The sequence below is a fragment of the Dermacentor andersoni genome, chromosome 2 (genome assembly GCF_023375885.2).
Source record: "Dermacentor andersoni chromosome 2, qqDerAnde1_hic_scaffold, whole genome shotgun sequence".
NCBI lineage: Eukaryota > Metazoa > Arthropoda > Arachnida > Ixodida > Ixodidae > Dermacentor > Dermacentor andersoni.
In genome coordinates, this window is record NC_092815.1 from 143,154,826 (window position 1) to 143,443,183 (window position 288,358).

At 48.1% G+C, this 288,358-nt stretch overlaps 2 protein-coding genes, 1 long non-coding RNA gene and 1 other non-coding gene across 4 annotated transcripts; 2 read left to right on the forward strand and 2 right to left on the reverse strand.

The window, feature by feature from the left end:
- The first annotated feature begins 11,605 nt into the window (after positions 1 to 11,605).
- LOC126540641 (glypican-5-like) lies at positions 11,606 to 158,392 on the forward strand. Its single transcript, XM_050187482.2, has 9 exons — positions 11,606 to 12,042; positions 79,928 to 80,095; positions 121,645 to 121,982; positions 134,702 to 134,885; positions 137,608 to 137,864; positions 139,732 to 139,994; positions 145,736 to 145,862; positions 147,470 to 147,605; positions 149,146 to 158,392. The coding sequence occupies exons 1-9, from the start codon at positions 11,781 to 11,783 to the stop codon at positions 149,295 to 149,297; spliced, it is 1,887 nt and encodes a 628-aa protein (XP_050043439.1). The 5' UTR covers positions 11,606 to 11,780; the 3' UTR covers positions 149,298 to 158,392.
- On the forward strand, positions 66,444 to 66,628 carry LOC126541048 (U2 spliceosomal RNA). Its single transcript, XR_007601622.1, has one exon. It is a non-coding gene; the product is annotated as a U2 spliceosomal RNA (small nuclear RNA).
- Positions 158,393 to 171,358: 12,966 nt separating the features above from the next.
- Positions 171,359 to 195,369, reverse strand: LOC129387305 (neprilysin-1-like). The gene is made up of 5 exons (XM_055076193.2): positions 194,710 to 195,369; positions 193,126 to 193,191; positions 188,215 to 188,331; positions 186,905 to 186,981; positions 171,359 to 172,129 (listed from the first exon to the last, which is right to left on the reverse strand). Exons 1-5 carry the CDS (start codon positions 194,917 to 194,919, stop codon positions 172,030 to 172,032), a joined length of 570 nt encoding a protein of 189 aa, XP_054932168.1. The 5' UTR covers positions 194,920 to 195,369; the 3' UTR covers positions 171,359 to 172,029.
- Positions 195,370 to 251,667: 56,298 nt separating this feature from the next.
- On the reverse strand, positions 251,668 to 254,974 carry LOC126540644 (uncharacterized). The gene is made up of 4 exons (XR_011892569.1): positions 254,500 to 254,974; positions 253,573 to 253,736; positions 251,833 to 251,919; positions 251,668 to 251,748 (listed from the first exon to the last, which is right to left on the reverse strand). It is a non-coding gene; the product is annotated as an uncharacterized lncRNA (long non-coding RNA).
- Positions 254,975 to 288,358: the final 33,384 nt, after the last annotated feature.

Consider the following 288,358-nt stretch of genomic DNA (forward strand, 5'->3'; position numbering starts at 1 on the left):
ATTGAAACATGCCTGGACGCGCTTGGCGGGGAGGCGTATCGGCGGCGCTGAACGGGCCAAAATGTCCGCCGCTTTGAACGAAGCCCCGGCGTCCGTTGCATCCGCGCCGGCTATACCGCGCGTCGTAGGCGAAACGTAACACCGTTAAGGCACAGCGGCGGGTTTATTAAAGATCCGAGACATACACATGGCAGCATCTTTAAAACAGCTGGTGGCCATTAATTGTGGAGGAGCTATTTGTAATTTTATTATTACGACAACAATTCAAGCATGGACATATAGACACTCCAGGCGCGTTTCCGCCATCGGCGTCGCTGTGATGTTGCGTATGCGATAAATCCTAGTGCGATAGTATTGTGGCCCTGTGATGCGTGTGTGAGTGAAAGCGTCCGAGGGTGAACCGAGTATTATGGCTCGATCTCGCGCGAGCAAGGAAGGAAGGCTGGGTGAACGCCCGCCGTCTTTCGTCGCGTGCAAGGGCACCTTAGGGGAGTGGTGGGGGAGGTCTATTTCGGCGGTGGGTGGGGATGGCGCGGCTGAGCGGCGGCCACGCGGGCCCTATCTTGAAAGCGATGTGTGATGAGGACAGAGTCTAGGTGCCCTGAAGGCTGATAGCTTCGTGTCCGCTGTCTTATTGCCGCTTAGTTCACGTTGAAGTCAGAGGCAACACGAAGATCAAATCGCACGTTGCTACGGCGGCGGTTCCTCACACCAGCGTTTTCACAGCGAGCATCCGCGGTCATCGAATGAGGTGTGTTCACGTTTGCCCGTGCGCGCGCGGCATCATGCTTCTTAATTTAGTTAGTAAGCGAATGTTTACAACTTCATACGGCCGATAAAATTACTATCCTTACTTCGTACAGCTGTCTAATAATTTACTACCGCAATCGATGCTTCGCCTTTCAAGCGAAACTGTGACGTTTTGGATACGTTTCTTACATGAAAAGGAAACATAATATACACAAGTGGAAGCAGACCGCCAACGCAAAAAATTATGCACGTCGCGATATACGGTCTACTGCGACATCTTAAGTTTCAAGCACGTCAATAACTTTTCCAAGAACGAAGGCCAGCGCGCGAATGATAAGCATGACGTAAAAGTGCAGGACGTCTGAAGGTACACGGCGTGTATTATGAGATCATGCGGCTTTTGGCGGTTTTCTGTAGCAAACGCTTTCTGATGAGAGTTCCTGAGTGTCTTACATTGCTGCAGTCAGTATTCTCTATGCTGCTGTTTGTTGAAATGGACAATATATTGACTGACCTTCCTTGGTTTTGCGGGTAGTTTACGCACTACCTCCACCTCGTTCAGGCTCAGGCCGAAAAGTTTGACCAGTCGTGCGATGCCGTTCAACTTACTCAACACTTGTTCGTATCCTGTTGCCAATACACCACTAATTACTAGATTCTGTGGCCTACTTCTCCATTCCAGGTCAGTGCGTGTGTGCGTGCGTGCGTGTGTGTGTGTGCGCGCGTGCGTGCGTGCGTGCGTGCGAGCGTGTGTGTGTGTGTGTGTGTGTGTGTGTGTGTGTGTGTGTGTGTGTGTGTGTGTGTGTGTGTGTGTGTGTGTGTGTGTGTGTGTGTGTGTGTGTGTGTGTGTGTGTGTGTGTGTGTGTGTGTGTGTGTGTGTGTGTGTGTGTGTGTGTGTGTGTGTCTGTCTGTCTGTCTGTCTGTCTGTCTGTCTGTCTGTCTGTCTGTCTGTCTGTCTGTCTGTCTGTCTGTCTGTCTGTCTGTCTGTCTGTCTGTCTGTCTGTCCTGGAGAACCATTGTTCAGAGTACTTCATCGTACTTTTCCGGCATTAGACCGATAACCGTCTCAATAACACCTTATTTGCATGCTATATATTTCACATGCCAAGCTGTTGAGGGAACCAAATATTTCCAGAAACAAATTTTTCCTTATAAGATTAAAAAAACAGACAACGTTCGTTCGATGTTATATTATCTAATGCCTCGTCATAATGTCGCCTTGTTACTCAAGGCACAAAACAAGTGATTAAAAACACACAATGTCCGTTTTATCTTATATTATCTAATGCCTCGTCATAATGTCGCCTTGTTACTCAAGGCACAGAAGAAGTTCTCAAATATATCTGCTACTAATGGGTCTTGGACTTTTAAACTATTTACATTTAGCTGGCTAACAGTTTCAATCACCAATGAGGGACCAGATATTTCGTTTGTCCGCTTAAAACGTTCGGCTTTTTCATATCACGATTAAACAGGTTTATATTACGCTGGAAGACATTAATTTTATTTCTTTGTCACCTGAACGCTTCCTATTCATCATTATAACGTGTATTAAACAAACTTTGGAAAATTCTTTCTAGCATTTTGAGGCATTATTTTCTTATCCCGAGTTTTCGCGCTTGTGTTATCTTTTTTAGAGACGCTGGAGGGAAAAACATTGTGCAAGCACACTTAAATAGCAAAAAAAAAAAAAGCACTGACTCAAAAAATTGGTATTTTGCTTCTTTCTTTCTTTCTTTTCTATATTTCTTTAACAGGTAGCTGTCGACTCTATATGTGACGGTACGTGACCTATGATTCCTCGAGAACGCCAAAAATGAATAATTACAGCACCATTTGTCCAGAACTCATCCAAGCCCCGCGCCGGTGTTGGACGGGGAAAAAAAAATAAAAGAAGAAGGCGTCTTCCACGTCCCCGAAAGTGCAGGTGGCGGGGTGTGATGGTTGAAGGGCGTACGTTGAGCGTGTCCCGGAAAGCTGCCAAACTGACCCTTCTCTTGGAAACGCAGGGGAACACCCCCAGCTCCCTTTCTTGTGCTGAACGAACTAAGCTTTAGGCATCACGGCCACAGTGTGCATGCGTCAGCGGTATTTGGTACCGCGAAACCACCACAAAAACTTTCGCGGACGTTTTGAGCAACCTTCCTCGCGTCCAAAGCCGAGCTGCCGTGGGCGCGCGTTCTGAAAATGGCCGTCTTCAAGAGCAATTTATTATGTGTTGCACTTTCGGGGAATAATGCAATAACTGTGTCGATGGCGAGCTATGAACGTAATATAAACTGCAAAAAATTGCCACTTCGGTATTGTATGCTTCATCGGGCGTATGTGAATTGTGTATCGCGTCCCTATTAAGATTTAGAAGTCTGGGCGAAAATCCTTAAATGTTCTTTAATTGATGTTTTCAACTTTTGAGCTGAACCTAGGTTGTTGTTTTTTCTAGAAGAACAGGACCGATTAATACGAAAAAGTATAAAGAAATGGCCGCGGACATGATAAGCTCTATATAGCTGTATCTTCCTGCCAATGCTTGTGACAAACAGCTCTATTAAAGGGCTGGTGTTCGCCTTTGTGCACATTGGCACTTATATTACGTTACAGAATCCATGTGATGATAATCAGGTCATAAATCCGCCTGTCCACGTTCAGCATGTCCATGTTCAAATCCCCGCGATGGACTAGCGTGTATCAGTGTTCAGTCGCATAATAAATAATACATCTTGCAGATAATCAAAAAAGCGCAGCACACATTAATCTGGGGGGGGGGGGGGGGGGGGGGGTACGTTGCCGCAAACAAATATTTTAGCCATACCAAAGCAAGGCATTCCACATTACTACTTATGAAGGCATATTCTAGAGGTAATTCACAGGAAGGTATCGATGTACATTAATTAACACTCCAACGCCAGGATTATACTGCGTATTGATAAAAACGTTTTCATTTTCCTGGTTTCTTATGACGTCATTGCTAAAAGAAAAGCATGTTTCTGTGAGCATTTTTATATCGGACTTTCAATATGCTGGAACAGACAGACTCGTTCGTTCCCGCTGATCGAACATTCAAATGAAGGAAAGATAGATTCTTGCTTTTTTTTTTTTTTTTGCTTCGTTCGAAATTTCGTTTGCTTCCATTGGAAAACTCGTCATTTTGGTGTTAGGGAAACATGCAGCCATTTAGAGTTTTCACACGGTCATGTCCGCTACGCACGTGGAACACATCAGATTGTCCGTGTTTCCGAAGAAGAAGTTTCCGGTCCTTTGCCGTATTTTATTGTTTCTTTTTCGATTGCAACTCCTAGCAGTTTTTTCAGGGTTGGGCACAAATGCTATTTCAAGTACACAGGTGGGCTGGGTGATTTCCATCAAACCAGCCACAATGTACCCTCCCAACCCTGTTTGTTAAAATTTATTTTCGTAAAATTCGATCTCAAGGACCGTTATACTGTAGTTCTCCGCCGAACAGCTACTTAAGTTCTGCGCCGTAACTGAATCCCAATTTTTTAACTTTGTCTGCACATCACCCAGAACCTCCCACCAATATCACGAAATGCAAACGAAATGACTCTTTTAGTTCACCGAGGAGCGAGCAGGACACCGTGCATGGGTGCCTCAGTATAAACCATCAAATAGGGAAAAATCATTCGTTCAATAATTATTTGCAGCGATCGCAATTAATCCAGCAACGTTAAACTTTCCCCACCCATAAAAATATTGCCCTCATATCCGGAGAATGTTAGCAGGGTGTCATGGTGTCTCTTAGGACACGGAGGAAAAATTGAGGATGACAGCCGTCCGAGCACTTCCAAAAGGACTTTCTGCCAAAGGCCTGTCATTTATCCACGCACAATATATTTCGCACGAACAGTGGCAATCTTGTTCCCTCCATTTCGATGAAAGTTGATCTCGGTGACTATTATAGTTCGCCCTAGAGAGAGGAATAATTCTTCACGATTGCTGTACAACACGCTTAGCCCTCCTGAGATTTTCAAGCCAAGCTTGTATTGGCTCACAAGTTTCAGTGGCGATATGATCACACACAAAAAAAAAGAAAAACCATTCGCTGCCAGAGCAGAGCAGCTGCGGGAAAGGGCGGTTTGATGAGTTGACAGCTGGACCGGCGCCGCAGCGCAAGTCATTAGCAAGCATTCCAGCTGGATAGGCGCGCGCTCACGCCACGCGCGCAACCGAACGGAGCCGTTTCGCTTCTGCTGGGGAGGGAAAGGGCAGGAAAGGGTTTCGCGTGCTCTGCGCTGGCTTTGGTTCCATTCAGTTCAGTTTCGGAAAACAAATGGAATGGCCACGCGTTGTGCGTTCCCCCGAGGAGTGGGCAGCGTTCGACAAGCGGCGGCGAGAACTCGCCCGTGAAGAGAGGTCGTCATCTTGCCGTCGAGCAGTGCGGACGTGATTAGCACGGGCTGCCGAGTTTCGACCATTTTTTGGCGACATTACGGACTGCGAGGACCCGGGAACGTCACACTGAGGTCAGTGAGGGTGCTCTGCACCCAACCGCTACGTTTTTTGGAGACAAGACCTGCTCCTATCCGGATTTCGGGCACTTCTCCCCCGAGCCGCACGTAGTCGAGCTGGGCCTACTTTAGGCCTAGCTCGATTAGGGCTTCACTCTGCCACCGCCGGCGAAAACAGCCGGCGCCGAGCCCGAATCGAGTGCAAACTCAACTCACAGATCATGCCGAGCAAGTTGCAGCGATCTCACTATCCAAATTCGGTCTCATAAACGCTCAGGTACAAAGAGCAAACCAATATGGAGGAAAACCTTAAGGAAAGCAAAATATGGCAGTGGAACTGCAGGGGCTTCCGCCCAAAGCGGGAGAACCTACAACTCAACGTCCAGAACTTCGACAAGCCGGAAATTCCGGACATCATAACACTGCAAGAAACGATAACTAAAGCCAAACTGAGAAACTATAAAACATGAAAAAATAGGAGCGCAAAACCCGCGTGCGGCCATCTTGATCCACAGAAACCTGACCGCCGTCGAACACGAAATAGACACGAAGGACGCGGACTGCCTCCTCGTAGAAATAATTCCACAGAAGAGAGGACAAGCGAGCCTATTTATTCTCAACGTGTATAGCGCCCCCAGATCGAACCACTCCCCTATAGTAGAGGCAGTTAACAAAACACTCAGGCTCTGCGGACACAAGCCGCTTTTAATAGTAGGCGACTTTAACGCCAGGAACACGGCCTGGGGCTACAAAATAAACAACAAGAAGGGCACGGCAATATGGAATTACATCCAAGACGAAGGCCTAACATTACTGAACGATGCGCCACAACCCACGTGAATACAAAACAGTGTGCAGACGAACACCAGCCCCGACCTCACGCTCAGTAAGAACGTGGGAGAAGGGAAATGGAGAAACACCGCCTGCAGCCTAGGCAGCGATCATTATATAATCAAAACCCCTATCCCGGCCACATCGCTAAATAAGAAAGGGAGGAAAGTGATCACGATCGCCGACTGGGACAAATTTAGACTCATCAGAGCACGCGTCGAACCCACCACCATAGATGACCTCGACAAATGGGTTGAACAGCTAGGCAAGGACGTCAAAACCGAAACCGAAAGCATACCAGTCACAGCGGAAACACACGCAATAGACAAGACTACTACACATGTGGCAAGCACACGCAAGCCTTCAAAAGAGATGGCTCAAGCAAAAATACAACATAAAACTTAAGCTAAATATAATAGAACACCACGCACAAGAGCTGGTCAAACAACAATGGGGTCAAACATGCGACCAGATGAATGGAAAACGGTCTAAAAGACACGTGGCACCTACTCAGGTACCTCCTAGACCCTGAAAATTGTAAGACGGCACACAACAAGAACATATTCCGCATCATACAAGAACACCACCTTCTAGACGACGAACTCCTCGATGAACTCAGGAGCAGATATTTAGATACCTCTGACAAGGCAAAAGAGATGGCTCAAGCAAAAATACAACAGAAAACTTAAGCTAAAAAAATATAGAACACCACGCACAAGAGCTGGTCGAAAAACAATGGGGTCAAACATGCGACCAGATGAATGGAAAACGGCCTAAAAGACACGTGGCACCTACTCAGGTACCTCCTAGACCCTGAAAATTGTAAGACGGCACACAACAAGAACATCTTCCGCATTATACAGGAACACCACCTTCTAGACGACGAACTCCGCGATGAACTCCGGAGCAGATATTTAGATACCTCTGACAAGGAAACACTTCCCGAGTACAAAGGACCTTCGAATCCAGGAATGGACAAGGAAATAACGACGGCAGAGGTAAGGGCGGTGCTACACAAACTCCGCACATCCTCTGCCCTGGGAGCGGACGGAATCACAAACCGAACTTCGAGAAACCTGGATGAGGAATCAACCAACGCTATCACAAAACTCTTCAACCAATGCTGGGAAAAAGGCAAGCTGCCAGCAGCGTGGAAACACGCAAAGATAACCTTAATACCTAAACCAAGGAAGGGTCTACAAATACAACATTTGTTACCTATCTCCCTCACGTCATGCCTGGGCAAATGGCTAGAACACGTGATTCTAGATCGCCTGCAAGAACATATGGACAAGCACAAACTCTTCCCAAGCACAATATTGGGCTTTAGACAACATCTCTCCACACAAGACCTCATGCTCAGACTATCGGAGGAGGTCATCAACCCTATTCACAGCAAACGAACCAAAGCAATCCTAGCTCTGGATTTAACCAAAGCATTCGGCAAAGTACGAGGCTATCACGGAAGCCCTTTCAGATCTAGGTGTAGGCGAGCGAACCCACACCAACGTCAAAGCCTTCCTATCCGCTAGGACGGCGGAGATACGCTTTGGGTCATTCCCATCCGACCCTTTCTCACTGGGAAGCAGGGGAATGCCGCAAGGATCGGTACTCTCACTCCTTTTCAATGTCACGCTCATACCCATGGCACAGCTGCTCGAAGGAAAACCAAATCCATCGCACTCCCTATGCGCAGACGACATTACACTCTGGGTAACCAAGGGGAACGACGGAGAGGTCGAACACCTACTGCAAGTTGGAACAGACGTAGTCTCAGAACACGCCAGAAAGATAGGATTATCGTGCTCCCCACAAAAATCGGAACTTCTCGTCATGAGATACAATCCACAAGGTCATACAAAAACCTCAGTCCTGAGAGAAATATACGTGGACGACGCCCTAATTCCCGAGGTCCAAATGATCCGGATACTAGGTATGCACCTACAAAGCAACTGCGAAAACACAGTGACTATCAACAAACTTACGGAATGTGTGAACCAAACCAACCGTTTGATCCGACGCATCGATAACAAACACTTTGGGATGAATGAAGCGGATCTTAGGCATCTAATCCAGTCTTTCGTGCTCAGCAGTTTCGTGTACTCCCTCCCATATATCAAACTGTATAAAGCGGAGGAGGAAAAGGTAAACTGCCTAAGACAAAGCTACAAGGCGGCGCTCCACCTGCCGAGATACACATCCACCGAGAGACTCCTGAAAATGGGCGTCCACCACACGCTCAACGAACTAGTCGAAGCACACAGAAGAGCCCAATACGGAAGATTAACCAAGACACCTGCGGGAAAGTTCGGGGAATGCGACAGGCATAAAGTACTCATCCAGCCACACATTCACAGTGCTCTCCGGCAATGTCGCCAATGGCTTTTGTGAACCATGCTGTAACCACGTAGATGCCCGACTTCATGGATGGCGTGTACGTAGCTCGTATGAGGCTAAGTGGAGGGTCCACGGTGTTTACGTTAAGTTTTATGTTCTTAACTTAACCTTCTTTTTTTAAAGCCCATCAGCGGTGTGCCTGACACACGGACGAAGTGTTGGCATGAAGATAACCCCACGCATTGTCGCTCGTTATCCGGCACACTGAGAAGTCAATTGTTCGTCTCATTTGCAAAAACGGCAAGGGAATGAAGTCCTCTTCAATCATATTTAAGGCAGGTGATATGCAACTATCGAAGAACGTCGACGCTTTCGCAAAACATGAAAGAAGCTCTGCAAACTCAAAGTCGCCACTCGATGCCGCCGTACCAAAGCATGCAAGGCTGTAGCCGGGATGTTTTCCAACCAAGCGGCGAGGCGCAAGCTTCCTGTTTTTCGCGCTAGGTAACGCTCCGACTTCTGCAAATGGTCGATTACGCAATACTATAAAAACGAAGGACTCGAATACCCACCCCCTGACAAATCCTTAACCAAAAACCAGCAGGCGATCTGCAGGCAACTCCGAACAGACACCTTCCCTAACCCGTACAAGTTATACATAGTCTACCCAGGGATACACTCCCTCGAATGTACGCTATGCGAGGCCGACAAAGCCGATTTAGCACACATCTTGCACGAATGCCTTGAGCTCAAACCTAGAGGCGAATGGCAGCCATCCAACCGAGAGCAGTGGGAGGCTGCAGTGACCAGCTCGGAACCTGCGGTGCAACTGCGGGCCGTGACCTGGGCTTTAGAAGTCGCCGTACCACATGGTCTGACGGCCGCCTCACGAAGCCATCAAGGCTTCCCACATGTAATCTCATAAATCATTTTCTGTTGACGAATTAAAGTTTTTACCACCGGTCTCTCTGTACCGACGTGGGAGCGGCCCGCATCAGTCCCATACTGATCCCTCAGAACCTAAATAAAGTTATTCATGCCATACCATACCATACCGCCGAACGTGAAGGGCTCGCCGTCGGCGCGCCGATACTAGAGTCGCCCGAGCCCAGGCAATCTGACCGCAACGAGAAGATCCGGAGCCGAGGGAGCGGGAGGCCGAAGCAATCCGGCACCGTAACGTGTGGGTTACTTAACCGTGACGAAGGTCAGGTGCACGCAGGACAAGCTTCGATTACCCTTATTTTCCGGTAGTGGAAGGGTTGGTCAATTTTTCTAGAAATGCCCTACTTTCTGTGCGCTTATTTAACTTAGCATGCGGACTGGATATGACGTTTGCCCAATATTCAGGAAAGTCGACCTTGATGGGCAGTTGCAGTTCTCTAAGGACAGCGGACTAAAATTAGCCTCGTTGGCGAAACAAAAATATAACGCACCTCGGCCAGCTTCAATGGGTAATATACCGTAAAGGGTGTACTCAACCCATGCACTTAGTACTTTTTTTTTTATGCGAGGGTAAATGCCTCAGGGCATTCAGGGGTATGGGATGGGGGCGAATAAGGATGATTAAATGAATGAAAAAAGATTTGCTGACCTAATGATGCCCACGAGGGATCGATAATATAGTCCCTGCGTCCAAGCAGTATAATCGCTCGGATTATGCGGCGAAAGTCCCGCTGCTGCGAGGTGCCGGAGCCTCGTCAGTTTCTGTGCACGGATTCGTCAAAACATTGTCCATAACCTGCCCACAGCTACTACCGGGCCTGCTACGGTCTTATATCGTAAATTTAAATGCATAAACTAATGAAGAAATAGCTTAATTTTTCCGCGTGTACTTATTTATCTTTCTCGGTTGACCGCTTTTTCACCGGCTAGCAAATGTTGAACATCATCGCTTCGCGCAGGACGCGCCTGCGTGTATCGGAAGTTTCTCGAATGTCATCGATGGTTCCGTCCCTTGTCTGTTACCGAACTTTGTGTAATCTGGTTTTATGCGGGACGCGAATTGTGTAGTACTTTTTGGAAGACACCCAGGCGATTACTCTCTAACTTTCGATGACTCATGTATCAAAGCCGACGCGTTTGACCCGCAGATAAGATTTCGACGACGGCTGACTGTGCTCGCCGCTATGGTTGTACTTTTGAGTGTAGCCTGTTATTTTGTGGGCGCAGGTTCGCCTAATAAAGAGTTACTCTTGTTACTCACACTTTTGCTACTGTGTCCTTAACCCTCACTACTACACCACATCCTCTTATTTATCAAATTGTTCCCACAGCAGTAAAGCCGATGACAAAGAAACTCCCACGGAAAGTTACACCCGCTGCGGCCACTAGTAGTACACGTGGACCTACGCTCACGCGAAGGTCCATCGTCGATGCGCCCACTCGTTCGAGGTCTCATTCTCGGCTCCGCAGACTGACCCAAAGGACACCTGCTCGGTCGGGGCTGTGAACGGAGAGTAGCCTGTATAGTAAGTGTTGCATATCGAACGGGCAACAGCTGCGAGCCAATAACAAGGACGCGTCCTTGTCTGGTGCGGCCCGTTTCGTGAATGTTCCTTCAGCTACTCGAGGCGGCGCAGGGTCCAGCCCGGCACGGTTTCCGCTTTGGCGCACACGTAGTGAGTAGACGGGCACGCCGCGCAAGCACCACTTTGCCGCACGCCCACGCCACGCGAAGACCGCGCCCGCGCTTAATCGGCACACGCACCACCGAGCAGCAGCGTCGCCGCCGGGTTTGTACGAGAGGCAAAAGTGCACGAATTCGAGGGCTACTGACTAACGAAAAAAACACCGATTTCCCCAAGCCGAACTCGAATCCAGGAAGCGGTTATGAGGTTTCCGCGATCTTGAGAACAAGAAAAAAGGAAAGGAAGCACGCGCTTCTGTAGGTCAACAGGGGGGGCGGCGTCCGTGCGGCGGGACGACGTCTTCCCGGAGAACGCCCGGCAAATTTCGGCGCTTGGGAGACTATGAATGAAACAGCTGCGGCGCGCGCTCTCTCCCTCTCTTGCACAAACGTTGCGCGAGGGAAAGAAAAAAAGTTACGGGCCGGATTCGGAGGCCGCCGCCGCCGTCCCGGGATATTGACCCGGACGACTGGATCGCGCGCACGCGCCACGAGGGGGAGCTGAACGCGAGCGCTCGACTCAACCCTCTCGTGGCGACCGTTGGAGGGCGCCGCTTGCCTCACCTCCGACTGTGGTTCGCTACACGAAGCCCGCTCGTAGTGGATGCGGCGGCGTCGCGGATCCCTAAACCGGTTCGCTCGGTGCTTCGCCAGTTTTCGCCCCCGCGGCCCCGGCGGCACAACAACCGCTAGCTCGAAAGCAGTTTGTGTTCAGGTCGCACGGAGGCAAGGTGCAGGTGTTGGTGGTTCGTGTGGAGGACCTGCGCGCGATGACCGCCGCCGTGGTAGCACCACGACGAGAAGACCCTCAACCTATCAGGTGCTCCCACCGTCAGGTAGTGACGATGGCGAGGTTCTCGTCGCTGCCGATCGGAATACCGCTGGCCGTTTGCGTGGTGCTCGCCGCTTCCGCGGTCGTCTGCTGCGGCGCGACGACGCCGGACTGCAGCGCGCCGCGAGACCTGCTATCGTCTACGCTCGGAGGCGGCGAACACAGGTGGACCGAAGTGCTCGCCGCGTCGCCCACGTCCGGTGAGTTCGTTTGTCGCGCCCCGTATTTCGCGCGGTCGCGCACGTGCGCTTGCACCGCGTTTGTTTTATCGTTTGATTGCGCGGCCATATGGGCGTTGATTTCGGTCTCCGCGTGCCGCTCCGTGCGTCGGCCCGGCGCGCGCCGGCGGTCCAGCTTTGCTCGCGGCCGGCGTTCGTATACTTTTTTTCGCAAGGAGGCAGGGCCGGCCGTTGCTGGCCGCAGGAATGCGCACGAGCGAGCTTTTTCTTTCTTGTCGCCGCCTCGGCTGCTGCTGCTGCTGCTGCCCCCGGGCGGGTTGAGGGGGGTTCCGGGGTTGGAGGGGGACCGGGGGGTACGCTTCCTTTTGTGACCGAGAGTGTGTGTGTGCGTTTACGTGGCCGAGCATCTCCACCGGCAGCAGCACCGCGCCCTCCCTCCTTTTACTTCGCGCCTCCGTCTATACAGCGACGGCTTTATTCCCACGGCCCTCGGTGAGCAGCGAGCCGCCGTCGCCGCGGGCGGCCTGCGCTCGAAGGCAAGGCATCCTGCTTTCTACCTGGGCTGACGCAGGTTTCTGTTGTCCCTCCCTAACACCGCCGCACAAGAGCCGGTGGGGGCCACCATTTTCGGAGAAGTCTTCTTCTCTCGCGGAGAAGAAAAGGTACCGCGGCTGGAACTCTCGTGCATCTTTTCTGTTGCTTCAGGGTCTGTTTTGGATCGGTGCTGTACGCGCCTTGCACGGTCGGTCCTTTTCGAAGCGCGCGCTCTACGGCGAGACGGCTGTCTCGTTTCAGACGACAGCGCGCGGGCGTTTTGCGTGCAAGGCGTGGGCAGGCCGAACGGGGACGCCGCAAGAAACCTTGCATCGCCGTGCCGAAAAAGCGTGTGTCCTGTCAGCCAGCCCAAGCGAGCACTCTCGGAGAAAGAGACAGGTCCGCGGTAGCAGCTGCGGCGGAGGCAACTAGTGGAGGGGTTTGTTCGTGATCGAAGCGTCACGTTGTGGACTCCGGAACTCGGCCCTGTCGGTGGAGGAAAGAAAAGAAAAAAAAAACGCATCTCGCTGACAGTTTGCAAGTTCTTGCGTTCGTTCTTTGGTCTGTATCCTGGCGCGCCTTTTGATCTTACCGGCTTGGCGACAGCCGCTGCTCAAGCGAGAAAACGCCACTGTTTTGAAAGGCGATAGCCGACTACTACACAGAAGCTAAGTTGTTATCGAAGAGCGAGCGTAATCGCTGAAGCGCAGTCAACATCTGGGGTGCATACGTACTTTGTTACGTTTCAGATCGCCGCTTATGCTTTAGAATAGTTCGTTATAAGCGGTTTTTCGCTCTAACCGATTCATCCTCCCATTGCGCTCCGCCGCGATGCGATGTACTTACTTGTCGGAGTAGTCCAACCATATTTCTGCAGTTTACGTTACAAAGCGCACTCGAATGCTGTCCGTGTTTCGCTTGGTGGGATACCGAAACTTTCTGAAGAGACCCAAGGGGCTTTATGCGCCTGAAGCGTTTTTTTTCCGATGTTGCTGCGAATTAAAGCACTTCGCCGGATATCGCCGTAGTCTGGCAGCCCGTCTTCCGCAACATATCCCCACTGCAAGTTTCGTGGACCCTTGATCGTTGAAGCGTTTGTTCGTGCCCAACGAAGGATTAGGCGATGCTCGAGGTGCAAGGCGTGTCGCATAGCTTGCGAGATCACTGCGGCGGAGTCGGAAACGACGTGTACAAGATGGTTCGGACGCAACTCGGTAATGCGCGATACACGCTGTAGATTTGAGTGGCTCTGCACCTCGTGTTTTCTTGAGGAAGTCTTACGGGCACGTTGGCGGTTGATACAGTCGAACCTCGATTTCATGAAAGCCTTTATTACGAAACTTTGAATTGCTCGAAGTGCTTTCGATTCCCCTTCACATATACGAAGAGCTTAGCCCGTTGTAACCCTCAGAGAAACGAACTGAACTCAATGTCTATCCCGATTCAACGTAGTCTGGGATGAGGGGAGGTACCTAAGCTATGTGTATGCCGTGTTGCAGTGCAGGACTGGAGTCCACTAGCTCGTTAACAAACGTCGCCACTCCCCTGAAGAAACGCAAGACACGCTCAACGGGCTCGCTGCACAATAAATGCGTATACTTAGGAAAAAAAACTACCTATTTTCTTGGGCTATTAAAGTTATGCTATCTATTAATTATGCTAACCGCATGATAGCTTTAACTGCTCTCGATTTAACGAAGTAATTCGCATCTACGGAAAATCAAGGTTTAACTGTACCGGCAAATCTAGCGCAAAAAGAAATTGAGATAGCAGCAAGCAGCTCGTTTACTTGTCGATTCAAGAGGCTGAGAACATTTCGATTGCGGCTGGTTTCGTCATGATGGCTTCGTGCTTGCGTTTCACAACAGATGTTCGTTTCGATGGGCTGCAGCTTGCAAGGCGACAGGGACCGCATGCATCACCGAGCCGGCCAGCCTGTGTAGTTGCGCACTCCTTGCGTCCGTGACAGGTAGCGACGGAAAGGAGAAACATATAAAGCGGAAGTTTAAAAAAAAAGGCGAGTACATTCATTTGGGTCTCAGTTTAGCGCATGCGGGCTGCGCAGCGGTTTGGTTTTCTTGTCTTTCCAAACCAGAAGAAGAGGGAAGAATATCGCTTATGTCTGCTGGTTAGTCGATTACCGACCGTATAGCTTCGGGCGCAGTTTATTTCTTCCATTCTTTCATTTCTTTTTGTCCATGGCCTGATCTTCAAATTAGCGCGAAAGCTTGGGCTTGTTGGTGATTCACTGGAAAAAAGGACACAGCGCAAAGAAAGACAGGGACACGAGAGAGCGACACGCACACAGCGTTGTACTTGCAGTTTATTCATGGAGGAATAAATACAGAGGCTGCTACCATGCGCAACATGTGAATAATCGGCAAAAAAAGTCTGGAGCATAATTTCCAATGTTCATAATGATAGCCACATGCGTACATTGCACGATGAATGTTTGCCATCCAAATCATGTTAAAATCTGCTATTTCCTGAGATGAAAGTGCAATCGAAGGAGAACTGACGCACGCGCTATCAAACTTCCTGGTGAAATCTGCCTCAATGATTTCACGTGTCAGCTGTGAACTGTTTAAACAGCACTTCGCCTTAATTTTTTTTTTTTTTTCGAGTAGGGCTTATCGGTGATCGCTGCAATCAATACCCGAATGGCCCTGTACCGTGTTCTAGACATTGTTATGGTGCTCCCTGAGACGACCATTTAAGCACCTTCCTGTCTCTCCCACGTACTTTTTTCCACAACAGAGAAGAATCACATACACCACGCCAGTGATGCAGGGCACTAAACCTTCCCTGTGTTTCACAGAACGACGACGACCACGCCTGGCTTGTGAAGCAGACTTGCAAAGCTTCGCTAGTTTTTCCGGAGCGGGAAAAAATCACCGCTACACCAGCGCCTTGTCCTACCCTCTTCAGTCTGTGGGACACGTCATGTATGTACGGAATCACTGCAAGCTTTCCCGCGACAGCAGATACTTAAGCCTTCGTGTATCGGGCAGATAACAAGCGGTCAACCTAAGCATGAAAACTTCATTGCCTAGAATGCGGACATGACTTTCTGAGAGCACTGACGAGGCAGTTTTGAATGTGCTGACAGGAAAGAGAGAAGCAGTTTCCCGCTCCTCGGTTCGAATGACCAGCACAAATGTCTTATAGCCTTATCTGGGGTCTTCTGAAGTCCCGCCACGCTTCGACTCACTGAAGCGGTACTGCTTGATGCCCTGGTGAGCCTTGTTGTTGTTGTTGCTGCTGTTATTTTTAGACAGTTTAACAATTGTAGAAGTTGGGCATGCTCCGATTGCTATTTTTGGACTGAGCAACAGAAGCGAACGCCGAGGGTCGTCTGCTGCTTCGAACCGAGACGCGAACCGTTCTGCTAATATCAGCCGCACTGTCCAGCATATCATGTGGCTGGGCAGCATCGGAGTTCGATTATTGCGGGCTTCGATCGGTCTGCTCCGATGTGCGGGTCTACCACCACCATCATCATCGTCGCCAGTTGATATGAGCCGTGTGTAGGACGACGATCGGCGGAGAATCGGACAGTGATCTCCAGTTTCCCCGGTTCCGCGTCGGCCGAGCGAACCCCATTAATTCTAGTTCCACGTCTAATTTCGCCACCTATTCATCTCCCCACCTCGACTGCATTTGCTCTCTAACAGACCGCCGGTTATTTTCCTTACGCAGTGCACGGCCCGCCAAACTCATCTTGTTCCCTCCCCTCAATCGCCCTCTTCATCGTAACGATGTGCCCTGCTGTGCTCTCGAATGCCTCGCTATCTTTCAGCCGTACGTTTTACGTTCAGTCACTGGTCCAGCGTGTGGTCTTCAGCACGATTCCAAGCTTCTTTGTTATTATCTTCCAAATTTCGGCCCTAGATGCGATAACACTGGTACATACAGAGAAAAGGAGAGAGAGAGATCAACTTTATTTGCAGGCGTCTCTCGGTCCGAGCTGGAGGCGAAGACGAGTCATGCATAGCGCGTGGAAATGGTGCAGAAACTGTTGAGCATATTCTGTTGGAATGTCAGATCTCCATCTAGCCATCAACGGGGAAACAGCTGGCTTGACCGAGACGGGAAGTTTCAGCGCCCCTACAGGGGAGAGATAGGTGGCGCAAATGAAGGGATAATACGCAACAAAACGAACTTTTTTTTTGCGGTGGATGATGCAGTTAGACTACCATAATAGTTAAAGATTTAAAATACCCGCCGTGGTTGCTCAGTGGCTATGGTGTTGGGCTGCTGAGCACGAGGTCGCGGGATCGAATCCCGGCCACGGCGGCCGCATTTCGATGGGGGCGAAATGCGAAAACACCCGTGTACTTAGATTTAGGTGCACGTTAAAGATCCCCAGGTGGTCCAAATTTCCGGAGTCCCCCACTACGGCGTGCCTCATAATCAGAAAGTGGTTTTGGCACGTAAAACCCCATAATTTAATTATTTTTTTTTAAGATTTAAAATGCATTAGGTACATTTCAAGAATGAGCTTGCTGGAATTGTGCCATCTACGCTTTTCAAGGAGGGTACTCATATCATCGTCGCCATCAGCATATGGATGTTTAATGTTGGGAAATTCAAGTTCACACGCTCTTGAACAATCGGTCGGCTGCTGCCCACTACCCCTATAGAGAAACCTGTCGTGAGCTTTGCACAGATTTGCTCCGTATGGCGCGGCACAAGCTCGTGCGGAGTCCATGGGGCAGTACTCTGAAGAGGGCAATGTACGTGTCAAAGCGGCTTTCTTATCTTATAGCCTTCTTGCCGTATTTGTGGTTGTCATGACCGCACACACACACTCAAGACAGAGAAATAAAACTGGGCCACCAATTGTCCCGCTGGGAGGGACACCATGCCCCTCGCCCCCCCTCCCCAGCTTGATCAAGAGGAGGCGCGCTATTTGCGGAACTTCAAACGCTTCTCCGTCGTTACGCAACAACAGGCGCATCACCGCGCGTCTTCACCGGCAGCCCTGCCTTCCTGTGTGTCGATATGTGTCGCTGTGTTCTGTTTAGTAAACCGCAGCTGGATCAGAACCAATTGCATCTGCAGCTGCGCGTTTCCGGTTCGCGTGTAGGTAGCCTCTCCCCCATCCCATCTCTTACAGGAGGCGTAACACGTGGCTTCTCAACTTGGAAGGTTATAATACTGTCGCCCTTTTCGGGGCACCGCGTTCCGCGGAGCGCGATCGAGCGCACAGTTTGCTTGCGTTATTCGCTTATGCTAACTGCGATAACTTTCCTGTAAAGGTGCGCGTTTTTGTCATTCTTAGGCGGTGACAGCAACACTCATTCCCAAAAGTAGCGGTAATTTTCCCTAAACAGTCAACGATACCGAACACCTTGTACAGTGACAAAAAAAAAACAAAAAAACATTTGACTGATATTTCATTAAGCGAGGTTTGAAATGTGCTTCTGAATAATACGCCACTGCAGTAAAGCCCTTCGAGCTTGTGCTTTTGTCTGTGTGAGTGTGTGTGTTTGGGGGGGGGGGGGGGGGGGGGGCTATTTCGGGTATTGCATTATATTGTATTACTTTGTGGTTATAATTGTTACGTTTTCACGTCAGACTTCTTGTCCGTTTTCATGTCCGCCCTTTTCAAGCGCCCTATTTTACTTTATCCAGACTCGTAACCAAAGTGAACATCATTTTTCTTTATTCCTCTTTAACGTAAAAACAAAATTCGTGCTCGCTGTTGCAGCTACACAGCGGTAACAACATTTTTTCGTTATGAATATAAAATGAAGGTTTTCTGGAATAATCGAGTTTGCCCGTCGGCAGATTCCATTTAACGTAGGAAGAAGGCGTTCCACTACAGTTCAATACTTCTCGTTCCCTAAACGTTTCAAGGCATCATTGCAACGAAAAAAATAAAGCTGTCCACCTGAAGGGGAAGCGCTTCCTGTTTACTTCCGGTTTGTGGTGTCGGCGCCTTCCGGAAGCGGAAATGAAAGTCCCCAGCTCTCAGGTCAAACTTCACGAGTTTTGGGAAAGTGACTCATTTAATACATAACTGAGGACCTAGAGAAAGCATAGTTTTTTCGAGGCGCTTTGACCGGTGCTGATACACTTTGCAGAACAACTCTAAAAAAAAAAAAAAAAAAAAAGAAGAAATTGCGCACCTACAAATTTCAAAACCACCTAGTAACCTAGTAGTAACCATCTGCAAAAAGTGAACTGCGAATGCTTTCAATGACAAGGGTGACAGAGACTAGGCTTTTGCATGGACAATGAAGAAATCCACAATGTGGACATAAAAAAGGACAAATAACGGCCTGATGCATAGTGTAACCAAATGCTAGTTTAACTGCGATAGACATATTCTTTCTGAAGCGGTGATCATCGTTGGCTCGATGATTGCATATGCAAACCACTGTAGTTTCCAATGGACGTTCCGACTTTCTATTCGAGCTATTGTTATGACGTTCTGTGCGCTTTATCGGGCCATCTCTGGAACCAGAAAGGATGAATGGTTTTAGATTCTCCTATTTCCTGGTGACTAACGGTTAGAATTTAGCCTTTCTGGAGGAGCAAGCTATTGCCGAGTTGGAACCACTATCACCTTTTTTTTTTTTTTAGTTGATATTTGCCGCTGCAGCCTGCGCAATGCTGGTTAGCTTTGCAGGAATCCACTCGAATGGAGCTCGCGGAGACCTTATACTAACGTTTCTCTTAACAACTCGCTAACGTTGTCATCTGTGTAGGAGGCGAGTGTACATAGTCAAGGAAAAGACGATTACGGGTGTATAACTCGATATCCAAAGCGACACTCGAAGCGACACCCAAGGACACTACCGCGAGGGCGGGATGCAAGAAAGAGCGTGCCCTGTCTGCTCCTAAAAAGTCGCCGCATCACTTTGATGCGACTAATGGCTTGTTACGGCGTCAGCAGTTTCCGCCCCTCTTGATTGCATCAGTGTTTGCTTCCTAAAATAACTGGCTAAACTCGTTCTCTTTCGGGACAGGAGTCGGAGGGAGCCGAGTGCCTCTGGCACGCGCGACCTCGCGGTGTACGACATATTTGTTAGGGCACGAGGGCCGGAAGCGGTCGCGTCAAAGTATATACCTAGCTTGCCCTATACTTGCGGAGAATGCCCTCCTCCAGGAGCACTCTTTCCTCCACACATTCGAATTTTTTCGATCTTCCCACCGTACATCTTCCCTATACACGCGTGTTTGATTGGAATGGCCGATAGCGCCCAGTGCAGTGGCTGCGGTGTCGCGTAGACTATAGAACATCTACTGCGCTACACTGCCCATCTTTTGAAAAAGCGCAGCTCTAAATCAATTAGACGGAAAACCGTTCTCCTCGAACAAGATCTTGGGACCGTGGCCTCGCATATCGCAGCTAAATAAATGCCACAAAAGCGCTGCTGCGATATTTCAATGCTACCGGATGGGGTCAACGTCTGCGATCCGGACTGAGTGACCTATCGATGTCCCCAGCGGACTTTCTCTTCTTCTTTAAATCCTTCCCTCCCCTTTTCCCTTTCCCTAGTTGAGGGTAGCCAACCGGGCTCAGTCCTGCTTAACGTCCCTGCCTTTCATTTATCATTTCCTCTCTCTTCTCTCCCTCTCTTGGGAGAGATGGACCGATCCATCGCAAAAGCTAAGCTGTGCCCGACGCTATGATGGCCCCTGCTGCTCGGCCTCATAAAGCATGTCAACGAAGCCATTGTTACGTTTCGCCTACAACGCGCGGTATAGCCGGCGCGGATGCAACGGACGCCGGAGCTTCGTTCAAAGCGGCGCACATTTTGGCCCGTTCGGAGCTCCCGCAGTCTCCCCGCCAAGCGCGTCCAGGCGTGTTTCAGTGCCACGTGTCTTCGTGTGTGCGTGTGTGTGTGTGCCCACGCTTGTCAAAGCGCGGCAGCCGGGGAGAGGAGCTCCCCAAGTGTGAAGCGAGGAGGTCTGACAGGCGCCAGCTTGGCGCTGCGTCACTACACTCGTCTCAACGCGTCTCTCAGTCTGTCCGTACCCGCCGTCACGTGGTCTCGTCACGAGGCCTTCCTTCTTGCCCTCAACTGCGAAAGTATAAGAGCAGCTGCCCCCGGACGCCAAGAGAGAGGCTCCGATTTCTTCTGTCGAGTTACGTGCTCTCCCGTCTCTCACTTCGGTCGACCTGACCGCCCGCTCTTTTGCGATGTTAGAATAAACCAGTTGTTCTGTTACCAGCCGACTCATGCTTTGCCGGGACCTTCGGATGCTTCCAGTGCCCCAGGCCGCCAGGCCAACGCTACCCTTGGGGCTTGCGACCCGTTTGCAATAACGGGCGTCAGCACTGAGGCTCCAACAACTCGTGTCAGCGCTCAGATTCTAACAGCTGGTTGCCAGCGGTGAGATCGCGACAACGGAGGCCAGCAGCGAAGATATGCGGTTGACTGTATGCTGAGCAGCACAACGACCATCCGGGAGCAGTGCAACGAGCCCTGTGTGATGACTGGTTGCCTGCAGCGGAACGACTGCGCTGAATTCTTGGCTGCGAGGTTTGGTGAGTGCGGGACTTTCTTCTTCTGAGTTTTGCCAGGCTTTTGTTAGTGTCAGAAACAGAGCTGGTAATTGTGGTTGTCGTTGCTGCCGGATTAGTTTGCGGCAAGACAATAGTAGGCAGTAGAGAAAGCAGCATTCAGAGCAGCCATGGATTTGAAGTCGTTGCGTAAACCGAAATTGCTGGAGCTTGCAAGAGAGTTGGGTCTGGATGTCTCAGACAAACTCAGAAAACCAGAACTGCTAAGGGCTATTCTTGAGTTAGAAGCTGAGGATGACGAGCTGTCGGAATGCCTTGAGACCATTGAGGAGCGGGCAAAAAGACAGGAGCGCGAACTTAAAGAACAGAAAGAGAGACAGGAGCGTGAACTAAAAGAACAGAAAGAAAAAGAAGAGCGCGAACACGCTTTGGAAATGAAGCGCCTCGAGGTAGAGATGGAACGCGCTCGTAATGGAAGTCAGGCACACGGTGCAGGAGAACGAGTATCGTTCAAAATGACTGACCTGATGCGGCCGTTTAAGCTTGGAGAGGACATTGGTTTGTTCCTCGTTAACTTTGAGCGAACGTGCGAGAAGCAGGGGTTCTCTCGGGAAACGTGGCCACAGCGCTTGCTCACTTTGTTACCCGGCGAGGCGGCCGACGTAGTCGCTCGCTTGAATAGAGAGGAGGCAGAGGATTTCGACAAAGTGAAATCGAGTCTGCTAAAAAAGTACAGGCTGTCCGCGGAGGCGTTCCGTCGGAAGTTTCGGGAAAATGAGAAAGGCAAAAGTGAGTCATATACAGAGTTTGCCTACAGGCTTATGTCAAACATGCAGGAGTGGCTCAAAGAAGAGAAAGCGTTTGGTGACAACGAGAAAGTTCTGCAGTGTTTCGGGCTAGAACAGTTTTATAGTCGGTTACCTGAGAACGTGCGGTACTGGGTCTTGGATAGGCCAGACGTTAGTACGGTGGCTAGAGCCGCCGAGCTAGCCGAGGAGTTTGTGACGCGTCGGGCTCGCGGAGCTAAGGACGGTCAAAAGGGTGAATTTGGCTCCAAGTTTGAGAGGCCAAAGTTCACGCCCATGAGAGCAAAGGGGGACACACGTAGTGCGGATGCGAGTGAAAGCAGTCCGACCGAACGTAAGGAGACGGCGGCAACCGAAGCCGAACGCAGAAAGCGGTTCGAGACGAGGCAAGCGCGCGTTTGTTATACGTGCCAGAAGCCGGGTCACTTTTCGGCACAGTGTCCAGAAACAAAAACAAAAGTCGTGTTTTTGTCTTTATGCAGCACTGACGAGAACATGAAGCTTCTCGAGCCTTACATGCGAGACCTCCTCGTGAACGGGAAAGAGTGCCGAGTGCTTCGCGATTCCGCAGCTACAATGGATGTAGTTCACCCCTCTTACGTAGAATCCGATATGTTCACGGGCGAGTGCGCATGGATCAAGCAAGCCGTGGAAGCTCACAGCGTGTGTCTGCCCGTAGCAAAAGTGCTTATTGAAGGACCTTTCGGAGCGCTTGAGACGGAGGCCGCAGTGTCATCTATGCTGCCCCCCCAGTACCCGTACCTATTTTCGAACAGGTCCGATCACCTCCTGCGCGAGAAGGGGCTTTTGTTTGGTGAGGCTAGCGTTCAGGCCTTAACCAGATCAAAGGTTCGGGAGCTCGCTGCAAAGGCAGTAGTTGCGGGGCCGACGTTGTCGAACAATGAGAAAGAGTCAGAAGCGCAGCAAGCTGATATTCAGAGCACGCCCGAACTGAATAAAATTGAGCCTGTAGCGTTAAAGGCACCAGATACTGGAGAGGAAATTCCCGATGCGGGAAAGTTAGAAGAGCTATCTGCAGATTTGCTCATCGCGCCTACGTCAGACGGACTTAATAGGTTGCTAAAAGTCAGCCGGGCGGCTTTGATAGCCGAGCAAAAGAAGGATGGCAGCCTAGAAAACATACGCTGCATTGTCAAGGAAGGTGTCGCCAAGAAAAATGCTCGCTTTGTGGAAAGAAGTGGGGTCCTGTACCGAAAGTATCTAGACCGCAGAGGAGTGGAGTTCGATCAGCTGATCGTGCCTCAGTGCTACCGTCAGGATCTGTTGCGCTTGTCGCATGGGGGTTCGTGGTCCGGACACCTAGGAGTTAAGAAAACTAAGGACCGTCTCTTGCAAGAGTACTACTGGCCAGGGTGTTTTCGGGACGCAGACCACTTTGTGAAGACATGCGACACCTGTCAGCGGGTGGGCAAACCAGGGGACAAATCGAGGGCGCCGTTGAAGTTGGTACCTATCATTACGGAGCCTTTCAGACGGCTCGTTATTGATACAGTGGGACCTCTGCCGGTAACAGCCACGGGGTACAGACACATTTTGACTGTGATCTGCCCAGCGACAAAGTTCCCTGAAGCAGTGCCGCTTAAAGAACTAAGCTCAGTTGAGATAGTCAATGCACTACTGTCCATATTTGCGCGAGTTGGTTTTCCTGCGGAAATCCAGTCAGATCAGGGCACGGTGTTTACGAGCGCTTTGACGACAGCCTTTCTCGAAAGGTGCGGGGTAAAGCTGTTACACAGCTCAGTGCACCACCCCCAGTCGAATTCCGTTGAGAAGCTCCACTCCGTCATGAAGCGCGTGTTGAGAGCATTGTGTTTTGAACATCAAACTGACTGGGAGCTGTGTCTGCCTGGGGTGATGTTTGCATTACGTACCGCGCCGCATGCGGCCACGGGGTTTTCGCCAGCTGAGCTGGTGTACGGTCGCTCGCTGCGGTCTCCGCTTCGCATGCTTCGAGAATCGTGGGAAGGCAGGGGCGACGACCCAGTCGTGGTGGAGTACGTGCTTAAGCTCCTCGAACGCTTAAGAAGGGCACAGGAGTTGTCAGGTGAAGCAATGGCAAAGGCCCAGCAGAGGGCCAAGGTTTATTATGATCGGACAGCCAGGGCCCGTCGTTTTGAGGTGGGCGGTGAGGTCATGATATTGCGCACGTCGCTAAAGAACAAACTCGACGTGCAGTGGGAGGGCCCAGCACGGATTGTTCAAAAACTGTCGGACGTTAACTACGTGGTCAGTCTGCCAGGAAAACGGAAAGCACAGCAAGTTTACCACTGTAATCTGCTCAAACCCTATAGGCAACGGGAAGCAGTAGTATGTATGATGGTAAACGCTCCCGAAGAGCTACCGGTCGAGCTTCCGGGACTAGGCTCAGTAACGAACAGGAAAGACACTGATCAAGTCATTAGTGACTTAATCAGTAAAGCATCGCTGTCGCCTGAGCAGAAAACCGAACTACACCAGCTCTTACAAGAGTTTCAAGGTCTGTTCTCTGAGAGGCCTGGTAGGACTTCTGTCCTTACTCATGACATAGAACTTACCTCCCCAGAGCCAGTACGATCCAAGGCGTACCGGGTGTCACCCCGCCAGAGCGATATTATGGAGGCTGAGGTAAAGAAAATGCTACAGCTCGGTGTTATTGAGGCGGGTGAGAGTGATTATACCTCCCCTTTGATATTAGTTGAGGTACCGGGCAAGGAACCTCGTCCTTGCGTCGACTACCGCAGGCTTAATTCCATCACTAAGGATCAAATTTATCCGATCCCTAACATCGAGGAGCGCCTTGAGAGAGTGAGTAGCGCTCAGTTTATTTCCACCCTAGATCTTGTCAGGGGTTATTGGCAGGTTCCACTTACAGAAGAGGCTAGTAGGTATGCGGCGTTCATTTCACCAATGGGGACATTCCGTCCTAAAGTTTTGAGTTTTGGTTTGAAGAACGCGCCATACTGCTTTTCAAGCCTCATGGATAAAGTGTTGCGGGGACAGCAAGAATTCGCTTTACCGTATCTAGACGACGTAGCGATATTCTCCGCATCTTGGCCTGAGCATATGGCCCACTTGCGTGCAGTGCTAACCCGCCTGCACGATGCGGGCTTGACAGTCAAGGCTCCCAAGTGCCAGTTAGCACAGGCCGAGGTTGTCTACCTCGGTCACGTGATTGGTCGGGGTCGTCGCCGCCCCTCTGAAATAAAGGTGGCCGCTGTGCGAGGCTTCCCGCAACCGCGCACGAAGACCGATATTCGGTCGTTCTTAGGTGTCGCCGGCTACTATCAGAGGTACATCCCCAGGTACTCTGATATCGCGGCTCCCTTGACGGATGCTCTAAGAAAGACAGAGCCGCAAACAGTCGTCTGGGATGAGACGAAGGAAAGAGCTTTTAGCGCCCTAAAGAGCGCCCTAACAAGGCAGCCTGTGCTACGATCGCCCGACTACACAAAAGGGTTCGTTGTTCAGTGTGATGCTAGTGAGCGAGGCATGGGCGTTGTACTGTGCCAACGGGAAAATGGAGAAGTAGAACACCCCGTCCTGTATGCTAGTCGTAAGCTGACCAGTCGTGAGCAGGCGTACAGCGCCACCGAGAAAGAGTGTGCGTGTATCGTGTGGGCCGTTCAGAAATTGTCATGCTACCTAGCCGGCTCGAGGTTTATCATTGAGACGGATCACTGCCCTCTCCAATGGCTGCAGACCATATCTCCCAAAAATGGCCGCCTCCTGCGCTGGAGCCTCGCTTTGCAACAATATTCCTTTGAGGTGCGTTACAAAAAGGGGAGTCTCAACGGTAACGCCGATGGCTTAAGTCGAAGCCCCTAACGTGGGAATCAGCCTCAAAATTGTTTGTTACTGATGTTTTTCTTCCTGAGGCAGGATTTTTAACATATTGCTTTTGTGTAGTGTTTCAAAGTGATGATGTGCTTTCTCGTGCAATTTTCCAATTTGTGGACGTGTTCTGAGTGCTGCTAAACTACTGTAAGGAACTAGGCAGTAGTATAAAAGGGGAAAGAGCCTGGCAGGGCTTAGTGAGGGTTGTGCCGTGCTTGCTGACTGAGCGGTTGAGTTTCGGCGTAGTTCTAACGCTTGCCGGGAACGAGAACAAAAATGTCAACTCTCCCGAAGTCACTTTGCAGTGTCCTGGGTGAACCTGAACGAGAGAACGAGGCCTTCTCTGTGCGCTGCGCTCAAGAAACGCCGAAGGACGCCCGACTTCGGTTATGAGCATCATCGAGCGACATCCCTCCGGACAGCGGATGCAGTCCCCTGACCATCGGGATCTCCTTCCCCCGGCGGGGCGGTCTGTTACGTTTCGCCTACAACGCGCGGTATAGCCGGCGCGGATGCAACGGACGCCGGAGCTTCGTTCAAAGCGGCGGACATTTTGGCCCGTTCGGAGCTCCCGCAGTCTCCCCGCCAAGCGCGTCCAGGCGTGTTTCAGTGCCACGTGTCTTCGTGTGTGCGTGTGTGTGTGTGTGCCCACGCTTGTCAAAGCGCGGCAGCCGGGGAGAGGAGCTCCCCAAGTGTGAAGCGAGGAGGTCTGACAGGCGCCAGCTTGGCGATGCGTCACTACACTCGTCTCAACGTGTCTCTCAGTCTGTCCGTACCCGCCGTCACGTGGTCTCGTCACGAGGCCTTCCTTCTTGCCCTCAACTGCGAAAGTATAAGAGCAGCTGCCCCCGGACGCCAAGAGAGAGGCTCCGATTTCTTCTGTCGAGTTACGTGCTCTCCCGTCTCTCACTTCGGTCGACCTGACCGGCCGCTCTTTTGCGATGTTAGAATAAACAAGTTGTTCTGTTACCAGTTGACTCATGCTTTGCCGGGACCTTCGGATGCTTCCAGTGCCCCAGGCCGCCAGGCCAACGCTACCCTTGGGGCTTGCGACCCGTTTGCAATAACGGGCGTCAGCACTGAGGCTCCAACAACTCGTGCCAGCGGTGCGATTCTAACACCATCCAGCTGGACTCGGCGTCGTCACAACCGGGGAACCCAGCTGCACTTCGATGCGCAATGGGAATGGGAGTTGGTTGCAGTTTCTCTCTCTCTCTCTCTCTCGCTTCGTACGTTATGCTGTCAAGCTTCAAGCGAATTCACCGAGAGAGACGCGCATCATAAATGCTCTCAGCAGAAAGGCATTACAGAAATGTGCGCGAGTGCTGCCAGTGCGCGCAGTGAGGGTCTTCGCAATGGAGAACTTCGCGATAAATCTTGACCGCGCCATATAGGTTGTTTCTATTTTAGCGGTCTACTCGCTCACATTTGCGGCAGTGAAATTTCACCGATTCCACCCGCCATCCCTTCGACTCACTCAACCTCTGTGAGTGCATCGGTGCCGAAAACCTGTTCTTCGCGCTTGCGAAGCAACTCGTCGTCGGCGCGCGGAAGTCGTTCGCAGTCTATGCGAATGTATTTCCTTTTCAGATAAAAGGCCAGCCCACCGAACACCCCCCCCCTCCCCCCCAAGCCGTCTTAGCTAAAGGAACCAGCTCTGAAAGCAAGATTTTGTTTTCGTATATGACATACTATAGCTGTCTTAGTTAACTTTAGCCGGGGTTCAAAAAAGTATGCGAATGCCACGTAGCTAGACCGAACGAAAGGTAATGTTGTTTGCCGTCGCTTGAGGATAATCAAACTATTCTTTCTTTCATTCCGCATAATTAGAAATTAGTCTTAATTAATCAACGTATCAAGTATTACAATTAGATGAAAAGTTTCAATGAGGAAATTGTAGAGTGACATGAAAAACTCCCGATACAGCTTTCTGCTCCTCAATACGTGCTACATAAAACTGTTATTCCGAGCGTGAAAGAAGCCCACGAATGCACGCAAAGTGCCCCGAGCGGCAGTCGCGCGGCCAATTTTGTTTGCACACAAAATTGGCAGATGGCAGAAAAGAGCAGATTGGGTGAGGGATCAAACGCGAGTTATTGACATCTTAGTAGAAAAATAAATGGGCATGGGCAGGACATGTAAAGAGGAGGGAAGATAACCGATCGTCATTAAGGGTTACGGACTGGATTCCAAGGGAAGGGAAGCGTAGCAGGGGGCGGCAGAAAGTTAGGTGGGCGGATGAGATAAAGAAGTTTGCAGGGACAACATGGCCACAATTAGTACATGAGCGGGGTAGTTGGAGAAGTATGGGAGAGGCCTTTGCGCTGCAGTGGGCGTAACCAGGCTGATGATGACGATGACACACACACACATATATATATATATATATATATGTATATAGCTTGCGTCAGTTATTAACCGAATATAGCAGGATTAGCCGACCCTCCGCAGGGCGCCCGACCTTTTTCCGGATACCTTTCTCGTTTAATGAACAGCAGCAAAGACGACAGCGGCGGGATAAATTAATCCGAGAATCTCCGCGGTGTTGGGCATGCACTCGCAAGAGAAAAACGCGACTGTTACTTTGTGGTGTGATATATAGAAGCTGCGTACATGCCAGAAGTGAAATACGCTGGACGAAAATGAAAGAAAAAGAAGGGAAGCGGGAGAAATAGAGAGAGATGGAGGGGGAGGAAGGAGGGAGTAAAAGCGGTGTCGTGTCGCGTTGCATAATGCATGGAACGGTTGCATAAGGAGGCCGCCGCTGCGACAGTAGGGGTGCGGTAAGAAAGAAGGCACGATTAAATGGGAGGGGGTGCTCTGCGGGAAAGAAAGGGGGGACGGAGAGAGAGAGAGAGAGATAGAGTTAAAGAAGGGCGATGTGGACTGAGCTCAACTGGGGTTGCGCAATAGGAAGTTGCGCCGCGGGAAAAAAAGAGTTCCAAGTGCCGCGAGTCTCACTTAATGTTTTCCTCTTCTCGTACGTCAGACAGGCGTCCGGTCCGAGTGGTCGAATACACCTTATTTCTCTTTCGGAAAATTGGGCACGAAACGTGGGAACAGGTAGACGGTGTCGTAATGGTTGGTAGAACAAGCTCGCTAATTAACGTATAACTAAGGCTATTTCTGGCATATAATCGTTGCTGTGTGTGCGGCACCGGAACACACGCACTGGAACTGAGGTTATTAACAGAAATGAAACGTTGCCGTGTTTGTCTATACGCCGACTCAGTGTAACAGTGTGCTTGAGCGGCTCTAAAGGTTTTCTTTCTTTCCATTTTTTTTTTTTTTTTTTGAGGAGGATGTCTTTAGTACAGCGGCACCGAAAAAGCATTTGATGAACACTCTCGTATGGCACCGCTGGTTAATACAAGTAGCCCTATACAGCCATCCTGCCAAGCGAACGGCTCCGCATATTTTACCGAGTCTCTCGTATTCCAACTTATCACTAAATCACTATATCAGTATATTGCTCCTTCATCTTTGTTTTTATTGGTTATATGGTATTAAGAGATGTCGCCTTTAATAGGCGCCGGCTACTCCTTTTCATATCAGGATTAAAAAAAAAGAATAAATCATAATAAACGTAGTGAAATCGTAACACAATTGCCGGTAACACAAGTGCACTAATGTAGCACTATAACTGAAAGACAGGTACAAATAATAAACACACAGTCATCCTGCTCAGGCAAGTAAGTAAACGGATGTGCTCGAGCAAATAATTGACTTAGTTACTGGCTAGAACATTCTGTTGGTCTTCTGTAGGTGCACTTCTGGACTTGGTTGGAACGTTTCTCTTTTTTACATATTGTTTCCTGTACAGTATTAAATCCTATTTTAACGTGACTTCAACCTGTCTCATTGGCATGCTCCACCATCACAGTTACACAGCCGGTTATGCTTTCTGCCCGTCGCGCCTGGTGCTAAACGGACCCGCCTACCAGCTGGGCGCTAGGGAAAGAACAAGGACGCATATATGTTGCGCGAGAGAGAAAAAAGAAGAGGAAAGAAAAAGTCACCCTCTTGTTCTGTCCGGAGTCGGGGCACAACGACGCGAAAGGGGCGGCGGATACCGAACGAGCTGGGTCGACTAATAGTTTCCCATCCCGACCATTTGCCGGCCAATCGCCGTCGTCCTCCTCCTCTTACACCGTTACGTACACGAGCGCACGCGCTAGCAGATGCGCTGCGTTCGCGTCGTTGACGCTACGGGAAGGCGGCTGCGACCGTGACGGCGTAGCGTGCACAGTCGGAGATGGCCGAGCCCTCGTCTTGTGTGTGTACGCCGCCGGGCTACGCGCGCGCCGAGGTCGTCGACACCGCCGCGCGGCCTCTTCTCATCTGCCGCCGCCGCCAGTGGAGGAGTGGCGCGCAGGAGCTCTCGCCACGGTGGTGCCCGCGTGCGTTTGCGCGCGCCGTCCTGCCTTCATTACCGCGCGGGTGGACTCGAAATAAAGCAACAGCGCGCGTCTCTACGACGTTGGGAGCCGGTGGTTGTCTGCGGTGGTGGCGGAGGACGAGCGCCGGATCTCGCGGCGACATCGCGTCGGCCGCGGAATGCGGCCGCCGGTGCGTGCATCTGCGTGCTAGCATCTGCGACGCGTGCGGTGATTACGGTAATGGTGTGTATATGGTGATGGTATGCAGCGGGGGGTGTCGAGCCTCCTCGCCGCCCCGTTGAAACGATTACGCGTGCTGTCTGCAGCGGGCGCCGAGCTGCCCCCCCCCCCCTCTCTTTTTTCTGTCTTCGTTTTCTTTATGCAAGTACGGAATGTGTGCAGTTGTCGCCGTGTAAGCGTGGCGGCGTTGAGTCGTCGGTTTCGCCGTGGCTGGCGCAGAAAGTCTCGGCGCCTGTTAAACAACGCGCTTACCTTTCGTATCCGTTATAACCATAACTGCCTGTTTAGTCACTTCGTTTCCCGCGAGCGACACGAACGCGCATGCGCAGCACAGGCGTGTACTCGGAGCGGCTGGAATGCGAGTGTTTGCGATTGGCTGCTTGGCAATTACGTGCCTCCGCATACGTATACGTATTTGTATGGAGTGGAATATATATACGTGCGGCGCATTTCCTTTGTGAGCTCCCAGTTTCCACGCGATGCAAACGCGCGCGCGAAATTACAATTAAAATGGAAAATTTCACACTTACACCGCCCGCGCTGTGCCGTTACACGACATCGAAGAATGTCTGGAAAGGTTAGGTTTAGCGTCCGACAGGTCAGCTTTCGTCAAGAGGAAGCGACGCGTTCTTCCTCCCGCCTGCTGAGTGGCCGAGCGAGAACGAGCGCGAGAGACGACGCGAAGCGATATATGTGCGCCAGCATCACTCCCGTGCAAGGCGGCTTTGGCGCTCTGCCCGGACGTACGCTTTTGCAGGCTTTCACTGTTGCTGTGCTTCTTTTCTTTGGCCGTTTGGCTGTGAGCCGCAGTTCCCGGTGGTGAGGCAACCTGGGATTACAGCGCCTGCTTCACGTCCCTCCTCCACACCGCGCCCTCCCATTGCCGGCTGCTTGGTTCGCGTCACTTGCATAACTTAACAGCGCCGATAAATGAGAAGGATGTTGTCAGCGGGCGGTAACCCAGATTTCCGCCCTCGGAGAAAAATCTCGCCTAAATAAGGCGAGCGTGTGGCGCGACCCGCGCCGAGGAGCTCTCTGTATAGCGCTCTCAAGGACGTGACGCGCGGGCCTGACGTCAAGGCAAGGTCGCCGGCACGAGAAACCCGTCCGGCGCCTGCAAGCCTCTCGGTCTCAGTTTCCAATTCTTCTGTTCGCTTTATATATACGTACACCCTCCTGGCCTGTCCGTGAACTGAAACCGACCATATAGGCGGGAGGACGAAGCGCGGAGTATTGGGGGCGAGCTCTCCACCATTGGAAAAGCTGGCGCCACCGTCGGCGTGACGCGGTATGAGGGATCACGTGGACACAGCGGCCGCGTCCGGCGGCTTCGGAAGCGCCGAAGCTAGCCGAAAACGAAAGTTTTTGAAGTCGCACAATTCGCTGCCGTTCTGAGTAGGTGGGAAGGTTTTTACCGCTTCGGGTGTGCGCTTGACAACACTTGAAAGTCCTATAATATGTAGTGGCTACCTTCGAAGGCGTCCAACATAGCAGGCTACTGCTCGGTGCCGGAGTGCCGCACGTACGCAACGAAGCCCGGTGTCAGCCTTCGGACGTACCCGCGGGACAAGACCGATAAACATACCAGTGCGACGCAGCTTCAGAAATAATGATTTCGAAACATCCGATACTTTGGAAGAAGAAAAAAAAAAGATTGAATCGTCACGACAGGACGTCACAAGTTGCCGCCGTAGGCGTCGAAGTTTATAGTTATAAAAGAAATTATTTTTAACAGTTGTGATAGTCTCCACGCGGCAATGATTGCTTGTGCACTGTCAAATGCTCATATGCTGCGACCGAACGCTCACTGCACGGCGCGAACACGCGCTCGCAGCGAAAGCGAAACATTGTGCGCGGACATGCATGCAGACGCGCAGTCGGTCACCGCGCGAACCCGTGCGATCGCTGCATTGAGGCTTCATTCTGCTAAGCTCCATTTGGTTATGCAGACAGCCCACAACAAGAGCATGTTTCACATAGTTTGCTCTCAGCGGTTGCCTATACCTTTCACGCATGAAACCGGTTCGGGAGACTCCATTGCGCCGTCTGTGCCCAGTGGGCGTTCACTGAACGTATTCGGTAACCGTTAAGTTTTTTTCTGTTTGCCCAAGACTGTTATATTGACAGTAAAAAAATACTTCCTTCGTTTTGAGAACACTTACAGAAATGCCCAGGAGGGCTGCCGCGTGGTGTTTCTTATTGACCGCCGACAGCCAAACCTATGAGGAGCGCGCCGCGTTATCCCTCACATATACTATACGCAAGTGAGGCGCTTCCGGCAGATGACGGCTCCGTAAGTCCTCGCGCCCAATAGTGACAAACCGCGAGGATTAAAGTGTTGCACTTGCGCTAGCGCAATTTTCGGCTTAGCCCGAAGTGAGCGTGACGCAACACTTTTTTTTCTCAAATTCTTGGTTGCGTCGCACTTTTCAAAGATCGCCGCAAGACCCCCTGCGGCGGTACACGCGCACGCACACACAGACATACGGGGACACTTTGTCTCGCGCATTTCATTATTATTTACGCCTTTTTGTGCAGGTTCAGTTGGAATAAGAAAAATTAGTGCGGCCGCCAAATAAACAAAAAGTATTCGCAACTATACGCCCTCCTTTTCCTTAATGGTACTTCTCGCTTGAAACGCTTTCCGAAGTTTAGCAGCTGCCACACTGCTCAGTAAGGCATTTAACTGCATTTCATGTGTACATTTACGCTGATTCGGCTCTCCCGTTGGGCGATGCATCCTCTCTGCAGTTACCGCATCTCATTCACATTCAGCGAGCGACATAAATCCGGGCGCCGCGCCGCACAGGGATGCTCTTAAAACGAAATCGGCCTGTCCATGATCTGCGGACGAGACGGTGCGTGTAGCCGCGCATTTGAATTCCTTATCCTAAAGACATCGACGATGTGGCCTCTCCGGTCCATTCGAAGGAGGCGCGATGGCTATAGATCCAGCTCGCGGCGGATTCTCGCCGAGCGCGATTCGATGCCTCGAAGCGTCAAATGTGTGTATGCACGTGAGATCACGTCGCGGTATATGCATAGAAGGGCTGTGCGTACCTCTCGCGGCAGAGCCGTCGACGGTCGTTTCAAATCGATTCGTCTTGCTTGTCGGGTTGTCCCGTGTGCAAAAATATACGCGAAAGCTTCTTTTTTTTTTTTTTTCAATGTCCACTATCAAGTCTTGGTAAGGCGCCAGTGATATCGAAGTATAATGAGGCCGCCATGAAGGGCCATGATGCATTGAAAACGAATGAGTTGGCAGGAAATATATATATATATATATATATATATATATATATATATATATATATATATATATATATATAAAAAACGGCGCTTTTATATCTGTACAGGCGTGTGTTCCATTTTTTACCGCTGCACCTTTGCTTCATTTCGTGAATGCCTTACAGAGAGGCGCGTTCAGTAGTTCGCTTGAATGTCGTAAAACCCCGCTGCGCAAGGATTGGACATATGTAATCGAAACCGCCGTAACCTATTCCGAGTACCGGAATGTTTGTCGGACGCCGTCTCCCTCGAAAAGCTTGCTGCTCGAACACAGTTCCAAATGGGACGATTCCTCTTTTTTTTTTTTTCACAGGTAAGCTCACGTACGTGACCCTTGAACAAAAATGTATACACGGACCACAGGCTAGCCAAGAAAACAAAACTGAATTCATTTGTAATTCAGACGCCCAAATTGAAATTAACAAGTGCACGGAAAGATCGCAATCACAAGTTTTGCATTGCAGTCCTTAATTCCAAGTTACATTCCTAGGCGGAGAAGAAAATCGGCTTCCCGGGTCCGTGTGCTTCTTTTCGAGGAAATACCAGTCATCGAACTCGTGGAAGTCATGTGTGTTAAGTTGCTATGTCAAAAATAATTCCTCGTTTCCTGGGGAGAAGCTTGTGCCGGCGTAATTCCGGTTTCAAGACGATACGAATTTATATGAAACCAAATCTAAGGTATCGGAAGTCGATTCGCCATGCTGCATTAACGAAAAACGTTCCGCGGTTTAAGTAGGTTTAGTAAATGAAATTAGCGACTAACACAACGGCTAATTACGAAACACTGCGGCCATCGGTTGTCCGCACAAGAACCCCAGTTGAGCATGAGAGTTATCGTGTTTTTCTCAGAGGACACCCGCGAACAAGACTACTAAAAATGTCCGAGATTTCGATGTCGACAAACACTGAGAGGGTCTTAGGCAAGTTAAGCTATACGTGGTCAATATGGTGCATTCGAGGTGGATCAGAAAAAATAGGAAGCCAGTGGTTACGTCGCTGACGGTTTGATATTGGGCAGTATTTTAGTTGCTCTGCTACAGCGAAGCCTTTCACGGGCCTATATAGAGGAAAGCTTACTGCGTGAAACCGTGTACTTCGATAGAATTCGACGTCGCCCTGACCACTGCACTGTCGACGTGGCGTAGATGTGCCGTCGCGATGTCCTTGAGCTGACGGGCGGGGCTCGCAGAGCAGTACTGCTGCAGAGGTATCCGCAAAGCCCGTTTGCATTGCAAAAAAAAAAAAAAAAATAGAGAAGGTAAAAATTAAATGGAAGAAAGAGGACCGGCGCCCTTGGTCATCGACGTGGGAACTCCATTGTAAACCGCAGTGGGCGTGAACTGCGCATTTCTTTATGGTTAGTTCTCTGTGCGGTGCGCGCCGCATGCGGAGTCGCGATATATCGTCCTCGACGCGCGGTCAGGGGTTGCACGTGGTATTACCTAAGAAGCTGCGCATTATACGAGAAATCCGTTTTCTTCTCGCTCAGCCTGCGGGCTAGGCTGCGCGAGTGTCGGCGTTTACAGGGCTGCTCGATCTTAGTCCGCGTCGTTCATCACGAATGACTCGCTAATGAGTCGCACCGTATGGAGCGTTAGATCTGATCTGCGCTCAGTGGGCGTACACCTCTCTCCCTGAGACGCCAAACTGCCGGGTAACTCGCCACGCGCCCTGTGGTGGCGCCACCGGCTCTGCGTACAGGCGGGTAATCATGGGTTATTCGTTAATTCATGCATTCGTGTAATGGTGCGACTACACTGTCAGAAGGGCTCGCAAGGCGCCTTGCTGCGGTTTTTGCACGATCGTATCGCCGAACCACGGTTGTGAAATTTCGCAAAACAGGTATACAAAGAAGCCCACATGGGCGAAGTGCATGCGGCGCTGCTCTTTGTCGGGCGTTGCTTTTTTGTGCACGTGTGCTCCGAGAAATCTCTCACCTAGGCTTAAAACTGTGCCGCTAATGTGGTCGTGCCATTCGAAGCCTTGTTGTGACTGCTGTCAGATCGCCAATTTCCGGTGCCACTCGTGGCCCGTAATTAGGGGCGCTGGCGAAGACGTTTTTTTTTACTTAAAGAGGGGTGACCTTGAGGCTTATGAAGTCAAGCGGGAAAGTATTAGGGAGTGTAATGGTAAAGTTCCCGGATGCAGGAGAGGAGCGTGCGATTTGTTGGAGCACTTAGCCACTTTTAATATCGAGCGCTGATCGCGGCTTGGGCGGCGTGGCGACGCCGAGTAACGGCGTTTGCCGGCCAAGTCCACAGCGAGTGCTGGGCATCCACCGGCTCATCACCTTGATGGTAAAACGAACGAAAACTACGGCACGTGCTTGATATGCCGAGTGTAATCTAACGACAGCAATACGGAGATGAAGGAGGAAGAACGGAGACCGAGACTGGAAGACGAAATCTTAATTGACTCTATGGAATTATAGTTCACAACCGCAAGCCGCGCTAAACGTGCAACGATTTCTGCACCGTTGCGTAGGAGGATAAGGTTCCAGCCTTGCACCAGTGTTGCCCGAATTCCACCCGCGCGCCAGCGCCTTGCTGTACACTCTCTCGTGGCTTTTACCGGTGCCAGGAGCTCGTGTGTATAGACTGTTGTCTAAAAACATGGCAGGCGTCTCGCGACACCGCGCGGAATACTTATTGATTCGTGAAGCACGAGTGGGAGTATGGGTGGTTGGTCGTTCCCAAAGGGCCGTGCCCCCACTTCCTCGGTTTTCGTAACAACCGCTTGACAAGGAAGGAAAAAAGAGGAGAAGGAAAGGCAGGGAGGTTAGCCAGTTTAGCTCAACCGGTTTGCTACCCTACACATGGGAGCGGGATAGGGGGATGAAAGATGGGGAGGAAAGAGAGAGAGCACATAGCACAGCAAACCTCTTGACAAAGCGCATAATTGAAAGTTACATGGTCATCCTGGAGGAGAAAACGTTGAATGAATTGCGTTACGCGTCCTCCACTGTCTTTTCAACTGCACTCGGCTTCACGCACGGCATCCGAGATCTGGCCGCGGGCGTGGACCCGGCGCGCGCCACTTGGAGTTGCGCTGCGGTTCGGAGCTTGATGTAGCTAGGTCCCTTCCACGTCACACCTGCCTCCTCTCCCGACATTTGGGCAGAGGAAATATACCCTGCAGTGCCTTTCGTGGCGCCAGCTTATTCAGCGGGAGTTGACGGACTGTGTAATTAGATCGAGGGAACAAAGGAGCGGGGCAAGAACAACGGACGCAGGATCGTATAGTAATAATAATAATAAATGATAGCTTTCTCGCTGTTGGGCCTCTTAAAACGCAACTGCCACGCCTTAGCCCTCGTAATACGCTTATACACAAGACAGTCGGCCGTAGGTATAGAAATAGCGTTTCGCTACACAGTTTTCGTGGTCGTACACCTCATTCGGGGCGCCGTCGGGAAGAGCGGCCTCTCGCTAACGACAAGCAATGCACGAGATACGAAGCTGCCGTCCGCTGCGATAAGGATAACGGAGAACCGGAGCGAAAAAGACTGCGGCGGAACTCCTTTCTCTCCGCGCGGAGGATCCCGGCGATAAGGCGGCCGTACGCGGGCCTTTTACCGCATCGGTCGCGCCGGCCTGAAGTACGGCGGCGCTGTTTCGCGTATAAGCAAACATTCCGAAGCCCGCGTTTGGGCGCCTATCGAGGCGATGTCATTTTACTCGGCGCGGAGGCAGCTTGATCCGCGCGTTTTCTACGTATTAGCGCCGCTGTCGACTCGGCCAATGAGCTTCTTATCGGGCGAGAATGTAGACGATCGCAAAGTTTCCCACGTATATTACTGGAGGGTGCTTCGGTGATATATATTGTTGATGGAAGCGGCAAGCGTGGCGGTTCAGTCAGCATGGAATGTTGGTTAGTTTACATGGATTTGCACACTGCTTCCTTCTGAATCCGAACCGCTTTGTGAATTTGTGAACTGATTCTGTCCAACGAAATATCGCGTTATAAGTGCTGCAATTCTTAATGAGTATGCATGTGTTCGTTGGATGAAGGCATTGCTGCGTTAAAAAGAACTATTAGTGCATGGCAATGTAACAAGATAAAGCATTAAAAAAATGTCGCAAGAAGGTTTCAAGCCACAAGGTCGAATACTAGAGCAAATTTATGTACCAACCACCATTCCCATCGTAGATGCATGGTCGCAGCGCCAGAGTTTCCTGTGGTAATTTTTGTCGCAAACTGTAGGTAAGCAACTGTGGAGACCTATATACGTCATGTCTCAATGGTCGTCAATTGTGACTGCTATGCAGAGAGCGTCGATTGCCTGTTCTTTACCTGAATTTTGCGTTAGCCACATGACAACGCATCAAGCGAACTTTTTTTGTGTGTGTGCGAATGTATCGATCCCAGTGGCGTGGCCGGTAGGCTCTTGGCGCTGGGCAGAGGTCGTGGCTTTGATTCCTTGCCGTGGCGGCTACATTCTGCCGGGGAACGCAGTGTGAAATTGCTATGTGCATTGATGTTGTGAGGAAAACACGCAAGCTCTAAATCAACCTGTATACAGCCATCCGCCGTTGTCTCCCGTTACGGCGATTACGACAACCACGTGTAAGTACGTTTCGCGTGTCGTCGATACCTCGGGCGGCGCGATGCCTGGGGCGTGACTCAATAGCTGCAATCGCGTGGATCGCATTTCCGACGTACTTCCGGCGTCGGCGCGCGCGTCCACACTTCGCTGTGCTATGGCAGCGCAGTAATCCCGTTCGCGTTCACCTCCGCTGCCGATGAAAGGAAAACGATATATGCATAATGGTACACTGATCGCATAAATGATTGCGCTCGCCTACGTCTTGCCGCGGAACCGTAACCATATTTAACGTATTTCCGATGGCTACGTGTTTTTGTTTCTGGGCATCTCTGGTCCCTGCAGTTAAGGAGCCAACGTTTGGACCAAGGAACTTGTCTTTGTCAAGGCCGGTATAGTTATGTAGAGCCGTGGTAAACGAGACGGACACGTCTTTTCGGTAACAAGGTCTAGTTTATTCTGTGAAAAGAGAGAATTGAGCGGGCGCGTGCAGCGCGCCGGAAGTGGCGAGGGCTTTAGAGAGAGAGAGAGGAGAAAAGAGGGAAGAGGAGCATAGAGAAGTGCGGTGCACGGACCTAGCGCGAAAGGAAAGCAGCAAACAAAGTAATCAGAAAAGGGAGCTCGCGCACGACGTTCGGCACAGTGAGTCGGATCATGTGTCCGTGTGCCTGGTGTCCAACACTCGCGAAGGTCCGCTTACGGGAGGCCCGCGGCACGCCCCGCGGAGCTGTTTATGGCTGCGGGGGTGGTGCGCAGCTCCATCGCCGCGCCGCTACAGTTACATTGAAGACATGTGGTGCAACATTAGCGAGTTTTTATGAACAGTGGCCGCAAGGTTAGGGGACGCTGCCGGTCAAACGTACAAAAGAACGCAAAAGGTTCGGGTTTCTTAAGTACGAAGCCCCTCCCCCCCCCCCTTCCCCACTGTCGGCGCTATTTGTAAAGTCCCCTGTAACATCGGCGGGCGCTGTCATCGCGCAGCTTAAAGGGACCCTGAAACGATTTTGACGATTTTCTACAAACTTACTGAGTCGTTAGAGTAGGTCCTTTTGATAATTAATTGACGCATCTAAGTGCTTCGCGTAAAGCGTGTAATTATAATAAGGTTTTAAAAATGCACATCGCTGCCGATGGCAGCACACTGCACGGCGGAATTTTAAGCCGCCCCTACCGATATGACGCAAATCACCCATATGACGTCAGTGGGGCGAGCTATCCGATTGGCTGACCAGGGCGCGTGATCGACAATTTTTCCAACTTTATGGTGAACAGATGATGTTCGTAATAGTTGAAATGTTAGTTAATTTGTTTTTATAAAAAGAAAGTAACATAAAGGGGATGCACAAGAACAATTTTTCAGTACACTTAAGCACTTCCGGCACACAGCAAGTGTCGTCTGCTTGTGTTACAACGTGCTCCGTCTTAACTCCGCCGTCAGGGTCGGCCTGTCTTTTCGCGAGCTCTATGATTCGACTTTGCTGCGTTATGGACTGCAAACATAGCGACTGGAAATATGTCAAGCTGCTTCATCGTGTCCCTCTGCAAGCCAACAGACGAGCGGACTGGCTGTAGCGCATCGGACTGGCGCTATCCGATCGGCCACAGGATTTGCGCAATTGCGGCCGTCACTTTACACCGGAAGATCACTAACGCAATAGCGTTTCGCGAGTCCTGTATTAGGTTAAACGCAAGCGCAAAGGGGACAGGGCCTGGCCGTGTCCCCTCGCGTGTCGTTTCATTGGATGAACAGAAGCACAAATGTGAATGGTCTGCACGGTGCAGCCACCTGGTGGCATAGAGCTCAACCAGACACAGTAGCAGTAACAAAATGTATTCTTCTTTGCTGCTGGTGCAAATTTTTCGCAGGAGTATAATCGTTAACACGTTGTTTTTGTAAATGTTTAAAATGTTTTATACTTGGTTAGAGCAATATTAGCTCTTTCTTTGGCTGGTTAAGCTCTGCGACAACGGGTGGCTGGACCGTGGAGACCGATCAGGCAGCTCACGTACGTCTACGCTAAAGTTCCTTCATCAGCTTGAGTTTATGCTTCCACTGTTCTGTCGAAACGTTCCGCTAGTGTGTGGTTAAAGGAATACGAGACCCGTTCGGTGCTGCGACAGAATTTCCCGCAACGCACGCTGCTTCGAAAGCTCTCGTATGCGGTCGACGGCCAAGCTGCTAGCCGAGAGGTTTCGCGCGGGTGGGGGCGGGTTCCAAAACAACCGGAAGTCGACGATGTGACGTCGCATCGTGACGCAGAATTAGTGAAGGCGGAGCTTAGCCCCGCTGGCTCGGCAAACGAGATGAGGAGGAAAAGCATGGCTAGGGAGGAGGGTAACTTGTTATCGCTTGTAGCTCCATTAATACCTAAATAGTGGTGCGAATGTTTTACTTAAGCTGTACAGTACGCGTCTACAAAATTTGTCCGAACCGTTTCAGGGGCCCTTTAAGTTCGACGCGCCGACGCCGGAAATACGCACCATGTGGTTCCCTCACACACATACGTCGTAAATGCGTCCCACATTGTTTGCACTCGAGGTGTTCCGGGCAGTTAACCGCGAGGCATGCAATTCGACCTCAATTACAAGCGTGGAAAATTGCCCACTCCCGTCTTCTGAAGCAGACGCACCTGCACTAAAGATGCGGCCCGAAATACGCTCTGTTTAGAGGCGACAGTGTGTATACAAAAAAAAAAAAGGTTAAATATAGCGCCGAGACGGGAACAGGGTGCATAGCATGCGCACAGCGATGCCTGGCAAGCGGCGTATTCGCAGTGCACGAAGCGACCCTGTATATATGTGTGTGTGTGCGTGCGTACACGGCGACGACGGTGTCAAGGTTGCGACACTGGTCGTCCCTGCAAGCGCCGAGTATGATACACCTGCATGCAAACGGCGCTTCGCCCCGACGCAACGCGATGCTCGGCGTGAGCTGAGTCCCTTAAAATCGCGCAGCGTCTCTCTCTCTCTCTCTCTCTGTCCCTATATATATATATATATATATATATATATATATATATAATTGTTTTTCTCGTGTGTCGCTTCTGTTCTTGGAGGCCAGTTTTGTCCCGCTGCGGTGGGGGGAAAGAGAGAGAGGCCCCGCGTTCGCATTTCAATGACGCTCGCGGCGCCACCATAAAGTATTCGAGTGCGCTCATTTCCTTTTAAGTGGCCGATTAAAGCGCGACAGGCCAATTTTTGCGCCGTTCCGTGAGGGATTTTGATAATGATAGCGGTGCCCTGGTATATACGAAGGTCGAGTCGAGAAACAAAAAAAAAAAAAAAGGAAGGAAAAGCGGAGGAGTAGGTTTTTTTGACGGAAGGCACACTGTAAGGAAAAGTCGGTTGCCGCTTGCACCACGTCTGTAGAAGGTCTACATTCTTCTCGCCGCTAGCGCGTGTTTGTCACAAGCATCACCGTACCGGCGGTCGTGGTCGCAGGGTCGCATGGAGGACTGCGCTATGCGTTTGCTGCTATGGAAGCGCCTACAATCGGGCAGTTGGGAAAAAAACGATTAAGAAAAAATTATACAGAAATGAAAGCAAAACGTAAGAAAACAAAACAGGCAAGAGGATACACTCAGTATTTGATCAATAATATCGTAGACAATTACGTGATATTTTGAATGTAAGCATAAAATATCTTGCAATTTAGCGTCTGTAAGGAACGAAGCACCTGCCTGGGGCCTTTCTAAACGGGGAGATGTCAGAAAAGAAAACTGTAGAGACAAAAAAAAAAAGAAAAAGGAAGGAAGAAATTGGAGGGAAGATGAACAGTTTGCATGGGACACCTATTTTTTCTTGTTCCTCGTCTCCTACTTTACTGTGCGTCAGAAGCAGAAAAGAAAGTAAAACGCAATAGGTGACGTCTTAAGCATGGCGGCTATGACGCGTTTTCCGGCTTCGCAATCACTTCCGGCGTACGCAGCCCACGAAAGCATAGTCTTCAAGATCTGTTTCTGTTACTGAGTGGGGGAGGCGTTAGGAACTGTCGCTGGGGCGTGGCATGAACTTCGTAAATTAGAAAGCGGGCGAGGAACATTGCATAGATGCGATATCGTTTCAATCAGAGGCAAGGTTATTTGCTAGGCTTAACAAGCGCGGGCGCCCATGTTCGCGTAGGCTTTAGAGCGGGTGTGTGCACCACCAATATCGAGGCGCGCCGAAAACGAGGCAGTTTCCTGACAAGTTCAGCACTGGCCTTTTTCTATTTCTTCTGTCGTTCGCGTTGTATAATTGCGGGTAGCTTTTTTATTCATTCATGGTTATTTCATAGTTTAAAATGTTCGTGTGTTATGACTATTTTAATAACTAATAACTGCATGTGAGATGTAACGTGCGAAGAGTTACGTTTCCGTCGAGATTTACAACTTATCGCAGTCGAAAACTAATGGCATGCTAAACAGAACGACACCAGTTAAACAAACAAACAAACAGATAATTTTGCATTCAGTTATATATACACAAGCTTAGACATTCTCCTTGCTTCCTCAGCCGTTTCGGCGCGCTATAGATAGCTTGCCATTTGCAGCCTCCCTCTGTCAGCTATTTAACGCCGAAACGAGTACGTGCTGCAGCCTCTATTTTTTGCTCGTACACAGCTCGGTCTCATCGTTTGTCACTTTTTTTTTCCAAATTTTTTTCCCGCAACATTGCAGTCGTGCACCGCTAACCAAGCCGTCTTTCGAAGCGCTCGCTCGGCGTGCCTTCGTGTCGTGTAATCGCAGGTGTGTCGAGGGCATATATGTATACGATGTGGATGCGTGTGTGCCGCGCATTCCGGAGAGTCTCGACGTGCTGCTGCCCCATCATTCGCGCGGCTACTCAGCCACACAACACGCACACACACGCACACACACACACACACACGCACACACGCACGCACGCACACACGCACACACGCACGCACGCACGCACGCACACACGCACACACGCGCACACACGCACACACACGCGCACACACGCGCACACACGCACACACGCGCACACACGCGCACACACGCACACACACGCACACACACGCACACACGCGCACACACGCGCACACACGCGCACACACGCACACACACGCACACACACACACACGCACACACGCACAATAGCTGTACGTTTGTTCAAGTGCACCCTTGATGCACGTTCACTCACGTCAATTAGAAGTATTGAGTGCGATCGTAACCTCGTTCCCAATGTCGGTTTGGTATAGTAAGTGTATCATTTTTGTATATGTGTACCACTTACTTATACGACGGCATTTCGTTTGTTTGTTTGTTCTGGACCGTCCCTCACATTCCGCCGCGGATGTTGACTTCCTTACAGGTGGCGTCGGTGACGCAAGTATCAGAAGGGAGTCGTTGCACATTGCTCAATTTTGGCAGTCATCGGGACGCAACAAGTCGCGTGCACTGTGGCGCAACTGTCGCACCGCCAGCTTGCACGAACTGCGACATTGGGCATCGCGGAACGCGCGGTGGCCGTTGGTGCGTGTCGATCCCGCTCGGCGTTTAGCGAGGCATGAAAAAAAAAACCGAACCTGTTCCAACCCGGTCCCGTTTGCGGTGCATGCCAGTTCCGCCGAACAACGAGCGGGTTTACAAAAAACTCATGAAGCATTCATGAGACGACGACGCGCATCTTCTTCTTCGCACGATAACCCGCATCCGTCCTCTGGAATGTGTTTACTGTACGTCTCCTCCGGTTCGCCTCCGCGACACAACTTACTGACTCAACTTTTTCTCTCTCACACGCACACTTTTTTTGTGTGTGTGGCTCTCTTCGCGCGACTGAGCAGCCTGCCAGCTGAATTTTCTGACTACATTTAGTTTTTTCTTTTCATCAAACTGACAGAGTTGCGAGCCACAAACCTACCGCGGGTAATGTTGAAGGCGACTGGCCTATGTGAACGTCTTTGACTGGCTCAAACCCTCCGCCTGCGTGCGCGAGCTCACCGCAGCTTTCCTCCTCCCCTACCCTCCCTCTCTGTTACCTTCATATTCCCTCTTTCCCCTCCCCCAGAGTAGGGTAGCCAACCCGACGCATTTCTGCTTAACATCCTTGTTTTCTCTCTCTATTTCCTCCTTCTCCTCCCGCAGGCAATGCCCGTCGTACCGCGGTGGTTGTACGGTTATTGTGACGCTCCGCCGCTGAAGATAAGATCGTGGGCGCCAATCGTGTTTTCGACGGCCTGATTCCGACAATGAAAAAAAAAAAATGCCCACGTACGTATATTTCATTGCGCGCTTAAGCATTCGGCCGCGTCAACATTAAAAGTCTGCCATGGCTGTCAGGCACACGCGCCGCTGCTATTTAACGGCCATTTCGTGTTTCGCCGCCCAGCCAGAGGCCGCAGATGCGATTCACAATCGCAGCAGCCGCATTCCGCAAGGAGGCGCCGTACGAGAAAATGAAATAAATTGCGAGAGCAAGTTTGTGTTTGCCTTGCACACGGTATACCGCTCACGTGCGTGCCGCACCCTTGCTCGCCAGTCGCCGCTTCACGTATAGGTTGACAGACTTGCGCTTTAGCGGGGCGCGGATGCTGCGCTATTTGGTGAAGACGTGTGTGCTTGTTATGGCCCAGCATTGTGGCGACATCTAGCGCCCGCTCCAGGAATGACGGCTGCTGCCTCCGAGATCTTGGTGCATCAATCTGCGTCCTTTCGCGCCCTTTCTTTGTCGTTAGTCATATGACACACTGGAGGCTTCAGACAAGTGAACAGGAAGGAACTAGCAAAAACACTAAGCTTAAACTTGCTAACGCCAATAAATGTTTTGGCGATCACGCATCTAGGAGTTACATATGACAGACGCAATGCTTTACGGTCTAGTGCAAACGCTACAATTTCCTATCGCAGGTATAGACATCGTGCAGAGAACACTGAATTTACGCTAGTTATCGCCAGGTGAAATTGCTGTAAGTTGTATACCTTTATTTTCTCGGCTAAGTTGTCAGGAACAAACTGGTCGTGAAGTCTTTCGCGTGCAAAGTTCACACTTACCTGACCTCTCGCGACGTTTTGCGTCACGGTGAAGAAGTTGACGCCGTGTAAATTTATGGCCGCAATGTTCGATTGCCCGGCAGCTCGTCCAAACCAACTGCTGCTTCGGGAGGGCAAGGACCTCGCTTATAATCAAAATCATTATTGACCCTCATCGATCTCGCGCTTTTCCCGTGCACAGCTTTTCGTAAGCGCGCTTAGCACTACTCGCTCTTGCGCGAAAAAAGAAAAGAAAGTATGGGCGTGAACCCTGCTGCGTTTATACATTGTATAAGCACGCTGGTCGCGACCAAGCCTTCTTGCAACAAGCAGCGTTGCCTGCATAAATTCTCAGCCCCGGTCACATTCAATTGCTTTCTGTTGTTGTTCCGGTATCCCGGCCCTGAGATACGGTCGCGAAGAAGCAGCCCAGACGTTCATTATTCCCGCGAGCCCGCTTCGACCGTGTGGGCGTCGGAGACTGTGCCGTTGTTTATTTCACGCCGGTGAGTTGTCGTCTTGAAAGGAAAGAAAACGTTCGGTAGTCCGGCAAAAACGAGATACCCTATAGGGAATGCATGGACAGTCCATTTGATCAACGCTTCTTGCAGATCGAGCTCCTAACGTCTCGAAACAGCCGACCAGGCGCGAGGTTGAAATTGTAAGGAAAGCAAAGTAAGACTCCTGCCGGCATTGCAGACGTGGAGGGAGGGTCGAGCAGCCTGCGAAAATATACGCGAGCCGTCAGAGAGAAAATACGTTAATGGCCACTTCCCGCACACACGTCGTGAACATCCGTAAACTGAACTGCGGTGCACGGACTTAAATAAACGCGCCTTTAGAGCGAGCGCTGACGAAAGCAAGTTTTCGGACCGAGAAACCCCGGTGTCTTTGTTTTGGCAAGAGCATGCGCTGACCGCTATGCATGGCTGCCATGCAGTGGCATTGGGCTTGCTTGCAAGACAAATGAGAGGCTTCTGTTGGGCTGGTGTTAGTAGAGGATAGTTCGTACGGTCTGTCTTTTGAACCGATTCACGTTTTCTTTACTGAACGGTTCCTTTGGAGCCGTTGAACGACCGTCTTTGTTTATTACCATCTGGGGGACACCATGCGAATGGTCTGTGCACCCACGTTACGTAACGGCAGCTGTCCATGTCGCTTATATAACACTGCCTGTGCGTGTGTATTTGCGCGTCTATGTGTGCTTCTAGGGTAAACAACGTGAGCGGTATAGTACAGTTGGCTTTGCGTCCACAAGAACACGAAACGCTAATCATAAACAAAAGCGGAGCAACCCCCTGCTTCAAGGGCAACAGGGGCCGCGTCTCGCGTTCGTTTAGTGCTTCTTCTTTCTTTCCCCCGTCTCCTCTCCACCGAAACTTAGCGTCGCGCCGCTTACCTCCATGCCGCGGGAGCGAGAACGCGCGCGTGCTTCTGCGTTTCGTCTGTTCGCCGGCGAAGCAGACGGGTTCTGCGCGAGCAGACGGCGCGCGGTTCTGCTGGCAGCTTCCGCGGCCACGTGTCTGTATACATAAGCGGCAGAATCATGGAAGGAAGAGGAAGGGAATGAAAAAAAAGAAAAAAGAAACCAAATACAAGAGGTGAGGAAGCGCGAAAGGCACAGCAACAGAAACGGCAGCGCTATAAAGGGGAAATCGCGCCGCCCGAGCGACTTTACCGGCTCGTTGTCGGACGGGAGCCAGAAATGCAAGCGGGCGCGGGCACGTGAGTTGGTTGCGCAGACCGAATTACGGCGAGGATGGGCCCCCGCGTAGGAAGCCAAGGAAAAAAAGAAAAAAGAAACGTATAAGCAAAACAACGGTTATGTACGGCGGTAACTCGTTCTGACCGGTCAGGGAACACGGGGCGGAGCTGCTCTTTTCTGCTGCCAGGCAGCATTAATTCCCCCCCCCCCCCTCCCCCTCGTTGGCGTCGCGGCGCGGAATGTGGGAAACGTGCTTTTTCGCGGCCGGTGCCACACCGCGGCGGGGAAGGAAACAGAAGAAGCTCTTGTCCGGTTTATACGTGTGAGACAAAACCGGGAGGATGGGATGCGGAGCGAGATTTTGTTTTTTTTTTCCTTTTTCTAATGGCGCGATACAGCACCGTGCCCTGAACGATCAGGTAAGAAGCCACATACGAGGACAGCGACGAAGGGCACGCAAAACCGGTGGTGTACACTCGCCGAAGCGTATGTATACAGATACACAGTGCCTCGGAAGAAAAAGAATACGTTTCACTACGTGCATTGAACTTTGCTCGGCATGCCGGCACTTCTATAGGACTGATACTACACAGACGTTCTTAAAGTAATCTGTAGTCCTGCATCCGGCTCCGCTGCAGTGGTGTTCAGATATCGAAGCGGATTGCAAGAACGCCGCCCTGCCCTGTGCGCAGATATCGACGCAAGTTGACGTACAAATCTGGTGTAGTCGGAAGTATGCATTACCGGGAGCTCGTCTTTCAGTGAGGTAGCTAGAGCCTATAGCTGCTGAGCGACACACCAAATCAATCGTCGGGGTGGAGCATCTTTACGAAACGCGGCAGTGCTGTCTCCATCCATCGCAGCTAAAACGACCTGTATCCAACACACGCGGCGAACAAACCCTCCGCTTGCGCCGGTGAGGTATACATGCCTCAACGCGCCCTTCAATTCCTCTTTTAGACCTTGATTTTGTTTCCTGTGTGTGTGTGTTTTCCACCTTGGCTCGGCCGCATGCAGCCCGCCGTCTTTGTTTCGTCTGGCGGGAGAGTGCAGACAGACGTGGCTCGCGCCACGTGGTTTTCCGTGATGGTGCTCTTTTTCTCGGCCGCTGCAGCGGCGGCGGGCGCGCGGCGTTGATTATTTTCCCGGCCGATCCACGGCGCGATCGACGAAACGAAGTGCGCCTGCCCTGGCGAGAACAGCGCCGCTTTCTGACCCCCCCGCCCCTTCACCCTCCCCCCTTCTTCAGTCCTTCTCTACCCTTGGCCGAGACGGCGGCAGCTTCAATGGGTCCTCTTTGATCGAGACTTGGCCGAACGCTGTACGCAGTCTCCGAGGGTGCGCAGATAACGCTTCACCGCCGCTTGCCCGATAAGGTCGTGACAGAGATAACGGCGGTAGCTCCCTCCCTCCCTGTCTTTCTTATTTCTGTGGGGGGGGATTTGTCATTGTTTACAACTCGACAATGAATGCCTCCGAATGCTTTGTGTCTAAAATGGCGAGTCCCTCCGCTGCAATGCGTTCGAGGGAGACTGCAGTTGCCCTCCTGCTGGTCGCAGAGACAAAAGACTTCTCTCGAGTGGACGATGGCGGCGAGGATGGCGAAACGCTAGCCGCGGGTGCGTGGTCGTTCGCACGAGGCATGTTTGCGCGGCTCTCGCCGAGAACGCTGTCGCGCGATCCTTCTGTTTGCGGAGAGCCTCTTGTTACGTGACACGCAGAGCTTCCCGCGAACGTTACCAGGGAGAACTCTGGCGCTGCGCGATTCTTCAGCCACTGCGGTAACGACGGGCAGTGTGTGTGTTTGTCTAATCCTCGGTCTCGCGGCTTCGGAAGCTGTCGCGGCGTCATTTATTAAGCTTCGCGTTGCTCTAAATTTTCGAGCACTCGTAGCTAATTAAGCGGAGCGAGGGAATCTCGGTATCAGCGCAGGTGTATAATCGCTGCAAACAGTTGTTGCATATACAAGGCAACACTTTCTCGCAAGAAAATTGCGAGCTTGCCAAGTCACGCAAAAGTCATTTGTAGCCACAAGGAAAAAAACTTTATTGGCAAGTAACTCGTTATTAACAGTCATCCCCACGCCGGCTAAATAAACCATCACTTGCAGCTTGCCCGACGCTACAGCCAAAGTTCCCCCTGGTGGTCTTTGTAGGAAACTTCGTGTCTAGCCCGTGGCCTCGGTGATTACCTGCGCGCGGGGAGGGGGTGATTTCGTAGGCCATGTCTAGCCACAGCCCGCGTTCCGGCTTCGCGTAACGCTGAGCGCACTCCTTTTGTCGCACACACATCGGATGTCGTCATCGTTCGTGCGCCACGAAGAAGATGCCAACAGTCCTTCCGTAAGAGAATGTCAGTGACGTTTTCGTTGACATGATGTGCACCTGAGTAAAGCAATGAAACAAACTGTATGTGTCCCAGGTGTTTACATTCGGTCACTGCATTCCATGTTTCCTTCGTGTGGCCATTCTCGATGCGAACTCCGTTTCCACGATTTTGTGGGTCGTCGTGTATTCGGCCAGAAAAAGTCGGCCGGAAATAATAAAGAAAAAAGTGCGACATAGAATTGCGAACACGAAAACGACTTCGGCGGCGATTGATGTTCGCATATGTTCGCATGGATTCCTCAATTTCTCCACAGATTTCTCCTTTACGAAGCAGTGGGAGTATACAGAAGCCAAAACAGTACGCGCCTCCAAGGAGATTACGTCGCCATCTAAACCGTTACTCCGGTTATTCCGGAGAACTATACGGACTCACATATGCTATCGGTTTCGAAATCTTACAGAACACAGAATTAATAAAAAAATATGTGTCTTGAATTCGTGCTGCATTTTCCAGTTGCGTGCTTATGTGGCCTGTACAGTGATCAATAGAATTATTAATGGCACTATCTTGAGAAAGTATGTTTTTCTATTTTGTCGTAGAACCTGCACCCCGCAAACTGCTGACGCCGTCCTTACGCCGCAAAGAGGTTTTCTGTGCGGCATTGTTCAAGACGACCTCACAAGATGCCGTCCCCAGCTCTCGTACCGTCCTGCAGTATTACGGCGACACAGCTACAGTCGGCCACAAAAGCTTACGCGACGCGAGGTTTACAAAAAAGCTGGCTTCCCACGAAGCCTATAGGCGCGCATATTTTCGTATAGATTCTGCAGTAGTGTTGCAACCTGCACGGTGGCCCACCGAATGAAGAGCGCTGTGCCGTAAAGGGCTTCTCACCAGGTCTGGCCATATTGAGCTGGCAAGCGCAGAGCATACAATGCGCGCTAACGATCGTGTTTGCAAAGAATTACATCGGTACGCGCCGCGGAAAGGGCTGAAATTTCAATCCGATCGCCGTTTTTCCTTTCCCTTGCGGCGACCGCACTCCAAGCCGGACGGTGACGTAGTCGGGTCCCTGCGCCTACGTGGTCGGGTCCGCAGTGTGACGTCGCTCGTGGGGACACGTGTCTTCGAGAATAATTCAAGGCAACATCCGTTATTTGTCTGATTTGTTGCTTGAATTGACGAATTCAAGTTTAGATAAATAATAAAACACACAAACGGAATGCCTGCGTGTTTTGTGTTTTACTTCGCACCGAAGCAAGAGAGATGTACTTCCGCTTCGTTTGCTTGTTCCCGCGGTCGTGCAGTCTCGCGCGCAGGTACAGAAACTATGCCATTTTCTACCGTGTTACATGCGCGTGATCATGCTCGGCGATCCGCTTGTTCTGCCTCAGTATTCGTGTAGCACTGAATTATACCGCTAGTCATGTGTCCTTGTGCAGAGTGCGCAAAATCGTGCGCTGCGCTTAATGGGCCTAGTCGAGAGAGTGGTTCGCTATGCAGTGGAGCTCGCCTTCTAAAATCGGGTTCGCGGCACTGAAAGGTTTCTATCATGCGTATTAATGAGCCCATTTGAAAAATTATTGCGGCAGAACGCTCCCTATAGGACACGTAACAACTTCCAGCGTATAACTAAAATTTGCTGTGCGGCCTGGTGAGGGGCCCTTTAACAGAACAGCAATGCAAATTCGTCGTGGGACCCGTGTCCCGAAAACTTTTCGTGACCGACTATACTCTCATCTTTTTAAACCGCAACTAACTGTAAATGACGTTTCATCTCCCGGATTAGTCGTACTTACGTACTGGTTACCCGCGTCACTTTTTACATTCGTCTCTCTCTCTCTCTCCTTCCTTTTGTCTTTTTCTCGCTGGCACAGTACAATTGCTCGTCATGCGTGCGTCCTCAGTCGCTGTTGCCGAGGTCCTCTCTGCGCATGCGCCCTGCTCGTACGCCGGCGTACGGAATCCGAGAGCCGTGTTGCGCACGCCGTCGTGCCGTATATGTGCGCGCGGGTTTCGCCGTGCCAAGTCACGTGTCGCGGCGACGTCGGTTGTTGTCGCGCCTCGTCCGATACGCCCGCTGACGCGACCGTGCCACCGGAGCCGCGTGGGATAGACGCCGCGCGCGGCCGCAGCGCGGGCTACGTGTGCATTTTGTTTTTTCCGGCGGCGGCTTTGTGCGCGTGAACCCACGGGGTCTCGATTTGCAAAGCACTAGCCCCCCCCCCCCCCCCCCCCCCCCCTTTCGGTGGTGCGCGTGTACGCAGCAATATTGCAGGCGCCAAACCGGAAGCCGATATGCCTGCAAGCCCAGTCGCTGCGAGACGCGCTATAGTGGCGTGATGTGCGCGCATATATGTGCCTGCAAAGTGTGAACACGAAAGGGAAGGAAGAAGTCAAGGAAGTTGTTAAACGAGTGCAGAGAAATCGTGTACGAAGTTCAGGGTACGAGTGGACAATTCGGAGTCGCCGAACGGAAAGTGAGGTAATCGGAGACGGTACATTGGGGTGCAAAAGAAACAAAAGAGAGTCTACAGAGGCTCAAATTGACGGCAAGCAAAAAAAAAAAAATAACCATAATAGAAACCGGAGATAAATTTTTACAGTAACACAAAGGGCGGTGTCTTGTTATCTGAGACCCGAACTGTCTACCTGAGGACTAAAAAAACATACCGGAGCAAATTATAACCTATACAGGACGAAGCACGCAACTGCTGCAGCAAATGTTTGGAGACGACTCGGCACATTGTAATGGAATGCGAAGTTACTCAGCCAGTCAGACCCGTGAGGAACGTCCACAGTCCAAGAAGCTTTGCGATTCAAAACGCATGGAAGTAATAACTGGACAGCAGTCGAGTTAAACCAAAGACGTCTAGAGTACTGGTGGAGTAGAAGCAGTGAAGAGATGGTGCCGAGGTCGTTGCAGGCGTGGGTGTCTGTTCAACGCATAGATAGCGGCTTCATTAAAGAGAACGAGAAAACATAACCTATGACATAGCCAAAATGCTAGACTGCAATTATGTGGAAGTAGGCAGTCTAGGCGACTAATTGCCGCCTCTCCTTTTCAAGGGGGAAGTCGATAAAGATCATCATACCGGAATGAAGACTTGTATGTGGACAATTGCCTAAATTACGTTTTACATGGTGTCAAATGGCTTTGCAACATGGCAAATTTGTCATGTTCAATAACAGATTGCGTTATGATTGCGACAGTTCGCGACGGTGACGCATGCCGGACGCTATTCTTTAGCCTTGCCGTAGGTGAGCAATTTTTAGTATGAAACGGTAACTGCGCTTTAATGCGGTTTGTGTGGGAGAGAAAGAGAGCTGTAACACGGAACGTTGGCTGTTGTCTTGCAGTCACGCCTTCTCCAAGCAGCCTCGTCGGACGCCATTCTCTCCTTCATTCTCGACATATGCGAGTCTTCATTTAAAGGAGCGTTAGGCTTCCTTCGCTAGCTCTACTAACATAATTTTACCAACAGGCCATCGTTGCGGTGTTCCGACAGTGCGTTAACTTAGGCAATCTGTGGCAGTGTGGCAATGCCCATTCACGTGCAACACCACGAAAGAAAGGAAATTAACAACGCGATCTTTGTTTTGTGTGTTGTCGCGCATTCCTTCAATGTCAAGTATGCACCATCTAGACTATCGGCAACCTTTTTTATGCACGGTATATTGGTACGCTCGTGTCTGTCTTTAATTTTTAAGTTGTGTTACTTAATTTTCCTTTATAATGTTTGGATATCCGATTCATTCGGCAACTTATCTTTTTTTTCCGGACTTATGCTGCAGCACGAACATTAAAAAAAAAAAAAAAAAAATGTCGACAACTCCGCAACGACAGCCGAGCGCATCACTGCGATGTACTCGATCGCTCGCTGCTTCAGTCGGTGCGTTACGGATGGCGTGCTTCAAACTGCGATGTCGGGTGGCTCTTACTAACCTTTCAGTAACTACTTCGGTGAATTTTTTTCTTTTTTCTTTTCCGAGAGTTCGGGTCACACTGGCATTCGTTGTGCACGCTGTTGCTATTCCGGAGATCGTATCCCCCCCCCCCCCCCCCCCCCGCCCTCCTCATGTACGTCTGCTCGCGGCAGGTTCATTTGGGCAACCAGGTCAGACGTTATACACATCGAACACGTCCGGAACTAGTCTGAAGTCACGTATACACGTGCTCTAGACTGACGCCGACACAACGTTAGCGGGCACAGGTCGTCGGGTTTCGTCTGTCTTTTATTTTGCACGCGTCTCTGCCGTCCCAAATGATGACTCGCCGGTTCTTCTTCTTGTTTTATTTGATCTGTGACTTTACCTGCTTTATTTCTTTTTATCCTACCCTTCATTCGCCTTCACCGTGAGACCGCGCCGTCTTGGAGCTGCCCCTGTCGACATCTCTGCCGGTTAACTCGAATGTCTCTCATTTCCTCGACCGGGTCGTTTTTCTTCTGTATTTCCTCGTCTCGGGAACTCGTCGGCTTCCTTCACCTCTTTGCGTCACGGTCCGACGATGATGACAGTGGCGCCTTGGGTACAGACCACTATACCGCCCATTCACTCACTTTCGATGGCGCCTCTCTTTTACCGTTATCGTAACGGTAAAGAGGCAGTACTGCTCGGGACAGCGACAAGAGCATCGGCCTCTTCTACCGGCTGAAAGAAAGAAAAAAAAGGAAAGAACGACTGTAATTTAGGAAAGCTGCATCTACGCTGTGCTGCAAAGGAAGAGCGGCAACTGCCTTTGGTATATGTAAAAGGAAGAAGAGACGCGTCTACTAATTTGGTGTGGTTATTGATGGACATACGAGAGGCAGCATAATAAATCATTGCACGCGCAAATGTGGGCGCACTTACACGTGCGTACTGCATGTTAGATTGACAGAGCGAGAGAAAAAAAAAAACTTTGCAAACACGCGCTTTTTTTTTTTTTTTCATACCGCGTCGCAGGCGTTCAAATACGTTATGATTAAAAAAAGAATCAGAAATCTGCCTCAGAACTATGCATGCTGCAGCGCTTTCTAGCGTCTCAGTCTGCCTTAAAATTACATTATGAAAGAGATCTGTGAGAGATGGATTTCTTCAAGTATTCAATTCAGTCGCAGCGACCACTCATTACCGAAGCCATTTCTGGAGGTAGGTTGGCGGTACTTACATTAATAAAGGTGTGCTGACTATGAATTTAGATGGCGTCCTGAAAGAGAAAATAAGAGTCGTTGAGTAGAGAGACCAGTGCGCCAAGGGAAACAGAAAAAAAAAATATAGCGAGGGAGCGACAGAGCAAAAATGAACAAACACACACGCGCACACACGCGTACACGCGCACATGCAATGACAAAAGAAAACAGCTGAATCAGCCAGGCGATGATTGACGAAGCGATAGCTTCCGCATAGAGCTGCTGATATATGTTGTTGCTGAACACGTATTGTTCATCTGCCCGATATATTCTGTGCAAAGACACTCATTGGCACAACATTTGTCCAAGTTAATCAGTCAACTTTTGTCTGGAAAAGGTTCTATCGGCACATTGGCCGGCATCTTGTCGTCGGCGTGATATTCTATAGCCTTTCATCGAATTCCTACGAGGGAGTCGTCTGGACTTCAGAGCTTGAAGAGTCTTCGTTGTTTCAAGTTCATTCACCACCGTATTCGTCCCCAGAATCAGCACTTATCTCTGGCTCTCTTTCTCTCTTTTCCACCCATTTCCCTTCCCCAATGGTGAGTAACGGGTCAGAACTTTGATTCATTCCGACCTCTCAGCTTTTCTGTCATAATGAAAGCCTCTCTCTCTCTCTCTCTCTCTCTCTCTCTCTTGTTGTAGGACACTCTTTGGTTAGCTGTATTGGTTAAATGCTACTAAACGTGCAAGTGGCTGCTGTGACTTCGCACTGCCTCTGTTATTGGGCCGCGTTGCATGCCGGACCTAAAACGCTTTTAGCGAGCGCACATATATAGCGCACTGGCACCAGGACCGACCCACCATGCGAGCACCTTTGGCTACATAGCCTCCCAGACCTGTTCAGTTTTGTTTAGCTTGCCTCCGGGATCGGCGAAGTTCACTCGGCCGAACAACCGACCACTCAAAATGGGGAGAAGAGCCACGTTTAGTCTGGTATACGCATGGTATGGTATAAGCATGCTGTACGCTGCATATTCTGTTGTATAAACTCGGCGAACTGATGAGCACGCGCGTTAGTTAAATCTTACAGCGCGTCGATCATGCGGACGTCCAGCAAGCTGCACACAAACCGGCGTTTGTGTTTTTGTTCCCATCATAGCCACCCTGTGGGTTTGAGTCATTCTTGAAAAAAAAAAAAAAAATCGTCATCATCGATTTCTTCGCCGCGTTCAGGTTTTAACCATGAATCCGTGCCTATACCTGGCGATTTTTCTCTCTTCATAAGCGTAATATTTATGCGAGTGCAGTCCCACGCGGTGTGACGTGCGATCGCATCGACTAGACCATGGAGACGAAGCGGCTTCACGCCGTCTACTGCAGTGAGAAAGCGGTATGCGTTGCAGGGCGGAAGATCACGCGGCGTCTTTTCTTGTTTGCTCCAAGTGTAATTACCCGTGGCCCGTAAAGGACTATTGGCGAAACATTTCTTACGTTTACGTGTTTCTAGGTGCCAGTTACCGTTTTTTGGTATACTCACGACGTCGATGAGACCTGACGTCATGATTATAGTGAATCACTCCCGTTAACTGTGATCACTGCGCTAGCCACACGCGGTCGCAGACAGGAGGAACGCGCGCATCGTCCTTATTTATTTATTTCTGTGAGCGACGTCATCATACCTGGCCATATTGTCGCGCAATGTCGAGTTTTGCTGTATGTCACCGCATGGCAATGATGTCGAAGATGCCGAGCCCGGTATTTCAGGAGCAGCTTTAGTATATCGAATCCAAATTGTGTTCTGCAACTTGCAAGTGTCCTCCTTTTACGTGCGTGGAATCCGTGGTATAGCTTCTACGACTTCGAAAGTGCGTCCGAGTATTTCTTGAACGCAACGTAACGAACCGCTTTAATCATGACGGGTTGTACCGTCGTTTTCTCTTGTGCAAGCCCAGCGGAATGGAACGGCTTGAAAGTTGCCCCGGTTTCATCAGTGGGCGGCTTCGCGTGCTCGAAAAACAAGGGGGGGTTGACGTTTCACTCCGGGTGGGCCTTCTTCACTTGTGCTGTTGTTTGCGCATTGGCCTCGCCCACACGGCAACTGGCACCCCGCAATTCATTATCATCCGCCGGCCGTACCCGGACACGAAAAAGTCCAGCATTTATTTGTACGTGTAGAAACCCTACCCGGGCCATTCCAAGAGTCTTAAAAGCTGGAATGTCGGGCCCCTGTAGTTGCAGCCGTCGTGGGTTTACCTGAATACACGAGGCGCACCCAAAGCTGCAGAGATTGTAGGCCAATCAGGAGCGAGAACTGGTAGGACTCGTCTGCCGTCCATCGATAATCTCATCCCCTTTACGACATTGGTTGGACGACTGGATCACGGACAGATTGGGCGGCGAGCAAGTGGCACAACGGGAATGTGGAGGAGCCCCTAACCTGGTTCTCGTTCCTGATTGGCGGACGTGATTTCGCCGTTCCTTTGACCGAGCCGTATACAGATTCGATGAGGTGGAGTTCGTATGTGACGAACCGGGCACGGACGCACAGCTGCGCGTGCCTTGGAGCACTTTCTTTTTTCGTCCTTCTACTGGAAAGGGTCCACTTACACTTTGAAAGCTATTCGTTGAAGGCGCCGCCTGACCGCTGCACCGCTTTGCGTACATACAAACCATTACAGAAGGCATCACTGAGTGCATATAGATTGCCCCGACGCGCTCTTTCTGCAGATCCGGGCATGCTCCAACACGAGGACATGCGTGCTCGTTTAAGAGATGCTGGGGGGCAGCGGGGGCATCGTCGTCATTGTGCGTCCTTCGCGTCTGCCACCTGGCTTCGTCGCGCGCGCGTCCTGCTTTTGCCTGCTCTTTCCCGCTGCGCCCTTCCCCTTTCCGTCCTCGTCCTCTGTGGTCTAGGCAACAGGTAAAGCGGAGAAGGTGAAGGGGGGAGGGGGAGAGAGGGTCCGGGGCGCATTCCTGGCAACCGGCGGTCCAGAAGAAAAGAAAAAAGGGGGTAGCGTTTTCGCCGCTTCGCGACCCACGCGTTCGCTTGCTTCTCGCCGCCCACCAAGACGCCCCCGTATTCCTCGGCACACCACCTCCAAGTCCCCGACGCATTATAGTATTGAGGCGAGGTAATACCTCCCCTCTGCTGTTACTCCCTTCTCCTCCCCTTGCCCTTTCACATTTCTGCGTCCGGGCACGTTACGACAAGAACCCGGCACGCAACAAACACGAACATTGCACAGATATAGCGCCTGCGGCGTAGTGACTCTCTCTGGCGCTCGGCGTTTGTGTCCGGTTCTCCCTTCATTCAGGGGGTTGACGGGGACCTTTGTTGGAACAAGCCCCAAGGGCTGTTTCGTTCACAATCTCCCTCGCCGGAACGGGACTCCTCTGATCGGCTGTCGCCTTCGCTGAACGCGGTCCGGGGAAGTTTCGTAAGTTAGGCATGTGTGATTTGGCGAGTTTGAGGTGAATAGCGACACAATAACGCTAACAGAGGATCGCCTGATAATGGAACGGGTTGTGTAAGTCCTATGTTGACGGCCCCTTTTCCGGAGCGACCTCCCAACTTTTTTTCGACGTCGACGGAGAAACGGGGAGCGAAGTCAATCGAAGGGTGGCCTTTCTGGAAAATAGTATCTTCTGTTGATTACCGGCCTAACCTAATTTGCAGTAAATTTTGTACATACTATACAGACAGACAAGTGACAAGCTAAATCTTGCCTTGACCTACGCACAGTGCAGTTCAAAGCACTGCGTTCGACTGATTGGTTCTACTGACTTCGCCAGAGACCCTGTCGCGCCTACTGTAACTGCGGTCCTCACCACCCTAACGTCTTTCCTCTGTGCCTTGCCGTACCCGGAGACGAGGCAGGCGTCGGAATCACTGCGGTGGCCAGTTGCTCGCATGTTTCCTCTCCTGTTACCATCGTGCATCTACTGTTTGATGTGTTGGAGAACAACAAAGTAATAAAAACGCTTCGTGACAATGAGAAAATGTGAGCTGCGCAGCAGAAATCACGTAAAAGCTCGAATCACCCGGTGACTATAGACGCGTTCTTCCGTTGAACACAACCGGTGGCGTCCCGTCGTACCCAAGGCGCCAGTCCTTTGACGGTGGGGTGACTTGGGCGGTCAGTGACGCCACTTTACCAGGAACGTCACAATTGTCGCGCACGTGCATGACTCTGCAGCTGCTTTTGTCGTAGAAGCGGCGAAGAAAACATCGCGAGAGTTCCGGCGAGGGTCGAAACCATAATCGTTGCCTTCTCTTCGGCGTCCGCACTGGCTCCTGGTGCCGGTGACCGATAAGTGCGGGGGGGGGGGGGGATTGGTTCCGATATTCTGCGCGTCGTTGGCGGTAATTGGTCTTCTCGGCACCGCTGGGGTGCTTGTACGCAAGCAGGAAGGAAGGGATTATCCGCAGCCTCCCGGCTTAAGTGCAGGTATCGTCCAATACACGTGGAAGCCCGCGTTCAAAAGAGCTGTCCTTCAACTCGACGCGGCCTTGCCTCGATGGCCGGCCGTCGTGAATGGGCAGCTCTTTCCAGCCGCAAATTGGCGCGCCGTTCGTCCTTTTTGGCGGGCTGCCCATTCAGGAGTGGCGCGCGGCCGTTCGGTTGAAAAAGCTTCTCGACCGCTTATTAGGCGCGAAAAGAGATAGCTTGTTTGCGGCACGTTGACCCCTGGCTTCGAAAGTCCCGATGAAAGAAAGGGTTAGTAACGGGCGCAGACTTGTGGTTGGTACGCGAACGCAAGACACAAAGCGCGGCTTATTCTTCGGCGCCCGTTGACCCGCGTGAAAGAGAGACACCGCGGACGAGTGCGGGCACGTTCGCTCGTGCCCATCGGGTATTTCGTAACCGCTGTGAAGAAGAATGGCGACAACAGCTCCTCCCGCATTGAAAGAGAGAGAAATGAATGCGCGCAGTCAACCACGGGCGCACCACATTGTGGCGCCGCCCGTCTCTTCGGCGTATATAAGCGCGAGCGACGCATGGCAGATGACCGCAAGAGCCCCATCTCTCTTCTTCCATCGACCTTGGAGAATCGGGGAGGGCTCGCTCGCTGGGTGGTGATTGCGTCCTGTCAGGGAGGGCATCGCTACCCGCTGGTAAGGTTCGAGCGCCGCGGCGGTGCCCGATGATGACGTCGTCGCCCCCCTTTGCCGCGCCGAGCCAGCGGCGCTTCTCCCCGTACTCCGCTTTTGCCCTCGAAAACGCTCGTTGACCCCTGGCCACCGAGTCCTCCTCCCATCGCTCGCCGAAGGCGCCGCGGTGTCTCCGCAGCGGCGCCTCGTTGCGTGCCGGTGCCTGCTGGTCAGCAGTTCCGAGGCCCACCGCTGCTTCGGCGAGAATGCGGAGAATGCCCGCTTCCGGTAGCTGCCGCAGGTGAGACGGCAGGGCCCGTATATACCGGACACGCTCGGGCTATATGCCCGGGAGGTGCGGCTCGGTGAAACGAAATGGGCGGTTGTGTGGTGCGCCCCTCCTTCCTCCCACCACCCCCACCCCCGTCTTCTGGCTCTTTCCTTTCTTTTTTTCTCGCTTAAATGCTGCTGTGATTCGGCTTTCGTGGAAAGACGGGCGCACGGGTGGGTCCGTGAAGGACCTCAGTGCACCGGACGTACAGCGTTTGTCAAAAATTTCGAAGCCAATACGAGCATGACCGGACCTGCATGTCGTGCCTCGTGCGTTGCGCCGTCGTGAAATGTCACGCAGATTGTGGGAGCCCTATATGTGCCGGTGGCGATGTGCGCTGGCTGGTCAGTCGTACTGAATTGCGATCAAGGCAAATACACTGCACACATGATGGGACAACCGACACGCAGCGCCATTCTTTTGTCTGTCAGCTCTGTTCAATTTCTGTCGGAGCACCAGGCCTTCCACATGAAAGCCTGCTGCGGCGCACAGCGACAGGCATCTGCAGCGCCGGGTGACTTCGAAATTTTGCTCCACAAAGGCTGTGTGTTACGGGATCGGTTTGTGGGTCTCTGCTTCATCGGATGCATCTGGAACGGCTTTAATGACAGTCGTCCCGTGCTAGAAGAGTACAAGGTGTCGAAGCGGAACAGGCCCCAAGTAATCCCCTAAAAGGGCGTTCGGACGCGCTGAAGGAAGAACTCCGATTGAACTAGTGCAGCGTGTCTTCGATCGCGTCGTGAAAATCGCTTATTCACGCGCATAATGAATGCACCGATCATATATATCGCATCTACGCTTTACATCGTGTCCTTGGTGTGTTTTGGTGGTGTGCTGCGTATAGGTTCCTAGGACCCGCCGTGGTTGCTCAGTGGCTATGGTGTTAGGCTGCTGAGCACGAGGTCGCGGGATCGAATCCCGGCCACGGCGGCCGCATTTCGATGGGGGCGAAAAGCGAAAACACCTGTGTACTTAGATTTCCGGAGCCCTCCACTACGGCGTGCCTCATAATCAGAAAGTGGTTTTGGCACGTAAAACTCCACAATTAAATTTTTCAGGTTTCTAGGCTAAACCATCTAACTGTCGATGAAAATTCTCTGCCGGCTTAATTCGACCGGGCTTGTGTTGTGCTATTTTCCTTCGCGGTTGTTGCGCTGCAGGATTCCAGCGTCGAGGACGCACGTGGGGTCGCCAGTCCCCGCTGCTACGTTTTGGAGCGCATACGGAGCACAGAATAAAGAATAAACGCACACATGACTCGGCCGGAAGATGTGGAATAGCAGCGACGAAACGCCGCTGTTGCCGGCACCGTTGTACTGCACAAATGAGAACTTCTCGAGCAAGTGGACCGCCGGCGAATTGGCGCCTATGGCGAGCCTCGTGAGCGCCGAATTTTTGCTAGATTAAAAGGTTACTCTATTCATTAATTAATTCCTCGTCCTCTGTTAAAGGATTGCCCGAATTTGTTATTAAATACACATATTTCTGGTAGCCCCGGGGCGCCTATGTCATCGTCACTTCATTTTAACTGTGTTCCTGCACGGCCTATAATTATTTTTTTTTAATAGCGCTTCGTACTTCGGTCTGCAATTCAAAGAGCAGTTGCCCTTCGCGATGCCCTTGAGAGCAGTCAGTCGGCTCCACTGCATCACTCGTCGCTCGCATCGTCTGCGCCGTTTGACGGGGATCAAATGTCGCGGTGGTAATCGGTTGCCCTTCTTCGCCTTCCTCAGGCATGCGTCCCGTCAGCACCGAGTGACTCGATTCGGAACGTTCCATTGTTTCACGGCCACATGGCCAGGCAGACAGGTTCCAGACGGAGCGGGCGGTCGACTGAAGGGTTCGCACGGCGGGCAGCTGCGAAAAGGGGACAGCCTTCGACACGCGATCCGGATTGCTGGCACGCTTCTTGCTGCTGCTGCTGCTGCTGCCGCCGCCGGCGTAGCGTGCGCTGGTGGTGCGGCGGGCGAAGAAAGCGCGATCGTTTAGACGTTGCGCATTTGCGCGCGCGTTCCGGTGCATGTGCGCGCGCGCTCTGGGACGCAATCGGCGCTGTCGTTGCCACGGGCAAGCCGACACCGCGCAGCGCGCGCCGATATCCAATGCCGCTGCGCTGCGTCGCCTCACTTAAAAAAAAAAAAAAAAAGAAATGCGCCCGTCAGAAGTCGGGCGTCGTCGGCCGCAGGCCGTCTGCTCTGCGCTTGTGCTGCTTCCTCCTCGGCGTCGTCCCTCTCCGGCGGGAAAAGACAAAAGGGAGAAGAATTGAAAGAGAGCGCGTCCCAGTCGCGTCGAGAGATGTCTGCGACGTTCGAGCGCCCCCGACATCCTAGATGCGTCGGCTTTCAAAACCCCTCCTCGACTTCCTCCCGCAGACGGCGTGACGTACACCCCCGCGGCGCACACGCCGGGCTTGCGCTTGCCTAGCGCTTGCGGTGTCTCCGCGCCCCGCGCGTCAATTAACGAAGGGGCGACGGTTTCGCCCTCTCGCCCGCCGCGCCGCTGCAGAGTTTCGGCCTTGGCGGCGGCGACGTCGATCGCGTTTGTAGCGCGAGACGCCGTCACGGGACCGGGCTAGCGGGGGGACCGAGCGAGAGTGAGTGACTGGGGCAAGCGAGGCAAGCAGCCAGCGCTAGGCTTCGACGCAGCGAGCGCGCTCGGCTTCTTGGCCGTCACGCGTCGCCGCGCCCGACGACGACACTCGTATACCCTCGTCACTTGCTGCCCCGGGATTGCGTCACCTTGACAGCCCTTCCCCCCTCCCCTCCCCGGTGTGGCCCTTGCTGCGCTTGATGTCGAGCGCGCATTCGACGGCGTCATCGCGTTCGGGCTCCTCGGCTCTCTCTGCTTATAGAGAGCCGAACGGGGGGCACAGACGGAGGACACGCAGATGGCGTCGAGAGACGCGGGTTTGTCGCGACGCGATGTGCGCGCCTCGCTGTGAAGAAAGCCTCGGTATAACGAAAACGCGCCCAGAGTCGCGCTATGCCGATCAAAGTGCGGGTTATCTCCAGATGCCATGCAAGCCTACTCCGATCCAGATGACGAGGAAAACGCGCCACAGGAAAGCGATGAAATAGGAGTCTGGTTTAGCAGTTGCTTCTCAATTTTCGTATGTATGCGAAATGATCTCATTTGTGTGGCCAGCGAACCAGTGTGAATGAAATCGGTTGTATCCAACAGACTTATGTGACATCGTTAACCCGATACATGACCTTCGGTTACGTGAACTCCTGCGTACGCGAGATTTGCACGCCTTTGACAATTTCTCAGACATACCTTACGAAGCTCCTACATCTGTTCCAATATATGTTCTCAAAAAAAATTCAACGTTTGTATTTGCTGAGCCATTTATGAAGCTGTAGATCCCTTGTTTGATTTCGTTTTTAATTCTTTTTTTTTTTTACAAGTGGTCAGTGCTTCTGCATGAAACCTCAAGGGATAAATACAAATTTTACTTCCTCAGTCGCTTTACTTGAAGTTATTTTCTTCTAATGCAATCAAGTATAACTTAAGACAGTTTATATATTTCGGCGGTATACACTGTTATGACCACGGAGATCTCCAGTTAAGGCTCCTTTCCTTAAAGCGCGACAATTTTAAAAGTCCGACCAGTTGCCGAAAACTGCGGCACGGACTGTCTCGAACATCACTTCGAAACTGACGACGGCGCTGACTGTGCTCGACGCCTGAGTAGCACTTTGCGTCAACGTGTACGAGCTCGAGCTGGGTAATTCTCGCCAGGAAGTGTTATGTGCTTGTTTCGCCACTCTTCGTCTTGGACGAGAGGGCAATCTTATTTTTAGGCTTTATGGCGTGTAGTGATAGCGACACATCAAGGCGCCAAGTTTCGCGGAGGGTGATACTTGCTCATGACGATTTATCCTCTAGGATCTCGTTTTTACGCTTTTCCTGCAATTGCGCGATTCTCTCACAAGTTGCACGGCTACATCACGGTGCAGTATTGCCCGCCAAAACGCGCACGCTTCGGCTCCTTGCAGCATCCCGGTCGGGGGGGGGGGGGGGTTGCGAGGGAGGAGGGCGGACTTGGGAGTCGTGTAATGCCCGCCAACATCCTGCGGTGATTGGCACAGCGTCCGGTTTGACGAATCCTTGTTTTCCGGTGCTGTGTTGTCGGAAGTCTGACTAGACAGGCGAATTGCTCTTTTCGCTTTGCGCATTTCATTTGTTGCCTCGGGAAGTGTCAGGAACGTGTGAGTTTGTCTTCTGCTTCGTAACGGCGCACGTATGACGAAGCTGAGTTTTAAGGGTTAAATAAGCGAGTGAGTAAATAGACGACGATGGCGACGTCGTCGATCACAACAACAACAACGTATTTGGTTGGTTTATCTGTTATATAACGTATGGTCCTTCCAGCGAGAGCTTCCCAGGGCGACGGCATATACGGCCCACTGGACTGTTTTGAATATGCGTGAGCCCCCCCACCCCCCCTCCCTAAAAGGCGCTATAGAATCTGCATCACGTGTTTTTATATTTGCGTGCAACGCTCCAAAAAGGAGGTGCTGCTCTCCACCTGATATAAAGGTCACGATCTATATTGCCATGCCTTTGTTTATATATGTATCGCGCTGTGTTGTCTTGATAAAAGGAAAATGACTTGTACCTTGTCCGGCTCCTGTGATATTTTTTCCTTCTAATTTATGTATAACTTGCTCGCATTCAAAACGTTCTTGTTCTTTTTTTCTCGTGCGTCCAATGCCCACCTACCTGCTTGCGGCCTCATAATCAGAGTGAACAACCGCGACGACGAGCAGGAATATTTATTTATTTATTTATTGATACTGCAATCCCACTTTGGGGATTTTGGCAGGAGGGTACAAATGTTGAAAAGATCACAAAAAAAAAGGCAACCGACAAATACATAGATACATAAGAGTAAATAAACTAATATAAACTGAAATAGAAGGCATACGGTAACTACTAAGTTAGACACGATGTAAACAAGGTAAGTGAAGGCTGTTGAACTTGGGTGTTAGTAAGCTGCTTCCATTCAGTTATTGCCCGCGGAAAGAAAGAGTATTTAAAGGAGTTGTTACGTGTGTGAAACGGAGCAATTGTTATTTGGTGTCTTTGTCTAGTGGCATACCCGGATGAAAAGGTTATTACGTCTGAAGTGTCTAATTTATAGTGCCACTTTACAATCTGATACATGAATTTTAGCCTAGATGACCGGTTTCCTTGCGTTATTTGTGGCAAGTTTGCTCTGGTTAAAAGGGCAGAAACAGAAGAACGTCCAAAGCTGTTATATATGAATCGCACACCCTTTTTCTGTACGCTTTCAATCTTGTTAATATTGGTCCTAGTGAATGGGTCCCAGATTATGGCTGCATAATCTAATGATGGGAGAATAAGCGCTTTATATGCGGTCATGCGGACATCAGGAGTGGTAAATTTTAAAGCTCTTCGTAAAAAGAACAACTTACAGTTTGCATTTCTTACGACATAATCAATGTGTTTAGTCCAGTCTAAGTTACTTGTTATCCAGAGGCCCAGGTATTTGTAGTGAGGTACTTCGTGAAGAACACTGCTGTTGATAGAATAGACAAAGGGTAATGGTCTTTTTTTGTGAGTAACTCTCATGAACACTGTTTTTTCATAGTTTATACACATTTGCCACATATCACACCACTGAACAATTTTGTTGAGTGCATCATTTAAAAGAATTTGGTCAGCTGTACTGTTCACTTCAGTGTAAATCACGCAGTCATCAGCATACAATCGTATTTTGACAGGAATGTTGCAGACAATATCATTAATAAACAAAAGAAAAAGAAGGGGCCCAAGCACAGACCCCTGGGGAACGCCTGAGTCCACACCAAGAATTTCCGAGGTTTCTCCATTAAAGACAACAAACTGTTTTCGATTGTTAATGTATGCGGCAATCCAGTTTAAAAGTTGCTCGTTATTTAATATTGTCCCTAATTTGTGCAATAATTTGTGCAATACCACAGGAGGAAATTCTGCTCAACATGTAAATTTGAGGTTTCATAGTAACGAGGCTAAATTTCTATATATGAGCTAGGGCTGTTTTGGCGGTATCTCGTTTTGTGTATATGGTGCCGTGAACCGGAAAGAATCGACCACTTTCTCCAGGATTGTCGGCGATTTTCCTCACTAAGGAGAAGGAGGTTGCTCGAGAGCGATGCCTGTAAGGCTAGCTTGTCCTTGGCACGAATGTCCCCGTCCTGCCTTCCTTTAGAGCTTGCGCGTTGGGGTAGAGCCACTGGAATGTTCGCAATGCGATAAAATACTTTACGCTTGACGCCCATCGGCTGCCTTCATAATAAAGTAAATATATATTATTGAACCATTCTCGGATTCACCGTAGCATGGCGACCGTCGCATTTTGAACACCGAGCATTAGTGCATTTTTACCCAGTAATTTTTCTCGTTTTGTTTCCTTTGAACCAAACTCTTGGCCGATCTCCCAGGGTGGGTATGGGCCACTTGTTCAAAGGAATAGCAAAAAAAGAAGGAAAATCATGAGCCATACCACTCTACGAAGGCGGATGACCAGCGAAGCTGTTTGGCACACGACACAGAGGTGACTCATAAATTTGAACAAAGGTACGAACTCTCTATGCGGGATTTATACATTCGCGTAAACAACGGGACCGGCACTCCGCGGAGCCGGAGGAAACTAGACACGCGTGACGTTTCGACGGCACCGCCTTCAGGGGAGAGCGGAAGGAAAGGAAAGGAGACACGCAAGCGCTTGGAGCGCCGACAATGAGAGGGCGGTGCGAACGTAGACATGACCGACGCGGGTCGAAGTGTAGTACCTGTTCTTATGAGCTTAATATCTGGTACGGGTTCTATTTGGACCCGAGATATTAAACTTATTTTTGCAAGTTGGCTGGCGGAGTGCTGCGAAGCCTGCTTCACCTCCGCGTTGATTCGGCCCGGTATTGCACTATCTCCGGGATCGGTCCACAGTTTTCGCACACGCAAAACAGAAATGCATGGAACCCTAGCCATAAACGGCTTCGCTGTAAACGGCTTCGCTGTAAAACAAACACCACCACCATCACCAGCTGCAGGTGCACATATAGCGTCACAAACATCGCCGGCAATCGCGCCGTCCCAGCGCCCGTTGTCAGGCGTGACGGACGTTGAGCGCTCGGCGACCGTTATGCTAGCGCGGGCCGGCATGTCCCTGAAAATCCTGTCACGAGACGTGCACGCGTGTCAAGGCTAACGGCGGGAAGAGGTGAGAATGTAGGACACAGCGGTTAAGTTATGCGCACGGACGAGAAACTATATTTAAAGGAACGAGGAAATTGGTTGTTGGTCGGTGCTCTGAACTCAAAAAAAAAAAAAAAAAATATTAAAGCGACAAGGTCGCCGCAGTTGCCTCACAGAGTTGAATAAACCAGGTGCCGTTGTTTTAGGTGTTGTTAACGAGATACGTATTAAGTTTCGTTGTTAGGTTTCCGTTTGTTCATTCATTCATTCATTCATTCATTCATTTCGGATTGTGCGTTGCATTGGTGTAACACGTGCACGTAGGCTCCGCTACTTGATCTGGTATGCTGTGCCCATACCGCGAACAAAAGAACGACAAAGACGACAATGTAGATCAACGCACATGTTGCAATCTAGGTAAAGCGAAGCTTTAGCCAAGTTGTACGTAACGTCAAAGCTTTTTAACTGGCGGCAATGCACTCAATTTTGTTTACTTTCGTGCTATGGAACTGTAATCTCATGCAATATGCATGTTTGTCCTCCTGAAAGGTGACAACCTTATTCTCATCTGTTTTTTTTTTAATGTGTCTTTACCACATCGATCACAAGCTATGCTGAAATGCCAACTCCAACGCAGGCGGATGCCCAGTGGTAGTCTCCGTCCACGCGTCGATGTGACGAGGACGAAGCCAATACGCGATGCTTGACGAGTGAGGTATGGCGGTCAGAGCCTTATGCACAGAATAGAACGGCACGCAGGAAGCAACATTTAGGGATTCTGTACCTCCTGTGTCGCAGTGGCGCAGGCCGTATGGTTAAATCGAGTAAAATAATATAGCTAACATAATATGTTAAATACAATCGATTAGAGCTACCAGTGAGCCGACAGTATTTTGCAGGCTTTATGTCGGATTTGCTTTTAAGCGGGTCAACGGTGCGCTTGCTTGCACTGCTTTGTCGGCCAGCGTAGAATGGTTATAAAACCCGTTCGCTGCTACTTCAATTTGGCGACCATATAGTCTTCGTATATGTATCCGCAAATATATCCGCCTAGATACTGACCGACACAGCAACCACGCCAAACCCAATAGGCCTTACTGCCTCCCCCCCCCCCCCCCGCCCCTCCTTCAAATGAAGCTTCACTTTTATGAATAATCGGCGACGTCATTGGTCTCTCGTTCTTTTTATGTTTTTGAATGGATTCTGCGGTTTTACGTGCCAAAACGACGATTTGATTATGAGGCACGCCGTAGTGGGGGATTCCGGGTTAATTTTGACGACTTGGGGGTCTTGAACTTGCCCTCAATGCTTTCTTTCTTTTGTTCTTACGTGGCTACATATGAAACACAAAAATAACTGCTTGTTGCACAGTGTGCAACTTCCGACCTGGCGTTTGGCCGCGACCTTCGTTCCGAATGTGTTCCATCTTGACAATTACTGCCCTTTCCCGTTACCCGTGCCAGACCGGGCCGTGAATCAGACAGCCATTCTCTACGAGTCCAATGAGGCAGCGTGAGTGAGCTTTATGCCCCATAGCAACGCCCTCCTTCCCTCCCTATTCTTTCCAGCGAAAAGAAGCGGCCTCTGCTCGCTAATTAAGCGGGACCACCGACGTTCGTCGCCGATTGAACACCCCCTCTCCTTATTTTCCCCTCCTCCTCCACCCTTCCTTCAATCTAACAGCCCCGACTGGAGCGATGATTCCCTTCGCCCTCGCTTCCTGGTTAAAAGTATGCTACGAGAAGGAAAGTACACGAAGACCGCTATAAAGGAGGGGGGCGGGGGAGAGAGGTGAGGTTGAAGTGAGGTCAGCGGCGGAAGAAGAGACGCCAGTGGCTTCTTTTCCTTCGGCTGCTTCTCCGAAACGCTGGAAGGGCGGGGGGGCGAGGGGGCGGAGGAGATGATGCGCGCGGCATCATCGTTGTCGTCCTGCTGCTCCTCCCGGAATGCCGGCAGCGATGACTCGCAGCGCGTCCGCTTTGGCACGCGCGCGCTTTTCGCACCGCGAAGGAAGCGCTGGTGGGCTGAAAGAGGGAAAGGTGTGGGGGAGGGGTGTACGCGTTGCGTTGGGTGTTGCCCGCGCTTCAAGAGCCCCAGCTGGAGGGCACCACACGCGCTCAGTCACCGCTGCGCCGGGGGGAGGCTGGCGGCGAGAAGGCGCGAGGGATCGTGGGCGGCGGATGGGGCTCATTGCGACAGCCCGCCATCCTCGAGCGGGGCGGAAAGGGGGGGGGGGGGGGGGGGTGCGTGTTGGAGGGTGCGCTCGCAGTCGCGGGGGTTTGGACCGATTACGAAGACGGCAACGAGCGGACGATTAGGGGCGCCCGTCGTGCAGTGTATACGTGCTCTCGTTGTCTAATTGCGCCGGCGACACACGTGTATGCTGTACTACACTACCACAGCGCCGTCTAGTGCCCCGTTGCGTGCCGTGCTACGACGACACGCGGATTAGGGAATACGCGGCTCTTTTGACCGCGCGAGAGAGAAAGAAGGCCGGACACGCGCGTTACCACGAAGGGGACTACGATTGGTGCCACCACTTAGTGCTCAGAGCGCCTTTTCTTTTTTTGGTTGTAAAGGTGGCGTTCGCTCCTGTGTTTCTTTCTTGTGTGTTCCTTTCTTGGCACGATGGAGCTCTGCGCTGTCATCGCGAAGGCTGGGAGGGAGGGAGGGAGGGGTAGGGGGTGGGGGGAGGCGGGCATAGATGAGGGGCGTTACGCGAGAAAAGTTAGCGCCGTTATTTCGGGATTCTGACGAGTGCGGCGATGGCACGCGACTAATGCTCGCAAAGTTGTAACACTCGCCCTTATTTGACGTGCTTCACGCTTTCCAATTGGACGGGGTTGCTTGCGCGGTCATCCTTTTCAGATACTGCTGTACAGCGAAGCTGTCTCAGAGGTTGGGTTGTGACGCAGCGGCTGGCAGCGTCTATACCGTGGTGTGTCACGGCTTGCCTTGGTGTTTCTGGCTCTTCCAGAAAGGGTGCAAGGCTCTCTCTGTTCTGTCTTTAGCGTGACGAAGTGTTGTTGGCGTTCACATCGCCTTTCGTCGTATTCAGCGGCATGTGCGCTGTTTGTCAAATTTTCGACGTTTCAACGTTGCCGAATGGCCGGATGTGTTTATCCGTGATGATCGTTGCGGGCGAATATAGTTGTCTGCTCAATATACCAGGTCTGCCGCTTGTATGTGTGGAAGCTTGACAGTGACTAAGCCGTTTATACCCGTGTGGTACCATTTATTTCATTTTCCAGATTGAAACAGAGGGTTTCTTACTGCCAGCGCTAATAGTTTGTTTGCCCGAGAGTTCCTGAATGCTTCCCTGGTTAAAGGCACCAAACATATAATTCATGTTGATTGGAAGTGTAATTACAAAAACTACGCCTGTCACTGGTACCGTTGTCGCAATAACAGTGGCGCGGCGCACAAGTTTGGTAATTTTGCTGTCGTTTGGGCCCAGGGGAAGAACATCCGGAACTGCGCTTTTCCAAACTCGGTTTACAGCGAAACTGTTAGCCTCCACTTGGTCAGGATTTTTCGTGGCGCGCTCACTCGTAAACGGCAGCTGTAAAAGGGGTTTGTGTTTCATTCCGCGTAACAATATTGTTTTCTCGTATATTCGAATTACAGTATGATGCTAACATGTCTGTACACTGTGCGCGAGTCGTACTTTGCGAATTTTCTGATACATTTTGCTTTGAGAAAGTCAACTACTTCAATAACGCACTTGCGCTAGGCGGAGGGCCTACAAGAATGAAGATGTGTGCTGTGCCAACGGTACCGCCGCCTAGCGGCCGCGGCGACTCAGGCAGACCTCGAACGGGAGCTGGAAAATGGCTTTGCTTTTCAGTTTCCGTGTAACAGATTTATGTTTTCTCGTACATTCGAATAACAATCCTGGCAAGCTAGCTCAGATTGGTAGAACACCACCTCTGGTATCCCACATTCACAGAGAGAATCTTTTTTTTCTTCTTCCGCTATTCTCGCGCACTTTGTTTTTCCGCGCAAGCCGTTCGACCTCTTGCTTTCCCAGATAGCCGCTGTGACGGTGGTCAAATATCTGACCGCCGGTGTTGTGTTCATGTGAAACGCAGATCACTCTGAACAGTGAGACCGCGGAGTTTGCATCTATAAATCGTGTAAGGAAAAGGAAAGTAAAACGAAGTACCTTACTTGACTCCACTCTCAACGTGGTGCAATTTGACTTTCTTGCGCGTAGACGGGCTCTTATTGCGGACTATCGGACGCGGATTGTTGCCGTCCTTGGCACACCTCCGGGCATGCTTCGTTGGCGAAGACCTTCGTAGTTTTCTATTTCCTTTGCCATTGTCTCACTCAGTGCTCGATACAAAGAAAGTCTGTTTCGCTAATGACTTCACTTGCGCTCATTCGGACGTGATAAAGCGCTACGTAGTTTTTCTTGATGTACCTTATTTTCGTATTGTTCGACCCGAAGTTGCCACCAATTAGGTTACTAGAATGAGAGGGGCGAAGAAAAAGAAAGTGGGCTGTACCTGCTCGCTGGGGTAGCCTAGTATACAGGGTGTCCCACGTAAATTGAGCCAAACATTAAAAATATGCGAATGCCACGTAGCTGAACAGATCCATGCAAGGTAGTATTGTCTGCCCTCGCTTCGAGGTGCTCTAATAATTTTTTTTCATTCCGCCTAATTAGATAATTATTCTTGATCAACTTCTCAAATAAAATAATTTGATTAAACGTGTCAATTAGAAAATTGTAGAGCGACATGAGGAACTCCCGATAGAGCTTTCTGTTGCTCGATACGTGCTACATAAAGGTGCTTTACCGAGGGAAAGAAGCCCGCGAATACACGCAAAGTGCCTCGATCGGCAATTTTGCGTGTATTTGCAGGCTGCTTTCACGCTCGGGAAAGCATTCATGTTGCACGTATTAACAGAATGCTCTATGGGATTTTTTCATGATGCTCTAAAGTTTTCTCATTTACATTTCTCGCCTAATTATACGATTTGAGAAGTTGATTAATTAACTAAGAATAATTATGTAATTAGATAGAATAAAAAAAATAATCTGAGTATCTCGATGCGGCGGTCGGGCAAGGCCTGACTATCCCAACGTGAGAGCGGCCCGCAGCGCGCTGAGTCGCGTACCTCAGGACCTTATTAAAGTTTTGCATCCATCCATCCATGAGTATCTCCAAGCAACGGTAAACATTACCTTGGTTCTCTCCAGCTACGTGGCATTTGCACATTTTTAATGTTTGGCCAAAGTTACGTGGGACAACCCTGTACAGTTATGGCGTTGCGGTACTGAGCTTGAAGTCGCGGGTTCGCTCCCGGTAGCGGTGGCCGCATTTCGACGTGCGCGAAATACAAGGGTGAAAAAAAAAAAAAAAGGAAACGTTCGTGCACTTGCATTTACGTGCGAGTTAAAGAACCTGCGCTGGTCAAAATTAATCTGCAGTCCCCCTCTGCGTCGTGCCTCATAATCAGACCGTCGTTCAGGCGCGTATAAAGCCCCAGAATGTCTTTCTTTCTTTTTTAATGACGAGCAGTTTTGTTGGAAGGATAACCATTTCGGCTGCTAATGCTGAAATAACAATTTTGACGTGTGACTTTCTACGAACACCGTTATTTTCAAGCTCCCTAAGGGGAGGGGAGGAAAGTGAATGGAGGAATTGATGAAGGAATCAATTCGGTAACGATTCGGCCTGAGCGTCTGTGTGCCAGCGTCGTTTTCTTACAAAATAAAAGGAAATAAAAAAACTGAGCAATCTCTCGTGGGATGAACGGCGCACGCTGCAAACCTTCCCCGCACTTGCAAAGGGGACCAATGATCTTAGCAGGCAGAAGACGATGAATCTACCCCGACTCTCACCATTACAGCTTTGGCCGCGTCTCCTGCAGCAACTGTGACATTACGTCGTCGTCGTCTTTACACGTCGCTGTAGTTTCAGACGTTGTCGTATACCTCATCGCTAACGCGTCGCGCGCGTCATTCGAAGCCTGCGGCGTTGATTTGCACGACGATTTCGATAGCTGCAGACAAGCGAGCGATATGCGATTTCGTCAGCGCGTTGACACGGTGCCCAACTTTCTTTTTCTTCTCAAGGTTCTGCGTCCGCCGACTCGAGAGTCGCGGCGCGCGAAGCGGTCTCCTCAGTAACGCACGCTCCGTTGGCTGCACGCGGGCGTCGCGGTTCAGGGCGAACGCCCTTCGCCAACCTGCCGTCCCGCTCTGCAGCTCGGAACTTTTATTGCTTTTTTTTTCTTTCTTTTTAATGCAATGCGCCGTAGCCATACACGCTAGCAGCCGTACAGGGAATATATATACGCGCTACGCGCTTCATTTTTTTTCTCATCTTCCTTTCTTTATTTCTGTCTCTCTCTTTTCGGTAACCACGCCTCGTTGTGCACACACAGATACACGGAGATGTTCGCGGAGAACCAGTCGGGTTACCTTGGATCTCGCGGACCCGCCTACGCGCACAAATCATGTCGCTGCCTCCGGTGTGTAGCATGCGGGCAAGACGCAGGCAATCGTATGCATGGCGCCATTTATAAACTACACGTGTTAACCTCGGTTAAACGCCAGCCACCGCTTTAGTTTTCTTTTTCCTGTTTTTCGTTTTTTACGATAAGTTTTTGACGTGTTGGCCTCGCGCTATTTCTGCTCTCTGCAGCATAGAATGAAGAACGGCATTGCGGCCGTCTGTTGTGATGGCTTGATTGCGCGTAGTTTCCCGCAGCAAAACTAATGCGTTAGCACATGGTCCGCTTGGGTCCTTTCGAACGCGAGCTGTTCAAACTGTTTTTGATTATGTGGGGTGTATTTTTGTTTTTGTTCTTTAGCCCCTCTATGGGAGTCAGACTGTTTAGCAAAGCCCGATGTATCTGTACTAGCCATCTGGCGGCCATTCGTGCATGCGCAGAGGCCCTGGAGCGCGTCCCAGCGCGAGACAACTTTTGTCATAAATGAGAGCATTGAATTACGGCAAAATGATGTTGCGAGTAACGCACACGGGTATAATTAAATGCGGAGCTATTGGTAGCCTTATTCTGTGCTCAATAGATTGGCAAGGATAGCCAAGGGTGTGACACTGTGATGTTAAGTGTTAACGTAACGTAAACGCGGGTGGAAATCGGAACACTTCCTACGCCTAAATACTTGGAAGATACTACGCCAAATCGACTGTCTCCGGCTGCCGATAGTCGTCATTGTAAAAATTTTGGTGTCAATGCAACAACCGGTGTAGGTGTATAGTATGTGAGCAAGTCGGCTCACGTTCCAGAAAGGAAGAAAGAAAAAAGGTGGCACGAAACGGGTACGAAGAGGAACGACATACGAGACGTAATTTCGCCTAACCTTAACCCAGCGTTCGCAAAGGATTCTTTTAAGAGGATGCCAGCCTTCTGATGGCTGTTCGCTACTCGACCTCGGCGTCGATAAAGTTCCAGCAGCAAGAACTTTGCAAAAAAAAAAAAATCTTGTGGTACTGCGTCACTTGCAACAGTGAGCGCGTCTTCTTTCGTTCCCGACCGCTTTGTTCGAAAATCGAGCTCGCGTTGATCGCGGGCGGTACACGGACATCGCGCGGGAGCCACACACCGCGAGACTGCGTGCTCAGCTGGAGCGGGATCATCGGCCCCGTAGCGGGCGCATGCGCAGTGAAGAGCTCGCGCCACGGCCGCGGCAGAACTCGTGGGCGGCTCGGCCACTGCGCGGGCGGGTGGAAGCAGCGGCAAGCGGGCACAACTAGGCACAACTGGGCCGGGTTGCCACGGCACACAGCTGCTGCGCTATGGGAGATCCCCCCCCCCCCCCCCCCCCCGCTTTCTCTCTTACGCGACTGTTTCAGCTGCAGTGGCGAAATTTTAGCAGCGCGCGTATGCGGGCTGGCGTGTGGCGAATCCATTGAGATCGTGTTGCGAGTCTTTCAACGACGCTGCAAATCTCGCCGACGTACGGAGGGGAGGAGATTGTAGAGGAGCGCGCGATATCTTGTGTCCCTGGCGTTTCTGTCTTCGCTGGTCTTGGCGGAACGTATAGTTTAGGGATGGGGGACGTTCGGGGTGGCGATCAGTCATTTTTGTTTTTCGGCACGTCTTGAGAATCGGGGACACCCCTTTGATGCATCTGTTACCCATCACTCGCGCAAGCTAGAGCAGCGGAATGCCGGCCGTCCTTCATGTATTGCCCCCACCACTGCCTATCACTCTCCCGCTTTATTTCTTCCTTCCTTTATTTTTTTTTTAATGCTTAGACGCAATGCGCAGACGACAGTTGGGAGTCAGGCTTTGCGTTTTTTTTCAAGTTTTTATTTTACCCGTTTGTTTCTTTTTTCGATGTACTTATGCGTAGTAGATGCCTTCCTCTCACAGATCCCGAGTTGCTTTCTCCAGTGGACAAATTCTTTGCTGACCTCTTCTATTTCGCTTTGCGAAGGTCAGCGATTGACCTGAGTACTCGCAACGTGTGTCGTGCTGTGAATAGCATATGCGGCCAAAGGGCTCTGTGCCGTGTCCTCGAAGTCCTGTGAACAGTAAAACAAAATGCTCGCGACTTCACAAACTGGGTTTGCAATAATAAGGTGTTCGCTGAAAGTTTGATCATTCCCAGCATAATCGGTCGTGCGCTCGCACTGGAAGATTACAGTCACGTACAGACGAATGCACGTATCAGGCATTAGAGGGACGCTCGATGGGAATATTATGTTAAGCTGCATGAATAGTAAATTACGCTTTTGCCAAAAAGCCACGCACAGCGTGAGAAGATCGGGCCTCGGCAAATCAGAAGCGGCACTAAACGAAACACGGCTGCCGACGCTGTTTACTGAGAGAGAGAGAGAGAGAGAGAGAGAGAGAGAGAATTTGTTTGAAAGAAGGCACAGAGGTAGGCCTGAACTAACGCGCTCTAGCCTGCTACTCTGCACAGAGGAAGGGGAAACGGGGACATAAAACTGTGATGAGGGATGATGATGACATAGAAAGAGGGATGCACAACGGCGAAAGCAAGTTCAACATTCTGTTCATAAACATTCAGAAATCTCATCCATGAAGCCACTAACGGGTTCCATATCTTGTTAGTAGTCGCTAGTTCAAGTCAACTTGGAGATAAAGACGCTAAGACAAAGTTGGTGTGTGGGGCTTCTCTGCGTGAGCAGCCCAGGCGCCAAACAAAAGCTTTACATCATGTAAGGAGTGCGATAAGCGTCTGCAGTACGGCTAGCACCTGCAGGGCACTTTTAGCGGCCGGATTCTGGCGACCACCGAGAATCACGCGCATTGACTGTACCAGGTGCTTCAGCATTTTCTGAACGCCTTTCTTATCATTGCGTCCGTCTCCTTGCTTGCCCGTAGTTCCCGCCGATAAAATAAATGCAATAGATTCCGTGCAAATCGTTTCAGCCCTTGTCTGATCGCAGTGTTTCTGCATTTCACTTTTATGGGAATATGGAAGCCGGGAGGGGGCCCCGCGCGTGATCTCAACCCGGCGGATACAATGATAGCGTCAGTGCTCTAACACTGGTCGAACGTGCATCGCGTCCGCAAGCTGAAGTCTGTGTGTCGTTCGCGTGGTAACGCCACATAAACTGCTCTCGTGTTCCTAAGCGCTTCAACTCTCCCCTATTCGCGTTATCTTAGCGAAGTTGCGTTTCGGCATTATGAGTAGCCGGCGCCGCTGGCAGGCATCTGCGCATATTTAGTAGCACTAATGCATTAAAAATATAAATAATGAAAAAGTGTTTGTTTGCTTCGCTGCATGATAGTGGTGTCCTGCGGCGAAGACGGACTCGCAGCGGCTCAAGGCGCCGACAACGGTTGGAAGCGGGCGTCTACGTTACCACATTTCGCAATGGTAGAAATGTAGGCCCGACTTTATATAATAAGCTCGGAATAATGGCTTTAGATCGGTTTAATATATTTTTAATGGAATCCGAATCGTACACTTAAATCTATTTAAATGTAGTGTGACATGACGAGAGAAAATGCGATGAAACTTTTGACATTGATATGGTCTATAAATAGATACTTTTGGTTATTGTCCGACACAATGTTTTGTAGATTAACAATTAAGTTTCTTTGTTATCTTTACGACTTTGCATCTTTAACTGTTTTCTTAATCTGCAAACTTGTTTTTTTTTTCTTGGTGAGGGGTGCAGGGGAGGGGGGCGAAGCGAAGAGCAGTTTCCACTGTGCTGCAGAACAAAGTGAGGGACCACACAAAATCGATTGTCGAAACTCCCATTATGTCCTTTCTTTTTTTTTTTTTTTTTTTTTTTTTCGCGCGGTATAAGGGCTGTTCAAAATGTCAGTATCGGCGTTGCTTCGAATGTAGAGGGACTGCGTCAAGCTATATATGTTTGGCACTTAACATCCTAGTACAGCTACGGGGCTCCGGTTTAAAGCGATGGCAAAGGACCCCGGCGATGGCAACGAGGCGCGAGCCTCGTGTAGCCGAGGCCCATACAATGCCGTGTATAGGGGCAGCCGGATACGAAATTCCGAGCGTTCCCCAGCACGCGGGCGACTGTGGCCATTCCGCGGAACGCAGTGTGCACGCTACGTGTAATATGAATGGGAATATACGCGTCGTAGCGCGGCTCCTCGGTATAGACGAGCGGCAACCACGTCGCTGCATGCGGCTGCCGCAGTTGCGCGCGGGTTTTTGTGTTCTATGCGCACTTGGCCGCCGTGCGGGCTTTCGGGCGTCGTTGTGTACGTGCGTGGCTAGCACAGACGGTTGGCCGCCTCGATCGGCAGCAGCTGTTGCGTCTGGCTCGGCCGCGCGTGAGGTTCGTTCGCGCCGGCTTCGAACGCGTGGCCTGCCGCGGCAGACTGTGCGGCTGGCCCGCGTGCGAGAATGCGAGCCTGGAGAGGGAGAGGGAAATCGAGGGCCCGTTTGTATTGCGTGCGCTGCCTCATTCTCACAGTCCTGTGTGTGCGCGCGCGCCGGAAAAAAAAAAAAAAACGCAACGAGTGGAGTATGTTTTAACGCCAGCGGCAACGTGTGCACGGGCGTCCGAGCCAGCGTGCTGGCGCAGCCCGCGCTTTAAATGTCTGAATGTCTGAATGAATGAATGAATGAATGAATGAATGAATGAATTCTGGGTTTTTACGTGCCAAAAACCACGATTTGATTGTGAGGCACGTGGTAACGGGGGGCTCCAGATTAATTTCGGCCACCGGGGGAGCGTCAATTTCCCCCAATGCACGGGACACGCCCGTTTTTTTTTTTGCGTTTAGGTTTAGACGTATTGTTCTCCTGGCTGCGGCCTAATAGCGTTAATGACTACCCAGCGCAGGGACCCGTTTTCGTTGGGGTTGCATTCTGCGGCAGCTGGTTATCGCTCCGCTGTCCGTACTCTGGAGCGGCTACCGTTGGTTCAGCTGTATACTATGTCGCGACGGGGATGTGGACGAGCGCTTTCTATCGTGATTCGGATTTGACGGGTCGTTCCGCGCGCGGTCTACAATTAAAAGCAGTCAGATTGTGCTGCGGGTGCCGTGCTTCCATTGGGGAATTGGGAAGCAAGAGTCGGGCTCCTCCCTCTCCCGCGCTCTGAATCTTTCGTACTTGAACTCCTCACAAGGGGACGCGTCGTCATTTTGTCACCGATCACGTCGTAGACGAAGTGCAATGTGCGCTGAGTGAATCGATGTGACGTTCCAGGCGTTGATCGCTCTGAAATGGGATGAGTCCTCCGGCCGGGATGACACAGCACGTGCGGTGCTCTGCTGCTAAGAGCGAGGTCTCGTGTTCGAATCCCACCGGAGGTGCCGAACGCATTCCGATCAGCGAAACGTCGTGTGCCGATCCTTGGGCGTACATTCAAGATCTGTAGCCCCCTCCTCCCCCTCACCGCCCCTCCACCCACCATGTGACTTTTCTCATCGAACCTGAATTTATATGGATCCCTGCCACGGCGGCCGCATTTCGATGGGGGCGAAATGCGAAAACACCCGTGTACTTAGATTTAGGTGCACGTTAAAGAACCCCAGGTGGATGAAATTTCCGGAGTCCTCCACTACGGCGTGCCTCATAATCAGAAAGTGGTTTTGGCACGTAAAGCCCCATAAATTAATTAATGAATTTATATGGGACGCCAAAGTATATCAATCGGTTAGGGCGGGTCTGCGTGTCATTTAAGGCAAGGCCTCAAACCAGGTTGCTGTGTGCAAAATAACCTTACGGCTTGGTATACGCGGCTATCTGCAAAGAGGTAATTTTTACTTGGTGCCGTGCCAAGAGTACACTGCTTCAACGGCATATTTGAAGTGTAATTTATGCTAAACCACTCCTGAGGCATTCCCATTTCAAGGTATACACTTTAAAGCAACGCTTAATCTTTGTAGACCGGTTATGTGCGTTCTTTTTTCTTCTAAACTTCATTTTGCGTTCACTTAGCGGAAAAGGCTTGATAATGTAGCGGAAGGAATAGAAGGCCGTACATTTTTTTTTTTTCGCATGTGTCTAAGGGAGGGCGGTGTGTGCACCGACTAGCACGAAAGTGTGTTCCACTTTTTTCCATTATAGAATTTTGCGCCGGATCGCAGCGCTGTCAGTCAGTTGTATGTACGCCAGATATTTTAAAGCTTCGTTTTTCTTTTTCCGCATTTTGACCTTTATAGCGCAGGAACAGTGCTCAAAGTTTGAAACGTTTAGTCTCTGATTTTTCTAGAGTGCTGTGTAGACCTTCTTCATACCAGTAAACTATTAACTGAAGTGAGGAGGCGCTATCTAACATCAATTAAGTCGCGGGAACGTGTGCAGAACAGGTGCCTCCACCTGCCTCGCTTTTGCGTCCTATTCTGCCCTCCCACTCCCTTTCTTTTTTGGAAAGCAATCTCTAACATGTAATAGTGGCGACTTTGCTGTTTCAGAAGGGTAATTTACTAATATAACTTAACATAATAGTATTACGCTCTAGTGTCCTTTGAATATAGCGGACAACGCTTTGTAATACAAAGCGCAATTCTTGAGCACGGTGTTCTAGCCGCGGTTTCACCGAACCGATGCACTTGCCGCGGCGTATACTAACGCGCACTGTGTGGTTGCTCTTTGTGCCGGTGCAGGCGGCTCTCTGACGCTGTGTCCGCTGGCCTCGGGTCTCAACACGTGCTGCACGCACGACACCGAGCTGAGGCTACGAGAGGCCGCCTGGGACCACTTCCGCTTCCGGCTCCGGGACGCCACGGCACCGCTGCGACGCTTCCTGGACGACAGCCTGGCCCTCTTCCGCGGTGAGCTTGCGCGCGCCGATGCGTACACCTCGCCCTCTAAATTTCGCGCCATCCACTTGTGATTGGAATGACCGTGTGCGATTTGTAATTTTCTCTACTGCAGGCCTATTGCTTTCGTTTATTGCGCGTTTCTTGAGTTCGTCTATTAGAGGATTTTCGCTTTCTTTCCTTAAAGGCTTTTCACTGTTGTGTATTAGAGATTTTTTGTTTGTTTGACCATGCTTTCTTTTTCTTTTTATTGTTATCGTTAAGATTGTAGGCCTTTTCTTTATATTCTTTATTTTCGTTGTTACGTTATCTCGCGGCTTGCTGCCAATGCCCTTGGCTGAAGCCGCCTCAAGCTTTCTCGGCTATATAAACGATGCAGGCCTGCCAGTCTCCTTATTTGATTCTTATCTATATTTTCATTTTAGCACGCAGCACTATACGATAGTTAGGTTGTTGTCAGGTGTCTAAGCGACTAAAATATAAATCGCCAGATACGTTCTCTCTCTCCGATATTCTGGCTCATACCGTCGGGCGTCTTATCGCGAAGCATTTATTGCTTGCTTCTTTTTTTACTTTTTACCGTTAATAGCTGATTGCAGAGCGCTTTGCTTGCGTTACGAGGGCATTAACGGGTAGGTAATTCATTTAACGGCGCTCTTACAAGCATCGACTTGCTTCACGTGGTGGCCTATATTTGGCGGTAGCATGTACACTGCAGGCTTCGCGAATCTGTAGACGCTCTTGTTCCTACCGGATGTGCTCGTTCATTTAAACCCATTCGTACGCCGAGGTCAACAGAGCAGCGCGACAGCGACAGCTGTTATTAGCAGTTTTTTGTGTTTTTTTTTTTACTTCCGTGCTTTCCTGTACCAGTCCCGCAGGCTTCGACACTTGTCGTGGGAGAGCACGCCTCGGCAAATCAGCCGCCACGTCCCCGCAAGTCATGCGCGTACAAAGCCGGAGACTGCTGGTCGTAAACTCTGGGCACCATTTATTGCGGCCATGCTGGCGACAGTGGCGTACAACGATATAGTGGGGGTGGTACAACGCGCGTTAAGCGTTGATACGCTTAGATGAATTGTTTCGTCTTGCTATAGGAACGTTTCCGCATGTAGACGAAGGCTTAGCATGGCGTCGTCGCACTCCGGAGAAAGTCCCCGACATTGACGGCTCATATAAGCAGCGAGAGGTGGATTCGAGGTGGGTAAGTGCTGGCGTGGCTGGGCGCGGCACGCTAATTAATCACTGTTGCGGAGGTGAACACGTGCCGTGCACTTGGGTGATCCGCGAAGGCGCTCGTTCAGGCATTGACGGCCGTGCCCGTGACGCGGGGTATATAGCTGAGATAACAGAGCACGCGTTAGCCGATATAGGCGTGGCGGAAGTGCTCCTGCTACGCAGTTGAAGGTTTCGCGCGCGTTTCCTTTTTTTTTTTTTCTTTCTTTCTCCATTTTAGAGCGACTTGTTGAACGCGAAGTGTGGGGCGCGGTGATATAACTTCACCGGCGAAACGGCAAGGACGGTATAGGGGACGCCCGACCGTTCCGCTTGGCCAGCTCGCGAGTGCTGCCGGATAAAACGTTTTCTGGATCAGCCGATTTCGGGTGTACCACGTTGCTCTTTTCTTCAAACGCTGATTGGTTTGAGCCAGAGGGCAGAATGCCCGTCGCTGCAGTGGGCTGTCGCGTTTATTTGCGCATAATAACGATAATAAGAATATGCTCCGCGGCACAGGTGAAGTGAACCGTACGGGTGGTTGCGCTACAGTATAGAGCAGTAAAACAGGGATGGTGTACGAAATGGGCTCTACGAGTACGGGTTGCGAGATTTTGAAGATGTAACCTGTCACGCGTTCCGTTCGTCCGGTACCACGCCAAAAGCTGACGGCACTTGGAATAGCTGTTTGCCCTACAGCGCAGCAAAGCACGATGGCGGCCCCTATATCCTTACTGAAAGTGGGGAGGAGCCGGCACATCTCCCTCCTATATAATCCGGTGTCCTCGTCGGGACGTAGTGTCACTTGCAATCATGTGCGGGGGTTATTTTACGCTGGAGTCCATTAAATTAACCCGTTACTTTCTGTGTCAAATCCAAGACATCGGGATTTACTTCACAGTACCGAGCTAGGAGTGTGAATGGTGGGCCGTGTGGGCAGGCTGGCTGGGCGAGGTATACGATGGAGGGATGGCGCGCAGCCGTGTTGCTCCTCGGTTCGATTGCGTCCTCGGCGTTAGCCGTTTCTGTGCGTATTATGACAGCATTCAGATTATATCGCACTCGGTAACTGTCGGTCGGGTGGAGTCATTACCGGAAGCTTTCGCGTGGCTAGGTCTGGTTGTAGCTATAGCAACGCTTACCGTCTTTCTTGGTGGGGATCATGACCGATAGAGCAGATTTCAATGTCTGGGGTTGCGAACAGACAGGAAAAACACCTTCGAAGCTACTACACGTCCTTATAGAACATCAACGGCTTGCCCTACGCACCGCGCTAAACCAAGGCGACGGATCTAAAGACGGTTGTCTCGCACATTACAGCTGCAGAAGGTCACGAAAGCGCGGCTGCGATTATTCTAGACTGAGCCGACCGTCTGTGGCAATTCACTAAGGCTCCGAATACGTCGGCGACTCCAATGCGCATCAACTCTTTCTCTTTATTATTATATTCATCCTCTTTCCCGTTCCCCCAGGGCAGGGTAGCCAAACGGGCTCAGTCCTGGTTAACCTTCCTGCTTTTTATTTATCATGTTCTTATTTCCTTTTAAAAGCAAAAGGGGCGAAGGGTGGGAGTCTCCGCATTGACAGCAGCGCCAAAGTACGGTACGATAATTTTTGTACTGCGGTTACCGAGCTGTTGCAATCTGAGTTAATCCGCTTATAGGCGAAGGGGCGGACAACGCGGAAGTTACGTAAAGCTGTTTCGACGTAGCGGGGTAAGTTCACCGCCCGGAACCGACTCTGCAGAAGGGATGATGGCGGCCCTTTTTATAGGTAAGGCGGCACCGCCAATTTCGGCCTGGCAGTGCGCGATCAGTTTCTTGCCGAAAGCTACGGAGTTTCGACGTCCCGTACGCGGTGAGCGCGTCCATCAAACAAAATGGCGCGCCCCGCCGCAGGCCGGCTGTGGGCTAAACGCGGACCAGCCACGTCGTCGGGATCGGGTCGGGCCCGCGCCATCGCGGGAATGTCGGAATTGAGATAACACGGAGTGGCCGGCGCGGTGGGCCACCGACGCTCATGCCGAACCGGGGTGGGCGGCTGTGCCTACGTCGAGGAGAATAAGGAAAACAAAACAAAAAAAAAAAAACGGAAAGAGAGACAGAAAACTAGAGGAGGAACTGGACGGTCGACTCCCGCGGGCCCGGTGTAGGAGAGAGACACCCGACAAATCGAGGAACTCTTCGGCGCGCCGCGCGAGAAGAGATTACGCGCGGGCCCTCCTCCTGGGGATGCTGCGCTCGTCCTGTCGCGCTCGGTGCCTTTTCTTTTACCTTCGGCCGCTTGGGCGTGGGAAGGAAAGAAAGAAAAGCGGAAAGGAGGGAGAGGAAGCGCTGTTGCGACGTGTTGTAGGAGCGCGTTGGGAACCGCATTCCGCGGATTCTGAGCGATCGCCTCTTAATCCCGGCGTCACCCGTTTATAGTTAAGCCTCCGCGCCGGTCGACGACCTCCCCCCTTTTCTTTTTTGCCATGCCGAGGTGTGCCACCGTCGCCGGGGGCCCTCCGCCGTACAGTCGGGTGTCTGCGCGGGCGTCTCCCCAGCGCCGATGTCCTCCAGGCGGCATCCTTGAGGCGCCGGTGAGACATAAGTGAAGACATTCACGGCGGACACACGATATCTCGGCGACCTGTCGCTTACATTTTCCTTAATGCGTGTGAACGCCATCGAAATGAACCGCCACTAACTAGGCCGAGGTTCGACGCTTGCGCGCTATATTATGAACGATGTTAGCAAAAAGAGAGAGAGAGAGAAAGAAAAGAAAATATATTGCGCTAGAATTCGGTGTATCTGCTGCAAGGCTTTCTTCTGTGATGTTCTCCGAGGTACTGTTCGGTACATATTCAACATGGGAACATTTTGCTATTGTGTTACCCTTCTACTATCGCTCCATATCGGCAACCGAAGACTGCGCGTGCGCTGTATTAATCGCGCATCTGTGCTTGGAGCGAAACGGTAACGGTATAATGGTGACGCTATGTTAAATATGCTTCATTACGATATTGGCATCGTAAGTGCGCGTTTAAGGGAGCGTTTCTCGGAGGGGTCGCAAGGAGATCTTACTCATAACGCCAGTATAACATGACCACGTATTAAATTAATTTGAAGTAAAATATTTTAAATTTAAATTCGGGGTTCTACGTACCAAAGCCACGATGTGATGAGGACGCATGCCGTAGGTGGATTAGATTTTACCACCTGGCAGGGTTCTTTAACGTGCACCCAATGCAAGGTACACGGGCATTCTTGAATTTAGCCCTGACTGAAATGCGGCCTCCGTTTCCGCAATTTGATCCCGCGACCTCGTGCTTACCGGGGCGGGTCATGGCCACGTATTGGCAAAGACAGCGTTCGTCACATTATATGTGTGCAGATGATGGGTTATTTCTGAGAAACTGCTCCGTTCTGCAACAAGATGATTAAAAGATATATACAGATTATTAACGCGTCAATGTGCTACTGAAAGATCACGTACGAATGCAATACATGCATCAGTGGGCTCTTTTTGTTTTCTTTGTTGTTTGGTAACGTAATCCATCGCTGTGAATCACGGCGGAGAAACAAGTGTACTGGAGCACGCTCAAGTGCGTGATCTCGCGAAAAGAATTAGGTTGCAAGAATGTCGCAAACCTAACGAGCCCGCGCCATATCGCAACGCTCGAGTGCACAATCGCCAGATTAGCGAATTGTATCAGTTATCAGACCGGTGTTATGCGTAAGCCGATGTTTAATGTTTCCCACTTGTTGCGTTCGAAAACGGGAGCTATCACTATCTGTAGTTTATTGAGCCAGTCAGCTTCGCAAAGCGAGCTTATCGACGAGCAAGGAGGCCGTCAAATGCGGAAAAGCTCGATCTTCCTAATGCGATTTTTTTTTACGTCTACGCGGCTTAAGTTTCTTAAACCTAGTGGAGCTGTCACGGATATGACATCTCTTAAAGAATATGAACGAAAACGCTACCAAGTGTGTATCTCTCTCTCTCTCTCTCTCTCTCTCTCTCTCTATATATATATATATATATATATATATATATATATATATATATATATATATATATATGCTACCGTCATTGAGCGAACTTGGTCCCACAAGAACGTACTCGTTATCGACGAAGACGTGGTGCCATTTCTCACAACCTACGGATTCCGACTTGTGTTTTTGAACTCTGGTCGAAAACTAAAGAAACAAAAAAAATTTCATGCCTTAAGCCTGCTTAGGGCGATAGACGTGCGTGTTCACACGTGTACTATCTCGGGTGAAAGGCAGACAGAGCCCGGGGCGCTACGCCGACCAGAGTAATTTTAAAAGAAAATAAGACGTCGTTTATCTTGTGTGTCAGTGTGGCCACGGCGCCCCATTTTTCAGTCATTACTGGACCACGTAGACGCTGCAGTCATGTTCAGTGTTCTACAGACGGCGCCATTAGATCAACTTAGCGAACGCGCATTGCAGTCAGTCGCGAACTGATCTCTGAAACGCGGGGGCGCTGCTGAGATTTCTTTCTGTGCCCCTTTAATCTATCTAGAACGACGATTTCACAGTACCGTCCTTTGTTGCGTGAATACTTCCCAAATGTGGGCTGTCGCTTGTAAAACAAAACAAAAAAAAGCACACGTAAGGTGGGCTTCTCCTGAGAAAGTCTACTATTGCGGAGAAGCCAGCTTTTACGAGTGGGTTTAAGCGATCTGCGACTGCACGCAGTGAGCTTCTCAGGCATGCGCATGAACCGTAGACAGTGAAATTGCCCCTGTATAATACACACTGTGTAACTGTCACCTCTTGCGCGTTATGACAGTGATGACGTCTTCTCCTTGCGTGCGACAGTGACGGTCACGTGCCGGGAATTTCGCATCGTCCTGCGTGACTTTATTGGGTTGACATTTGTAATATATTACGAATAGCGACGAGAAGCCCGTGTCTTGATTTCCATATTTCTTTACCCCTGGCTGTGATGGCCGTGCGAGCGCTTCAGTGAACATTTATAAAGTATTCTTTCAATGTTCTATTTTTGTTAATTTCGTGGTGACCGGTTGATTACGGTAGAAAAAAAAAACACACACACACACACACGAAAAGCATCATTCTAATTCTTCTTCTTCTTTTTTTAATTCGTGCCAGAACTCGAACGCAGGTACGTCACTGTGACGTCAATGATTTCAAACTATTATCTCGTATATTGGCCGTTGTGATGCAGCGAACGTTCTCAAAACATGCTAATTTTGGTCCTTGGCTCCATCAAAATACGATGTAGTCCCGTATCGCCTTCTAAAAAGAAAATTACCGAGACTGGACCGAACGGCGTCAAAATTCATGACGTCACGAAGAACTGGTGCGGGAAATTTATGGCGACGTCGGGCGCTCGCATTCCGTCCTCGCCACTTCTTCTGGCGCATAAAACCTCGCCTCTCGGCTAAAGAGTGGCTTTCTCGATATTATACGAGCGTAATTTACCAACACAAATTAATTTACTTTTCTCTTTAGTGTCCTTTCAAGCGCTCCCCCCCCCCCCCCCCCGTTTTTTTGTTTTTTTTTTTTTGTTGCGAACACCGACGTTAGATGTTGTGCACAACAGCCGATGCTCGCTTTAGGCTCGCCGCCGGGCCGTTTCGTCGCACACTTTGAAGACGCCTGACCGCGTCCTCAGCCGAGACCGGCTCCGGCGTGTTTACAAGAGTTACAACTTAATCAAGGGTTCGACGAAAGTTCATCTGGTCAGGCATGGAAATGAAGGGAATCACGGTCACTGACCAAGTCTGATGAATAATCTGACGTTTCAGAACCGCGTACGGGTCCCTTGTTCACTGAGTTGGACAGGAAATCGCCGTCACTTATATAGCCAGCACGTGACGTAATGAACGTGCGTAACCAACGCATGACGTAATCAACTCAGTGAACAAGGAACCCGTACGCGGTTCCGAAACGTCAGATTGTTCATCAGACTTGGTCAGTGACCGTGATTACCTTCCTTTACAAGTCAACTTCTAAACGCTAACACCCCCACCTCCCGCACCCCAGCTTCTCCCGGTTCTTACGTTTGCCAAGGAAAACCACCGTTTTGCTTGCAACGTTAGTGTCGAGGAAGTTCCCGGTGCGAGGCAGCGCTCTCGTTATGCGTGCACGAGTCTCTCGACTGTCGCGTCGCGGCTGCAGCGCGTGGAGAGACGCGCGCGCAGGTCTTGCGGTGCCAGTTGTTAGCGTTGCCGTGGCAAACGACGTGGACCTTGTGCTGCGGTGACTCGTACCCACTCGGCGGCGGCCGGCGGAGCTGTAATAATAAATTTGAATTTATGAAATGCGAAATTAACTACTAGGTTAGATTAGGCGGGTTGTTAGAGTAAAAGGAAACGTAATCTTGAGCGTGTGCATGAATGAAAAATAAAGCGATAACTCGGAGCAGAACGAAAATCGAACTAAGCACTTCGTGGAAGAAGGTCGATGATGTTATCGCGGTGATGACAACCCGCCGTGGTTGCTCAGTGGCTATGGCGTTGGGCTGCTGAGCACGAGGTCGCGGGATCAAATCCCGGCCACGGCGGCCGCATTTCGATGGGGGCGAAAACACCCGTGTACTTAGATTTAGGTGCACGTTAAAGAACCCCAGGTGGTCGAAATTTCCGGAGCCGTCCGCTACGGAGTGCCTCATAATCAGGAAGTGGTTTGGGCACGTAAAACCCCATAATTTATTTTTAATTAATAGCGGTGATGGCGATGAAATTAAAGTGAGTGTCTCGTCTACCTGCTCAGGGGGATTCTCAGTCGGGTGGATTTCATAAACCTACCAGAAGGACGAATTTAAGGTAATTACTGTAGTAACAAAATTAATTAAATGAACACAAGTATAGCATATCTTTTCCGTTTATAGTCATTCTACATGAACAAAAACGCAACTTGTTACTAATGCGATCACCGATGAAAGAGATAAAATTCGCGAACGAATGTCGCTATGTAGGTTGGTATATATATTGACGCAGCTCAAAACATCCGCAGAACAGGAGGTGTCCAGTGGCATGTCAAGCTGTTGCAAAGTGAAGGTAGCGTGTCTTCTTTCTAATCTTATACGTATTGTTCCTTTTTTTTTTCTAGCGCCTTGCGTATCTTCAGGCTCCGCTATACGAAAGCTAGCGCTCTTCAAAAACGCGTCAATGAATCTCACGGTAGTTAATCAGGAGGACCGTGTCGATGATAAAGCAGTCCGCGCGGCTACTAAAAGAGGATCAACTGAAATGCTGTGAAGGCAGCAAGCAGTCAAACAAGCTAGGCATCGTAGCGACTCTCCCCGACGTGTGTCGTCTGCCACCAGTCGCAGTTCCGGGAACAGTTCGCTGAATTATTGCTGCTGAAATTGTTATTGGGAGCCAGACGAACAATTTTAATGCGAAAGCATTATATGCCCCATTACGCGAAAATCCGTTGGCGTGGGCGTGACCGAAAGATCGTACCAACAACGGCCGACGGAGCATAGAGTAAACACACTTTAAAAAAATGCTCGGATTGACGTCAAATTTCTCAGGGAGGTTCCTGTAAACAAAGTAAATAATGGCTTTGAAAAGAAAATTTTGTACACTTCGGTCTGGGTGGGAATCGAACGAGGGCCTCCAGGATGCGAGACGATAAGGTTTCCCGGCGCCGCGGTGGCTCCATGGTTCTGGCTAACTAAAGGCGTGGCCTATAGCGCGTGCGTTATTCGGCACGTGACGGCGCAGCGAATGAGGAGGGGCTGGCGCTACGTCATGTGTATAAAATGAGCGCGCTCATGACGTTCCGAGGTCTACAAACGGGATAATGCTTTCGCATTCGCACATGTAAGCAGTTTTAAGTGTCTGCCGAATTATTTCTAAAAGGAAGATGACGGTGATGGAACTCTACTGAGAGCAGACGAACTTGGCTTGTCGCCTTCCCTGCGCGACTGAGGAAACCATGTGACATGGCCGCCTGCCTTCCCCTGTTCGCTAGCTGACGCTGGCCATATGGGTTGAGGCTGGTGAGCTGGTTCCCCCACTGCTCCGGTATGTAGGGTGGGGAGAAGGGGAATTTCGGCAGTTTGGTCGCATTCCTATACCATGTGGTTCAGGATGTTTGGTGTGCGGCAGAATTTTCAGTCGCGTTCGTAAAGTATGGGCTAAACAAGATTGTATTTCGTTCCGTGCGGGAAAGTGCTAATTTATAGCTGCAAGTCATAGCGGCCTCTTTCGAGAGCTTCGTATGAAAAAAAAAAAAAAAATAAGTGTGCACGGAAAAACATAAATGCAAGAAAGACGACGGGACGAGTCCGTTCTTCTGTCGACTTTCTTTCGCTCTTCTTTTCCTTATTTAAGCGTATTCCCACCCATTTTTGTGAACGTGTACCAACTCGTGCAACAGTTTACCTTGCTGGCTTCCGGCAATTACCTAAAGTACAGTCTGAAATGTGAATTGATAGCAATAGCAAAGTATTAGGCAGTTACACAATGTAAGCACCAGAATTAGCTGTCATTTCTTTTTTCGCTTAGAAAGAATCCTTGCGTAAAAACTTACGAACAACACTCACGAACTAAAAATGTTTTTTGCTAATTCGGTCCCAGGTTTATAGAAGGGCATTGCCCATTCGGCCGCGGTTGTGGCTATCGCGAGCACCCTGTCGCCTAGGCACTGAACCGAACGAATCTTAAACCTTTTGGTTCAGAGAAACAATGGGCGGGGGAAGTCGAAAGAGAAGGACAAAATGCGGGTTTTCTTACTGAATTTCCACGTTCCGCACCCTCCCTTTCAGAGCTGGTCTTCAGGAGGGCATCGCCGGGACGTTCACACGGAACGCGGCGTCCGGTCATCCGGCGACCGGTTGTGTGCTGCATGGGAGACACACCGTGTGAACGCGGCTTTCTTTGCGTCCACCGCGTTATTTTTTTTTTCTTTTCTGCTCAGAATTACGCTTCCCGAACGCCGTCGTTCAGCGGAGCCACCCCAACGCGTAGGTAAGACAGTGGCTCGGACGAAGTATTAATAAGACCTCGTGGGAATGGACCGCACACGACCGTGACCGGAAAAAAATAAAGGGTACAGGAAACAGTGCAATTTCCTTGACAGACGCAATTGGAATAATTGCCTCTCTGCCACGTTAAAGAGCCTCCTCCGTAATATACCCTTCGTCGAAGCGGCAGTTTATCTTTTATTTTATTACTCATTTTTCGTTTGTGTCTCGCAGACGCTCTTCCCTTTCGTTACGGCAGCACGTGCGCGCAGTAAATATGCTGGAGGCGGAAACGCATCTCGCGTTAGTCTACAGCACGTGCAGTGCATACGTTGCTCGAGCAGCGGAGCGTTTTAACCACGCTGCGCCTAGCTCGTTCCTTCTTCTTTCTTTATTTTTCATCATGTGCGTTTGTCAACATGCTGCAATTTTCCTTGCGAAAGAAAACTGGCCAATCGCCATTCTCGGCTTGCTTTAGGCAACAGAAAGGGTTTGCGCCTCACGAGGACACAGGAAAGACATTGTAGTAGTAGTAGTAGTGATTTTAAGATGAAAGGAAGAGAAAAGTGCAGTGCCGTAACCGTCTCTCAAGGGAGGGCACCTCAACAGCACTGCACGGGGTAAGGGGAGTGGGGAGAAAAAGATTAGAGAGAGAATGAAAGAGAGCGGGGGAAAAAAAACAAGAAGGTTAAAGAAGAAGCAAAGCGGGGCTTACAGCCGCGCTCTCAGCTGAGTCTCGTCACAAAAGCCAAGGAGGGCAGCAAGCGCTCTCTTGGCGATGGAGGCGGGGGCTGCGGGAAATAGGAGATCACCCTCCGTGCTGCACGGTAGTCCGACTCGGCGATATGAAGCACAGAGCGCGGTGCGCTCAACGTCGAAGGATGGGCAACGCAGGAGAAGGTGTTCCAGTGTCTCATCCTCGCCGCATTCCGCACACGCGGGGCTGCCTGTTCCGTGCAGTCTGTGCAATCGGGCGGCCGTGCTGTAGCAGCCGACGCGCAGCCGCAGGAGAAAGGAGCGATCCCAGCGGGAGAGGCCGGCGCGGGGGAGAAGGAAAGACATTGGAAACGCAACAGCCAGCAGAAAAGAGTGCTTCGTTACCCTGCTTGATGTACTTGGGTGTTTTATGGGCACGAAGCTATCGCCTTTCCTTCTCTACTCGTATATAGTAGTTATAGCCGCTTCCCTAACAAGCGGTCGAATTCAAGAAGCTTCTCGTTCGTAACGGCTGTTTGTTAGTGACCAGCCGCCTTCGTAAATAGTGATGCAATCATAATGGGAACAGCGCAAATAAGACAACGACGGAGTGAAAGGACACAGGACGAGCGCTGTCCCGTGTCCTTTCACTCCGTCGTCGTCTTGTGCGCGCTGTTCCCATTATGAATGTGTACCAACTCGCCCAACTTTCCACTTTAATATAGTGACGCAAACTTAGATGCATAGATACAAACGTAACTAGATAGATAGAAAGATAGATGGTCCCCGGACAACGTTTTTGTCAGTACAATTCTGGTTTTAATGAAACAGGGAAATGTCCAGGAGCTCCAGAACATTTCTGTCCTGAAGTATAATCCTGGACAACGCGTCCAACACCGAGATTGGTTGGCGCCGTCCCTTAGGAATAGTTCTGGCGTAAGAACTTTTGTCAGTAAGGATTACGTAGGAGTATTCTTTTTATGTTTTATTCTATTTTCCCATCGTCGTTGGCTGCCAAGACACCACGTTATCGCCTGGTATCGGCCACTTGTTGCAGTGGGCGATCTGAAAAGGATAGAATCGGAGCAAAAGGATGTCTACACAATACGGCTCAAGGAGCCGAATTCACAAAAGTTTTCGTTCGTAAGTGCTGTTTGCCATCGGCCGGCTGCCTTTGCTAGAACACTGTACGTTGACGTCAATCCGCGATCAGTCCTTATCGAGAGAGATCGAGAGACGGAGAGACAAAGAAAGACTGAAGCTTGGCGATCATGCGACTATCCTGTACGTTGTCAGGTTGGCGGATTGTAGAAGACATACAGAAGACGAGTGGTCATCATTCGGTCAGAACCTGGTATACGCTGTGAAATTGTACGAATCGTTGGAAGCAGGGGTCGAATTGTTTGAAGTTAGAAACAAACAGACAAGCAAGCAAGCAATTAAACTTCACTGCTGGACCGTAGCCATTAATTTAACAAGTGACCAGCAGCGCATGTTTCCCTCAGCGGCTGACCCCCGATGACCCGTCCTGAAAGGACAGTGTGCACTGCAGGCACCAGTGACCGGAGTGTGCGCAGCGCCAGCGGATCTCGAACTCGTCTTGGAACTAATGCAGCGACAGCGAGCGCTTGCCAGTTGGCAGGCGGGGTTGCGTGAGAAGCTACATTCGCATTTTGCATTTAATGACCAGCAGGCAAACGCGGTTACGAAGAGCTTCTGGCGCTTGCCATCTCTGTCGTTCTTGTGATTTACGTGTAAGGTCTCGCAGCACATTTGCCTGCAACCCCGCGCGTGTGTCTGCAGGAGTTCGCATATGTAGTGCCGCCAGTTGAGACAAACGTCTGATAACGAAGGAGCCCATCTGTTGGTGGTTTGAACGACCACTTGGCGGGCGTCGGATGTCGCGCACGGAGCAGAACTCCGGGGCTGTACTTGCAGTTCGCCCCTCGCGCAAGTCGCTGGCACGAGTCGCGGGAATTCAGTAACCCGTCGCGAAGCGTATGCGCGGGTGGTGCTCTTGCTGAACCGCGGCCAACGGGCGTGCTCTCTCACGCACTCTCACACGAGCCCGCCTCGCACGACCACGGACGGCATCGTGGTCGCCGTGATGGCTGGGATGCCGCAGTCAGCCACCGGTGCGCTGGCTTATGGTACCCCGGACCCGTGCTGCCAGACACTGCGGCGCGGCCCTCGGAACGCAGCGTTGGCGGCCGGCCAGCAACAGCGCTATGGCTGCTCACGGTGGCGGCTTTTTTCAGCGGCGGTGGCGGCGCGAGAACCCAACTTTAGCCGCGGTCGGCCCCAGTTCGTCTCTTCGCGGGTCCATGGCCGCCGCAGTGCTCGATCCGCAGGCAGCAGACGTGCGGTCTTCGGGCATTTTTTTTTTTTTCTTCGCCACCGGGCTGGCGGCGCGCAATTTTTTTCCTTCTTCTTGCCTTCCCCTTCTCGGGGCGTCGTTTCTTTCCGGGGCTCGAACGTGTCTCTGCGTTCGTTTGTTTGCCCGCGAAGCGAGCATTCGCGCATGGAGGAATGCGAGCGCGTTACGGCTTCCGTGTCATCGCCTGCCTTGCATGTGCCTGCTTACTTTGGTTTCGAGCAGGGCGCGCCACCTCTTCCCACTTTTCCTCCCACGACGACGTCTTCGTCGCGGTGCGGTTTCAAGCTTCCATACCGTTCCAGCTTCGTCACGCGGTTACGGCTCCGGACGCTGTCTGCGTTCCGACCGGTCACGGAAAAAAAGGCTTTCGGGAGGCGCTGAGAGAAAAGATTCCGGCGCGCACCGAGACCCCTTACGTGCCTCCGCCCGAGCAGCGGGGGGTTGTTTCTTGGCCAGACTTACTACAACTGTCCCGCAGAAGAGAGCGACAACTGTTTTGCATCTCTGTACGCTGGCTGCTGGTTTTGCGCTACTGTGTTTGTCGTGGGCGCGCCGAATGTGCGGCCTGTCTATTGTCGACGCTGGTTACGTTGGTTATTATTGCACATTCTTTCCGCGAGTGCGTTGGAGGGGAGGTAGCGCATAAATTCCAATCCGCACGGTATCGCCTGGTCTCCCCAGCAACTTGGTTATAGTTAGAAGGCAAGCAGCAACAACTATCTGCTGCACGCATAAACAAACGCACCGCAGTCGGGTCTTGGTCGGGGTTATCCGCCTGAACGCGGTAGCACGGGTTCGAGAAAGAAAACCCTCCTCTCCTACGCCCAAAGAACTTCCTGGTTGCGTGCTTGCGGAAATAATCACTCCACTCAACCGTATTCTCAGCCAGAAGATATTATAAGAGATAAAAAAAAACTTAGCATGTCGGCCTGAACTATTGTGTTCTTGCAAGCTTACTAATCATCATCATCATCATCATCATCAGCCTGGTTACGCCCACTGCAGGGCAAAGGCCTCTCCCATACTTCTCCAACTGCCCCGGTCATGTACTAATTGTGGCCATGTTGACCCTCCAAACTTCCTAATCTCATCTGCCCACCTAACTTTCTGTCGCCCCCTGCTACGCTTCCCTTCCTTCGGAATCCAGTCCGTAACCCTTAATGACCATCGGTTATCTTCCCTCCTCATTACATGTCCTGCCCATGGGCATTTCTTTTTCTTGATTTCAACTAAGATGTCATTAACGCGCGTTTGTTCCCTCACCCAATCTGCTCTTTTCTTATCCCTTAATGTTACACCTATCATTCTTTTTTCCATAGCTCGTTGCGTCGTCCTCAATTTAAGTAGAACCCTTTTCGTAAGCCTCCAGGTTTCTGCCGCGTACGTGAGTACTGGTAAGACACAGCTGTTATAAACTTTTCTCTTGAGGGATAATGGCAACCTGCTGTTCATGATCTCAGAATGCCTGCCAAACGCACCCCAGCCCATTCTTATTCTTTTGATTATTTCACTCTCATGATCCGGATCAGCAGTCACTACCTGTCCTAAGTAGATGTATTCCCTTACCACTTCCAGTGCCTCGCTACCTATCGTAAACTGCTGTTCCCTTCCGAGACTGTTAAACATTACTTTAGTTTTCTGCAGATTAATTTTTAGTCCCACCCTTCTGCTCTGCCTCTACAGCTTACTCAGCGTTGGGGTAGAGAGAGAGGGGAAGGAAAGGAGTGGGAGAAGGTGAAGATAACGGGGCGGATAACGACAGAAATGTAGGTGCGCATAAAAAAACCTAAGAAAAGGAGACTGTAAGCACTTATTATAGTCGCATATCCAGTTCACTTTCACACACACACACACAAAAAAAAAAGAGCCACTATAGTCTTCGTGGCCAGAAAACGCTACGCTGTGTGCCTGCATCGGATGCGAGTTAAATGCTAAGTGTCCAGCGCACGATTGTTTCCAGCCAGAATACCTCGCCGTTGCCGGGTGATTTAATCTAAACCAAACCGCTACACAGAGAAAAGAAAGAAAGAAAGAAAGAAAGAAAGAAGAAAAGAAAACTTCGCTGTTTAGGCATGCTTTACAGCACGCAGCTGATATGCGGCGCATCCGGCGGGCGGAAGTCCATATTTAGGCACAATCTCTTAAGGTCGTGGCTTATCTGTAACAATGCCTTCTCCTGCCAGGTGCCTCTCCCGTCCACTCGTAATGTTAGGTGCACTTACTTACAGCAGCTCTCGGTTTGCGTCGTCATACTCCTTATCGCGGCGAATGGGAGCACGACGGGCGCTCGAGGAACTGTGCGTTTCGCCGTGAGACCCCATAGTGCTCCTATATTCCAGCTACAGCTTCCGGAGCTGTATTCCTCCGGGTGCACCGGTACAGAGACAGTCGCAGACGAAACAGGCGTCCCAGCTTGCATCATCGCCGTAGCCACAACACCACAGCGGCGGGGTCGCGTATGAAATCCGCCCTTGACGTTACGTTGTTTACCGCGAAAACTGCCCGAGCGATAGGACGTCTCACTCTCTTCCATAAGATGTACTTCGACAACCAATACATTGACGTTCTTTTACATAGCTCCTCCGTAATTCGTATCGTGTACGCCGCCTGTGTCGTGCGCATAAGGTTTTCGTTTCCTAGCTACTACAAAACTGGGATGTTTTTTTCTTTTTTAAGCTAAACCAGCTGCCGCAGACTATTGCGAGTATTGCGAATGAGTGTCATTTTAAACATGCCGTAACTAATCTCATTGCACTTCAAGAACTTAACACACTGTTGTCTGTAATTGTATTCCGATCTTTTTAAGTAGCAGTGCTAAAGTTCTTGGCTTGATATATTTGTATTATTGCGTAATACTGTTATGTCTGTAATTACTCTGTGTTCTCAAATAAAAAAGTGTTTTGTACCGTGTTTATGTAGATACGTGTTGCATGGCTAACGTGCCTTCCTCCCTCTGTAATTGCGACTGTTTGTGAGGGTAAAAACGAACGAATCGAAACGAGACGAAACATCAAATGGGACAAGTCTTATCTGCGTACGACTTTGGTTCCTCTTAGTTATAGCGCATTGCGACGAGAAGCCCGCCGCCATTGTGAACCCGTGGAGGCAAACTCGTTGGCCCTCCCAAGGTGCTGTGCACGCTTTCACCGGGTGAAATAGTCTTCGGCGGCAGTCAGCGTGCAGACCGAACCCCAAACGCCTCCCTCCCCACCTTGGTGATATCCAGCTCTTGCGGCTTCTGTTTTGGCTTGCGTCTCTATTTGTGGCCCCATCAAACGCGCGACCGTCGAGATGCACGAGGGATTCTCCTAATTAAAACGGGCGTAAGATGTCTATATACGCCGCGTCCGTGGGGGACATTCAACGCTTGATGTCAAGTTAATGAGAAAAAAAAAGGAGAGTGAGAAGGAGGAGGACGCAGTGGAAGAGAAGGGCGTGGCGTCGAGGTATTTGGGCATGTAGGTCCTTAGGGACCACCCAGATTAGCCGACCCACACCGGCGAGTCGCAGATGTCGCTTGTCACTCGATGAAAAGCAAGAACACTGGCTGTGCAGCCGGTGGAAGTCGTCTGCTGCGAGTCGTCTGGTTCGACCAGAGTTGGATTGCCTGGCAGTGCCCTCTTCTGGGCGACGATTTTCCCGCGGGCTTCGTTACTTGCTGAGAATAGTCCTCTTGGGAGGAATTGGGGCCTAGGTGCCTGGGTTTCAAATAAATAAATAAATGAATAAATAAATAAATAAATAAATAAATAAAAATAAAATTTGGGAGCCCGCTTAAATCCGTGTAAGTGAATGGTGAGCCTATTTCGAGACATCGACTTTTTCGACCCGATACCCGCTGCTGTCGCGAGGTGACCCGGTTTCCTTGTGGCTTCCGGCTTATAGCTCCGTGCAGTTTCTGCCAGCCTGGACATCGCGTTTTGGCGCGCGCCTCCTGGAGGACGCGGCAACTGGCGTTCGGCGATTTGGCCGCGGCAGAGATGATAATTAGAGAGCTTCGGCAGCGTTCCGTGTGCGTGCCTGCCGCCTCCCTGTACTTTGCCGCCCCGTCCACACAGATGCCATATAGCCCCGAGCGCCAGAGTATGGTCGAAATATTTAAAAGTCACGTCAGTCCAAAATATCGTGGCATAGGTGACTGAGACTTGGGATCCGTTTCACAGTTGTGGTGTAGCATGCGTCAACTATACCGGAGAGCATCGATGATACCATTTGCTAAACATAGGCACCGTGTTTCAAAACATGGGCTCCGTTATTAGCAAACGGAGTGTGTGTGGAAGTGGGGAGGGGGGGGGGGTAGGTCTTCCGACTGTCGCGTCACCTCGGCCTGAAGAACTACTTGTTGAGTAGAGCATCACAGTAAGATCCTGACACACACAGTAAGGCGAAGCCAGTGAAAAAGTAATTCTAATCACCACGTTCCTTTCAGTAGCTGTAACCGTTTCGAGCCATTTTCTGTAGGTGATCGGCGAAAACTAATTTAATGCTGTCCGTCGCTGGGGGGCTGGCGCGTCCGTCAGTCAGCCCCTCCACTACAGGAAGGTACCAGAAAATGCCTAGTGTGTGAAGGAGGGTTTTGGAAGACGTATGATGTCGGAGCCAGTATCTTTTGGCACTCTTAAGCTGAACTAGGCATTCGGAGATATACATTACAGAATGGCAATTTATTTTTGTGTTCCTTCCCTTTTTGTTTATTTTTTCCCCTGGTAATCGCATATTGGCTCGCACCAAAGTGATCTGCGAACGAAGTGCACAGGGCGATACAGAGAATAAGAAACGGAGATGTGGAGGTGAAGAGTAACGCCAGGCGTTCTCGGGGTGGGGTGGGGGGGGGGGGGGAGTCAGTTTGCCCGTTTCTTCATTATACAATGGCCATTGCCCGGTGTTGCGTACTCCAGGGTAGCGTATCGTACTGCTGCCGAGTTGTAGCGACGCCTGCCTATCGAAGCTCGACCGACGTTACTATTGGGTGGCGTGGCGTTGTCGGCGGGTTGCAGGCATCCGGTAGACCATGGCAACCGGGCAAGGACGAGATGATTTATAGTGCGAAACTTGCGCGGTTTATTCAAAGGTTGATGAAAGATGATGAGAACAGAATGAAGTGATCAAAAGGTACATTTCGGAGCCCCTTAAATAGGCTCTCTACAATCGTGGGAGGGATCTTGCTTCCGTCGACGTCACGTGACTGGCACAGTCTAATTCGGAGAAAGAGGGCCCTGCCTCCGGTTATACCACGCCTTCGGTTATACCACGCCTTCGGTTATACCACGCCTCCGGTTATACCGAGCCTCCGGTTATACTGAGCCTCCGGTTATACCGAGCCTCCGGTTATGCCGAGCCCCCGGTTATACCGAGCCTCCGGGAATTGTAGACGCTTGTCCGTCTCTTTTGCGCGTTGCTGGTTCGTGGAAGTTCTCCTGTAGAGTTTGGCAGTTCGAGGAGAGGGTCCCTCTAAAGTCGCGCACACACACACACACACACACACACACACAAAAGAGGCCTGTAAACACTGCGGGTCTTCCGCCAGACCGGGAGACACTCGAGATGACCATAGTGAATTAGGAAGTCACGCTTCGTTCCGACGAGGCATGGTGGGTGAAAATCCTTTCTGCACGAGGTGCTAGACGCCAACCGTAACACCGGCCGATTCACGCGGTGTGTAGTTTCGCATCCAATCAGTATAACCCGCGTGTCGGTGCCACTTTTTTGTGCCTACAAAATCTCTTCGCTAGTGATCGTAGAATCTCATCGCTAGTGATCGTAGGCATTGGAGACTCTCGTGTGTTTACATATGTACACACCTGCAGCTTCCTCATGTGCGCGCATATAGAGATCTGACTACTCTGTTGCTTTCGCCACACAACAGCGCACGCCGCGACTCCCGTCTTTTTTTTTTTTTTTGCAGTGCAGGAAATTGCGAATGAATGAAAGAAAAAAAGAAAGAAAGAAAGAAAGAGGCACGGCCCTTTGACAGAAACGGTCGAAGTCGAGACGCGCCGCGCGCTCTAGGGAAAGGCGACGTCGTCGATCATGTGCGCGCAACCCCTCCCTCTTTCCATCCATCCACCCTCCCTTCGCCGGATCGAGGGAAATTGATTTCTCTTTTTTTCCCGCCGCGAACTTTCGCTTCGGAACGAGATCCAGCGAAGCGCTTCTCTTTGCTTACCTTTCCGTGAGGCATGCGCGAACTTCTTTCACCCGCAGAAACCGTTCCTATAGCTGCGCCAGCCAAACACAATTTTCCGATTCGAGAGAGCGGCGAGACGGCGGGACGGCAGTGCTCGAATCTCTCGCAAGTATTTGCTTTGTTAGGCAGCTTACCGGTTCGTTTATAAGTTTTTTGTTTATTTTAACGCTGTGAAGCGGTGCCAGTCAGTCGTTTGATTATGCTCGCGAAGTTGTTTTTCCTCGCTGAAGCCGTGTTTTCATTGCATAAAACTATGGCTATGCCTCTGCGCGGACCCGTGGGGAGGAAAGACTAAAAGCGCCCAGACTTCGCTTAATTATACGCCTAGATTTTTGTCGAACTGCGTACGACCGTCTGCTCCCTGCTCTGTGTAGAAAAAAACATAGGCACGGGGAGGGAGCGAAGCGATAGTGATGGAACGGGCCATGCGGATGGGTGCGCAAGAATAAATAAATGAAAGAGAAGAAGGAATTGCTGGAAGCGAAGTTGATGATCGTAACGTTATTTTTACTGTTGTAAGTACCAGTCGAAAGAACCTGCGAGAAAAAAAAAATGAATGGTTTACTCCAACCGCGCTGCATTGCAGTCTGCATCCTCGCATTCAGCTTTCCTGTCCGTTTTACCGCGCGTGTCGCCGGTCACGTCGCCATGTATAGACCGCGTTATTGAAGTCGCCGCCATTTTGCGATTGCAGCGCCGCCTGTTGTGCGGCGCCATGCTGGTATGCGGGATCACGCTGGAGCTTGCACGGCGAACGTGCTGTTGCCGACGAGTGGCAAGTTTTCGCGCTTTCGCGAGAGGTGTCGACAAGTTGTTTGGAATGGGAAACTTCTTGGCGTGTCGTCACTAAGCCTTTAGCTTCGATATAGCCGCAATATCGAACGGCAACGCGCCTAGAGGCGCTCCTGCAGCTCTGCCCACGGTAGGAACAGGAGGCGAGTCAAGCCTGAACATTGTTGATGCGTTACGCATACATGTTACATGTTATTATTGAATGTCTAGCCTTGAACTGTGTTAAGGTATCACTCAGGCGACAACAATCAGGTGTCTCCATGTATCATGCGGTGGGCAGCACCAGCGTACATCCCAATTCAGGTATAACTGCGAAGCTCCGAGACAACACGCTTTGCTATAGCTTTCGCGCTCCTAAAATTTACGCGGTGCGATTTTCTAATCATTGTTTATCTGGAACTCGGGCATCAACTTTAACAAAAATAAAGAACTGTGAAATAATTCGATCGAAAGGGCTGTTAACACGGATAAAATGAGCTTATGATAGTGGCTGCGAATGTGCCACGATCAACCAGACCCACGCGACGCGTTGAAAGATGATGGGCACTCTTAGGTCTCGAATGGTGCCTGCGCGTGCAAGGGCACCTCGCCTACTCCAGATAACTGAAAAAACTAACAATTACTCATTCAACGGCAACTTTATTTTCTGCAGTAACACAGCGCGCGATGAGTGGCGTCGACAACTTGCCGGCAAGATTCGGAAGCACGGGAGAAACCCATGCGAATTATGGCCAGCCTGCATACGGTAGGCATGGCTTTGGCTGCAAAATGGAAAAGAGCACACCTTCATTTCTTACTCGGCCCGTACTGTTTCCATAGTACCGTTTCCAGTACGTGGAACTGTTTCCAGTACGTGGAAACAGTACTGTTTCCACGTACTGTTTCCCAGCGCTGTTGCGAATGTGCACCTGGCCATAATATATTACGGACAATGAAACCTGATAAAAAGCTGAATATCTCCGCAACCTCGCAACGCAGCCTGGTATTTTCATTTGAGGCCTCGACTAGAATATGCTAACGACGTTTTCTTATGCAGTTTTACTAGCTACTGATACAGGCTTCTCGGGAATGGTGCGTTTTCCGCACGACCTACTGTATAAGGGGTACAGTAGGTCGTGGTTTTCCGATACCCCGTGGTCCGTAGACTTTAGTGGCCGGGTGTACGTACCTAGACGCCTAAGTCGCCACCTTGTTAAACTACGATTTACACGCGGCGACTTTTTGTGGGGTGAATAAAAAGGGAGAAAAGACGAGAATTAACGAGAATCACGAGGACAGCGGTCCCGTCACGCGCTGGTGGCTTTGAGTCATTTCACGCGGTAAATACACATGCATGGGTTTTCACCGGTGGACCGTGCGGTCGTGTGGCGAAGCGTAGCGTTTGAGTGCGTTAACTTAATTTATTTCATCAACGTGTTGACTATATATTTCGCACCTGATCGAAACACGGGCTTCCAGACGCGGATCACGCCAGTGGTTACAGCGTACGTTTTACGCATGCGTCAGTACATTTTGGTGCTATAGCAGCTCGGCAGTGAGAACAGCATGCCTCTGGCTCTATTCGAACCTTTCTTAGCGCACCGTGGGGCACTTCCGCGAGGTGTTTGCCAGGCTGTATTGGTCTGGCGGTTTATGCTTTCCGTGAACGATGGCGCTGTTCTCTTGTTTTCGTCGTTCGCCTCGCGTCGTAGTTATCGAGGAGTCGTGCGGTGCCGCTCGAACGAAGAAATCCCAGACAGGAGGTGAAAGCGTGGCTTGTAATTTCTGTTCAGTTAGTAAGGGACGTGTGCCGATTATGGGCGCGCGTTCATCCTGCACACGAGGCTGCGTGCATAAACACTTGACTTTGTTACATTGTATGGTTATATTGGAAATGAAAAAGCGCGAAAAAAAAGAAACATTTGTTGGAGGCGACTCGAGTGGGTAAACTGGGTGAAATTTTCGGTACGCGATTCGCGCATCGCAGATGACGCGGTCCGCCATGTGACAGTATACGCGCGACTGTGAAGTGCGATCGAATGCGTCGGGCTGCGACAGCGCGCAGGGGGGAGAGGAAGGGAGAGGAGAAAGCGCCTTGTCGTCGTGAAGAGCTCGGTGACACTTATTAAAGACCGCAGACGCGAAAATGCACGGAACGGCAACGATTGCGGCGAGCCCTGTGTTTGTGGATGCCTTGTTGATGTTGAGAGAGGATTATTTATTATAGGAAAGGCAGAGAAATCGACCTGAGCCACGATCCTCTGGCCAGCACAGTGGAAGGAGGTAAGAGCAGGTCGAAAGACAATATCAGACATCACGAGGACGTGGTGTTGATTTCTTGAAACAGCCGTGGCCAGTTGCCAGAACAGGCGTCCTTGATGCTGCTGTCCTCGAAACATAGCCACGCCCACTAATATATATATGCTATTTGAAGTAAACTTATTAAGTAGAAGCGATGACAGAACATCGTGAAATAATGGACTCACAAAGCGAGGCTTAACGAATGGGGCATTTTTTGTGTCCTCTGTGTTTCCCTGAGCAAGTCTCTTATTTCGAGCTGTCTTGTAATAGCCGGTGGAGCGAGAATCGTGTGTCGTGCGGGCTCGTTGAAGAAGGAAGGAGATTGCAGGCGGTGCCGGCGGTTTATGAGCTGCTTCCTCTGCTGCCCTTTGGGTTTGTTACTTCTCTTTTTTGTTCTCTGCTATGCTCCAACTGCAGCCACGAGGCAATAGATATATATATATATACAACCGGCACGGCAGTGTGTTTTGATGGTAGTTTCCGCCGCTTCCAGGAAAGCAAGGCGCACACACGTTGGCTCACCGTGAAGGTTCTTGTCTATGTGCTTTTGAGGGGCTAGCGTTCGCGAGATTAGCATGTGCGAGCTTGTGGCAAGTGTAAATTGTTTTGTTGCGGCGGAGATGTGAAATGGAAAGGCCGCACGATAATCCTGGCATTCGAAAAATAGAAGGAAGGAAGGAAAGACGTCCCCCATGGGCTTTCTAAAGTGAAGCTTTCTCTGTGTGCGCGTACCAGATAACACGCACTGTAGACACCGTTTATATAAGGAGACCACAGGTTACCAGAGGCGCCCTCGTGCTCCGTTTCGGCGTCTTCTGACTTATCGTGTTACGCTAAACTCAGGCGGGCATTGCGCTGTTCGGAAGGTCATGCGCACGGCGTCGATCATTTCTTTTGCGTGTGTTCAAAAATCACGACATCCCGTGATAGAGAGAGGTAATATATTTACTCTGAAATAAAGAAAAAGCAGAGAGTCGGCCAGCTTTGTCTATGACCTATGAAGGGGAAGCGAAAAGCAGGCGTTAAACGGACCATACGCCTTGGCATTGCTTGCGCATGTTCGCTTTCTCGACTGAGATATGCTCTCACTGTGTGACTCTGCGTATGGTTTATGTTGTCGCGGTGTAAATTACGGAGCGTGCGGACCTTTCGCTTTCAAGACCGTGCTGCTTGTTACATTTTTGTGCGATGACTTCGCGGCAACTTCGCATGAGCCCATTGATGCCCTGCCCGGTACCAGGAGCACTTGAGGTGACACGGTTCTCTGTCATTAAATGGGGGCTATACCCGGCGTGGTTGCTTAAGAGGAAGCTTTAGCTCGAGTGCTCCTATCTAAATACATGTAAAAGGAAAATTCGTTTTTCTCGGCAACCACTGCACCAAATTTGACGAGGTTTGTTGCATTTAAAAGACAAACTTAAAATTTAGTCACTGTTGGTTTCGAATTTTTGAGTTAGGTCGTCAATTTTTTATTAAAAATTGGCAAAAATCGAAAATTTTCAAAAAACCAAACTATCAAGTTTACAACTCTGTAACTCAACAACGAAAAATGATAATATAATTCTGTGAATTGCATCTAATAGTACATCTAAAGCGGACAAAATTGATATGTTACACATGAATACAAAAAAAATTAATCATAGGGAAATACAACTTTTGCAACACCGTTGTAACCAACGTAACAAACTCACGTAAGACGTAAAATGACATATCGAATTTGTCCGCTTTGAATGATCTAATGGATGCCGTTTACAGAACCGCGATATCAGTTCTTGATACCGAGCTATGAATTTGTAAACTTCGTGCTTCTATTTTTTTCAAACGGTCAAATATTTCAAAATCGTTTTATGAAAATCGAAGCCGTAAATCAAAATTCCGCTTCCAACAGTCACTAGAATTTAACTTTCTCTCTCAAATGCAGCAAATTTCATTAAAATCGGTTCTGGGGTTATCTCGGAAAAACGTTTTTGCGTTTTACATGTATTTGAATAGGCCGCGTCAGAGTTGGGCCCGAGCTAAAGCTTCCTCTTAATGGAACTGGCGTTGGGCTGCTAAGCAGGAGGTCTCGGAATCGAATCCCGACAACCCCGGCCGCATTTTGATGGGGGCGAAATGCGAAAACACCCGTGAACTTTGATTTAGGTGCACGTTAAAGAACCCCAGGTTGTCCGAATTTCCGGAGTCCCCGGCTACGGCGTGCCTCATAATCAGATCGTGGTTTGGGCACGTAAAACTCCATAATTTAACTTTTTTTTAATTAAATGTGGATGGTAATGTGCTACACTTTAAGAGGTCCCTGGAACGGTTTGGACACATTTTGTACACTTGTAGGGTACAGCTACAGTAAAACGTTCGCACCACAATTTAAGCGAAGTGTCTCATATTGGAACGATTACAAGTTACCCTCCTCCCTAGTCATGCATTTTCTCCTCAACTCGTTCGTCGAGTGGCTCTGCGTCATAACGTGAAGTCGTGTCGTCCACTTCCGGTTGTCTTGGAACCAACATGCGAATCCTCTCCAACCTCTCCGCGCCGAGCGGTCAGCCGCCGGGTGCGGCTGACGACTCGGCGCGGTCTATAGGACAATCGCCTTAGGAGAAACTGCACGCGAACTGAACGCGCGTATCGAACAACGATCATCGCACCCAGTGCGCTTATACCTATTGTTACTGTGCGTATTTATTGACGAAGTTAATAAACAGGCTGAAGTAAGCGAAAACCTGCTTTCGAATTTCGATGATAATTACGTACTTCCGGAAGAAGCCGAGTGTCGTCTGCTCAAGCTCAGCCGCGCGGCCGCCCGCGTAGCAGTTAAACTTTGGCCGCCCTGCTTATCGGGGTCGTAGCCGTCGAGTCTCGCTAATTTCGACTAGTTCGGAACAGTCAAGTATAGCTTCGAACCAAGCGAGACTTGAGGGCAGAGTTCGCGTATACACTTGCCAGCGCGCGCTCATCCTGGCCGCTCCTGGTTAGACGCCTTGGCAGACTGACTGATATCGATTAAAAATGCGCAAGTTGGATGTGGCTACTTTCCGACGGTCAAGCTGGTGAAGGACAAAGCCGGTCTGCACCGCGTAGCGTATGGTCAGGCTGGAACACATGAACGCGACCACGCACTCAAGCCATGTCGTGCACAAAGCAAACGCTGCGCATATGCATTGCAGTATAGCTGCGGTCAGCTACGCAGCGTTAGATACTGCGGCTGCCGCGCGATACCGCGACAAGTCCACTGGCTGAGTGCACTGCGGCCCGCTGAGGACAACCGCGTTTGGCCTGCGTTTGGCTAACGTTTTGCGCGCCGTAGGCCCCAATATCTGAAGTAGTGGTATATATATACGTGAACATCCAAGATCAAATTTGAACTGGGCGCCACGCTGACTTTCAGTAGTCCGAAAGTTGTAGGCACGCCCCACTGCGCCTTCGCAGTGCAAGTCATTGAAGAAGGAGTGGTAGAACCCTCCAATGGCGTGTTTGATTGCCAATAACTGCGCTTCTGCTGAACGGGTTGAAGTTCTTTTTCGGCAATGCGTTTCTGAAATAGCCAATTTTGCCTTCAGATGCATTTCTCCACTTCGATAAACAGTGGTTTAGGGTCCCCTTCACAATCAGGACATATCCTAACAATGCAGTATGTTTGTAGAAAGCAGCGGTAGAACAGTTTCAGTTTGTGAGCCTGAAACAGCTGTGCCAATTGCGCCAAACTTCGCCGGGAGCGAGCGTTTGCGCCATCCTGCGCCAAAACGGCATTTCAGCGGAAAATTACGCTGAGCCTGCGCCGAAGCATGCGTGAAAGCGAAACCCTCCTTACGTGGATGCTTCACAGCAAGCAAAACTGTAATCAAAACCAACAGCACGCTATCATCATCATCATGATCACAAAAAGAAGCAGGGGCCTGTTCATAGAGCTTATCACTCAATAGTGATAAACTCTATGGGCCCGTCGGAATCGGTTTATCATTTGCGCATTTTTCTCTGACGCACGTACTATGTAGTGCCGCTGTACCGGCTTGCAGGCGCTTTATTTCGGTGTTCATCGAACCGGCGTGGTACCGCGGAGTTTGACGAAGGAGGATGTGACATTCTATAGGATTAAAGGCAAACTTTTTCGATGATCGTGGGTGATAGCGAGGCTTTGCGAAAGAGCCGCTGCGATCAGAATCGCACGTGGTGCATCGCTAAGAATGGTATTAGCGAGTGGTACACGGCGAGGGCCGCCACTTCGATGGGTGCCGCCATGTTCGTTGAAGCGAAACTCTTGCGCCGAGTTTGTGTCGCTGCGCTATTTCGGGGAATTAAATAGCGTCGCCGACGCAAACGCAATGCCGTATTTGCGTCTCGCGCATGCGCAGTGGTGCTGACGCTATCCTTTCTTTTTTTGCAGTCGCAATACCTTTGCGGCCCCTATTCGAAATTTCCTAATGTGCAACGCATGACATGAGTACGTTGCATGATATCGTGTTCAGTGCAGGCGCGGGTACTCATTCGGTCTTGCGGCGAGCATTTGCCCACAAGCCGTCACTGTCGCACCATGTTGCATCCTGGGTTAATAAGCACGCGTTTGTTGACGATCTTTCTGTGGTGCCTTCCCTGCACCGTATCGAGAAACGTGACCGTAGCGCCCTTTGTGCGACGCGGTGTGGAGGAGCGTCGCGTCCTTTTCTGACCGCCCTTACAGGCTAAGCGTCGCACAAACCCACATGTCTCCACAACATGTCGACTGTATCAGTTAATAGTTGCGTGGTATATGGTAAACACACGTGCGTTGGATCCGGCGCCAAAAGTGCTTGCTGCTGTGCCAAAGCGGCTTTTTGACTGCGCAAGGACCTGCGCCGAAAGGTTATGTGGCTGTACCACCACTGACAAAATCGTAAATATCGTTTAAGCGTCCGTTTAATAAAAACGCTGGAGGAAGGCGCTTAAAATTAAACTGTCGTTTGGTTTGACTTCCCGAAGTTGCGTATGCAGCAGGCTACGATGGGCGCCATGGCGGAGGGCTCTTCGTTGATTTCCTCGGGTTCTGTAGCGTGCACCCACTCAAAGCATGGCGCACGCGTGTTCTTAACTCCGCCTCCATCGGAATGTGGCCGTCGCGGTCGGGAATCGAACCCACGACCTCCTGTTTAGCAGCAGAGCACTAGCGCCACTGGCGGGTCACAACGTTTTTCGCGGCCATGGGCCGCACAGTGTACTACGGATGGAAAGATAAGAAATAGGGACTGCGTGCCGGTACGCGCGCACTCACCCACCCCCTTACCTACCTACCTACCGCACGCACACATACGACCCGTTACATCGTCGGATAGCGTCATGTGACCACTGTCGCCCAAATGAGAATGAGTGCAAAGATACCGTCGTCCCTGTGCAGTGCGTCTCGACGCCGAAATAGAGTCGTTGGGCGAACTTATTGACTCCTTGAACAAACGACGTGCCTTTCGAAAGCAGATGTCGCAACCACCACCTCCTCCTCGTCGGAGCCTGCCTGTGATGTCCAGATGTCGGGAAGAGAGCGCCGTGGCGCACAACACGTGACGGTGTGGATGCGCCCTCTCCGGCGGTTCAAGGGCCCGCCGGGAATGCACTCGCGACCACGGGAGCGGCAACGGCGGTCGCGCGTAGGTGCGCGCACTCGCACCGCGCTGTGCGGTCGTCCTTCGGGGTCCGGTTCCCGCGGTGGCGGCGGCGGCGCGGCTTCGGCCAACTGGTTCTCCCCCCGGTGCGCGCACCGGCCAGGTTAAAGGGAGGGGGGGCAAGTGACAGCCATGGCGCCACCGCGCCGCCCGTCTGCGACGCGATAACGCCGTATAGAGATGCTGCTGCTGCTGCTGCTTCCTTTCCCTATACGGCTGCTGCTGCACTGTGACGACGGCGACGCGGCGTGCGTAGTTTATAGTGGGACGTCAGTGGCGGGGGAAGAGAGAGCTCGGCGAGCATTGGCTCCGACCCGTGGCCACTGTCGACGGCCTTCGGCCCTCGGGATTTCGTTCCGCATCGCTGCCGGCCCTCGTCGTCCCACTGTGCTTGTTGCACCCGATGGCTGCCGGATGGCTGGGCAGTACATCGAAGTACCGGCAAACGGGCCGCTGTCAGCCAGACTAGAACCGCCGTATTTTATCGGTTCTTTCACTGTTCTCCTGTTGGTCCGGGAAAGAGACGCGTGCAACCGGCGCTGCTATCCGAACTACTGCACGTGGGCGCGTTGTACGCGGGCGGTTTCCCTTTCCCGTCCGCGCCAGGCGCTTTCTTTTTCGCACAGAAGCTTTTTCCTCAACGCACCCAAAAGTGTTAATTGCCCTTCAGTCATCATTAGGGTGCTTAAGCGTAGCGCCGTCTGCGCGATCCGCTCCTCCCTTCCCCCACCCCCCTCACAGGCACTCACGTATGCGTATACGCGCGGCTGACGTGTGGTGTGTTCTTTAAGCCTGAGGCAGTAGCTTAGTGAGCGGAGGAAGTTGACGCTATGGCAATCTGAGTTTCGTATTTCTAGGCTTCGGGGCGGCTTAGTGAGCCAAGGCAGGTAATGCTGGCGTCTTTCCTTATCCTCGAAGGCGGCCAGGTTGTGGCCGCATATCGCAACAGCAGGGGTTGCTGAAGCACCGCGATAAAGCACTGCGATAAGGCATTGCGCTACCGGCAGTGTCCGGGTACCCACGTTTTTTTTTTTTCTCGTTGTTCGTTGTGCTTTGATATCTTGGAATTTTATTTGTGCACGAAATGTCTTCGTGTGCCGCGTTTCTCGACAGTGCGTAAGTGCGTCGTGTTACAAAATGTCACAGAGCGGGCGCGTACCCCCTTGTAGGTAGCCACGTGCACTTGTAATGCGCTGATGCTGCACCTAGGCATCCCATTTTGATCGGGGAGCGAGAACGCATCGTCTTCGGACTATTTGCGTGGGTGTAACTCACTTGGGCTATCTCTGTGGCCAGTTTTTCTGAGCAGCTGCTCAGGTCGAGTCAGAACAGTTCAGACAGCATTATGACCGCGCCTTGGTAGCTCTTGTTGGAAATGTCTATAGATTTGAACAGTTGCTTTACGTGGCTTTGCCAGAGGCCAGTCGAGCAACTGTTGACCGATACGTAATAATTATGCTGTTTCGCAGGGTTGTCCGATATACGCCGGCTTCGCACTGTTAGGATGCAACGTTTGAGTATGCGGATATGTTATTTTAGTAACAGAATCTGAAATGCAGAAACCCAGGAGAGCATGAATCTTCCTTTGCGTCTCGCGTAAAGTTAATGGCGCTATAGAAAGCAGAACGAAAAACGGGGTGAGATGGTAGTTAATCATCGTAAAACAGTAGCACGCACAAGGAACGAAGGACACAGGTCAGCGCTTGTTTGTGTCTTTCATACATGTGTCCTTCGTTCTTTCTCCTTTCTGTATGTGTCCTTCGCTACAGTTTTTCTTCTCTTTCCTACCTATCTATTCTTCCCCTTTCCCCTCTCCCCCAAGTGTAGGGTAGCCATCCGGGCACGCCCTTGGGTTAACATCACCTTTCCCTCTTCGTTTCTCTCTCTCTGTACAGTTTTATCCTGCATAAGAAAAAATTTCAAGAAGGTATTTGAAGCGGACACACCATACCGCCAGCATATTTCTAAGCGTTCTTATTCGGAAACTCGGTGACGCAAACCAAAATAAGCGCAAACTCAACAGCTTGCGTCGCGCTTGTAAAGGGGTGAGCTTTGGCGAATAAACGATTACCGAGAGGAGTAGGAAGTCGGGCGTGCTGGATGCGTGAACAGTTCATACACACTTTGGTCAGTTAGGCTCCCAAGGCAGCGAGATCGCCGTGTAACGTTAGACGTTATATTGAAGTCCATCCGACAAACAAGTTAATGTTACTGCTATTCCACTTACAAACTATACCACGTTACACGCTATCGCAGCTGACAGTAGTAATGGTATTTTCTCGAGGGATTTATAGTAAACTATCTTGTTATTGTTCTGGCTGCATGTTGTGAACGCCTAACACAAGTGGGAAGAGATTTGTGCCGCCCCCTACCGCCCACCCCAAACAGCACTTTCTTTTTCTCATGCCCTCATACGAAAGCCAGAAAAAGCAAAAAAAAAAAAATTCGTATTTTTGCGCCATGTATATTTACGGGTTTGACGAATAATTATCTTGGGAAGAGACAGGTCTCGCGGTCGTTAATTAGTTTACTTAGTTTAGGCACACAAGCTCATTAATAACAATTTCGGCTACACTACAGGAAGGCAAACCTGGCACTATATAAAAGCTGAAGTTGGGGCAGTCCAATTTCACACGCCACTACGCAAAGACGCCGTCGGATTGGAATTTACAGGCTATAGGTTGGTTGTTCACGCTCCGGTGCTTCTTCCACAAAAAAGAACAGACCACGCAGGCCCACGAAGTGAGCGTGTGAATACACAAGAACCGCGCTATACGCTCTTGTGTTCAGCTTGAACTAGTCGAGCATGGAGACCTAGACTATATATAAGCCAATATATATATATAGTTGTCAGGGGTAGGCATATCGGCTCGGTTGCAAATTAAAATGTTCCTAACCCGAAACTCGCATCTGTCGATCTTGTTTCCGTAAAACGTTCACGATCGACGTCCTTCGGCGACCTCCCCCCCCCCCCCCCCCCCACACCTCTTCCTCCTCAAACCTTCCCGCTCTCCCCGTGGTTGCAGTTGTGAAAGCAATTAAACTAACCGACAGACGCGTCACGCATCCGCGACGCAAGAAAACGCCGCCTAATCTGTGCACCTAGAAAAATAAAGGGGACGTGAAAGAAAGAGAGAGAGAGAGAGAAACGTGGGTAAACAAACGCAGCCGCCGTGTGTAGTGGAGCTCCTGTCGATAGTTACGATCGCACATTCGAACGCGTAAAAAAAAAAAAAAAAAAAAAAGAGTGCCGCAGAATTTCGCCGCGTTCAATGACACCGCGACACGTCCGCCGAGCGTGCCGTCGTCGATGGAGGCACCGCCGTCGCAGCCAACACACACACACACACACAGAGGACGGGCTCCAGAAGATGTGGCATGCAGGTCCTTATCTGCTGAGGCCAGCTAGCGGCGATAAGAACCGGCTCGGCTGTAAATTAAAATATTTTGCGGCCATCGATCTGCGCCCTTTGGGGCGCCAAGTATACTGTATAAAATTCGTCGTCCGATTGCCCGTGGACGCGTCTCTCTGATTTGGCGCTTTCGTACTGTACGACTTTTTTTTTTTTTTGCTTGCAGGCTAAACGTAGAGTAATATAGTAAACTGCAATACGGCGAAGCGCGCGATGTTTGCCTGTCGAACTAAGTCTTATCGCTGTACAAATGGCCGACAGGTGGCAAGACTTCCCTGGCTTTCTTGCGCTTTATAAGCCGGCACAATTGTTTTTTCGGGTATATGCGCGCTGCCTGTTATGCACGGCTCGGAGTCGTTGCTTTTAATGCCGTTTCTTTTTGCGCCTGCAGTGCGTCTTTATAAACACCTATCGGTATTTGCAAACCACGTCGAGCATTTTTCCAGCCTTGTCAGAGTTTTTGGAAACGTAATCGTTACGCATAGTCCAGGCGACGGGATGTAAAATAATTGACTCGCTACCGATATCGTGCTCCCATTATACTGCAGCACCTGCTTCGGGAGATGAGGACTCGAAACCCGCCGCGAGATGCGCTGCTTTTCCAGTTGGTTCGCACTGTGCACAGCTGTAGCGGGGAAAGACGTTGACTGGAACAGCACACAGCACATTTCAACTCCGCATTTCTGAAAACTGCTTTCAGGGTTAAAGTTTCTTGCGCAAGTTTGTGCCTGACTTATAATGTGACTCCCGAAGTCACTCATTAAGAGGTAACTTAGTAACGCATCGAGTGTAAATGACAGGCGATTATCCCGTAAGCTCGGGTGTCCGTTTTCTAGCTGGTTCGGCAAACGTTGTCATTTCGTCTCAGCCCAGCGCATTTAATTATTCTGAGGGAATAGGCGCTGAAACATGCGGCTGGAGCGTACTCTACGGCAAGTTTGCTTGCGCATTTCTGTGTGCATCCTTTCTAGCGGAAAAGCAGGCTTCAATCACGGTGATACCCCGATGCCCGCGCTTTTCCGGGGATTTTCTTCGGCATTCAATGAATTATCCGCTTAACAAGCTACTCGCTGTTGAATGCCCATGCTCTCCCAACCAGTGCTTCCTTTGTTGGTAAGGAAAGATGTTGTTAGGGCTGGTTTTCCCTGCTTAACTGGGAATCCATTTGCGCTCGAGTAGTCGCCGATGTCTGCAGGGAGAAGGCAGTCGCCTGCAGAGAACGTTCGTCTGCTTGCACTGTGAAGTGTGTGCTGAAGGCCGCCTTCGAAGCGTGGATAAAACAGTGGCAGTGCATGGATCGCGGAGGCGGACGAAGAATGGCCACATTCCCGGTGGCACGTGCCCATTGGCGGCCCAAGTTTTCCATACGGGCATGCATGACCCACTGGCTCACGTTGGCCCCTCGGCAAGAGAGCAGAAGCCAGCGGCTGCGAACTGGGAGCAAGAGACAAAGAAAAGACTGCAAAGAAATTGCCTGACACCATCACCAATGAAATACTCCTACTACTACTACTACTACTACTACTACTACTACTACTACTACTACTACTACTACTACTACTACTACTACTGCTGCTGCTACTGCTGCTGCTACTGCTGCTGCTGCTACTGCTGCTGCTGCTACTGCTGCTGCTACTGCTGCTGCTGCTACTGCTACGCCACGTTTTTTCGGTCGACGTCGTTGCAGGAGTGCTGCTCTGATGCAGCAGTCGAGGGCTACGTACGCTGCGTACCATAGCGGCGCGTACGGTCCTCTTCGTCGCGGTGTGCCCACGCGAACCGCCTCCGCGCGGGGCTGTTCGGAGCCGCTTCCGCCGCCGCCGCCCTTTGCGCGTTGGCGGCGGCCGACCAGCTGGCCGCGGGATCTGCGGCCCGGCGAAGTCCCAGCGGCGCGGCACCACTTCGCGCTCCTGCGCTATAGCTAGAGTCGCTGGCGTCGTCGTATGACCCCGTCACGTGGTCCCGCCTTCGCGTGCCATCTGCTGCCTCGATTGTCGATTCTGGAGAGAGTGAAGGAAAGATAAAGGCTCGGATTTTGGCCGGAAAAGCGTCTGGTCGGCTACCCCACTGCGGGGAAAGCAAAAAGCGGAACAAAAAGATGCGAGACGAGGATGCGGCAAGTGCGCGAACGCGAATGCATGGGCAGCACCGTTAACGGTGCTCGCACAGGCCACTTCTCCAAAGAGCAGCGCAGTGCCTTCACTGCCGCGTGGGCCGGCGAGCGTTGGAGACGGGTGTTCCAGTTACGCCGCCTGCACGGAGACAGGACGTTCGTCCGGTATGCCTAATGCGTTGGAGAGTAATTGCCCTTGCAAGACATATCGAGGACAGTAGCGTAATAAACGCTCTTCGCAGGCGCAGACACCGCGCGTACGTGGCACTGTCAGTCGTGGAAATTCGTGTTGTGTATGCCTTTGTGAAAGGACTCTATTCTAGATTTCTCTGTAAGGTGCCAGAAGACGCTGAACGCATCGTTTACTGCGTTGTTTACTGCGTACTGGAAGACAACACAGATTTCTGTGGACGGGCGTTTCGCATGCGGAAAGCGCAACATGGAACCGTGCGCATGCGCTTATTCCACCACTGGACTGCCTTTGTTTGCGTCCGGTATGCGATGCCATTTGTGCGCGGGCTCCTTGCCCGGCCACGAGCGGCTATCAATTAAAATGAAATTATGGGGTTTCACGTGCCAAAACCACTATTTGGTTGTGAGGCACGCCGTAGTAGGGGACTCCGTTTTAACGATCTCCTCAAGCTATGTACACAGGTGTTTTCGCAATTCGCCTCCATCTAAATGCGGCCGCCGTGGCAGGCATTCGATCCCGCGGCCTCGTGCTGTAGCAGCCCAACACCATAGCTACTAAGGAACCACGGCTGGTAACGGCTATTACAGGTCACTTAATAAGGCCACGGGTCATTCAATGCTCACACAGCAGGAGACAAATAGCTGTCTAACCTCGTAATACCGCGGTTTTTGTTATTGATACATCGCCTGCGTGTGACGGCCGACAATATTATTCATGAAGATCATGCCGTGTTTGCCGTGCCGCAGAATATGCCGCAGCGGTTCTTCTTTTGTGAAGTACAACTCCAAGTGTTAGCGCCAGACGCAGAGTACATCTAGTGCGCCCTTCATTTGTGGGATCAAGGCAAACTATCTGTACGAAGTATACCCCGTATTCTCAAACGATCCTCGTCTCGAAGCTCTTCCTCCACTCCATGGACGGATGGAACACCGAGTTTAACACAGCGCCGCCCCTCTAATGAAGAAGGTACTAGTCTTCTCAAGATTGCCGTGGTGTGGGAATGTAGAACACTGAGAACTTCTATCGAAGGGTGGCGATAGGAGTTCTCACTGGTCGGGAAGAGGTTGACAGTCATTGCAAGTGCAGTGGTACAATGTAGTGATGGAGGTTTTGAATACGAAATTTAAGATCGAGATCAGATAGGCGGATGACTATTAGATAGTGATAGGTGTAACGAAATCTGATTAAAGCAAGCAGGCTAGGTGACTATTTGTCCCCGCCCCGTATCAAAGGGGATGTCGATAGACATCATCATCATCATCACCACCACCATTAAGTCGAGGTGGAGTGAAGCAACGTTCGAGAACGCGGAGGTTCGTTGCATTGCTGTCTTCTGAATCAGCGGACAATACGAATACGCGCTTCAGTGAGAATAAGAATGCGCCCGAAACCATCTTGTGTGACCTCGCACTTAGGTTGCCCTAGTTAAGGTATTCCGTCAATTGTCACTCCGACAAAGCGGACGGCTTTGATTATGTAGAAATCTCATTTGGATGAGTGTCATGGCAGGTTCTCTCGCGTGCGTGGTTTGACAGCCTGTGTGGTGTAACGCGAGAAATATAGAAGAAAAAATGCTGAGTTGTTTGCCACTTTTCTGCGCAATCTATGGTTTGTGTCGGAGGAGTAGCGCTGGCCCCGTGCCATGTGGCCAACGACAGAAGGCCTCGAAGTGCGCAGTTCAGAAAACAATGTGTCTCGTCCCGAAGGTTTATATACGCGGTCATGCGGGAAGGGGACTTCCTTCGGGCAGAAAACCTGCGACAGAAAGTGGCGTCGTGGTGGAGACGATCCTTTTCGCCCTCTTTCGTACGTGCGCGAAGGTGCGCGGATTTGATGCCGAAAACGAGACTGTGAAGCCACTCTCGTAGATTAATTAAATTATGAGGTTTCACGAATCGAATCATAGAGAGTTGGTCACGAGGGATGCTGCAGCACAGGGGAGCGACTCCGCATTAATTTCTACTCTCGGGGCTTATTCTTTAACGTGCACACGGATCTATAGCTACACTATGGCATTTCTTTAGATTTCGCCATCCATTGAAAGGCGCCAGCCACAGCCGGGAGTCGAGCCCGCAGTGTCGTGCTTATAGCTGTGCAACGCCCTAACCACTAAGCTATATAGCTATACACGGCGGGTAGGCCACCCCGTACACGTTGGCACAATGAAAGGCGCGAAAGCGACCTGAATGCGCCTGGGAAATTGAAGCATGCGCCACTGTGTACGGACGGTGTGTGGAGAACGGTGCCGCATTGTCATTTAATGAACTCGGAACTTCGACGCGCTGATAATTAGCCCTATAAAATGGTGGCCTCGCCGTCCAACTACGGCGGCACGCGCTCCGCGGATGGGGTTGGCATACCTTTCCGTGAGAAGCGTCTCTCCACCTCCCCCCGAAAGTTGGTCGAGTTTCAGGTCCCCCTGACGATCCACGGCGATTGAATCGGCGAAATACCGTATCAGAAACACGTTTTGTGTATATGTGATCGATGCGGCTCCATGGTGCGACTTGACCGGGACCTAGAACTTTTAATTTATTGCGGGCCTAGATTCGAGACAATGAAAGGACGCTTTCGACACGAGCATATGACCTCCTATAATCGCACCCTATACTGTACCTACATCCTCATCACCTCTTTTTTTTTTCTCTCCTCTTGCCATTCCCTTCCCCTCCCTCAGGCCAATTCTCCGCCGCTTCCCCAATAAACTCTCCTCTCGCCCTTTCTCGAGCGGGTTAGAGCTATGTCGCTGACGTTATTAATGCGCAACAACTCGCCGCATCGTACTCGGCTCATGCGCAGAGATTCGTTTTGTCCTTCAAACATTTGCATTAAGAAAACACTGGAGAAATGCCTTCGCGAGCGCCTGCTGTGGAAGATGTGCTTTAACTGCAACTGTGCTGGCCGCCGTCTTCTCCGCTGTGTTCGCTTAAAGCCCGCTATTCACCGTCCACGCGCAGAGGTGCGTGCTGTCGAAGTTCCATAGCTTTGAAGAGAGAGTCTGGAGGGTCTCCTTGGCCCAGAAGTCTGGCACAGCCTTCGCTGTCCGTGAGCACAAGGGAGTCGATGTCTTTTCAAGCCAAGATTTTACGACCCGCGAAATGCCGCACCGGTTCTTGCTCCGACTTCCCGAACGCCGTCGTTGTGTTTTCGTACAGCTCGACGTCTCTCCGCGGTCTCGACAGCAACGTGCCTTCGAAAACTTTAGGAAGGCACCCCTGGAGGCACTGCGAGGTGCGGTGCACTAAACGTGGAAATGAAACGGCTACATTTCTACTAGAGGGGCAGTAAAATGTGCTAGACTACGGGAAACACCGCGATGATGGGAGCAGCGTACTAAGAATGTGTTCTCGCCTAATACATAGGAGCAGAATGCGATAAGGACGGTTAAGCACGTCATACCGATGCTGCAACCCACAATTAAAGATTACGATGTGCTTTATCGGCGTATACCTTTTCGACACAGTGAAAAAGCACTTAGTTCCCGCGTCAGGACTGGAGGTGCGCGCTGCTTTAATACTTTCTGTTGCAAGCATCTTGTTCTATGCTCGCAAATAAAGGAAAAGAAAAAAAACTAAAAACAAACAAACGAATAATTACTATGAATGAGCACACCGCAGGGAGTCGGGTTACGACAGCGTGTTTTGCCAGACGACGTTTGCGGCGCCACTGCTGTTTGTTTTTTTCTTTTTTCGAGAACAAACGAAGCTCAACTGATTAAGAGAAGAATGAGCCGACGCGGAGGCCATTGTGAAGGCGGCGTTCACGCCGTATACACGATCCCGCTAATTGGCTTGTCACTTGTCGAAGTGACTGCGGTTCGTGGGTGTGTATGGGGGAATTGTTCACGGATGCGCTGCTGGATCTGTCTTCTTCTTCATCTTCTTGCTGACTGAGAGCCGCGGAATGGACGTCGTCCTCGCCGCTCGCCAACTGCGCGACGCGTACTGGGGCTCCTTATTTTCACGGCGACTCGCGTACTTTTCCCATAGCCAAGCCCTTGCGGCTCTGCGGCTTCACTTCTGCTCGCATGCATGCACTGTCCCTCTGTACGGACGCTACCTGTGTCGCTTTCCTTGCTATATACTGATTTTTTTTCTCCCGTTGAAATAGCTTTAAATAGTAAAGGAGCCAGACATTTTTCACTCACTTTTCTTTTTCTAACCTTCAGTCACAAGTCGTTGTGGTAATTATCATATTAGCGGTGGCAATACACCAACAGGCACATGGAAATGCACAATCGCCTGTTTCCGCGTTACGTTGCTGAAACACTGTTTACTTCTAGCCTTTCAAAGCGAGCCTGTATAAAACTGGACGGATGGTGAACCGGTAAAAAAAGAAAAGTACTGGAAAGAGAGCACTCGCGTACCCGGAACGGTAAATACTTATATGTCTAATACACGTCTTAGTTTTACCCAGTACATCCGCTGGCTCTGGTGCTCCCCTGCTTTCCTGTAAGTCTGTAGAGCAGTGTCTGGATGAAGTCGATCGAGACCCTTCGAATTTATTCGTCATCCGCACCGTGCAGTTCGTGGCAGGGTGTTCTAATTAAACAGCTTCCCGAGCATTCCCGTTGCGTATACTAGCTTGTCGTAAGCAAACAGTGTTCGCTCTGCGTACCACGCAGAAAGGGTGTACGTGTTCGAAAATCGGCGAGTTGTGGCTGCGCATATGCGCGTTCAACAAGTTTCCGTCGCTCCCGCAGAAGTTTGCAGCTCGTTGGCGACGCGAACTGATCGGCGTGCGCTTTGACCGCCTATATAAGTGGCTCAATGCGGCCAACCGTCTCGTTCCGAAACCAAAAAAAAATCCGTCTTTCCTTTCTTTCCCCCTTCCTTTCTTCGTTTCTTGTGTTACTTGCCTCCGCGTGTCGCCCTCGGGTATTCCGAATATCGGACGATGACAACGATGCCAGCAGTGGTAATCCGGCCTCGCGGCGGTGGCTGCATGCTCAACAAGATGGACACGATATCGCGCCCTCGCGCTCGCGGGCGCTTTCAATTCGGCACTGGACATGTCGATAAGGAGAGCGAGAGCAAGACCGCTGCTGTGGGAATGGCAATGAGGCCTTCGACTGCCAGTGGCAGATAGTGCGGCAGGACTCTGCGGGGGATCGCGAGGAAGGGGGGGGGGGGGGGGAGGTTATAAGGTAGATCGGTGCTGCCAACGAGAGAGTCCGGCTGCTCTGCGGCAACTCGGGCGCGGCGCGACACACCGTCGGCGGTAACCGGGGCCGACCGATGAAGAAGAGGAGGCGCACCGCGAGGAGGAGGTCAGCAGCGTGAGACGGGAAGGTGCGGCGGGGAATGCGCGGAACGCCGCCGCCGCGTCCGTCGACTCTGACTTGGACTTTTTTTTTTTATTTATCCTCACCCCGCCGCCGCGCAACGCAGAGGATGCCTAGGAGCCGGATTAGACACCACCCTCTCTTCCTTACTACGCCCGTCCCCCTCTCTCTGTGTCTACCTAGTTTAGTATTGTTCTAACTTGGCCGCCCCGGACTCGGAGAAGGGGCTCCGAAGAGGAGGAGAAAGAAGAAGAGAGGTTAAGTCCGCCTCGTCATCGCGCCTCAATGTGTTTCTCGCCGCCGCGGCTGGTTATAGCTGTTTGCTGCTGCTGCTGCTGCTGATGCTGCTGCTTGACTGGTCGCCGCCGCCGCCACCGGGAGAAGTTCCGGCGATATGGGCATCGAACCCTCGGCGGCGAGTGTGAACGGACTGTGGAATGCTGCGGCGACCGACTTGGGACGAACATCGGGGCGCGCCTTTGCTCTTGCTTTTCTCTCTCTTTCTCGCGTGCCATCTCGCTCTCATTTTGCTTGCCAGTTGCGTGAGGGTAATAAAAGGACTGTAGCCATCTCCTTTAGCCAAATAATAAAGGATGCGAAGGAGGCGGATTTAAACCGGCGCGGTCACTCGTGCCGGTGTAAATTTACTGCGCGATAAATGTTGTCTGCGTTTGGTTTGTTGCATTTTATTGTCTACTGAAATTCTTGCACCAGTCTATCGAAGTAACGCTGCTGTAGCAAGATTAACTTTCTTGTGTTCTAGAGACGTCACTGGAATGACGTTTATTACTGGTAACATTGTAGCGCTGGAGAAGCATGTGTCAGAAGTGTTCCTCGCTTTCCGTAGAAGAGTTCTTGCGAATACCTGTAGCTCAGTAACGTGAACGTCATTATATATTTTACTAACAAAAATGTCGGGATAATTAAGGAAGCTCCTTGCCTCCCTTTTTTTCGTATATCGCATTTTTCTGTGTATGGTTCATCTGCATGCGAAACCTAATTTTAATTTTGAAGCTTGTTTGAACACTAAGTGACGACTGCCTACTGTGGCTTGTAGTGTGGCAGTGGCTATTTATTTATTTATTTGCCATGTTTAGCCATCAGCGCTATCATTGCACTACATAACATGCTTAAACAACTGAGACGTTTATGAGTGCTTTGCACGGCATGATTAAAGAGTACCTTGGGAACGTCCATGCAGAACTAATGCCAAGCGATTATATATATATATATATATATATATATATATATATATATATATATATATATATATATATATATATATATATATATATATATATATATTCTAACTCTTCTCCCCAGAAATACTTTTCTGGATGTGCTGGTGCTACTGATGATGGCAGCACAGGTCGCAGTTACTGCAGGTCGCCTTCCTGGATCGAAATTATGTGCAGATATTTGCAACAGTTCTTTGTATTTTGTGAGAGTTCCGTTTCATGTGGGATGTGGGGATTCACCTTTACTTCGAAATTTCCTGTGCGTTTTGTATCCGTGATCATGTTAGTAGTAATATTTGTCTTCACTAACGGTAAATGTGGTGACCATAATCAGAATATAATCGACGACAGCATTGGCTCACTGGAAAATAAAGACCAGTGTCTATCCAATTACCCCTGTCCTACAACACCGGAGACCGATGTGTAGGTTGCAGATGCCTTTATCGTAACTGTACCGAGCTCGGGTCGTCCTTCCATTTGCATTCATTCGTTACTCAGTCCAGTAAATGACGGCTTCTGTGCAGTTGGAAGCACAGCCCCCATCATCTACAGTAACAGTCATCATTTACCCGTCAAATGAATTAAAGTAGCCTTTTATGTTATTATGTACCAATACAAACGGGCCTATCTATTTAATTATTAGATACTGCGGTCCCATGACAAAGCGAGGGGAGCCTAACGAAGAACAATTCATAAGATAAACTGAAGCTTTAGACAAAAAACAAAGTAGCCAAAATATGGTTCAGCAATCATAATAGCGAAGCAGACATATGCTAAATACCATGCAACACACGAAAGCGAAACTAAAGTACAATCGTCCACAAAAGCTTACGGCATACGAATTTCACGGCAGTGCCAATTTCTGCTCTGTTATACCATGGCGCTTCTAATTGAATGGATCACTGTTTGCGTCGCAAGAAGCTATAGCGGATTAAAACCTGGTCTTAGAAGGGTGTATGTGCCTATAGGTGTCGCGGAAATTGAGCCTTTTCCGCAAATCCCACGTCCGGCGAACCTTTGTGGCCGACTGTACGTTCAAATGCAACGCGACATTGACAGCCATCGTAGATCGTTTTTTTTTTTTTTTTGCGACTGTGCACTGAAAAACACAAATCTTCTCAATGCTGGCCTTGATGTCACTGTGTAGTGTCTATCTAATGTGATGATGGCGACGAGTTCATCTTTGCACTCTTTCTACAGAGCGGCTGTCCAGCCTGGTGTCCGAGGCTGAGCGCAACACGGAGCTTCTCTTCTCGGACGTGTACGCCGAGCGGGTGGCAGTCGAGGCACGGGCGCCGGTCAGGCGGCTGTTCCGCGCACTGCGCTTCCGGCTGGGCCTGTCGTCGGAGGGCGCCGAGTCGGCCCGGGAGGACGGCGAGGACGACCCCGTGGACGCCTTCTTCGGCGAGCTCTTTCCTCTGGTGTACTTCCACACGGTGAACCCGCGGCTGGCCGACTTCAGCGACGACTACAAGGCCTGCCTCAAGGGGGCGCAGGGAAGGCTCAGGCCCTTCGGTGACGCCCCGCTTAGGCTCAAGGTAGGGCGCGTGCTGAGCACGACACAGACTGTATTAGTGGGGCCTAGTCAGGCGCAGAAGAAGCACGAGGACCAGAGCTTCAGTCTTGTAAAATAGTAACTGTAGAATGTAGTAAATGTAGTAACAAATGTCGTCAGTTCTTCCGAATCTTTACTTAGTCTCACTTGGTAGAAGCCTGAGTTAGCGTCGAGCCTAGAAAAACCACCTTGCTCCCGAGAGATGTCTCAGGCCTTGATCCATCGTAGACAGAGTAAAAATTATCTCGGACAACACATTTTGTTCGGCTTGATTGGGTCTGCACATACCGTCACGTCACCTGATAGTTCCATGACCGGAACTATTCCTGCACACCATTCCCTGGAGCCATCTTCATTCCCGATGACACCCATACGCTCCATTTTCAAGCGAAGCTTGTATTGGCTTACAAGTGGCGTGGTCATGGTCACGCAAAAAAGCCACTTGTTCCCAGAGCAGAGGAGCTGCGGGAAAGGGTGGTTTGATAAGTTGAAAGCTGCGCCGTCGTCGGAGCGTGAGTCATTAGCAAGGATTCCAGCTGCATAGGCGCGCGCTACCGATCTGCTGTTTCGCTTCCGCCTGGGAGGGAAAAGGCAGTAAACGGTATCGCGCGCGCTGCGCCGGCTTCTTTTCCGTTCAGTTCAGTTTCGGAAAACGGATGGGATGGCCACGCGTTGTGCGTTCCCCCGAGGAACAGGCAGCGTTCGACGAGCGAAGGCTAAAACTCGCCCGTGAAAGGGTTCGTCGTGGGCGCGCCGATCCAGCCGTTAAAGCCGCCCGAGCCCAGGCAATCCGACAGCAACCAGAAGATGCTGAGCTGAGGGTGCGGGGGGCTGAAGCAACCGGGCACCGTTACCTGTGGGTTACTCAACCGGAACGAAGGTCAGGTGCACGCAGGACAAGCTCCGCTTACTCCCATATTCCGGTAGGGGAAAGGTTGTTCTTTTTTTTTGAATTTCCTGCTTCAGTGGTTCTTTGCTTCTCTATATAACCCAAACGTCGCCAAGACTTCACGAGCTGGGCATCCGATAGCGTAACCATAGGACGAGTTGGGATATGACTGGGTGATTTCGCGCTTTGAAGTGCATATAAGACGACGTGAGGATAAAACGGGATTCTTCTTCTGTCACGCGAGTTCAAGGCGTGCTGAATTCATCATATATGAGCACGGCTGGCGTGCGCTACACGGCGGCCCATCGCGACAAGTTCTACTGGAGAACTTGCAAATGCAGTCGAACGCGTTTATAACAGTGTTCGGGGCCTCTGAAATTATTTTATAGAGGTAACTTCCTTGCAGAGAAGTTCATTGCAAAAGCGTTTGACTAAGTATGGTGGCCAATGTGGTCTCACGCTACTGCAATGGTTGGGGTCGGGCATGAAATAGATGGTAGCTGGCCCATACCGTCGTCCAACTTATCCACGCTGAGGATATTGTTGAAGGGAGAGACTCGTTCTCATCGAGAACGAGGAATATGGGATTTATTTACAGTATTTACATGAGAACGTTAGAGTTAATCAGTCTAACATGACTGAAAGAGGAATGCACCCTGAAGAGCCGACAACGGCTGCTTATAAACACTCTGTCCTGCCTAGTTCTCTAGGTGAGGGAAAACGGCCGTTCGACCAAACGGAGTGTTCAAAGTCATCGTCATTGATGTCGTCAGGGTTTACACACTCACTTGCGCACAGGTTTCACTGAACACACCGAGGTGAGAGGGTTTCTTGCAGACAGAGGTCTAAATCCGAGCAGGCGCCTCTTGATCCAAGAACGGACCCCGCAGTCAGTGGCCGCCGCGTCTGTCCATTGACCGACGACTTCTGGCGCCCGTGAGACCGCAGCTGCAAAATATCTCTTTCCAGGAATTCCCCCGCTCCAAGCAACCCGTGGCGGTCACGGCGAATCCACTAACAATACTTGGTCCGCCGTGTGTGTGAAGTGATTTTTAAAGAGAAATGGAAGAGATAAGTGCAGTGCCGTAACTGTCTCTCACAGGAGGACACCTCAACAGCACTGCACGGGGCAGGGGTATGGGGAGAAAAAGATGGAGATAGAGACCGGAAGTAAAAATGAGAGAGACCGGAATAGGAAAAGAAAAGTCAATGTAGCTAAGTGTTTGCGGGGCCTACAGCCGCGCTCTGAGGTGTGTTGCTTCACAGAATTCCATCAATGCCGAAAATGCACGCTTGGTGATGGAACTGTGAGCATTGGGGAAGAGTAGGCACTGCAGGGTGGTGGATGGCAAGCCGCATCGGCGGTAGGAGGCGCACAGAGCCTTCCTGTCGGTCCTGAAGGCCGGGCAGTGAAGCAGAAGATGCTCCAGTGTCTCCACGCTGGTCCGCCGACCGCGTTTAGTCATAGCGGCGCCGAGGGGGTGTTGATGCGGCACATCGTCGTCCCTACAAAACGAGTCGCCGCAGCAGATGGGGAAGGGTTCCAAGGTCGCTTCTGGGAAGCTCGCCACCTCCGCAGCTGCAGCTAGCTGGGAAAATTTTGTAGGTCGGTACCCTTGCAGGCCGTTCGTAACACTACGCTCGCGGCACGCACGCTCCGCCGGTCCCAGCCAGGCGAAGGCGAGCCCGCGCGCACAGCAGGGGAGACCCTAGGCGAAGTTCTCAGGAAAGAAGGAACGACATTTATTAAGCTGGGACCCGATGCAAGAAGTTTAAGCAACACGTCCGAATCTAAATCTAATCGCGGCACAACACATGGCCAAATGGTCGCCGGTGGCCGCTAACGGCGCACCGCGACAAGGAAAACAAAGAACCCAGCCGAAAGAGGCTGCCTGTCCTTCGGCCAGCACCCGCCATCGCGCACCGCACAGCAGAGAAAATGAAAACGGAAAGAAACTGTAGAACAAACGGGGGCCACGATCGGAAAGCGCTGCCTCGGGACATGGAGACGACGTAAGAGAGTGCGCATGCACGCGTCGAAGCCGGGACAGAGGGGCCGCCGCCGGCAGAGAGCACACCAGCTCTGTTATAGGTGCGGACAATATTGGCATTCACAATTTTCGTTGGACTCGTTAGGTGGTCGGCTGTTTTTCAGCCGCAAGTTTTGCATAGTTGGTCCCGTTCGGCTGCGTATCACATTACCGCGTGCTCTATACAAGCGAAGTCGACCCCTTTTCAATACCCAGGTAGAAAAAGTTTTCATTGATTGATTTGATTGTTCTGGGCCTGAGAAATTGCGATTCTGAGCGGTAGCCGCGCTTCCGGTGGAGAAATCGGTCTGTTGCTCTCGCCTTCCAAACAATGCGGTCTCCGACGCTAACGGCGTCTCTCGGCTCCTCAATCGCGAAGGAGAGATCGGTGTGGGTGAGTCAGCTTCCGGCAGCGGGCAGCGCGCCTGTAGGTCTTTTGGTTCGCCGTCGACGTATCCGGCCGCGCACCGCCCAACATTCGCTGTCATCTGTATACATTTCCGAAAGGTGCCGTGCAGTCCCAATTCCTTCATAGGCAACACGCGCGAGCTCAAGCGCTGTGCGTACTAGGCGCGCGTATAAAGGCTCCCCAATTGTAAGGACGGGCGATCAATCGACCCGCGCTGCTGGCATACAGCTTAAAGCTGTGGACACCTTATACGGCACCCGTCTGGTTATGTAGTCGAAAGATGACACTATAGCAAGTATGAAGGTTGGTAAATACTTGCAAGGTGGTCTAATTTGACACTAGAGTTGGTTTCGAAACACTAGATGTATTGTCATGTTATTGTGACCTCGCAACACACGGAAGCTTGCTGAAGTCCTGCAGCACTGAGGCTAGCTTTGGGTATACGGCTCATAAAATGTTAACCAAGTGTACCGAGTGCGTTTTTTCTGGTTGCTCTCGCGTGTCGCAGCCGCAACGGTCGCAGGTACGGAGCGAGCCAATAACGTGATTACTGGTTCGTAAAAATACGGGCGGCGCTCCGACGGACGCCAGTATTTTTTCACTGCCGTTTAGAGGTTTTGGACTTCTATGACGAGTCGAAAATGATATGCAGCAGGCGCGGATACACGTCTTTTTCGTTGTTTTTCGAGTGGATTGACCTGGGACTTTAAGGGATTAATCGACGATAAGGTTTTCTCTTTACGTGCTCATGGGCTCTTTTCAATAACCATTAAACCTTTCTTGTATCTCCAGAGCAAAAAGAACAGTATCATCTGGGAAGCAGAACTTCATGAGTTTGTCACGTGCCGCACGCTGGCGTTGCGCACACGAATATTAAAGGGTGGGGGAGTGTCATGCAGGATCCGCGCATGATATGCGGTAGGCAGTAGTAATTTCCCAGGCACTGACTACATACGTTCGGTATGTCGCAGCAAAGCAAAACGTCGTGCCAGTGGCTGCCCGAAGGCTTGCGCAGTTCCACTTGATACGCTCCTTGAGTATATTCTAGCAGTTCGCACCCTCGAACTGGTTTTCAATAACTTTTCCGAAGTCCGCTTAACAGGACAGCGCTCGGGGAACTTCTGGAAATGTGTTGTCGCGATTGCTCGCGTAGGTCTCGTCTTCGGTACCGTCAAATCTATCGGTTTCACACTGCGCGATAGTACCGTTTGAGCAGTTCTGCGTGGCCTCTCCTATGCACCCAGGGGCGGAACACAGATGGGCTGTTGCGAAGTCGATGTTCGCGCTTCCTCCCTGGTATTATGTCGTAAAAGGTGCGTGGACGCGTCGAAGTTGATAGAGAAACGTAGGGGAGATATAGGTCAGTTTTCGGATTATTAGGGATCCGGGAAAGCAATCTCGGACACCTTTACACGACGCCTCTTCCCCATTTTCCTTTCGTCCATATGACTTCGGTCAAGGGGCGATCGTAATCTTAAAGGAAAATAAACATGTTACCACCGCCGCCATCGGATTATTGCCGTGCTCGACACATGCCCAAAGGGAACAGGTGACGCAGTCGCGAACTGCTGAAGTGTGCCGTTACATAGGAGGTGTCCACTGGCACGGGGTTAACTACGGAGTGCTTTAGACTTCGTGCGAAATCGACCTCTCCCACCCATCACCTTCTTCCTTTAAAGGGAGGAAAAAAAAAAAAACAGGCAAGGCAAGCGTCGGCCAGAAGAGCAGGTCCATGGCATTCTACATTGGGGTGAAGAAAAAAAATACCGGAAGACGAAGATTTCGGTAACTGGCTCGCACAATGGTAGACACTTCAAGTGTACGCAGAATAGAGGAGGCGAGGATAAGTAAGTATGATGAAATAGTACAGCGAGCTTATGCACGTGCTCTTCGATGTCGTCGTGTATGTGCGCGTTGTCCTCGAGAAGTACGAAGAACAGAGCATACTTACCCTTACGTTCGCTCAAAGCGCGTGCAAGGTACACAAACTACCCGCACACGAACTGGGCAAGCTTGTCACCTGTAGAACGCACCGCGACAGCCTGCATCCCGGCGTGTCTTTATTGATAACGCCCCCTGACGGGCACTTCTCCCGCGGGGATCATTCGCGAAAGCGCGTTCCAGCGTCGTACGACAGCTTCTGTGCAAATGGTCGCCGCGGATCGGTGCAGCGCGGTGTCGGAGGGGCGGGGGGAGGCGAAAACAATGGAAGCGCGCGTAGCACCGAGTGCGGCAAGGATATCGGTTCGCCCGTCGTCGCCCGGTGACGGATATGCGCGGCTCCCTGCAAGGGGGCCGAGCTCCAGCCGCGGCAGGCAGGCAGGCTGCCAGGATGTCTGGGTCATTACGACTTTCCTTGGCGGGTATCCTCGGCGTGGTGGCCCCCTTTCTGCGGCTGTCCTCTCCTTTTTTCGCGGAAGGCGAGGCGAGCGCCTTCCCATCGCTCATCGTTTCGGGACGGAACGCGTCACCGGGCAGCGCCCGACACGCTTGCGTCGCTGCGTGATGGACGCGCATGTCGCCGTGCATGTGTATCCGCGGACCTATGGGGGGGCGAGGGCGAGGCGGTCTCGCGTGCCGGTTTCTCGCGTTGTTTTGCCAGCGCTTTAGGGAAAACACCCGATGGCAGTTCGGGCAGTGTTTTGGCTGTGGTGGGATAACATCACGGTACGGCGCGCAACACGATGGACACCAACAAATGAACTGGACATTGGACACAAACTGGAAGTTTGTCGTACTAGCAGTAGAAGCAGGTGTAGTGGTAGTGGTAGTGGTAGTGGTAGTAGTAGTGGTAGTGGTAGTGGTAGTAGTAGTAGTAGTAGTAGTAGTAGTAGTAGTAGTAGTAGTAGTAGTAGGTTGTGTGTTCCTTTAGTAGTAGTAGAAGTAGGGAATGCAGTAGCAGCAGCAGCAGCATCCTATTGGGGGCGAGGACTTACGGAGTCGCCATCTGTCGGAAGTGCCTCCCTCGCGTAGTATGAGGGATCACGCGGCGCGCTCCTCATGGGTTTGGCTTACGGCGCTCAGTAAAAACACCACGCGGCAGCCCTCCTGTAAATTTTTGTAAGTACTCTCAAAACGAGGGAAGTTTCCTACTGTGGATATAATCTTGGGCAAACTGAAAGCACATAATCGTTTACAGACGCCATGTGTTTACCGAATACGTACAATGAACGCCGCTGCGCACGGCCGCACGGTCGCCCAACCCAGAGTCTCCCGAGCCGGCTTCTTGCGTGCAAAGTAGGCAACCGCTGCGAGCAAACTATGTGAAATATGTTCTTATAGTGGGCTGTCTGTATAACCGAATGGTTCATAACAGAATGAAGCCTTAATGCGGCGATCGCACGGGTTCGCGGCGACCGACTGCGCGTCTGCATGCATGTCCGCGCGCAATGTTTCGCTTTCGCTGCGAGCGCGTTGTTGCACCGTGCCTTGAGCTTTAGGCCGCAGAATATGTGCATCTGACAGTACACAAGCAAATATTGTTGTTTGGACGCTATCAGAGCTGTTGAAAAATAATTTCGTTATAGAGACTTCGACGCCGACGGGCGACTGTTATGTGCCGTCGCGACCATTCAATCTTTTCTTTTTTTTCTAAATTATTGCTGAATTATTGCTATCACGTTTCAATATTATTTCTCAAGTTGCGTCGCACTGTATGTTTACCGGTATTCTCAGCGTGCGATTTCTCGCTGCTTTTGTTTCGTAATCCAGTGGGTTAATTCATAACACAAACATGACCATAAGCCACGCTTTTTTTAATGTGCTTCTTACCTCTCCCTATCTATTCCAGTGAACTTGCCAGTCTCTAGCATCAAAAAGTTCCTAGACCAAAGCGTCATGACATTGGCCGGGCAGCGAGCGCGGGTGAGCGTCTCACTGCGCATTTTCTGCTGCTCACCGAACATGGCAGTCCCAGCGCTGTAGCAGAAATCTTACTCGCGGAAGTGCTTGATGCACACCCGAGTCGTAGCCGATGGCTGCTTGCCGGTTCTAAGTTTCGCAATCCAAGCTTCACGCAGCCCCTTGTCCTGCGGCTACGTGTGAATAAAGCCGACACCGGGCTCCGTTGCGTACGTCCGGCACTGCGGCATGGAACAGTAGCCTACCATGCTGCACCCCTCCAAAGGCAGCCACTACCTATTAAAGTGCTTTCAAATGTTGTCAAGCAGACACCCTAGTTAAGCAAGCCTCACCACTTAATCAGAACCGCAGCGCAGGTGGAACATTAAATTTCCGTTTTCAGCTCGCTTCGGCGCTTCCGAAGCAGCTGACGCGGCCGCTATGTCCACGTGATCCCTCATGCACGTCACGCCGACGGTGGCGCCAGCTTTTCCAGTGGTGTAGCTCGCCCCCAATAGTAACAGTTGTTGCAGCAGCATCACAAGTAAGCGTTTAATGCGGCAATGGCTAGCCAGAAAGCTGGATTAGCTTATGAATACTTATAGACGACGCTGTGAACTTCCGCCATCTGCGACTAGCTTTTTTGTAAAGTTCCGCCATGAACAATGAGGCCATCTTGCGCGAAGTCGACTGTTGAGTCTTTAACTGACTGGAAATTCGAGAGTTGAAAGTTCTTTACCCAGCAAGTGAGCTGAAGATATCGGAAATACCCGGTCTCTTGGCCCACCTGGCACTGTCCGGCCTTGTGTCTGCAGGCGCAGCCGTCACGCACACAAAAGAGGCAGAGAGGTGCAGGAGAAGTGTGCAGTCTCATTCACAAGCCGCAGCAGCTCTGCGAAAAAGTTGCTCGTTCATTCTTTAAAATTCAGAACAGCTTTCCTGCGTTCTTTCTCCTGAGATGTATAAGTTTCCTTCTGCATGTAACAAATTAGCTTATAGCACTTGTCCGGTCAACTTATTCCTACTTTCCAGTTAATTTATTCCAGTTAATCTGAAGTTACGGTGTCTGTTGATCAGCATGAATCCGTTCCAACAATCCTGTCACGCTGAAGAACCCCACTTGGCCGAAATAATAATAATAATAATAGTAATAATAATAACTTTATTTGCATCCGAAATACACGATGCCGGAGGCCTACAGAAAAAGCTGTCGCATTGCAGCTTGACAAGGCCGCAGACCGCCGCACTGGCAACTTCACGTAGCAGTCAGCAAATTATAAAATATATGTGAGTTATGATCAGCACTCACTGAAATCCATACATCGCAAATCAACTCTTAATGTTCTATAATGCGGCGTCTGTCATATACTCTTTTGCTTTGGGATGTTAAGGCAATGGGGCCGTACCAAGTTATTTTCGGGAGGAGTTTGGCGGGGACAGCAGCGGCCATTCTGAAATGTTGAGTTATTTTTGCGCGTGAATCAAGCACATCACTGACATGTATAATACTACAAACATATTTATATTGACATTTACATATAACTGTATATATACCTATAATATACGTATAAGTTGTACTAAACGGTATATGTTGTCGGCGCGATATTTTCGGGGGGTGTTAGAACCCCGTAACCTCGCCCTGGTGCAGATCACTCACTCACTCACTCACTCACTCACTCACTCACTCACTCACTCACTCACTCACTCACTCACTCACTCACTCACTCACTCACTCACTCACTCACTCACTCACTCACTCACTCACTCGGTATGTCGATCGATCGGTTTCCCATTTCATGTTTTTATCGTACTGCTGTTGTGCCCGCGTGTCAGTGTTACACCAGGCATAGCGCGATGAGCGAGGAGGAGGAAATTTCAATTAAAAGAAAGGAGGAGAGGCCGGCCTGGACAGCGCATCCTGCTACTCCTCACCGGGGTAAGGGGAAAGTGGGAGAGAGGGAGGCGTATGACAGGTGACTGTGTTATGCGCGATAACTGATCCGCTGGGAAGCACAAACTCTCGTTGCTGCAATCCGTTCACCTCGCATCCTGATGGGAGCGTTTCGCGGCAGCGTCGCGCATGGTGCACAAGGAGGAGGAGGAGGAGGAGGAGTGGATTTTAATGAAGAGAAAGGAGGAGAGGTCCTGTGGTTTACAGGGGGCACTGCGGCAGGTGGGCATGCGCACCTGGTGCGGCGACGTAGAATCCATCGCAAATCGCCGATACATTCGAACAGGGTATTTTTCGGAATTCAAAAGAGCTACGGTTCGGCAGAATGGTAGACATCACGTGAGGTTGTTCCAAGTGAGTTACGGCTGAGGGTTTACAAGGTGGAAGGGGTGACGTCAGGTTGTGTTTCGAAACCTCAACACGTAGACAACATTCCGAACAGTATAGTCGTTATTTTGGCATGTTTAACGTCTGCGCGTACGTAAATGAATGTAACAACTAAATCAATCATTGAGACGTGTTGTTCACCTACTGTATAGCGCATCGCTCGTTGACAATGATATAGCTTCTCATTACGCATCACTTTACACAACGCGGAATAAAAAAAAGTAAACTAACTTCACGTGAGAAATATTGTGTAGCGGGAGGCACGGATATGCGCTTTTACGTGCGAATGAACGAAGGAGTATATCTACTACGAGATTAATTGTTCAGGTATTTTATAACTGGGGCACACAGAACTCACTGAAGCCCTGTCGCGTCCGCTTGTACCCGGTTCTAAACAATCGGAAAGAAGCAGTGACAGGATATGGCGCTTGCAGTTGTGGCCTGTCACTCTAAACGTGACTACGCCTCATGCCTCGCTCATTTGCAATGGCCCTTGAGTGGCCCTTCTTCGTAGGCGTCGCAGCGTGTCATGGAGTGCGCGATATCGTTCGCTGTTTACCGTTATGTTTCTTATATTGCTTTCAACGGTTGGGAACGGGAACAAAATGGTTGACGGCGAGACCGGCGTACGACAGAGGTGCACATCGATTCCATCTCGGTCCTTGAATCGACGCAAGGCTGTATTTGCTCGCGGTCGGAAAGAAACGAGGTCATCCACACATGTCCTGCTATACGCACCTTCGTCGGGACCACAAACCGCATCGAACAGTAGTAGTATCGATTGAACGTGATGCATAGCACGTGCGCGCGCGCTTCCCGCTGGAGTATAGGTGCTGTGAGACATAGGGGTGCAAGACGGTTGATGCGAAGGCGAGGGCAGTCTTCACAGGTTGGAAAGATGGTTTTGCTGGCGGTTCGTTGAGTAAGGCGTTCAGACCATCTCTGCGTCATAATTCGGAACTATTTATTCTTCTGAGTGACTGAACGATATCCCCAGTGGACTTTCTCTTCGTCTTTTAATCTTTCCGTCCCCCTTTCCCCAGTGTAGGGTAGCCAACCGGGCTCAGTCCTGGTTAACCTCCCTACCTTTCATTTATCATTTTCTCTCTCAATTTATTTTTCTCAGACAGTGTAGGGACGCAGATAAGCAGGAGACGCACGATATATCGGGCAACGGAGGGTTGCGTTGCGTCAACGAAAAGTTGCGTCATAAACAACAATCCACAGTGATTATACGTGTGCGCAGAGACTTACCGCTTTGCTGTGTTAAAAGAAATTACGATTGAGGAAATTCAGAAATATATCATTGTTCACAGTCTAGTAGCCGCCAGTAATTGTTTTGTTGATGAAGTTCAATTTAATAATTAATTGCAATTATCTATTTTTAATTACTTCTTTGAATACCGTGCTTTCAATGAAGAATTTGCAGGAAATTGAAAGAAACTTGGAAGTTGCGTATTTTCAGTCAGGTAATTTTTGCCAGTTCATTTTTGCTGGCTGGTGAAAGAAAGCCAGCGAAAAATAGATAAAAAATCACGCGGAAACTTCTCTGGGAGTTGTCTAAGTATGCGTAAGCATTGCGCCGCTAGCTCATCTCCACGCAGCCGGGTGTCATTATCAATGTTATGAAACTTGATCCGACCAGTACAAACGACAACGCTGCGGCGACTCGAACAGCTGCGGACGACGGCGCAGGGTGAATAGATAACGCAAGTAAACTATTTCAGGTGGCGGGACCAGCTGCGCTGATGACGTTCCGATCATCATAAGCCGCTGTCGTTCTTTAGCGGCTTATCCATCCGCGTCGAACCATTATGAACCGTGATTACTCGTAGTCCGGCGACGGCTGCGTATGGCGCGGCCGCGCGGGCCCTATCTTAAAAGCGATCTGCGATGGCGACAGAGAGCACCAAGTGCCGATAGCTTCGTGTGCGCTGTGTTCTTTCCGCTTAGTTTGCGTTGACGCTAGAGGCAGCACGAAGGTCTCAACTCGCTCGCTGCTGCGGGCCCTATTTTGAAAGCGATCGCCTTACTTGAGGGACGAACTGATGGACTTGGTTTCCTCGTTGGGTAGGCATAGAAATGCTTGCGCATTTAAAATATCACGTGACTAACAGTCCGCCCGCTTCAAAAAGCAGCGGCCTCAAACACGCTCCATAGCAGCTTGTGCGGCATAGATGGCGCTTTATTTGGCGCGCCCCGCCCGCAACAGTGCTTTTATCGGCCAGAAAAATTAAACTGGCAAAAGTGCTTGGCTGGAAACATGCCACATTTAAGTTCAATTTTCTACAAGTTCTTCAGTGACAGCACGCCATTCAGATCAGTGATTAAAAAAAGTTAGCCACTTGCAAATACTAAATTGAATGCCATCAACGAAAAATTACTGGCGGCTACTCTACTCGACTGTGAACAATATGCACTTGGAACTACGCGGTGCACGATAGCTGGGACACCCTGCATGTGTGCACCTAAGCAGCAAGGTGATGTACACAGCTCTTCACCGATGGCTCCCAGTTGGGTGAAACTGCTTTGAGTGGTCGTTGGCGAACCCACGCGGCGGTTGTACGAGTACAAGGTGTATATGGCGGCGAACGAGCGCGCCCTGCAGCTCTGGCAATTGTCCCGTTCTCGTTGGCGCCGTTCGCATGGGCTCTCGGGAAACAGTGCACGCGGCAATAGCGGTCACATGCCTCGGCGAGATACGCGAGGCTTATATAGAGTACGGGCTTGCGTCGTACAAATGAATAAATACGGTGACCTTCGACTCGGCGCGAGCACCAGCCAACTCCGAATGCGCGCGTCGTTCCATCATGGCAGTCGTTGCACAATGCACCACGGAGTGCAGGTCGCCGGCTGTCGCCTTTTCCGTCTCCATTCCCACGCACTTTCGTTACAGCGGCGAGGGCTCTATAACAGGTGCAACCCGATCCAATGGGGCCGAACCGGCGTGTGGTGTAATCTTCAGCGGAATGAAATGATTCTGGCGCGAAATGGGGAATGGCGCGAAACCTTAACAGTCTTCGCGGATGCGAGAGCGATTACAGAACCGAACTTCACAAACAGCTCAGAGTAGTTTACCGTGCATAAAAATTTGAACGAAAGTGCCGTGTGCCTGCGCATGTTGTGTATGCGCCGGTAATCGCACGTTCGAGATGGAAGCGTTCGCCGTGTATGTATGGCACGGTGTGTTGCGCAGGGTTCCCTGGCCGAGTCCCTAGGCGCTGTTCGCACTGTGCTCCGCGCCACGCGACTGGCGCTCGAGGTGGTCAACGCGTCCAGCTCGCCGCCGGAGGACGCCGAGCCGCACTGCGCCCGGGCCCTGGCCCGAGCCCTGGGCTGCGGAGCCTGCGCATCGCTGCCGCCCGCGACAGGGGGCAAAGGTATGCACCCGAGCACATCGAATGGCACATCTATGCCCAATGCGTGTGTTGTTTGTCCCTCTTTACCCTTTTATTATGGCGTGTGTGTGCGCGCGTACTTGAGTTTGCCTCCACTGAACACCTGAACGTGTGTCCATGACTGCGTTAAGCAATATCGGTCATTTTAAATGAAGTTGCGATTTTTTTTTTCAGCACTTGTTTTCGGTCTCTCCAGCATGTATAGATTCGATGTCAAAAGTTTATCGGGCGCGAAATTTAGGAAGAACCTGAGTATTTCCGCAGCCTGGAATTTATATATCTGCGGCGTGAACCAGAATAGGTGGCCAACTCCGCGCGGTACTATTTAACTACCTGCTGTGGCACAGACTAAGCGGGAATGCAGCTTTTCTTTTGGGGGGGGGGGGGGGGGGGAATCCGCCACCTGCAAACTTTTGGCTTTTGATGTCCAGTGCATGTTCGAGTGCCTATGGTGGTGTGTGTGCCGTCTGGATACCCTTCTTGTCCATCTATGGCTTGGAGTAGCATTTTAAAATGCCTACTCTTTCCTTATCGGAATGGCCAACAGCCCACTGTGTGTCTTCTGCAGGTGCAATGAAACAATCGAGCATCTTCTTTGTCAGTGCTCTCGTTTTAACCTACAAAGAGCATTCCTCTCAGCCACCTTAGACTAACTGGACAAGCGCCCAATGACAGAAAACAAGATCCTTGGAACCTGGCCAACGCGAACATCAGCGCGATCCCGTTATGAAGGCGCTGCTGCGATACTTGAAAGACACGGGACTTTCTGACAAATTGTGACTGTACACTGTGTGACGTAGGACTGTACGCTGACACTGCGTAAGACTAGGAACGCCTTTGCGGGCTGCGTGACAGTGCCCACAGAAATAGTTCGTGTGTATGTGCGTGTGTGTTTAGGTTTTTTTTTTTTTTTATCCTTCTTTCTTTCTCACCTATTGTATCACCTTGCCCCTCCCCCAGTACAGGGTAGCCAACCGGAGATAATCTCTGGTTAACCTCCCTGTTTTTCCTTTTACTTTCTCTCTCTCTCTCTCTCTCTCTGGATACACGTTTGAGCTTGCATACTTATCCCCGGTCGTGTAGCCATGGCTCCATTAAGTAGCAGCATGGCAGTGCCTCCTTAAAATAAAAGGCTACTGTGTTTTATTTTTTGATAACGATAGCGTGTGTATTTCTGTACCTCCTTACGGTAACATCCATGCGCGCTGGCTGGAGTTTCCAATTAATCCCTTGTCGCACACAGATGATTCCCTTAGGCAGCATAGCTATGTGCTCTTACGAAAAGCGCACTATTTCTAGTTCGACTATCTATCTGGAGTTTAGACTACCTAGAGCGGGATGTAACGGACGGTCGAGCGCGGGACAGATAGCATTGTACCTCGCCGGGCAACGCCGTTTACAACGCCGAAGTGACGAAAAAAATGGAAAACAAAGGGGCGAGGGGGAACAACAGCGCTTTTCCGGTTGCATGCCCTCAGCGGACTGTCTTTTCATCGATTCCCTCTGCAAAAAATTCTCTTTGAACCGAATCGGGGTGCGGCAGCACATTTATATCGCTGGCGGTATGCCACGCACGCCCTAATCAGACGGTAATCCACGATGATACGTTTTGCTCACGTGTCGTTGCGCCGTGACCTTGTAATGCTTTGCAATCCAGTTCCCGGCGTAAATGCTCGTATTACTTTCAGGGTTTCTCATAGAGGCGTTTGGAGTTCACATATAACGCCCAGAGATTCTGACGTGTGACGACAAAACAGCGTAGCGTGTCAGTCTGAACGGTGAGATATCTGTGTACTACGAGGATTTACCTGGGGTGGGTGCCTTAGAGCCGAGAGGAAGGCACTGTTCACTTTGCTTGCTTTTGAAATTTTGCCTTCAGCTCGGGTACCCGACCAGACTGCCTGCCACGCTATCGCACCCTGAATTCCTTATGGATCGAATAGTACATACTTGAATGAAAGGTTACCTATCAGTAAACGCAACTAGGCACCACAGTCAGCATATCACGTCTGTCTCACTCGTGTTATTTGCTGTTCTTACTGCCGTCTTTTATACGTTGTTTGGAACGTGCTTAGAGTACTAGATTCTGTGTGCACTGTGGCCCTTTGGTGCCGTAGCCACTGTCCCTTTACGGCATCAACATTTCATTTGTGCTCGCATCGCCCGATCAGGCCTGAGCGAAGAGGTGTCTGTGAGGAGTCCCTTTCCCATTGATTTTAGGTACGACGAGGGACAAATGGAATGCAGATGCAAACTTCAGACCAGATGAGCGAAGTTGGTATCCATTTCTAATGTCATGTCTGAAATGTTGGCCTTCTGGTTTTACTTGCCACACGGATAAATATGACATGCTACAGATGTATCCAGAAACGAAAGAGGTGAGGGTAGTAGCATGGTGTGATTTGCAGGATGTGTGTCGTTAGTCGTACCTCTAATCTTTGGTGCTGCCTGCGTATCACTACTCTAATTATTTGCTATCAATATGCATCTGATTGATTACACACGTGACACTGTGTCGACTCAATAAAGCAGGAACAGTGACCCACATGCTGTGGCTGCCGGAATCACACCGATCACTCCATTAATGGTCTATAACTCAAGCGTTCGACTGTACATTTGAATGCATTGTATTTTGAGCGAATCGTATACAGCATGTGTACAAAGAAAAAAAAAAAATGAGTGCACGGGCATGTTTTTCCGACAGTGACCAAAAGAAGTGGAAAGGCTTCACAATTGGCCCGGACATGCTCGGGGCTATGTGTGAATGCGGCCCGGGGTGGCTGCCTGGCTGCACTGGAGGACCTGGAAACACCCTGGGGTGACCTGGTGTCGTCCCTGCACCGCCTTCTGCCGCGGTTGGTGGGTGCTTACAGTCTGGACGAGGCATTGTCACTGCTGGATTCAAGGGTATCTGAGGCCGTCATCCACGCCATGGAGAATGGTCCTGAACTTGCCAAGAGGGTGCGTATTGTTGTCTTACGCTAGCCCGCATTAGCAACATGATCGTATGCTATGGAGAATTTGGATTAACATTTGTAAGATTTGTCAGACGGTCCTACCGCTGTCAACCAGATGTAGGAGTCGTCGGACTATCTCGCCGCTGCCACCATTTGAAGGAGTTGAAGGTCGTAGACAGGAACTCGGTGAACAGGATTTATTTACATATTAACATTTTAAGCAAGATACATTGGCAGTCTAGCGCGACTCCCATATGGAGCCCGCAAGACTAACATACAGCAAACAGCTTACGAGCACACAGCTCACTAGTGCATTTCTAGCCTGACGAAGAGCACTCAGCTCCCGACAACGAGCACGACACGAGCACACACTAGCAGCCGGCAAACGCTGCTTATAAGCTCTCCGCTTGACGTCATAGTTCGACGTCATCGTTCGACGTCACTCTTCGAGGTCCCCGTGGACGGAGTCCCAGTGGACGGAAACATTCATCCAGTCATTGCAAACTAGCCGCCCCCCCGCAGGACGGCCCACACACACAAAGGCTCACACGTTTGAGTGCCCCGTGGACGGAAATGTTCGTGTTGCACACACACACAGGTGAAAAGGCCGGACAGTTCTCGGTACCGCCGAGCTTTCAGTGCCGACGTCAGAGGGCTTCGTAGAACTCTGCTTTGTCCCGGATGGCTCGGCCAAGTACCAATTTCCTGAGTTGATCGCGCGCCACGTGGCTGCCGGCCCTTCGCAGTTCTCCGAAGGGCGCCCCGTCGGCCGGATTGGAACACGTGCAGCGGGCTGAAAGCTGGCACATTGTCACCCCGAACGGCCATTCTTAACACATTGCGAATATGTGGAAATAGACAGCCACGGTAGAAGTGATGAATTGAAGTCGAGAAACGTCGGCTCAACTCGAATTGCGGTACGTTGTAGCGTCTTTCGCCGCCGCGATAGCCGTGCTCGGCGCACGCTCTTCCTAGAAGAGAACGGGTGCGGCAGCAACGTAGCGGCCTCCGCACTCGCATGTTGCGACGAGGTCGACAAATGCACTTGTGGCAACAAACGACCGAAATTGCCCAAGCACGCATGCCGGGAGAAAATGTGCGCAGCGCGATTGGCAAAGCACCCGAGCATGGAGTTTCCTTCCTCCGTGCACCCGAGCGAGTGCGGGTGGATTTAAAGCCTACCGGGAACCAAGCACACTGAGCTGGCCGAGCCCGCTGAGCGCAGGTCATGTGTTTGGCCCACTGTTTGAGAAAGAAAATGCGAAGGGGATCGCTTGCTGGCGGGCTGCGTGACCTAATGCTCCCTCGTACATAGTTTATATCCTGGCTCCATGCATGTAGCTCCGCAGAGGATGCGAGCAAGGAGGGCAAGCTAGGCACCCTTGTGTTCTTTATTTTCACAGTTGTGGCTCCAGTACCCTGTCCTGTGTTTACCTCGACAAAATTTCTTTCTTGCGAAATTAAGCACAGCTTTTTGTGATAATGAATGCTTTACACAATCGTGCTTTAGACAGTCAGACAATCAAGTGATAATACGCTACTTTAGCTTCACTTAATGTAGATACTTGGGGTCATTTAAATTGTTTGTTTACCCGCCGCGGTAGCGCAAACGGTAGCGGTAGCTCAGTGGCTATGGTGTTAGGCTGCTGAGGTCGAGGTCACGGGTTTGATTTCAGTTCGCTGCGGCCGCACGCCCGCGTATTCGCACGTGGAAGAAACCGACGTGGTTAAAATTAAACCTGGAGCTCTTACACCCAAGGTTCCTCTGGGACGTTAAACCCCACGAGTCAAATCGATTGTTTGTTTCAAACCAGAGGCCATGAGCACTTGGCGAAGCAGCAACTGACGGTACGCTTCCCGTTTGCTTCCAGGTGAAGTTGGAATGTGGCGACCCTCGGCGGCGCCCGGGTGGCGCCAACAGAACCGAGAACCGAACTGAGCTCCCTGCCGCAGCCGGGCGGCGACCCTCGGGCGCAACCCTGCGGGGCGCCGACGCGGCGCTGCGGTCGCGGCAGCGCGAGCTTCTGCGGCAGCTGAGCGCCTCGCGCACCCTCTTCTCGTCTTTGGCCGGCGCTGTGTGCGACCCGGATGTGGTGGCCCCGCCACCCTGCTGGAATGGCGTCCAGATTGGACGGTGCGTACTTTGTTGCGGCATCCCGATGCCCAAAGAGTAAAAATTACGAAAAAGACCTACCTCATTGTTTTGGAATATGTGGCTTTCAGTTTAAGCTTCAGGTAACGTCGACAGTAGCAAAACCTCGCTATAGCAAAGTTGAAGATGGTTAATCAGGCTGTTCTTTCTTTCTTTCTTTCTTTCTTTCTTTCTTTCTTTTTAGCCGTTGTCCGCCCTCATGGACAACATTACACACCCGGGCAAGGGGTGAGACGTGATTTAATTGTCAGTGACTAAGCCAAGGCCCGCAGCACACTACTGCGGGATCACAAAAGGTTACCTTCTGCCACGTTGTCATCAGCGAAATAACTGGTTCCTCTGATGCAGCTGTCAATGTTAATGCATTTTCGCCGTCATCGTATGCACAGAAGTAGCGGGACAACAGGTCCTAAAGAAATTCTTTATAGGAATTATGATTACTGCTTTATGTCCATTAATTCGTTAATTAACGAGACTTAGCTGAGTTCTATGGAGGCATTGGATACCAAACAAATGAAAGGAAGCGAACCTGTGTACTGGGCTTTAGGCGCGTATGTTAAAGGACCCTAGGTGGTCAAAAGCGATTCGGAGCACTCCGCTACCACTTCTCCCATAGCCCTTGTTTGCTTAAAGGCGATCAACCTCTGCAGTTATTATTGTTAACACTTTCTCTGTCTCTAAACCCAATGAATTCATGCCTAGTGGTGCAGCAGTAGTACGTCAGCTTCTTAGTCTAAACCCCACAAAACCAAAAAGAAAAGGCAGTTTTGGGAACTACTCGTGAAAATTTGACCTCGACAGGGAAAGAGAAATTGGTTTGAGTTATCTGTTGCTTTAATCAAAAGTATTCAACAAGTATAGTGACCTTTAGTACCTTTCAGTACAGTTGAATATAATGGTGGATTGTACTAACCAATGTTTATTTAATGGAAGTATGCCTATTTGAATATAGAACAGCATGGCTTAGAGAAACAAATGCAGAATGATATTCTAGCTGAAAAAAGGAATACTATTTGATACTAGGTATCACATGTGGTGTGCAGGAAAGATGATGAATGGTCTCTTATTGTAGAATGGTGGACATGAAGGGAATGGAAACGGGGTAAGGGCCAACAGTGGATTAGTTGGAAGTAATGCAGCCACAATGTACTAGAAAATTTGAGAGTACTTAGTATGGGCATAGTTGGTAAAAGGCAAGTGGGATTAGAGAGTACACATGTTGTTTCAACAGGGTTACATAGAGTGCTTGCAAATCTTCACTGTAGCCTTCTAGTATCATGATAGTTGCGCTCATTTTACTGTTGGTGCTGGCTTCGTTAGCATGCACACTCATCTACAGTGGAAGCTAGGATTGCAGGTGCCTCAATAATGCCTTTCTTCCGCCCATAGAGCCTGAACTTCAAAAACTGGTTTGCAGGAATTGGTCTGGGGTCCAAACCGGTTGGAGAAACCGACATGCCTTTGTCCGTCTCACTTCGCTTGGATATTAACAGACATTCTTGCCAATGCTTAATCTTGAATGCAGCTACAGGATCACGTACAATCACACCACAACTGAATGGCGCTGCCTGCTAAGCTCTTTTCATATGCTGCATTTGCACGATTCTAATGCGCCCCGAATTTAATGCACTCCCAATTTTTGCGAGCTTGAAGTAAGCAAATAGATGTGCCCCTGAATGTAACATGCAGCTGAGTGTAATGTGCACCTAATTTATAAGAGAAAAGTATACTATGTCCCAATGTTCGCAATCAGAAAAAACGATATGTGCAGAAATGAAAGCGACACGTCGTTGTCGCCATTTGCGCTTCATTGGCCACAGATGTCATACATACAAGGTGGTATTCTCGAGCGATCACTTTTAGAGATACTGCTGTCACTTTCACGAGATATTACGTGACTCAGCACCGTACTTCCCAAAATATGCGGCGAGAGCATTCCTGTCCCTTTGCGCAGATATGCAGCTTGACACAATGCCAGAAACGTTGATGGTCGTATTCGCCGACGCATCCGGTTCCGAGTCATGCAAACTCTTGCAAAAGCTATAGTATCTCCGAAAGTGATCGTGGTCTAGAACAAGATGAATTCACAGTCTTCAATGAAATGTGCTCTGCTGCTTTCTCGTGATGGCAATGGCATGCGTCTGACAGTAGGCTGTTGGCAATGCTGCGAACGTAGTTTCGTTTCGTATTCTATTGTAATGTGCTGGCAAATTATGGACCCATTTCTTTTTTGGAATACAGTTGTGCATTAGGTCCATGCAAATACGAGAGTGAATCAGAGTTTTTGCCCCTATTTTATATTATTTTGCCAAATTATGACTGTACACGCGAAGACAACACATCTATTCCCAGCGGTGGACTTATCTCCCGGTAGCTCTGCAGCACGGGGCTGCTGACAGTTGTTAAAGATGGTGGTTGTGCTTCACATGTCCTTGGCGTATGAGCAACGAAATATGGTTCGTTTTTTATAGAGTAAGGGACGAACACCGATCGAAATTCACAGGGAAATGCAGCGCACGTATGGGGAAAGGTGTCTCGCTTTGATATGTGTGAGGTGGCGCTTTTGTGAGTTCACAAAAGGCCGTGAAGACTTGCACAAGAATGAGTGTTTGGAGAGGCCGCGCGCTTAGCTGACTGACGACAGTGCAATGGTGAAAGGGGATCGATCTGTGCACCTCAAGGTCATTTCCCGGGAGCTTGGCATTTCGTATGGGAGTGTTTACGATAGTGATTCACGTGCAACGATAAAGCCAAGACAGCAGTCCAACGGTGGTTCTACAGTCAGCCGGACGAATTATACCACAAAGGCATCTCAAATTTAGTGCTGCGATGGGAAATAAATATGAACTGTTGTGGGGACTATGTGGAAAAATAGCGTAAGGTACGTAGAATAGTACATATATTTGTAATTACCTGTATGTACCTTGGTTTGGCTAATAAAAATAGTCGGACTTTCGCCTGGAAGGCGAAGCAGTGATTGTGATAGCAAATTAGTGGACAGCTGTGCGAAGCATCAGATCGTTGACCGCAGCACGGGAGATACCAGAGCCATCCTTGTATTAGACCTGCAGAAGGCCTTTAACAATGTCTCACACAATTTCATTCTCCAGTCTATTGCCAGCGTCGAGAAGAGGGCCTACGACTTTGTCCAATCCTTCCTTAGCCAGAGAACTGCCAAGCTCAAGATCGAAGGATACCTCTCGCAAGAGATCACCCTCGGTTCACGCGGCACGCCTCAGGGTTCTGTCACCTCACCAACATTACTTAACATCGCTATGATCGGACTTTCCAAGGAGCTCGCAAAGATTTGAAGGAATAAACTATACTATCTACGCAAATGGCATCACCATCTGGTGCTTCGGCAGAGGTGACAGCCAAGTTGAGGACGCCATGCAGAGCACCATCGATGTGACCGAGCGCTTCCTCCGCCCCACTGGGCTCAGATGTTCTCCATCCAAGTCTGAACTACTTCTTTACAAGAAAAGACCCAGAGGCGACGGCCATTGTGATTGGAAACTGGCATCCGAAAGCGAAATACGGCTTTTCACTGGTGACGGGTCCCCGGTGCCCAGAGTGGACTCGCTCCGAATATTGGGGACGTATATTGAGTCTAACGGTGCCACTGAAATCGCACTCAGAAAGATCACCACCAAGATGGATAGTGCTCTCGGCCTCATCCGGAGGATCGTCAACAGGTACTGGGAAATCAAGGAAGACAATCTCGTCCACATTATACATGCTTTTGTGCTCTGCCACCTTTCATACTCAGCGGCCATGCATAATTGGCATGTTGCAGAGAGGAACAAGCTCAATTCACTCAACAGAAAGGTTTTAAGCTTGCCCTCTGCTTACCTGTAAGCACTCACACTGAAAACCTGTTCAAGCTCGGAGACCACAACATGCTCGAAGAAATAATCGAGGCTTAAGAGTGCTCACAGCTGCTCAGGCTATCCGGCACCCCGACGGGCTGCAAGGTACTCAATGAAATGGGCCTCGACCCTGTCGACCAGTGCCCCGACGCAGTTAGGATTCTCAGCGACATCAGGTCTCAACTGCACATCATGCCCATTCCCCGCGATATGCACCCTGCAAACAACGCCGGCAGACATCGGGCCAGGGGTACAGCTCTACTCGAGCATGTCCGTAACAACCACATTGAGGCAAGCTTCGTGGATGCCGAGGCATATGTCCAACAAGAGGCATTCGCCGTCTCCATTGTCGACTCCAATTCCAGGCTCACTTGCTGTGCTATTCTACGCTCTTTGAAGCCCGTGGTAGCCAAACAGGTTGCAATGGCACTGGCTGTGCTCGATGGTTGCAGAGAGGCAATATATCGCTATTCCAAGGCAGCCATTAAGGCCTGCCAAACCAGGATGGTCTTCCCTCAGGCCCTCTGCATTCTCCTTAGCGCCAAAAGTATCTCTCCCCATTCTCCCACTTGGTCTGCCCGCTCACTTCGGGCAGACTGAGGGCTCTTCCTCTAACCCTAACAAGGGCGCACACGAGGCCGCGCCGCCTCCACAGTCCCCCTGCCCCGCGGGGAACCCTTGCTGTTGTTTAATGAGGTCACCACACACTACTATCTTTCAAGACGGGTATTCCCCCTGCCTTATGCAGGGCGTAGGAGGTGACCCTACGACTTTTAGAAGCCTGTGCGTATCCTAACCTTGCGGTTCTTCATGCAATATACCCTGAAAGGTATCCCAGTGTGTACTGCTCTGCCTGTGGACTAACGTCAACATTGGACCATGTGTTGTGGGAGTGAAGCCATCGGCTCCTCCATCAATGTGGATAGGGGGCTGTACTCTTGGCCAGTCCTGAACTCAACGACCAAACCCTGGCCATCCAGAGTGCCCGCAATTGGGTCGTCAAACTCGGCTTGGCGGTCCCTACGTGGGACTAGCTAGGTGGCGCGAGGTCTCCCCTGCATCTTCTCTGGACCAAATAAAGTTCTTTCACTCACTCGCTTGCTCACAGCTGTACAAAGTAAGAAGAGTAGTTTTATTGGCTGTATGAACTTGTAAACATGGGCATACTAACTAAATTAATAAGCATGGTGTCATGCGTGCACAATTCGACATGAACACATCTCACTCAATGATCGCTGAAACTCGCTGTCAATGCGCTGCAGTGAGAAAATGTGGCAGCAGCAGTGAGCGAATTGACCTTCATGCAGCCGCTCGAACCCATGTGAAGTACACCGCGAAGAGACAGCGCAGTGTGGACTCTGTACCCGTCGCGGATGGCTTTCAATATACAGCGGCCTGGCGGGGCACGCGCAGCTGCCCAGCCGCCCGGAGTAGAACCCGCCCCTCCTCCCGAATCCTTGCGCATGATGGAAGGTGACACGCTTCCCCTGCGCTTTCCGCAGTTTTTCTGCCATTGCGTGCGTAAGATAGAGCCGCGATCGCTGGCTCACCCTTGCATGCTTTCACTTGCACATACAGCATACGGCACGCAGGGATGATTTTATCGCCCTTAGACTTTGTAAGGAACCTCACGGCGATGCTGATGACAGAAATGTGCCTGGAGTGTCCATATAATACCTATAGCAAAAAAATGTAGGGGGCAAAGACTTCCTTATTCACCCTTGTCAGATAACCTTATTTACATCTTGTGCTTTATTGCCATGTCTCTCTACCCACTGATTTTGTAACAGCTTTTGATGTGCACATGTTGCTTGCTAATTGACATCATTACTCGCTGGTCATTTGTATGTGCAGATATGTAAAGCCTGTGGTCACACCTGGAATAGCTGCTCAGCATGATAACCCTGAAGCAAGACATCAAGTGTCAACCTGGGACTCCTGGTTGGACACACATGCCCGTCGCCTGAAGGAAATGACAACGGTAAGGAACTGAATATGCCATACCCATTAGGGCAATGCTGAGAACAGGCTTTATGTTGTGCTGTGATGAGACCATTTAATTCATCTTTATAATTGTGAAAATATCATGTAGGCTTGGCTAATCATGCTCTCTATGCAATGGTACTACAATGAAGTTCTTTTGACTGCCATAAAGCTTTTTAAGCCATAGAAGAATGGTGTTATCTTTAGTATTGTTGCAGTTTACAATAACTGAATACACTTAAATTTACAATCGTAACACCGTTTATAAGATTGCAATTTGTCTTGACCGTTTGCATTGCAACTGCTTAGAAAAATGATGTTAACACTTGTGGTGTTGGGGTATGTGATAGATAAATTACAGATTGCAATCTCATAAGATCGTTTACTGTATAACATATGAGATTGCAAATTGTCTTGAACCTTTTGCTTTTTCACTGGTTCCCTCAAATAAATTTGTAATGTTTCAAGCATAACAAATTTTTTGTTGCAGCAGATATAAATATTGTGACATGCAGTGGTCTTGAATACAAACTTTATTTCTCAGTGATGAAGCCCAAGTTCCCAATTTTGGGGCATGTTTATGCGCAATCTTGCTGTCACACCATAATGCATATTACGATATAACTTCTATAACAGGTTGAAAAACAGGAAGTGCTTGCTGTCGTGTTTGTGAAAAAGCATGCTATATTCAGGTCAGATAGCCAGCTGTTTCATGAGTGTCAATTGCTCTCTGCATTGTAGAACACAGGGTTGCTGATACTTACTGACTACTGCTGTTACTGTGCAGGAGCCAGTGAGGACAGAGTAATACGTCAGCTGTGCTGACATGTCTCTGCCTTCTAAATCACTTAAGGTTCAAATTTATGGTGCGCACCATTGCCATAATGGTAGTTCTTAAAGGCACATACCTTGTGGTAGCACGAGCTCTCAAAACCCGTACTCGTTGTGCTTTCCAGAGAGCAGAAATATTTCAGTCAGTGAACAAAAGTGGGAGCATTGTTAACCGGTGACCGAGCAGGTTCCTGTGGGGAGAGCAATCCGAGTTGCTTCTGTGAGAAGAGCAGAGCAAAAGAATATCTCGTGATCTCTCTGCATTGTATCAATTTGCTTTGCTGGTTCAGTCATATTATGTCAGTGAAGATAGCAGAAATGGTGGCAGCTCATATAATGAAACCAGTGTCTGGGCTTTCAGATTTAACAGCTGAAAATACTTGGCTGCAATGGTGTGAGATGTGTTCATACTGAATTAAAAAAGTGCGTGATTGAGATGGTAAGAGCTGTGAACGTCACATATGTTTTCCATTTGACATACACAAAATGCCAGGATGCTTTGGCCACATGGTGCATTTACCCTGTCACCCTCGTGTCTGCTCTGAAACTCCACAGAATGGTCCAGCAGTAGAGCAAGTAGCCCTGCCTTAATGCTACTGTTGCACTCTTCATGGCCTGGCACCTGTCTTCTTGTTCACCTGTTGAAATGCATCTGTAAATAACATTTTTAAACTTGCCCATGAGACATTTTCTGCCTTATGCAACCTTGATGACCTGAGTTGCTTGAGGAAATGCTTTGTTATGGTTATCAAATCATGTTCATGGTGTGTGCAGGAAATTCTCAACCACAAGGTGTCAATGATGCCAGAATCGGACTCTTACGTGATGGAAGGCAGCGGCAGTGGTGCCTGGGCAGGCGAGGACAACTCAGATGACGAGGACTTTGACAGTGGCTCTGGCAGTGGGGAAGGTATGTGCTACGCTCATGCGAAAACTGTTGCCATGTATATCTAAAACTTTATGCTAATTTATACACACCAGAATGGGTACATAGGTAGTTAGAATTCATGCTGTTTCAATTGGTACAAGTACTATTGCAGCTCAAATAAGGTTTATCTGAGACAAGAGCTTTATTTATAAGAATTTCACACCTCTTCCATGCAGCCATCTTGAAGGTCTTGAATATTTGATAACATGATCATTGTATATATGACCTAATGGGTATTGTTGCACAGATAGCTTCCACAGGCACTTAATGAGTACTAGTCTATCAGATCGATAAAGTGACACTGACATCTTTTAATTGTCTAAAGGTCTTCGAGGGGCTATACCTCGCAAACTTGCCAGAAATCCTCTGCATAAATCAGTCATGAAAAACAGCAAACGAATGTGTGCCTGTGTTTGTGTGTGTGTGTATAGCAATTATTTTCTTAATATAACTCTTAGCACTTAAAGCAATGGCTAATGATACCGTTTGGTCTACCACTCTAGACAAGATTAGCTGACAGAAGTGCACTTTGCAGCAGTAATGCCATTTTTTCTTGCAAAAATTGCGCTACTGCAACTTTCAATGGCAACTAGGATCTCATACCAAACATTCTTAAAATATTTTGAAAATCTGCTGTTGAAAATTTTTCAGTAAGAGAAATCAAATACATTAAACAGAAATTTTTATTCAATTACAGGAGACTAGTTGTAATAAACTTCTGAAGGGACTACTTTTTTGTCAAAATATGCCATAAAAGTTGTAAAATGTAATTTCAGTGCAACTTCTGTAAGAATGACAGGCACTGAAAATTGCAGTTGCCATTGTGGCAAAGCAGATTTTACTAAAGGAAGAATTAAAATTTGCTGAAATTTTGATAATGTTACATAATATGATAAGGCTTCGAGAAGCTTTAGCATTCTCTATAACATTCTAAATTGTGAGTAATGTGTTGAAAATCCAAGATTCCCTCATATCGCTAAAGTGCCTGGTGTATGTATGGTGTCTGTATTCTTCTGATTTGTGCATGAAACAACCAACCAGAGCGAGGTTCTGAAATTCAAGTTGGCATACTAATTACCCATAAACTCTATAGGGACATTTTCTGAAATGAAGTGACTCGCTTTTCTATAGGCTATACAAATGCAAGCCTTCAGAATTTGTAGGAGGATCATGTGTGCCACCAGCTGTTCTGCATGCTGGATTCAGCTCTTGCAAGTGCTTGCGGTGTTCCTTTGCTTGTTAATTCTGCTCTTTGCATTAAACAGCCGAAGACCTCTTGCATTGCCAGGTGTAGATTCTTCATTCTGTAGCGTAAGGATGCTGCAGAGATGGTGCGATACGATTTGTGCTACGTAGGAGCAAAATTTCTTTCTGCAGCATTTTCATCCTCTCTTGCTTGAAAATATGAAAATAATAAACGATCAGCAAATGTGGTGAATGTGTTTTTTGGGTGACTGTATTGTACCTCAGCTAGAGCGGAACATGAGATGCGTCTCTGATTTTTGTTCTTTGTTTTGTGTAGCACCTGAAGACGATCAACCATCACAGACAACCCATGCCTCAACTTCCACCACAGCTCGTCCAAAGACAGGCGGCTCCACGACACCACATGTGGCGGCACTGGCACTTATCGTGGTTGTGGCATGCTCTCTGCTGTCCACATTTGCAACCTGAGGGAGCCGGGGTCTCCGCTGCTCGCAAGTTTAGGAGGGCCTGTGTGCCGAGCAAGGCCCGGCACCTTCTTTGTGGCATTGTGATAGAACTGGGCACGAGGAATTGTGTGTTGAAAGCATTAGTATCTTTGAATTTGTGTCTGTGCGTGGGCAAAGTGGACCAGGACTGTGGTGTTGCAGCCGGCAGCACTCTCCCACTGCATCTTCTCTGGCCAGGGACTCCCCAGCTGTCTGTGGGTCTCGCAGCTCACGGGACAGTGCTGTGCCTCGAGTGTCTTCCTTCTTGCAGTTGCGCGACTTCCCAAAACAGTGGACGGTGGGACGGGTGGCTCACTGCCTGTTTCTTCTGCACGTGTGCCAAGTGAACGAAACCCATTGCCTGGTCACGCCGCCACACCTTTCCTGCTCCCTGCTTAAAACGTGTCGTCAAGGCGAGGCCCCCCAGTGATGTGTGGACTTGTGTCACATCACTGCAGCTGCGCCCCGAAGTAGTCATTTCCTGCAGGTGTTGCTGTCTTTCCCCTCCTGTGGCCTTACTATATGTGACTCGAGCTCCTCAGCTGCAAACCATCATTCTGGTGCAACTGAGTGCTTTGCGAGAGGCCAGTGACTGTAACTTTCGCAAGTGTTTTTTTGTTTTTCTTGTCTTGCATACAGAATATGATCAATCAAAGGTTTCTCGTAAACTGCTAGAGTTGCTGCACGTGCTCAAGTGCATCGAATTGTTATTGTGTGCACAAATAATGGTCTTGCTGTGCTTCTGCAGTGCTCTCACACACTTCGCGCTACAAAGAGCAGTTGTTTTTGGACCCCAATATCTGTGCATGACGTGCCATCCTTGTGCCATAGTGAGCAGCTGCATGTTGGCTATCCTGCCTATGGTTTCATTGTTGAGTATACGGAGTTCGAATACCCCATGGCCCACTCGATTCAGTGGAGCTGGACTGCAGAACGGTTTCCTGGTTCCATTGCTCGCACGTTTGTGCTGTGGTGCAAGCGTAAGCATCAGCTGTTCAGTGCGTCTGAAAAATTTGGCCTGTGTGCTTGCGAGCAAAGTGCCGCATAAGCTGCTTACAGAATGGTCGTCAGTTCAGCAACTACCTGCGGCATGTTGGCTTCCCTTTCTTCGACTTCCTTAAATTTATTCAGTTTTTCAATACACTGCAATTTACTAACTTTTCACAGCTATGAAACGTTGCATTTCTGTGTACGTGGCTTTAGTAATGAATTTGAATGTCATTTGATAATTCTTGTCACGCTTTTAATTTGATATCACCATGTAGTGCATTTTAAGTGCATGATTTCCAGGCAGAGTTACTGTTTGCTGCAAAATTTTATGATGGCGAAGCGTTTGCACTTCAAAGAAAATTTCTTCTTGGGTCTATCAAAATTTGCCCTGGGATTTTAAGTTCATACAATGAGGTACTGTGTTCTATCTATGCATCAACTTTCCAACAGTCCATGATTTGGAACGTGTTTCTGTTTTTATGTTTGCGGCACTTGTGGCAGTGGCAGAACTTGTACGTCAATTTTCTCATTGCCACTAGCTTCTCATTGAATCTGGCTGCCAAGCGAAGCGAGCCCATCTTTACACAACTAGCCATGCTATGACAAAACTAGGCCATTTTTCTTAGACAGGAACAGAGTCCCTGGCAGTCGTCTTGGAGTTGTTTGTACCTGAAAATTATCTATTATGGACCAGTGCTGGCCATTTCATGCACAGGCAATGCCGACGCCTCGCCAAATATGAGTCTCGATGGCGGAATTCACACTCGCGCAGTTTCGAGTGAATTGGTTGCAGCACTTGTCTCCTCTTTGCATGCTACAGAGTGCATGTAAGCGAATTATTTTTCGAGCTTTGATGAGCTGAGGATGAATTTTGTCTAAGAGAGATGATGGCGTGTCTTCAAGTATAAACCGTTGCAGCACTAACTACTGGCAGACATGTTGGCCTGCACGAAGGGCTGAGTAATCACCATGTGAAACAGAGTTGTAATTAAGGCGTTGGTCAAAAGTGTGTTAATATATTGATGAGAGTATGCCATTCACCGTTCTGCTTGTGGGCGGACTGTTTGGCCTGTCCGAGCTTTCTTGTTTGCCGTCTGTGAAAGAAATCTGCTGACAGCCGTTTCTCATACTGTCATGTTGCAACTGTGCCCTGTAGGAGAGATGCACTTGCATGGGGCACTCTGCCATTCAGACGAACACAAGTGACATGGCGTTGTAGTTTATGCAGGAAAAGGAAGCTAGTAGTAGTAGTGCTCTTTTTAAAAATATGTGTTGTGGTCCAAGCTTTTTGTTCAGGTTTTCTTCGACACATCGTTTTATGGCATTTATTTGTTTGAATACAAGGCGAGGTGCTTGTTTCATGAGAAAAAAAAAAGTGAGACAGAGAAACAATCTGAGATGCACTAAAAGGTGGCACTCAAAGGATGGTGTCCTTTCTCGATAGAGCGATTAAGGAATTTTTCGTTATGCAAGTAATATTTAAGCAGCAATCACTTATGATGCTGAGTGCCAAAAGCCTGCTGCTGATATTCGCTAGGAGCCGGAGCAGCAGCATCTAATGCTGCTGCTTAATAATGAGACTGCTCAAACTATTAACATACAGCAGCTGTGTTTTAAAGACTCTTTGAAAAATACAAAGGTAAATAAGGGTCTTGTCTGTAGAGTGCATCAAATGTTCATCGAAGCAAGGGTGAGAAAAGCTGTAGAAGGAGATTTGGTTTCAGAGACTCGTGTTAGTGTTTGTGGTTGGTGATGCTTTAAATGCACACTGGCAGTGTGTCTCTAGGCTTTGTTAGTTTGACACCACACAAAGGACGTGAGAGCTGGTCTGCTCCAACTAGGCTGTTGTTTTAATGAACTGTACTGCTGCCTTGTTTTCTTGCGCATAAGTGAACTTGAACTGCAGTTGTATGTTACAAAGCAAACTCTCGCTATATACAGCACCGTACTTGTGATATTGACCATACCGATCACTTCATCAGCTAGACTGTGTGCAGCTGCCCACAATTTGTCATCTGATGTTATTTATAGTTACATAATTTTGCATAACATGGTAAGAAGTACTTTTATTTGACACTTAAAACTGACTGTCTCAAAATCTAGGAAGCATTTTATTTATTGATACGAGTTTGCTGGTAACAAGGGTGCGCTGTCCAAACTTTAAAAGGACGAATTCAGCGTCCCTTGGCATAAATCTCCCTCGCATTGAGAGTCTGTCAACCTGTCGATACATTGCGTGCTTTCTTGAGGAGAGAACCTTTGGATTGTGGGACTTGAATAATTGAATTTAGGTTCTGTCAAAAAGTGGTGCCTTTATTGGGTTAACGTGACAAAACAGGACTGTGGATTCTGTTGGGCCGTTGGATGTTTTTGGCATCATCAGCATTCACATTGGCAATTTGGCAGGCAGTAGCATAAAACGTACTTGTAAATGAATTTTTTATCTGGATTCTGAGTTAAGCATTTTGTTTATGGTGTGTGTCTAATTATTGCTGACATTTACATTTCCTCTAGTGCGTGTATGTGTCTGCTACGTTCAGAGGTATCTTGAGAGGTATTTATGGACATCGTGCATGATGACTGGTTAAAGTGCACTGCACGCATATATGCTATACGTGCAACTAGGAGTTGCTTATCTAAAGCAAATTTACAGTAAATCGGCAGCCATGATCTTGAAAGGTTGTGCTCAGGTTCGCCGTGTGACATAACAGGATACTGTGGTGATGATTTCACATAGTCTTTGTTACATGACAGAACGAAGTAGAACCTGGCTGTTTCTATGCATTATGGAATATGTTTGATACTGTCTTCCTTCACCTACTGATGCATTTCAGCCAGTAAAGCAAAATGAGGCAGTTTATTTTTGGCACAATCTTCTCATGGTACAAGAACTAATCTTGTGATGGCCGATAAAGAACTGTGGACCCTCTTGACGCCAAAGTACTACCTTCAGTGGTTCTACTGAGGGGTCAAAGCCTTTAGCTGTGTCTTGGCAATGCACAGAAAATAAATGTAAAATTACACTCTCTGTGAGGCATGTCCAAGAATGCTTGCACAGCACTCTGGCAGTTGAATGAACTCGATCATATTGAATCTGCTTAAGTAAAATTATTTCTTATACAAAATGTTTCTTAACATTGTGATTACATTGCAGCGTTTATAGTTGCATAGAAATAAATTGTATTGTCAAACAATTGATTGAGCTTGACACAAGACCAAATTGCTTTGTAAATTGGCATTTCGATGTGTAGGGGCCACTGCCATGTTCATCTTGGTGGACAAAATGTTTGCCTTACTGTAATCAGTACTGCAGAAGTCACCAAGAACTCGCTGCATCCAAGTTGCAGCTAAGTTGCAAAAGTGCAGCATTGATGTGAATTGCTTGGAAAATTTTTCTGCTCTTGTGATTTTAAAGGTTACTCTTGCATAGTGTGTCTCACATGTAGTTGAACCTTCACATGTAAATTATATACACAAGTATATTCTTGAAATGTGTTGCTTATTCGGGTATTTCCTATAGAATGTGGCACAGCAGCTACTGGCAGCCTGCTGGTCAAGGCTGTGTTGTAGCTAGTAATTGCAACATTCATTTGCAGCTTTTCACTGAGTGCACCTCTTGCTTTGATGATCCTGGTTTACGATGCCAGATTCCAAAAGTTTTCTTAGATTATGTAAAACATAGGCGTTCCTGCAGAAATTCGCAAACGGCTCACGCAGGCTCTACGCTATTAGTTTCTCAGCATATGCTCAATGCATAGATACGATCTGCATCTGTGAATTCTGCTTTTAACAGGGTTCGTGCTAATTGTAATTTCATTCACGCTTTATTGATATCTGCAAGCTACAGCCCACATTTTACAAGTTATATCTTTCTATTGCATGTTTGTAGCCATGGGCAGGAATCCAGGTTATGGTTTGTGTTTTCAGATGTTAAGTTGTTTCCTTACGGTTAATTGCTTTCCTGCCTTTTGAAGGTCCTTGGTGGGAGCACAAATTTCTTTTATAACTGGTGATGCAACAAACTTCAAATAGCGTGAAACCATAGTAAATGTGAAAGTTCAATCTGTGACTAAATTAAATTTTTGCAATGAAGTTAACTTGCGAAGGACAAGCAGCCTTTTTTTCCTGTTGTGTTGTCACTCCATGGTGCTAGGCTTAAGGCATGTTTGCCCACTACCATTTTCATGGCACTACATATATAGCTATGATCATTGTTATTTGCAGTTTCTATAATCTTTCTGAATTTTATTCGTATTTGCTGCAGATGTCTGAAAAGGACAGGTACATATTTACTTTAAACGCATAGGTCTTAAAATCCAGTGAAACTAGCATTGGGGAAACAGTCTCACTGGCTGCGATAATATTGATACTAACATTAGCATATTGCTTATACGGTTGTATAGTTAGTGTTGCCTGAAGCACACGTATCGAATGTGAGGTGTAGTCAAAAGCGATCAACTGATTGAAACTGTAATGCAGTTTCAGCTTCCCAATTGTAATTATGCTTGAGTCCATTTCATAGTGAAATTGTGGGTCATAAAAGGTAAATTTGAAATAAAAGAATACGGTGTCAAGACCATCCACCGATTATTTTATAAACTCCAATGGAAGTCCACGTCTTGAGTTGCATCTCAAGTTTGTTGTGTCACCAGTTACATAAGCAAAAAAGCTTTTGCTAGACAAGTGTAGTTTGATAATGTGAATGGATTGTGTGTACAGTGTTAAGGATCTGTATGAAAAAGGTTGTCGTGTGCACCACAACTTGCTAAGGGAAATTGGTTGCTCCACAATTCTGGCTATAGGCTCGGCAATTTCCGGCATTGAAGAGCTACAATTGGCACTTGTGACACGAGTACATTCAGCTTGTCATGGTTACCTGATGTGTAGAATTGCAGCATATTTCACTGTGATAACCAGACATGTAAATTGCTGCTGGGTGCACCAAATCATATAAACTTCTCTCTTGTTATGCAGTACCATAAAACTTGCTTGGATAGGTGTGTGCGCTGGATCAGTTTTCTGTTTGTGCATCTATGTCCGGACAATGATACTATTGGCTCAGAGGAAAAAAGTTCAGGGTGAGCTGTGATACAAATAATGTATAATAGGCCTCTGAACTATTGCTCTTCCACAAAACTGTGTCGTTTTATTTGCCGAGATTGGAAATGAAACTGGCTCTAAAAAATGTCATTCATAACCTGAAAACAGCATTTAAAGGCCCAAGCCCTTTAATCTTGCTTAGGCTATGAGCCAATTACCATTAGAAAAAATATATACAGTAACTCTGCTATGAAGTTAAATCATTTAATAAAGAGTATCGTTTACAGGATACGTCGCTACAATATTTTTAACAGAATGAAAATTCCTTGGGGATGTAAATGTTATATTCTGTTTGGACTGCACAAGTGTTAACTGTACAAGAGAAGACCGCACAACTGGCAGGACTATTTGATTTTAGTTCAGTACGGTAAACGGAGCATATGATGACCATTTGTCTCTTGGGCCATCATCTTGCCATTTTAGCCTGGTTGGGAACATGAAATAAAGAAAAAGGACATAGTGCTGGAATAGAAGTAAACTTGTGAACAACAATACAGGGAATAGTCAGTAAATAAGGCTCATTCTTATCAGATGACATCCAAAGTAGTAGTAATTGTAGGCTGATTCAGTGCCTTCGTACTTGTACGCTTATCTGGAGTGCCATAAGATTAGGTATAAATGCCTGTGAATGAGAGTTTTCTGTTTTGTATTGGAGTATATTGTGGCAGTGGACTTGCACACAATCTTGCAAATGCACCATTAGTAGTGTTTATTTACAGCCCAAGTACCACTTACAAAAATGTATGACAAGCTAAGCAACTTGCTCACCTGTTTTACCCCAATAAGACTCGTTATGTGGTTATCAGGTCCCTGTTCGTACCCAAATGCCATTGTACCATCACGGTCTTATATGATAACAAGTGACAATGACAATCATAGAGTTTGGTAGGAAGCTTCTTTTTTTCTTGAGCAGTCGCTGTAGCCAAGAAAATTTCATGTGCTTCACACCAGCACATCTCATCCTCAATACCATTTCAATGTGCTAGTAACATGTCTTGCACAACATGTGTGCCAAGTTCTGCAAAGAGTTAGCAGGGCGTTTCATGCCAAAGGCAGTGAGCTCTGGAAACCGTGTGTGCTTGAAAAAACAAACATTGTACTGACTTGGGAACATGTTTCGTAAGAGTGCTTCAATTTGCAGTGAACAAGTTGCTGCCTGCATGAGCCAAGCAACATACTGATGATTGTGTGGCCAGAATGAGAGTAAACAGATTGTCAGATTTTATTATCTTATGATCGTTTATATATAATTGGAGCTGGTGAAATAACTATGTTGCTTGTAGTGCCCCTTCACAAGTGTCATGCAGAAGTACATTTGCTCCAACCAATATGCGTGCTTAGGGTTCACCTGAAAGTGAAGTCTAGATATGTTCGGTATCATAGCATTAACCAATCCATGCTTGCCAGAGAAAACAACGCAGCATTAGTGTTGATATAGCTAAGATGAAAAGCCATTGAAGGAGAGGCCTGGTGTCAATGCAGTTCATGTAAAATCAAAGAATGCTTTGGTTTTCACACTGTTGAAGCATTATAGTGAGAGATATTGTGTGACTATAGGATAAGGGAAGTGTAAAAAGTTCAACCGATGCTCATTGTATTGTTTTTTGCTTTCTTTTTTATCACACTTGATGCTAGAATATACTGTGCTAGCTTCTTTCTGTGTTTGTGTTTGTGTGTGTATGAGCATTTAAGTACAGAGCTCCAGTCCTGACCTATGCTGCAGCCATGATAGTTGCCAGAGGGACTAAATGTTGTGTGTGAGTACCCACTGTGTTGTGGCAAATGAAATTGTTCTGGTGACCAAATTTCTGCTGGACAGCAGAAATACTTGCCACAAAAGGCACAAGAACCAAGCTGGTTGTTTCCTTATGCCAGATATTGCGCAATTAAGAGAGCCATCTATAAAGGTTTACTCTGTTTATACCACCACATGGTTTATATTTAAATTTTTCGCATAGGTGGCATTTCGCAGTACTTTTTATTGCCACATTTAGATGCAACAGTTGCCTATGTTGCCTGCAATCTGTTGCAACTAGTCCTTGCAGCAATGTGGAACTGAAATAGTTGTTACAGTGACAGAAACTGTGGTGCTCACACTGTTAAATATTGACAGAGGAAACCACCATTCCACTGCTGAGGTAATTTAAGCTTTTTGGCCAACATCACTGGATATGACGAGTACAGAGTTATATTAGGCAAAATGGGCAACTATTGCATCCCATAACTGTTTCAAACCAAATATGCTGCAAACCTTGAGTGCAAACAAGCAGGTGGTTTTGTAACTTGAGCAATTTATACCTGGCTTCTTCATTCGTGGAACATAATGTAGCTCAAATGCTTGTCACTGTGACAGCCAACTTATTGTCTTCTGCCATGTTACTGGTGTGGCAAAGATGTTTCTGTCGTTATGCTGGAGGTTTTTGTCAACTTTATTTGAATAGCACATGTGTTCTTCCCAGGCATGCTTGTCTGGAAAGGAAAGTTCGCTAGGAGTTATTTGTTGTCTGTAATTTATTTGCTTATTACTAATTACAAATGATATTGTCTCTTGAATCGGCAACAAAGTCATTGAGCATCTGTGTAATTATATTATCGCTGGCGACAAGCTTGACGAGTGCCATTTTGTTTGTTTCTGGCTGGTGTTGAGTGAGATTATATGGTTTATGTAATGCAGTGAGTCATGTGAATTGAATGTGTTGATGATAATCAAGGCACTCCAGGAGAGACATATGAGCTTGGCTGTATGTGTTGCAAATGCTGGCTATGTTGTTGAAATGTGTTGAACAGTCTAGGTCCCTCGAGATGTTTTTTGAGACTTTCCTGTAATCGGCTAGCATTGGTATTTAAGCTGCCATCTGAAGTTTTTGTCAAATTGTATGCACATTGTCTTATGTTCGTGCTTTATTTTGTTTGGATTCCACTGTGAATGATGGCAGTGTAAGTGGAGTTGATACTATGGCAGTAAAAGCATTGAATTTACAAAAAACAGTCCAATGGTATTTTATTGATTTGCATGTTTCATTTTACAGCTGGTGAAGCAGTACATGTGCTGAGCACTTTGTTCTTAATGGACGAACATCGGCCCTTAATTCAAACTGCTGCAAACCACTGTTTGTTTTTACAGGCAGTTCTGCTAAAACATCAAACTCCTGAGGTCCTGTAAAATGAATACAGTAATTGTCAAACTTTGCCCATGTACACTTTAGCTTAGCTGCATATATAACTAGGCTACTTACCAAATTGATTAATAATGATTCATTTTTACTGTGACACAGTCTGCAGCTGGAAATTTGGTTTGCTTTGTCTATTTATTCATTCTATTACACATTTCTATGACCATTGTCGCCATTCATGTTATTGGGTCGTCTGGCTGCCTTGTTATGCTCGGGTTTAATATCGCCTTAGACAAAGCAAAAGAACACTTTGTCCACTGCCTCCACTACACTTCATTGCTTGGGGCGCAGACAACACAAGCCCCAGCAAACCAGCATTCCTCATCCACACAGTGGTGCACCAATGAGCAAATGTCTGTTCCGCATAATCAAGCAGTAAATCATAACATAATATCTTCATAAAATAGTCATCTTTATAGGTATATATAAAGCACACAGACTTGTTACCGTAACAGCGCATGATTTACAACATGTTCATAATGAGACGGAGCACTTACGTTAATTGTTGCTATATACAAAATTGGGCAGAATGCACGGAGTGCACCCAAATAAGCTCTAACAGCTTTGCCTACTGCCACCACTGCACGACTTGAACTTGCGTAGAAATGCAAACTTGAGCTGAATGCACTAACCACAAGGCTATCGCACAACAAAAGTGCTTAGTAATTTATGCAAGATTTTGCACTGCACACAGACTCTGAGTAATTGGCGTCCGTGCATGTGGAGGGTCGTGGGCAACAATGAATGCATAGTATGCAAGTTGTTCTAGAGAAGATGGGGTTACGTACAGTGTGCATTGGATGAATGGACAGCCGTGGAGTTGGAGGGGCAACTCTAGAGTTGAATATATTCCAGAACCATTCCATACGTTCAGACACCGGGAATGAAATCGAAATAAAAAGCCAGCAGATCCCGCGCCCTGTGGGAATCGATGTTATGCAACGCAGTGTGCAGGGAGCCTACCAGGTTAACGAAATGACTGAGAGTACCAAGACATAAGCAGCTGTTTCATGGCCTACATGACATGCCTGTCATGACATTCATGTTTTGACCTAGCATTTATGTTCCTCTACACTCTTCTCATACTATGCCGATTTTGGTACATACCAGGACGTAAGCGGCTGTTTCATGGCTTACATGACGCACGTCATGACATTCATGTCATCACCTGTAAATTATGTTCACCACATACTCTTGTCATACTATGCCAATTTTTGTACATTCAAAGTTAACTACCATGAGAGCACCAAGACGCAGGCGGCTGTTTCATGACCTACATGACACACATGGCATGATATTCATGTCGTGACCAATCATTTATGTTCGTCATACACTCTTGTCATACTATGCCAATTTTGGTACATACCAAGACGTAGGCGGCTGTTTCATGACCTACATGACACGCATATCGTGACATTCATGTCATGGACCTGTCATTTACATTGGTCATACACTCTTATATTACTATGCGAGTTGTGGTACATAACAAGTTAACGAAACGACCGTGCGAACGCCAAGACGTAGGTGGCTGTTTCAGGACCTACATGACACCCGTCATGATGTTCATGTCATGACCTATCATTTATGTCCGTCATATGTTTTTGTCATACTATGCCAATTTTAGTACCTACCAAGTTAACGATATGACCATGGGAGCACCAGGACGTAGGCGGCTAGATAGATACTATCAAAGTGTCAAATGTTCGCCAAGAAATTCTTCGCATTTGAAATGACGTCACCAGTCGAACAAATGAAACGGGCGTAATCGCACCATGTGTCTCACGCTTTTAATCAGACGGCCTCCGGAGACACGGAGTACGTTTGGCTGCAAAAACGACGAAGCGAAGTGGACGCACTGTCGACCTGCCGCTAAGTTGGCTTGTTGGCGGAATAGGGGACGTAAAGCGCAAAATATGCTCCATTGGTTCCCTAGCTTTACCGCAGCAAGCACATGCTGCTTCTTCCTTCTTATATCTCGCTTTATAGGTGCGTGTTCTAAGGCATCCCAATCTCGCTTCGAAAAGTAATGAGCTTCCCTTTGAGTTATCATAAATTGTTCCTTTCCTGATTTCGTTTTTTCCTCTTAAGTAGTTACTCATGGCAGGTTTGTTTTCCATTGCCGCCACCCATGAGATTATTTCAGCCTCTCTGACTTTCCGCTTGCTTGACATTCTTTGTTGCAGTGTTGCTCACCCTACAGGCCGCACGCCGCAACGAGGAAGCTCGCCTTCGTGCATAGCGTTCTCCGCCAGCGTTTCCCAAAAAAACATTACGGTTACATAAACTGCAGTTGCCGGGAAACGTGAGAATTAAGTAGTCAGGGATCTTTGAATGCTATCGCGTTCCACTCTTAAAGGCGACGCTTAAGCGTCCTCTAAATTTTTAAGCACTTTTCGAACCCCAAAAACTACGCACAGAACTCACGACAACAAACAAAAGAAGCAAACCCGTGCTAGTCTATGGGGCGCCTTTATTCTGTGCTACCCAACCAACTTTTTTGTTCGCCACCATGTTGCTACAGTGCGCTGAAAAGGCCAGCCCGTCAGCCCCACAACGAGCACCATCAAGGTGTGACGCCTCCGACGCCACTGGAGTGGCGTCGCTCCTCGATCATCACAACATCAGACGCCTAGTAGCTGCCAGAGCGCTGTTCTATTTGCCCAGCAGCTGTTGCCTTGCGTAATGCGTCGTTCCAACATATTGCAACCGAGTATAGTTGGAACCATAGGCGCATCTACCGGGGGACGGGGGGAAGGGGTAGGAGGAGGCATGTGCCCTCCACTCTCAGAACTGGACTCCACAGTACTGGAAACAATATGCACTAGGTTTTCTTCGAGTAACGCAACTGCTCTTTTTTTAAGTCTTGGAGCATGATAGTGGTGGAATACTGTATAATTCACTCAATAACAGAAATGAAGCCAAGCCGGATTCACTCAAAATACTAATCAACAGCAGTCATGCTCAGCAGCGCTTATACTCAGACTCGCAGAAATAGAAGATAAAAAGGGAGAGAGAGGCCGCAGTTTTTTTCGTTATTTCGTTATTTTTTCGTTACTGCTATTTAATTCGGTAATTGCAATTATTTATCTAACTCGAGGAGAACTGTCCTAATTTTCAAAGTGTCAATGAGGCATTTGTAGGGACCGTAAAATGACATGTGAGTGGGGTGTTTTCAGCGACGTACTAATTCCGTACGATTTTTTTCCGACTGACAAAAAAACCTCACGAAGTATGAAAAATAACATAGGACTGCGCTCCAACCCGCATTATGAAGCAGCGCCCTCAAATAAGCTGATTGAAAGCAACTGCACTGCCTGTCGCAAACCCGAAGAGAGCGCATCACATTGATAATGGTACGGAAGGAGCACCAACAGTTGGTTTCGCCGCTTCGCAACTATTTCTTTCTCTCATTTCTACGTCACACTCATTATCCGTCTCTCAAGGCCGACTAATCCCTTTGATAACAAAAGCTCACTGATAACGCGGCCGAAGCGCCACTCTCACCGTGCACGAAATGCGAAAAACAATGTAACAGGCATACAGTGTTTCAAAATCCCGGCTTTGCTCGCACCGCAATGAAAGAGTGCGCGCAAAGCTATATATCGTGCCAGAAACTTGCTTAGGATCAAAGCCAAATTAACGTGACCGTTTTATTTTTCATAACATTGCACACGTGCTCCAAGAAGAGTTTCGTGTCGAAAAAATAAAAGCGATATAAACAGACCGGGAAGCGACCAACGTGTAGATAAAAGGCAAAACCGATGCGTTCAAATATATCACTTCTAAATGAGCCGAATTGGCAATCAGGATGTTTGTACACGCAAAAAAAAAAGAAAAAAAACTGATCTCAGTGTGCTCTTATTATTTATTAATTCTTATGCTCCATTGAACACCTGCAGCTTAGAGGACCAGTTCAAATAGGTCTCCTTTTTCGCAGCTACGCAGTACTCTGTCCGTTTTACCACATCTTCAGTGGCTTTCTTGATGACTGACGCCGGAATTCTACGGCAGACATCCGTTATCCTTGCCTTGAACTATTCTGACGACCATCTCGATCATGTCAGCACGATCTTTCACATAACCTCAAAGAAAGAAATCGAGTGGAGAGAGGTCAGGTGACCTTGCCGGCCAATTTACGGGCCCGTGCCTTGCAATCTATTGCGCATAAAAAAGTCGCATCCCTCGAGTTTCGTGCTCAGCTGCTGCTGTGTGCTGGTGCTCCATCTCGCTAATACCACGGAAGTGGAAGACGTGACAGCGGGACTTCACTGAGAAACTCATACAGCACTCCTTCAAGGATTTCGTTCACGTAACGCTGTCCAGTTAAGTGTGGGATCGAAGAAGATGGGTCCGATTATAGCACCGGCACAAATTCCGAACCACACATTCAGCGACAAGTGGTGCTGTTGCCGATATCGCTTTGCCCAGTGTAGATTGGAGTCCCTTCAGTAGTGTGCATTATGCAAATTTCCGCAGGGGGTTTCTGCGAAAATTCGCTCCATCTGTGCACATGACGTTGCTCAAAAAGTCCGGTGACTCATCGGCTTTTGCGAGGACCCTATTCGAGAAGTCTAGACGATTCTACAGGTCCCTATATTCTGAGCATTGGTGCTGGCTAAGGTGGTACGGGTGAAAGGCCGTCATTTAAAAATCCTCCAAACTGATGACTTGGAAATTGGTATATACCTGGGCGGCTACGTCCCGCACGCTAGCATGAGGGTTTGAGGCCATAAATGCTATAGAACATCCTCGCGTAGGTTAGGATTCGAAGATGGAGTCCTCCGCCGTTGTTTCTTAACGCTGCCGGTTTGGCTCAGGTTTTCATAATTTCTTATTATAGTCGATGCGTTTGGTCTACTGCCACACTTTCATGACTGATGTATATATGTATATCTGTGGCCTTCCTCTTGTTGCCGTTTGAAGATTCCAAGGAAAGGATCATGTTTACCTTCTGCTCATTGGAGAAACACATGGGGACTAGGACGAAACAAAGCGCACCTTTAAACCTTTGCGCTGACGCTGACAATTCGCTTTTGTGGTGATGGGTTCTGTGGCAAAAAAAAAAAAAAAGGCATCCATGCACTTTATTTACCCTAACACAACAGCTATCACAGCTTGTGTCCAGCTAACACCAAACGCGACGTGTTAGTTCGGACGGGGCACGGCAGACAAAGCTCTCGATCACGATGCTTTTCTTTATTTCCTTTATTTCGTTTTGGATAACTCGGAGGGAGCCTGCTCGAGCGCGCTGCTTTATTATCCGGGTAGGAGCGCCGTCACATGGTATTCTCCATATTTCACGGGGTTTATTTATCAGTCGAAAAAAATTAGTACGCAATTAGTACGTCGCTGAAAATGCCGCACTTAGACGTCCCTTGGCTGTGCCTTCAAATGCCTCATTGACACTTTCACAATTAGGATGGTACGTCTCGAGTTAGATAATTATTTACAATTACCTAATTAAATCTCTGTAACGAAAAAATTATTGGCAGCTACTCCACCATACTGTAAACAACATGCACTGTTTTCTTCGAGTAACGCATTGCTCTTCTTTTTTAATCTTGGTGCAAGATAGTTAATTAGGCATCCTGTATTTATTTATCACTTTTGCATGCAACTGACGATGGTTCCATCCCTAATAAATGTTGCAAATTACTAGAAGTGTTTTTTTTTTCATGAATCGTTAGCATTGCTTACTGGAAAGAGAAGCAATACTCAGACAGAATTTCTATCAGTAATTATATCCCTCCTTAAACTAAATACATCCACACGTTCCGCAGTGATCGTGATGGACTTGTGTTTTTGTGCTCCTCCCTCGCTTCTTCTGGTAACTTGCAGGTTTTGGGAGCTTTCAAATCCACAGTACCCTTTCATTGAACTCTCAATAAATTGGTTTGGGTGCCTGTGCATAAGGGCCCATTTCTGGACGAAATGGAATATTCGTTGGTGAAGGCGTCAAGAATGGTCCGTTTATTGAAATCCTGCCTTTATTAGTTTTCATCATAAGGCCAGATTTCGGAGAAAGTTACACGGCGTGAAGTTGCTCCCCGTCTCTAACAAACTCTGCCGATGTTGAACACTAGTCACCATTCTTGGAACACTATACTCTATCAAACACGAACACCTGAAATCGCAATCACTCGACTACGTTGTCCGATACCATTTCTAAATTTTAGCCTACACATAGCTTACCTGATATCCTCACAGAACTGTCTGTTTTGTGGTGAAGAGAAGACAATAGATAATTTTCTTGCTTCTTGTCAAAGGTTTTATAGTTAGCGAGAACAAGCCATGGAAACAACGTTCTGCCTTCATAAAATAAATTGAAGTTTTCGAAATTTACTACCCTAGGGTCCTCGGTACTTCGGCACAGCGACGGGAACGTTTTCGCTACCATTCCGAATTTTCTTGTACGGTCCATGAGGTTTAGACTATAAATTCAGACCTTCATGTTTAATCCCCCCCCCCCCCCCTAAACTGAACTCGATTAGTTGTCTCTTTGCTTTCATCAAATGATTATTTATCATAAAATTATAATCCACAATCTATCTCTTGATACCAATCTACCTATATTCAAAAGTTATTTGAATTTTTTGAAATTTCCTTTTGTATTTGGAACTACCCGGTTTTCGGACAATTCCGCAGAGTGTATATCTGCCACTAAATTCTAGGCTCTACAGCTGCAACTATCGATCCTGGAGCTTGACATCTCCAAAGCAGCCAGCAGATCTACAGGAGAGCCACTTCCCAGCAGGCCATGAAGAATTCATAGTTTCGAAAAGCATCTTGCCTGACAGCATCAGTTATCGTACAGACGGAACTGGTTTTGAACATTTTTCTCCATATGCACAAAAGTCGTTTTGTCTTCAGTGCAATCAAGTGGGCGCCACTGGATCGTGTTCAACTAACGATCTTAAAGAACTGAAATAAAACAATGCTTAAGTCTTGGCATATATGCTTTATATTGTGTAACAAGCTGCACCATATAAACTTACAAAACGGGGACAGATGGAAGCAGTTCCCTTTGCAGCTGCATGGTCGCGACTTTCGAGTCGTGTCTGAAAGCATTCATTCACTGATTGTTGATCACTGATTTCAACCTCCACGGTTGAAACCGTTAGTATGAGACGTGCATTTGAAAGGGGATGAAGGTATAGAAGAATCTAATGTTGGTCTGGATTTACTGCTGATTGATCAATTATTGACAACTTTCTACATTAATTGAGAAGGGATGGTTGGTTGATTATCCGGGAACTAAGTGTCATGGCGATGCGGTTATTGCATAGAGGAATAACCCCCCCCCCCCCCCACCCTGTTAAGCCTTTTGGTATAGAGTTCATAGTAACTTGCAGCCCGCATTTGAAAGGCTCCATCAACGCATACGTGGAATCTTGTAGATAAGGTTGTCGAGGTTTGCATATCAGGGGCTAATATTCTAAGCCGCTCTATCCCAAGTAGGTGTAGAGCTTAGGAGCCGTGCGTCAGTCTAACCGTTGAAGTTGTTCCGCCTTCCTCCTAGGAATCGCGCCGTCTGTACTCGAGCTGAGCGCTCAAGACGCTCTTCGTCGGCTTACTGCTCTCTCTGGCCGTTGCAAAACAAAGGTTCTCCGTGCCACACTTTGTTTTAACCTTAGTTCCCTCAAAGTCATGGCGCTAATTTTGGCATGACGTCTAGCACCACGGAGCATTACCATATGGATGGCAAGCGATGGACTGTACTGTATATATTAGCTCATAAAGATTAGCCAGCTCAAGTTGATAATGAGAATCATATAATAATAATATTAAATAAGGTTTATTCTGACATGTGTACATATACAACGATGTATCATGCCAGCGAGATGAGGCAAAAGGAAACAGACAAAGCATGTTTCTTGACTAGGTCTACATCCCGGTTCGTAAAAATTGCGTAAATATCGCGAAGAAATAAATTTGATAAAATTTTCAAGAGCAGGTAAAGCATACGGAGGTTCGACTTCTTGTTTCCAGTCTCTGAATAGTGTGTAGCATACGAGAAATATTCTTAAGAGTTCCGGCTATTGCTGACCTGAACAGAATGACAATACGATGAGCTTTCTTTTGTTATCCCGCCTTCACTGACCTAGTCTATATAATCGTGTAAATCTTGACATATCAAAAGAAATAGTATAAGCAGAAGTTATTGCACCAGTGAGCAACTGTATCGTCAGAGCACCAAATGATCATGATTATGACATCCGTAGTGCGGTGCGCAATTGCCACTGCAATAGTTGTGTAAAACAGACATTTATTTCCTACTGTTTGCTATTTGCAAAAATCTGTAACAACATGCCAAAGGCGTCATCCTTGTTTCTCTGCATTCATTTTTAACTGATATTGAAAGCGGATGTTAAGGCAGAAAAACCGCATACCACCTTGAAAACGCAACTGCCAGCTAAGGCACGCAGTGAAGTTCATGTTAATGAACTACCAACAACCATAAGATAGCAATACAGATGCTCGTATTTTATAATTCGTTCATCATCATCATCATCATCATCAGCAGCAGCAGCAGCAGCAGCAGCAGCCTGGTTACGCCCCTGCAGGGCGTAACCTCTAGCCTCTCCCATACTTCTCCAACTACCCTCTCCCAATAGCCTCTCCCATACTTCTCTAACTACCCCGGTCATGTACTAATTGTGGCCATGTTGTCCCTGCAAACTTCTTAATCTCATCCGCCCACCTAACTTTCTGCCGCCCCATGCTACGCTTCCCTTCCCCTGGAATCCAGTCCGTAACCCTTAATGACCATCGGTTATCTTCCCTCCTCATTACATGTCCTGCCCATGGCCATTTTTTTTTCTTGATTTCAACTAAGATGTCATTAACTCGCGTTTGTTCTCTCAACCAATCTGCTCGTTTCTTATCCCTTAACGTTACACCCATCATTCTTGTTTACATAGCTCGTTGCGTCGTACTCAATTTAAGTAGAACCGTTTTCGTAAGCCTCCAGGTTTCTGCCCCGTACGTGATACGTGAGCAGTGCTAAGACACAGCTGTTATACACTTTTCTCTTGAGGGATAATGGCAACCTGCTGTTCATGATCTGAGAATGCCTGCCAAACGCACCGCAGCCCATTCTTATTCTTCTGATTATTTCAGTTTCATGATCCGGATCCGCGGTCACTACCGGCCCTAAGTAGATGTATTCCCTTACCACTTCCAGTGCCTCACTACATATCGTAAACTGCTGTTCTCTTCCGAGACTGTTAAACATTACTTTAGTTTTCTGCAGAATAACTTTTAGACGTACCCTTCTGCTTTGCCTCTCCAAGTCAGTGAGCATGCATTGCAATTGGTCCCCTGAGTTACTAAGCAAGGCAATATCATCAGCGAATCGCAAGTTACTAAGGTGTTCTCCATTAACTCTTATCCCCAATTCTTCCCACTCCAGGTCTCTGAATACCTCCTGTAAACACGCTGTGAATAGCATTGGAGAGATCGTATCTCCCTGCCTGACGCCTTTCTTTATTGGGATTTTTTTGTTCTTTATGGAGGACTACGGTGGCTGTGGAGCCGCTATAGATATCTTTCAGCATTTTTGTATACGGCTCGTCTAAACCCTGATTCCGTAATGCCTCCATGACCGCTGAGGTTTCGACTGAATCAAACGCTTTCTCGTAGTCAATGAAAGCTATATATAAAGGTTGGTTATATTCGGCACATTTCTCTATCACCTGATTGATAGTGTGAATATAGTCTATTGTTGAGTAGCCTTTACGGAATCCTGCCTGGTCCTTTGGTTGACAGAAGTCTAAGGTGTTCCTGATTCTATTTGCAATTACCTTAGTAAATAATTTGTATGCAACGGACAGTAAGCTGATCGGTCTATAATTTTTCAAGTCTTGGGCGTCCCCTTTCTGATGGATTAGGATTATGTTAGCTTTCTTCCAAGATTCCGGTACGCTCGAGGTCATAAGGCATTGCGTATACAGGTTGGCTAGCTTTTCTAGAACAATCTGCCCACCATCCTTCAACAAATCTGCTGTTACCAGATCGTCCCCAGCTGCCTTCTCCCTTTGCATAGCTCCCAAGGCTTTCTTTACTTCTTCCGGCGTTACCTGTAGGATTTCGAATTCATCTAGACTATTCTCTCTTCCATTATCGTCGTGGGTGCCACTGGTACTGTATAAATATCTACAAAACTCCTCAGCCACTTGAACTATCTCATCCATATTAGTAATGATATTGCCGGCTTTGTCTCTTAACGCATGCCTATTCCTAGTTTCTTCTTCACTGCTTCTAGGCTTCCTCCGTTCCTGAGAGCATGTTCAATTCTATCCATATTATGCTTCCTTATGTCAGTTGTCTTGCGCTTGTTGATTAATTTGGAAAGTTCTGCCAGTTCTATTCTAGCTGTAGGGTTAGAGGCTTTCATACATTGGCGTTTCTTGATCAGATATTTCGTCCCCTGCGATAGCTTACTGGTATCCTGTCTAACGGAGTTACCACCGACTTCTATTGCACACTCCTTAATGATGTCCACAAGATTGTCGTTCATTGCTTCAACACTAAGGTCCTCTTCCTGAGTTAAAGCCGAATACCTGTTCTGTAGCTTGATCCGGAATTCCTCTATTTTCCCTCTTACCGCTAATTCATTGATCGGCTTCGTATGTACCAGTTTCTTCCGTTCCCTCCTCAAGTCTACGCTTATTCGAGCTCTTACCATCCTATGGTCACTGCAGCGCACCTTGCCGAGCACGTCCATATTTTGTATGATGCCAAGGTTAGCGCAGAGTATAGGGTCTATTTCATTTCTAGTCTCGCCATTCGGGTTCCTCCATGTCCACTTTCGGCTATCCCGCTAGTGGAAGAAAGTATTCATTATCCGCATATTATTCTGTTCTGCAAATTCTACTAATAACTCTCCCCAGCTATTCCTAGAGCCTATGCCCTATTCCCCCACTGACTTGTCTCCAGCCTGCTTCTTGCCTACCCTGGCATTGAAGTCGCCCATCAGTATGGTGTATTTTGTTTTGACTTTACCCATCGCCGATACCACGTCTTCATAGAATCTTTCGACTTCCTGGTCATCATGACTGGATGTAGGGCCGTAGACCTGTACTACCTTCAATTTTCGTTATTTCTTTAGTAACTTCGTCAGTAATAATTCGCTAGTAACTTCTAACTAGTGTCATAAGGTTCCTACAAACAAAATAAACGTTCATTGTAAATATAAGCAGCACCTATAATGTGTAGTGCGCCTTAATTTGTTCGGTTCGGGATCGATACTGTCTGTCTGTCTGTCTGTCTGTCTGTCTGTCTGTCTGTCTGTCTGTCTGTCTGTCTGTCTGTCTGTCTGTCTGTCTGTCTGTCTGTCTGTCTGTCTGTCTGTCTGTCTGTCTGTCTGTCTGTCTGTCTGTCTGTCTGTCTGTCTGTCTGTCCGTCTGTCCGTCTGTCCGTCCGTCCGTCCGTCCGTCCGTCCGTCCGTCCGTCCGTCCGTCCGTCCGTCCGTCCGTCCGTCCGTCCGTCCGTCCGTCCGTCCGTCCGTCCGTCCGTCTGTCTGTCTGTCTGTCTGTCTGTCTGTCTGTCTGTCTGTCTGTCTGTCTGTCTGTCTGTCTGTCTGTCTGTCCGTCCGTCCGTCCGTCCGTCCGTCCGTCCGTCCGTCCGTCCGTCCGTCCGTCCGTCCGTCCGTCTGTCTGTCGGTCCGTCGGTCCGTCCGTCCGTCCGTTCGTCCGTCTTCGCGGACCCATTGGACCTCGTTGTCTACTTGCTTGAAGCCACTAGGTATGTGCTCCTGGTCATGGTGCCGTCGTGATTGTTCCATCATCGTTATTCTAGCTTCAAGATCTTACTATCGCCATGTCGTCGTCCTCACACCTTCTACCATGTGCCAAGTTGCCCAAGTTGTCTAAATGTTTGGGCCACCATACATGGACTCATGGTCATGACGCCGTCGTGGTCGTTGCATCATTGTCATTGCGGTTTTGTCACCTGACTCTCCTCATGCCGTCGTCCTCACGCCATCGTCCTCATACAGTCGTCGTGCACTCCTTGTCACATCGCCATCGTGTTGTCATTCAGTAGTTTACATTACAGCTTCGTGATCCGAGTCTCGTCATGCTGTCGTCGTCACGCCTTCTACTCCGACAGAGCAGTTAAAGTTGTCTAATCGCTTGGGCCGCTATATATATGTGTTCGTGGTCATGATGCCGTCATGTCTAATGCATTGCAATCATTCCAACTTCGTCATCCGACTCTCGTCATACTGTCGTTTCATCATTGTCATCACTTAAGTAACGTCATCCCATTGTCGTCATACTGAGACAGGTGCTATCATGCATCCGTTCTCAGGCCATCGTCGTCGTGCCGTCGTCGTCGTGCGTGCCGTAGTCGTGAAGCCGTCGCGGTTATTACGAGGTCGTCATGGTAACTTCGACATCCTACTCTCGCCAAACCGTCGTGGTGAGCGATCGTCGTCCCACCGTCGTCCTCATACCGCTGTCATCGTGTCATTGTCGTCATGCCGTGGTTTCACCCTCGTCATCACTTCTGTAACATCATCACATTGTCGTCATCCAGACGTCATACCACCACGGTCGATTCATTGACGTCATTCCATGTTCGTAATTTTATCGTAAACATGCTGTCGTCATTAAGTCACGATTATGGCGCCGTTCTCATGCCATCGTCGTCAGACAGATGCTATCATAAACCCGTTGTCATACCGTTGCCGTCATGCCGCCGTGGTCATGCGATCGCCTTCAATCCCGGTTCTTGATCCGGTTGTTGTCATACTGACGTCGTAGCGCCATTCTCGTCATGCAGTCGTAGTCTTTAGATTGTCCTCATTTCGCTGTCTCACGCAGTTGTCGTCACACCATCCCCATAATTTAAGGAAAGACCTCTCATTGCCGTCATGCAGCCGTCTTTATACCGTCGTTGTTGTCGGATCAATATAATTCATTCGTCATTCCTTCGTTACTGCATCAGTGCCATACACTCGACGTCATGACGCTAAGCTCACGGGTATGGGAGACCTTGGAAAGCGAGTCCCGTAGCAGATTGGGACGATATCAGAGTATGGGGCATGTAGCCGAAGCAACGAAAGTCTCAGAATTATCACTAAACGTGTTAAATACCGTCATTTCAGGGATGTGGTCTGTCGCTGCATCGCTCGAATGCTATTCGCATTATCGTCGACAATTGTGGTGAGATGAGCTCTGCCGTGATTTTTTTTTTTTGCATGCGCCGTTTCTCAGATCACCGCTGCTGCACAAAAACGGCCCACTGGGCTAGCTTCAATCCTGGTGAACCCTACTTCCACGCAGTCCGCAGGAAAACGGTTGAGGACATAAGGTATTTTATTGTTGTTTTCGTTAGATTAAAGTCACAAGTAAAAAGCACACTGTTCGGAACAGCAAACGCCCCGAGCTTATAACGGTGGCTCTCGGCGTCATAAATTGAGGCGCGTGCCACAATGAGCCCCACCAGTCACCAGATGATGCACCTTCTCTCCGGGTTCATCTTGGCCTTGTCATCGCATTCGAAGGCCTCGGCGAATGCACGCAGGTTCTGCAGTGGTATGTTCACCCTGTGAAGTGGCATGTAGACGATTGAAAAAGAATTAGCGGCGAATGGGAGGGAAAACCTTACATATTAACAATTACGTTTAGTGGTGGTGGAGAAAACGTTTATATTTCTCCACAGAGTACGACCACCTCTTGGTAGTTATCATCTGGGGACGAAGGAAAAGATAATGAGGTTCGAGGGAGGGGGAGCGCGGCAGTTAAAATTAGATCAGCAATAGTGGTTCTTAGAGATATTCCATCAGTGAATCTAAGATATATTTTCTGGGCTGTGTTCATCGCTCTTTTTGCAATAATTGCGGGTGTGGAAACACTCAAAAATTTCAGATACCACTCGCATACACTTACTTTCCCAATTGAAGTATTCGATCATACTGTAGCCGAATACACTTGGTTACTACGAACATTGCAGCCTGCAGCAGCAGGAAGCTCCCTTTGCATAGATGTCACAAGCAACTTGAGGTAAGCTTTAAATTTGTTACAGTGGACAGATGGGCTTGTCGGAATATCGACATTTCATGCATTTCCAGCCATTTAAACAAATAGGAAAAATTAGGAGAACAGGAAAGACGAAACGACAGGTAGGGCGCTGGAGAGGTCAGGTACGAGTGCCCTGCGTGTTCGTTTGTCTTTCCTCTTCTCTTAATTCTTCCAATTTCTTTAGAGCTCTGGAAATGCACGAAACGTTTAACGCCGGGGCTAATTTCCAGAGTGCGCAGTAATACGAACGTCAAGGAACATTTCGCGCGGTGAAGGAAATAAGTCACTGGTTTACTATCTTTCCTCTGCGCTATCTTGTTTGCCTTTAAAAGCAAAAAAAAAAAAAAAGAAAAGAACTATCGGGAAATTTTATTCCATATTCGAAGTCAACCTTCTTGAAGCATTGGCAGTAGATTGGAATCGGATCAATCATAGTGAAAAAGTAATAACAGAGGTACAGTTTCACCCTATGGATTCACCAGTTAAGTTTAACAGGCAGGAAAAAAAAAAGAAAGAGCTCAGCATTGAGGCCAACATAGCAGGCCTCACCGGGCGTACAATTTACTCTGCAAGCTGTTGTTTATATTTAATTGATATTTGTAATGTAAAAACGAGGAAAGATTGAGCAAAAAATGTACGTGCATTGTTGAACACCGCTAGGGAAACATTTACTTGCACTTAAAGCAGCAATTAACAAAAAAGGCTTGTGTAAACTACCGTTCTAATGAAAGAGATCACACTTTTACATCGGCCACTTCTAGACGGTGCTTTATGTTTCTGAAGTGATAAGCATCCAAACTGTTCAGTAACATATAGGCATTTACCATAAGAGTATCTCAAAAAAAAAAAAAAGGAAGGACATTTTAAAGCTTTCAGACAAATGGAGTGTGTCATGTACATATCAGTCAAGAAAGAAAACAAAGTTTACAAATGCAGTTCGAAATTCTCAACCGGATCGGATTGCCGTAATTATTTAGGTTACAAAAACACTTTTTTGGATAAGGTTTGTCACAAAACTGCAGTATTGTTTGGGGGGGGGGGGGGGGTCGCATGCAGGATATAAACTGCTCGCTTTAGGCGGCCAAAGGAAACGCGCTGTTTGAATGCGTACTTTTGTTGTCGAGGCAGACCCTGTTTGCTTTACACTTTAATTTGTTTCTTTTACTGTGAGCAGCAGTTATCGCATGGAAATTGGGCCGAATGTGAAAGTTCGTTTATCTGGTAGAGCTGCGCACAAAGATGCGCAGTAGCTGAAGCGTTTAAGGAAAGGGGTGCCATTGCCTTATGCCATTGCCAATAAACTGAACTGCGAAAAATTGAAGAGGATAGATGATAAGAACACATGCTCCCAATAACCCCTACAATTCAAACTTTATTTTAAGGTCTATGATGTGGGGGGGGGGGGGGGGGGGTCCTTGGCAATTCTAATTCGACGCCGTAACTGAAAGAAGATGGGCCATTATGGCTATACATAAGAGAAAGTGAATTCTCGGCGCATACTTGAACTTGACATTTCACTTTGAAATCGTTGCCTCCAGCCAACTCCCACCGACAACCACCACCAAATTTTGGCATGCTGTAGCGTGCCGGACTGCCCTTGTTCCGCACGATCTGGCACTCAACGGCGCAGCAAGGGCGTCGCCACTGCATTGCGCCCGCAATTACCTCGCTCGCGCAAAAGAAACAGCACAAGCAAAAAAAAAAAAAAAAGACGCCTGCACAAGTAATCTTTGGCAGCGAAAACGCAATTACACGTACACCGCGCACGTTGACCACGCAGAACGCACTCTGTTTCGACACATATCAGTGTTACCGGACTTCTGCAGATATAAGCTGCGATAAAAAAAAAAGTCGGATGCAAGTTTTTCTACCGCACCGATGCTCAAGTTTCGTCAACCTTGCTGTGGGAGGCGCGCGGTTTGACACGTGGTGCTCGATCCAAGATCAACTATTTGTGGTGGTGTCCCTTTAAAAGGCGACGACTTCCTTTAAAATAGTTTCACCGATTGCCTAAGGTAAAGCCCCTCAAGGCACGGAGCCACCGCCGCTCCTGGTAGGCGAAAACTTGCGTGGAGTGGCTTTAGCCATAGGAAACTGACCGCTGCTTTTGACATCTAGCTATAAAGCTTCAATATAACTGCACGCTGAAGTGTAACCACAAATATTGAACGTTTCAGCTAAGGCGTCATGAAAAGTGTATAAGTACGGCGGTCGAGATAACTGTGCGGTGCAATTTACCATGTTCCAAGGAGGCGGACGTTACCAAGTGCCTCAGAGTGGTAATAAGCAGGGTGTCGAAAAAAGAGAGGTAATTAGTGAGAATCCTTGCGCCAGCGTAAAATCTGCGTAGCTGCCACACTTGTTACTTTGACAAAACAGAATCAGTTCTTGTTTTGCTTCTGGGTTTTACTATAGAACTGGTGGTGCACGAGAGAACTATGGCACCTGATCTATGGTGCTGAAGACAGCAGGAATTCACATAGTATTACGTAAATCACAACTTGACACTTCTGGTGTGTAGCAAAGCAAGAAGCTAGCGTTTCACATTTCACTCACTTTTCTGCTTTTTAAGAAGGAATTGATGACATGGGGTGTTTCTGAACGATGAAAAGGGTTGGTTTGTGCGGAAGCATACGTCGATCTTATTTCTTTCGCACCTGCACGGGGAGCGTACTCTTGCGCTGGCTAAGAGCGGACGAAGAAGACAAAAGCACGTACATTGTGCCTCACGAATAATTTACACAAATAGAAAAGCGGTGTGCTCTGCTTTGCTAAGCATCAAACAAGCGTTGAACCACGGCAAGTAACAAAAGCAGATTTCACGTGTCGTTTACTGCCGCGCTTACCGCTCGCGGAAAAGGTGACGGCGTTCGTTAACGACCTCAACATTACGGTTGCAGTACGTTGTGCAGCTGGACTCGTTGATATCCCTCTAGGAGGAAATCGTCTTTTCCGCTCTCCATTTATCTAGTTTTAGTTACAAGGCCGAATTCAGTTAACGGCCGAATCGGGCGCGTCACCCAAAATGTCGATTCCATGGAGCCCCTGAGACAACTTTTCGGCCGCGGAGCACAAGTGTCATGGCCGACTTCAGAAGTGAAAGCGTCTCTGCCGAGGCGGCCGTAGTTACCAGCACGTACCCATCGTCTACCCCCATTCTCCAACAAAACTCAACTCATGATTCTTAACAATCTGCTAGTAGGGTGCGCTGAATGAAGAAGTGTAGCTATTCGAACAATCGTCCAAACTATCGAGCACCCATTGTCGCCTTGTATGCTTGAACGGCTTCGTGCAGAACCAGCAGCTGTTGTTATTTTTTTATCTTATTTTTTTTTTTGGGGGGGGGGGGCGTTGAGGTTCGGTTCAAGTTCAGGCATGTTACAAACATATCGGTTCGGGTTCAGTTGGTCACCGTGGTAATGAGTGAAATATATAATTATCTAGCTAAGTGTTCATCACTCGCGGCCCAAGACAGTCCCTCGAGTGTACAAAGGGAAATTGGGAAAAGAATTGGTACTGAAAAAAAAAAAGAAAAGAAAAAAAGAACTTGCAGGGACGTGACGAATTACGGGTAACCTCACGCACGATATCGAAAGTGAGCCGAGAAAGAGGAGACTAGTCGATGACGACATAAAAATGCAATAAGACTGAGGCGTGAGCGAGTTGGTAATATACTTCATAGTAGATATACCCTAATGCACCAGAAAAAAAAAGCAGGAAGACCAGCAATTAGAACGACATGCACAACAAGCGCTGAACGACGCAACTTTGTCACGGTATATATATTTTAGCGGCCAGGTAGGCCGGGTCATGAAGGAGCAGGTTAGACGATGGAGAACAATTGCCTTAGCGCTAGAAGTAAACTGCGATAAGACAGGTCGTGTGGTTCACACTTCATGAGCACAAAAAGATAGTATTTAGCCGCAAATATATTTCACGTGAAAGGTAGGCCAAAGTTTATTGCTTTTAGGAAGAAAAGAGAAACTGCGTTAGCGAAATGAAACGCAAGTGGGGCTAATTGATGGAAGTTACAGCCTTTATTGCACTAGCTTGAGGAAACTATGATCGGGCAAGGAAAACACAAGGTAACGAGATTGCGCGTCACCTACTCAGCCTTGTATCTCTGGGCTCGTCGGCTTCGGAGCTTTTTTGACGCTGGCGTAATAAGACGACGTTAGCCAAACATCGAATGTTTGGCAAGGTAAAGTATGATGTAGTTTATGCAGATGGTATATTTTGGAGTTTGGCTTCCCTGAATGGCTATGCGCTGCTCGCGCCGTGTGAGCAAAACTCGCTAAACACGGGGGAAAAAAATGAGGCACGAGATGCTACGCTGTGTCTCGTGTTTAGCGTTGTTTGCTTTCAACGCATACACCAACTATGTCGTCTAGTCGCATTGGTTCACGTCCCGTGCGTTGACTGCCTGCTTATGTGTGTCACCGCGTCAATAAACCATTCACTTGAGAGTTCGGCGCGGTTCAGAGCTTGCTGCGTGTCGTCCTAACTGTCCTGTTTTCAAAGCGAAGCTTTCTTTGCCTCATCTGCCGGCTTTCCGGGCGCTGCTGCGATGACCTTGGCGCGTGTGCCGCTGTGGGTTGTGCGACACCACGACACGCCGCTCGTCTCCGCGTATACCGGCCGGCGCACCCGCGGGCCGGGGTGCGTACTTTGTGTGTATGGCACGTGCTGTGCTTGCTTTCCTATGAGACAAATATGCAGGCGCTGGGCTGTGGAGGTTGCACGCTAGGCTGTGATAGTGCAAACAATACAATCGTCCACAGCCTTAAAAGAGCGCTTGGACTTGGCGTCTCAACTGCGTGCAGTTCACGTATGCAGAAGGAGCACGTAAACACGCGCAAGCAAAATGGCTCCAAAGCGTGCACTCGGCGTCGAGGACACCCGGGCCTAAAAGAAGCGCCACGTGGAACAGGAGGGTCTTCGCTAGGCAGTGAAACATGGTGCACACCGCGAATGTTTGTATACAATGTATACATACAATTGGATTAGGTACAGCCTCATAATTCAGTTACAATTTCACGCTTCTGCCACGATACGATGTGCCATGTGAGGCAATGATAATGCTCAACCCTCTCAGAGATTGTACGTAATCACGCACAACAACGCCTCACTCAAGCAAACACGTCTCCCTGTGTGTTCTGCGGACTACGCAGACAAACAGCAGTGGTGCACACAAGGTAAAGTCTAACATTAACTAACCACTCTCGTACTGGACTAAACGCTGAGGAAATTACACATTCGCCACCAACATCACAGCTGACTGCCCTCAGTAAAAGAAAACAGCTTACAAAGCTTCGCTTACATCGATTCCCACAGTGCATGGGATCCGCATGTTTTTTTATCTATATATTTTTCGGTGATTTATATCTGCTGAGAATGCAGCGGAAGATACACTGCAGCCTAGTTGAAGCATTACTTGTACAGATGAGTCATCCAATTAAGTTCGCTCATTTTCGTGATGTCACGTTGGAGGCGAAGCTATTGAGTGTAAAACTGGGCAAGTTGGTTTATCTTCATGTAAAAGGAGAGCAAAAGGAATGGCAACACAAGGACACGCGCTGTCCTGTGTACTTCTCTGTATTTTGTTGCCGTTCCTTCTGCGCGGCTTTTACTGCGAAGTTATTCTTTCAATGTATTTCCGGAACATTGTTTTTGGAGAGCAGAGGCATAGAGAACAAGTGCATAAGAGCTGTGTACGTTAAACTTGTACAAAATCCCTATGTTGCTACCCAGGGGTGTGCGTATTTGTTGGGCAACTAGCTGCTCACACCGTGCACGCAAACCGTAGTCCCCTAAAATACTTCAGGGACATATAGATCGCACGAATTAACGGAATCTTGTAAACCGGAAAGGGGAATCGAACGCTGTTGCCAAGGGTGGATAAGCTTTACAGACAAAGAACTGACGTGCCGGGATGATGGCATCATTTCCAATGAGCTGAAAGCTAAAATCCAACTCATCGACTCCGCCACATAGTTTAAGCGCGTGCTTTTCGATATATCTTGAAGCAAACGTGCTGCTTGCGTTTTTTACTAAAACCAAGTCGTTGACAATCTGCGTTGTATAGAAGTGACAGGCAGCTCTCGGCGTAGACAACCGAATGTCTCAAAGAGCATGAGTGTGCATGCAACTGCGAAGCCAAGGGCTTGACTCAGAGGCGTTTGTCTTGCGAATGTGACGCCACTCTTCGAACTGCGACGCTATTCTGGTCCCGCCGCTGTTTCGTGTCTTGCCGCGACGCAAGCTCACTGCTATTTCCGACTGCCACCGAGAAATGCGCCAAACCGACACATTCCTGAAATAAGTGAGGCCCGTGGACCTCGCGCGGCAGAAGGCACTTGTGCCAAGAGGTGAGCACAGGTAGGAACCGGCAAATGTCAAAGCCAAGTAACGAAATATAAAGACGAGGAACAATAAATAAGTCTATTTTGTAGGGGATATGATATGATTTCGTGAAAATCTGGTAAACAAGAACTTTACGCTGCCCCACGCATTACCAACCCCACGTGATACCTTGGTGGATGGCTGTGGCACTGTACCGTTGAGTGCGAGGTTTCAAGTTCGATTCTAGATCAGGGCGGCCGCATTCAAATCGGGGGCACAATGCCAAAACGCCTCACTAACTTAGGCTTAGATGCATGTCAATTAAAGAAACACCGGTCAAAATTATTCTTCAGCGTTCGACTACAACGTCATCTTAAGGCTCATGAACAATATTTATCAGCATTACCTTCTGTCAAGTAAACATGATCATGATGTCAGCAGCAGACTTAAAAAAATACAGGCAAGGTACCGTTAACAACTGTCCCCCTGAAGGAAATGTTTGAAGGCCTGAAAGAGTAACAAAAGGGTGTTCGGGAGACAAGGAACAGATAGATAGGCCTCACGTTCAGTGAGCGCCAGAAGACAAGATAGTCTGCTGCTGACATCATGATCATGATGTCAGCAGCAGACTTAAAAAAATACAGGGAAAGTACCGTTAACAACTGTCCCTCTGAAGGAAATGTTTGAAGGCCTGAAAGAGTAACAAAAAGGTGTTAGGGAGACAAGGAACAGATAGATAGGCCTCACGTTCAGTGAGCGCCAGAAGACAACATACAAGTGCCAACATCAAATTTATTGCGTGTAGCTTCAGCTGACTTCTCAAGAGCGGGCACCCAGAGCACGAATGGAAGACGACACCACGTATAGTACTTCCAACGGGAGGCTACCAAGCGAGCTATAGCACGAAGGTAGGTGAAATTTCAGCAAAATAAATGTGACCATCAATGAAGACTGAAAGTAAACCAAATGTCAAACATTACTGCAGCCTTACGAATGCATTGCATGTCCACGACCTAAGACAAAATAAGCGTGTCCGTGTCTACGTATTTGCCTTAGCAGGTACGGCCGCTCCTATCAAAACCTCGACCGCTGAAAGGGAATCGTTTAGCCGCATAAGATGATTTCGCCTCCAAGAAAAAAAAAAAAAAAACATGGTGTGCCAGATGACCACTCAAAAGAAAGCCTTAGGTGCAACTCGATGCAGTGGTGGCACAGCCATATATAAAATACATACGACGCCGCACGAATACAATACAACGACGATGACAGCGGCGGCACGACGTTGGCACGACAGCTCAAACGTAGCAACCATGGGCTCAAATCACGGGAGGGAATAAATATATCAAAACGTGACACCGGCAAAAGGCTGCCATAGAAAATGAAAAAGAAAAATACCTTTAACAGGTACCGCTTCAAGAAGACCTACGCGCTATATATATATATATATATATATATATATATATATATATATATACGCGCTATCTTGTTTCAAAGCTCTCCGAACGAAGGTACAAGATCTCGGGCACTTTCAGCGTCATAATGATAAGGAGCGGCCACAAATGCAACACCAGCAGCAGGCGCTGCGAGTAGGGATTCCCGAAGTATTACACCTGCAGCAGCATAATGCCGGCACAACGGGCTATGACACCGACGAAAAAGAATGGATATTAAAGAACAAATGAGAACGGCAGTGCGTTAAAGGGACACTGACTACGAGTCACTTTAGACTGATGTTCCTTATTTTCGCTAATTTGGCCGTAATAGGTTGATTATTAAAGAAATCCGATAAAGATAAGCACGCGTGTCAATATGAACACAAACCGATGAAGCTCCTTAGTTCTTGTAGAGTAGTGGGCATGGGGTATACATATTGAGCAACGGCGCGAAGTTTCGCAGGATCTGGTAGAATTCCCTGTTTCGAGACGACGGGACCTAAGATTGAAGTGCCCTATTTTTGTGCCTAAAACCATTTCTAAAAGGACCTAAGATCATAAGCTTACGGGCACGAAAAAACATTTTTTTTGCAAATCAAGTTGCAAAAGTTGTGTATCTGGTGAAATACACAAGGACTTTCTCAAGGCACGAGAGATGGAATTCAATATCCATAGAAAAGACAGCAATGTCGTCTAAGTAACAAAGGCATGCCTGCCATTTTAGAGCCCTGAGAATAGTGTCCGTCATTCTCTTGAAAGTGACAGGCGCGCTGCAAAGGCCGAAAGGCATTACATTAAACTGATATAATACGTCAGGAGTTACAAAAGCGATTTTTGGACGGTCGGCTTCAGCCGTCGGCACTTGCCAGTACCCGGAGCGCAGATCCAGCCAAGAGAGAAACTCGGTGTCGATTCGTGGTAGGGGTTAAATGTCCTTGCAGGTAATCGTGTTTAGCCGGCGGTAATCGAGGCAAAATTTTAAGGATCCATTCTTTTTGCACCCCAGCACTATCGGAGACGCGCAAGGACTGTGGGAGGGCTGGTTCACACCACGAACAGCGTTTCTTTGTCAATGACACTGCTTCAGCTGCGGAAACACGGTGTGGACGCAGGCGCAGCGGAGCATGATGACAGGTGCAAATACGGCGAACAACCGCTGACGTGCGCCCCAAGGAAGGTTGGCCGAGGTTGAAAGAGGCATTGAAAGGTTCAAGCAGCTCAACGAGTTCACTGCGTTGAGCGGGCGTAAGCACATCATCGACAGCAGGCAACTGAAAGACACTCTAGTGTAGGAACGTGTGAGGCTGGTGTGGCAGCCGCAGTGAGTGCACGGATAAGCAGTGGTGCCTTATCGGAAGGTAGGCCACATGGAAGAATGACGTCAAAAGTGTCGATATGCCCCGCACATTCACCGTGTAATAGAGTAGAAAAACAGGGAAATGGATTGCACGCATGAATTGTAGCGGAACCATCGGCGAGTGTGGCGACGGCAAACGGGAGTACAAGGTTTCGTCAACGCGCACTATATTTAGATGGTGTAAAAAGGGCAGTTGAGGCGGAGACAGAGTCACAAGGAACGGAGACCAAGGCGGCAGAGAAAAGAGAGAATGACCTCAGCGGCGACGAGCACTTTCGGAGATTGGCTAGTGAGATATATGGTAGTGTCGCTGAACGGAGACAAAGCCAGTTGCTTACGAGTGCGGTCGACAACAGCATGATGCACGGAAAGAAAGTCCGAGCCCAAAATAAGGTCATGCGAAGCACGGCATAGAACGAAAAATTCAACGAAATTTAATAGGTCTTGCATAATAACACGAGTGGTACATGCGGATGAAGGCTGGACTTTCTGCGATCTTGCCGCGCGTATAGTGAAAGATCGGGAAAGGGAATCGTCACTTTGAGTTTGCGGCAGAGGTCTCCACTTGTGACAGAAAGGGCAGCCCCTGTGTCGACAACAGCGTTTGTGGTGACACTTTCGACAAATACTGTGATCTCTTTGGGGGGAGGGGGTGCGAAAGATGAGGCCTCGAAAGTTCCGACGACGGCGCAGTTCTTGTTTTCTCCTGGCCAGAGCTGGAATAGCGAAGCATGGGTGAAAGGGCATGGCGGCGGCGAGGAGGAGATAGACGTGAGCTGAATGCGGGGCGACATGAATACTAGTTCGAGGGATCAGGGATGGAAATGTGTGAAGGATATTAAGAAAGGTAGCTGAAGATTGGTGCGCGCCATCACAAAAGTAAAGTCCACGGCGGCAATAGAAATGCGCAACATGGCCCTAAATACCGCATGTGAAACAGATGGGGTGGTTATGCGGAGTACGCCAGGGGTTAACAAAAGGTTCGGAAGGCGACAACGGTACGTGAACTGGGCGTACCGGACGCGGCGAGCAGAAACTGGTGGCTGGGCTGGAAGTAGTAGGCATCGGATGAGCACGAGGTCGGTTGAGAGTTTCAGTGTTAAAATTATGCGATTTAGTCTGTGTGCAGTGCAAAATCTTGCATAAATTACTTTTCTTTTTTTAAATTATGGGGTTTTACGTGCCAAAACCACTTTCTGATTATGAGGCACGCCGTAGTGGAGGACTCCGGAAATTTCGACCACCTGAGGTTCTTTAACGTGCACCTAAATCTAAGTTCTCGGGTGCTTTCGCATTTCGACCCTATCGAAATGCGGCCGCCGTGGCCGGGATTCCATACCGTGACCTCGTGCTCAGCCGCCCAACACCATAGCCACTTAGCAACCACGGCGGGTAAGAGCTTCAGTGTAAGTCAGAGGTGCGGTCACAGGCGACGGTTGAGGTCCGCGCCTCAGCAACTTGCACCTGGATTATACGTAGGAGCCAGGGGTCTGGTGTGAAAGTGGGCTGAGTAACACACACCACAAGAAATAGCAGGTGAGCCACTTCTTCATGAATGTATTGCTGAATCTGCGGCAGCTCGCCGGAATGATCAGTACCAACGCATCAGGGATACAAGGTCGAGTGGCGCGCGGATTGCAACATGGTACGACGGGTGGAAAGGCGCTGTTTGCGCTTCTCATCGAGACTTTGAAAAATGTCTATTACTTGAGCAACCGTCGCAGGCTTCTTCGCCACGAGCATATGGAAGACATCGTCGTCTAAGCATTTCATAATGTGCCTTATCTTATTGGATTCGGTCATGGATACATTCACGCGTTTACAGTGGTTGATGACGTCCTCAGTCTAGCTCGTGAAAGTCTCACTGCTTTGATAAGCGCGGCCACGCAAACGGTGTTGGGCGCGGAGTCTGTGCACAGCGGGACGATCGAAAAACGAAGTGAGGGCCTCCGTGAAAGCATATCAGGTGGTAAAATCGGCATGGTGGTTTCTGAACCACAGGTTGGCCACATCGGTCAGATAAATGATGAGGTTGGTCAACTTGACGCCATCATCGCACTTGTTATACGAGCTAACGCGTTCATACGCTGCAAGCCAGTCCTCCACGTCGTGATTGTCGGTGCCGCTGAAGATCGCAAGGTGACGCTGACGTACCACACCAGAACACGACAGCTGCGGGGGCATGAGCGACTTGCAAGGGGTCGGCGTCGTCGGTCATTGTGGCGGTAGATGGTAACGTACGGCTTTGGAACTCCAGGGCGGTGAAGACGAGTACCCAGCAACTACACCAAATCCTAGGTAGTCTGCAGGGCGCCTGACAGAAGACCAGGAAACCGGGGCAATCTCAGCTGGACACCGAAAGAGCGCGCACCATGAGTTCGTCATCTTCCTCTTCCACGTACACCTCACCGCGCTGGCGCCGATAATCTCCAGTACAGTATTCAACAGTTTTTACATATATGAGCGCATGACAGTTGGTTCACGCGCAGTAGAAGAATGCAATGCACAACTGCTAAAAGTGGAGGGATAAATTTCGAACACGAACGACGCAGGGAGTAAACGCGGGAACAGCGTGACAAAAATTGTAGTGCATCCTGTGCATTAGAAAAAGAACGTAGAATCATGTGTCGACGTGAAACCAAAGTATGTAAGTTTCAGCCCTCACGCGGTTCACGAAATTAATTGATTACCGTATTGTCTAGGCTAATGGTTCTCATATTATGCATGCTTACAGAATAATTGATCCTGGTTGCGATAATCTATTGTCACAGATTAGGTAACCTTTCAACGGTGATCGATCCTTGCATCGCAGCACATCTACAGTGCTGGCAAAAAAAAAAAAAAAAGAAGATACGCTTATTCTAGCAATATTAATTTTATATAGTGGGTTCGGTAGAGAAAGACAAACCTCGAGCGCAGTTTACGCGTTCTTACCGCGGCTGAATAACACCACGACATAAACACCGCAATATTTTTTGGTTCTCAGAAAAAATTTGCAGCCGTTAGTCTGATGGGTCACGGATAAAGATTGAACAGGAACTACAGTATACAAACAACAACAACACCGATGACAAAAGCCTTTTGGATTAAAATGGTCTTAGTACAATGAGGAACACTACTTTTAGCATGAGAGAAAGTGGAGCTAGTTGGTAGGAATTCATGTTAGAAAAAAGTGCAGACACGGACACAGGAAGAGGGACGACACAGATGGGACGTATTCGATTTCCGGTTTCCGATTTTCGTGTGACTGCCAGGGATGTCAGCGGAAAAATGAAACCGCGCAAACCACGAACACAGATTCTCTCGTTATCGCGACTGTCGCTTTCTCGAGTAGAGAGCGCATGAAGGCCGACCAACAAGCGCTCTTACGGCAAAAAAAAACAAGGAAGAAAACATATTTATTGAATTTGAGGCCTATATTTCTATCCTAGGTTACACTTTACTCGTCACAGTGACTCACTGATATTTAGAGTGAAGCCACACGATTTAATGGGTGTGCTCCCAAGAGCAACAGATTTGTACGGAAGTCCACCGTGTTACGCGCCAAATGAAGCACGGTCTTGAGCAAATGTCGCACCTTTACACAGTGTGCTTTCCTTTTTCTTACTTGAACAATTAAAAAGAAAAGCCTACAAAAAGATACCCGGATCACGTCACTACAGATTTATTAACTTCCCAGGCGAAGGACATCCGTTGCAAGAAAAAAGCAATGCAACCCATTCACTAACTAAACTATTTCCATTCATAACCTAGTAGTTACAAATTCGACGCCGCATTTTTATATTAGAAAGTTGAACAGAATCCTCGTAAAAGTTAGGATTTGTGTTCGTACGTTCCAAAACGGTCGCGTAAAGCGAAATAACTTGTCAAATAATTCGTTCAATTTACCTTATTACGCACGCGGCTCTGCGAAACGCGGCTCCCACTGCAACCGCCCTGCAAGGTAAGGGCGATAAAGCAGCCCGTCCTCCCCCTCCCCCCAGAAGTGACTGAATCCTACCGGGAGTTGCGCACAGAGCAAACCGGAATAAGATCGCGTAAAGAAAAAAAAAAGTGTTCGGCGGCAGCTTCGTTTGACGCCACGTCACAGAAGGGTAAAACTTTTAAATCGAGAGCTGTTCTGTGGTTCCGTGTGCGCAATCGGGAAAATTGAACGAATAACTTGGTGCCAGTTATTTTGGTCTGCATGGTCATTTATGCGGAAACACGAAAGCAGACATTCAGTAATGATTTCCTTGAACTTATCATGTAATATTGCGACGTAAAGTTGGTAACAAGGAAGTTAATTAATACAATTAGTTGAATTATTACGTAATCTGTTCTGATGATTCTCCAAATGATGACCGCCTGGGCAAGTCATTACTCTGTAGTGACGTAATTCAGGTAACTTTCGTCGGCTTTCTCAAAAAAGCATCCGAAGTGAAAAAACAAACAAAAAAACAAGTACTGTGTACTCGCAGCAGTCGCACACAGCGCAATATGATCGATGAGCGTGAGTTCAATCGCTTTTAGGGAACACTGAAACACGGTTTCACAGCTAACTGAAGATATTTAATCATAGGTATTTGTATCTGTTTTTTTTGGAACACACAGAATCGTTCTATTGAAAGTGCTCATGCACAAGGCGTAAGATCTTCCGACACGAATTTCCATGGTGCCATCATCAGTCAAAGCACGTGCAAGTCAAGAAAGCCGCGAATGGGAAAAAAAGGGTGAAAATAAAGTAAGGCACATTTTATCGACAGAACCTTGCGCTGAACGAAAGAAAAACAAGGCTGGCAGACATTTGACGCGGTCGTCTTCTAATTGTCTAAAGAAAAATAGAACAACGAGTTGCTAAGAAGTGACAACATCGTGGCTTTCCTACTATTGATCCTGGCAAGCAGATGATGGAAAACAAACGCGCCACTATGTTTGTCTTCAGAACATATACATTGTCTATAAAAGAACCTTTCGTCATATACTGTGTACTCGTCGATGGGCGGGATACAGACATGTGTATTCAAAACGCTCTACAGGTCTCGATGACGTAAACAATTAAGGCCATCTGCCATTGTCAGAAGAGCCATGTTGAGCTTCGATCTTCTCTCCAGAGTGGAGAAAAGCGGAGTCAGGAAGAAAGACAACTCAGAGCTCCGCGCTTATAGTTACAGCTGCTCACCACTCACCTAAAGCTGGCAGGCGCGATGGGTCCTCGCATTCTGCGCTCGTAGTCTGCTCTCGAGCTGAGCGCCGAGCACATATTCTGCGAGCGCATAGCATGGCAGTGTTTTGCGTTTACTGAGATTAGCAGTTGGTGTATTGCTTACTATACCGACTGCACAACGTTGCGTTAAAAATATGTCATCCACACGAAAGCAGCACGAAGCGGTATATAACGACCAACCGTACTGGTCCCTCGGAAAAAGAGCTTCTTACTTGACGATAGTCTTCCTGTTCTGGGAATTGAACGGCAGCTCCACAGATTTCAAGGCGCCGTTGGTCTACAATGTGAACCAATCAGGAGCTGTCTTTCTACAGCTCAGTAGCTAAATTGGTTTCCTAGAAATATTATGCTTCAATCTTTCGCCCAGGATGCATTGTTCTTCGATTGCGGAACGTAGAACTACTCCTGAGGAGGCACTGCTCTCAGGTGGATGACAACTTTCCATTTCGCAACGACCTTGCGGACTTGCGGTTGTGCAAATCGACGTCCTTTCGCAATAACTGACACTCGTCTAACTTTCCCAAAAATTAATTCTGATATTGGCGCTGCGCCGACCTCGGAGGGTGCAGACTTCACCCAGTGGGGCTTGGAGTGGCAGCATATTACCATTGATACAAATGTGTTTTACCATGGCTGACACTGTGGCAGTGTTACCTGAGGAAGTCCTCAAGGCGTGTTTGCAAGCTAACCAAGTGAACACACTTTACAGTAACCACAAGAACCAGCGCCGCTCTCATATGACGCCGCGTATAATTTCATGAACCTTTATGGAACATTTAAGCAACGTGAGGGCATGAATTATAATTAAAAAAAATGAGGTGACGTCTTAACATTCTTAACAGGACGCAGATACGCACAGCTGCAGGAGGCAATTTAAAACTTGAAGAGTCGCTTGTACAATGCCGTCAATAGTGAGCAGTTACAATAAATTATTTTCAAGTATTTTATTTTGTGATTTATTGCTGTTCCAGTGGGCGGCTTCGCGTAATCGCGATATTGGTGCATGTGTATACGGTAACCAAGCAGACTCTTGACTATATACCTGCCTTCCTTATATATATATATATCCTGGTGCATGTAGCATGATGGAATTTCGCTTATCTGGGTCACATTTGTTGGGACAAACACCTCATGAGCTGGACATATATCTATGTTATCAACAAGTTTATGGGATTTTACTCTGCCTTCGATCCTATTTTTACGTATCACTATTTGTGCGACTCTACATTATTCTTGGGGTGACGGCGCACCCTACGATATTCTCGCACTCACCGATGCGTAAGCGTAGAAGAAAAGTTGCTCAGCGGTCATGTTGTTGTCGCCAAAATGCCACTGTGCCTCGCGTCCCACGAATGGAGGTCGATTGTGCTTGAGGATGCTCGTGTAGACCTGCACGCATGCGTATGTTCTTGATGTACACAAGCGATACTTCTACGTTTTTTTTATCGCATGCGCCACTGAAGGTTGGTCATTCATTGGCCCTCTTTTGAATGAGTCATTCTGATATGCAGTTTTCAAATAGCCTGTAAGAGTTATATGCAAACCGAACATTCTGGAGTTTTGTTTGCCGAAATAAGTCACAACACTCCTGAGCAAGTTCACGGTGACGGTACAAAATTTTCAAACGCGTAGTGCGTTGCAAGCGGTGCTCCTCACGTCCTGTTCTCTCCACGCCCGTTATGTAGCCGGTATACATACGTGTTCTTTGATTTCTTGTCGCAGTCCTATATGTGTACAAACATACATCGACCGCACTGAAAAATAAAAACGTGCCATGTATTCAGAAATAATTCTGCACACGCAGGGATCTTTTTTCTTATTTGTAGCGTGAGCTGATGGAGACCCTCTCCCAAAAGGCAATGGAATGAGCTTCCCTTCGCCGACAGATTCTCCGCACTACGAAACGCTCCTGATGTTATACGACTTGAGCTAGGCTTGCCGGGGGGATGCCTCGGAAGACGAGGGCCCAAGGGAAGCATGTTGAGTGGACAGGACGATTCAGCGAAGCAGAGGAGCGAGAAGTGCCCGGTATGTCGCTCTGTCGAGAACTCAACATGTTTAACGAAGTGTTCGTATTTGTAAACCTGTAACCAGAAAAAGAAACTGCAGTACGTACACCGAACGACGGTGTATTCCTGAAGGATCATGGACGACGACGATCATTGGGGAAGGATGAAACCAGGACATATAGAGAACAATCAACCGCATTCTACAAAGGTTTGCCGAACAGCAAAGTTGGAAATCCTAAATAAAGAACGGCAAGTAATCAGGGCCGGTGTAATGTAGCGATTCTTTCCGCTCGGTTATGTGGCGCTCATAACATCCACTACTCGCGACTTGTCGATTGTGGTGACAATGTAGGCCATTGCGTTATTACAGCCACTTCCGAAGCGCGAAAGGGCCAAATAAAATATGGAATCGTTACATTATCTCGCCTAGAGCCCTGCGCTTGGTGAAAAAAGAAGGAAGCACTTGTATGCGCTACTTTTGCCTTTCGACTTCAAAAACTCGAGCGCCTTTACTGAACGTCTGTTGTTAGCCGAGGAGCAATAGAAGACGTAGACGCTGCTAATGGCTTCATATCAGAGAAGTAGATGCGAAAAAAAGCGAGTTTTAAACTATTTTAGAATACAGTGACAAGAACACAATATGTATGTGCTACTAAGACATATGCAGTGGAAATGCATGTCCCAACAGACGCAAATGAAAACTGCCAACGAAAAGGATCCAACGGCCCATGAAGCTCCAGCCATGCGGAATCAAAGAACGAAGCTGCCCAACCTGAAACTATTTAAGCTTCCGCGGTAAGATGAAGAACTGGCAGTCTTTCAGACAGCAGCATGCGGTCGCTAATCATAAGAACCTAGAGACGAACCACGTCAACGGGCTGAAGTATTTAACATCGCTGCTCACTTGAGAAGCCAACGCAACTTATTGCGGGTCTCCAGAAGGCTTTGGAGAGTTACGCTGACGCCGTCGACCTTCTGTAGAAGCACTTCGGCGACCATTCAGCTTTAATTCAACCAGGTGCAATGCTTGATCGACATACGACTATTCAATTCTTCAATAAATGTGGATGATCTGCGGCAACCGTTTGATCCTTTACAAGCGCATATGCGAAGTTTTGAGGCCCTTATGTATTGGAGAGGAGACGTACGAAGCGATGTTGTGCGCCGTGCTAGTCCGCCCCCTTTTGAGTGAGGTGGTGCTTAACTGGCACCGATAACGGGCACAGGGACAAAGACAGCGCGAGACCTCGGCCGCAAATGACGGCGCTGCGTCAACGACGTCATCTTCGGTGCCATCGCGACATGTGGTACGGTTCTTCGAGCTGGAACTGAAGAGCCGAGAACGAATGCTGGAGAACTGACAGAACAACACATGCATTAAGTCACCTCCAAATATTATCGCAAGACCGCCGGACCGACAGGACTCTGGAATCTCGACCGCGGCCCCCATTGTGTGACACCACGTCGGGCATGATGTGCAAGCTGTACAACTCAAGGGTCCACGAAAGCGAAGCGTGCGACGCCAAATTGGACTTGAAGGAGGGGACATCCACAGTAACGCAAAAGGGAAGATGTTTTCGCTGTACGGAGCGTGGTTATCTTTCAAGCGATATCGGGGCCAATGTTATTTGCCAGAAATGTCAACGGAGACATGCAACTAAAATATGCGATCTTGCCTTTAAGATTGCCGTGCAGGCACAGGTAATTACCTAGAAGGGCGCGTAACGAGTCACTTTGCTTGCCTCGGAGACGAGAGAGTGTTCTGAGAATGGAACAGTTCTGGCACAAAACGTCCCGGCAGTGAGCAAAGAATCGACTATAAAAAAAAATTCAATGGTGTTGCTTTGACATTGATAGCCTAGAAACATTTTAACCGAAGCGTTGCTCAAAGCGCTCGGAGGCAAATTATGAGGTGCTGTCAGTTCGACTCCTTAGCGAAACGTACCGTCAGTGAACGTTCTACAGAGTTGAAGTATTTCTTGTCAGTACCGCCCGCGGCAGGTACAGAGGATCGAGGTGCTAAAAACGCCCTCGATATGCGAGCAAGTTGTTCTGTCCAACAGAAGAAATAAAAGCAACCCTTGTCGAGCTTTCGTTGCCGCTACGCGATGATTCCTGCAGGGTGGAAGTGGAGGTATGAATGCGTCTATTTGATCCGAACATTCGAGATTTTCTCAAGGCAAAACTGAATGCCTCACAGATTCTATACCACCTTTACTCAGCCCCCATGTAGGGGCCTTGTAAGGTATTTTGCAAATAAATAAATAAACCCTGACAGCGTTTGAGATAGTTTCCGTGTGGACGACTTCAGCGAATAACCTCTATCAGATGCCTGAGAATTAACTACCTCGTGTTTGTCTCGACGACGAATATTGCAGATCGAGACGCGGCGCCGACATTAAAGTCATATTAGGAACTCGACGTATTGCAGTGAACCCGCGTAGAAGTTCAGATGAATGCTCAGCCGAGTACATCATCAGGACGACCAATTCATATGAGCACTCACTTTACAATTTGTAACGCAGCTGGCCGTGCTCCTCATCACGCCAGCGTGGTGACATGCTTGGTAGCGGCCAGGGTTATCTTTAGGATGCACAGCAACATGCAGTTGCCCTGCGTGCAACATCGCTTCAACATGTCGCCCACGCGTATTGTTATATCACCAGCCGAAGAGCTTTACCCTGGTAGTCTAAATCTTGCCATTGCTTTCAATGTTTTGCCGTTTGAGTGAAACTCTCATTTTGTTTTCTCATCTGCATATAACCTGCATACACACTTGTATGACACACGTTTCACGTGATTGCCGCCGTATTCCGCGATGGCCGCACGGTCCGAGTAGCCACCAGGCACAGTTATTTGTTGCGCGCTTTACAGCGAAGCTGTATGCGTGTAGTTTCCAGCGCATCGATGTCCGTAGACCAAAAGCCGTGGGCTGGTCCCGAAGATAGTACAATACCAGGCCGACCCGCTTCGGAGGTAAAGCAGGCTTCAAGCACTTCGCCAACTTGCAAAAATAAGTTCAATACCTTATCTCGAAATACGGCGTGCCCACCAAAGACGACAGCGTTTAACAGAAAAGGGAATGGGCGCGGCGGCAGCGGGAGGAGACCACCTGTGATTAGCGGGCCACGGACGCCAAGCGGAAGCGTGCCGTCCGCCAGGACCGCGAGGTGGAAAGAAGTGCGAACCGTCCATGTGGCCCCAATCCCGCAAACATGGAACGTTTCACCGGATCAACGGTCAGGTTTCAGAGGGAGTTTGTGGGGAACCAACTTTGTGTGGCCTGTGTTGTGTGTGACCGCTTCTCGTTTTCGAGTGACCTCATAACCATTACTGCACTGCGGGACGTTGACCAACGCACGATCGCCTTTGCTATACGGTGAAGCAATGTGCCCTCGAAGGGCGGTGAGGTGGGTGTCTTTTCTTTGTGCCGGTATCCGTTAGCAAAAAGCGTCATGCCGCGTTTTGCAACAATACATGGGTAATGGGTATTGTATACCCCCCGGCGCCATATCATCTTCCGACGCTCAACATCGTGGAGGAGCGTTTAGTCGCGCTTAGCCTTCCATTTATGAACATACGAAGTTTGAGGCTGGGCAATGGACAATTCGCCATTAAGGGGCCCACATATACAGCTTCGCTGGTCATCCACCTTCACAGAGTGGAATGGCAATTATTCTTGTTGCCCCTTCGGTACGGCGCCGTGCACGGAGTCAGCGGTGAAGGAGGGGGAGAGGGGACGTTACAAAGGCACCGAGTTGATGCAAATGGTGGAAGGGAGCCCTCTAGAAAGCTATTGACAGTCTATAGACGTCTATAGACTGTCTATAGACTTCCTATAAAAATTTTTGTAAGGGAATGCACTCCGAGATAGGCATGTCGGCGTTTTAGTCTTTCGCCTTTGCAAAGAACGACCAACGAGAAAAAATGGCTTATCATTGTAGTCAGTCATGGGCTTATAAGCTTTCAGATTTTCATGTTTTCAACATTCAGTGCCGATCACAATCCCCGTGATCCGTGCCCATGTAGATCTCTACGCATTTAGAGCTCGACCGCCTCTTGTTTGCGATAGAATGGGTCTACATTTAAAGAAAGGTTCTTTAGAACTCAATACATGAAAGTGAGAGTTAGAGAATTCAGATTTAGAAAGAAATATGAATATATATGGCCTTACTGTGTGCACGACTTGAACAGCGACGTTGTCCAAGACGTTTTCATGTAGCGAAGCAGTCGTGTTCATCTGTTTCAGAAGAAATACAGGGAATCAAAGAAGACACTCACTTGCCGCTCCTGCTGAAGTGGACTTAAGAGACAAGTTTCGTGACGCAGTGCGGCTGCCATTTTAAATTGTTTTCGGCGGTAACTTTCAACGCAGTAAAATTTGGTCACTTAACTGCAAGGACGGTTAAGCAAGTCGGTGATACCGATGAACTTCATATTGCCACGCTGGCTTTGGTCACTGATTTTCAGCATGCACGCGCCTTGTCTTAATTACACTACAAGATCGTATGCATATTTCACAGTTACAAAGTCAGCCACCGTACACTTGTATACCTTCTCATTGCATTTCCTTCGTAACGGCATTCATTATATTCGCTGCCTCCCAATAGTTTCCAAAAGGCAGCCTGAATCGGACAATTCCTCTTCTGTGGGAAGTTCAGCAATTGGCCTTCGTTAACTCGACCTTGGCTAATTTTACATTTGAGCCAAACACATTGAATTTGAACCAACACACTGTAAAGTCCCGGCTAAAAGCCATAGATTGCTATAAAGGGAAAGCTCGTTTTGTGCAAACACGAAAGCATGCCGCGTCGTTTAATCCGAGTGGGAACGACGCCCCGTTATGCGCGCAGCTTGTTCGTAGGCTTGTTCCGTAATTTCATGCATTATTAGCAATTACTGCTCACTACTAAGCATGTTTAGTCATTTCTAATCAGTTGTAGTCGTTACAATTCGTCATTAGACATATTGGTCATTTCGTAGTCATTAGTAGTCATTACAAGTCATTTCAGTCATTATTAGTCATTATTTGTCATTACTAAGCATTTTTAGTCATTTCTAATCAGTTGTAGTCATTACAAGTTGTCGTTAGACATATTGGTCATTTCATAGTCATTATAGTAATTACAAGTCATTTCACTCATTATTAGTCATTACTGCTCACTAGTAAGCATTTTTAGTCATTTGCAATCAATTGTGGTCATTACAAGCCGTCGTTAGACATATTGGCCCTTTTGTAGTCATTAGTAGTCATTTTGGTCATTACTGCTAATTACTAGACATTTCTAGTCATTTCTAATCAATTGTGGTCATTACGAGCCGTCGTTAGACATATTTCTCATTTCGGAGTCATTACTAGCCATTAATACCTTCTACCAATATCTATTATAACGTTATCATTCATTAACTGCCACTATCAATCGTTTTTCGTTCTTTAATCTGTCTTTAATCTGTCTTCATATGGCGGGCTGACGTTTCGGCGGACACCCTGGCGGTCGGGTCCGCTGACACAAACTTCACCATTAGCCTAGAAAGGCCTTTCGCCTTAAAAAAAAAAAAAAAGCTTGCCGTAGTTTTTGAAAACTACGGCAAGTGTGTTGACCTTGCGTTGGGAGAAATGTCACGCAAATGGAGTTAGTGGAAAATAATTGCTACACGCGCCGATTCTGAGGACAATGTCATCATCAGCGTTCTTCCTGACGTCACACTCTACGTGTCGCCTATACACCAGCCGAAAGCGAAGGAGCGAGACGATCACCGGCAGCCAGCTGTGCTCGGCGTACTGCTTGACGAGGCAGAAAGTGCGCTTGTCGTAGACGCTGCGCGCGCTCTCCGCCCACCAGGCGCGGAAGCGGCCGCTGCTGTCCACGAGCCAACCTACGAGAAAAGAAAGAGAAAGCAGTAACACCGTCTTGTGACTCGTTGAGGTGTGGCAGTGTGATGTAAGCCCCTCGACTAGGCTCAGCATTGCGAGAAAAAAGAAAACAAATGCGAAGACGGCTTGTCAACGTATTAGGTCATCACGGAAACCGAAAAGAAAGCGATTGAATATCAACATAGCTTAACAGGGGGCCATTCTCACAAGGACACGGTAGCGAAATAGCATTCTGCTGCAAGGATAAAGGTGTCGAGGGTGGTAAAGTATTAGGTGCAGTTATGCGATTAGCGAAGCTTCAGGCATATACTGGCATTTCCACGAGTTCTGGACATCGCCCCTTCGGCCAGCTGTCGAACTTAACCACAATGCACCAGCGTAACACAATAGAGACAACTTCAAAAAAAATTCAGAAGATCGGCAGAATTTTAAGAACTTTCAATCTGTAACGTTGATACGGTACTCCTTTGTAATAATATGCGCATTTACGGCACCTAGTCGTAACTTCCCTGCTGTATGAGAGAATTATACTGAGTCTTGTTAAAACACCAAGCGTGTGGTATTAGAACGGAATACGCTGGTGCACTGCAGCAAAGTTCGACAACATTCAGAAGAGGCAATGCCCATAATTTCTGGGTATTACTTGGCTTATATCCTATTTATTTATTTATATTTACTTATTTACTTATTTATTTCTTCATTGCAAACGCGCGAAGGCTTTACGTAGAGGAGTGTTTTCTTCCCAGACACAGCAAGGTTCAAACGTAGATTTCATGAAAGTGACAGCCTCAGTAATTGCAGCAATGGAAGGAGGAAGATAAGTTTATTCTTTGCTTGGTTGGTACGGCATGTAGGACCTCCGACTTCGGAACGAATTAACAAACGAAATCTTATAAGATATACACCAGCAGGTGCGCATGCGGAACGATTTGGAAGTAGGTAGACTAAGAGTTAATTTTATGGAAGACCCACTGATTTCATGTGAGTAATTGGACACAAGAAAATGAGTGGCACGGTGTTGGGTGCATTAGAGAGAATGCGACAAAGTTGCAATGGCTGTACCTAAGACAGGACTGGCATACTCGAGTTTTGATCTCACCAGGGACTTGCGAAATGAAAGCTTCGCATTGTGAGGGGCGGAAGAGAAATTTCGGCTCAGATAATCTAGCACGCGACTGGCATTCCTATTTAGAAACTCAACGAGCATATACCAAGACAGGTCATTCGTAATGTGCATTCCGATTTATTTATAAGAGGAAGCAGCTGCCAGAGGTGTGTCGTTGAGGGTGGGAGTAGGAGGAGCCTGTGCATGAATTAAAACATGCGTGATACTTCGTTGTTTTACACTTTGAAATGTTAATGCTCATCAACCATTTATCACACCAAAGGAGATGTTATGCCATTTTACGAAGTAAAACACTATTCGATTATTTAATAATCAATATAAGACGCAATCATATGCGAAACATATATTGAAGGATGTAATCGCAACAGGCAAATTATTAATATATATAAGAAAGGACAACGGTACTAAGACGGACCCATGAGGCAATCCCGAGGTCACTGACTAGCGGAAAATCAAAACCATTAGCATGAACAATTAGCGAATGGTTCGACAAGACGCACTGTTCCAGCCTATGACATTGATGTCTAGTTTTAACGTAGAAACTTTTCAGCGAGGAGATTTATGCGAGGCTGCATCAAACTACATCGCAAAGTTTAAAAACGTGCAGTCTATGACCATTCCTTTATTTACTGCTGTGAGCAAATAATTCGTAAAGAAAGTTAAGTGCGTCTCGCAAGAGAAAAAAACTTCATAAGTCAGTGCTGGCATGAAAAAAGTAATGACTGAAGAAAACATGTGAGGTTCGAATATGCAGGGTGTCCCACGCAACTTGAGCTAAGATATCAAAAATGAAAGGCGCGTCGAAAACGAATTGAACCGAACGCATACTATTCGCATTGGCCTATAGTAACTCAGGCATTTCTTTGTTTTCCCCACAACTCCCTAATTCGTTAAGTTTCATTACCCAACTTTTTAATTTTTGGCCGAGGACCCCAAGAATGATACACAGATTTGTAGAACCCCTTCTGAAACCAGCGATCGAGTTGTTTCCTGTACGATACGTCTCACGTAGTCCTTTTTTCCGGGTTGCAAAGAAAGCCCACGAAATATGAAGAAAGCCATGTGATGGAGCGCTTGTGCAGTGGTAGCGTGCTGCTCTCAAGCGTGCGTTCGGTCAACAAGGTCGGCTGCATCGTGACTGGCGACGGGGAAGCGGCAAGCTGTTTTATCTCCTCGGCAGAGCTCGTGCAGCAGCATGCATTTGCGCCTTCATCCGGCGGGAGCCGACTTCGTTCACCGAACACACGCTTGAGAGTAGCACGACACCACTCCGCAAGCACTCCGTCATGTGCTTTTTTCATATTTCGCGGGCTCTCTTTGCACCCCCCCCAAAAAAAGCGCTACGTGAGAAGTATCGTAAAAGAAACAGCTCGATCGGTGGTTTCAGAAGGTGCTCTACAAGTCTGCGTATCATTCTTGGGGTCCTCGGCCAAGAATGAAAAAAGTTGGGTAATGAAACTTAATTAGTTTGTGGGTTACGGGGAAAACAAGAAATTACCTAAGTTACTATAGGCTATTGCGAATAATATGCGTTCGGTTCAATTTACTTCCGACACCCCTTTCATTTTTAAATTCTTGGCTCAAGTTACGTGGGACACCTTGTATAGAATGCTCACTATGTTTTGCAAGTGAATTTGTTAATAATGATGCTTTTTAGTGAAGGGGTCAGCTTTCGTACAGCATGCAGGCGTAAGCACATCTTGGGACAAGGAATGACTGACTTCATGCACAGCTAGCACCGAAATGTTGTATATTTACATTTGCTTTGATTCTGAACAAATGCGATGCTATAATCATAAGCTTTCAACCGTACTAATAGACAGCATGACACATCTTGAGATACCATGCGCAGACTTAAGTGCCAAACTGCGATGCTGAAAGATCATCGACTGCAGGGGATAGAACTTGCCTTGCGGAAGTATGGCCTGCAGAAGTTGTCGCGCTGCGGCAAATCCAAATCGGGCCACGTATATGGGCCTGCGGGAAGGAGCACCGAGAAAAACGTGGAGACCCAGTATCTATACTAAGATGCTGCGTCATTTTGTCTACATCATGCCGTACGGGTGATTTACGCACAATGAGGGTGCATGTATACATATACGGGCTGTGACCTGTGCTATGCGCTTAGATATTACCAACTGCGTGCAAGATAGGACGTGCCGTTTTACTCCTGCTGCAGCTGCGTATGTGGCGGCTGCGCACGGTCGCTCGGTCATATCTTGAGAGCGATCTGCGTTGGGGACAGAGTATAGGGAAGTCCGGACAGGCCGCCATTGGAATATGAACCTGGCAACGTTTAACGCAAGAACATTATCTAGTGAGGCGAGTCTAGCAGTGCTATTGGAAGAATTAGAGGGCAGTAAATGGGATATAATAGGGCTCAGTGAAGTTAGGAGGCCAAAAGAAGCATATACAGTGTTAAGGAGCGGGCACGTCCTGTGCTACCGGGGCTTAGCGGAGAGACGAGAACTAGGAGTCGGATTCCTGATTAATAAGAATATAGCTGGTAACATACAGGAATTCTATAGCATTAACGAGAGGGTGGCATGTCTTGTTGTGAAACTTAATAAGAGGTACAAAATGAAGGTTGTACAGGTCTACGCCCCTACATCCAGTCATGATGACCAGGAAGTCGAAAGCTTCTACGAAGACGTGGAATCGGCGATGGGTAGAGTGAAAACAAAACACACTATACTGATGGGCGATTTCAATGCCAAGGTAGGCAAGAAGCATGCTGGAGACAAGGCAGTGGGGGAATATGGCATAGGCACTAGGAATAGCAGGGGGGAGGTATTAGTAGAGTTTGCAGAACAGAATAATATGAGGATAATAAATACCTTCTTCCGCAAGCGGAATAACCGAAAGTGGACATGGAGGAGCCCGAACGGCGAGACTAGAAATGAAATAGATTTCATACTCTGCGCTAACCCTGGCATCATACAAGATGTGGACGTGCTCGGTAAGGTGCGCTGCAGTGACCACAGGATGGTAAGAACTCGAATTAGCCTAGACCTGAGGAGGGAACGGAGGAAACTGGTACATAAGAAGCCGATCAATGAGTTAGCGCTAAGAGGGAAAATAGAGGAATTCCAGATCAAGCTACAGAACAGGTATTCGGCTTTAAGCCACGAAGAGGATCTTAGTGTTGAAGCAATGAACGACAATCTTGTGGGCATCATTAAGGAGTGTGCAATAGAAGTCGGTGGTAACTCCGTTAGACAGGATACCAGTAAGCTATCGCAGGAGACGAAAGATCTGATCAAGAAACGCCAATGTATGAAAGCCTCTAACCCTACAGCTAGAATAGAACTGGCAGAACTTTCGAAGTTAATCAACAAGCGTAAGACAGCTGACATAAGGAAGTATAACATGGATAGAATTGAACAAGCTCTCAGGAACGGAGGAAGCCTAAAAGCAGTGAAGAAGAAACTAGGAATTGGCAAGAATCAGATGTATGCGCTAAGAGACAAAGCCGGCAATATCATTACTAATATGGATGAGATAGTTCAAGTGGCTGAGGAGTTCTATAGAGATTTATACAGTACGAGTGGCACCCACGATGATAATGGAAGAGAGAATAATCTAGAGGAATTCGATATCCCAGAAGTAACGCCGGAAGAAGTAAAGAAAGCCTTGGGAGCTATGCAAAGGGGGAAGGCAGCTGGGGAGGATCAGGTAACAGCAGATTTGCTGAAGGATGGTGGGCAGATTGTTCTAGAAAAACTGGCCAGCCTCTATACGCAATGCCTCAAGACCTCGAGCGTACCGGAATCTTGGAAGAACGCTAACATAATCCTAATCCATAAGAAAGGCGACGCCAAAGACTTGAAAAATTATAGACCGATCAGCTTACTGTCCGTTGCCTACAAAGTATTTACTAAGGTAATTGCAAATAGAATCCGGAACACCTTAGACTTCCGTCAACCAAAGGACCAGGCAGGATTCCGTAAAGGCTACTCAACAATAGATCATATTCACACTATCAATCAGGTGATAGAGAAATGTGCGGAATATAACCAACCATTATATATAGCTTTCATTGATTACGAGAAAGCGTTTGATTCAGTCGAAACCTCAGCAGTCATGGAGGCATTGCGGAATCAGGGTGTAGACGAGCCGTATGTAAAAATACTGAAAGATATCTATAGCGGCTCCACAGCCACTGTACTCCTCCATAAAGAAAGCAACAAAATCCCAATAAAGAAAGGCGTCAGGCAGGGAGATACGATCTCTCCAATGCTATTCACAGCGTGTTTACAGGAGGTATTCAGAGACCTGGATTGGGAAGAATTGGGGATAAGAGTAAATGGAGAATACCTTAGTAACTTGCGCTTCGCTGATGATATTGCCTTGCTTAGTAACTCAGGGGACCAACTGCAATGCATGCTCACTGATCTGGAGAGGCAGAGCAGAAGGGTGGGACTAAAAATGAATCTGCAGAAAACTAAAGTAATGTTTAACAGTCTCGGAAGGGAACAGCAGTTTACGATAGGTAGCGAGGCACTGGAAGTGGTAAGAGAATACATCTACTTGGGACAGGTAGTGACTGCTGATCCAGATCATGAGAGTGAAATAATCAGAAGAATAAGAATGGGCTGGGGTGCGTTTGGCAGGCATTCGCAGATCATGAACAGCAGGTTGCCATTATCCCTCAAGAGAAAAGTGTATAACAGCTGTGTCTTACCAGTACTCACGTACGGGGCAGAAACCTGGAGGCTTACGAAAAGGGTTCTACTTAAATTGAGGACGACGCAACGAGCTATGGAAAGAAAAATGATAGGTGTAACGTTAAGGGATAAGAAAAGAGCAGATTGGGTGAGGGAACAAACGCGCGTTAATGACATCTTAGTTGAAATCAAGAAAAAGAAATGGGCATGGGCAGGACATGTAATGAGGAGGGAAGATAACCGATGGTCATTAAGGGTTACGGACTGGATTCCGAGGGAAGGGAAGCGTAGCAGGGGGCGACAGAAAGTTAGGTGGGCAGATGAGATTAGGAAGCTTGGAGGGTCAACATGGCCACAATTAGTACATGACCGGGGTAGTTGGAGAAGTATGGGAGAGGCCTTTGCCCTGCAGTGGGCGTAATCAGGCTGATGATGATGATGATGATGATGATGACGACTCGTAGCTTTGTGCGTGGTGTGTGTTCTCGGCGCTCAGTTTGCGTTGAAGCGATAGACAGCAGGAAGGTCACTTCGCTCGCTGCTGCTGCCACGATTCCTCACGCCAGCGTTTTGACAGCGGGTGTCCGAGGTCATCGAGTGTGATGGGTTCATATTTGCTGTACGCGCTGACATCATGCTTGTTAATTTATGTAGCAAGCGAATGTTTACGCGTTCATGCTGCCGATAAAAGTGCTACCCTAACTTCGTATGGATGTCTGCTAATTTGCTATTGCAATCGATGCTTCACCTTTCGGGTGAAACTGCAACTTTTCTGTATGCCAAGAAGCTGGCACCGGCACATATCCGCCGGCAGCTGGGCGAAGTGTGCGCACCACACGTCATCGAGGAACGGTATATGGTCAAATGATCGCTGGTCCAGTCAGCCCACAATAGGTGAATACAATGTGCGCGATGAAGACCGTACTGGCTTGCGGAACTGATGGAAAGCGTACGGCGAGCAAGTGATCACTTGAAATTTTCTAAACTTTCCTTCCATTTTCCAAACATCAGTCGTTTACTGTTGCCCAAGGGCAAAAATATGCGCCAGTGCAACGCTTTGTTAACTGTCCTACTGCAGAGTCAGAGGTGACATGATATTTCCCATCATTCGTGACTGATTTGCATGACACCGGCGTACAGAACTTAGTGCTGTGATACGAGAAATGTTACTGGAGGTTGATTCCCACCTGGAGAGCAACGCATGCCCTATGCGTCAATATAAACGTTGTTATTGTCTGATGCGAGTGCGTTATTTTAAAATTAGCGGGAACTTACTTTACCAGACGCACCTTTTATGAACAGTCAGCCTATCACACTTACATGACAAGTCATTTTTGTAGCTTTAGCTGCTATTGGCTTGTTGTAGAGTTTATACAATCTGAGGCCGTATTCATGATGCTTTTCGCTTGTGCGCTGTTTTTCATTGGCTGATCGCCTTCGCTAATATGCCCTGCATCACTATTGGCTGACGTGAACGCTTTTACCGTAAGAACGTTTTATGAATGCGGGCCCTGTTCTTTTACGGCATTTTCTTATTTGCCGCATTCATACATGTTCGCCTTATTATTTATTTGGATTTACATAATTTTTATACGTATTTGTCAGCATAGACGTTAATTTAAGTCCAGCTCTAAATACATTGAGCTTGCTGACGAGGGCCGTAGCCTGGTCTAGCTGCAAGCTAGAGCTTGTACTCCTTTATTCATATGTTACTGAGAAAACGGGCTTTTATACCTTGATTATTTGGTGGACCATAACTAGAGCTAAATTAAATTTTTAGGCTTGCGTGCGATTAGCACGATCTGATTATGAGGCACTCATTAGTGGGGGACTCCAGGTTAATTTGGCCATACGGTTCTTTTTTTTTACCTTTAGCCAAATCTACGTACGCGAGCATTCTTGCATTTCGCCCCAATTTAAATACGGCCGTTGCACGCGGCATCGAATCCATGACCTCGAACGCAGCAACGCATCGCCGTAGGCCCAAGCTACCGTGGCGGGTGGCTGACAAATATTATACACCGCTGTTGCTAGGGGTCACCAAATCCATTTCATCAACGGCATGGTAACTCTCCTGGCACGTCTCATGGCCAAAGAGGATGCAGGGCATATTATCTCAGACGTACGTGAGCTACCAATGCGATTTTAGTGGTGCATCCTCCCTGTGGAGTCCACGATGCTGTTTTGGATGCAGTGTTGAATACTGAACTGTCGTTTTAATGATGAGAATTTCTGGCCATATTTTGCTCACGCAGATGCGCGCAGAAGCCGACTCAATAGCTGCGCAGTGGGTCTATAGCGATTGTGGTTGGCGTAAAAGCTTTGAAGGTTGACACAGTTTTTCTATGTGCCGTATGGTTCGAAGAGTGGAAAAGAAAAAAAAGAGTAAATTAAAAGCGAGATGCTTACGGAAACAGGCTATCGTATAGGAACGGCTTCTGTACAGAGGTGAAAGGAATCACTGAAAAACGAGGGCAATATCAACAGAAAGGAAACGTAAAGCTGTAAATCGACACGAAATTGACAGGGCCAATATGTCAAATTCATCTTGCTGCCTTTGATTCTAAAATAATGTAAGCGCACTGGGAAATCACCATACCCTCAAGCTTCTCGGCAGCATTTTGCCGAGCAGTATATGAGTTGTGCGAGTCCGTAGCGTTACATTTGAAAGACGGCAGCAAAAAAAAAGCTTTTATACGTTGTATTATACTTTCGTTGAGTTTTCTTTGAATGACTTCTTTTTGACAAATTGAGGTGTTCAAAGTGTGTTATGTCAAGGGCGTCAGTACACGTAGAGCACGTATAATGATAACGTGTCCATATTTCACCGAAGACATGGTCTCCATTGTCGCTATTGAAAGAGAAACGCCGAGAAAATTGTCACTCACTGATTGTTAAATTATTGGTGAATTCCCGACAGACAAACTTCCTGAATAGGTTGAAATATTTCGGACAGCAGTCTGAGGCAAAAACTAGGCATCTCAGAGGCACATATTTTGAAGTGGCACGCATGAGTGAAATTGAGTGGGCTCAAGAAATAAATGTCGCTAGCGTGCATTCTCAATCGACCAGTCACTGAAGGGGCTCCGCGCGGCAACACGTTGATAGGTGATAACCATGCACAACTGTCATTTCGGAATATGCGCTATGGTTATCATGTGATAAGCGTAAGAAAAGCGTTATCGACTCGCGTGGCGAATCGAACAATATCTGGACCGTTGAATTCAGCTCTTTGTGAAATAGTGATATAATCGTCTCTTTTTGATGCATAGCATTGAGCCACAATCGCCAATCGCTGAAGACAAGATTGCGTCGTGCTTTGTTTCTAGAGCTGTTTGTCTTCGACTGTTTTCGTAAGTAGAGCCACCGTAGCTTTAAGACAGTTCATTCGTCAACTGTGTAATTGAAGTGAACAGAAACAGGCAAGGAATACTCACCTAACGTGTTGCGAAATACGTCATAAAAAGGAGACACGTCGAGAAAAGCCCAACTGAAACGAGATTATGGCGGGTTCGTTGACTCACGATAAGAACTGCTGTCAATAACTTGGGATGTCTGTGCGGAATATTGGCTCATTGTTAGACTTTGGGAAGTTAGTGTTGGCAAGCTCCGTGTATTTCTCTTTTTTTGTGTTGCGCTGCTTCACGGTGTGCTGTGATATACGTTGTCTTTATTTGCATTGTACAATAGCTTCTGGTGGTCTACGCAGGCAGAAACACTACCCATTCGGAAGGACTCATTGTTGTTCATGGGGGGGGGGGGGGGGGGGGGGGAACACCAGTTTGGTACATGACAATAGAAGATGAATATAACAAGGATAGTAGAATTATTTGAGAGCTTCTTTTTGAAATAGTAAACATGCACCACCGAATACCACTGCTGCAGGCTTGTTTACTTGTTAGTCACCGTAGCCCAGCTGGCGACATCACTACCTCTGAGACACGAACGTATTTCCTTAAATAAAAAAAAGTCTGCTAAACTTTGCTAAAACTCGAAGTTCGGGCTCCTCAAGACAAGGTTTCAGTGAGACCTGGGTGAGCCGAAATATCCGTAATTTAAGATGTTTCGGCTCGGTTGGCGTTCATGTTCTGTATTACAGTGGTTTGCCCCAATATAATAGATTGTTCCGAGCGAATTATTTCGTCAGAAATCATGGAAAATTGTGAACTTAGTTATATGCCACGTCATTTCGAACAAAAACGCGCAAGCTACCATTAATTGTCGCACAGTTTCACGTGCGCCAGCGTGTGAACTCAGGACAAGCGTGCGCTAAGACGCCCGTGGCGACGTACTTCTGTAGAGTAGGTGAAGACGGCAACCAGCGGCTCTCCATAGCTAGGGATGAGAGTGTGAAGAAGCCATCCAGCACGCGTGACGAGCTGATGTCGCGCGCCTGCAATGCACACAAATGCAAGGAATAATCAGTGCAGCCTGTCATTTTCACTGGCGTGTCCGATGTTACCATACATACCGAACTGAACTTTCGCCGTGAGGCATAATCTGCGCTACAGACACGGCCATATTAAGCAGAAGAAAAGAAAACGCTGCTGGCGAAATGACATGACAAAATCAGGGTATCTTCATATTTAATATCAAGAATGAAGCAGTAGTTGCACGCGCGCGTAGATGCGTAGCGCCACCGTTAATGTGGTGGCAATGAAGATGACGTTCATTCGGCACGCGGTGGAGAACGCGCTCAGCTAGACGGTCGCGATATTCACCGATTCCAAAGTCGTGTTCAGTGGGCCCGCTTCCGTAGCCAGGCTGGCTTCCTGAACAAATTTGCCAGCTCATCGCATCTCAGCCACCACATAATTGGTCATCACTGTTGCAAAGTGCACTCAGGAACATGGAGGTAGCCACGGCCCAGCGGTATGGAGCTTGACCAGCAGAGAAGGGCCCAGGCAGAGACGCGAGACGATCGACGTAACGAGTAATAACTTTTAATTACATTGCCATGGAGGCGTCAGCTCTGCAACCTTCGTGGCGGAGAGCGACACAAACGTTCTAAGCTTGTGTTCAAGACTAAAGACTCCTTGGCGGGGGCGCCTCTCTTTAGCGTCTCCAGAAAGCCCTCGCCCAGGAGAAGGATGGAGCGGACGTTCTCCACTCCCGCGGCCGCCGCTGGGTACGTAGAAGCCAGTTGAACAGATTTTTCAACCGTCGCTGGCGCAGCAGGTAGAAAGGCACTGACACGTGCACACGCACACAAAGACATCACCGGCGTAACCTGCGACGCGGAGAAGGTGCCAATCAGCACTCAAAGCGTAATCGACTCCCTCGCTGAAGGGGGACAGCATTGGCGTGCACACGCAGGCATTACGGCTTCGCACGCGCCGAGGAGGAGGAGGCGGGAATGGAGGCAACCACACAAAGCTGTTACGGCCTCTTCTCCAACGGTCGCGGGCGGCTCGGCGCATTTGAAACTGCCGGGCTTTGCCGCGGATTTGGCGGCGTGACGCAAATTGTTCCATCACAGAGTCCGGTCGTAGCAGACTGCGCCGAAGCGGTAGGGAAATCCCGATGGGCCGGGGACTTGCATCCGCTGTCCGGAGGGATTGCACTGGCGGTCGCATCCGCAGGCGGTTGTCGCACAGCTTTCTTGCGTCCGGTACATGGTCGGGGAACTCTTTCCGCTTGGCGTTTTGTTCCACGCCGAAAACACCCCTGAGTGCCTCGTAAGGTCGAGCTGCAGTTATCTTGTCCACGGCAAGCGTCAGTCTGAACCATACCGAAAACTCAACCGCGCAGCCGATCAGCGTGAGGCATATTCTCGCAAGGCTTTACCAGACTTACTTCCCCATACAAACGTCTCGCTATTCTATAAAAATAACACAGCAGCACTAAAATCTCGCTGATCAATTAGTCCCACAGCAAAACATTTTCTTACTGAATAGAGCAAACCAAAAGTAAAAGTGCAAAACCTGTGTCCGGAAGAAAAACTCACTAAGTTGGTATCACCAAGGCTCATTCCTGCGTTAAGCACATCCACTTGAGCCAGAGGCATTTTCGTTGAGATTGCCCATTTTGTAAGAACTTCACGATAATTTTTATATAAAGCAAGGCTCTAGCGCGGGGAAAGGCCACTTCTGTAGAACCTTCTTACAGCTGTCGCAGAATGTTAAGCGCGGGGAGCTGTATCTATAATGGAGCTAGAACTTACAAGATCGCCCAACAATTTAGGAAAAGCCCTTCCCGCGCCCTCTTTTTCCGTTTCGTTGTACGCCTGCTCGAGACTGCATGGTCCATTTATTACTCGCATAGAGAACGGGGGGCTCCTCCTCTCCATCTCCTACCTGGCACACTACAACGGGCCGGCTTCCCTCAATAGTGTCTTCCTGACTTACGTACGCGTACACGTGTAATTATGTGATCTGAGTATTGGTTCGCTTGTGTCTAGGGTCCCAAAAGTTCATCAACTTTTCTGATCAAGGAAAATAACCTCTCCATGTGCCATCCGGCACCTTGCAGCTTTTAGTGTGAAGCGGGCTTCGCGTAGGCGATTTAACACTTGATCGCCTAGATCGCGTCGACTTGTTCCTGCCGTACAACCATAATAAGCACTGGTTGTGTGCATAGCCTTAATCCTTGACTTATCTGGTGATTGCTTTGCGTCATGCAAACCTTCCATAATGTGAAGCGCGTCTTTCACTACGACTGGATCCACGATCCACCGAGAGGACTCTGTAGTGATGCGTACTAGCCTTACTAGCGATTCTGCTTCATCCGCTGTCTTGTGTATACTGTTATGCGTCGCATGTCCCGACAGCTTCCTCTGAATAGTGCAAACAGCCAGTTCCTCCTGTACCTGACTGCTCGAAACACGAACCTGCATGGCACAGCATATCCTGGTCGAAGACTTGAGGCGCGATCAGCTAATCAGAGCTGATCGCCCAGTTTCAGATAATAGATAAAAAATAGAAATAGATAATGGATAATAGATAAAAAAAGCCCAGTTTCAGATAATTTAGACGTGCAGTACGGTCAAAATGCGCAAAATCTGTGCAGAATCTTACGCCTGAAATAGAGGGCAACCGTCACAAAGAGCTCGTAAAATTTTTTTCATACCGAAACTGAAAGAAAAAATGCCGCCATTATCGCTCGGCGGACGTGACGTACAGGGAAGAATGTGGAGAACCAGCGTCCGTGCTGTCTGCTTTCCTTGCTTGTCTTGCGTTCCGGTGTGTCAGCTTACAAGTCCCGCACGTCTGCTAGCCACATAGTATAATTTGCTAGCTGCTTCGTACGCAGTGACAACGCTGCTGCGCGCCCGCGAACTTATTTCAATGCGAAGTATTCTCCGAGTCCAGCCGGTTTTCTCTGTCTGGTTGTCTACGTTCAAGAGCAGAGCCTCGATGCGTTCTGCCTCGGCTCGAAGAAGAGTTCATTGGGGTGGCCAATGTAACGGTGCGGTATAGTCTGGCTTAACGGGGACGCGATGCAAGCGTGGTGCAGCTACGCTATTTCGACGAAAATTGGACGCCCTACAGTCTAGTGAGGCTGACGCAGGAATAGAACATGTCCTATCGCACGCCGGAGCAGCTGGAACAGATATTAGTGCATCAATTCTAAAATAATTACTAAAATAAATATAAGGCCTTAAATGCATTGGCTACAGGCACACAAATTAAATTATTGTGGATGGTCCGAGTTCCTTGCTGTACAATTTTTGCTTACTCAAGAAGTGTGAGAGCACAGACATACTTTTGTGCCTCAGAATGTACCTCATCTGTGAGGCACAATCCGACGGTTAGGATGTAATGAGATGATTTATGGAAGGTTAACCTGTGCAAGATAATTAAGTGCTCTTTTAAAGTTAAAAAATGCATCCTCTGATGTGCCCAAGCGAGCTAAGGGAGAGTTTTTTCTCTAACGGCACCTTTTTATCAGCTTGATTTGAACTTGAACGCCGTCTAGAGAAATTGCAACATACACTTTGTATGTGGATATTTACCTTTTACTTTATTAAAACACATACGTGGGGTCTAGGCTTTATATGAACCGATGGTGTGTACTATACTACCATAATATATTCTGTCAAAGGTGCGTTTGCTCATACTACCAAAAGGCTTGGTAATGCACGTGGCCTTAATTTCTTGTTGCCGTAATTCTGATGGATTTGGTTTTCAAATTGGTCTTCGGTGAAATCATCCAAAGATGATTAAACTAAGATTTGGTATGGCACAATTTTTTGAGAAATAATACAAGGCACGGAAGAAAATATACACTTTGACATTTCACAAATATCTTCGAAAATAAGAACCGTCGATAAGTCAGTCCGCCATGTGCATGGCCATGACAATTTTATCAACGACTAACGTTGAAAATGGTCTGGGTCATTGCGCGCCCCTTCGTTCGAAGTTTATTTTACCGGACCTATGAGCGTTAAAAATGTTTCAACCATCTGAGAGTTGCACGACATCTTTGAACACAATATAGCTTCGGCTGTGTTTAGCACATGTCTGCATTATGATTTATTATGCGCGCAGATATGACGTACTCAATATATAGCTGCCGTTACTGCGCCTAGGCACAGCAACTGCCGACTTTGGTAACAACCCCGCAAATATAAATAGATGCACCAATGCGCGCTATACACAAAAGCTAGACCTGCACCGCGAGTAGCATAAATAGCGGGGGCTTAAACGATGAGAACCACCGTTTTAGTCTCGAGATCCTCAGCGGAGCCCAACTAAAAAAAAAAAAAAGTCTACTAATGCGCATTACTTCAGTATGTAATACGCATCGCTGAACGCCGGGTCGAACTAACATATGAAGCTCAACTTCGTGTCTGGGCCCAGCAATGGTTTCAACTACAAAGAAACGACTGCGCCAAACAATGTGCGCAACATCATAATGAAGCCTGCCGAACCAGAAGCGTGAACGGCGAGGCTCAGATGACATGAAGCCCGGCTTTCGTAGAAGCGCCTGAACGTTTCCCACTACAACCTTGCCGAAGGTTGTTTAATGCGAAGAAAGGCTGCATACGCTCGCCCTTCTCACCAAATCGCCCGAAAAAATACGAGTGACTTCTTTTGAACGGTCACTTTCCGCACAAAGGCGCGGGTCCCGCGCATTTTCAAAGTTTGCCCAGCCGATCCTGTGCAGCGAAATATTTCGGCGAGCCGCGTTGCTTCTTCCGGATACAATAACGAAAAGTGTTTTCCCTAGCCTCCTCGGTTGTTCCACCCAGAAGTACAACATAGGCTAGGCAACGCCACAGTACGTAAACGGCGCCAGCGCTAGCGAAACACCTCCCGCCAAAACTCCGTCGCCAGAAAGCAACAGGCAGCGCGATTTCAATACCCGGGAATGGCGCCGGCGTCTGCTACAGACCAAAAGAAAAGCGCGCGTTAGCACGTGACCACGATGCTCCGACCAATAGGAGGGTCGACTCTCCGGAGGCATGGTAGACGAGAGAGAAAGCGGCAAAGTTCAGAGGAAGCTGTTACTTGACCGACCTAAAGCCCCTTGATAATTTGAAACTCTTCTCCTCGTGGCGCTTTCCTCCTCGATTCTCCTCGCCCGCCGGCAGCGCGCGGCATGCTTTTTCTCCTGGGCTCCCACGAACGGGCCGCAGCATTCTATGGAGACGGGTTATTCTGGGATAGTTGCGCGCCCCAGTTGTGTTGAAAATTTTGAGAAATGCTGATAATGGCATCGATAATGCGGAATGCAACGTTTATGAGGAGGTTGGTATTTTCTTAAAGCCGTACGAACGGGCTATACTGATGTAAAGGGAGTTTTGTGGCGAGTTCTACATGCCAGACAATTTTTCTCCCACATGATGAGGTGCTCTACTTTGTGCGTCGGATCTAGCATTGCTTGTAGCACATCGCTTTGTGTGTGGCTAATTAAGCGAAAACCTCTCTGGTTCAAGGTCGCGTTGTGAGCTACAGAAAATATCACGTGACCGAAGGAAGACGGGAAGCGAACCAGAGCATCTGCAGCCATGTGTAAGAGATCAGTACTGATTAACGAAGTTCAGTAATGATTGATTAGTGATTTGATTAAGATGAATTAAGGAGGATTAACGTGTATTAAGGATAATTAAGGTGCATTAAAGTTGATAAAGGTGGATTAGAGTGAATGAAGGTGGATAAAGGTGCATTTGGGAGGATTATGGTGGATTAGGGGGATTAAAGTGAATGAAGAAATGTTAGAGTGGATTAAAGAGGAATTGGGTGGACGAAAGTCGATGAAGGTGGATCAGGGCGCATTAAGAATTCTCGTGGATTAGTGTGGATTAAGGTGCATGAAGGTGGATTAAGGTCGATGAAGGAGGATGAAGGTGGATTACGGTGAAGTAAGATGGATTAAGGTGTATTAAGGAGTATTAAGGCCGATTAATGTCGATGAACGATTATGGTTTATTATAGTAGGCTTTACAACCTTAATCTTCCTTCATCAACCCTAATTCACCCTAATCCCCCTTCATCCCCTTCCTGTACCTTAATCCTCAGTAATATACCTTAATCGGTCTTAATACACATTCATCAAGGCTAATTCACCTTAATGCCCCGTCACGTTAATCCTCCTTCATACACCTTAATTTTTATTCATGCACCTTAATCCTTCTTAATACACCCTAATCCATCTCCATCAACCCTAATATATCCTAATTGATCTTAATCCTCCTTTATCAACCCTAATTTATTCTAATATACCGTAATCGACCGTAATCGACCTTAATCCTACTGCCCCACCTTAATCCTCCCTAATCCTAGTTCATGTACCCTAATCCCCCCTAATCGTTCTTAATAAGGCTTCATCAACCCTAAACCACCTTAATCCGCACTAATTGGCCTTAATTCTCCTTCATCCACCTTAATAGAGAGAGAGAGAGAGAAGGGAAGACAGAAAGGCAGGGAGGTTAACTAGACTGAGTCCAGTTTGCTACCCTACACGTGGGGAGGGGAATGGGGAGTGAAAGAGGGAGAGAGAACTTAGGTATAGGATGTCTACAGTCTGGCACTCAAGTCTGTTTCCCTCAGGTAGCGAAAAAGCGCTCGAACTGCTTTCTGGGCCATTGAACTATGAGGCCAGGCCCCCAAGATCTTCGCTTCCGTAAATGGCCTGTCATCCAGTCTATTTAAGGCACACTGGAGAGTCTCGCGTTGATTATCGAAGCGAGAACAGTGGCACAGAAGGTGACTGATGGTCTCTTCACACTTGCACTTCGCGCACATTGGTGAATCCGCCATTCCAATACGATAGCTGTAGGAGTTGGTGAATGCTACTCCTACCCACAGCCGACACAGCAGTGTTGCGTCACGTCGTGGAAGGTTCGCTGGTAATGTAAGTTTCAGTGATGGGTCGAGGCTGTGTAAACGACACTTAGAGTTCTGAGGTGTATGCCAGCAACCTAACGTGATTGTACGAGCGAGACTGCTAAGCTCTCTTGCAGCGTCGACTCTGGATAAAGGTATAAGGAGTGTCGGTGAGCCAGCCTGGGCACGTCGGGCAGCGTCATCGGCGAGGTGATTACCAACGATGCCACAATGTCCCGGCAGCCACTGAAATATGATATGTCCTCTTTCAGAAGCGCAATGGCAGGTTTCGTGGATTTGTGACACCAGCTGTTCATAATTGCCACGTCGTAAACTTCTCAAGCTCTGGAGGGCTGCTTTCGAATCACAAAATATTGCCCATTTGTTGGGCGGTTCTTTTTCAATGTATTCGACAGCAGCGCGAAGAGCGGCCAGTTCAGAGCCTGTAGATGTCGTTACATGTGATGTCGTAAACTTGATGACGACCGATTGAGATGGTAGAACAACGGCGCCCGTAGAATTTTCCGAGACGGAACCATCCGTGTAAACATGAATTCGGTTAGAGTATGAACAATGCAGAAGTTCCAGTGTGATCTGCTTGAGAGCCGCGGTGGTCAGGCTAGCTTTCTTCACTATTCCTGGAACAGCAAGGTACACAGGAGGCTTCTTCAAGCACCACATAGGGGATGGCGTTCTTGTTGCGGGTGAGTGCCTCAAAGACAAAGAGTGCCGGTTAGCCGCAATTGATCTGGAGAACGCTGCCCTGGGTCTTTTCTCAGGCAATCGAGCGAGATGGTGGTCAGGGACTCGGGATATATGGCGAACATGCACCCGGAGCGCGTCGATATCTATATAGGTCCTTATTGGGTGGTCTCCCGCGGTGGCAATTGTTGCCACGGTTGAAGCATTTCGAGGTAGCCCCAGACATGTTCGAAGGGCTTGGCCTTGAATGCTCTGTAGGACATGGATGTTAGTTTTGTTAGCATTGGACAGCACTGGTGTGCTGTATCGCAAGTATCCCAGGAAGAGCGTCCTGTATAGTTGAAGCATAGATGCCACGGATGTGCCCCACGTTTTACCGGCGAGAAACCTTAGTATGTGGGAGATAGAAGTAAGCCTCTTCTTCAAATATGTGATGTGGGGGCTCCATGAAAGGTCTCTGTCTATAATAACGCCTAGGAATCGGTGAGTTTTTGCGTAGGAAATTGGTTGGTGGTCAATAGAAATGGGGTACCAGGTCATGGGCTTGTGGGTAAAGGCGACTAAGGCGCACTTCTCGGTCGAAATGCTGAGGCCTTGCGCACGCAGGTACGATGATGTTAGGGTCACTGCTTTTTGGAGCCGCGCACGCACCTGGAGACGTGTAACTGCCGAGGCCCATATGCATATGTCGTCAGCATATATAGAAAGGTTTACTGTATGTGGTAGAACGTCGGCAAGGCCTAGGATTGCAAGGTTGAACAAAGTGGGGCTAAGAACCCCACCCTGAGGGACGCCACGGTAAGTGTAATGGTCAGCAGTTCGGCCATCTGCACTGTGCACAAAGAAGGATCTTTTGAATAGATAGCTCCGAATCCACCGAAACATGCTTCCACCTATTCCATTATTTTCCAGGGCATCAAGGATGGCTTCATGCGTTACATTATCATAGGCGCTTTTCACGTCGAGGAATAGTGCAACCGATATACGCTTGTGGTGTTTTTCCTGTTGTACAGACGAGACTAGGTCGATGACGTTGTCAATAGAGGAACGGCCTCTTCTAAAACCAGCCATGGCATCGGGGTATACGTTGTGGCGCTCAAGATACCATTCTAGGCGGGTGAGAATCATTCTTTCCATGACCTTCCCAACACAGCTGGACAGCGCAATGGGTCGGTAGGACGCTAGGTCAAGTGGCGACTTTCCAGGCTTCAGGAGTGGTATCAAGCGGCTGGACTTCCACCGCTCAGGAACGACGCCATCATTCCATGACTGGTTATAACATTCCAGCAGTCTGCTTCGGCCATCTTCACCTAGGTGGCATAAAGCAGCGTAGGTGATGCCATCTGGTCCTGGCGACGATGAGCGCCTGCATGAGGCCAGTGCAGCGTCCAATTCCTCAAGTGAGAAGGACACATTCAATTCTGGGAAGCGTGTCGCAGGAACTTCACCCAGAATTTCACTATTGATGGTGACCATACTGCCCGCAATCTTCACACAGAAATCTTCGGCTATATCGACCTGTGAGCGGCCTTGATGGAGGGCTAGGGCTGAGAATGGGTGTCGTTGCTGTGGAGACGAGCCAAGGCCGCGCACCGTCCTCCATATGATAGACAGAGGCTTGCGGGGGTCAAGTGATTCGCAGAACGTCTTCCACCGTTGTTCCTCCAACCTGTCCATACGACGTTGGATTTTCTTCTGTATACGTCGAGCGACTCTAAGGTCATTAATTGACTTCGTGCGCCTGTATCGCCTCTCGGCTCTTCTGCGAATCGTTCGAAGTCGCTCAAGTTCCATGTCAAAATCCGTACGTTTTTTCGCAGATGTAAATGTGTACTTAGACGATTCCAGTACACTTGTAATAAGGTTTTCAATGGTGCCGGTAAATCCTTCTTTGCACGCCTCTTCCACCTTTGTCTTATACGTTGACCACCTTATATATGCTTGTCGGGAAGTACAAGAGGAGAAGCTTCCAAATCCATTGATAATTAAGTAGGTGGGAATATGGTCACTACCATGAGTCTCGATGTCAGAGAACCATCGAACATTTTGACCAAGTTGCCGTGACACCAAGGTCAAGTCTAGGCAACTGCTATAGTTCGCACCACGCAAGTACGTCGGACTGCCATCGTTCATAATGCAAAGTTCATGGTCGGAAGCAAATTCCACAAGTTTCCGGCCCCTGGAATCTATTCTGGAGCTTCCCCAAGCCAAGTGATGAGCATTAAAATCTCCTGTGATAATCCAGGGTCCAGTAGTTGCCTTAATCCACCTTAATCCTCTTTCATACACCTATATCCTTATTCATACACATTAATCCTCGTTAATACACTCTAATCCACCCTAATTAAATCACTAATAAATAATTAATTAACTTGCCTAATAATTCTCTTATACAGGGATGGACGTGCTTTGGGTCGCCTCTGGCCTTCCTTAGGTCACGTGATATTTTCTGTTCACAACGCCACCTTGAAGCATAGAGATCTAAAGGCTTTCGCCTTAAAACTTAAAAAAAAAACGCAATGTTGACTAGCTAGCGCTCACCACCTGCAATACCACAGGTATACTTGCCACTAATTTTTTCAGGGCTTGCATTCATTGTATCTGACTGACGCAAGATCGACGTAAGCTAGAAATAATAGCTCCTCCGCTATATCAATTTTCAGTAAAACAGGCCGAGGATCCTTAAAATCGCGAAAAGTGCGATCTAGAGGCTGTATCTTCGCGCATAATTGTTCACAGCAGAAAGCAGAATCTATAGTGCTGCGTTTCCGACTGAATAACAACATTTGGCGACGTGCGAGGTGATAGAGCCGCCGCAGCATACTAAAGGGACACTAAAGTGAAAAATGATTTCTTCTGCATCAGTAAATTACCGTTCTACAACACCAAAAACACCACTCTTACAACGATAAGACGTTTCGTAAGCCAGAAAAAGCGCAAGAACGAAATACGGGTGGCGAAGCCTACTTAAGTTCCCACACCTGGGGGCTGTGACGTCTTGGATTTTGATGGCATCTTCTAGGGCCTACTAACTATATATAGCGGTACAGATGGACTACATTGTGTTCCAAAAGAACCAAATATTAAACATGGCAAGTTTCGGGAACTTTTATTCAGCCAACGCGGCCCGAATGCGAAAACATACTTTGGAATCCCTGACGTCACGCTGACGTACCAGCGCTGGGCTTTCGGCGCGAAATTCAAATACAGATACCTGGACCTTCATTTTCTCATCTAATAATCAAACTATCTTTTTTAAATGACTGCCTGCAGGGTTCTCAAACAATGCTTCATTAGTCTAAACTGATTTATTGTTTTGCTTTAGTGTCCCTTTAAGCATACTCAGGACAACCGTATGTTCTTCCAACATACAAATCGCCTCAACAAAAACGCTGTTGAGCAGGCCGGAAGAATGAAAAAGAAATGCAGCCTTACGGGATGCTTTGCTACGAGCAATAAGAATACTTCAATACTTCAGCTTCAGCTCTTCAGCTTCAGCTTCACACTTCAGCTCGCAAACAACGCTGTTCTTTGTCGGAACAAAGTTTTTTCGGCCAATGTTATGCAGCCACTGCTTCCTGCTCAAGCCTTCACGCTTTCCTTGTGGTATCATACAAACGGCATAACCATCTTCAGGCTTCTTGCTGCAGTTATATGCGCAACAGCAGGCCATAGCGCTAGCACATAGAGCAGGAAACACAGCGTTCAACGTTCGCTACGCCGAGCTAAATCGCCGAGCCAGCCGAGCAGAGAAAAATGGCGCGAACGAAAAAGAAAAACACAAGCAAAACGCAAGATCCGCACGTTTCCAAGGGCAACGGCAGAGGGACCAATCGTCATGCAGAAAAACGGGAGCAAAACTGGTCGCCACAGGGGGGACGCACAAGGGGCGACGAGGAGGCGAGGAGGCCGCGTGGCGGCGGCAGAGTTCAATTCAATTCAATTCTTTATTTGCAGACATAGAACATACAGAAATACCAAAACTGATTGGATCCATAGCCACAGGCTAGTTGCGGGTCCAATGATAAATGACTAACAATTGCAAGTAGAAAGCAAGTGAGCTACCTCGTGTGCATACACATATTTGTCGCATACCATTAGATTGCACGAGCGTACATAATAAAATGCGAAACAGTGAAACGCATGTTATACTATTAAACATTTCTAAGTAAACACATAATACACTAGTTAGGAAGTTTGCAGGCAAGTGCATTATTATGAACACACGTTAATGATCTCGACAAAATCGAAACAATAGTTAGATATGTTCAGCAGGTTTCAGCGAGTTACTAAAGAAAAGAAAGAACATCATGATTGTTCACATTGAAAAGCATTATTGAAGCTAAGCAAGTATTTCTTAAGCACGGATGAAAAATTATTTGCTTGTTTTATTTCTGCTGGTAGTTTATTTCAAATTTTTGACCCTGAAAACTGTAGCAAACATTTTCCGTAAATATTTTTAGTTGGAGGAAGATTAAAATTACCGCACGTTTAATTTCTGGTCGCTCGAAAAGGCGAGTAAGATATAGAAACATGAAAAGGCAGGTTGTGTTTTACAATGTTGAAGACACGCGTGGCAATTTTTAATTCGTGTATCTTATCATACGGCAAAACAGTCATTCTATTAAATAATGTTCAAAGAGCGGCGCTACTTTTAATTATCAAGGAACATTAGACCGACCAGACAACTACCGACAGCTGTAGTAAAAGATAAGTAGCTGTGGCTTGGCACGGCCGGGACTCGGTGCAAAGGGATCGGTGCAAAGCTTCGCCCATTTCTCTGTGGCAGCATTGCATTCCTGCATGGCTTGCCACCGCGTCTCCACCATGGCGGCCGCGTCGCGTTCTGATTCGTGACAAATGCAGGATGCGGTTCCTGCTTGCTTCTAACGCTGTGTCAGAAAGGATTTCGTTCGTCGTTCGAGCCTTCGCGCCATCCGGCGCCAAAACGGCATTTTAGAGGGAAGTCGCGCCGTGCTTGCGCCAAAGCACGCATAAAAGCGAGACCTTCCTTCCGTCGATGCTTTGCAGTTAGCAACACTGAAATCAAAACCAACAACACGCTCTTATCGTCATCACAAAAGGAAGCAGGGACCCAGTTTGTGTCGCTGCGCTATTTCGGTGAAATAGCGTCACTGACGCAAACGCAGAACCGTATTTGCATATCACGCATGCGCAGTGGCGCTGACGTTATCATTACTATATTTTTTTTTTTGCGGCCGCAATGGTTTTGAGGGCGCAAAAACCGTTCCGCGCTGCACCCTTCCGTGCAGACGTTCCGTTCCGCAAACGTTCCGCGCCTGCACGGAACACCGTTCCGCGCAGGCGCGCGTACTCGATCAGTCTTGCGATGAGCCTTTGCCCACAAGCCGTGGCTGTCGCACTGTGTTGCATCCTGGGTTAACAAACACGCGTTTGTTGACGACCTGTCTGTGGTGTCTTTTCTGCGCCGTATCAACGAACCCGGCCCTAGCGCCCTTTGCGCGTCGCGGTGTGGAGGAGTGTTGCGCACTTTCTTAACTAGCTTACAGGGTAAGCCTCGCACAAACCCGTCTCCCCAACATGTCGACTATATCAGTTAATAGAGAGTTTTAGCAGAGCGTTTACGGTCCGCTCCACTCAGACCGGCCTATCACAACAATCGGCACGCAGCAGCTCAGCAAAACACTACTGGGAACACTGACGCGCGTGCGCACAGCACACATAGCGGCAGCGGAACGTGGCACGCTGACCACGTTCCGCTAGGAACCTGATTTAGCGGTGCGTCAGGGAGCGTTTTACCGTTTTACCGCCAAGCTGAGAGCACGTCAGTGGCATCTCTGGAAGACGCTCTTGTTAGATAAGCGAAATCAATGCATTCTGTGCAGCCACCGGTGGCGTGAAACTTGTGCGGAGCGGAGCGCAAGCAAACGCTCTGCTAAAACTGTCTAATAGTTGCGTGGTATATGGTAAACACACGTGCATTGGATCCTGCGCCAAAAGTGCTTGCTGCTGCGCCAAGTCGGCTTTTTGCCTTCGCCAGGACCTGTGCCGAAAGGCGAAGTGGCTGTTCCACCACTGCGTATAGTTCGACCGTCCGATGTAGAGATGCACGAATTATATTGAAGGTAATGCACTACCAGAAACGGGACAAGCCGCTGCTTCAAAATGTTTGCCAAATAACGAACGAAAAACAAAACACACTGATCCTGACTAAATTGATAACCGGCAAGCTTGGACAGCTTGTAATACATTCCTAGCCCTACGTTTGGTACAAGTACGGTATAAGCAGCTCGCACCATTGGGGCAAGGCATAATAAGCTCCGAAAGGGCTTACATGTCTTCTGAAGCAGTGGCCAAAGTATCGTATTGTCCACCCAGCCACCATCTACCATATCCGTCGAAAGAGAGGTTTGCTGAGTCGCACCGGGCGTCATGCACATCGATTGTAAACACGGAGGCAACGGAAGTAGGTGAGGCAAGCAATGGACGTGTGACCGCGTGATCAAACATGGCGGCGCCCACGGTATCACCGAGAAAAGGGTTTATAGATCTTAGGTAAGGTGGGTACTAGGCGAGGAACATTCCACAGCTATGTGTTTGTTGCCTCTTGTCTTGTCATGTCTTTAAAGAACCTGCACTCTACATTAATCATGAACCAATTAGCTGAGCCGAAACCACTGTTGATTCGAAACATTTGCTTGGCGTTGTGAGAACGCTGGCTATAAGCCTACGCTTACTGCACAGAATTACGGGCATTGTCTGCGTTCAGCGTCGAAAAAAAAAATGTTGCGTCGTTAATCAAAGTCCAACTGCGTGACTGTTTACTGGAGGCATCACCTTTTCGAAAATGCTGTCCATGTCCCTGACACCCTCCATAGGCCGCGGGAAAATGTGCCACTTCATGTCGCGAATCTGCAAGAGATAGAAAGGAATCGCGCAGATGGTGAATGATAACAGTGGCATACTGTTGCACGACGCAATGTTGTCGAACCCAGTGCATTGCGTGCATGTGTTTGTGCGCTCCCACAGTCATGCCTGTTCAGCTGAATCGGACTGGTAGGCTGCAGGTGTGCAGTCGATATATTACCTATATATTGCCCGTTCGATTGACCGATCGATTTTATTTACAGGAAGGGCAGAGAGGTTGACCTGAGCAGCCTGCTACTTTGCGTTTGGAAAGAGAAAAGCGAATTAAAGCACTGTGATGAATGATCATAGGGCGAGAGGAGGAAGTGGATCGGTAAATACTGTACACCACACAACGACCATACGAAAGCCACGTGTCCAGTCTAGCGGCACACAGGAACTCCAATAACGCTTTCGATGTCTTCCTCGCAGTTGTGGCACACAGTTGCCAAACGAAGGGTAGTTACCGTTCATGTCGTTTTGTTCTTAGCATGTTCGCTGTATCGTGAGCCATAGGGGCATCCGACAATTTTCCAAATATAGGGTACTTTTCCCCTTGGCCTGCCGTTTTAATGGCCTCGGAAGGAAACTCCCAACTACCTTAGAAAATGCGAAAAGTTTATCGAATCGTACCTGCTGAAACTAAACATGTGACCTACCCAAAACCAATATATATTTACATAATTTCGTTCACCGATCCGGGCATTTGCAGGATATTAAGGGCAGATGATTCTCGTCTGTAACTTTGTCTAACCATGAGTGATGTTGATCCCATAGACACACGCGCTATGCGGCTATTGAAAGACATTTACGTTAACTCTGGGCGAATACTGCAAGCGGCTGCATAGACACACGCATGAAGACGAAGCCTTAGCTCGGGGCCAACTTCGATTTGTCCATTAAAATAGGTGTAAAACGCGGAAATTCCCTCGCTAAACAGCCACTCTACGAATTTTCAGACTAACTTTGTTGCATCTCAGAGTGAAAGACTGAATTTTACCGATTTTAGGAAGCAAAAATAGAATTTTCGGCCGTCACAGTTCTTGCAAAAGCTGTTCCAAATAATTAACGCAAAAAAATTGAAGCACGAAGTTTAACAATCCGTAATCCTGAACTAAAAAATACATATCGTGGTTCTGTGAACTGCTTCTACTACAGCCTCTCAAGTTGACAAATGCGGTGTACTCATGTTTAGCTTATGTGAACCTGTTAAATTGTTAGCGAGGGTATTGTAAAAGTCTTAGTTGGTGTTAAATTTCAAAGGGGTCTATACTACGTCAATTCTGCTTACAGAACTGTGATTTGTTATTATACGGAAAATTACAAAATGAGGAAAACTTGATATTTTAGTTTTTTTCCAATTCAGCAATCTTTTCACTTCAACCGGTGCAGGTCAAGTGAAGAACATCTGAAAAACACCACTGAAACGAGTTTTCATGCTTCAATATAAGAAATTGGCAATTTTAGCTACATTTCTAAAACATAATAGCCCAACAGGAAACCTACTGCTCACACTCAGTATATTTAAAAATTTTCTTTGATATGCAACTAACCCCATCGAAGGTGGTGTTGCGGCTGTTGAGCAAAATGATGTCTCTGCTTCTGTGCATTCAGATAGGAGCTCCTTAGGTAAAGCGTCTTCTTAATCTAGCAATAATGCTAAGTGCTCGACCTCCGAGTTTGGTACTTGTTGGTAGATAAGACTACTGCCACCGAGGTTAAGAAAATACTTCCGTCGTCAGGACCAACTTTTCTGAAGTACAGTAACTGCTGCTGTTAGTATGAATGTCAAAACGAAGCTATCTGTATACATCTGAAGCATTATGCCCACTTGTTGCATAATGCAGCAAGGATTCAATAAGAGTGGAAAGGCTGATTTCATAATTTACCAACGACGAGAGGGTCAAGTCAACCGCATATAGTTGTGCGAAAATAGGAAGGGTAATCACATAATAAAGAAGGGAATGGAAAAGTTCAGAAGTTCTCCACATTGGCGCAAATTTTAACGTTATCAACGCACAACGGGGGTAGTTTATGGAGCTATCCGTAGATTGGCCATCTAGTGACAAGGGGTCACTCTTCAATCGAATTGCCTCGCAAGGATCTGTCATGAGTTTCTTTTTTTCGCCCAACTTCTACACAGAACCTTGCGGATTTCGGGCCATGTACCGCTTAATTCGAGGGCAGGTTATCAACAACAGCCGCCTGAATGTGGAGGCGAAGGAGAGCGCGTTGACTTGCTCACGAACGACGTGCCTACGCTGGTAACAAGCTGCAAGGGTAAAGACCAGGGACAAAGTCACAGAGCATTTCGTTCGTAAATGGTCTTATCCATTGCTCGGGCGCCCTTTCTAATTATATGCGCCGCATTAAGATTACCTGAAATTTGCTTTTATGAACAATTCTAGCCTATTAGCCTTTAACGTCCCAGGCTCTTACAAGTAGTTTGAGCGCTACTGCTGCAAAGGTTGCAGGTCACTGAGCCTATTGTTGAACTCATATGCAACAGTACGGCCGTGGAAGGAGGCATATATGTGGTGCGAAACTGATATTAACTTTGCAGCTTCCCGCTACAATTCGGATGGATGTCGATTTTGTACTTTCATGTTTTTACACCACCTTGCGGGCATACGCATAACTGACTTGCCATACTCAGCGACGCAGAGCCTCGAGTTGTGGATTAATTCGCCCTGGCTCTGAAATCTGCTAGCCTCCTCGTTAGCCCAGACAGTAGAGCGACCACCCCGGAAAGGCGAATCGGTCCCGGGCTCGAATATCGGACCAGGACGAATATTTCTACAGCTGCGAAGCTTTCTTTTTGAGAAACCCGTACGGGATTCCTTTGTAGCGTCGTGCTAAAATGTGGCCTTTCACATGTTCATGAAATGTTCACATGAAATGTCACATGTTCTCTTTCACGTGCTTTACTCCAGCTTGCGGGCTTTCGCGGAACTGATTTGCCTTAACTGCTGAAAGAGCTAAATTTCAACGCCAATCATGAATTAAGCCGCTAAGGCAAGTATTTAGAGATACGGGCGTATTCACGCAGCTAATGAAGCTTAATTTATCTAGTTCGTGATCAGTGATCGCACGTGCAGCCATAAAGAAGACAAACTACACCGAAAAGGCATCCTCGTTAAGACCAGCCAAAAAATGACGGTGATTACGGAGCCACTGCGCGTTGCATTGTATCATTTCGAATCCCGTGGTATAGCCGCGGCCCGCTGATCGTCGAGCAAGCTACTAAGGCCAGTAGTTAGTGCGAAGGTCGCGGCTGAACATATATATCAAAGCAACGGTAACCACTGCGCAATAGCGCACATACAGCAGACAAATGAAAAAAAAGAGGAGCAGGCGGAGGAAATATATTGTTATAGAAAAGAGAGACGGCAAGTTCAAAGTCAATATTAGTTGCATTCTATCGCTTTGGAACGTAGTTTCTCCAAGATGGTCACGCACCTTCTCTCCAACGACAGTGTTCATCTCCTTGCTGATAGCCGGAGAGTTTTTAAGCATTTCGACGATGCCATCCTGGATTTGATGCAATAGCGTCTTGACCTGCAGGAAGCAGAAAGCAGTTGAGTATTGCGAACGTTGTCGCTCGACCATGGACGTAGCAAATTGTACACTAGAGGAGTAGCTAGGCCTTGAAAAAAAAGTGCACGTCGGCAATTGCTTTGCAATCAAGCAAACTATGTTGCCAAATAAGGTACTAGAAGACCATAGTTAAGTAAACCTAGATTCATAAGCATTCTTTCTCCAGTATGCATTAATTTATTTGGTGGTACAGCGTTAACCAATAGGTAACTGCAATAACAATGTTTGCCCTTCTGAATTTCGTGCAAAACCTGCGGCACCCTTACGTAAGCAGCAGGTGATGAATCAGTAAGTATTCTTTTATCGTTCTTGGGCTCTGTTCTTTATTTGAATATCTTGCCCTGCGTCATGCGAAGGCATAGAAATGACAGCGTTGAAGTCCTACTCAAAAACTGAAGTAGTGGCTTATACAATTTACTCTCCATGAGCATTTTTTGTCTGAAGAAAGTCATCAACACGGGCTGAGTTGAGCCTTAGATTCGTTTGATATGCAATGTGACGCCTTTTATCGAAAAACGTGCTGTTACTAATTCTGCTATTGTTCAAACTAATGGCGCCTTGTCTTTGCCCTTGCTCGTTTTGTCTTACTAAATATCTGCACACGGCAAGACTGGCATTTTCATTGACTAAACAGCTTATTCGATGAATATAGAGAATGCTTATGTTTACTTTCAAAGCCTTTAAGGTTTTATGAATATATGCAAGAATGAGACAGCATGAAGGCGAAAGAATGCTACTGGTCGACGGGTCACAGCCAAGCGCAAAAAGAAAATCAAAGAAAAGGGAAGTCAGTGATGTGTATAACAAAAAGCCGATTTCACGCGTACGCACAAGGGGTGAAATCGGTCCGGGAAATGGATTTGACAACGAGAAAGTTAACTAAATTTTGTTCGCAGTATTGACTTGAAAGTAGGACAATACAATAACACGTGCTTAAGCTTTCAGAAAAATGAAATTTTTATTGCTGTAAGGACACCGTTCTTGTAGACCGTACAATGCAGCACTTGAACGAGATCAAACTTTGGACGAGGTTTAACGCACCAACACGACACAACAGCTATGAAAGCCGCCTTTAGCGGATAGCTGCATAATAACCTTGACTGGTTCTTCAACTTTCATTCAACCCTTATAAGACGAGCGTTTTAAATTCCCGTTTCATCGGAATGCGGTGTCCACTGCCAGGACTTCAATCGGTGACCTCATACTACTGCCACACAACTGAGAGTAAAGTTTGTTTTAAATTTAAGAGTTATTGTTAAACCCAGCAGTGTCGGTATCGCACTGACCCATCGCAGTGGCCCTGTTGTTATCGCGTTCCACTGATGCGCATGATTTTGCGCGGTGCCAAAATGCTCTTGTACTAACCTTTAGCTACAGAGGTGGTCGAAATGAATCTGAATATCACCACTACCGCTTCGAACATAACATTCGTGTTGTTTCAGGAGCTTAAGCTGTATTGTTCGGTTGATGAACATACGACAGAAGCCAAGTGAAAATAACTTCCCAGTAAATAAACAGGAAGGCTGATTGTGCGTGGCTCGAATTTCCATTCGTGAGTGATCTGGTTAAACCAAAATTAACCTTTCGCGTACTTTTCTATCAAGAAAGCTGCGCCTAGAAAACGAGCACTGCGATAAAGGAAACTAGAGAATATCTACATTGCTACGAATAAACTGTGCGTCGCATCAGCAACAGTCTTTAGCGGACGTTCTTTTGTAACGCTAACAAAAGCTTTAAAAAGCGCCTGTGACACTTAGCACAAATCTACTCATTGAGCTGGATACTCGAAAAGGTACACACTAATAACATTGACAATCAATACGGGTAATCAATACAAAATTTCACAAATTAATTGTTCATCTGTTTACTTTAGCGCGCATATTGCGATGCACGAATTGAAACCGGTGATTGCACAACGCACTTCCACTGGAAAGTCATATCATAAGCCAACAAACGCTGACACCAAGGACAACATAGGGGAAATTACTTGTGCTTCATGAATGAAATAAAGAAACAATAAATTAATGGAAAAAAAAGAGGATGAAAAAGCAACTTGCCGCAGGTGGGAACCGAACCCACAACCTTCGCATTTCGCGTGCGAGGATCTACCAATTGAGCTCTACAGACCTTGGCGGCGTCCACCGCCAAGGTCTGTGAATGGTGGCGCTGGCTAACACTCCCAGGGTTCTACTAGGAGACATAAATACCCAAGAAAGTGGATGGGAAAGCAGCGCCGCGGCAGCTCAAGTGATAGAGCATCGCATGCGAAATGCGAAGGTTGTGGGTTCAGTTCCCACCTGCGGCAAGTTGTTTTTTCATCCACTTTAATTTCCATTAATTTATCGTTTCTTTATTTCATTTATTAAGCACAAGTAATTTCTCCTATGTTGTCCTTCGTGTCAGTGTTTGTTGGCTTATGATATGACTAATAAATATCGGGCTCCTCTGTTAACCCCCCTTCTTCTCGTTGATTCCACTATAAAGGACTTTTTAAACTAGAGCCAGTTTTGAGTAAACGCAGTCAAACTTGCCGTACAAATGCACTGTTGTGCCACTTATATCTTCGAAAGAAAAAAAAAGCCTTTTTTAATGCATTGAAACTCAAAGGTTAATGGAACACCAATGATTTCGTCGCAAGCTTTCGTAATGCAATCTCGAAAATGTCATCCTCAGAATTCGTTTCAAGTGGATATGACTTTATAAGTCACCGGCTACCATCAGTAAATTGTAATATATGGCTTACCGTAATGAGTACAAAAGGTAATTAGAAACATTTGTTATATTAGTCAAATATTCGCTTTCATTTTTTGAGCAAATAATGCCTGCCTTGCGAGTAATCTAGCTCGTTTAGTATAATTATGCTACATGTTACTGGGGGATTTTAATATTTCTGTTAACCATAAAATAATACACCCCGTATAAAGTACCATTTACAGTCATTTATTGAGGTATGTGTGCCTTTTGAATTTTAATCAAGAACTGCAGGAGTTGTTTGGTCTGCAATGTCTTTGATCTCTGGTGCTTTCGCGTGGCCTGTCTTACGCGCGTTGTTTGTGTCGTGCCATTGCATGGAAAGAACGTAAAGTTGGGGGCATAAACATAACGTTGACGATATGCATAAATAACTAAAACAATTATAGGGGGCTCGCGTAATGTCAAACGGAAAGAAAGGCATGGCCAGGCAAGAATATATCGTATTTATGGAAATGTTACTAACCAAGGTTCAAAACATATGGAGCCAAAGACTTAATGCATCCAGCCAGCCAAAGACTTAATGCATCAGGAATTAAACATGAAATGCTTTTAGCTCGCGTTGTCAGCGACCTTCAAGTGAACTTGAGCCAAAAGCCAGAGCCGTTATCCGGGAACTCAAACGAGAACATCCGAGCAAGTTGCCAGAACAAAACGAGGTCATCCGGGCTACCAGTAAAAATGTAAGAAAATGCGGTCTCTGACCCCAAACCCGTTGTACAGGACGGCATTACATACGTAAGTTACTGCCCAAAAAAGTAAAATAAATGTTGCGTCCGTGTTCTTTCTAATGTTCTTTCACAATGTCAATCAAGCTGTAAGTTCTTGTACGCTGAAGTTTCATTTGTGATTTTCTATAGCGAAGTTAAAAAAGCAGATACATGACACTATACGCGTCACAGTCATCGTTGGGCGCTGAGACAGGGTTGCCTGTTCAACACCAGCGGTCCGTGAATTCCGCGGCGCTGATTTGGCGCCGGCTCGAGAGATGGCACCCAGAAGTACATGTTGCTGGGCTAGACGGTTCATATTACTCAGTAGACCATGAATATTCATGATCGTTTGCGCTAAGCGATTATAAATATTTATGGGCTACAGAGCAATCCAGAGATGGCACCACCCTGTGTGACCAACTCGGCAGCGTCCGGCGCGCCGTGGATGGCTGTTTGACCGAGGCGACACTTGCAAGTGACGTTCAGTTCAAAACAGGTTCGTGTGCTGTGGCGTGGTGAACATGCACTATACGCACTTTAAGATTGTGGCTAGTATCATCTCCAACCAATCTGATTTACCGGTAGCCATTTCATGCTTACATATATACTCTCGATTACGGGAGCCATAATTTTTTATAACCAATCTTTGAAAAGAGTCATTGAAACCTGTATATTAAAAGGCCACATATGCTTGAGTAAGGAACAATAATAACGGAAAATTGCTGTGCACGTCCATTGCAGCTTTAAGGCGAGAAATCGGAGAATGAGATCGGGCGTTAGTGCACTGTCACTTTACAACTCTCCTGCAACGTTCCGAGAATTTCTTTTTGAACTTAGTGGCGAGCAATAGCCAGTATATCGCACGTACAGGCCATGTGCATGCTGCTACATTCTCTTCCATGTAGCGTCCTCATATATATCACAGGTGACGGAAAGAAGCGCGCACTCTAATCGCTAAGCCAAGAACCAAAATGTTGGCTGTTCAATTAAACGATGCTGCTCTGTATCGGGGTGCTCAGAAATGCTACATTTCAACGAATGATGAGAAATATAAACGATGCTGCTCTGTATCGGGGTGCTCAGAAATGCTACATTTCAATGAATGATGAGAAATATAAACGATGCTGCTCTGTATCGGGGTGCTCAGAAATGCTACAGTTCAACGAATGATGAGAAATATAAACGATGCTGCTCTGTATCGGGGTGCTCAGAAATGCTACATTTCAACGAATGATGAGAAATATAAACGATGCTGCTCTGTATCGGGGTGCTCAGAAATGCTACATTTCAACGAATGATGAGAAATATAAACGAATCAAAGGGCTAGAACTTTTTGTTACTGGCCCTTACGCGGAACAAAAGGAAATGTACTACGCTACTTACATTTGGTGCCTCCCCCCCCACATACTCTTCAGACCTATTCTATCACCCTTCATGGCAGTACGCGTCCGTCTCCACAGTGCAGGAGACCGAGGCAAGCGCAGGAGCTCCGACCAACTTCGAGTGCGGCGGTCTCGACCGGTGCAGCGCGGTTTCGGGCGCCACCAGTAGGGGGGTTAGTCATTTACACTATAGGGGGTGCCCAAACACCTTCTTCAAAACAAACGCGCACATAGGGAGTGAACATGATTGCGAAATTAGACCGTACGACCCGTACTAGCCGCAATAAAAGCATGTAGACTTGCGTAAATGTAACTTGTGTGTTTGGTTACATCATTTCTGCCACCCTAGTGCCAATGCAGCCGAAGCAGAAGACGTTTTACGTGCTCTACTGCGGATGCTCATACAGCCTACCAGTTTAAAGGGAGCTTTGGTATTTCGTGCTCCACTTTAACACCTGTATTTACTTGCTAGCCATAGTTCTTTCTTATTGTGCCAGTATAGCCGCCGAAGCGATGCAGGCACCTAAATACTGCTGTCGCTCACCGCTTCTTCTCGATTGGCTTCAGTCGGTTATTTATACTGAAGCTTACCTTTAGACTCACGAGCTTCTGGTGCTGACGCTTTTCTGTCTGCACATATCACCTCATTTGTCGTACTATCATGCACGCCTGTTGCTTTATTTTAGCGGTCGTACGTGAAGAACCAGAGCGGATAATTTTTTAGACATGTTCAACCTAGAACCCATATCGAAATGTGTAAATGCAGAATAATCATGGTGCCATTCCCACTTTAGCAAGACATGCGCGAATATCACCAGTTTGAAATTTCCCGATCAGGTCTAGTTATTTTAGTGAATAACTACACCTGAGTCAGGAAATTCGAAATGGTGATATTCGCGGATGTCCCACAAGCGGGAGCGGTGTCATAATTATTGTGCTTCAGTTGAAGACGAGTTCGTGGTTTTCTAAAACTTTTCACTGGAACACGAATGTATTTTGACGCGTATTTTAGGGAAATCTCGGAGCCGGTTCTGGGTTGCGGAAATTAAAAATTCTATTCAATGGAAATTTGTAGTTAGCTATCTGAACGTGACAATTTGTTGTGGACGCAGAGTGCGCTATATCTGATACTAGAGTTTGAAAATCTATTCGGAAAATAAACATACACAGACATGGTGAAGTCAAGAAGAAGCCGAACCGACGAGCAGCGAGTGTTTTCAGGTGCATGTATCGCTGCTGTGTGTACAGAACACACGCACGACCCACCGTGGTGGCATAGTGGCTTTAGCGCAGCGCTGCTAAGCCTGAGAGCGCGGGATCAAATCCCAGTCGTGGGGGCCACCTTTAGATGGTTGCGACATGCAAAAACGCCCCTGTGCCATGCATTGGGTGTACGTTAAATAACACCAGGGGGTCGCAATTAATATAGTTCCCTAGTACGGCGTGCCTCATAATCAGATCGTATTTTTGGCACGTAAGATCCCACATTACACATATAAAAAAAGACGCAGGCACGCGCGCGTACATACACGCACACACAGGCACACCCATTCCGAGAAAGAGAAAGAGTGAAAATCTCACTGATATAGACATATAGATGTCTTTTCTAGAAGATGGCTGTGCGCGCAACGGCTCAGTCATATCGCGCTCGCGGATTTCATTCTACTAGAGGTAACGCGCTAAATGGCGATATTTAGAGGGACCTGAAGGGGTCAGCTAACCACAGACGACCGCCAGCGTCGTCTGCTGTTAGTGGTGCAATACATCACAATGAGATGCATGGTAGTGGGAAGGCGGTGTGGCGTGAGAGTTGAGCAAAAAGCTTACCCAGGCAATTGTGGCTACCTGCCACTGATAGCAGTTAGAAACCACCGCATGGATACTACCGTATCTACCGCACAGGCAAAGGAACGGACAGACGGATGGACCTCAATCTAGCCCAGGGCAGCTCTGCCTTGCTCTGTAGTGTCTACGTGCCTGCCCCGCCTGCCCTCCGGCCTCTCCTGCTTGGCCTAGCTTCCTGCCCTGGCTGCCTTCCTGAATGCCCGTCTGTTAACCTACGCTGGAGCTAGCGTTTCAACAAGGGGACTTGTATTCCTCGGGCTACTACCGATTTGTTTTCCTGCGCCGGCGGAGAGTAGCCTTCTTGTCGAAATAATAGCTCCGGGGAAATACCTTGTTCGACCACTGCCGATGACTTCCACTTCCTGTAAGCTTCTTTCCTGTTTACTAGCATGTCAGCTAAATAGATGAAGAGAGTCTCTGCATCAATATAGAACAGAAAGTGAGGCGAACCTTCTGCATGTTTACAGGGGGCTGGCGGCGCAACAGCGTGTTCGCGAATGTCGCTCCGAGGGCCGGTTCCAGCAACGCGTAGCACGCGAGCACCGGGTCACCCTGGGCGTGCAGCCGGGACAGCTCGTCCAAGGGTCTGGGCAGTAGCGGGGACACCGACACCAGGACTCGCCACGCTACCAGCGTGGCCAGACTTGCCCTGCATTTTGTCAGCAAATAGTGAAGCGAGCGCTTCCAACGAGTAGATCAGCCACGACACGTCGAGGGCGCTTTCGTAGCTACGACGGAATACGAACCGTGTGACACGCACTCGACCTCGTGGCGGAGCACTGAACAACACAATGACAAAGCTAGCAGGTTGACTATGGTTGAGGTCAGCTTTGCTTGCTATTCCCAGCCGGGCCTTGGCACTGAATCTAATGCTGACATTTTCCTTTGGTACCTCTTTAAAATATGTTGACTAAGACGCTGTACGCTGTGCTGAGTTATATCTGTGAAATGACTGCTTTGAAAATCATTATGATTTGGAAGAAATACCTGACGAGAACAAACACAATGAATAAATCTAATCTCAGAAATGTGACTTTCAGCAAGTCTAGTCATATAATTTGTCGGCTTTTGTGCCTGAGAAGCGTATACTTGATTTTGCCATATATTTCACGAATGTTCATGAGTTGCATCGACTTCAGTTAAGCCTCTGTTCCATATTTTCGCACGCAAAACCTGCTACCTAAGCACCAGAGAACCTACCGGAGGTTGCACAAGAGTGCTCAGTTAATCTGTGGCGACACTTCAGACAGTTATAATTGTGAAATACAAAGTCCGAATAAATCGATGAACAGCGCCTCCAACCACTTAAGTTGTTAGCAATATATAAGAAAATGCCCAGACACGTTGCCAAAGGTTTCATTGAAAGTTTTTTTCTTTATTTGTACTGGTATTTTGTCGTTTAAAAGCACGAATCATAAAAGTGTCACTTCAGTTTTAAAAACTAGATGAAGAAGAGGTACAATATTACCAATAGGCCGATTTCTGGAGCACCATGCCCAGCAAAAGTGCCGTCTTATGGATGCCAGCGGAAGCGTAATGCGTATGCGACATGTATATATTTTTTTTCATGCATTAAGAACGAATGAAAGGCTGAGTAAGCGCCCAGTGCGGTGAGGTGCAGGGCTCTGGCCTCTCCAGAAAATTTTCAACCAATTAATTCTTCTCCAACAACGAAGTGACACTAGCACAAAGGCGTCTGAGACAAACAGTTATGTGGCTATGAATACGCTGCTCGTGGCGTATAGCGCTTTTTAGATACCCTAAAGTATAGGCATACTGCGCTATCCCAGGCGATACTGCGAAAACGCTGGTCAACATTGCTCTCCAAGCCAGGTTTACCCGTTCCGTGTATTTGAATTCATTTATTTGTTTTAACAGGTACCTACATCACCCAACTGGGCATTATCGTAAAAGGAAGAGGGTGAGTTAATGTCAAGAAGATTCAAAGAATAAATGCAGTGCGGAGTGACATATGAACAATGTTGGCGGATAAAACAGATAATTAGAGGCGCAATTCACTAAGCTGCACCGTTCGTACGCATTTTCTGAGCCAAAATGTTCTTACGCTGAGATAAGGGTGCAACCGAAGTGGCAGCGCATTTAACTTATGGCGTCGTGTGAGACCGAGGAGGAAGGGAAAGCTCGGGTTAAACGACAAGAAATGAAAGAAGTGCAGTAAACTGATGGCATGATTTCACATCATGCATCTGTAATTGAGGCTATATTCTTACGGCAAATCATTGCAGACTGCCTATTCGACATCTTTCCTTTCCGGGCGTCTGCTATCGCGCTGGACCGTTCACTGCACCGCTATCAAAAGAACTGCAGGGGAAGGGCAACACATCCTTCTCAGAGAGACAGGACTGATGGTGACTTGTTTGGCGCAGAAAGAAACACTCAGTTCTAGCAATTGCAGGCCAGTTCTGCCAGGCTAACCCCGCCACTACCACGACCACCATATTACAATATGACTAAATGTCTTTTTATTTCGATACTAACAAAGGAAATGAACAAAAAGAAAGCTCCATGAGTGATAGTTCGTGATACATCAAGGCAAGGGGGCCAGGACCTGTGCTTTCGTCGATATTGTATGTGATCACGCTGCACACGGTTGCAGGTGCGGTTCTAATGTGGCGCATATAGGCTCATTATCAGCTCCCTCGGTAGCCAGTACCATCTAAGGTGCTGGTAGACGATGTCTTCGACCCCCAGGCGACAATGAAACGCACGCTCATTTTACATAGAATTGTTGTCGAGGGCACAGAGAGCTAGTAAAGTAGCCCTGAAAGTGAAATACAGAAAGAAGCCGGCGCAACCGACATTCCCAATGTTATGACAGAAAACTTGATTACACATAACATCAAGTTTCGCTGCCTATCACACTTTGACATCGTATCCGCGTTCATCGCTTCTTCTTGGCTTCTGCTCCAGATGATAAAACACGATGGTGGCTCGTGCCGGGTCAGGAGTTTCTTTTGCAGTTTCAGGCCGCCGCATTCCGACAAAGACGATATGCACAAAGGCGCGCATACATCAATTTTGCAGGCCGGTAATGAATCATAGGTTGGTGATGTCAATGCCTGGAGCTCCTAACTATGATATCTGTCATAGGCCAAGTGGAATATCGAAGAGGTCAAGGCTAATGCATCGATATCTCCGTGATGCTCTGCGTCAACGTTGTCATCAGTTTGCTTGCCTCATAAGAACACGCGCTCAAGTGCACGCCAGAATAATGCGCAGCACCGTACACTAAGCACATAGCGGTTCGATATTATAGCTGGTTTGGGGTGAAATCGGTTAAATTCGTCGATCTTGCGACACTGACGCGCTTTGTTCGGAGCAGCCACTGAACGATATTACGATGTGAAGGTGCGGGTTGGCGGGATCCAAGCGACAGGCCGACGCTGTTCTGTAAACATGCGAATGCGGTCGCGCAGTAAGAACCGAGCTGCGGCTCGAGAGCAACAGTTCGTTAATATTCCGGACGAATTTTGGATGTTGGAAAACGTCATCAGCGTACTTTTATGTTTACTGCAGGACGCAGGCTTCTCCTGGCGATCTCTAATTACCCCTTGCTTGCGCTAGCTGACTCCACGTTGTGCGTGAAAATTTCCTGATTTCATTACTCCACCCAATTCTCTGCTGTCCTCGACAGCGCTTACTTTCCTTTAGCATCCACTGTATATTTCCTGTGGATCACCGAATATTTGCACTATGATTTACGTGGTCTGTCCAGCTCCTATTTTCCCTCTCAATCCCAACCACCACTACCCCCGTCTGCTTTGTCATATACACCGCTCTCTTTCCCTCTCTTTGCATTTCACCTAACATTTTTCGTTTCATCGCTTGTGTGAGCAGTCCGCAATTTTTACTCAAGCTTCACCGTTGACCTCCAAGTTTCCGCCCCATAAGATGCTGCTTGAAGAATGGAATGACTGTGCACTTCTCTTTTCAACGACAGCGGTGAGCTCCCGGTCACGATTTGTTAATGCCGGCCGTATGCACTGTGACCCATTTTAATAATTCTGTAAGTTTCCGTCTCATGATCAGGGTTCCCTGTGAGTAATTGACCTAGATAATCTTACTCCTGTGCGCACTCCAGAGGTTGACTGCCGATCATGAATTCTTGCTCGATTGACGGGTTATTCAGCATTACCGTTGCCTTATGCATATAATTCTGCATATTATCCTTCAACCTACTTTCGCACTTTCTCGTTTAATGTCCTCAATCAATTGGTCCAATGTGTCCCCAGCGTTGCTGAACAAGATAAAGTCATCGGCAAACAGAAGGTTGAGACATTCGCCGTTGATTATCGCCCTTAATCCTTCCCAGTCTAATAGCTTGAATACATCTTCTGGCGAGATTGTGATCTCCTTGCCTGACCGCTTTCACGGTAAGCATTTTTCCACTTTTCTCGCGGGTAATTAAAACATGTGAAGCGGGAACTATCAGTGAAGCAGAGTGGAAGCCTGAGAAGTTGCGGATACGTGCGCTGTGGCTGAACGTAAATATGGAAGTTACACATAAATGAACTAATTATTGAGCTGTCAGCCGCCTGTTGCAGGAACCACGGCCTTGATGTGAAGTTCATTGAGTCGTTTAGTACAATCCGTACTATATACACTTACACCGCTAATTACACAAATATCGTAGCTTTGTCTAAACGCACTGAATTAAGTGATCGAACTGCGAGCTGCCGGGAAAGAGCACAAGGCAGCATAATTCGAGTGACGTAAATGCCGATCTTGCTGATACAAAGAATTTTAGTGAGCGCGCTTAGCGTTGTGCACGCTTCACTTTGTTCATTTCGTGATACCAGGCCAGTGTGACCGGCTTTTTCGTGACATGTTCATCTGACTAGTGCGCAGCAGGCGCGGCGCACCATAAGATTGTCGCCGGCTGGAAGGAAATTCTTGCGCTGAATTCTCAAACGCCTATGAAGGGTTTCTTAAGTAAGAGGAGGTAACTATAGAAAGAATGTCGCACGAAGCGAGTGAAAGACGTGAGTGACGTCATTTCGCCCAGGACTGATGTTAGTCTGGGGTTTAGAATAAACATCAGCCAATCATCAGACGACGATGGCTGTGGTCTGCGGTCGCTTTTCTTTGTCGGCTGGTCTTGCCATGGGCCTTTTGCCTGTTAGGCTTTCTGCATGCAAAACGAAAATTTAGTGGAGTCTTTATGGCGTTATGCGGCGCGCTTTTCTAACAAAAGCGCGCAAAACAAAAGCGTCTCCAGTGATACTCGTCAGTATGGTTATATAAATATAAATGTGCGTTCGTGCGTGCGTGCGGGTGGTTGTGTGTCTGTGTGTATTCGTGCGAAAATTGTTCGCTTCGTTCGTGAGGTGTATTTTATTTCACAGCATCACTCTTCGAGCAATCCACATGATTTTCGTATCGATGGTGGCACATGATTTTATTCGCCATTTCCTTTTTTTTTAATGTCACCGTATTGACGTCCCGCTTCGTATCATCGACAGGATTGCCATCCGTCGTACGCATACTTTGGTTCACACCGTAGGCCACATGATGAGCAAAACCATGGGCTACGTCGCTGCGACTTAATGTTGAATTGAAACTATGAGCTATATAATAGAAGGATGGTGCTAACAGCACGGAAGACGACAGCAAACTATGCAACAACAAGTTTCGATAATTAGAAACGTATAAGCGTTTTTTCATTGTTTCATATTGCATGGAGAATAATAGCCTCGAAGCACTGGAAAAAATAATCATCCGAAACTCAATGAGCAACAGAAAGCTCAAAATGAAGAAAAAGAAAGCGAAAAATAAAAAGCGACAGACGTGCTCAAAACGCATCAATGTCAAGCTTAACTGCTTCAGGGACGGGCCCTAATCTTCTGTTTGCGAAGATCTAAAGAAGTGTCATGAGTATGAAATTTCAGCTATTACTCGCGTACAGAAGCACAGTCTACCAGACATTAGGCAGACGTGCGCCGCGCAGCATTAATATTACTGCCTTCCACAGCAGCGCACACTCAATACATTATGCACTAAAACAGTTCAATACACATTGAGATAACAAGCAGAGCGTGTCACAAAGATATAAGCACGCGCCATCCTCGGCGATTGGATGTGGCCACTCCAAGGCACGAGGTCTCGCATTCCGTGGCCATGGAGAATTCCCCCAGCCCACGACACCCTGCAGTAGAGATTGTCCCACCACGTACAGCAAGGTCACGCAACACTTTTACCTTAGTAGGAGTGTTTATCCACTCCCATAGAAGGAATTGACCAATGCGCTTCCTCAGGTTTTTGAAGGGGGGGGGGGGGATATACCTCAACCCGTTTTAATTACACTCGATCTATCCAGACACGTATACTAGCAATACCTGCCCCTAGTTCGGCGATTCAGCTAATTTAGAACACTCGCTCTGGCAATGCCCCTCGTTACGAGGCACAGACGGAGCAGACTAATCAAGATGAAATACTTCACTGCGAAACCCCGACTACGTGGACCAAATCTGGGCCGTCCAGAGAGCCCACGATGCAGCGGCCAGGCTCGGCCTGCCCATCCCGACGTGGGAGCGGCCCACTGCGCGATAATCGCGTATCTCAGGACTTTTTAAGTTTTTCCACCCATACATACATCTGGCCAATCAGCCGCAACAACGCGTCCCAACACTTACCCGCGTCAGCTCGAGCGGCGCATATAGACATATGTATGTTCGTAAGACTGCTACAAACCTATCGTAGAAATTTCTTCTTAAGCCGTCATCTGTGACGGCTGTTTATGTTTTACGAATCGACTTACACTCACTACTGGCGGAGGTGCTGAAGTTTGCATCAGTGTTACGCTTACATATAGTATTTTTTTTCGGCTGCAGCTCTCGTCTTTGCAGCGGGGGCCATCGCAAGCTTGCTCATCTTAGGAACAGTTTTAGCCTTGTGAATACGCTTATTTCGTAAGAATTTTCTTAGGCCAAAATTTGTTCGTAAGTTCGCTTAGTGAATTCCGCCACAGTTTCCGTATTTAAGTATCTGATCATATTAATTCTTATTTGCTTACAGGAGTACATGCTACTTTAGTAGCGTAAGAAAACGAGGTGGTGCAGTGACAGCATTCTGGTACTGAATTCCACTGGTGCAGTACAGATGCTGAAAGGACGGATTACAAAAGGCAAATTATATTGAGGAACGTTGAGAACATGGTATAGTAGACTTGACACATGAGTGGCATATTAGAAGTGTTTTGTGTATCGAGAATGGGCAGTAGGCTTTCAATTCGCACGCTGAGGGTAGTTTTAGCAGACCAGTGCTCGGGAATAATTTCAACCAGCTCGGGTACTTTGACAGGTATGTAATTCAATGTACGTGCGCGTTTCAGCATACCGCCGCCACCAACATGCGGCCTTCGTGGCTGGTCATCGACCCCGCGACATCGTGCCTGGCCAGCAACAGAGAGCAATGACCGACGAGCCTTTGAGCTAATGGGTACGCGTGCACATGACTAAATCATTCTGAAATCACTATATCATACCTGCGCCATTCGATAATAAACAATATGTTAGATATTAGCACTTAGGGTATCGTCTTATGTCGCCTGTCTCTGTCCAGCATTAGTGTCGTAGTTACGGAGTATCAACCAGCCCGAACGCATACCGTGTAGAATTTGCCGTCGAGTTTGTTGAAATACGTGAAAGGGCAGGTCGCTTTCTCGGCTCACCTCGAGCTGTTTCCAAATACGGGCGCCAGGTGGTGCAGGAAGTCCATGGACCTGACGAGAACGTACACATCCTCCCCAAGCGACGACTGCTTGACTCCAAACAAGGTTGACAGAAATCCCGTCCAGCTCCACTGACAGGGGACAAAGAAAAGGCCAAACCAGAACAGAAAGAATCTTTGCATGTTGACATGCTCATAAATATACAAGCTCAAAGAGACGTACCACAGACAAAAAAACGTCAAATGCTACTAGGATAGTATAAACGAAAACAGTGGTTACAAAACTGACACGAGGGTATAGGGGAACTGAATGGAATATTTATTAATTTATTCATATGTTTATTTACAAATACTGCAATCGCCCCCATCTCCAACCCTCAAATTAAAAGGGGGATTTTTGCAGGGCCTGATTACAAGATAGAAAAAAAAAGTGCAGAATGATCGTAGCATTACAACACAAAAAGGACATGCATCAATTGCACGCCGCCAAATATAACTGAAAATAATTTGCTGCCTGGACCACAAGGAAAACATAGTCAGGGAGGGCTGTAATGCGACTTTGTTTGTGAGTTTATTGCAGTCAGTTATTGTGCGAAGACAAAGTATTTCAAAAAGTTATTACGACTAGAGAAGGGCGTGATTGCGATTACGGGCCTTTCTCTAGTAGCATACGCCACACAAGAAGAAAAACGAATGTTTCGAGATGTTAAAATTGTAACGACCACGATTTCTGTTTTTCTTTGTGCAGGAATTGCAGCCTCAAAGGCTGATTCGTTTGAGTTAAACTCAGAGGCATGGCTTCACTCATAGCTACGCTTTAATTGATGTGGGTCCAAAATTGTTACACAGAAACCGTACGTACTGCCCTTTTTTAAACGCCTTCAATTGTATAAATCTAATTTTTTTGTAAAGATATACCAGATGACTGACGCGTAATCTCAGGTTGGCTGTGCAATCGCATTAGATTCCAAAAGGCAAACATCGTTACTAGTCAAATGCAGCCAAAGGCAGTTTGGAATATGGATGTGCAACATCATCCCTGCAGCCGTACGTGTGACGTGGACAAGATGTCTTTCTTTGCGCGGTGCTACTTGCGAAACTATGTTCGAAAAGTCACCGTTGAATACTCTGGAAAGGTCGACAATTTCAATGGTCAAAAGTGAACTGGTGGGTCATTAATACTGAAGCAGTACTTCAGTATTAACAAAGCAAGTTTGTCCATAGTTCTAAACTGTCTCTGAAGATTAGTTTCTCGCCGATTGAAAGTGTACCGGCAGTGAAAAGTCTCGGTGAAATTTTCAATGAACACCTAATGAGATATGTGCATGTATGGATCGTCAGAGTTTAGGTGTCGAAGACAGTTGGTGTTTTAGCCACACTATGGTACGTACTAGCGGAACACATGAAATTGAATACCTATAACTGAAATTGAATACGTATAACGTATTGCCGTGCTATCGTTTGCTAACGAAGCTTTCCCTCAAGTCTAAATATTTTAAGGCAGTTTGTCGTGTGCGTATCATGGCCACGCACGCTTATATCGCCTTCCGTTTCTCTACCACGGGATGCGCTTTAAAACCACGGCGCTGTAATTTTGCTTCAGAGACTTTCCTTCCCTCCCTTCCTCTCCACCCTTAAACTGGCTCTCCTAACTACTACACACAGAACAAAGCAACAGCGCGCGCATTAGATCCCATAGATGAGATGAATATTTACAATTAGTATTAGGGTTATAATTATATTCGAGTGCTGATTGCTGTGCTATCATTTGTTACCGAAGCTTTCCCTCAAGTCTAAATATTTTAAGGCAGTTTGTCGTGTGCGTATCATGGCTACGCACGCTTATATCGCTTTCCGTTTCTCTACCACGGGTGCGCTTTAAAACCACGGCGCTGCAGTTTTTGCTTTTCTCTTCTTTCTTCTTCTCCGCCCTTAAACTGGCTCTCTTAACTGTACTACACGCAGAGACAAAGAAACAACGCGCGCATGCGATCCCATAGATGAGATGAATATATATATATATATATATATATAGAAAACTATCAGTCATAGCTCTCGTAGTATAGCCCTCTGGGCCGTTTCCTTTTTTTTCGAAAGTAGTCCTATTAGGGTTATTATAATTACACGAAGGTATTTCGCCCTCATCAGCAGCAGTCCTTGGTATAGTTATTCTGGCGGCTAGCTTCCCACGCTATGCGTGCCGCCATCGCACCTGGTTAAGCTTTTCCTATACGCTAGAGTTATGCTTTGTCCGCGCAACCTTGAGCGATCGGAAAGCGCGTTTCCCCCTCTTGGCCGGCGGAGAAGGGAGGCTTCGTTCCGGCCGCGAAGCTCTCCACATCTCTGTAAGGTGCCTTGTGGATGTCTCGTGCTGAAGATGCCCTCTGGGTGAGCGCATATTTCACCCCTCATCTTTTAAGAGGTTCAATACATACAAGCATTTGTCTAGCAAACCAGATTTTTTTTTCAAGGGAGTTTTCCACGTCTCAGTAATTTCTCTCGTCGTATTGAGTGCTGATTGCCATGTTATAGTTTGTTAACGAAGCTTTCCCTCAAGTCTAAATATTTTAAGGCAGTTTTCCTAGCCTCTAAAGCCGCTCGAGTTCGCTCTTCTCCTTGAGCGGCCATTTTTCCTAGAAAGTATGCCTTCCAACTACTCCGCCCTTAAACTGGCTCTCTCAACTACTACACGCAGAGACAAAGCAACAGCGCGCGCATTAGATCCCATAGATGAGATGAATATTTACTATTAGTATTAGGGTTATAATTATATTCGAGTGCTGATTGCCGTGCTATCGTTTGCTAACGAAGCTTTCCCTCAAGTCTAAATATTCTAAGGCAGTTTGTCGTGTGCGTATCATGGCTACGCACGCTTATATCGCATTCCGTTTCTCTACCACGGGTGCGCTTTAAAACCACGGCGCTGCAGTTTTTGCTTTTCTCTTCTTTCTTCTTCTCCGCCCTTAAACTGGCTCTCTTAACTGTACTACACGCAGAGACAAAGAAACAACGCGCGCATGCGATCCCATAGATGAGATGAATATATATATATATATATATATAGAAAACTATCAGTCATAGCTCTCGTAGTATAGCCCTCTGTGCCGTTTCCTTTTTTTTCGAAAGTAGTCCTATTAGGGTTATTATAATTACACGAAGGTATTTCGCCCTCATCAGCAGCAGTCCTTGGTATAGTTATTCTGGCGGCTAGCTTCCCACGCTATGCGTGCCGCCATCGCACCTGGTTAAGCTTTTCCTATACGCTAGAGTTATGCTTTGTCCGCGCAACCTTGAGCGATCGGAAAGCGCGTTTCCCCCTCTTGGCCGGCGGAGAAGGGAGGCTTCGTTCCGGCCGCGAAGCTCTCCACATCTCTGTAAGGTGCCTTGTGGATGTCTCGTGCTGAAGATGCCCTCTGGGTGAGCGCATATTTCACCCCTCATCTTTTAAGAGGTTCAATACATACAAGCATTTGTCTAGCAAACCAGATTTTTTTTTCAAGGGAGTTTTCCACGTCTCAGTAATTTCTCTCGTCGTATTGAGTGCTGATTGCCATGTTATAGTTTGTTAACGAAGCTTTCCCTCAAGTCTAAATATTTTAAGGCAGTTTTCCTAGCCTCTAAAGCCGCCCGAGTTCGCTCTTCTCCTTGAGCGGCCATTTTTCCTAGAAAGTATGCCTTCCAACTACTCCGCCCTTAAACTGGCTCTCTCAACTACTACACGCAGAGACAAAGCAACAGCGCGCGCATTAGATCCCATAGATGAGATGAATATTTACTATTAGTATTAGGGTTATAATTATATTCGAGTGCTGATTGCCGTGCTATCGTTTGCTAACGAAGCTTTCCCTCAAGTCTAAATATTCTAAGGCAGTTTGTCGTGTGCGTATCATGGCTACGCACGCTTATATCGCATTCCGTTTCTCTACCACGGGTGCGCTTTAAAACCACGGCGCTGCAGTTTTTGCTTTTCTCTTCTTTCTTCTTCTCCGCCCTTAAACTGGCTCTCTTAACTGTACTACACGCAGAGACAAAGAAACAACGCGCGCATGCGATCCCATAGATGAGATGAATATATATATATATATATATATAGAAAACTATCAGTCATAGCTCTCGTAGTATAGCCCTCTGGGCCGTTTCCTTTTTTTTTCGAAAGTAGTCCTATTAGGGTTATTATAATTACACGAAGGTATTTCGCCCTCATCAGCAGCAGTCCTTGGTATAGTTATTCTGGCGGCTAGCTTCCCACGCTATGCGTGCCGCCATCGCACCTGGTTAAGCTTTTCCTATACGCTAGAGTTATGCTTTGTCCGCGCAACCTTGAGCGATCGGAAAGCGCGTTTCCCCCTCTTGGCCGGCGGAGAAGGGAGGCTTCGTTCCGGCCGCGAAGCTCTCCACATCTCTGTAAGGTGCCTTGTGGATGTCTCGTGCTGAAGATGCCCTCTCGGTGAGCGCATATTTCACCCCTCATCTTTTAAGAGGTTCAATACATACAAGCATTTGTCTAGCAAACCAGATTTTTTTTTCAAGGGAGTTTTCCACGTCTCAGTAATTTCTCTCGTCGTATTGAGTGCTGATTGCCATGTTATAGTTTGTTAACGAAGCTTTCCCTCAAGTCTAAATATTTTAAGGCAGTTTTCCTAGCCTCTAAAGCCGCTCGAGTTCGCTCTTCTCCTTGAGCGGCCATTTTTCCTAGAAAGTATGCCTTCCAACTACTCCGCCCTTAAACTGGCTCTCTCAACTACTACACGCAGAGACAAAGCAACAGCGCGCGCATTAGATCCCATAGATGAGATGAATATTTACTATTAGTATTAGGGTTATAATTATATTCGAGTGCTGATTGCCGTGCTATCGTTTGCTAACGAAGCTTTCCCTCAAGTCTAAATATTCTAAGGCAGTTTGTCGTGTGCGTATCATGGCTACGCACGCTTATATCGCATTCCGTTTCTCTACCGCGGGTGCGCTTTAAAACCACGGCGCTGCAGTTTTTGCTTTTCTCTTCTTTCTTCTTCTCCGCCCTTAAACTGGCTCTCTTAACTGTACTACACGCAGAGACAAAGAAACAGCACGCGCATTAGATCCCATAGATGAGATGAATATTTACAATTATTATTAGAGTTATAATTATATTCGAGTGCTGATTGCCGTGCTATCGTTTGCTAACGAAGCTTTCCCTCAAGTCTAAATATTTTAAGGCAGTTTGTCGTGTGCGTATCATGGCCACGCACGCTTATATCGCCTTCCGTTTCTCTACCACGGGATGCGCTTTAAAACCACGGCGCTGTAATTTTGCTTCAGAGACTTTCCTTCCCTCCCTTCCTCTCCACCCTTAAACTGGCTCTCCTAACTACTACACACAGAACAAAGCAACAGCGCGCGCATTAGATCCCATAGATGAGATGAATATTTACAATTAGTATTAGGGTTATAATTATATTCGAGTGCTGATTGCTGTGCTATCGTTTGTTACCGAAGCTTTCCCTCAAGTCTAAATATTTTAAGGCAGTTTGTCGTGTGCGTATCATGGCTACGCACGCTTATATCGCTTTCCGTTTCTCTACAACATGAGTCTCTTTCCACGTAAGTGTGAGGCTCGGAGCAGGATCTGTGGCGCTTGAAAGTAGCCTGGGGCCTGACGAACCAACCGACTGAGCTATCTTTCCGGGCAACATCGAAGGGTCACGAGTTCAAATCACCTGTTATGTTCCTCTTTTTTTCCGCCCCTTTTTCTTTCTTTTTTTTTCTTTCTTTTAATGTCTTTTCCTTTATTTTATCACTGTACGGGAACCCTCCTAAAAAAAAAAAAAAAAGAAAGATATATATCTTCAAATATGTATGGCCTCACACTCACATGTGCAGGTCATAAATACCAGGTTCTCTAGCCGAGTGCCATCCATGCGGTATAACCGAGCTCAGATTGGTCCACCTTGACTGACCAAGTAGGGCACCACTGTAGGTTAAATGAGGCGTACAACTCCTGCGGCACCCGCCGTGGTTGCTCAGTGGTTATGGTGTTAGACTGCTGAGCACGAGGTCGCGGGATCGGACCCCGACCACGGCGGTCGCATTTCGATGGGGGCGAAATGCGAAAACACCCGTGTACTTAGAATTAGGTGCACGTTAAAGAACCCCAGGTGGTCGAAATTTTCGGAGTCCTCCACTACGGCGTGCATAATCAGAAAGTGGTTTTGTCACGTAAAACCCCATAAATTAATTTTTAATTTAACTCCTACGGGGACGGTAGAGTATCCGTCTCCAGTGCAAGAGGACCGTGATTCAAATCCCGGTGCCGCGCTATTCTCCACCGGAAAATACAAAAAAAAAGAACCGTGTGTTGAGAAAATTGCACAAACAGGCCTGGAGTGCGGCCTGATCCCGGTGACCAGAACCGGTAACGCACTCTCTCACCAGAGCAGGATTGGCCACCCTGGTGCAGTACTTGGCCACAACCTCCTATATGAATACAACAATCGAACCCCGGCCCTCAGTCCCCAGCAGCCGCGAAGCAACTGACCACGGCGGCGGTCAGATCTGTGACGCTGCAGAGGGTGCTAAGAATACCTGGCTCCGGACAGGCCGCCATTGGAATCTGAACCTGGCAACGTTTAACGTTAGAACGCTATCTAGTGAGGCGAGTGTAGCAGTGTTATTGGAGGAATTAGAGGGTAGTAAATGGGATATAATAGGGCTCAGTGAGGTTAGGAGGACAAAAGAAGCATATACAGTGCTAAAAAGCGGACATGTACTGTGTTACCGGGGCTTAGCGGAGAGACGAGAGCTAGGAGTCGGATTCCTGATTAATAAGGAAATAGCTGGTAACATACAGGAATTCTATAGCATTAACGAGAGGGTGGCATGTCTTGTTGTGAAACTTAATAAGAGGTACAAAATGAAGGTTGTACAGGTCTACGCTCCTACATCTAGTCATGATGACCAGGAAGTCGAAAGCTTTTATGAAGACGTAGAATCGGCGATGGGTAAAGTCAAAACAAAATACACTATACTGATGGGCGACTTCAATGCCAGGGTAGGCAAGAAGCAGGCTGGAGACAAGTCAGTGGGGGAATATGGCATAGGCTCTAGGAATAGCAGAGGAGAATTATTAGTAGAGTTTGCAGAACAGAATAATATGCGTATAATGAATACCTTTTTCCGCAAGTGGTTAGCCGAAAGTGGACGTGGAGGAGCCCGAATGGTGAGACTAGAAATGAAATCGACTTCATACTCTGCGCGAACCCTGGCATCATTCAAGATGTAGACGTGCTCGGCAAGGTACGCTGCAGTGACCACAGGATGGTAAGAACTCGAATTAGCCTAGACTTGAGGAGGGAACGAAAGAAACTGGTACACAAGAAGCCAATCAATGAGTTAGCGGTAAGAGGGAAACTAGAGGAATTCCGGATCAAACTACAGAACAGGTATTCGGCTTTAACTCAGGAAGACGACCTTAGTGTTGAAGCAATGAACGACAATCTCATGGGCATCATTAAGGAGTGCGCAAAAGAAGTCGGTGGTAACGCCGTTAGACAGGAAACCAGTAAGCTATCGCAGGAGACGAAAGATCTGATCAAGAAACGCCAATGTATGAAAGCCTCTAATCCTACAGCTAGAATTGAACTGGCAGAACTTTCTAAGTTAATCAACAAGCGTAAGACAGCGGACATCAGGAACTATAATATGGATAGAATTGAACAGGCTCTCAGGAACGGAGGAAGCCTAAAAACAGTGAAGAAGAAACTAGGAATAGGCAAGAATCAGATGTGTGCGTTAAGAGACAAAGCCGGCAATATCGTTACTAATATGGACGAGATAGTTCAAGTGGCTGAGGAGTTCTATAGAGATTTATACAGTACCAGTGGCACCCACGACGATAGTGGAAGAGAGAATAGCCTAGAGGAATTCGAAATCCCACAGGTAACGCCAGAAGAAGTAAAGAAAGCCTTAGGAGCTATGCAAAGGGGGAAGGCAGCTGGGGAGGATCAGGTAACAGCAGATTTGTTGAAGGATGGTGGTCAGATTGTTCTAGAGAAACTGGCCACCCTGTATACGCAATGCCTCATAACCTCGAGCGTACCGGAATCTTGGAAGAACGCTAACATAATCCTAATCCATAAGAAAGGGGACGCCAAAGACTTGAAAAATTATAGACCGATCAGCTTACTGTCCGTTGCCTACAAAGTATTTGCTAAGGTAATCGCAAATAGAATCAGGAACACCTTAGACTTCTGTCAACCAAAGGACCAGGCAGGATTCCGTAAAGGCTACTCAACAATAGACCATATTCACACTATCAATCAAGTGATAGAGAAATGTGCAGAATATAACCAACCCTTATATATAGCTTTCATTGATTACGAGAAAGCGTTTGATTCAGTCGAAACCTCAGCAGTCATGGAGGCATTACGGAATCAGGGTGTAGATGAGCCATATGTAAAAATACTGGAAGATATCTATAGCGGCTCCACAGCCACCGTAGTCCTCCACAAAGAAAGCAAGAAAATCCCTATAAAGAAAGGCGTCAGACAGGGAGATACGATATCTCCAATGCTATTCACAGCATGTTTACAGGAGGTATTCAGAGGCCTGGAGTGGGAAGAATTGGGGATAAAATTTGATGGAGAATACCTTAGCAACTTGCGATTCGCTGATGATATTGCCTTGCTTAGTAACTCAGGAGACCAATTGCAATGCATGCTCACTGACCTGGAGAGGCAAAGCAGAAGGGTGGGTCTGAAAATTAATCTGCAGAAAACTAAAGTACTGTTTAACAGTCTCGGAAGAGAACAGCAGTTTACGATAGGTAGCGAAACACTGGAAGTGGTAAGGGAATACATCTACTTAGGGCAGGTAGTGACCACGGATCCGGATCATGAGACTGAAATAACCAGAAGAATAAGAATGGGTTGGGGTGCGTTTGGCAGGCATTCTCAAATCATGAACAGTAGGTTGCCACTATCCCTCAAAAGGAAAGTGTACAACAGCTGTGTGTTACCAGTACTCACATATGGGGCAGAAACCTGGAGGCTTACGAAAAGGGTTCTGCTGAAATTGAGAACGACGCAACGAGCTATGGAAAGAAGAATGATGGGTGTAACGTTAAGGGATAAGAAAAGAGGAGATTGGGTGAGGGAACAAACGCGGGTAAACGACATCTTAGTTGAAATCAAGAAAAAGAAATGGGCATGGGTAGGACATGTAATGAGGAGGGAAGATAACCGATGGTCATTAAGGGTTACGGACTGGATCCCAAGGGAAGGGAAGCGTAGCAGGGGGCGGCAGAAAGTTAGGTGGGCGGATGAGATTAAGAAGTTTGCAGGGACGGCATGGCCGCAATTAGTACATGACCGGGGTTGTTGGAGAAGTATGGGAGAGGCCTTTGCCCTGCAGTGGGCGTAACCAGGCTGATGATGATGATGATGATGATGATGAGGGACAACATGGCCACAATTAGTACATGACCGGGGTAGTTGGAGAAGTATGGGAGAGGCCTTTGCCCTGCAGTGGGCGTAACTAGGCTGATGATGATGATGATGATGAACTCAGTTATCGCGTAGCGATTATTATTGCGTTTAATTAGGTGATAAACATCGTCCTTGACTATGTAGAGGTTTCACATTTACTGTCAAAGAGAACGGTTCGCAAAGTTAGTAGCGTATCACAGTTTGAGCATACCGGGCCCATCTTTTTTTCAGCACTTCACGTTGCGCCAATTCAGAAATCGTACGAAGGAATTTTGATAAAGCGTTAGAAAACCCGTATTAGGAAAAAAATGTCTAGCATTGGAGGGCTGCCAAAGCTGGAACAAAAAAATGAGTGTTCACAATGTACACTGCTCAGTGCGATTCAAACGCGATACTAGGGGAGCGCATGGCCAAGGTAGATGTACTGGTAGCGAAGGCTCCATAGACGCCCATTGGTCCAAAAAATGGCGGCTCGTGGGCACTCCAGTGCCCCCTGGATTTTGGGGGGCAAACTACGCAAACGTGACGTAGAATGACGTCACGCATACGTATGCTTTTGGCGCGAATTATAAAGCGGTCTTTCTGTAGAATCCGCGTTTTCGAGCCCGTACCTCTCGAAGGTTGCTGCCTTTCAGCGCGCCCCAACCTTTGCCAGTCAAATGTGCTCGAGTTCCTGCTAGTTATGGCCTTGTTAATGTGCAATTGGGAACGCAATGAAAGTGACTGGTAAAGGAGGGGCAGCATAGAAAGGCAGCAACACTTCCAGACACTGGCGAAGCATGCATGATTCGTAGTGCAAATACTGGTGCTAGTACTTTTGAGAGCTTTTGAGTACAGCAAGGTATGATGCACAAAGCACTGGCTCAAGTGCACAGTTCGCAATAGAGTGTACGGCAAGTATGGTTTTCATAGTTTCATATTCATTGTTTATTGCAGCAACCAAACAAATACAGTCACAAAGCACACCCTTGGCACACAAACAAAAAATACATGTCACAGGCAGCACAAGCAGTATTGTTTAAGTTGGCTAATCATCTCAATAGTCACAGTGCAGATAGGAAAAAGCCCTGAAGTGCCACGAACGTTGTCAGTTAGGAAATTTAAAAGTATAGAAAACAATGCTACGACAGCTTCAATTGAAGCAAACATAACATGACATAAGTAGGCGCATCAACACAGACCATAGAGCACACTGGGATTATTCTTCACATTTAATTTCTTCAGCTAAAAGAATATAGCAGGTGCATTTACATCTGCAAGGCAATGTTAAAGCCAGCTTTAGCACCCTCAAACGTGCTCAACGTAGGAGCAAATACCATACATTGAGCCGGCGTACCATCTCCAGAGTACTTCTAGTCGTTAGCCGGATGAATTTGAAGTAATTTTACGTCAACAAAAGTACACATGAAGTACAGCGTACAGTGAAGTGCAAGGACATTCGCGGGGCAGTAAAGCATGTAATCAGTGTACTGTACGCTACAATATAGCCAGATAAAAGTCCAGCGCTGTTCTGTTCGTTGCGGTGACAGAGATCCTACTAAAAACTCTGAGATGCAACTAGCCTGCTAAAAGGTGGCCTGGTAGCCAGTGGTGCCGAGTGGTAGTTATGATGACAATGGTTGATTTCATTATACCTGCCAGCACGGAACTGCAGGGGGGGCGAGCAGGTGGAAAAATTAATCCCAGCGCCACGGAAACTAGGTTAATCCATTGCCTAGAAAGTCTCCTTTCAGAGGCATTCGCTTTATCGGTATGGCGTTTTATCTGACAATATTGCACAAGTACATAGGTGACACTTGAACAGGCTGTACATGGCATAAAAGTACCCTAAAAGAGTGACATAGTGGAATGAACGATGAAAGATGCTACATTGTTAAACCATTGCCCCTGTGAGCAACCACGTCACATCCTAGCAAATCAAAATACACAAGTAAAACATGAAAGAATAAAACCAGGCTGTGAACCAGAAAAAAACCCTTTGCAACCGTTAAACCAGACTAAGCTGATTTGTTGCACAGGCTGCATAATAGCCTGCAACTTCACAAAATATTCAGCCAACAGCTCGGGAATTGCATCCTTTTCATTTGCTTAGCCTCAGTGCTTGCTTCGTGGCTTTCCGTTTAGTAGTTTGACTGTGCAGTTCAAGATTTTTTCTGCGTGCAAGCCAATGCAGCCTCACCCTGACGAACAGGGCAAACAAACCATCATAAACGTCATCACCACACACAGTCAGCGATTTTTCTACCTTGGCATGAAGCAACATGCACAGATCATGCCCTACTTGTTCTTTTCCCACAATATTGGAACTAGATGCGACAAAAACCTGCTCGCAAGCATTGATGAAAGCTACAAACGAGGGTGTAGGAACTGACAGGCTCCCAAAGTCACCTTCTCCAGGATTTTTGACACTTAAGTACAAGAGAACTTGGCTCTGATCGGCAAAGGCGGCATTTTCTAGCCTCACCTCGCACGTATGTGGCCCTGTAACACACCTGTGATCATTCATAAACTTGTAGGCAAGCCAGCCAGCAAAATAGACAATGTTGTTCTCTAGTATTGGAGACTGATAATCATATGGCAAAACTTCTACTGCAACTGGCAAAGATGTGGCAGCTGTACAGAGAGAAGGAGCAGACTTAGATAAACAAACTGGGAGAGTGGCTAGAAGGCTAGACATGTCTTCAGCACAGTTGCTGCTTTCCGACAGTTTGAAAAGGTTGCTAACTAAAAGATGCCTAAATGCTGCTTGAAACTGCCGGCAAGACGAGTTGCTGTTCGATCCAGATTTCGACCTAACAATAGCAAAGGTGTTTTCAAGTGCATCCTGGTTCAGGTGCCTGGTAAGGAGGTGTGTCAAACCATAGCGAGAGGCCAGGTGGTTCCATAACAGCAGCACAGCCCTCATAGTTTGGCAGAAGCCACGGATGCAAAGAGGCTGCCGCGCACAGCCTAGAACTTCGATGTTTTCGAAAACTGCAATACACTCTTCCAAAAACTCTTCATGCACAGATCCTGCACAAATTGCAGATGCATACGGAGACTTTCCCCGCTTCTGTGAAGTATTTAGACTGTCAAAGAGTCTATCGATCCTCTCAACAAATCTGGCTGTGTGGATAGCCTCTGATGGCAACTGTTGGAATGTTACCAATGTGCACAATGCAGCAGCGCAATCATTGCTGAATACCTGTGCTGCGAGTTTCACAGACATCTTCGAAGCAAAAGTTAAATTAAAGTGCCGGGCACTCAACTTTGGGATGGACCGAATTTGCATTTCTCGATCCTTCTCATAAGCCTGTCGTATGTACGAGCTTTTAATTGTGTCACTGCCTACCCTGAAGTCATACTTGAAGAGCATATTGCGCAAGCACTTGAGCAAATGCGGTGGATCAAAAATAAAGAAAAGCGGTTCACCATTCACACTTAAGTACGGCTTTTCAGGGGTCACAAGTTTCGAAAACAGAGAAACATTTTGGTTCCCCTGATCACAAACCACAGCCACAGGCTGCAATCCAGCTCCAACCAACATTTTGTGTCATTTGAAGAGAAGGTCATGCAGAACAGTTGCAGGCGCTGCCTTATCTGCAAAGAAGTAGCCAAGAGGCTGCTTCCACGGCGTACATATTCCTTTGGCCATGAACACAAGCGCCTTGTTTGCAAGATTTGGACCTTGTGCTGCACTGTACTCTTCAAGGCCTTCAAATCTGTCCGACACTGGATTGTACGACAGCTCCTTTGAAACATGCATTTCATCAAAAATTATGGTGCAAGCCTTGTCTTGCCGTGGAAAAGACGCTGCCCGTTTCTCGATCAAATCAAAAACTTCAGGATAAAATCCAACCCTCAATGGTACGCGTGCAAGCCACAGCTGCAGTGACCTAACAGATGGAAGTTTCAGGAGTTTCCTGCAATATCTGTAACCTTTTGGGCTGTGGAAGTATAAACCTAAAGCAAAGGTTTTGTTTTGGCTGCACCATCGACGGCCAAACCTGCTGACATTGTGCATCTTTAACTGAGCTTCAACAAAAGCAGCAACAGCTGGTGTTAAATGCTCACGCAGACTATCTACCAATTCGGCAGTGGTCTTCATGCGACGGCGCTGAAGCAGCAGTCCTTGCAGCCTCTTGTTGCGGTAACGCAGCTGCCCGAGCTTGGCTCGAAGTTTCTGCAGTGGCCGCCTTTCATTGATGGGGCTGGTGAAAGATCCTGCAACGTACAGAGTCGACGGAAGAGCAATAAGTTGCTACGTCGGGTTTAGTCATAGCTGCATGTAGTCCTGTAGCACCAAAAAGTGCGCAATATTGCGAAAGCGTTGTAAAATTGCTAACCTTCATAAGAAAGAGGCGAACTGCTGAACGGAGCTCCTGGTGACAGATCAGCACTCGCTGACAGTGTTGCGGCCACCCCTGCCGTGCCAGGTTCCAGAGATGAAGCGCTTGCTTCAGTGCTTGGTCCTGCATATGTGTGGTCAGCTGCGCCCACATAATATAAAGAAGAAAATATAGTGACAGCACAGTTCTGACAGGGAAGCCAGCAACCCAACAATGCACAAATAATAACTAAGCACCACAGGCGGAATTAACACTCACACTGAACCATTATGAAGCCACTGGCGTGGGAACAAGCTTGGTTCAGCGTAGAACCAGTAGGGCTGGCACCATCTGCATGTGCACAGCCCACAGACAAGGAATTGTAGCATATTTCTGAGCCATACCTCCTCAGGCTGTTCGAGCAGATACGAAATAACAATCACCTTCTTGGAAGAGTAGCAGCGACTGGGACGGCCGACTCTGGACGTACCCCTTGGAAACAGGTTCACCGGAGACAGCAGCTATCATAGGAAGCAGTCCAATGAGCTTTCAGTCGTCACCATTTTCAAAAGATTTATGTCAGTTATGCATACAACCCTGCTCACCTGGTTCTCCAGCCCGGCGCACTGATGCCGAAGTTTCGCTCAGAGATTGTGAACAGTCCATGTCGCTGCTGCATTCGCTTGAGGTGTCTGAAATGGCAACATTATTGCGGAGAGAAAAGAGAATTCAGTACCTTTATAGTAAATAATTTCCAAAGAACTATAGCTTCCACAGCATGCGGTTCACATTGTCATCACTCTAGAAAGAAAAATGCTTATCCAATGAAATAAAATTCTGTTTACCACCCTTAATCGTTAGGCACATTAGTTTGATGTCATCAGCAGCTGTGGAGCACCAGTAAATCATTTGCAATTTTCATATGCTATGTTTTACTTTGAAGAGTGCGAAATTCGCCTATCACACAAACAACGATAGCTCGCAAATCAAGTAATGTGCCCCATATTGTTTACAGATTTATGCAGGTCAGCCTATGGCCTACGCAATGAGATGCAACAAGAATGAATTCGTAAGCAATTATCGCAAAAAATAAAAACCTGTACAAACATTGGCTTTTGCTAGCATGAATATTGAGGTAAAAGGCAACAACACAAACAATTATTAGTGCATTTCTATAATCGTTCAGTGCGTGCTTTGATACATAACACATGAGCACACAATATCTCGAGAAGCTTTTCACCAAGCGTACCTTGCCCAAGTCGGCATAAGATTGCATCCTGATAAGACTGAAGGTGAAAAAAGAAGCTCTGCATACAAGAAAGCAAAGTTCTCACATCAAACATTTAGGAAGGCTCACCCTTTTTTCCCCCTCACTTCTTTTGAGCTATCAAAGGAAGGACGAGAATGCCCTCTGGACACGACAGGGACCGTTCATGAGACAAGGTTTCACGGTGAATATGAAAGATTCAACTCCCACTTGCTGCAAAACATGTAGAGTCGCCTGGTTTCCGTTGCTGAAGTGGCTAGCGGCACCAAACAGCCTGAACCGGAAGACTGACAGACTCACGTTAAGATCCTTTGGAGCCCTTTGCCATACCAGACTACCAAATATGCCACTTCCATTATCCTTTTTTTTTTTTACCGGAAATATCAGGCAAGAGTATTCACACCGTCAGTGTACTTTTTCCGCACCCGTGCCTAGAAATTCGCCTACTAAGCTTGTGCCATTAGCTTACCACAAACACAAACCTAAGTCTATGCTATGTTGGAAATTTGTCACGAACCTCACATACAGTGTACAGTGCATACCGGGAGAAAAGAAGTTTCGATCCCAACAGCGGAAAAATACGCCTTGTACAATGTCGCACGGCATACAGAAAGTACACAAATAAAAGGGCTGGAGCACCCCCTTGTGTGAGCGTCTAGTTGATTCAAATACTGACAACTGTTGAATCGCTAAACTTGCATGCAAGAGACGTGAAACGAACACACACACACACACACACACACACACACACACACACACACACACACACACACACACACACACACACACACACACACACACACACACACACACACACACACACACACACACACACACACGCCATGTATATAATTATATGTGCTCACGTGAAAGCGATACTTCCATTTTCGTTATCGCTTAGCAGGGTGCAGGTAAAAATTTACTGTAATTTTTAAAGCCACAAGACAGATACATAATTCGTTTCGCAAAAGACGCTAGACTGTTTACGGTTACGACAAAAAGGAAAAATTTCATTTTTTCACAAAACCTGACATTTCAAGAGCGGCGAATGCCTTAAAAGTTTGATAACAAAAATTACCGGCAATGCTTGCTCGAGTAGGCAAAGCATCGTGTCGCAGCCTTCCTGACGGCAGATACACAGATGGTTCGAAGTGCCTCGAGCAAATCCTGAGTTCTCGTAGCTGCGACGGCGCCTTCTTCTCCAGGCTGACGTTGCGGCAGAACTGCGCCCACGCTCGGCACCTGGACGTGATGCAACATGCACGTTAGATACAACTGCGCCAAAAGGAATACGCATACTCGAAACGCCAATGCGTCATTATTCCTGTCACTGCTAACTGCAGTAAATTATACTTGCATTACATCTGAACTATGGTGGTAAATGCTCGCGCCAAGCTCTCTGCGCCCCAGAGTGCGGTAACGCTCATCCTCATGCCACGCGGCTAGCTGCTTTTCTAAGCTCAACGAGTGACGAGAGTGAAGTGCGTTTAAAATTACCCTGACAGTCATGTATATGTAGGACAGCAATACCAAGGCAGGCAATAACTCCTGCTGAGCGAATCCAGTTAAAGCCTCCTCAAAGCCGCGCACATACACGAGGCTGAGTTTCGATACTCCCAGTTGCGAGGGGATCCTCAAATTGGCTTCATGGTTTTGCAAAACTAAACAATGTCGTACTCAGAGCTGTCAGGTAGCAAACTTTGTTCTAAATGGGCCTCCCGGTCAGTAGCGTGCACGTGGTTGCTCCTGAGAGCCCGGTGTGAAGTTCACGTTGGTGATAGTCAGCTGCATGAAACTCACTATAAATTAGAAAAATGTGGGCCTCTTTCGCACACCTCAGCACTGAAAGTGTGTGCCCTGCAGTGTAGTACATAAATATCCCCGAAAACATGAAGCCAAGTACGCACGAACGGGTTACAGCTATGAAACACGAGCGAACAGCCCGGCGAAACCATATCGAAGCTATCGCGCATACCTAGAGCAGACGACACTGTCAAGAGCTCACCTGTGAAAGTCCAGCGGGAATCGGTGTAGCGTGACACCAATGGTACTATCCACGCTGTCGCAGTGTACCACGGAGCATCGTTTCTTCACATGCCGCAAGCTCATCTTGAAATGAAGCGCTAAGCGCTTCAAAAGAAGAGCGCGAAGCGTGCAAAGACGGAAAAAGACTTCGCACTGGCCGCACGCCGAAGGAAACGACAAAACCGAGAAAACTGCCGCAGCGGTGCAGCGGGCTGCAAATCTTACCGAACGGTGACAAAGAAGCGACGTGCAAGGACGACGAAAACTTCGCAAAAGGAGCATTTTGAGACCGGCGAGCTAAATTTATACGCTTTACCAGGCGCGCCATCGCAGACAGCTGGCGATAAGAAATCGCTTCGTAAGCTCCCGCCACTGTGGCCGGGTTAGCCGGGTATCGAAACAAGGCCTGCAAAGACGCGCTGTAATGCACCGCACACTCATGAATAGGGGGCAGGTCAAGAGTGTTGCAAAAATACAATATTTGCCAGGTTTTAATAAAATGACTTACCTCTTTCGTAAAACAAGGTGCTAATATATTTTTTCTTTTCTATTGGCAGATTACATTCCAATTTTGTAGCTTTATCATTTCTTTATATGAGTGTTTTGCCCCCCATCTTCTGGTTGTGCTGCAGTCGCGCTAAACCACTTTTCGGCCCAGCCTTCGCCACCACTTTAAATCCGCCTTGGCATGGCTGCCGGCGGTTCTGGCGCCATCGGTTTGCTCAGGGGACACCGATCTGATGCATTGCGGTAAAGATGAAAGCCACGGCATTTGTGGAGCATTTTGAGTGTATTTGCGCTCTCCCCTGCACTCGCCCCTACTGTTTATCCAGCGGTCACTGGCGGTGCGCAAAGTGCCGGCCACGATGCGCTCAGAGTGCCCCGTTTTGATCGCTGAGCACAGTATACGCGCGTGTCGGGTTTGACTGATTTCAGTGACGTGAACTAATGGTAGCAAAAATGTTACGGTAGAATTTTTCGTCTCTATTGAACCACACATTCCCGTATTATGCACAGATAATTACTATTTACTTACGCCAACCTTTATTGCATCATATACCGTATTTGCACGATTCTAACGCGCACGTTTTTTAAAATAAAGGTTGCGTTCAAGTTTGCATGCGTGTTACAATCGCAACTAATTCTACTCAACATAAAAGAAAAGAACTGATCCTCACTAACAAAGAAAAGATCACTGCAGGGTAACTAGCCACATTGCCATCGAACGGGTCCGTCTGAAGAAAGTGACGTCCGGAGACATCGCAAGGTGCGTCCATGGTGCGTGGAATGCCCTCTCGCAGACGGCCGCGCATAAGCCTTCAAGAAGTGCGGCCTTTGTAATGCATTGAATGGAACTGAGGATGGTTTGCTGTGGTCTGTAGAAAGCGAAAAGGAGGTGTCGTCGGACTACAATAGCGACTAGCCGCAAAGGTTATATCGCTAATATCATCTCAACACGGTACGCCTCGACTCAGGTTTCGTTACGTGATGTGCGCGGTAGAATCAGCACCAAGTCATTATTATTATTATTTTATATTTGGGCTGTAATATAACTACGCGTAACAATAGCTGGAATGGTAGAATCGTGCATATACGGTACTTTGACTGTGTTTGCGTTGATTTTAGTGCGATAACAATGATATGGACACTGCAAACGAATTTCTGCCAACACCGTCGCCGTGCGCCGTACAAGCGTGCGAGGGTCAGCCGACGATCGCGGCTCAATCTCGCGCGCGCGAGGGAGGAAGCGCGCCGTATTCTGTCGCGCGCGAGGCACGGGGCGGAAAGCTAGGGAAGGCGGGGGGGGGGGGGGGGGGGCGTTCTATTCTGGCACCTGCTGGTCTGGCGACCGCGCGGCCGCAGTATGTTGAAAGCGATCTGCGCTGTGGACAAAGTGGGCGCCCGCACGGGCGTCATATTCAAAGCGATCTGCGATATGGACAAAGTACACGCGCCGAGCGCCCGTAGCTTCGTATGCGCTGTGCTTTCGACGTTTAGTTCATGTTGCAGTGGGAGACAAGAAGATCAATTCGCTGTCTGCTCCTGCCGCGTTTCCTCGCTCCAGCGGTTTGATAGCGAGTTTCCACGGTCATCGAGCGCGGCGTGTCCATGCTTACCTGTGTGCGCGTGACATCGTGCTTGTTAATTTAGTTAGTAAGCGAATGTTCACAACTCTATACGGGCGATAAAACTACTATCCTTACTTGGAATAGCTGTATACTAATTTACTACCAAAATCAATTCTTCGCCTCTAGCGGAAAAGTGCGTGTTTTTTGTTTTGTTGTTGGCACTGCTTTTGCCATAATACTGTTTGCTCATTTGAGTGAATACGAAGGAAATGCTTATTGCAGGGGGCATCATCCTTCGTCAAGCATTTTCCCAGTCCCTTATTCGATTCTCCAAGGTCACCGTAATGCCCACTATGAATAAATCGATTCTGATTCTGATTCAGACTTCCGCGCTGAATTAAGAACGCAGTGACCAATGCCTCTCAAAGTTAAGAGGAAGCTTTACGTAAAGAGCTCCTATTTAAATACATATGTAACAAAGAATTCATTTCCCTCGGCATTAATTGAACAGATTTTGATCATATTGTTTTTATTCACAAGATTTACCTGAAGTTTGCCGACCGCAGCACGAAGCTTTTGATTTAAGCCATAATATTACTTACAATAACTTTTGAACATAGCACAAGTTTCAAAAGCTTAGGCACCAAGTTTAAATGTCTGCCAACAGAACAATATTAAACTTGCGCATAATTTAGTAAACTGTGCGTATTCACAATTCCAACGTCAGCAAAATTGAAGTATTAAATTAGGGTATTGTAATATACAGTATTTCTTCGTACGACATTTGCGAAGCCCAAGTAAGCATTCTGACGCTTTCACGTAAGCTGGAAACCTAAATATCAAGAAGAAGAAATTTATTGACCGGAAAAGCCAGAGAGGTCGGCCGGAAAGTGGAGCATCTGGACTAAATACCAAGTTCTTCCACTTCATATGCTCTGACAGATACTGTTTGCGGAACTGCGATATCTGTTTTCGGCACAGAATTAAGGATGTTTAAGATTTGTACTTCAGTCTTAAGTCTACCAATTTTCGTGACTTTCAAAATGATATTTAAGGCCACAAGTTTTAAATGTTGCTTCCTATAGCCGGTAGAGTTCAGATTTGTCCTAGACACAACAAATTTCGTTAGAACCGGTTTACTGGTAGTCTCATGAGAGCATTTCTGCTTCTCACAAGAGTTCGGAAAGAGGTATAGGATTTGGCCCCGTAGTTAAAGCCTCCTCTTAGTGCACGTTGCAGCGACTTTCCTCGTCTGATCCTCGCTCCATATCCATTCCCTCGCTGTGCACGTGCCCGCCTCCGCATCGCACATGAGCTGCCGCGACATATAAGCTCCTTTCTGTGAAAAGAAAGAGGGCGTGCTTGTATATGAGGTGCAAACGATAGCTTAACTTGTGGGGGATTTGACTTGTCCCCTCGGTGCGCTTTTGGGCAGCCGCGTGAACCCTACCGGTTTCATTGTCAATTGATTGTGAGAAGGTTCTTCCACACTATACAGGCACTGATCAAGTCGGCCTTTTATGTCGTATATCCAACCTTGTGCCGCGAGTTGAGCGCCTGTGTATTCACTTCTTTTCTACGTCCCCGTGTTTTCTTGTGCAATTCCTTGCACGGTTATTTGGACACGGTGATACGCCATCGCCGCACTGCACGCATACCTCTACTGAAGCCTTTGCCGCGACGTCGCTTCATCCTGCTCACCGCCTGTGTTGAGCGCTTTTGACCGGACTGAGGACCGCGCGTTACCTGACTTGTGGCAGCGGGATGATCAAACGTTTTCACCGGCATTTCGAAGCAGCCATCATGGGCCACCCCGGCTCAACCAGGCATGAAGTTCTCCCCGCCGTCGCGTTGGGTCTCTGCGCCACTTTCAAACCCGAGATTCAAGCGACACTTGTAGAGCTCGACAACAGGGAGCCGCTTCGCCTTCCCCGAGAATTGATTGCGGCATCGTCTCACGCAGCTACTTGGGATCCCTCCAATTTTCTGGCTCGGTACCGACGCACTATGACCGCACTCCGTATGTCGCCAGTGGCGCATCATTCCATGCTAACGCACGTTGTATTGAAGAAGCTAGCAACGTGTACGCAGGCCTTTCTGCGCGATGGCACTATCTGTGCTTCTTTGCAGCAACCGTATGCCGGATTCCACAACGTTGTTTATCGCGACGAGAAAAGTTTCCCTCTGGGCATCAAAGAGAAGGACGTCCGCGTCTCCACCGACAGATTGAAGCCGGCATACGTTCATTCCAACGTACTATCCTCACCGAGCATGCCTCCGGCGCTTTATCAGCTCTCAACACTCCCGCCCTCATATAAAACACTAGCCTTTCCGGACACCGGGTGCGACTCACCGGCTACCATCAACATTAAGGTCTCAATATTTCGCAAGGGGGTCACAGCTGTACGCGTACCAAAGCCTTGGCAGGCTCATCGCTTCATCCGGCGAGGCACACCTTCCACATCTACACGCATCACAGGTCTCGATAACAGCAGCAGGTATGAGCTGGCTGCGTACGGCAAAAAAGCCCCCCGCTCGCCATACAGACTGCTGGACCAGACTTGCTCAACTGCGGCTGCAGTTTTTCTTCGACGACGTTATTACGCACTTGGCGCTGGTTATGTAGTAAAATAATTAAATGACCGTAGGGTACTCCATGTCGAGATCCCTCCACTTTGCAATCCAACAGGTGTATAATACATCAACCCTGTCCACTTTAGTTGCATTATAAGGAGTGATTTACAGAATTATGAAATAATTTTTCGGTTCTGAGTTAAAGAGTTGTAGATATTATAGCTTCAGTTTCTAAAATTTTGCAACAGTCTTTATTAAACAAGTTGACGGCCTAAATAAAGAAATTCGCTCCTTACAGTCAGTAAATATTACCAAGTTCATTTAGATGCAACAAACCTAATCAAATGACTGCCGTAATCCCTAATCACTACCGTAATCTCCCTGCTGTGAGAAAAATGATTTCTCCGTTCCCATGTATATATGGACGCGCCCGAGCTCAAGCTTGCTCTTAAGAGGCTGATGCCAGAGGCATGGTATGAAGTAAGAAACAGTATGTATTAATGCACACATGTGTAAGGTTAAAGTCAACATAATTTCATCTGCGTTCGAGGGCGCTGGGACATTTTGTAAACTTGATCGTTTCGATTCGCTTCTTTCGAAGAAGCACGCTGGGTTCACGTTTACACCGGTGCTTACATAAAAGATGTTGCGCGGAAAATGACAACACGGTTTTCTTCTCTTGGCGTTGAAGAAATCCTCGCGAATGCAGTTTGAAGCTAGGAAATTTTCGTATTGTGCTCAGATCCCTTGACCCATGTGGAGGTTATGGGTTTATCCTTCAGCGATGACGTACTACGCACCAGAACCAAATGTTAATAAGCATACGCAAATCAAATGTCTTTGCTCTGTTGCTTTGCGGTCGCATCTAGTTAGAAAGATGATACGTCTTAATCTGAACTCTGCGAAATGAGCCCTGCACCAGCACTGCACAAAAAAAGAAAGAAAGGAATAACGAAACTTGGAGACCACATGCCAAGCAGTTGTTCTTTAGTGTTAGAAAATTTGCGGGACCAATGTTTGCGATGTACAAACGCGATCGTGACACTATCGGCCCAGTGGTTTCCTTGCGGCCCACCCTCAGCACAGATGCCTTGCTGCAAACCTTAAACGCGCTCTGCATGTAGGTGCAGTAACCTACCTGCGGAAGTTGCACGAGGTTCTTGACGACGACTCGTTCGTAAAGTGGATCTGCCTCCGGGGGGATGTCGGCGATCTTGGCCTGCAGCAGTAGGCGAGTGAAGATCACTACGAGACTCAGCACAAAGCAAGGCAAAGGTGATTGAACGGTGATAACCGAAACAAAGCACGTTTCCTCTAGCAGATTTGCTTAGACAAGCAGTTCATAATGCGTTTATTGTTTACAGCGTGTTAATGCCATAGTGCGATGTGAAGTCACTGCTCATTCAATAATATCTTCTGTGATAATTGTTTCCTGTCTATTATTTACCCGGCGAATGATCTGGCTGTGCGCACAAGGAAATCTGCCTCTTAACTCTCGGGCATAGCGCACTGGTGCTTGCAACGCCACGACCCTCCGGAAAACATATTCGAAGAGACGCACGTACTCGCCTCGCGCACGCCACACCTGCATAATATTCTCCTTGTATTTCTTCCCTTTATTTGAAACTATCCTGTTGCCTTGGTTTGGAAGACCTGGCTAATTTTTCACGTTTAGTCGGAAGAGTCAGTCGCTTGTTAATGTACGTATGTTTTATTACGTCAGTTTGCAATGGTGTTTTCACATATAAAGTTCATATAATAATTTTATTAACAACAATTTGCCAGGCGCATGCGGGTCGACGTACGAATGACAAAAATATTCACAGGCTGTGCTGTGCGCTATGATTTCTTAATGAATTCTCTCGCCGTGCCGCAGCGGTGCCGACGTAAAGAAAGGAAGGACTTTTGCCATGGTATAGGACAGACTAAAAGTGCGTAGTGCGTGGCGGCTTAGCAGCAAGACACGTTTAGCTCTAGTGATGCGCACATATCATGGAGCTACTGTGGGGTACTAATAACAAACGACAGCACTAACTGCGGGCGGCTGCATTTCGATCAGTTGTGCGCAAATCTCCGCAAACACTTCGTTGTTGCACATAGTGCACCGAAAAAGAATATTGTGAAAGTTACATCTTGGCACACGAATCCTATTTCATTGCAGGTTACAGGAGGCAACGAGAGGCAAATTTACAAATGTTATTGTTCGCTAAGTTCTCTCTGTCACAGGTCGGCCACTTTCTATTCACATGCCCAATACGCTGGAATTTCCGCTTACCAACAAGAAAGGAGAACAAGAAAGAGTAAACGTCGTTGTGGATCAATTAATCTTGGTTACTTTCAACTAACTATGGACTTTTTAGGTATAAGCTTGACGTTCCGGGAACTAAATACTCACCAGGGCAATGTCGTTCTCCAAATTGAAGGTGTCTTCAGCTAGACGTGAAGCGTAGTTCTCATCTTCGACGAGATAGAAGAAGGCCTTGGCCATCAGGCCTTGGTACCAAGACAGCCGGATCACGTTGTCTTCCAGCAGTGGTGTCTCGAGAAAAATGTCAGGAGCACCAAGCTGTGGAAGGAAATCAGCCCACAAAGAACCTCAAATATTACGTCACCGTTGAAGCTCGCAAATATAAACACACACACACACACACACACACACACACACACGCACACACACACACACACACACACACACACACACACACACACACACACACACACACACACACACACACACACACACACACACACACACACGCACACACACCCACACCCACACGCACACACACACACGCGCACACACACACACACACACACACACACGCTCGCTCGCTCGCTCACTCACTCACTCACTCACTCACTCACTCACTCACTCACTCACTCACTCACTCACTCACTCACTCACTCACTCACTCACTCACTCACTCACACTCACACTCTCTCTCTCTATATATATATATCCATGTAACATCTTGCTTATATTCATATTGCCTTTGTTTTTGCTTCGTGTACAATTTATATGTTGCTATAGCTATAAATCGGACGGTAAACAGACGGACGTTTACTGCAGTAATAATCGTTCCCTAAAGAAATACGTTTTGTCGTGTGCTTCACTTTCACTAGCTTCTGCTCATGCAGAAGGCTCATGCACATAGATACGCGAAATGAAGCAGCTATAACTTACGCAGAAATACTCAACGTGGACGACAATTTAAGAAATGAGCAGTATCATCCTGAAATGTAGATTTAAATACCACAATTCACGGATGCTTCTGAGGTCCACGAAAATGGTGAGTGCCGTGCTTGACATTGTGATTCAGAGAGCTTCTGTTAGCGAACGTTCGCCACTTTCCACGTCGCATTAACCCATTAAAGACCAGCGTGACCATATGGTCACGTTAGTCTTCACAGTGGATTTCAATTAAGATTAACAAAGCGGCACCAAAATCGCCTTTGACGTGCCGTTTGACAGATTACAGTTCCCTTTATGGATACCAAGTGGCAGCAGCTGTCAGTCGTTTTGTGGGAGCCCCTCGCAAAGGCGGGAATAAGTGTTGCTCTGCGAGTAGCGTTGCCATGAATCGCTCCAAGAGATAAGTTTTTTTTTTCACTTACTCTTTAAGCAATAGTCAAATATCCTTACCTCGGTATTGCCCTTTGAATATGTGACCTTCGATGAGCATTTGTGAAAGATTAATGTTTGATTTATCTATGAACGAACGTGTTATCTTGCGCGTTGCCATATGGTCACGCTGGGCCTTTAGGTTACCGAACTTTTTATTTAACTTCATTCTCATCTCTTGCACGTCTGCTGCCACGTTCTCGCAGTGGTTTTTTTATTTTATTGTCTGAATAGGTTGTTGTTGGAAAAGATAGCGAAGATAGTCGTAGAGGAAGATGACGTCGTGTCAGTGATTTATATCGAGCCGCCAGAGGCTAGCACCTATTCAGATGAAGACTCGGTCGATGAAGACTCAGGTGGGCTCATTGACAATCTAAGCAGGTGGCAGCTATGAGCCGGCGCTGAAACGCGGAAAGCCTATCCGCTTCGGGTTTAAAGTATGGTGCCTAAATGCCAAGAACAGATACCTTGCAAACTTCAAAGTGTATCAAGGCAAGCAGCTAGGGGAGATACCAGCACATCTGAAAAATATGAAAAGGACTTCGGAAGAGCAGCGGCGCCACTTCTTCAAATGGTGAAAGAACTCGCAGCAGAGACGCACGACCTTCCTTTCTTTTTCTATTTTGATAATTTATTCAGAAGGATGAAGCTACTCAGGCATCTCAAGGCACAGGGCTACGAAGGCACGAGCACAGTGAAGCAGAACCGTGTTCCCAAAGAGTGCCCTATCGCTTGACCAGAATACGTCAAGTGCCAACCTCACGGGCACGAAGATCCCGTGCTGAGCGACCACGGGATAATTGCGGTCCGCTGGATGGAGATTCTGTAGTAACGATCGTAAGCACCATTCACGGCATAGAGCCAATGTCATCTGCAGACAGGTACTCTCGTGTTGAGAAGAGGCGAATGAAGGTCTCCCGTCCAAACACTGTTGCTCAGTACAAGTTTTATAGGAGGTACGGACCAGAAGGATGCAAATTTAGGCGCCTATAGGATTGCAATCCGTGGCAAAAAGTGTTGGTGGCCGATTTTCATATGACTTTGTAATCTATCTATCAGCAACGCTTGGGCGCTAATTCGTAGCACAGGGCTCAACGTCACGCAGGTGGAATTCCGCAGGCAAATAAATTGCACAAAGCAACCTGATGCGATGGGACAATAAGCCTAGAGGACCTGGTCAACGCAGAATCCCAAAGACTGGTGATGTCCTGAATGGTACACGGTATGACCAAGCGGCCCACTTTGTTGCAACAATACCTAATCGCAAGAGGTGGAGATGTGCATGAGATAATTGCAACACACAATGCACACACAATGCACACACAATGCACAAAGTATGACGTCGGCATGTGTATTCCATGATTTAAACCATATCACACTAAATAAGTGCTCGAGTATTCGCTATGTATGTTTTTTGTGATGTTTCATGGCTTGAAATAAATATATTTAACTTTGAGTATTTTGCTGTAGCGTAAGGGCCCAGTGTGACCATATGGTCGCGGGCTATATTTCAAAAACTATTTAGGCAAGAGTAATAAATTCTTGCATGTGAATTATTAGTGTAAAGGTAAGCTAATATATTAGATTTATTTTAAGATAGCAAGAAAAAAAAGAAACCGGTCTCTAATGGGTTAAAGTTCATGACGGCTAGAGAAGATTGCTTAAGTCTTTGCCGTGTAGAACAGTTTCAGCCCACACATACCGCTGTGATGGGCGCTACCCTTCCATGTGTACTAATCTACAGTGCGGTTCACTGTTAAAGAGAACACACGAGTATGATGCTCATGTGCATTTGCTCCCTAACAGTCACCCCACTCTTCAGCAGCTGACTTCGGGTTGGTGGCGCTGGCACATTTATGTGTACCATTGCAGTGCCGGGACATCATTAAGCCGGCATTTACAGCAAAGTGTTAGCTAAGTGAGAGGAGCCGCTCATTAGATATGATGTCCCCTTTAACAGTGAACCGCACTGAATACATGCAAGCACACATCGTGCAAGAGACCGCACTTTATGACTAGCGCGGCCGTGTCCTGAAAACTGCGAAACACGTTTCGTGCCGGTCACGAGACTCGCGCCTTAAAGTGACAAAGAGTGACGCCGAGCAAAGTGTCTTCGCTCACCGCGCACACGGCCTGCTCCTTGAGCTGCACGTCGGGTCTCAGCTGGGCAGACAGGAAGGACTGCACACCGAGCGTGCGCAGCGACATGGCCACCAGCCGGGAAAGGTCCAGGCGGCGGGCCTCGTCGCCTTTGGGCGGGAAGGAGACGCCCAGCTTGGCCAGAAGCGCTTTGAGGGGCGCCGCTCCCAGTTCCTCGATGGAGTCTGCGATGCGCCACGTATTCATTGTCGTCCTAGCGCGTCGATCTGCCGTACGATGAATTATCTTAGAACTTAAATAAACTTGCTTCAGCATTCAATGTGCGCGCTGTTAAATAAAAAAAATGTGACAAAAATATGCATTGCAAGTCTCCTTCCTTCCACCGACCTCGTAACTACTGCTACATTGCGTACACCGATTTCACTTAAAACGGGAGGGCGCTGCAAACGCACAAGCGAGTTGTCGCATGTTCGCAACGCTCCGTGAATTTTTCCTAATTTCCCGAAAGCGCTTTCGGAACTCGGCTCTTCGACCGGCCCCTATAGTTCACCCTACCTCCAGCGTTCCTCGACAACTTTTCATCAATTTTTGACCTCCAGCTCGGCACTGACAGGCACTGAAAGGCAAGCGTAGCCGCCGTGTCGGCGGTAAGCCTAACGGTGACGGCGTTCGCGGAGATGAACGGCGAACAGAGCCCCGCCAGCTCTGCGCGCCTTCGGGCTCCGGTGCCCCCTCTCGCTGTCGTGAGCTCCCGAGCCATCCTCTGGCGCCATACCACCAGCTGCTGAGCAGCATGCATACAGCCAGCAGCAATTTCTTCTCAACCGGAACATCAACTGTGATACCATGGAACCAACCATTCCACGCATCCCGGACCAGTTCCCCAATTCGGCAATCCAGCCAACCCAAGTGAGAATGGGCACTATGCAGACGAACAACCAGTCGGTGCCCCCATCCAATGCTCCCGAACTTACGGCGGCACAGGGGATGATGGACATCGCGGCCTCACCAGTAACAAGAGCCCAATCATTGCTAGAACCAAGTGCCTTCGAACCAACAGGCACTCATGTCACGCACGGCATAGTGGTCAGTCGATTTTGTTTTCCAAACCCATTCGACGTACTCAAGCCCAGAAACAAGCGCATAAGCGACAGCAAATCTGCCCCGAAAATCACGCCACACTTTCAAGCAGTGCGGAGATCCCGCGCATAAGAAGCTGACAACCGCCCATGGCAGCAGCAGCAGCGAAAACGCACCAAAATTAAAGCATCAAGTCTGACTACTCCTCCGCCACCTGTAACTCGCACACGCCAAATGGTCCTACTCCGACCTGCCGAGCGTTTCGCTGTGTCGGAAATATCTCACAGAGCGCTGCAGGATGGTGTCATGATCATCGGAGGTATTCTAACCCAATATTACCGCATCTGCATTCAGACCGAAGCGAATCTCTTCACCGCTGACGCATGGAACCCCTGCCTCATACCCCGTTTTCTCGGTCTAACAACCATTCAAGACGGAGTTCGAACTTTCGCTTTCCGTACGTACGAAGCAACGCCGCCACACCATGCGAGGGGCATATTTCATGGTTTCGACGTTAAAGACGATGGCCACACGCTCATCGCACAAATTGCCTGCCGGCCTCGCAAGCCGGTTGCCGCACGTCCGCTCGACAAACAAGGCCGGAACGTGCTCGGGACATTCGCCGGGCCCACACTCCCGCGTTTCGTCACTTACCACCTGCCTCACAAGGAGATTGCCCCATTTCGCCCTAAGGCGACGGTCTGCACCCGTTGCCACCTGCTTGGACACACGCACATGCTCCACATGCGGCCGTCCGCCTCACCGAGTTGAGAGATATGGTTGCCAAGAGCCTCCAATATGCAGAAATCGTCAAGGCCTGCACACTGCCACCGATAACTCTTGCCCTTTAAAGAAACAGCTCACGAAACAGTGCTGCTTCCAGCACAAGGTAGGCATCTCTCGGCATCGCCAAAAATCCTAATACTAATAATAATGAAATAATTGTCAACACATCTCAATCACGAGACCACAGCTCCAAGTCTCCGCTTCCATTGAACCGCCATACCACCGACTCGGCGGAGTGGCCACTACTCCCTCATCACCAAAACCTTCATCAGGCAGCAGTTTCGACTTCAACAGGTGCCAATAAACCTCAGCCAGCTCATTGTTCCAATAAAGTGGCTAAGAAAGTAAACTCGTCCAACTTGCGTGCGCAGGCGCCTGCAGTCTCTACGCCTGGTGCATCAGCATCATCTGTCTCCTAAACAAAACAGATGGCCCCTATGCCCGAACCCTACAGAGCATCCCTGACATTTCTTGAGGAAAGGCTGAACCGTCGTCTACAAGACGAACTCATTCGCCTAACCACCCAGTTCACTCAAACTGTGGAAAATGTTTTCGCCAGGTTGATAAGCACTATTTTGCTCCTTGTAAATGTCGCGGCACAACATGACTTCAGAACCTGAGGGAATCCCTAAGAGTGTCCTTCAATGGAACTGTAGCGGTATCCGCAACAAAAAAGTCGAATTCTCTATTTGGATTACCCGAGACCCTGTCCCTGATATTATATCGCTGTAAGAAGCTAATCTCTCCCTTCTTACCCTGAGAGGTTACCGCGTCTTCAACCAGTCTTCTATACCACCCCGCTACGCTCGCAACAAACGCTCACCAACAAGATGTCTCGCGAAATCCCAACAGTGATTGAGCAGCTTGGCTCCCAGCCACTGTCTGTGTCATCGGTGTACTAGAAACCTGCTCTCGGTGACACGGACGCGTCATGGTTTGCCCGAATTCCAAACCTCACTGCTGTGTCATTGGAGGTGACTTCAATGCTTCAAATCGTGCGTGGAGCTACGGACATGATAGTGCCTGCAGTTCATCAGTTTTGTAAGCTGAAGAACGAGTTCACCTTTCATTGCTCAATTTACCAGACAGGCCCCCTCGTTATCCTCTACATGCGGCTCCTTAAGGAACTTTCGGATACCTGGAACGTCCTTGCAGACGCCAGGGGCAACGACCATTTCCCTATCCGAATACAACTCACGTCCATGAGCCGGGCAAGGGCCCGCTCTCCTGTTCCCATTATTAAGTGGGGCGCATTCAGAGCTGCATTCAGAGATCTTTCACCAGAACGGCCATTGTTTGACAGCTTGCAAGAAGCCAGATGAACTGCCACACGTACTTTGTAGTTTACCGACTGCACGCCAGTCCCCGACCAACATCTCCCCAACCTTTGGGCGGCCATGTAAGAATTCCAAGACAGCGATATCGCCCGCGGCAATACCATGCCTGACAGAATTCACTTTAACCGCGCAACTGCCGACTCAACCGAACATGCCAACCATCTGCGTCGTGAAAATTGGCAGCGGCATTGCGAATCGTTTGACAGCCACACAGAAGCCGGCCGCATTTGGTGCAGCTTCGGAGGACTATCCCAAAGCACTCGTTTTCGCACAGCAGAAGACGTTGCTCATTCTATCCGAATTACCTCACAAGAAGTGGCAGACATTGCCGGAGCCACTTTTTTTCCCAATGAACCACCCACCCCCATACGATCCTTCGAATATTACTTCGAACCCAAGCCCACCATGATGGACAATGGTATGAGCTCGCCTTTCGCCGAGGCGAAACTTCGTGCTGCACTCCTTTCCACTAAGACGTGCTGCACACCAGGGCCGGACGGCATTACATGGGCTATGCTCCCAACCCTCCCGATAATACCCTCGAGGAACTTCCTGCTCTTTTTAATTAGGTTTGGAACAGTGGGAAGTTGGCCGGTTCATGGCAGCTATGAACGGTCATCCCCATTCCCAAGCCCGGAAAATCGCCCTCTGTTCTGAGCAACTTTCGGCCTATGTCATTAACTTCCCAGGCCGGAAAGGTTATGGAAAAAATGGCACTGAGTCGCCTTGACTGGCACGTTGAAAGAAACAGCCTCCTCCATGCCTGCCAAACTGGCTTTAGCCATCGGCACAGCATGCAAGTCAGTTTGGCTCCACTCTCGCAGAACTTCATACACACTGGCCATCGCTTGGATATAACACATTTGGGGCCAAAGCCACCTAGAAAAAAAGAAAGGCCTCCGAACGCCGGTGTGACGTCACGCTAGTCGGATGAGCCGGACAGTCGACGCCGTCGGCGTCTCCGCGCCTAGGTTCGTTGCGCTTGCAGGGTGTCTCTTTGCGCGTCGCGGATACTATGGCATGGGAAAATTAGTGCTGTCCTTAAAGTGCCAGCACCTTATAAATGCATATGCTTCGGTTCGAAAGCCAGACATGTATAGCTGACGCAAAAAATAAGGGGGAGCCGCTGGTTCACCGCAGTCAACACCACCATAGAAAGCAACATTATTTCATACCTTCCTTAGATTACTTGCCTGGCGACATTTCTTTTTTGCGTGTATCGCAACACGACCTGCCTTATTGTGCTTGTGATGTTTGGTCGGGACTAAGACAAGCAAACTGCATGCAGCTTAGTCACTTTAACCTTAGACGGAAAGAAAGAATGAGGAAAACTGCATATTGAAGACACAGAATATACTTTATTCATAAATGATAAGAACTGCATTCAGAAACAAACATTTTAAATCTTCCATATACAATTATCATTCTCATTCTTGCATTGCGTAAAACAGTCCTCGCTGGACACACGAATATCGAGGTTCATTTTATTGTTAAAATTTTATTATTATAGGGTCACGCACAACTAATTCTCAAACAGAATAAGCTTCCGTCTTTGTTGTACCATTTGTTGCGGTTATTTTATTTCCACCCGCCTTGTTTGCAGGCTTTATTGGTCTTCATAAAATACTGAGATAATGGTGAAAAGTAAGTAAAAAACGAGAGACCTACTCTCAGTCCTAAAGGAAAACATGCAAATAATGGATTGCGGTAGCATGGAGAGTTCGAATCAAAAACAGGTAGCACAATGCACTCAAATAACATTTGAATTGGCCAAAATGCAGGGTTTAAATTTTGATAATGTAGGCAAATAAGTCCTAGCTACGCCACAGGTTTCTTTTTACAAGGGTTCTGTCAACACAAACATACGTAGATGTTCAACAAAACAGAGCTTCATGAATAAAAAATAAATAATGAGAAACATCTCAGGCCTTCAAGATCTGCAATTTTCGGTCGTTCTTCGCGTTGCGTAATTTGTCGTTTTCTGTGCGGCACAAGTTGTTTAGCAGTGTATTCGCTGCAGCACTTACAACATGCCCCATTACCTCCTGCGCAGGATGACCGAAATCACACACATCGACATCCTCAAAGTCATGAAGGGTAGCGAACACAAGGCCGACAAGAGTATCTTTCTGCCTAGGAAGGCTGAAAAATCGTACGGCATATTCTGGTGTCCTGAGCTTGTCCAATATAATTTCAGTAAAGAGTACAGAATTAACTACAACTGCTCGTGGAAACTTCAGGCCACCCCTTGTCATCTTCGTGATTAATGCATTCTCAGGGTCATCTAGATCGACGTCTTGCATCACAAGGCTTTCACTGCGAGATGCGCATGTCAGCTTTTTTAGAGCTGCATGGGCACAATAGCCGGCAACATAGGTTAGTGCCGGTAGCCTTGACGTTTTTTTCTCAATGTCGGAGTCGGTCACAGTGACTTGAAACTGGCTGTTTCCTGAATCTACACTTGTCTCCAACGCGTTCGCGCTCGGTGGTAGTAGAATGTCCAAATCTGGCAGGTCCAGAACCTTCTGCAAACGCAATTTGTTTTCAGATTCATATATCTGCCTTATAGACACGTGGTAATTGGCACCAGACAATTGCCAGTACTTTCCAAAGCGATCCTCTAAGCTATCAGTTTGAAATTTGCCCAAAAGAACATACTCGAAATGAAGCTCTTTGAGACAGTATATGGCAAGTTGGTGCAAGGCATGGGTAGTGTGGCTGAAAGCTATGTGCGTTTCACGTGTCAAGCGGCCATTGTCATGTTCGAGGCTTCTCCAGTGATCAAGCCATGGAACTATTCGCTCTAAGAATTCTAGTTGAGGACATGACGATGAAACTATTGGGCCTTGCAATTGATCTCGCAACCGCTGTCCTTTTCTTGGCGTCTTGACGTTAACAATGTTCCACCAAGTCAAAATGGTGTCGACATATTGAGAGGTTTCCTTTGCATGCTGGAACGTTGCAACACTGAGAGCAGCAACAGTAGATGAGTTAAAAATCTTTAAGGCCAGTTTAACGTTCTGCCGTTCCATGTTTGAGGGGTTCAGTGCCTTCAAAGTGAGCGTTGGTGCTAGCTTCAAGAGCTCATGCTTTTCAGCTTCGTGCAGCTGGCATAATACCTTGAAAGATGCTGTTAAGTATCTTTGGTTCAGCTTCATCACTCTTCGGTTCAGGAAAGTACATGCATTTGCCAATGTTTCTTTGATTCAGCCAGTTATTTCTTATACACTTTAGTATGTGAACTGGGTCCACCACAAAAAAAGGGGTCGTGATGGGTCAGCAGGATGCTGGTAAACAATGCTGACACTTGCCGGCTTAGCGAAGTAGGACATGGCTTTTCTGTTTATGGAGTTATTGCCCGAGATCACTGCGATTATTCTAAAACCAGATGCCTCTAGATCAAGAACAATATTCCGAAGGAAGTCGTGCAGCGCCTTAGCATCGATTTGTGCCACAGGAAGAATGTGTACAACATCCTTGTTTCAAGAAAGCAGGCTCTGTATCATAAATACGTGAGCAGTTGTTGCTGCAGCCGATGAATTTACCGCAGTAACAAAGCCAGCCTTGTAATCAAAAAATGATTGAAGCTGAATCTCATCAATCAGTAACGTTACAGTCTTTTCATGCTCTTTATATGTGCTTACAATACGCTTTGCATAGGAAAGAAAGCTACATTCTTGCTGCTCCGTTTCAGGGCGTACATCGTACGATGAACACAGTCTTCTGATCGTATCAGGATGCGGCATCTTAAGCTTCAGCGAACATCTCAGGAATCTATATGCATGAGGTGAAATTGTGAGCAAAAGGCTAGCAAAAACCAATAAATCGGGGGGATATCGGCCAGCATCATTCAAAACAAGATCAACTTGACTCTTCAAGAATTTAAGCACTTCCAAATGCCATTCTTGCAAATCGCATGCGAAATGTTTTCCACTTACTTCCTCTAGCAATGTCGAAACCAATGTCAGTAGATGACGGGCCTTTTCAGAAGGCTCAGTGCTGATATCCTTACGTGTCTGTTCGATCATGTGTAACACACTTTTCAAATCTCTCAAGTCGCACAGCTTTTCAAGAACTAAAACATCACCACACTTCCTCACACCCGTTTCACCAAAAAATACTTCGACGCGCAGGTCTGTGGACACGATCACCGAAGTACGGACTGCAGGAGCAGATTGAAGTGACAAGTCCAAAAAGAAAACCTTGGAGCCCTTGTTCAAAACTGTCCAGAAGTCCGAACACTGATGCTTGGCAAGGCCTTCAGCAAATCCGCAAAGCTACCAACCAGATTTTTGGCGTCCTCTTCTGCTTGGGTTTGCTGAGAAAGCATTATTGCTTTTTGCAAATATGTGGCTTCCAAGCGCGCTCTTTTGGCAGCCGGCGCTTCTCGAACGCACACATGCGGACGCGATAAATAGGCAGGGCAATTGGGAAACAAGCTCGGAACTGCAGTTTTCTTCAGACGGATGTTTTTCATGGCAACTTCGACCACTTTTCCTGTCTTGACGTCCGTGTAAGATGTCGTCTTCAAGTAATCCAATGGCAAGAAATGCTTTTCACAGAGCTGAAATAAAAAAAAAAAACAAGCCGTTACAGGTATGAAGCTCGACGAAAACGTTGAATTTACAAACGCGTTGACAGGTGCAGAGACCCATCTATTGTGCACGCGTGCACGAATGCATTGCGCACTATGCTGACGAAACCTATTCGTCTGGAAACCCAGAATAACAATAGAGAGAAGAAATACTTACCACTGTGTACTTCGTTGGCGATAAATCCTTCCGAGGAACTGCTCTCGTCCATGCTTCCCGAGTGGCTCGGTCAGATGGGAACTTGTGCACTCGGACACTTTGTCCTCCGTCATAATTGGACTTGCAGTTTGGTGCGCAACAACAGCCAGGCATCGTTGCGCCTCCGTGTACGACGAACCACGCACAATCGAAGAAAAGCAATCGCGTTTACGGTGCAGCATGCCCCACCAAAGCCACCAAGCAAATGCTCCACGCGTTGCCGCTCTAGCGTTGCAGCCACGGAGAAAATTTGTTTTCAGAAAGCGCGCCGCGTTCTAGAAACGCAGTGCTCCCCCATCCACCGCTACCATCCGACTCTCGTGACGTATTGACAGGGGAGAGGAGGCGATGCGGAGGCCTTACATTTTTTTCTAGGTGGCTTTGTTTGGGGCCCTATAACGTAAAACCATTCCAATATGTTTTTATTCCAATCTCCTGACGTCAAATTTGCATAACCGCCGATGCAAGGATCGGGCGATCACCTGCAGGGTTGTCTGAACAGACGAATCAAACGCTCTCATCGTTCATAGGAGGTCACTTTTGTCTGCATGAAAAACAAATAACATTGCCTACGCTGAGCGGCTTGTCTTATCTAATTGGCTGACAAGAGGTGAGGAGCACGGTCAAGCGGAGAGGGATTCGATGGGGCTGAGCCACTGCACTGAAAATCGATAACCGGATCAAGAGGGTGGTGCGGCGTCTGTTACTGGTCCGCTTTCCCTTACTTAGCTTGCGGGGGCTGGGCGAAAATCGCGGCGGCATGCAACGGAAGCTTAAGAGGAAGCTTTAGCTCAGGCCCAACTCCGACGCAGCCTATTCAAATACATGTAAAACGCAAAAACGTTTTTATGAGATGACCCCTGGACCGATGTTAATGAAACTTGTTGCATTTGAAAGAGAAAGTTGGGCAGGACATGTAATGAGGAGGGAAGATAACCGATGGTCATTAAGGGTTACGGACTGGATTCCGAGGGAAGGGAAGCGTAGCAGGGGGCGACAGAAAGTTAGGTGGGCAGATGAGATAAGGAAGTTTGGAGGGTCAACATGGCCACAATTAGTACATGACCGGGGTAGTTGGAGAAGTATGGGAGAGGCCTTTGCCCTGCAGTGGGCGTAATCAGGCTGATGATGATGATGATGATGACTGTTGGAAGCGGAATCTCGATTTATGGCTTGAATTTTCTTAAAACGATATTCAAATATTTGACCGTTTGAAAAAAATGGAAGCACGAAGTTTACAAATTCATAGCTCTGCATCAAAAACTGATATCGCAGTTCTGTAAACAGCATCGATTAGATCATCTAAAGCAGACAAATTCAATATGTCATTTCACATTTCACGTGAATTTGTTACGTTGGTTACAAGGGTTTTGCAATATTTGTATTTTCCTATTATTACATTCTTTTATATTCATGTGTAACATATCAATTTTGTCCGCTTTAGAGGTACTATTACATACAATTCACAGAATTGTATTATCATTTCTCGTTGTTGAGTTACAGAGTTATAAACTTGATCGTTTGACAACCTTGATCGTTGAAATTGACAACCTAACTCAAGAATTCGCAACCAACAGTCACTAGATTTTACGTTTTTCTTTTAAATGCAACAAACCTCGTCAAATTTGGTGCCGTGGTTGCCGAGAAAAACGAATTATCCTTTTACATGTATTTAGATAGGAGCACCCGTGCTAAAGCTTCCTCTTAAGAAGGACGCTAAAACAGATCCTCAGCAGAAATCGCAGAACGAGGTCATAAACGTGCCCAAAGTGCTCATAAACGTTACATGGCCACGCAAGAAGTTTTATGACACGCAAATAAATCCATGCTTTCAGGCAGGTGCGAGTAGTCAGTGCCTGAGTGATCGGCGGCAGCCATCTTTTATTCCTTTCGGAACGGGGCAGCCTGCGGCTATTCAGAAGAAAACTCCGTTTTGTTCGGCATAATAATGCATCTTTAACGCGTGCAGGTCACTTTGGCGCGGTGATTTTTTGTGGTTTTGTGACGTCGCGTGACAGGCAGGTGAAGTCGGCGCAGCCCGAAAGCTTTTAACTAATAGCCGAGGGCTAATGGCTAAAAGGCGTCAAATAAAAAACCATTTTTCTTTTCGGTCAAATCATGCATAATAAATGTGAACACGTCATATCAGATGGGGAGCTACCGCGGTTTTCGTGATGTCGCGTGATAGACAGCTGAAGTGGGGGTGGGCCAAAAAAGTTTTTGACCAATCGCGTAGGGCTAATTGCAGGATTGGAATAGAAAAGTTTGGAATAGTTTTAGGTTATAGCACCCATGATTACGGTCGACGTACGCAAGGCGTTTGACTCCTTAGCTCATCCCTCGATGCTCGCTCCCGCAGCTGGCGCCGGTATCACAGGCAAACCACGGATATATCAACGCGGCTTTCTCTGTAGCAATGAATTTCAAATTGCCGTAAAGCAGACACTTTCCGCACCGAAAGAGAACACCCGAGTGGGAGTGCCGCAAGGTGCAGTCCTTTCGCCATTGTTGTTTAAATTGGTGATGGCACCACTCTGCTATCGCCTGGCCGAGATACCTAGACATCGCCTCAGTGTGTATGTGGACAACGTGGCAATATGGACAAATGGTGGCTCCGACCGTGACCAGTCCGATTCCATTCAAGCCCGACTCGACGCCGCTGCCACATTCCTGTAGGAGGTCGGGCTGATGCCTTCTGCTGACAAAACTAACTTCGTTGTACTGGGCACGAAAGAAGCCCATTCTGCCTCGCAATTTTTGTTCCCCTTTAATGGTGAGGCATCTACATCGATGCAGGTGGAGGCGCAGCAACGTGACTCCGGAACATCACTCGGACCTGGCATTGGATACTCCATGCAATCGGCCGCTTCGCGTCCAAAAACTGGTGAAGTGAGGAGCGAACTCTTCGGGTCCTCGTGCCTGCTCTACTAATTTCACGTGCTGTATACGGCTATAACATCTACAGCCTGACCCAAAAGCAACGACAAAAACTCGAATCGCTTAACCACGAAGCCATGAGGGCTGTCACGAGTCTACCGCGTTTCACCCCCTTACACCGCCTTGTCTAAATGACCCAGATGAATCCTATCGAGGCAATAGCCAAGGCTGCCACACATTCACATAAGTTACGACTAAGATCCACGATGTCCGGTCACAGCATCCTCTCGCTTCTTCATCTTCCTGTCCCCTCAACGCCTCTGCCCTCTTGCTCTTCTCCATGGGATTTTCTCCTGATCGGGGACTTTGCACCGATTCCCCATAACGTGAATGGCGATCACGCAGATAGGCACATGTCTTACGCAAGGTGGCCTGAAGAAGTTCGCGACTCCCTGCCTCATCACCACGTTGTCTACACCGACGCCGCTCTCAGGGACGAAGCTTCAATTATAGCGTACTATTGCCCACGTACCGCCACGGCCTACTCCTCCTGCCGTTCTGCTAGCAACGCTCATTAACGGCGGAACTAGCTGCGACATCTGATGCATGCGACGCCATCCTCAAGCCGCCTTTTGCAGCCTTTATATACCACACTGTTTACACCGACTCGCAATCTTCCACAAAGGCCTGCGCCCGGCTGGACTCGCGCAGTGGTGCTGTTCAGTCGATGCACCGGGCGATGAGAATCGCCGATACTGTCCGCATTGCATGTATACCAGGTCACGCTTGGGTCGCTGGCAGCCGAATGGCCGAGTCTGGCAAGGGAGTTTATATCCTGCCCCTCAAAGGCTCGGTCACAAGTGCCTCACGATTCACACCCCATCAAACCGGACACAGTCCTGGCAGAGGCGAAGGCGGCTCGAAGGACCTCGCTCCGGAACATCTTCCCACAAAATCCTACGCCTCTGCCGGGGAAGTTTACTTATGCTGAAGCCACATGCCTGCGACGCATTGTCATGGAGACAGTAGTGCATGCCAGGATGCACCTCCAGACCTGGCAATCAGCCACTTGCGTTCCTGTCCAGAGAGCCAGCTGATGGATCAGCAACATATGCTCTGGGGCTGCTCGGCTCTCGCCAATCACCGTAAAGAGCGATAGCCATCCTCCCGCCCCCTCTGGGGCCTCAGTATTTGCACTCCTGGCGCCTTCTCACTGGCCACCCCTAGAGCCGGCGCCTCATCTTCCAGACCTTACTGCGATTTCTACAAGACTCAAAAATGGTCACTAATATCTGAACTGACCTCCTCCTTTACCCCTCGCCCCGCCATAATGGATTCACTTCCTGGGTGCGGAAACATTTTATGGTTATCTTAATAAACGTTTTAACAACAACAACAAGAACACTTATAACGTGTCGTTGGTATGGCGCTGCGCGGCAGAGCACAAGGTCGCGTGCTTGATTTCTGCCGTGCCTGCATCATTGCGAAGGGGTGCATAAAGGCTCATGAACCGCGCAAGACATCCGCCGCAAGGTTGCTTTGCTCTGTCTACTTCACAAATATGTTTATTCCGATAAGCCATGCATATTACCCCTGGAAACCCCCGCCCGTACGTCCTCAAGACTACATAATCATCTTAGCTTCTATCGCATTTTTGGTCAAACTACTGCTTTCTCACTGGAATCGTCTTCGATGAAATCGTTTCGATAACTGATCGTAAAATATTTCGTGAACGACTGTGCGCACTTTTTACTTAATCTCTTTCCTCTTATTTTAATTGCCGTTATGCGTGAGCATTCTGTGCTTTGTTTTGTTCTTTAGTTCAGCCACTCGACACTTGTGTTAGATTTATTTTGGAGTTGTTCCCATTGTACTCAACAGCTCACAGTTACATTGCCCCCCCTACTCAATGCCCGACTGGGCCTGTGAGGTGTTTTCTACATAAAATAAATAAATATCACGTTTTGCCGGCCGAAATTTACGAGCGGTGCAATCGGCGCTTACTACGTCATGCTGGTCAACCACATCTGGTTTAGGTTAATTACGTCTAGGCAATGTTTCTATAACTTTTTCTTGCAAGAAAAAGGCGGTGGTTACAATTTAGATTTTTATGATTGTCTTTAAAGAACTACGTTTGCTTTTCGCGTATATTGCCGGTAAAATTATAGCTGTTTGACCATGCATCTTATTTACTTTCAGGGCGTCAAATGTTCATTTTTATACTAAATATGTGAGTGAAATTATCTGCTGTCTCCTTTCAAGCAGAGTGTCCCGAAAGCGTAACTAGCCCTAATTGTTTCTGGACCACTTCTTTGTCTACAAGGGAATAAGGTGTGAAACTAGCATTACATGGCTTCCCAGCAACATGGGCTTATGGCTGCCAGTAGCGCTGCTACACAGCACGGCACGAATATTTAGTGCGGTGAATTTTCATCGTAGGTTGCAATGTCTTGTGTATTCCGGCAGTATAGCTACTAGGAAGCATTTGATCGACTGAACAATATTGGCATGTAGGACAAGGTACATACGATAAAAACGTCGAAAAACGCCACCTATGCAGTCATATGGAACCCTATAGCTGTTATTTAACCTAAAGACGTCTACATTTTTTCTGTTACTTATACGTTCATGTTAGTAATGACAGCAACAGACGCCATCAAAGTAACTGAAGCATAATGCCACAAAATAAATGAGTAGGATCAAAGTAACTAAGCATAATGCCACAAATAAATGAATCAGAATTCGCTCGTGTTCGGCTTCCGAGCCCATAACCAACCCTTGACAGGGACAAGAAACTTCATCAATGAAAAGTTTTCCAAAGTAGTATGTACCACTTTGTAGATATTGAGGTCAATTTGGATTAATGATAGATGAACTTCTTATGCGGTCTTTGTTCAAGGTTCGTGTGCGGGGATCCATAGGACGTTCGAATAAGGAGTTACCTCTGTCCATGCAGCCAGTGAACATGGCGGCCGCTTTCTCTTCGGCAGTCTGGAGGGCACTGTCGATAGCCATTGCCTTGTAGGAATCTGCAACAGTGTTGCGAGGCCGATTATTTTGGAATAGTCTTTGAAATGTACCGGTGCCGTGTGACCATGTCATCACAGAGAATTAGCGCTGCATTGCATTGTAAGAGAATGCAAGGGAATATTTCAGCCTAAAGCTACCTTCGGTGATCAGCCTAAGCTATATTTGCGAAGGTCACATGGGCGGTGACTTCATTTCATTATATTTTACTGATTTCAGCTCACCAGTGCAATCGTGCCGATAAATCGTCGCACAGAAGGCAAAAGGTGGCGCTCACACCTGACCAGGGTCTGCCCTCCCTAGCAGCATTGAGAACAACATATGTTTAGTATAATTTGACAAATACGATGTGAAAAGATATATAGGTAAAGAGAGAGCGCAGAAATAAAACGAAAGCTGAACAGCGATTGTGCAAGAAATAACAAAACGTACTTCGCACCAACCCATAGTTACACTCCGTGAATTCGCTCTCGGAATAACGACACGAATGACATTGAAATAAGGCGAAGACGTGGGATCGTTCTCCACCTGCGGCAAGTTGTTCTTTCATCCGCTTTATTTTCATTAATGTATCATTCCTATAATTCAATTAGTAAGTACAAGTAATTTCCCCTATGTTGTCCTTGGTGTCTTTGTTTGTTGGCTTCTTGGAATATGATTGATAAATATTGCGCCCCTCAGTTAAACCCGTTTCTTCTCGTTCATTACATGACGAGGGTCTCGAATTCGGCAAGACTGATGCCTTCAGGTAACATGCGTGGGTTTATTGACCGGTTGCCTTTACCCAAAAAGATCACGTACTTGTGATGGCTGCGGCAGAAAGCACGTTACACATGCGCCTCCAAGGTTTGCGAGTGGTGGCACAGACTAGCACTCCCTAGGTTAGTTCTAGTAGTGGAAACATAGATACCCAAGAAAGTGGACGGGAAAACGGCGCCACGGTAGCTCAATGGGTAAGAGCATCGCGCGCGAAATGCGAAGGCGTGGGTACGTTTTCCACCTGCAGCAAGTTGTTCTTTGATCCACTTTCATTTTCATTAATTTATCATTTCTTTAATTCAGTTATTGAGTAGAAGTAATTTCCCTTATGTTGTCCTTGGTGCCTTTGTTTGTTGGCTTCTTATGATGGGAATGATGGACACTCGCGGTCATGGCTTCTGCCATGAGAGCCTATGATGATTTGATGTTATTGTATTGTGTACCGCTCCCGGAAGATTTATTGTTTTTTTGATAACATCAGTAAGCTCGTAGTTGCGTTGCTCAAACAAATGTGAACGCCGAAATGGCAATAAAGGTGTTAGAGCGTTTCTTTCGTGCATATCTAACGTCAGATTTCCAAGTTGGCTTCTGATTTAAACAAATATATTACTCTTGATTGACTGACTGATATTGAAGATATATGTCTGGGCGGACATAACCTTTCCTCTCATTTTAAGGGCTATTTCGCAATAACTACTCTCGCGGTAACGACATTTTACTGATAAACCAAAAGCAATATCACTAGCTACAGTCAAACTACTCCTTAAACAAATCCCAGTTCTACTAATTTGTTTGTCTAACGTAGTGTTTTTGACTTTCTGACGTAGGTTCGTAGGTCTTAATGCGCTGAAAATCTCGAAGTAACGAAGAGAACTCAACGTCTCGGCGAACTCAATGAAATTTTGGGGGCTAACTTAGGTAAAAGTACATGCAACAGGAAATGTACTGTGTTCAATGTGCATCGACCTTTACTAAACTATTGCTAGATGAAACTGATCGCATGCCCCTTTCAGGCGAACCGTTACTCATGGACGATGCTGCTTTTTGCAGTCTCAACATACATTTCAAGCTCAGCGCCACCTTACCAGAAGGCGCTAGCTTCGCCATCACAACCGAGTTGAAATGTGCATCGTATTCTCAGAGCAACCTCCCTTAGTACAAGAACGCCCATGCAGGCAAAAGTTACATGATTCTTCACGCTTCAATAGATGTTGTGTTATTCACTTGAGTATCTTAAGTGTTCTAGATGTAGCGAAGCTCTCGATTTAACAAAATAATTATCACGTTCGACTGATCTCGCTAAATCGAGATTTAATCGTAAAATGAAACACCATAACAGCGAGGGTCCTTCTCTCTTTCTCGCTTTCTTTTAGCAACTGCACGATGCAAGGCTTTACTTACGCGGAAGAACGTTATCGAGCACACAGATTTCAGAGCAGAAGTTCAATGTGAGGGCTACGTACATTTAGTCACAACAATAAAAAGATGACCAAATGTAGACGAAATGCACACGATATGCGTCGACAAGCAATAAATGTGCGGTCTGCTTGAAAAACAAAAAGAGATGATGTACTTTTTACCATTTGGATCAAGGTTTCGTTGCCGCTTATCTCCTCAACACAATTTCGTCCTGAACTTTAAGATTTGCCTACCGAATTAACGTGGCAGGTAGTTCAATGGAATAAAATTAAATGGAATCAAAACTTATTCAGCGTCACGCAAGTGTCTAGAGGCGCCGACAAAGAAAGCCTATGCAGTGACTTGACTAGTGTCTTCCCTCACCTGCCCCCGGTACCTTGCGCGCGACGAAAGACAGCGCGTTTCCTCCCCGCTTTCCCCACTTACGCGTGTTAGATTGAGCGGCCATCGTCGGCTCACCCTCGCACGCTTTTATTTCACTCGCACATGCAGCATAGGGCACGCGGCGACGATGTTACCGCCTTTGGACTGTATACAGAACATCATGGCGACGCCGACGGCGACCGCAGAAATGCACCTGGAGTGCCCATATAGTTGCTATCGTAATAATATTTGTTTCGAGCAACACCACGTGTACGCCGTCTGTACTCGCAATCAAACGCGATAAAAACAACCAGAAACAATCAACTAGCAAGGAAGAACGGCGTGTAGCAGCACGATAACGAAATATCTGACGTGAGACAAAGATAAGGAAATCTAATTGCTCGGTGTGTCGCTCAGTGGAGCAAATAGAGACCTCCCAGAGAACAGGGAAATCGTAACAATGCGTACCGTACAGCTGGAGCACGTATCGGGCTCGCACGGTGTCTGCCCGCGCGTTCTCCGCCTGGTGTCGCGAGGGCAGGTTTCGGCGCGTCCAGCGGCCGCACGCGTGCGCGTAGAAGTCGTGGCAGGCCGGCTTCGTCTCGTCGACGTCTTGGGACAGGGCCTCCTCTGCACCATTCAAACACTCCTGTCTTCGAACCGCATGGGGTATAAAAATTAAAGAACTGCTCACAGAAGGAGCAAGGCACAGAAGCAAAGCCGTTTGAGAAAACGAAGCTGGGGTGAACTCACAAAATCTTCTCTTTCGCGAATGCTGTTTACCATTGGCCAGCCCCCTTCGCTAAAGTTACGTTCATCATGAAAATTGCATGGAATATGCTCTTTCGAGCAGCTCTAGCGTACAAATATGTTTGCGAATACGGGCTCTGATTTTGCATGAGCGCCTTCACAGTGCAGTTAAGCTTCTAAAGAAAAGGGCAAGTAAGCAGTCTCAGTATGTGTTTAGAAAATTGCGAAAGCTGCTACCGGGACTTGTACGCAGCCAGATTCTCTTTTTAATTCTTATTGGTTATAGCTCAAACTTAAGCAGATCGTTGGACCAGTAGAAGCATTGACTAACAATCGAGAGACCCAGAACGTGCCTGTTCGCTGTGCAAATAATATGAATGGTACCAAACTCGCACAGCTGTCGACCGTGATGCTGAATATGAATGAACAGAGCACAGGGCAGCGAGTGGTATTAGGAATGGCCTGCCGAGGTGGCAACATGCAAGTTTGCTCAGTCAGCTGCAGCTGCGAGCGTTGCGAGCTTCCCCGAAGAGAACCATGGAAGCCTACCACAATTGCTGCGGTGATTCATTTTGTGGTGACCTCGAGGTGCCGCTTCAACACCCCCTCGGCGCCGTTGTGACTAAACGCGATCGGCGGACCAACTATTGTTGCTGAACCCGCCACCGCCGATGTGGTCTCCCTGCATCAAGATGAGCTTCCCTAACAAAAGGGTGCTTTGCGGTACGTGGGCCCCAGGATTCGTCACAGCCTGCTGACACTCGGGGCGACTACAGGACGCAAGAAAATGAACAACCGGCGGCCACGCTGCGGGGGTCAGCTCGGGGAACCAACGCGCCTTTCAAGACTCAAGATAATGGACAACCGGCGGGTCGACTGCGTTGACGTTTGACGCTGCGAATCGGCGGTGAACTGCCGTTTTTCCCTCACCTAGGGATCTAGGGAGAACGGAGAGTTTATAAGCGGCTGCTTGTCGGCTGCTAGGTGTGCTCGTGCTCGTCGGTGTGCTCGTCAGCGTGCTCGTAATGTGCTCGTCAATGTACTCGTCATCGTGCTCGTAAGCTGTATGCTGTATGCTTCGTCTTGCGTGCTCCATTTGGGAGCCACGCTCGACTGTCGAATGTATCTCTTGTTTAAAATGTAAATACTGTAAATAAACCCTGTACGCCTAGTTCCTCCCAAGTTCCTCTCTACGACCTTCAACCCCTTCAACTGGTGGCAGCGGCGAGATCGTCCTCCAAATCTTACAGTGGGACGTGCTAAAAGCCTCATCTGACTTAGGCAATATAATTAGAGATCGCACGCTAAATTCTGATATTTTAGGTGGGACTTAGAAATGCTAAAGCTGGGCAGGTAATGTAATCTACATAGAAGACATGCGATTATTAGGATGGATGCTAAAGTAAAACATTCTAAACTGCTGATGGTAGGCGATTAGGTGTTGTTAAGAGAATACTAGCAAATTTGCAGGTATAGCTGCGAGAGCCTCTGGACCTGCAGCGGACCCAAAACAGCATGCTAATAAGGCTGCCTGCTGCTTTCGACGGTAGTTCAGCCTGCATAATAAATGATCCAGTGATGCCCTGCCAATTCAGACAAGCCCACGGTAAAGACTGTGCAATGCATACTGGAGTAGGGGCACACGCCACACTATACAGAGTGCTTTTAAGACTGAGCTCCAGGCCGATCAAAATAAAAGTAAATTAAATATTTGGCCTCGAAAACTTTGCGGTGTACATAGCCGATAGTTTTAAGTCCGCTAGCATGTCGTACGTTCCAGACAATGGGTTTTGGTAAATGGTTATGCTGTGTCCGCGGCTAGGATTTATGCTCTTGTTTCTTTAAATTCATCTTTACTTGGGCATGATGTTGACGCGCGACATGCGCTAACCTAAATCCACGCAGTCAACTTTGCACGCTGAGGCCCTTCTCTTCAGCACCACTTATTCAATCCTGTTTCTTATTAACCTGAGCTATTTCAAGAAATTTCGTGTGGTAGGAATAAGTGACCAACAACATTACCAGTTTCTCATCCTCATTCCAACGCCCCTCCCCCCTCCCCCACTTCAACCACGCGAAAAATGCTTTCGTAGCAAGACAGCAATGAAATAATTTTTTTTGTCAGGCTGTGGTTTATTAAAAATTCAGTTGGCTCTGTCTTATGACTGGCCAATCTAGGACACCTGCTTGGTAATATCGCACTTAGAGAACTTGCACGGTACACCTTATGTTTCGCTGTTAGAATCGTTAACCACACCTTCAGCACGACAGTCGGGGCTTCGACAGACGGCGACGTCCACGCTGTCATCTAGGTTGCCTGCGTATAGAACCAGACAACGCCATTCGGTAAAGGGATCGCTGAGAACAACTTCGGTGTTAGCAGTTTAATTGCCCCATTCGAAGGAAGCGCAAAAAACTCGGCCAATAAGAAGCACAGCTGTACTTACATAGGCGTGTTTGTCAATATTGAGGGTTGAGTGAGCTTTAGGTAAGGCGAAATAATAAAACAACAAAGAGAACACAGAGAAAATAACACGGACGACACCAACACAAGCGATTCTGTTCGCATAGTCTTTGAGCTCTTTCGTCTTCTGCGCGGCTTACAAATGCAGCAAATGAATGAATGAACTGCTCTTGCAGTCAAGAATCTCTGAGACTGGACATTGCTAACGTGTGCTGTCATAACCCGATCGCAGATGATGCAAGATCGCAGCTACTTAATTCCTATGCGAGCGTTGCGAGACGAGTTTTGTGGAATAAAAACAATTAGTTTATCTTACGATGCGAATCTCTCGAGCTTCCGAATGTTAATGTGCACCGTACATGCAGATATTTGTAAATTTATGTAATAATATTCTGGTTATGATAGACATTCAGACAGTAATTTTCCGCGAACCGTTTGTTCGATAAGGAGCCTAAAGTGTTTGTGTCACTCACATAGCGGTTTATACGGGGTGATCATTTTTAAGCATTCTCAAATATTTAAATACGGCCTGTTGGAGATAATTGTAGTCTTTGAGCTTGATTATTCGGAGAGGTGGACATTACTTGCACAAGAAGGCGAAGCGCGTGTTCACCCAATGAACTAGATTTTAACTAGTTAATTTGCTAATTAACCACATTACCGCGCATATTGCAATTTACGAATTGTAGCCAGTGAGATTAAGCGCGATTAATCTCAAACTAAGTTGGATGATTCCACAAGGCTCGTTTCTTAACATAATGACCATGAGATTTCTCGCTGCCATAGCGAATTGAGATTTCCGAGGCGGGAATATCGATGCCAAGGTATGCCACATAGTGATACACGTCGGTCCATTTCAAGCTTGTCGAGTAGATATCGCTGCATTTTATTTTCGAGCTGCAATCTCAAAGTCAGGCATTTACAGAGTAAGTGACAGTGTTATATAATTTTTAGTTCTCATGGCGACTACACAGGCATGATATACTTCTATCTGTTCATCAGTTAAATATTGCAAATAAAAGACCCCTCTCCTCCCCACCCCCCCCTCCTCATCTCGCTTTCAAAGCACAAGCGATCACCTGCATGTAAGCAAGGTAGTCAGTGAACCGAGTAGAGCAATAAATGTGGTTGTTTGATTGCAGTAATTTCTAGAACGCCACAAACCTGAAGGTGCAACACGAATAACAGATACAGGAGCATAGGTTGACCCTGCAGACCTGTGCGTCTGTATCTGTTGTTCACGTTGTGCACACAAGTCAGCGCACTGTCGAAATCGCTCTGAGGGAGGCCCTCCCCCCGTAACGACCGCTACTGAAAAAAAAAAAAAAACCCAGCTTTCGCGATTGGTTATTTGTTTTTTTTATTTATTATACATTTGTTTACTACACAGACATCCTATAGTTCCGAGGTGCGCCTCAAGCACCATAAGCATAATGTAACCTGTTAAAACCAATGCTTTCTTGCGTGTGGCAGGAGTACATTTATGCAGAAGAGCTTCAATGAGGGATAAAGTAGGGATTCTATTACAGTGCAACTTGATCTGCAACCTTAGAAACCATGGAATCATTGTTAATGCTAAAGCATTACATGTCCCATTACGCGAAAATCTGGCGTTGTAGTAGGTGGCGTGACCGAATACAGAGTGAAAGAAAAAGAGTAAAAGCACATAAAAAATTCTCGACTTGACGTAAAATTCCTCAGGGAAGTTCCTGCAAACAAAGTAAATGAATGCCTTTGAATAGAGTATTAGGTAAATTTTGTTCTAGGTGAGAATCAAACCCGGGTCTCCTGTGTGTGAGTCGAGCACGCTTCCCGGACGCCACGGCGGCTCCACGGCTCTGGTTGAATAAATGGGTGCCTTGTGCGCGTGTCGTTGGGCACTTGCCGGCGCAGCCAACGGGTAGGAGGTGGCGCTACGTCATGAGTGTATAACATGTGTATAAAATAAAAAAAAAAAAACATTATTGTCCAATGGACTGCCGCTGAGTGGTCCTTCGAGTGGTGAACTCCTTGTGAGCAAGCGGGCGCGTTGAGACGCTTGGCACGTTCTTATTTGGCCTTTCCAAGGCGCAGTTAAGACACAGGTGAATGCTTGCGCGGACAAGGAACGCGCAGAAAAAGAAAAAAAGAAAAAGGAAGCATTTTACCAAACTGGCTACAAGGCTTTCGCTTTACCACACGTAAGTAGTCAGAAGTGTCTCTGCCAAATTATTGCACTTTTTCTTCGAATTTATTCGTTTTTTTATTTCTTTTGCCACACCCCTGGCATGCGTGGTACTTGGGAGGAGCCCTTAAATAATAGAAGAGGTTACATAGGACGCATGGTAGACTCGGTAAGTTGGTAAATGGTCATGACCGCTAGAGCGCTGAGGAAGCCAGGCATACCTGTGTGTTCTTTTTTTTTTTTTGTCTTCGTTCTTGGCAACTCTTGGTCCTCTAGTACCTGCGTTTTCTTGTGTGTTCGTTTTTGGCGCTAAGAAGGCGAGCTAACACAAGTGGCCAGAACACGGTTGATATACCGTAAGGGTCAGCTTCACAACAGCAGCCGTAGGTTTATATAGAACGGAAAGCTCGATTACGACCACACGATGCTCTTGCAGTGCGAAGATTCACACGAAGATGCGCATGGCCTGTCGTCTTTAACTTACCGCGAGCCGCTCGTAAGGAGAGGGCAAGGAGTTTTTCGTGCCCTGTTGGAAAGGAGAAATAATAGATTACGCCTCAGTTGCGATATGAAGTGAATATCGGTTATAGCAAACGTCTTCGTGCGGCTGAATTACAGTGCTATATTTCTTTAGTGCGGCATATATAGCTGAACTCAGTCATGATGCATTCGTCATGTATATCTACACTCATAAAACGGTTGCATCCTTTGGGGTCTACGTTTGTCCCACAACGATAATCGTCATCTGCCTTGCTTGCGTTTCCTTTCTTGAAAATTTGGCACTCGCTACTTTCTTGTCGAGAATGCTGCGTCACACTGATAACGCGCATGCCATTCGTGACCGGGAAGTACCGGGCTCGCAGCGTTAAAGAAAGCAAAACGCGGGCATGACAGATGACGGTTATTGTTGTGGGACAAGGTAAGCCCCAACCGGTGTAAATATTTCTAAGAGTGCACCTATAGGTATGGCAGCAACTGATTTGTAAGTACAGTGCACGATTGAGCTGCAAATCCGCGTGGAAGTGCTGATACCTCTCCAGAGACAGGACTCTTCGATGTCAAAGCTCTACAACTGCGAGGATTTCTTTCTTCATGAAAATGACCAGTGAGCCATAATTCGCCACGCGAAACGCAGTTTGTGGTCTCCTCGCAAGGGAAGTCAGGTCCAGCATCGAGCGCAAAGTTCTTGGTCTCAGTGGTGGCAACACGACGGAGGTAGCTGCTATTCTTTACATGAATTATTCTTGACCCAAATCGCAAACAAGAGTGTACATTTTGTAGATATCGCGTTGATGTTGTTTTCATGGCACAGAGTAAGTTAAAGAAAGTCTTCGTGGATGCACAGTATAGCGAAAGTGGGCATACAGAGGCACAAATGAGAGAAACAGGCATTTATATGCAGTATAAAGTCAGTGCTATGTGCGCCCCTTGTTAACCCACATAGACAAAGCGGGTGCGACCCCGAAGCGCAGGAAGCGATAGGCATGCCTGTAATCCGCCCTAAACCTCTGCGCCAGTATGAACGACACGGAAGTGGTGATATGGCAGCCGACCGATAAGCACTCACTGTTGGCTAAGTCGCCGAGACTGATGAGGAAGACACTAGAGGCGAAGAACACCACGAGCACCGAGACGGCAATGAATGCAACCACGAGAAG

What these genes read in the sequence shown, in the direction of transcription:
- LOC129387305 (XM_055076193.2), bottom strand. Translation starts at nt 194,919, where the DNA reads ATGCTGAGCCTAGTCGAGGGGCTTACATCACACTGCCACACCTCAACG. An exon ending in TCTTCTACGCTTACGCATCG is followed by an intron (nt 186,982 to 188,214) that starts GTGAGTGCGAGA and finishes ATGCGCTCGCAG; the next exon opens with AATATGTGCTCGGCGCTCAG. An exon ending in ATCGCGCCTGCCAGCTTTAG is followed by an intron (nt 172,130 to 186,904) that starts GTGAGTGGTGAG and finishes GCCACTTCACAG; the next exon opens with GGTGAACATACCACTGCAGA.
- LOC126540641 (XM_050187482.2), top strand. Translation starts at nt 11,781, where the DNA reads ATGACCGCCGCCGTGGTAGCACCACGACGAGAAGACCCTCAACCTATC. An exon ending in GCCCGCGACAGGGGGCAAAG is followed by an intron (nt 134,886 to 137,607) that starts GTATGCACCCGA and finishes TTTTTCCGACAG; the next exon opens with TGACCAAAAGAAGTGGAAAG. An exon ending in GCCTGAAGGAAATGACAACG is followed by an intron (nt 145,863 to 147,469) that starts GTAAGGAACTGA and finishes TGGTGTGTGCAG; the next exon opens with GAAATTCTCAACCACAAGGT.